Raw genomic sequence first — 275099 nt, 5'->3', positions numbered from 1 at the left:
AATATTAATCTCAGAGAAGCTTATTGAAGTGCCCAAGGTCATATAGCTAATAAGGGTCATGATGATAATTGGAGCCTAAATTATTTAGTTTTGTACTAAATCATGTTCTAGAAACATCAGTGGCTAAAAAAAAACAAACAAAAACCAGAAACAACTTTGTTCTTATATATAATTCCTACCATTTCTACCCAGCTTCTAGCTAAGGAGGGGAAGAGTCTAGATATGTGTTGGTACCAGTTTCTGTTTTTGATATGGGTAATTAACAACTGAAAACAAAGCTGTTAATTGCCACTCTTATCAATGGGTGTTCTTTCACGTAGGTTGTTTAGGTGTGAAAAAATGAGGATGTCACAGAAGCTGTGTTTGTTCCCTACGTGGCCACATCACCCTGGTTGGTCCAGTCCCGGAGAGCTCTGGACAGCTCTGGGCAGGAGAGATGCCAGAGTGGGCGGTGTTCTGCCCGGAGCCTCCCAGTGACCCGTGTGGTGGGGTGCACTCCTTCCCCCGGCATTCACCACGGCCTCCTAAGGCTGAGGAGCCCCCTTCCTTTTGGGATTTTACAGTGTACTAACCCAGGTTTCTGAGGGAGCAGTCCTGGCAGTCAGGCAGAGGCTTGCTGTTGAAGGAGCAGGACCTGGAAGCTGGTTTAGCCTTGGACCCTGTGACCTTGGGCAAATCGTGCCCCCTCTGGGTTTCAGCCTCATCCTCTGTGAAGTAAAAGGGCTGATGGAAATGAGTTGAGATTCCCTCTAGCCCTCCCATTTTGTGAGTCTCTCCTTCCAAAAATGTTCTCTTAGTCCTACAAGGAGACAAAGATGAAGCTGATCTCGTCTCTGCCCTTCGTTCATTCATAATTGCAATGCCACTGCTTTCTTAATAGCAAACTACAATACTTAGTTTGTCCCAGTTTCCTCACTTGGAAAATTGGGGTGGCACCTACCTGGAAGAGTTACGAAGACAGCAAACATAATAGCTACTGTTCAAACGCAGTGCGGTACCTGACACTACTAGGCCCCAGCTGAGTGGTTGCTATGCTATTGTAGTTGTTTCTCTGGCAGCTCTAGAGGGTTGTGAAGAGCCAAGGCCAGCTGTCCCCATGCTGTCCTGTGATCAGCACCTCTGCAGTTGTCTGGTCAGATGCCCTGCAGACAGCGTCTGTGTGTCAGGAGCTGTCCTCCCTGGAAAGGGAGTCTGCGTGTGACCTTGTATGCCTCCCACCCAGCCCTGACTGGCTCTGCACCTTAGCCTGTCTCAAGGAATCAACTTATTCGAGCTGGGAGGCGCCAGAAGCCATCAGTGGGATAGCCCCCGGTGCAGCTTCTGACTGACGTTGCCTTTGACGTGTGCTCACTAAACTAACGGCGAAAGCAAATAAAATGCAGTGTCTTTTCCCACCATCTGAACCCAAGGCCTGTATACAGTAGCTTGGAGCAGAAGTAGCCAGATTGCCATAATAGAGAAAGGGCCTGACCCCTCCGTGTGCCCTGAATCTGTCCTGAATCTGTCCTAACCCATTCTGGGGCATCTCTGTCCCCACTCCTGTTGTCCCTGATGTCCTGAAGTAACCTTTCTACCCCCTTTATTTGTTTATTTTTTTAAGTATATTTTATTGATTATGCTATTATAGTAGTCTCAATTTTTCCCCCTTTGCCCACCTCTGACTGGTACCTCCCTTCCCCCCAGCAATCTCCCCCTCCCTTAGTTCATGTCCATGGGCCATACATAAAAATTCTTTGGCTTTTCCATTTCATATGCTATTCGTAACATCCCCCCGTTTATTTTGTACCTACCAATTATGCTTCTTAGTCCTTGCACCTTTCCCCCCAGTCTCCCCCTGCCCCCTCTCCACTGACAACCTTCCATATGATCTCCATATCTGTGGTTCTGTTCCTGTTCTGGTGGTTTGATTAGGGTTTTTTTTTTTTCTTCTTGTTGATAATTATGAATTTGTTGTCATTTTAATGTTCATAGTTTTGGTATTCTCCTTTTTCTTAATATTTCATATAATAGGGGTTTGGTGATGATGAATTCCTTTAGCTTTACCTTGTCTGGGAAGCACTCCATCTGCCCTTCTATTCTAAATGATAGCTTTGCTGGATAGAGTAATCTTGGTTGTAGGTCCTTGCTTTTCATCACTTTGAATACTTCTTGCCAGTCCCTTCTTGCCTGCCAGTTTCTTTTGAGAAATCAGCTGACAGTCTTATGGGAACTCCTTTGTAGGTGCCTCTCTGCTTTTCTCTTGCTGCTTTTAAGATTCTCTCTTTATCTTGAACCTTTGGCATTTTAATTATGGTGTGTCTTGGTGTGGTCCTCTTTGGGTCTGGCTTGTTTGGGACTCTTCATGCTTCCTGGACTTGTATGTCTATTTCCTTCACCAGATTTGGGAAGTTTTCCTTCATTCTTTTTTCAAATGAGTTTTCAATTTCTTGGTCTTCCTCTTTTCCTTCTGGCACCCCTATGATTCAGATGTTGGTATGTTTAAAGTTGTTTCAGAGGTTCCTAAGCCTCTCCTTGTTTGTTTGTTTTTTTTTCCAATTCTTGTTTATTCATTCTGTACTGGTTGACTGTTTATTTCTTCCATATGTTATAAATCGTTGATTTGAACCCCAGCTTTCTTCCCTTCACCATTAGTTTCATACGGATTTTTCTTCATTTCACTTAGCTTAGCCTTCACTTCTTCCCTTATACCTTTGTCATACTCAGTCATGTCTGTGAGCTTCATTATCACTAGTGTTTTGAACTCTGTGTCTATTAGGTTGGTTAGGTTGGCTATCTCCTCATCGCTTAGTTCTCCCTCTGGGTTGGCTCCCTATTTTGGGCCATATTTCTCTCTCTCCTCAACTTGACAGGCTCCTGTGTTTGCCTCTGTGTTTTAGGTAGAGCTGTCGCACCTGTTATATTGTAAAGGGGAGGAGCCTTACATATTCATCAATGTTGGGCGAACTGTTTCACCACCTTGTGGCGCTGTATGTGGGGGAGGGGTCAGAGAGGGAACAATGCTGCTGGCTGGGCACTCATCCCTTTTCCCGTCAGTTCACCAGCTTCCCATATGTGACTGGTGCCCCTCTAGTTGTTGCCCTGGTGATGGTTCCCAGCGTGGGTGGGCTTGTGGATGTTCTAGGACTGGGGGGGCCTCTAAACAGGCTCTCGTGAAAGACCACCAGTTTCTTCTGCTGCTCCAACTCCCACTGGTTTGCACAGTCAGAAGCAATGAGGTTTTATTTTCCTTGGTGCTGGAACCGTGAGCTGCATGGTCTGGCCTGGGACTGGGATTGCTCCCCAGGTGTCCCTCTCAGCTTTTATAATGTGTGTCTGCTCTTTCCGCCGCTGGCCATAGTCTCTGCCTCGCTGCCGCTGTCACCGCCACACATATCCTCTCTACCCTGGCTCCCCCACCCTGCCCCTCCTACCTGTTTGGATAAGTATTACATCTTTATATCTTTGTTTGTTGGACTTCCATGCAGTTCAGTTTTCTGGTAGTTCTGGTTGTTGTTTGAAGTAGATATAATCCTTCTCATGGTTGTGGAAGGAGGTGAAGCGTGTCTACCTGCGCCTCCATCTTGGACAGAAGTCCTTGAAATAACCTTTTCTTGACTCTGGTACTTCCATTTGCATGAGACAGGCATCCTGGAAAGTAGAAGGAGCTTGGACTTGGAGTTAGTAGATCTGCATTCAAATCCTAGCTCTGCCACATACTAGCTTATGTGACCTTTGGTTCTGGCTTATGTGACCTTTGAACCCTCACTGTCCATGTAAGAAACATCCAAACCTGTAGAGTATTTTCATTAGTTTACTTGAGCGAAACTGATGACAGTTGCTGGGAAGCAGAATCTCAATGGACTGAGAAAATGCTCCAGAGAAGAGCAGTTTTCTGCTTATCTTCCACATTAGAATCAGAGGAGGGTTCCGTACTCCATTGGTGGTAGATTGAGGGGGCAGGAGAAGACAGATGGGGTGGGGGGGCTCTGTTGGATAAAGAGTAAAAGGAAAGAGACAGACTGCTTTTACATTGGTGGGTGCAGGATAGTTAACAATTACAGCACGTAGAGATGGTGTGTGTGCCCGGAGGGGTCTGGAAAAGGAGGTCACTCTGACATTTCTAGGGGATGCTGTCCTAGCTGTGACAAGACAATGAACAGGCTCACTTTAAGGTCAAGATTGACCCTTTGTTATGGAAGTTACAGGCCTAGGAGGTGACCCCCAGCCGTGACTCACCCTTAGTTAGGAATTTTGTGTTCAGACTACCCTGTGTGGTTGCTTACGATCTGAGTTGGTGGGGCCTGCGCTGCTGGCCTTCCCTGAGCTTGTCAGGTTTTGTATGTGGCCCCATTTTTGTCCATGTAACATAATCTCTTTAAGGTTCTATTTCTTCCTGCTGAGAATGGACCTGCAGGATGTCAGGATGGTACTAACAGGTGCTGCGTAAGTGAATGCTTCTTTCCCCAGGGTCTGCGGGGCCGTCAGTCTGGGCCCTTTCCCAACCCCTCCCTTTTCACTGTCTACCTGTCGCCAACCATGATACCGGCTGAGCTCTGACTTTCTTTTCTGCCCAGGATCTCATCTATTCCAGCCCCGTGGACATCGCCCGCAAGGTACTGATAGTCCTGAGGACGTTTCTGAGGAGGAATGAGGATGTTCAAGTGGGTGGTCTCATTCGAGGTCACTTCCTGATGATCCTGCAGCATCTGCTGGTGGAACACGGGGCCTCTCCATCAGAAGGTCAGTCTGCAACTGCTGGGGGCATGTTTTGACCTGAAGATCAGTATGACATGGGCATCTCTGCCCTTATAGTCAGCCAGTGTGGCATCAAGCTAAACTTTACCTCCTTCCTCTCGTCGGAAAGTGGGTGCTCAACGTGTTTGGTTTGTGTGTGTGTGTGTGTGTGTGTGTTGAGTGTTTTCATGTTTAATGACTCTGGGTGGGTGTGTTTAATGTGTGTGTGCATGTCCCCACCCTGCATGGCGTGTGCTCTGAGCTGTCACAGAATGGCAGCCTCCAGTTGGGAAGAAGAAAGCTGGAAATGTGGGGGAGGACAGGAAGGCAGCAGCAACCAGCAGGAGCCTGGGAGGGGGTGGATCTGTGATGTATTGGGAGCTCCCAGTGAGATCCAGAAGGATAGTTTCCAAATCTAGAATGGGGCATCCTGGAGTCAAGGAAGCTTGATGTTTGGTACAGTATGGAGGCACCAAAAGGTTGGGATTGGTTTTTCTTATCCTATTTTTAGGTAGTTGAATTTTTAAATTAAATTTCCAAGCAATTTAGTGCTTGGAAATCAGAGGGGAGCTGTGGCACTTGGTCCAGCCCTGACTGGGGGTGGGGTTTGGAAATAGATTTAAGGGTGTCTGGAGTAGCAGAGCCCTTTCTTTGCAGGGAAGGATAAACCACATTCCAACGGACAACAGCGTTGAGAGCCGGGAGGTTACATGGAAACACAGTAGAAAGACCGTGGGCATTGAATTCAGATTTGGATTCGAGTCCTGGCCCTGCCACTTATTAGCTGTGGGACCTTGAAGAAGTCACTCAGCCTCTCTGGGTCTCAGTTTTCTTTACTGCAAAATAGGAATAGTAGTGCCTGTTTCGCATGGTTTTATGGGATTGCATGAAATATTGAATTCCTGTTACCCAGCCCAGAGCTGGCACTCAGTGTTTCAGTTACCCCTGTGCCCAGTGACGAAGGAAGAAGGCAGGAAGCAGGGGCACATCCCAGCAAGCCATTTGCAGCTGGATGGGTGTCTGTCTGACCTGGAGGCGATCTGAACACCAGGCCCCTGACCAGCCCTTCTTTTTCTTCACAGCCTCGGGGAACCTGCCGTTGCTGCTGAGCCTCCTCTCCTTGGTGCAGCTGAGGAGCGAGTCAGAGCAAGAACTGGACAGCGTGGCCATGAAGCTCCTTCACCAAGGTGCCAACTGCTGGGGACCATGTTTCAGGGCCCGGGGCTGGGCACGCTGGGGGCGCTCCTTTCTTCGCCCTTTCGTCCCTTGGAAGAAGCTCGTGAATCTATCCCCGTGGGCTTCTTGTTAAGGGACCTGGCAGATCTTTCTCTGCTGTTCCTGGGAGTGTTCGGGAGATAAGCTCAGGGGCTGGATTGAGAAGGCCTGGGCTGTTCTTAGGTTAATCACCAGCTATATAACCTTGGCCGACCACCTAGTGTCTGTGAGCCTCAGGTTCCTCACAGGTAAAATACTACTACTTCCTGACGTAGGGTTGAGATAAGGAATAACTGTAGGTATAGAATGCCGCACAGTGCTTGGCACACAGTAGGCCTACAACGAATACTGTCCACGAAGATCGTTTTTCTGGCACAAGTTCAGTTCTTCACCTCACGCCCACAGCTGACTCAGGATCCGATGATCCAGCTCACAGTTCTCTAGGCCTCTTTTCTACCCCCACCCCAAACCCTGTCAGGACTTTTCATTGCTCGTTAATTTAGTTGCCACTTCACAGGCAGTAGCCTCAGGAAGGTTTATGGAGGGAAGGTTGAGATTAATAGGGAGAATGGTGTGCCTTCAGTACCTGTGAGCTGTCAGGTCCTCGGGCCACGAGCGAGGGCGGTTCTTCCCTGCCTGGAGCTCAGACCTCCTCGTGGGAAGACCAGTGTCAGGCTCAGAAAGGACGTTTGGGCCCAGCTTGGTGCGGATCACTGTTGGCCTGTCTGTCAGGTCAGGAGTGACACTCAGCTGGGAATGAGGTCTCTGTGTGGCAGTTAGATGCCCGAGGCCCTCTCACAGGGGGGACTAATGGGCTGAGACACACACATTAAACGTCACACACATTTACACATAGCCACTGAGTGCTGGGACTTGGCAGCTGGGTGGTAGAGGGCTGTCGTTCAGGGGGGAGGGCATATGGGTTTTTTGGGGGGGGTAGGCCTGATTGTCTGGGTGACCACAGGCCAGTTTAAAGTCAAGCGTGATGTGGTTGATGAAAAAAGTGGATGGAAACTTAGGTAGCTTTTATACTGGAGTTGTGGGAGCAAGGGAGCAAGGAGTGGCAATTCCCAGGAGGAGAGGGATGTGTCCTATAGGAGTCTGCTTTACAGGGCAGTAACTGCTCTGGTGAGGCGGGGGGCACCGGGAGGCACCTCATCTTGCCTTGAGAGGTTAAGGAAGGCCTCCTCAGGGAGGCGAACTTTGAGCTGAATCTTGATTGCTGAATAGAAATTAGGGAGTTAGCCAGACGGGGGTGATGTGAGAATACGTCACGTATAAAAAATAAAAAAAAAAAAAAGAAAAAATACGTCACGTTCGGGGAGCTGCACGTGGTTGGGTACAGTGCTTGCCTGGGAAGGTGGTTATTGCCCCACCGCTGGGAGAATTTGCAGACTGGATTTTCTTCCTGCTCAGGGTCACAGGTGGGCCTCGATGGGGTCTGCTGGCATGAGCGCTGCTCTGGGGGGCCTCGGGACCACCCAGACTTGTGCAGTCTGCTCTCACGTGCCGCTGTCGGCTGCTTGCCCCATGTTTGTTCAGATGGAGAGTGTGAAGGTGACTTCAGGGGTGTCACTGTGTTTCTTTCCATTGGCTGTAATACTGGGGACACTTGTTTGTGCTTGGGCCCCAAGACCGAAATCCAGACTCGGGGCCGTTCCCTGTGAGAAGGGCACCTCGGGACTCTCGTCTTCCGCAGTGAGCAGGCTGTGTGGGAGGTGCAGCCCCACCGACGTGGACATTCTGCAGCCCTCCTTCAACTTCCTGTACTGGAGTCTCCATCAGACCACACCGGGCAGTCAGAAAAGAGGTGCGGGGCCCAGGCTGTGACAGTGCGGAGGAGGGGTGCTGGGCGGAGGCTGTGGCCCTTGCTGCCCCCAGTTTTTCCATCTTAAAGGAACAAGGGGGGGTGTGGCTGGACCAGATGGTCGTAAGGGCCTTTCTGGTTCTGATAACTTGTGGTTCTGAAAAGAAACTGGGACCCTTAGAGCCTCTAGCTGGCTCTTCGGTTCATTCACGGTGCTGACTAACCACTGTGTTGGGACCCTGTGTGACTCCTGGGTCCCCGCCTCACCGGACTCTGCAGCAGCTGCAGTGCTCCTGAGCGGCTCCGCCCTGATAGAGCTGCTAGAGAAGGTGCTGGCGCTCACCTGGGCCGAGGTCGGCTCTCCCAGGACCACACTCCTCTGCTCTGCCTGGCTGCTCGCTGCCTCCTTCTCTGCCCAGCAGCACGACGGCCGTCTCCAGGTTAGTCTCTAACTCCTGTGGCTTTCGGGCATAGGGCGGTGTAAAGATCCTGAGTTCTGGTCCCAGCTCTGTTAGGTATGTTACATTGGCAAGATATTTAAACTTGGCCAGGTATTTAACTTCCTGAGTTCCGGTTTTCTTGCCTACAAAAAGGGGGGGAGGGGGGAGCATCTAGAGTTGTTCTCAGGTTGGTTTATTTTAATCCATTTAGCATACGTGGATCACTTGTGTGCCAGGCTGTGTCTAGACCCAGAGGAATAATAAATGAATACAGCATGTGCCCCACCTCTGGGGACCTTGTATCTGTAGGTAAAGATAGTGGGGAAGGGCATCCCAGGCAGAGAACAAGAGGAGCGAAGGCATGCAGCTGCGCACATTAGGGCGGGGTGCAGGCATTTGGACGTGGTGAGGTACTCTAGCTAGAAGGTAGGGAGTGGATGTCAGGACAGGAAGGCAGAAGCCTGCCTGTGACCTTGACATGCTGGCTGGCAAGCTGTCTTTGTGATTGTTTGAGAAGGTGATGCAGGGAACAGGGGAGCAGTGGAGACACCCACAGAGCCCCTCCTTTTGTCTCAGCCCCTGCCCCGCAGGTCCTGTCCTCACCATGCTCCTCTGTGGGCCGCTTTACATTCAGTGCCTCCTCCCCGAGACTGGCTGCTCCTGTGGGCAGAAACCTAGTCTTCAGAGTATCCTCACACTGTGCCCAACCCTGGGCCAGTCTAGCGCCAGGTGTACACTCCTTTGTGTGGAAGGGAAGTCACTTTCAAAGTCTGGCCTCGAGGGCAGCAGCAGGCTGTGGCAGATCTGTGCTGGGGCAGAGCCGCAGGGTGCAGGAACCTTTCCTGCTGCTCCGTGTGGAGCTGTGGGACGCCCCATATCCTTGCAGTCCCTGCCTGGGCAGAAGCCTGCACTGTGTCCTTGGCTCTGCCCTGGCCTCAACTCACGCCGCGCCAGCTGTGGAACCGCCTTGGCTCCAGGTCCTCCCCACTGCCCTAGACTCAGGCCTGCTGTTCATCCTCACTGCTAATGTGGCCTGTTCATAACCTCCTGGCCCCCGGCCTCTCCCCTTCTCCGCGTCCGTCCCCGCAGCCACAGCCTGTCTACAGGTGGCTTCTGCCTGCACTCCTCTGGCTTTCTGTTCTGCGCGTGGCTGCTGAGCCCCTCTTACCTAGCCCTCTGCGGCCTGGCTTTCTGCCATCGCGCCTCCTGCCCGGTCCTTTGCCCAGGTGTTTTCACTTCTCCCCTGAGCTGTGCCCTTTCACGTCTCCGTGCCTGTTTGTTTCTGACTGATTCTTCATAGTCTTTATTTTTAGGACAGTTTTAGATTACAGAGAAATGGGGCACATAGCACAGAGAGTCCCAGTATAACCACCAGTTTCCTTTTTAAACACCTTACATTAGCATGGAACCTCCGTACCTTTATACGAGCTGGTTTTCGTGCCTAGAACCACAGCCTACAAACATTTTTGAGGAACCGCTTTGTGGCAGAGTGTGACTGAGCCAAGCAGAAGAGAAGCAGCTCCTGCCTTCAGGCAGCTTGTACTCTGGATGAGGAGTGCAGAGCAGACTCGCGGCTTTGAACCTGCCACCCCCACTGATCCCTCCGTTAGGTCACTGCTTTGACATTAAGGAGCACAGTCACCAGTGCTGCTCCTCAGCTGTTCTTCACGAGAGCTCTGGAAGGAGTGAAAGCAGGTGGCATTGTCCCCATTTCATAGCTGAAGGAAGTAAGTGTAGTGGCTTGCTCGTGGCCACATAGCTAGCCAGCGACAGTTTTGATTCCGGGCTGCCTGACTCCAGATCTAAGTTAGTTAGGTGGTGGACTGAGGCGGAGACTGGACCACAGATGAGGCCGGTGGAAGAGGTCCTTGTGGTTGGGGCAGATTGGAGAGAAGCAGGGTTCTCCAGGTAAGGGTTCGGTTTCCCTCCTCACATTCCGGAATCCGGGACTGGTGAGGCTCACAAGACTCTGTGTGGTCTCCTCTGTCCTTCTGGGTGCAGCCGGGATGTAGAGGGTGGGTAGGACTGATAATTGGGGTAGGTTATTTTTTGTCCAAGCTGCCAGAATACGGCGATTATTGCTTTACCTCCTGCCCTGCCAGGTTCACCAGACACTGTCCGTGGAACTGGACCAAGTATTGAAGGCCCTCAGCTTTCCAAAGAAAAAGGCTGCGCTCCTCTCAGGTGTGGGCCCAGGGGCCTCTGGCAGGAAAAGGAAAGCTTTCCTCTGGATTCTGAGATGGATCAGCCCTCCCAGACCAGCATATGGTCACCCCATTATTATCAACATTGTTTTCCCCTCTGACAGAGCTGGGTGGAGGTGGGGAAGAAGGCAGGAGCTGGGTGTAAGGGGTGTTTTGCTTTCAGCTGCTCTCTTACGCTTCCTGCGGACAGCCCTGCAACAAAGCTTTTGCTCTGCCCTGGTGACTCTGGTGCCCTCAGGGGCCCGGCCACCTCCAGCCCCTGAGGACACTGTCCTAGCTCCACTTGGAACATCACAAGTGCTGTCCTTGGTCATTGGACTGCAGAACCTATTGGTGCAGGTAAGGCCCTTGCCGAGTGCATCCCTGGTGTTGGAGCCTGCTTCTCCCAGGACAAGGGCAGGAAGCAGTGGCTGCCTCTCAGGGCCTGGAGGGTGGATTGATTGAGGCTTCGAGAGTTACGGTGACAAATGAAACAGACTGGCTCGTGACTGAGAAGTCCGAGGGTCAGTGCTGTCTTCAGGCACAGCTGGATCCCAGAGGCTCAGACAATGTCATCGGGACTGTCTCCCATCTCTTGGCTTTAGTGTGATGGGATGGCAGGGTGGCCGACAGCTGCTCCTGGCTTATACCCTTCCAGCAGAAAGAAGGTGTCTCCCTTTCCCAGTAGGCCCCAGAACTGAGTCTCCTTAGCTGGGCTTGGGTCATGTGCCAGTCGCTGTGGCTGGGACATGGGATGCTCTGATGGCCCTGGCTTGGGTCAGTGACCTCTCCTGGAGGCTGGGGCGTATGGTCAGCCCTCCACAACCTACGTGGATTGAACATGAGAGAGGGAAGGTCTGCAAAAGAAAACCAGTCCCGGAAGGAGGAGGACTGGATCCGGGGCAAGCAAGAACAGTAGATGTCTGCCCAAAGAGGTTTGTGTTTTACAGCTCAGAGGATTCTTGGAGATCATTGTTTATCCAGCCAGCACATACTGTGGAGGGTGGCGGGGCAGGGAGGTAAGTCAGGTGCCTGCCTTTGAGTAGTTAACAGCTGGAGGAGGGCGGTGCCTTGCAGACACAGGGTGGAACACAGTGTGGTCAGTGCTGGGCCGAAGCGCTGCACTGTAGGGGCACAGGACATGACTAATAGGCTGGTACAGGGTGAGTGTGGGGCTGGCTGTCAGAGAAGACTTCCTGGGGGAGGTGCTTGAACTGGGCTAGAAAACCAAGTGACTTGTCCTAGGTCCCCCAAAGGCAGGGCCATCAGAGATGGGATTGATCTGGACAGCAGTACCATTTCAATCTCTTCATATGGATTCATTCTCTGTTCCTGGCCTTGTGGCCTGATTCCTACTTGATTCTTCTCTTTCAAGAAGCTTATTGTCTATTATTTTCAAATATGAGCTGGTCACTGTAGGGTGACTGAGGCCCCAGACATTTATGCTGCTTTAGTCAGACTTGGGCTCTCTTTTCCTGCCCTTTGGCGCTTGTCCAAGGCAGACAGTCACAGATCCACATGGTCTCTGATCGCAGGGCACTCATGGGGCAAGAGGGAGGTGGGGACAGCCAGCAATTGAGTGAGAAGAGTTGCAGAGGCTTCCTGGGGGGCCTTGGTTAGAGTAGGTGCCACTCGGTACCCGGATAGTGACTGCACATGTATGATACGGTTGTTGACTGTGGCAGATTATGTCTAAGGGTTGATCCCTGCTGGGCCTGGGCACTGTATAGGGGACACTGGGAAATGTAAGGAGACAGAGGATGCCCCAGGAGTGGGCCCTGTGCTGCCTCTGTGGTTGCGAGTCTTGTCCTGCCAGCACAGCGATGGACCATGTCCACGTTATTGTGCAAACACCACCAGCATCCATCTCTAGAGCTTTGTAGGTGCAGAGGCCAGGATCACACAGCTCTGCGTCATAGCCCCTGGCTGGCCCCTAACTCTGAAGGAGTTTAGTACGTTACTTCCTCTTATTGACCCTCATTTTCTCCATCTGCAAAAGAAAAGTCAGCATTAAGCAGTTTGGGCCTTCGCTCCCCCAGGAGCATAGTGCAGAGAAGTTTTAGTGGAAGTGAGGGTGGAGACAGGGTCCAGAGTTCCCTGTGCTGGGTCACAATGGGGGGAAGAGGACAGGTCATGGCAGTGAAGGGGTCCAAGAGGGGCTGTGGTCACCGGAGTGATTTGGGTGGCATGGGAGTAAGGAGGAGCCAGGGGCAGACTTCCCTTCCGCTTAGTTTTAAAAGGGCCACGTGACTGTAAATCTCTGAGTGCCTTCCAGAGCAGAAAAGAAGTAGGTGTGTTCTGGGTTTCTCTGGAGATAGAGACCTAGGCCAGTGGGTGGAGTGACAGGAAGTGAGGAAGAGGCCCTTTCTGATGGCCAGGACCCTAACGGTAGAATGGGAGGAATGGGGAGGAGTGTCTTGTGGCAGGGAAGAGTGGGGGGGCTTCCAAGCAGAAACCAGCTATCCCAGCAAGAACTCCTGCTAGAGGGTGGGGAGGGCATTGGTTTTGATGACCTTAAGGTTTCTTTCAACACTGGGATTCTGTTTTAGGGGAAGGGAATGCTCATGAAACAGAGACCCAGGCGTACACTGGAAGGACAGACCTAAGTCTTTGAGGAGTGTATGGGAAGTAGAATTTAAAATAGCAGTGTCAGCAAACATTTTACAGTTAGCACTTCTCAGTTTCCCAAGTCCTCTATATCTGTGACCCCATGGTCCCCACACAAGTCAACCCTATGAGATAGAAAACTATAGATCAAGAGCTTGTGTGACTGCCACAGGGTCGCAGAGCTTATGGCAGTCGCATGACCTCATAGAGGTGACCTGAGATTAGATGTGGAGGAAGAGCAAAGCAAAGGAAGTTCTCAAGAGGCTCATCCCCCGGCAGAGCCACTCAGCGGTCCATTTGGTCAGGAGCACAGCAGCCCTGGGGGTGCAAGGAAAAGAACTGCAGGAATTGTGTGTGGTTAGAAGGAAACACTGAGTAAGCTGTTTGGGGCAGAAGCTGAGACCCTGGTTGGGATGAGGGGGTCAGTGCGGGAGTGCTCCAGTCCCATATCCCACCACCGACTAATTTGAACCATTTGGATGGTAGACACAGAATTCCGACGAAGATCAAAATTTCCATTTTATTTGTAAAGCCAAAGGGAGAAAATGGCTATTATATAAGGACACTGGCCTTCCTGCAACCTCACCCCAGAATGAAATGTACTCACCCAATCACAGACAGAGCTGGACAACCCCAGGACTCCTTCCCCCACCTCCTGGCGAGCCTTCCCTTTGGCCAAGAGTAGACCAAGCCATCCGTCTCTATAGACAATGGGTTCAAGTGAGCCTCTGCTGTAGAGGCTGAGCTGAGTGTATTTCCCCTTGAAGAAGCATCGATTGGTCTGGTCATTCCTCTTTTTCTGGGGAGGAGTTGGTCACGGGCAGAGGGGGGTTGTTGCTCTGGAAGAGGAAATGTGAGGATGCTCTGAAGTGACAGTAGGTGCTTTGTGTCTCTGGAGAAGGGGTGGCGTTGCAGGGCCGTGGACTTGCTGCTTCCTCTGCCTGCTGCCCCAGTGCTCAGACACCTTTACGTATGCACTAAACAGGTGTTGACAAGTGTCAGGTTTGAAGGGGTCCAGGGGCTTAGTGCTGTCAGAGGAGCCAGGTGTCTCCATCTGGCCCTGCACCTGGGGGCTCAGAACGAGGCGCTCTGGACTGGTTGGTTTTGCTTTCTGTAATTTTCTAACCAGAGTCAGATGGTCTCAGTGTTCTTTCAGGCCTCTCGGATTCCGGTGCAGCTGCTACATCCCTGCGGAGTCTCGTGGGAGGGGAAGGGTGGGCCTGAGACATGTTCTTTGTGCTCAGGCTTCGCTTTCTGATTAGGATGGGAGTGGAATATGTTATCAGTCTGGAAAACAGGGAGCTATTAGTTGTACAAGATGAGGTCTGAGTGAAAGGGTCGTTCCTACAAGAGCGGCTGTGGGTGTCGGGTTAAGGGTCTAGGAGAGTGGGTGGTGTGAAGGGTGTGAGATGACCTTTACTGAGCGCCTGCTCTATGCAGTCACTTGACCTGTTACTTATTCAACACGACTCTGTAAGGCAGAAATTATCACCTTAGTCTTACAGACAAGGAAACAGAGTCCTAGACATACTAAGTAACTTGCCCAAGGTCACACACTTTTAGGTCACAATTCAAACCTACGTCTTTTCGCTACAGACCCATGTTCTTTCAGTGTCCTAGGAAGTGCGTCTTGTGGACAGGAGCCATTGTTACCTGCGTGGTAGTCCCTGGTTTCCCTAGTGCCCAGCAGCCCCTGCTCCTCACCCACCATCCAGGGGGCCCTTGCTAGTCATGTGGGGTAACAGGACACATGGTCAGAGAGTGGCACTATGGCCACAGCTCCTCACCGGCTGGGGCAGCTGAGGCATGCTGGCCCATGGCTCAGTGGTCTTGAGTACCTGGCAAGAGGCTGGAAGTGCCCACTGGTTAAGAGTTAATTTTAGATTGGAGAAGGAGAAAGGGCACAAAGCTGTGAATCTAAAAAGAAAAGACCTTTCTAAATGGGACGCAACAAGCATTTATTTGAGATTAAAAGAAAAAGAAGAACAGCTATTCAGGAAGCACTGATTCAGGCAGAAACCCAAAGATTTCCAATGAGGAAGCAAAGGCCAGGGGTATGTATGAGAAAGGAAAGAACAATCATGTGACTAGAAGAAAGGGATTTCTGTCGGTGCAATAGGCTAATTCTAAACAATGTTTTACATTTTCGGTCAGCTAGCCATCACGCTAGTCTTAATATCTACTTCCTTGTTATTTTTGCAAACAGTTCTTTGGGACACAATGTTGTTTTGGGCCCATCTGAAAGGTTATTTTGCCCCGTTCTGACATTCTAAAAGTTAGGGCTCAAGACTTGCAAGGCAGATCCTCTTGGATGGCAGCTCTGACACTACATTTTAAAGTGGCTCCATTTACATTACCTTTTTTTTTAAACAAGGCCTAGGGTTTGGGTCTAGACTTGCCACCTACTAACGAGGTGTCCTCAGGTCACCTATTTTTTCCCTCTGGGCCTCATTTTCTCAGCAGTAAAATGAGGTGAGCATGTTAGCTCAGCCACTTGAAGCTGTGCGCCTTGGAGGTCTTGGGGGTTCTGTGGTGGAGACTCGGCTTGTTAAGGAGGGGCATGACTCCCCCTGTTATGCATCTCACTAAGATAGTCATCATCATTGAGTGTTCACTCGGTGCGATGCACTGGTTAAACACTGTACACACTTCTCATCTTACCCTCTCAGCAACCCAGGTCACCTTTTCGTCCCCACCCAGCAAGGTTAGGTAATGTGGTCAGGATCGCGCAGATGGTAAGTGACTGAGGAAGGCCTGAAATCTGAGTCTGCCCGTACCTGTGACCATCAGGCTGCTGCCTTCCAAAGAACGGCGTGAGGAGAGCACAGGTTTTTTTTGTTAGTTTGTTTTTACATACATTTTTTTTGTTTTATTGAGATATAACTTCATGCAATAAAACTCACTGGTTTTTAAGTATAGAATTAGGCGGGTTCTAATTCTCATGCTATGGGACATTTCCATCACCCCAAAAAGTGTTCCTGTGCCCCTTTGAAGTCAGTCCTTTCTCCCTATTCCTGACACTTGGCAAACACCAATCTGCTTTCTCTCACTATAGTTTTACCATTTCTAGAATTTTATATAAATGAAATCATACAATATGTGGTCTTGTGTGTCTAGCTTCTTTCACTGAGGTTAATGCTTTTGAGATTCATTCATACTGGGTCATATGATGTATAGTATTAGTTTACTATTGCTGGGTAACAAGTTACCACAGACTTAATGGCTTAGCACAACACCCATTTATTATCTCACAGTTCTCTCCGTCAGAGTCTGGGGGGGGCTCAATGTGGTTCTTCACGTGGGGTCTCAATGAGGCTGAAAATGAGGTGTTGGCTAGGCTGGGCACTTATCTGGGATATCTGGGAAAGAACCCACTTCTTCCTCTGGTGCTCTCTCCAGCTCTTTAAGGTTGCCCACATTCTTCCTCACATGGCCCCGCTTCTTCACACCATCGATGCATGGTGAACCCTCCTCTCACTTCTAGGCTCTCTGGTTCTGCCACCAGCCAGAGAACACTGCTTTTAAAGGGCGGGTGTGAATTGATTGGACCCACCCAAACAATCTCCTTTTTGCCATATAATGTAACATAATCACAAGAGTAACATCTGGGTGCAAAGGTCATGGGACCATCCTAAAATTCTGTCTACCACATATACTAAGTGTATGTTTAACTTTGTAAGAAAACATCAAACTATTTTCCAAAGTGGCTGCACCATTTTACCTTCCCAACAGAAGTATATGAGGGTTTCAGTTGCTGGACAGTCTGGCCAACATGTGGTATCATCAGTCTTTTTAATTTTAGCTGTTGGTAAGTATGTAGCGATATCTCATGGTGGTTTTAATTTTCACTTCCCTAATGATTATGATAGTGAAATCTTTTCACATGCTTATTAGAGCATAAAGTTTTGTTTGATGAAAGGTTTAGCCACTTAAAAAAAAAGTTTGAAACCCTCTGGTTTAGATAAACTGTCTGTGAATCTCTTTGATCTCTTAGTGGGACACAGGGTCCATCTCCTTTTCTGAAACAAAACAGTCTCTGTAGGTGCATCATCAGCATAAGCCCAGTGCTCTGTGTGGGGGTGACAGACGAGACAGGCAACCCCAGATCTGGAGTTAGGAAATCCAAATTGTTCTAAAAACCAAAATCTTTTTCTTTCTTGCTTGGCACCAAAACCCACTGGTAGCAAAACTTGACGTAATAAACATCTGTGGTTTTGGTTTTCTTGCAGAAGGATCCTCTGTTGTCCCACGCCTGTGTCGGCTGCCTGGAGGCCTTGCTTGACTACCTGCATGTCAGGAGCCCAGATATGGGTAAGAAACCCTGCCCATCCTCTGATGTCCTCATGAGGGAGATGGGAGGGGCCCGCCCCCACCACCTGTTGCCCTGGACTGCCATCCCCTTGTTCTGCAAATCACACAAATTTTGTTCAGTTCTTGTAACAACACTGCATGGGCACTGTTATGCCCAGAATATAAATGAGGGCACTGAGGTTCAGAGATGTCCAGGCACAACCACAAAGCTCTTTAAGTGACAGAGCTCTTCCTGTTGCCTGCCTCCCTCAATAGTGCGATACATGGTCTCCCTGAGCCAGGCAGTACAGGTTGATAGAAGCCCAGGGAAGAAAGAAACTTCCTGGGTCTGCTGTCCAATACTCTGCCTCTAGCCGAGTAGCCCTTTTGAGCTAAGAGGAGAAAGTCCTCCTTAGTAGTGTTCCAAGACCTTTGGAAAAGCTGCACTGACAACCCATGGTGACTGGTGTTTACGCAGCACTACACGTGGCCGCCCAGCCCTGGAATCGGTTTTTGCTGTTTACCCTGCTGGATGCTGGAGAGAATTCTTTCCTCAGACCCGAGATCTTGAGGCTCATGACTCTGGTAAGTGCAGAAATGATGGTCTTGTGGTCTGAAGAATGTCATGGGCTTGATGGTCCTGCGGAGGCTAGGGACACCGTACTTTAGGTAACCCTAATCCTCAAAAGGTAGAGGGGACTGGGCAGCCCTTCACCCTGCAAGAGGCCTGCTCAGAGCATTCCTCTCAGTGCTCACGCCTCCTCACCCCAGAAGAGCCATTCTCGTTCACTCACGCACAGCACTGACCAGGGCCGGCCTGCCACACGCCAGGTCCTACACTAGGTACCCAGGGTGCTGATGAGCCAGACGCTCCGCCTTTTAGGGTCCCTCAGTCTAGAGCAGGAGACGGACAAGGAAACTAAAGCTGAAGTGTGATGTTCCTAGCGGTAGAGTAGACGAGATGCCAAGTGCCTGGCTCGCAGTAAGTGCCCGCTGAGTAAAGAACAGAACAGCGGGCCTGTGAATGACCCTGAAGTGGATCCGTGAGTAAATGAGCGCTCGGTGCGGGGGGAGAGTAAGTGGCTGAAGGAGAAAGCGCTGGGAGGGCGAGGTGGATAAAAATGCAGTCAGCACTCAGTGCCCCTTAATAAAATGGAAGAGCATTCATTAGTGAAGGCTGGAAGGGCTGACAGGCAGAGGAGGCAGTGTAATGCAGGTTGGAAGTGAGAGCAGGAGGCTGAGCACGTGGTGGTGGGTTTGGGTAGCTGCACGTGAGTGTGAGGTGCAAGGCCGAGGGGCGGGGCTCTGAGGGTCTCACGTCTGCCTCACCCCCCCCCCCCATGACACAGCCCCACCCCTGCTCACCAGCTCTGAGCTCCTTGGAGGCAGGGGCCTGGGGGCTACAGACCTGTGTCCTTAGCCCAGTGCCAGGCACGGCAGGGGACCAGGGCACGTCTGTGAGTGGAGGTGCTGAATCACTGCGTGTCTGGGGCTTCTCGGTCCAGTTTGTGCGGTTCCGGAGCAGCAGCGTGCTCTCTCGTGAAGAGGTGCGGCTTGTTCTGCAAGGCGCGGCTTCGGCTGACCTTTCTGCCCTCTCGAACGCCACACTCCGGGCTCTGCGAGGTTTCCTCCTGCAGGTGTGTAGGAAGGGGGTGTGTAGTCACTGGAGGGCAGGCCCTCCGGAGCATCTCGGTGGAGGGCGGGAGCCCTGGCCACAGCAGCCCGTGGTGGGTCAGGAGTACAGGGGAGGAGGGCAGAGGGCCTGTGTGGGGCAGGCCCTGAGAAGGCCTGCGCCTGCTTGTTTCTTCCCTCAGGCCCAGAGCACGGGCCCCCTGGCTGGTCTTAGTGTGGCCCAGACCCTGCAGGCCTCCTTAGACGGCCTTCCCACCAGGGCCGCCTCCGCCCAGCCGCCCCTGCAGGACATGCTGTATCCTTTCTCGCACCTGGGAGCTTTGGCCTGGGCAAGGACACCCAGGCTATGGGGTGGTGTGGCATCATACTTCAGGACAGAGAGGTGCCCTGTCTACAGCCCTGTCCTCTGAAGCAAGCAGGGATTGGTGAGAATAATTAATAGAGCAATGACAGTGACTTGTTCTGTTTACCAAGATCCTACCAAGGGCCAGTCACGTGACATGCACTGTATCTAATCCTCATATCAGCTAGGAGTGTTAATATAGTTGTAACTTAGCCCAGAGAGGTTAAATCACATGCCCAGGACCACAGCAGTAGCATCAGGATTTGATCATAGATTTACCTGCTTCCAAAGCCATATCACCAAACTAAGGAAGGAGCTAGTTCTTCCCCAGGAGCTTTGGAGAAAATCTCCCAGCCCAGTTGACACAGGTGCTTCCTTTAGCCCAGTATGGGGGTGTGGGGTGACTGGCATGTCCCTGAGAAAGCCTGGGGTTGTGGGCAGTGGTCAGAGACCCTCTGGGGGGTTGTGGTGCCCCAGAAACACTTTGGTCGGGAGGTGTGTGTGTATGGAGGTACTTCCCCCACATCCTCCTGGCTGGCTTCCTGGCTCTCCTCTTTCCTTTTTCCATGGCATAGTCCCCTGTTGTGTACAATGACCTGTGCCCAGGTGTTCAGGCTCCAATTTTAGAATCCAGCCCACTATTCTTAGGAGCACCTCTGTTCGTCTGACCGTGTTTTACCCTTTTGGGGCTCTGGAAGTGTGTTTCTCCCATGATCGGCCCTGCCTCTCTGTTGTTCTCCACTCACGTTTTGCTGCCAGCTGCCTGGGAGGGGTGGCTGTATCCCTGTCCCACATCAGAGACTGACCCTCAGCAACTGAAGGCCCAGAAGTGGAGAGGACTGAGACCTGGAGAAGACCGTAGGGGAAAAACGGTTTGAGGAAATGGGTGACAACTGCAGCCATTCATCTGGAGCCATTTACTCATCAGGAAATAAAATGATACACTCACGTGCCTGTGTGACTCTCCAAAAACATTTCACTTTCAACTTCTCTTGGCCCCTTCCAGCTGTTCCTTCAGCCAGGATGGGCGGTGTCCTCAGGGAAAGAGGGCGGGATTTGTCCTCCTAACACAGGGAGCGCCGATGCCAGCTGGCTGTCTCGGTTGTACGCAGAAAGCACTAGCCAGGCCGTCCGTCCCCAGGGCGGGAAGGGCCCGAGGGAGGCCCTGTGCTCGGGCTGCTGCTGAGCAACACGCAAGTGCTCTCAGAGGCACTTGACCTGCTGCCTCACCGCCTGTGAGCCCGAGAGAGGGGTGATTTCCCGGCGAGGGAGCTGAGCCGATCAAACCCTTCTCTGCCTTCCTAGCTGAGCGGAACTGCACCAGCTCGGCCCTTCCCTGGCGAGAGTAGGTCCCCTGTGTTCCTTTCTTTGACGCCCCCCCTTGGAGCTTGTATGCGCACGTGTTCCTTTCCGCGCTCAGCCCACGGGGCCTGTGGCTCCCTGCCTGCCTGCCTGCCTCCTTGCGAGGGCGCCAGTGCCCGCAACTGGCTACCCCAGCGTTCCTCCTCGGGTACTGCCCTGCCGAGTGGACTGAACACCCTAATGAGCCGACGGGAAAGCACCCCCCCCCCCAAACTGGATTTAGAACTTGGTGGGCTGGAGGACCGAGCGGGGGACGCGCCAACTCTGCACTGCGGGGTACTTAGGAAAAAAGTGTTAGTCACGACCCACGAAACTGATTTTGCCAAAACGCCGTCAGCTGACTAAAGCAGTTTCGGGGAGGGAGCCCAGCGGGTCAGGGCCCCAGTTTGCTGACGCTCCCTCTACGTTGGGCGCCGACTTAACTTCCTCCAATCCGATCCTTATCGAGCACCACGCGCCCCAGCCCCGGCGCGGTGTGGATGCCACAAGGCTTTACGGGGGACCACACACGCGACCCTCGCCAGAGCCCGGCGAGGCGGGGCCGGAAGTGAGGTCATCGTGGCGGGCGTCGCGGCCCGCGCTCATTGGCCAGGAGTGGCGCGGGGGGCGGGACGGCGCTCGGCGGTCCCAGCGCGGCCGCTCGCGAGTACTGTGGGCTTCCACTCCGTTGCGGGTCTCCCGGCGGACCTGCGAGCCGCACGCTGAGGGTCTGCGGCTGCCCCTTCCCGCACCCCCGGCCTGGTAGGTGGGGGTCGGGTTCCCGGACGGGTAGGCTCCCGGTGGGTGGGGGGCGGAGAGCAAGGGCCCTCGAACAGGCTGCAGGCGATGGAAGTTAAGATTCTCCTCTTTTTGGAAAGACTCTTTCTCTCCTCCTGGAGCCCCTAAGGCTGCGGACAGCAACCGGGGTCCGCGAGCCCAGGTAGCTGGCTCGGGCCTGCCCCGCCACTACCACGCCACTCTTGCAGAATAGGTTCAGGGCAGCTCGCGGAGCTGGAAAGAGCTCTAGGGACGCGCGGGCGGGGAGCCGGATCGGGCGGCCGGGAAGTGGAAGTGGCAGTAGATACGGCAGACTCTTCCCCCACGCAGCCTGGGTTTGCGGCTTTTCTTTCCCACGCTTTCCCTGCTCCAGTCATTGCCCGCTGTCTGATAGCCCCCGGGCCCGACTTCTGCTCTAGCCTGTGCCCAGCTCTCTTGAGTCCGGAGTGTGACATTGGAAGTTGGGGGGTCCTGGGTGAACTTGGACTACTTTTCATCCTCTGTGTTTCAGTTATATCACCCGTGTGGGGTCGGGGTGGTTCTCTGGGTGACCTTTGCAGGATCTTCCTGTCAGTAACTGCGCACCTCTCCCTTGGGGCAGGTGTCCTAGGAGAACAGTGACCTGCTCTGGGATGGTCTGCTCATTTAGACTCTTGGTTTAGCCGGAGAATAGCTGAGTGACTGGGCAGTTACCTCACTTCTCTGTGCCTTGGTTTCCACACAGGTAAAACTGGACCCCTGGCATCTTGAGTCCGAGGCCTTCTCTGACCACTGTTTTAATATTGCACCCCACCAACTCCCTGTCAGTCGTGTGCTTGTTTTACAAGGCGACTGGTTATCACTCCTTCTAGGGAAAGAACTACAGTGAGTGCAGGGAGTTTTGTCTTATTCACTGGGGTATTCCCAGCTCTAAAACAGTGACTAGAACATGACAGATACTCAATACTTAATTGGGGAATGTTACCTGAATAGGAATAGGTGTTGCTTGTGGTCCTTGTGGTTCCAAAGTGAGTGAGTAGCATCCCTTTTACCCCAAGATCGCCCTGCTTCCCTTCCTGCCCTGTGTCCCTTTCTAAAGGAAGTCAGGGAAGAAAGGAAACACTGGAAGTTTCACATCCCCTCTGACTGCCTGGGCCTCCTTGACAAGACACCTTCCTGGGAGGCCAGGATGGAGGGTGGGGGATTGCAAAGGAATGATATTGACCAGCCCCTTATCCCTACTTTGCAATGAGGAAGCTGAGGCTCAGAGAGGCTGAACAGTTTGTCCCATGTTCCAGTCAGGAGGAGCCAGGGTCCGAACTCAGACCTCCAGACGCTGACCCCTGTGCTCGAAGTCAGCTTCTCTGAATTGCTGACATTTATCTTGTTCCTGCCTACTATCCCATGGTCTTTATTCTGTGTCTGCTGGTCACAGGTCCTGCACTAGGGAGTGGGGCTCCAGGGCTTCCCAATGTCCCCTGAAGTTGCCTCCACCTCCTCTATTTTATAGGACACCAAACTCCAGGTCTCACTTCATTGCTCTGGGTTACTCGCCTAGCTCCAGGGTCGTGGATATGGACCTCTTTCAGTTCCTGGTCTTCCTGTTTGTCCTCCTACTGTCTGGGACAGGAGTCACAGGCACCCTGAGGACCTCCCTGGACCCAGGCCTGGAGATCTGTATCCTTTGACATTGCAGGAGGGGTTAATGAGGCTGTGCCTGAGGGGGTCTGTAATGAGGTCTCCATACTCACGACCTCTTGGGGCATCCTAGGGATGGGTCAGGCCCAGCTGATGGGAACAGAGAAGAAAAGGTAAGGTGCTCTCATCAAACCTTGATCACATCCACTGTCTTCTGAGCCTCAGTTTCCCTATTATGGTAAATGAAGAAGGCAAGGCACATCTCTCAGAGACACAAGGGCTCTGAGAATTATGCATATGTGTAAAGCACCTTGTGGGTGAGACCCAGGGTGGGGACTCGGGCGCTAGCATACTGGGCCACCTACTCTGGACCAGGCCTTGGGGACACAGAGGTTAGTCAGGACCCTGGCTTCGAGGCCTTCACAAGCCTCACACTGTACTTTGTGATCAGTGCTTTTGTGGAACGTGGGAGAAACACTGCTCTGGCTTTTGAACTGGGTCTTGAAAAAAATTAAAACTTGTAGAGAAGGGCGGGGGGCATCCCAGGAAGAGTGTACAGTGTGAGCAGAGGAGCAGAGGTTCTGGGAACAGTGAATGGTTGTAGGAGATGGCGGGGAGACTGTGGGGAGGGGCGGGCAGGGACAGGTTCCGAAGGGCTGTCCTTGGGCCCTTGGATGTGGAATGCTCTGTGACCTGGACAGATGATACATTGCAGGATGGGAAAGCTTTGCGGTTTGTTACGTCCCTGGGCAGGGCAGGGCCTCGGGCACGGGTGTCTGTGGCCTTTGCTGGTATTAGGCGGTCAGGAATGGGCCCTCGGGTGCGACCACTGGACCACCCGGGCGGGGATGTTGGGGCCAGCCCCTTAACCTAATGCCGCTCAGACAAGAAGCTGTTTGAGGCGAGGCGGCGGGAGCAGCTGCTGGCATTGAAAAACCTGGTACAGCTGGGTGACGTCCACCAGCAGTACAAGATCCTCGATGTCATGCTCAAGGGGCTCTTTAAGGTGCGTGCAGGCACGGCGCAGCTCAGGGCAGGCCTCGTCCTTGATCTGGGCACTGACGGATGAGTGGGAGTTCCGTAAGGGGATGGTGTTCAATGGGGGGAACCGCGTGCACAGAAGATTTAAAGTAGGGTTTAAACTGGGCTGCAGCTGGCCTGCGAAGGCCTCTGCAAAGCCACTCAGCCAGGCGGGGTCCTCTCAGGTGCTGGAGGACTCCCGGGCGGCGCTCACTGCCGCAGACGTGCTGCCAGATGGGCCCTTCCCCCAGGACAAGAAGCTGAAGGACGGTAAGGGCTGCCTAGTCCCCCCCCACCCCTGGCCTTGGCCTTCCTTCGTTGTTTCTTCCCTCCTTTTTTTGTCACTCTTCTTTACTCTCTCCTGTTCCCCTTTGGTGCGTTGGCGCTTAGTATGTGGTTCTCCAAGCATTTCTGGGCTTCAGAGCCAGCGTCTGTGCCCCTGACGCAGATGTGTTCCTTTGTGCTGTCCTGTGCATCACGCGGGGGAACCAGGGAGGAAGCTCTGCCCATTCCCACGCCAGGGACCCTTGCCTTCTCTGCCACCCTGACCCTTTCGGTAGAGAAGGCAAGGGCTGTTCCCATTTACAGGAGAGAAAACAGGCCTATTGAAGTGACTGTACGGTGGGGACAGTTGCCCACACTCCTTACTACTGTTCTAAAAGCCCCCACCCCTTTCAGTCCTTTTTGAGACCGGGTAGGACAGACACCGATAAGGGAGGTAAAAGGACATTCTGTGGCCCTTCATCCCCTCTTCCAGGAATTTCTCTCCAGTGGTAATTTTCCCATTAACCAGTGACATTTTAACAATGAAATTTCTTAGATTATATAGAGAGGATGAAAGTAGCCTTTATATATTGCATGGGGACACTTTTACAGATACCTCTAATCTCCGCTGTAACTGAGAAAGTTATATGTATCTTGGCTCTTGAACCAAGCTAACCGTTGAGTTCAAGAGTGTTCTGAAGCCCAGGGGTCTGGCCCCACTGGTCTCAGACCCCACTTGGCATATCTTTGGAGGAGTCTGCTTATCTCAGTGTGTGGCCTGGCCAGTGCTGGAGGGCTGCCTGGGCCTGATCCATGGAGCACTTGGACAGGAGCCGCCGCCAGGGCTGGGTCTACACTTATTCTCGTGCTAGCCTGGGTCGGGGGACCTGCCCACGTGATGGACGCTGAACTCAGTCTGAACTGACCTGGTGACCAGAGGAAAGAGTTAGTGGGGAAAGTGATGAAACTCTAATGAGGCCTGTGGATGTATCATGTCGCTGTTAGTTTCCTGGTGTAGATAGTCGTACAGTGGTTATGGAAGATGGTAACAATAGAGGACACCAAGTGAAGGAATTTTGTGGTGTATTATGTAAGTTTAAGATCATTTCAAAGTAAGTATGTAAGCATTTAAAAAGAAAATAAAGCTGGAAGAATATTTTTTAAAAACAAACCATGTTCCCTGGCCATCCCACCAGACCTGAAGCCTCACTGACACTGGGTGGCGCTAACACCAGGCTCCGGGCTTGGACACCAAGTTGGGGAGAGTGGGCCCCTTGCCAAGCCTCCCATGACACCCACCTCTCTGGTCCCAACAGTAGTAAGTCCCAGGCCATGAGATACAGGGGAAGGAGCAGGGCCTTGGCAGTGAGGCAGGCCTGGGTTTGCGGCCCAGGTGGCCGCTCCCTTTGTCCCGTGTGAATGGGCGCAGCCGCCACATCTCCCTCTGACGGCGGTTTGAGGATCAGTGTCTGGTGGACAAGGCCGTCAGCCTGTAGTGCACATGTGGACAGCGGTCTGCGGGCAGCAGGCACCGGTCCCTGCTCTGCTTTGCGGGCTTGGTGGGCTAGTCTCCGTTCTCTGGGGGTGCCTGGTGCTGGCCAGGAGGGCAGGAGAAGGGCATCTGCCCTGGGCACTCATCGGGTCTTCTCGCCAGCTTTCTCCCAAGTGATGGAGAACACGGCCTTCTTCGGCGACGTGGTGCTGCGCTTCCCAAGGATCGTGCACCACTACTTCGACCACAACTCCAACTGGAATCTCCTCATCCGCTGGGGCATCAGCTTCTGCAACCAGTCAGGCGTCTTTGACCAGGGGCCCCACTCACCAATCCTCAGCCTGGTAAGGCCTGGCACGGAGGCGGTCCGGAGCCCTGTCTCCCAGTGTCCTGCGAGTCTCACCGCTGCCTGCGGCTGGGCCTGAGTGGCAGCCCTTGGTTGCGTTTTCTGTGATCAGCCTCAGAGGGGTTCTGTGCTGACCTCCGCCCCTGGGGGTCATCCCCTGGCCCACAGCTGCTCAGGTCTCGGGCCCTGGGTTCCAGTGTGGAGTGGGTGGCTCGCGGGTGAGCAAGAGTCGGGAGAAGGCAGAGGATGACCAGCTTTTTCTCATCTGCAGATGGCCCAGGAGCTGGGGATTAGCGAGAAGGACTCTGACTTCCAGAACCCATTTAAAGTAGATCACACAGAGGTGAGCTGTGGGGGCTTGTGGCCATGTCTGCTCTGCCTCTGCTGGGCTGCGGGAAGCCAGGTCCTGCAGGGGTTGGCGTGCCAAGGGTGGATCGTGAGTGCTTTGGGCTTGGAGCCAGACATGCCTGGATCTGGGTCCAGGAGCCATCACTCACTCACTGGGGCCTTTGGGGAAGCCACTGCCCTTGTCTTAGCCTCAGGCTGCCTGTCTATTCATGGGATGCAGACCCCAGCCATGGGGGGCAGTCAGAGGCTGTGAACACACCCTTCCCCATGTACAGTAGATACCCCACATCAGGTAAATATGAGGAAAGCCAGGAGAGGTCAAGTCATGCTCCTCTCTATCCTTGAGTCCCTGAACACCCAGCCGGGTTTCTGTCCTACGTTCTTGTACGTGCTGTCACCCTAGGGGACTGAGGTAGGATGACAGATGGGGAGAGGAGGGGGTCAGAGGCGGTTGGGGGACCAGGAGGGCAGGAAGGAAGGGCTGGAGGACTGGACTCATCAAATCACAAGCTCCCCCCTGGTACAAGGAGGGGGAGGGGTGTCGGGGATACCGACAAGTCAGAGACACCAGAATTTACTACAGCAAGAGCAGTATCCAGAGTAGGGACCTGGTCATGTTGGTTCCCCTTGTTCCTGAGTCCCACTGGGGTGACACAGAGGGTCCCAGGTAGATGCCACATAGGCAGTGGGTTTGCATCATAGCCGAAGAATACCAAGCTTAGGAAGTTTACTACTTTGATAGTGAACAGATGGTGGGGGGTGGAGACATCACCTCATCCTTCAATGTTTTCTGCAAATACAATCTTGAGAAATGGCCCAGGTGCAGAGTGGTCAGGGCTTTGCATTCTTGGTGGACCCAGCAAGAACATGCAGGGATGCACAGGGCCATGGTGCATTGCCTCCTGCACAGTCAATCCCTCGGCCCTACGTGTCTTGTCTTAACTCAGATTTCCACACGAATGTGCTGTTCAGTCTCTAAAGCTGACCAATAGAGGCTAAGACCAAATGTGTTCAGTTTGTCTCATACTGCATTTAATTAAGGCTGCCACCAACAGGACTAAGCAGCAAGACGAAGCCAGTGTGCAGTGTTGATCTCAGCCATGTGCTTCAGGATCCTGGACTCAGCCAGCTGTGATCAGTTTTGGGGGAACCAGGAGGTCTTATTTTAGACATTAGGATGTGGTCTCAGGCCAATCTATATCCATTCTCACCCACACAAGAGTTGAGACTGACCTGCTGATCTTTGGTGTTATTGGCAGTAATAACAAGGGCGATAGATGGACCTACCGCAACCCTCATGCCCAGTGGAGAGATACTTCATGGGCTGCTGTCTCCCGCATGTTACACTGGATTCGGGTCACCATTACATTGTTTGGCCGAATCCCAAGTGTCACTGCAGAGTTGCAGCCTCAGTTGCCCTCTGTGATAGAGCCCCAGGCATCGGGACAAGGAGATGGGTTTGTATCTGGCAGGTTGAAACACGGTTGTGCTGGCACGTGTGTCTGCACAGGGCCACTTCGGGAGCTGCCTTGGATGGCATAGAGCACACTGGAGTAGTTCAGTGCTGATCACGCCCACGTCAGTTTTTCTGTCATGTGCTTGAAAAGGTCACATCCAGCAGCTGGCCAACTTGTCATCTGCAGCTGCCCCTCAGCTTGGGCGGATTGTTTTGCCAAGTGGCGGTGCTGGATCTAAGGCACAGAAGGGATTAATTGTTCCTCACGTTTCCTGGGACCTAAGGCATTCTCATCCTAGATACTGGGATTATTGCCACAAAATTGTGTCACATCCCAGTCATCCCTTCCTCTTACCTAGATCTTGGTCCAGAAGGGTCAGATGTGAATGGGACAAGGGCATTTTTACAAAAGCTTCAGAGGCGTATCATATCTCCATCTTGGTTCCCATGGGCCACTGTAGGGGGACTTGGCAGGGGAATGTGCTCAACCCGTTGGTCGTTATCCTAATGATCTTGGGCCCTACTGTTCCATCTGGGATACCAGGTAGTCAAACCAGTCCACGGTGGCGTGTGTGTTGCCACCTCTAGTATAGTGATGCATGTGCATGGCAGGCTTCATCAGCAGTCGGAGTCTGGTCCGTCTCATCAGGGAAGGGCCTTGCTGTGGGCATCGAAGCGAGTGACCCACACTGTCCACTTGTCAACCTCTATTTGTTTCTACAGTTAATGGCCCCAAAAAGGGATTGCCGTCTTCAACCCACCAGCCTGTAGTCTTCTGGGTGGTAGACCAAATGGCTAGGACACTGGCAGCAGTCAGTGAAAATATAACAGGCCCGGGCGTGAGAAGCATTGTCTGGGCAAAGGTGACAGTTTTTAATTCAGATCATTGTCTGGCTGGCCTTTGCGGCAGCTAGTCTTTCATTGTTGTCACCTGGGCTGATGGCTGCTGTCGCCCACAGACAGCCATGTCGTGCTCTCTCCAACCACCCCCAGGTTGAGGATTTGCTAGGACCCTGTGTTTAGTCATGCTCACAGCTGCGGTTTATTACAGTGAAAACACACAAAGCAAAATCAGCAAAGGGAAAAGGCTCAAGGGTGGAGTCTGAGGGAAACCATACACAAGCTCCCAAGTCCCCTCCCAGCGGAGGCCCAAGGCACACTTAATTCCCCCAGCAACAGATTGTGGCAACACGTGTGACAGTTGTCTATCAGGGAAGCTCATCAGAGACTCAGTGCCCAGGGCTGTAACTGGGACGGGTCACGCAGGCACCCTCTGCCGGGCCACACCAGAGTTCCAGGCCCCCACGAGGGAAGCAGGGGTCCAGCACAGACCACAGCCCACGCAGCACAGTGAGCTGCTCCCGTCAGTCCGGGTGCTGGCAGCCCTCCCAGAATCTGCGTTCCGAGACGCCGGCCACGGGCCGACCTTGCAGGTGGGCCTTCCAGAGGGTAGCAGTCGGGTAGGCTCTGTTAACTCATTTCTGCGCAGCACCATTTGCTGGTAATTCAGCTGAACTGTCAGTGGGCCAGGGCTGAGTATTAGGGTAAATACTCTGGGATAAGTAAGAGTTGCCAAGTGTACTGGAAGGCCATCCAGGCAGAGGGATTAACTTAACGGCTCAGAGACATGGTGCATCCATTCATTCAACATTTAGTGAATTGAGGGTCCTGTTGAGTCACTGGTTTTGTTACCCCTTCATGTAAATCCAGGATGACACTTTCCTCCAATGTTGCTTACTGCAATCACAATCCTGATAAATGGTCCCAGTAAGGAACAGTCAGAGCTGGGTTCTTGGTGTACCCAGCAAGGACATGCAGGGACGCTCAGGACCACAGCAGAGTGCCGTTCCCAGCGCGGGGTACCCACAGGGATGTTTGATGGCTGAGATGCTGGCCCCCCTCACTCTGCAGGTCGTACACGGGTGCCGCACACAGGAGGGTGGGGGCATGGCCCTCAGAACAGCTCCAGGGTAGATTTAGTTCAGCTTCATCATAATGTGCTCTGCTCTGACGGAACCGTAGCAGCGACATACTTTTCTCCTCGCCGTCTAGGGACATTCCCAAGGTTTTACACATTAAAATATTTTTTTTAATTTATTGATTTTAGAAAGGAAAGGTGAGAGAGACATCGCTTTGCTGTTCCACTCACTTGCGCACTCATTGCTCACTTCTTGCATGTGCCCTGACCAGCAATCGAACCTGCAACCTTGGCGTATCAGGACGATGTTCTAACCAAGTGAGCTAGCTAGCCAGGGCTTACACACTTTTGATGTCCAGCCTGGACCAGTGTAGCCCAGGCTTGCTCAGCTCCTGTCATGCTCTTTCTATGCACTGGCAAGTGTTCCAGGGTCCTCTCCCACTGTCAGGCCAGGTGCTGGCCACTGCCCCTGTCCAGAGGGGGTGGCTGTCTCGCTGCCCTTCAGATTCTCATAGTCTGATGAGGAAAGAGGCAGAGAAGTACGGTCCCAGTTCAGCGTGATCACTGTGCCAGTGGAGGAGGGAAGTGATGAGTGTGGGACCCCTGAGTGGGCCCTGACCCAGCCTCTGCTGGTACATGGTGAAGGCTCCGGGATAAGGAAGAGAGGCCAGCTGTACTCGGGGAAGACCTTCCAGGCAGAGGGACTAGCTTAAACGGAGGCTCAGAGACATGGCGCACTCATTCACTCAGCATTTAGTGAGCACCTACTAAAGCCCAGCAAGTAGAGTAACAGACTAACCCTTCTCTTGCTGGGAAGGACCTTCTAGTTGGAGGGGACAGTCAATAACAAATAATGTTCTATGGTAGGTGGCGACAAAGGCAATGGAGATAAAAGTAGGGGGGTGCAGTTAAGGAGTTCCGGGGTAAGGTGGAGGTGCCGTTGCTATTTTGCTCGGCTGGATGCAGACGGTCTCACTGAGAAGACCCGAAGGAAGTGAGAGTCAGCGTGTCGTGGGGGTGGGGGTGGCAACATTCCTGGTTGAAGGAGCAGCAAGTGCAAAGGGCCTGAGCTGGCAGCTTATCTGGAGGGGTGGGGGTGCAAAGAGGTGAAGTCAGACTTGTTGGCCAGGTCACAGGGGCCTTGACATTTACTCTGAGAGCCGTGGAGAGCAGGGTGATGAGCCTTGGCCCACCCCGTTCAGGATCAGCCTGGCTGCTGCGGGGAGGGCCAGGGTGGAACAGACACTGGAGAGGGGGCCCCTGTGCTTTCTGTTTGGGAGTTGGTGGTGGCTTGAACAGGGTGACAGTGGTGGGCCGGTTAATAATGGTGAGGTTCTCCTTCTGCTCGAAGGCAGAGCCAGTAGGACTTGGAAGGAAGCGGATGTACAGTGAGAGGAACATTAGGGTGGCTTGCAGGCTTCTGGTCTGAGCACATAGAAGAATGGGACTGCCAGTTCCTTTCTTTTTTTCTTTTCTTCTTTTCCATTTTTATTGAGGGGCTGCCATCTTCTAACACAAGCACCCGGGCGGGAGCAGGCTGAGGGCTGGATCGGGCTTTGTTTCTGGACCTGGTGAGCACCTGAATGAAGATGTCAGGGAGGCAGTTGGCTGTAAGACTCTAGATTTCAGGGGAGGGGTTGAAGCTCAAGTGACAAACGTGAAGTTAAGCCTACAAAGATAGTATGGAAGTCTGCGGTGAGGGTCAGGGCAGATGGACAAACATCTGAGAACTGAGGCTGAGATATAGTTACAATCAGAGGCCGAGGGAACAAGGAGGGGCTAGCGAGGAGCCCCGGGAAGGAACAGGCAGTGAGAGAGCAGTAAACCCATGAGGCAAGTCACAGGAACAGGAGCGGCGGGCCCGTGATGCCTGGCAGGAGGGTAAGGAACGTGCGGCTTGAGAACCGGCCGCTGGCTTTAGAACGTGGAGGCCATCAGAGATCCTGTGTGGGTGGAGGGTGAGGACGAGAGGCTGGGTTTCGAGAGGATGAGGGGAAAGGAAGCGGACGCACGAAATACAGATAAGCCTTTTGCAGAGTTCGTAGCTGGAGGGCCGTGGGCGTCTGAGGGGGATGCGGTCAGCCGGGAGAGCCTGGCACGTCTGCGTGTTGGCAGGAACGACCCATTAGGGAGGGAGAATGGACGGCGCGGAGGCAGGAGAGCGGCTGGGCCCCCACCGCCAGGCCGCACGAAGAGTCTGCTTGAGTTCAGCGCCAGGAATTTAAAGTCTGCACCGGCTAGGCCGCCCGGGAAAGGGACCCAGGAGCGGATGAGAAGTCTTTCTTTTCTGCCCCAGCTAGGTTTGGGCTGCCCTGCTGAGGCTGAGCATCTGGGGCTGAAGGGCCAGGAACTCTTGACCGGCCTTTCCCCAGCCAGAAGGTGGGGGAGGGGAGGGGTTCCGAGGGCTCTCCCAGCTCCTCATCTCCCCCAAGAGGACCAGGATTAGCTCGTAGGCATAGGAGGTAGAGTGTGGTTAAGGAAGCACTGTTCATGGGGACAGGGACGCTGGAAGGGGACTGGGTTTTGGGGCGATTGAGCCATGCCGAGTTGGGGGCACATTTGGGACGTCCTAGTGGAGGTGCCAGGTGAGCACCTAGATACGGAGTGCACATTTCAGGGGTAACCACATAGACATAACAGAAGCCTACATTTGGAGAGAGCAGCAGGAGAGCAGTGCAGGGCCTGGGGTTGCACTCTAAGAGTACTCCAACTAGCCCTGACTGCTGTGGCTCAGTGGATTGAGTGTCAGCCTGTGAACCAAAGAGTCGCAGGTTCAATTCCCAGTCAGGGCACAGGCCTGGGTTGTACATCAGGTCCCCAGTTGGGGGCACGTGAGAGGCAACCACACATCGATGTTTCTCTCCCTCTCTTTCTCCTTTCCCCTCTCTCTAAAAATAAGTAAATAAAACCTTAAGAGTACCCCAACCAACATCCTCATCCTCCTCCCACTCCTGCTCCCCGGTGTTCCCGTTTCCTCACTGGGCGCCACCGCCCACGGCCCAGAGAGCCCGTGAGCCCCGGCACCGTTGTCTTCCCTCCCCCTCCCCTCCTTTCCGGGGTCTGTCCGTGGGACCTCTGACCCACGCGCTCTCTTCCTCCCGCCGGCCTGCCCTCCCCTCCTCCTCGGTGGTGTGGGGGACTGGGCTTGGGGGGGGGGGGTCTTTCCTCAGCCCTGTCACCCTGGGGGACAGTCTCTTTGTTGTTTCTCTGATGCTAGTGGTGCAGGTTCGCACCTCGGCACCTGTCGCTCTGCCCGGAATGTCCTCCTTCCCTTGCCCTGTTTGTCCCCGTCCCGGGGCCCACCTAACCATCTCCGCGTCTGCAGGCTCCCCGAGGGCAGGGCCTGCGTCTCAGCAGCGGTCCCGTGCCCCGTCGCTCAGAGGAAACCGCGGCCAGTGGCCTAAATCGGACCGCTCTGCTCTTGCCCTCAGTTCATGTCCAGCACCGACCCTTTCCAGAAGGCGCTGCGGGAAGAGGAGAAGCGCCGGAAGAAAGAGGAGAAGCGGAAAGAGGTCCGAAAAGGCCCGCGGATCTCCCGATCCCAGTCTGAGTTATAGGCCCGTCTCAGCCCAGGCTCCAAGGGGCCGGGAGGAAGAGGAGGAGGCGGCGGCGCGGCCAAGGCAAAGCGGCCCTGACGGCATGGTGGTGAGAGCCGGCCCCTGTAAGGGGGGTGCCATGTGAGCGGGGCCCGCCGGAGCCGGCTCTGAGGCCCAGCTGAAGGCACTGGGCTGCGGAGGGCCGGGTCTCCTCCCAGCGGCCTCCCTGGAGCCGGCGTTGAGGGGACCTTCAGAGGACGCTGTGCTGCGGGCCTAACCTGTGGAGGTGCCGGGGGAGGCAGGAGGGTTCCAGGCCTGGACCCTCCCCGTGGGTGAGGCCTGATGGCCGGCTGGCTGCTGCCCTTCGTGGGGAGGTAGCGGAACTAGGCTCCGAGCCACATGTGGTGGTGTCACACCTGCTGCTGGCTCTACTGTCACTGAGCCACCGGCCTAAGTTCCAGCCCCCTGCAGAGGCACAATAAAAGCCAGCAAACACTCTGGGCAAGTCATGGCTGGTTTGGGCCCCAGGCACCGATGAGGCCCTTGACCAGGCAGGTGGCAAGGGGCTGGGTTGGGTAACCAGAGACCCTCAGAGAGGTAACGAGCGCCTGAGAGGATGTTCCCGCCTCATCACAGGAGCCCAGGCCCGGGAGGTGGGGGGGCAGTGAAGCAGGGCCTTGGCCTGGCCTCCTAATCGCTTCTCAGCACTGTCCTTGATGAAGGATCAGTGTTGGAAAGGGACAGGAAGTACCCTAAGAATGTGTTTATCCAAGATGACCTTGGAGCAACATGATCTCTATCCTCCGCTCTCTGGGGACAGTCATAGAGCAGGCACAGGAGAGTGTTAGCTTGTCCTCTCTGGCAGTGCTGGGAGACCCTCCGCCGGTGGGCTGGCGGGTGGGGTGACAGGCTGCAGCCCTGCAGAAGGCTATGCTTTGGAATGGCAGAGCTGCCCCAGGCTGGATGGGTCAGACAACGAGCTCTCCGTTTCAGGGGACCCGCGGTCACAGGGCAGGGAAGCTGCAGAGGCCCTGAGTGAGCAGCTGTCTTTCAGTTGTGCTCTTCCCAGGCGGGGTGGGGGGCTCTGGTGGGAATTCTAGCTCTGTCTCTGCCAAGCCTGGGTCAGCCTCTTAAAAGGGGGGAGATCTGTCCCAGAACCCACCACCACCAGCACTGACAGAGCCCAAGGGAGACCCAAGCCTTGTCTAAGCCCATCAGACTTGCTGAGTGCGCCTGGCCCTCCCCTTCTCTGTGCTCTGGCTTCCTTGACAAAATGAATATGATAATGTCTGTCTTGCCTGCCCAGCCCTAAACGGCTTCTCCAGGGCTGGGCTCTGGCTTCTCAGTGACAGGTGTCCTCTGATGGTTCTTCATTTGTCGCATAGATTTGCTAAGCACCCACCGTAAGCACAGCCAGAGAGAGGGGCCCAGTCTCCACCCCCATCCCATCTGGTACCTTTATCCTCCTGGGCTCTTCCTTCTCCACCTTCAGCCTCACTCCATCTTGGGTGATATCTTCCTCTCCATCTTCAGATGGTTCAAAGTTTTCCCACCTGACACTTCCAGAGAGGCAGACAACCACCTGCTCCCTGCTCCCTTCCCTTTGCTGCACTGTTGATTGTTGTGGTCACTTGTTCCCAGAAGGCTACCTTGAGTCCTACTGTAGGCAGAGCCTGTCCACCACCACCCACCACCCACGCCCCCTGCTGGGAGCTGTAGAGGCCCGAGGATATTTGTTTGTCCAGCTCCTTGCAGCTGGGATTCAGCTCTGTGACTGAAGTGCCACCAACCAGATGCACCAGGGGGCAGGGGGATTCCTAGTGGCCAGATCAGCTGCAGGGGTGCCTGTGGTGGCAACAATGGTGTCTTCAGTGTTGTTTTTAGCGTGGTCTTGGACATTGTTCCTGTCTGTTGAGCTTCCAGGCCCAGTCTGACACACCCGTGGAAAGTGGAAGCTCCCAATGTCCTCTAAGGCAGGGCTTTTCAGCGGTGGCACTGTACACATGTGGTACCAGATAATTCTTTGTTGTGAATGTGAGGAGGGCTGTGTGTATTATAGGATATTTAACAGCATTCTTGGCCTCTACCCAGTAATGTCTGTAGTAATCTCCCAATTCTGACAACCAAATATGTCTTCAGACATCGCTAGATGTCCCCTGAGGGCAAAACTTCCCTGGCCCGCAACCCTTCCTCCTCCTCATCTCGGCCTACATCTTCCTCTGTTGTCCCCGTCACTGCCCACAGAGAGATGCTGTTGACAGTTCTTGAGGATCCTCCCAGGCTTCTGGGCCGCCATGTTGTCCTGGTTCTCTGCCCTTGTCTGAGTCTGCTCTGCCTCTCCCTGATTCTTCTTTCCTCACCTATACCTTAAAGATTTTTTTTGGCTTCGTCTCCCCTGTGCTCTTCCTGACAGCTGTGTCCTCTAAGACCACAAAGCTGACGGCACTCGCCCTGTCAGACCTTAGGTTTCAGCTCATCCAAAGTCAAATGTGTTTCCTGCCCTAAAGCCTCAGTGTCACATCGTGAGGTGCGTACTCTTGCTTAGTCCTGGAGGAAATGATATCAAAACGGAACCCAGAAAGATCAGGGGAGGAGAGAGAAGACAAGCTCTGTGAACAGAGCCCTAAAAGTGGAGGCATCAAATCAATAAATGGAAAAACATGCAAAGTTCTCTTCCATGACCTGTAGAAGTGCCCAGTCCGTGGTGTGTGTCTGCACATAATGGGCATCTAGTCCAGGCCCGCCCTTTTCAGATGAAGAACCCAGGTTCTGATGAGTGACTTGTCCGAGGCTGGTCCACCCTTGGGAGTCAGTCTGTTCTCCCGGCCAAGCCAAGGCAGGGTGCCAGCAGGAAGCGCTGCTCAGTTAGGGGAGACCCAGGGCCAGAGGGAGAACGTCAGTGTTCTGCCGAGGCTGGGTGCAATGCCACCGCCTCCTGCGGTTTCTATGGAACCTTCTTTTGTGCCCCCTTCAGGCTACCTTGTTAAGAACCAGGGCCTCTGGGCAGGTCCGGCTGGGAGCGTGGGGACAGCTGCAGAGTGGGAGGTGCTGTGTGCACCTATCCGACCTGGTGCTCCTGCAGCCTTCTGGGGGTGGGGGTGGGGGTGGGGGGCGGGTACTGAGATGTGGGACGGGAGTACACTGGACCAAAGTGAGTCATAGGGCAGGCCAGCAGATGGTCACCACCCCCACCCCCAGTGTGGGGAGCCCTCTGAGCCACTGAGAGGCGCAGTTGAAGGTCACTCTGCCCGGCTCAGTGCCTGGTCCAGAGCAGGGGAGCAGGGTTTGGTTTTCTGTTTCAGGGTGAGACCAGAGGAGTGAACACAAGCTCTCCAACATGTACACGATGAGAACATTCTTGTCTGTCTTTCTCAAAGAAGATTTTATTTATGTTATACAAGTTTATTATAAAAAGTATATTGGAATACCAAGAAGAAAGTAAAATTCACCCTAAACCCACCATTCCTGTAACCATGACTGACACTCAGCTGTTGGGCCTTCCATCCTTTTCACCTTTCATGTGAGCAAATAAATCTTTTTTCAGTTCTAAAAGCTACCTTGTGTGGGCACTTACTCCGTGCCAGGCCGCATGCCAGGTGCTGGCTGGCGCGGCCGCCGCTGCCTCAGGGCCCTTGTCCGTGCTGTCTGTTGCCCTGGTTACACCGTATGCAGTTCTCCTAATTCCAGGTATCCTCTTAAATGCCAGAGGCCTTTCCTGACATCCCGAGGCAGGTCCCTTGTTACAGTTTCGTCACACCTGCTCCTCGCCGTGATCACCCGAACTATTACCTGTTATTTGTTTTTATGTTTATTTAACATCTATTTTCTTCACTAGACCTGACGCTTTCAGAGGGCAGGAACTATCCGTTTGCCTGCGACAGAGGCGTTCAATAAATATCACAGGATGACAGCGCAGGTGACCGCTTTCACGCTCACAGCTGTGCGGGGCACTAGTCCCGGGTTAGAGGTGACAAAGCCAAGGCTGCTCGGGCTCTCGCTGCGGAAGCGGGTGCCCGTCTGCCCCTGCCCAGCTTGTGGCGCGGAAGTCTTGCCCACGAAGCACCAGCCACCTCCCACACTCTTAGGGAGCCTGCTTTCCCCTTTTTACAATATATTGAGGCCCTGATGGGTGCGGCTCCGTGGATGGAGCGCCGGCCTGCGGAGGGTCCGTGGGTTCAATTCCCGCTCAGGACACACGCCTGGGCTGCGGGCCAGGTCCCCGTGTGGGGGCGCCCGAGAGGCAGCCGGTTGACTTTCCTCTCCCCCTCTTACTCCCTTCCCATCTCTGAAAATAAATTCTTTTAAAAAACCCAGTATATTGCAAAAGTCTGTCAACAACTATACATTTATCTACGTAACCTTTAAAGAGGCCACGGTGTGGATGTGCTTTATTCATCCAGCCCCTTCTCAGGCCTCCCGGGTTCCGGGACCTGAGTACGGACTTGTTTGAACACGGGTACTTTTCTTCCTTGGGCTCGATCCCCAGGAGTTTGCACGTTTGTGACGGGGTGGGAACCTGTGGGGGGGCCTGCGTCAGCATTCCTGCGCTTCTCTGGCGAAAGGCTCCTGCCGCGCCCGCCTCGGGAGGCTAGTGGGGGCCCCGGGAACTGGCATTGTTTTAACGGTCTGCAGGCGGTTCTGAGGTACCCGGGTGGGAACCGGAGAAAGAAGCCCGAGGTCGCGGCAGGTGCGAAGGCGCAGAGGTGGTCACTGTGCTCGGTACCTGGACGACCCAAGGTCCACGTCGAGCCTCGGTTTCCGCCTTTGTAAGGGACGCGACTGAATGGTCTCCGGACAGTTTCGGGAACCAGGTTCGATTCCACCCGCTGTCCCGGGCGGGCAGGGCGGGGCCTGCTGGGCAGATGACGTAATGTGCTCAGGGCTTGCTCTGGGGGCGACCAGCGGGCGGGGTTGGAGCGTGTTAACTGCATCCCGGCGGGTGGATGGAATAGCTTGTGGAGCAGACCCAACGGAAAAGAGAGCGGCTCCTTTAAACTAGGGGAAGGAGGTTGGGCTGAGGACCAGAAAGCTTCTGTTACCATTCGCTACCCGACCGCGAGGGGCGGGGTCTCGCTATGCAAATCTGAGCTGCTGATCGCTGACGCGCAATCACCCCACGCGCGGCTTTGCGCGCTGATTGGCCATGACGAGCCTGGTCCCATTGACAACAAACGGGGATGCGCGCGACCTGGGGGGCGGGGCCTCAGAGGGCGCGGATTGGGCGGGGGAATCCCACCCCGCCCCTCTCGCGCAGCGCAAACATGGCGGAGGGTGACAGCGGCCGGTGAGGCGGTGCCGGGTGGGGGCTGTCGGGTGTCATGGGTGGTGGCGGCGGCGGCACCGCCCCCGTGTCTCCCTGAACGGGCCGGCAGGGAGGATTCTGCGCCGAGCCGGGCGATGGACGAGGGCGGCGAGCTGTGCTGTCTGGAGACCATGGAGACGCTCACCGAGCTGGGCGACGAGCTGACCCTGGGGGATATAGACGGTGAGTGGTGGTGGGTGGGTGAGTGGGCGCGCGGGGGCGCGCGGCGAGGAAGGGGTTACGGCGGCGCGCGCGGGGGCGCGTACACCCCCGACCCCCGAGCCCGGGCTCACACGGGGAGGACCGACACACGCGGTTGCCCTGGAGCTCCCCAGGCTTTGCGGGCGCTGCGGGTTTGAATCCTGGCCCAGCCTCTCCGTTCCGACAGGCGGTAGCATCCGCTCCTCGGCGTCGCGTGTGTAAGCGCAGCGAGGGTCTTGAGGCAGGGAGCGCGGAGCCCGGGGCGTCGCGGCGGCCCGGCGGGGACGACCTGAGGAGAGCGCGCGACCGCCGCCTCGTGCGCCTACACACGCCGCCCCGGGTCCCCCTCTCCCCGCGGCCCCGCGTCGTACCTGCCGCTCGCCGTTCCGCAGCGGGGGCGACTTTGGGACTCCCGGATTCCGCGCCCCCAGCCCTGGCCCTCTGGGGCTGACCCACGGCGGGGTCTCCGGCGCTCGGGGAACTTTGGGCAGTGAGTGGTCGCAGAAGCAAGGTGCTGATGAAGCGAGCGGTGGCGGCGGAGTGTGGACACATCTCCGTGGAGTGGGAGCCACGGTGGTTCCTGCTGTCGCGCAGCAAAGGGAGTTGAGCAGCAGGAATTTTAAGTTGTAACCCCTCGGGGACAGGCTGGGGAGCGGGTGGCCTTTGTTCCAGCGGCCTTAACAGCGGAGTGGAAGAGCTGGTAGGAGCCCAGGGATCCTCTCTGCAATGCTCTCATTTTGTTTCCGCGGGAACCCAAAGTTTGGAGAGAATCAGCGACCTGCCCAAGGTCACCTGGTGTTGGTGTCTCTACATATGGCTTCCACCTGACCCTTGTGGGTGAGAAGTCCAATGAATAGGTTGGTAATTATAATATCTGAATAGGTGGGTTCTTCTGATGTTCTAGTCCCCAGATATTTAATACTTTATATTTCACTTGTGTCACTACAGTCCCATGAGACAGAAACTCTTATTTCTATTTTTATAGGAAACTGTGTCCAGGAGATGTTAACTTGTCTGTCACTGCCCTTAGAATGTCCAGAACTCATGCTCTTAAGCAGTGACTCAGGTGCATTGTGCTCTTGACTTTGCAAAGTGCTTTCCACATCCAGGATCTCAGTACAACCTTGCAGGCAGGTATGACGGCTCCATCCTACCTGCAGAAGGTTGTCTTCTAGGGGAAGAGAGAAGGGGCAGCAGCTAATTGGAGAGAATCAGTTTCCCATTTTCCTCCTTCAGAATCTTCACCCTTTTGGCCCATCCTTGATTTCCATTTTTGGTCATCTGGGCAGTGTGGTAAGACCTTTAACTGAAGCCCCAAGCCTATCCACAGTCTTTTCCACTAGGAGCTGCTAAAACAGAGATGTATTAACAAGTGGGGGAGGGGAGTTTTTGGAACTTAACAAGGACAGCTAATGTTTTGAGCGCTTTCATACCAGGCACCTTGTTAAGTACTCATATACATTAGTGTTCTCAATTCTTAACAGGTAGAGACGAACGACCATTAGACTGTTCTCATAGGTCCTGGAACTGAGGCCCAGGCTGTTCATTAATTTACTCAAGGTCACACAGCCAGTAGGAAGTATGTCTGAAGCTGCCTACCAGGAGGTTCACACAAAGAATTATTTTGCATTGCCATTTCATAATCCATCCCTACTTGTCTTAATTTGTAATGTGTTAAATCACCTAGTGGTTAAGTATTAACTTCATCCCCAGAGATTTCTGAGAACAGTGTGTGTTCTGGAAATTACCACAGACGTTCAGTGGCTTTATAGGTCCCCATACCAGATTTTGGGGAAAGTGGCTCCTTATGTTTAACTGGTCAATAAGTGCCAGCTGTGGTTTCTGGATTGTAGGGAACATGAAAGATAGGATAGACAGTTTTATGGCCTCATGGACCTTGAGATGAATAGCAGTGAGACTATTTGCAGAGTATAAAATAGCTCACAATTGCATAGAGCAGTAAGTGAAAGTTAACGTCGTTGGGACTTGATGAAGGCTGGCTTACCAGGAAGACTACACAACGAGGTGGCTCTTCACCCGGGCCTTAGAGGACAAGAAGAGTTGGGCACACTGAAGGCCAGTGGTCTGCACGTGCAAATATCCCTCCAGATCATCAGCACCACGAGGGCAAGGGCCTTTTGTTTTGTTCACACTGTATTTTTTGCACCGAGAACTAAGCACTTGTGGAATGTCTGAATGAGGGCAGGACCTTGGCCTGGGCAGGGTTCTGAGTTGTACTAGACACAGTCCTTGAGGTTTGGGTTAGATCGGGGGTGGCCAACCCAGATGCTTCTAGGAGCGGGGAGAGGGGATACTTGCAACCTAAGAGCTCATACGTGCCTCTTGGAGTGGCAGGCAAGTGGGCAGAATCCATTTGGCATCATTGGCCCTGCTGCAGTCTGCAAGGGTGCAGGCCCAAGGAGGCCATATCCATTCACTCATTAAGCACAACTCTTGAGTAGCTCCTAAGTACCCTCCACCCTATGATGGACAAAGTGCTGAGAATAGCTTTGAACAAGACATTCAAGGTCTCTTCTCTTTTAGAAAACTTCAGTTCTTGAGGGAGGAAACAAGCTGAACAAATAAAATAAATGACACTGTTGGCATGGCTCTATGAAAATAGAATGGGTCCATGTTCTAGAGAGTGACTGGTAGCCAAATTTAGACTGAGTAGGCAAGGGAGGCCTCACAAGCCTCTTTTTCAAGCGATGCCCAAGTCTGGATTTTTTTTTAAGATTTTGTTTATTTTTTAGAGAGAGGGGAAGAGAAGGAGAAAAAAAGGGAGTAAAACATCCATGTACAAGAGAAGACATTGATGGATTGCCTCTCACATGCCCCCAACTGAGGACCTGGCCCACAACCCAGGAATATGCCCTGACCAGGAATTGAACCAGCAACCTTTTAGTTTGCAGGCTGGCACTCAACCCACTGAGCAACACCAGCCAGGACCCAAGTCTGGATTTTTATGTGAAACATACAGATTTTTAAATTTTGGCCTAACAAAGCATGTGTGTTAATAGGTCTCCAGGGCCTTATTCGACTACAGACTGCTCTGTTGTCACAGGCCACTGGGCCCCTTATGGAAGGATACCTAGAGTGCTATCGTTGTGGTAGGTGTCTGTATATTATGAGACACTGATAAGCCAGGTCTTCTGGGAAGGCAAAGGCAGGATTTTCTTCCATGGGGATCAAGAAAGGCACAGTCATAGAGGTTTTATTTTGCGGGACCCAAAAGGATGGGTGGCAGAAGCAGCATGACAAGCATGTTGAAGCAGGACTATCAAAAAATAAATTATTACAAGCGAGTTTTTGGAATAGATGATGTGCATAAGGAAACACAATAAGTTCTGAAAGCTGAGTTGGAATCAAATCATGGGGAGTTTTCATTCCAGACACGTGTTTTGTCGAGGGTAGGGTGGGTATGACATTAATTATGGATTTTAAGGAAATTCAGCTGGGGCGATGGGCAAGGAAGACTGGAGTCTGGTAGACCAATCAGGAGGGAACTGCAGCCATCCAGGTGTGAGCTGATACTAAGAGGCTGATGGGACTTGAATGGGAAGTGGCCATTGTGCAAGTTGCTGGATGTGGCAGGACATGGCCTCGAAGGCTTGGCCCTGAAGACAGCAGAGCTGGAATTCTAAGGTTCCCATCAAGGCCTTGATCTTGGCATATTGGGAGACTTCAGAAGCCAGTAGGAAGAGCTGGGTTGGGCAGATGACAGTTTGTCTTAAACGAGCTGAAACTGAGGTGCATGGGGGATCATCCACTTGGAGATGGAGGAGCAGGCGCTGTCCATGAGTTGAGGACAGAGGTGGGAGAGGGTAGCAACGGGAAGCCAGATCAGGTGAGGGAAGTGTTGTAGCTGATGGGAGGTGAGCTTTCCGAGTAATGGATCATGGGGACCGTGCTGCGGAGGACAGTAAGAATGACCAGGCCATGCAAGGAGTCATGGGATCGGAAGTCGACCTTGGACAGTAGTCAGATAAGGGAATATAGACAGATAAACCAGAAAGGAGTCAGGGGTGGGTAAGCAATGGACAATAAAGGCAGCTGTTCTCCTCAGAGCAGGTTAGAAAGTTCAGCAAGCTAATCTGCTTACTGTCTTCATGGATTTGCCTGTTCTGGACATTTCATTACAAATGGGATCGTGTAGTATGTGGCACAGTGTTGTTCAGGTCCATCCGTGTTGCTACATAGTGTTCACTTGTATGAATACACCACGTTTTATGTATCCGTTCATCAGTTGATGGACATTAGGTTGTTTCCACGTTTTGGCTGTTACAAATGAAGCTGCTGTGAACATTTGTGTGCACACTTTTGTGTAGACATGTTTTCATTTCTCTTGGGTAGATCCTCTACTTTTTTTGTTGGTGTTTGTGTTTTCCTAGAGCTTACAATGGCATCATTTGTTCACTTGCTCACTTCCTATGTCCCCATAACTAATTCAGCCCTAAATCTTATGACAGAAACTCTCATTATGTTGGTCAGTTCCTTTACCGTCTTGTTGATGTCTTTTCTGGAGACCCGCCTCTTTCTGCCCCATCCAATGGTTGTCCAGGTCCGCTGTCGTGCACTTACCCTAATTATCCTTAGCCATCTCCCTGGGGGCGATGTTGAAACCCCTATTCCCTAGTTCCTGATTTTTCACTCCTTGATGTTTCTGTTTGTTTGTTTAATGCTTCAGCCTTTTTTTTTAAGTTTTTTTTTTTAAGATTGTATTTATTCATTTTTAGAGCAAGGGGAAGGGAGGGAAAAGAGAGAGAGAGAGAAACGTCAATGTGTGGTTGTCTCTCACACTCCCCCAACTGGGGGCCAGGCCCGCAACCCAGGCCTGTGCCCTGACTGGGAATCGAACCGGTGACCCATTGGTCCTCAGACCGGCATTCGATCCACTGAGCCACACCAGCCAGGGCCACTCCCTCATTTTGATGGAACACATTCTTTGATAGCTTTCTGAAAAAGAGTACATTGGAGGTGAATTTTGGAGGACCTTGCCTGTTGAAAAAATAACTTTATTCTACCCTCACTCCAATTTGATAGTTGGGCTGAGTTTAGAATTTTAAGGTTGGACATAATTTTATATCAGAATTTTGAAGGCATTGCCTAATTGCCTTGTAGCTTCCAGTAGTTAATAAATCTGATACCATTTTGATTCCTTTTCCTTTCTTTGTGCGTGACCTGTTTTCTCCTCTGGAAGCTTGTAGGATCTTGTTTTGGTGTTCTAAATTCCATGACGATGTACACTGATGTGACTGAGCTGTCAGTCATTGTCCCTACTTGATGGGCTCTGGAGGGCTCACCATGTCAGATATTTGCATTTATACGGTCCTGCTGGTAGCTCAGCCTGCAAGAAACTTCCAGTCCCTGAGCCTTTTGGTGGCACTGTGTTGGCCTCTGCTAGCTCTCCATTCAGACAGGACCCTCTTTGACAGTCCCCAGACACTACCAGGCACTGAGGTGCTCTAATGAGGAAAGGAGAGCACTTGAAGTTCAAAGTGTTGAGTGGGCCCCTGGCCTGGGTGCCCACATCACTGGGAAGGTTGGAGTGGCTGGCCAGTGAGCGGGGGTGGGGGGTGAGAGTTGGGGAGGGTGTGGCCAGCACACCGCTGGGAGTGGAGGTAACAGAGATAGAAACTGACTTCCCATTTTTCCAGTGAGTCATAGTTTAGAAAAACTACTCAGTGGGGTGGAGCACAGATCTACTTTTTACCCCGTGTTTACCGTTTTCAAGACATCAGCTTTGTTTTGACACTCCCCCCAAAAATCCTTCTGGAATTTATTTATAAAAATTTGTGTATTTATTCTTACATGTTTAAACTTCAGTCTCCTTCAAAGAACTCTCCATTTGATGCAAGACACCTATTGAGACAGTTTTTTCCACTGGTCAAAACAGTGTTTGAACTCATCGATGTTGATGTCTTTTAGTGCTCCTGCTGTTTTTTGTTTCCCCAACTGCTGAATACTTAGCAAGGTGTGGGCAGGTGTGCTTGTAAATCACCCATCATGAAATGGGCAAATGCATGGAAGAGTCTTCCAAAAAAAATTAAAGCCAAACGCAGCCTCTCACAACAACGCGAACTGGTACACTGATAACAGGTGGGTTTCTAGAACACTCACCTAGCTGCGGAAGCCTGTACTACCAGGGGCCCGCTGTCCGGAAGATAATTCTGGGTCCCCCCGCCCCCCAGCCCTGATATATCACTGTTGCTAATGTTTGGGTTGAATGAGGTGCTGTTAACTCATAGCTTCTTTTATTTTCTACCCATTTTTAGCTCCTGATCTTATCTAGGTCCATTTCCTGGGATTGCTCAGACCACCAAACCAGTCTCCTTGCATTTTTCCTCTCTGGGTCAGACTGGCCTCGCCCTTGACAAACATTCTCCACATTCACACCCAGGCCTTTTGCCTAATGTCCTTCAGTGTCGCCTGCTTCTCACTGAACAGGCTTTTCTGTTGTTCTCGTACTCAGTTCACGTCGTGTGTGTGTGTGTGTGTGTGTTTAATGCATTTTTACTTCTTGTTCAACTCGGTCTTTTCTTTCCTCAATTACAAGGATCTTAAACAACTTTATTCAAATAGCCCTTGAATATCAAATTATCTATATCCTTCTGGATTCTGTCTGAACTTTTTGACTGTGCACCAAGTTATTACATTTTCACTTATAGATTACTGTATGTTGAAATAGTTGAGGTGTAATAGCCCTGTAACCCAACATAATCCATCCGAAAGGCAACACTTGTATATGCATGTCCCTGTGGGACACTTGCATCATGTGGAGTTTTTCATCATCTTAATGACTGTTGCTCTGAACATGGATGAGCAAGTCACCTTGGAGTTGGTTCATTGGTATGTGTTCCCCACAGAGGACTTGTCAAGCCAGGAGCTAGGTTACAGCTCTCTCACACTGCCAGCTGTGGCTCTTTCTTTTTTAAAACCTTTCCTGTGCTATAAATTACTGTGTTGATTGGGATTTATGACTTGGAAACTATTTAATATTTTTTGAAAAGGTAATACATTTATGTAGCCAAATAAAAACTATTAGAGGGTACTGGGAAAAGCCTTGTTACCAGCCATACCCACCTTTTCCTTAGGATTCACAAGCCCCACCTCCTCACAAGGAAATAATTTTTTAGGTTCTTTTACCTCCTTCAAAACTCAATGCAAATATAAGCAAATAACAAGTATGGAATTTCATTTTTTGCTCCCCCCTCTTTTTTTTTTTTTTTTCTTAAATAGGAGTATTCTCTCTGCTCTATCTGGGCAGCTCAGTTGGTTAGATCATCGTCCTGATACACCAAGGTTGCGGGTTCAATCCCTGGTCAGGGCACGTATAAGAATCAACCAATGAACGCATAAATAAATGGAGCAACACATCAGTGTTTCTTTTTCTCAAATCAATTTTTACAAAATATAGGTAGCACTCTCTAAGCTTTGTTCTTCTGCACCTTTACCCCTTTTTTACTTAACAATATATCTTGGAGATCTTTCCAGTTCTCTTCACTGCTGCATAGTTTTCTGTTGTATGGCTGTGATGTGTTTCATTCCTCCAGTTCCTTTACGGTGGGCGTTTGAGGGTTTTCCCAGTCTTCCTACTGAAAACAATGCTGTGGCGAATAGCTTTGTAAACTCACCATGGTGCCTGTGCAGGTAGGTCTAAGTTCAGGGTAAATTAACAGCAGGGGGATTGCTGCATGCATCTATTTGTTAATGAATATGGGACCATTTCACCTGGATCCTGCGCACTCGCTGTCCTTCATCCTGAGGTGCATCGGTGTTCTCTAGGTGAACGAGACTTATCTTTTCTTAGTTACTGACTGTCTCTGCTTTTCCATCCTTCCTCGGGTTTTGAAATCACAGTGCAGGCAGCGCCCGCCGCGTGCCGAGCACCGTGTCTGGTTCAGACCCTCAAGGCCTGTTCTGTGCTGGGCTCTGCAGGGTAGGCAGGGTTCCCACCCTCATGCAGTGCGTGTGGCCCTTTACCTACGAGGTCTCCTAAGTTTTGCTTCTAATCTTTTCTCCAGTTCAACGGTCCACTACAGATGAATGAACTGAGACCCAGATCACAACTACTAAGTGATAGAATGGTGACCTCAGCCTAGACTTGTCCAACTCCAAAAGCCGCATACTTTTCCTCTGCCCCACACCACAGCCCTGTGTGGCATGAGCCGGCTTCTAATTTGCCACGCAGCAAGGTGGTGCGGTGGGCTGAGGCTGGAGAGACCTGCGCCTCCGTTCCCACTGGAAGGTGAGGCTTGGGGCAGGAGCTCGCCTTCTCTCTTGATTATCTGAGAATGAATGAGGAACTTCAGTTTGCAAGTTGACTCTTAGGACCAAGGGGCCTTTTTTTAGAATACAGTTTTGGAATATTTATTTTTTTCCTTTGAAAGGGCTTTTGTAGGTGTGGGTGGGACACAAAGGAGCAGTCAGAGTACAGGGTAAAGTGTTCCTTTTCTGGACCACAGGATTCAAGGGTTACACTTTGTTGACACGATGGAATTTTTTCAAGAGTAGCAGGATCCCAGAGCCTGGGACTCAAGGTAAGACTCCCTGGGGAACTTCTGTTCAGAAACTAATCCTAAACCATTGAAGGGCCGGGAAACTGGAAAACAGAGCTCTTTCTACGTGTCATAGGCCTTTGGAATTGCTAATGAATATGTGTCTGAATGTCCCTAATAATCTAGCTTCTATATCTGGCCCCGTAGAACTGGTCTGTTAGGTTTAAGGTCTGGTTTGGAACAGTGGCGAAATTCTGAAATTCTGGCTGCTGGACCAGATGTGGAACTGCCCTGTTAAAGTGGTGTCCGCTCTGTTCAGGCCCTCACCATTCGGCAGCGACAGGAAAATCGTGCTTCCTCCTTTGTGTGGACAGTCGGGTGAGGCCTTGTGCTTGATTGACACAAGTCCTGATACACTTGTCTTCCTCACAGGGCTGTGAGGCACATGCTTGATTTTTGTTCCCATTTTGCAGATGAGACACTGAGACAGATGAAATGATTCACCCTGAGGTTTCCTATGCCGATGAAGTGGCATCAGGAGTTGAACTTGGGCATGCTAACGTAGGATCCCCTACTCATTCCTGCCCTGTGGGAATAAGGTGGGAGATTCTCTGGTGCAGGGAGCCTGACTAGGAGCCCCTGCTCTGGTCAGAAGTTGTTTCTGAATTTAATTTAAAAAATTAGTTCAACCCAGTTCAGCTTCAGTGTGTAGCCAGGGCACTCCCAGCACAGTGCTGGGCTCTGGGGCGTAGAGATGCATGAAACAGCTCTGACGTCCAGGGAGCTGACATCTTAACAGCCTGTCACGACACAAAGCAGGATGCAGCAGCGGCTGTGAAGGAGGTACAAGCTCTGTGTTTGGAGTACAAAGGGAGGGAATAAGGAAGATCTTCACAGGGCCTTTGGCATTTGAGCTGAGTTGCGATGGGTGAGTGTACGCAATTTTAGAAAGGAGAAGGGGTAGGGTTTTCATTTTGGCAGAACTGGACCAGTATTTGGAATAATCCGCCACATTCCGGGACCATGTGGTTCAGCGTGGCCGGAGGGCAGTGTGGGACACAGACTTTCAAACGAAGTGCCTATGGACCCGCCAGGGTACACGCCCAGAGATCTGAATCTGGAAGGTCTGGGACAGTGTCCAGGAGCGGCACCTAACTAGTGGAGAGGTGGGGTCAGAGAAGGCTTTTTGCGGAGGAGGGCCCAGGTAACCCGCGGCCTTCAGGGTAAAGGGGTGTTAGGAGAGAGGAGAGAGAGGAGCCGTGTTCCAAGCTGAGCCAGCAGCCCTTTCGAAAGGACTAGCCGGTCTGGAGCATGTGGGCAATTTGCAGTCTGCACCCTTGGTAACTTATCTTTCTCAGACAGCTTGGATCAGGCCCCTCCCCTGCTTCTGCTGTGTCCTGTGTCAGTCAGGAGCCTTGGTGATAAGCGGCAGAGCTGCCGGGGTGCTCGAACAGACAAGGGGTTCAGGGCAGCGATTTTCAGCCGGTGTGTCACAGAATTTTTAAAACATGCAATATCTGATTATTAGTCAGGGACGCTGATCTCTTTGCCCTTAGATTGTCAAACAAACAAACACAATAGCCCACACAATAGTAGCTGTCTGGTGTGAATGAATCAAAATTATGCCTGTTTTCTGTTTTTTTGTCGGATAGGCAAAAAATATATTTTTTGGTGTGCCACAGAATTTTAGTAATTAGTATATATGTGCCATGAGATGAAAACGGTTCAGAATCTCTGGTTTGCAGGAAGGATGGTGCAGGGACAGAAAAGCTGGAGAGCCGGATTTGGAAAAGGGGCCAGAACCAAGGGAGGCTCAGCGGCGGAGGGCGGCCCCGGGACAACCGGGGTAGGAGCGTGCCGCCGTGGTCGGCCCTGCCGTATCCCTGCTTTCCTGGGTCATTCCTGAAAGGGTCGCGCTGCGCCAGTCAGCCCGCTGGCAGGAAGCCTCTGTGCCTGCCAGGACCACCTTGGGTTGGGGGAATGTCTCCAAAAGGAAGCTCAGGGTGCTTGGCGGGGGGGGGGGGGGGGGGGGGGTGCTGGATGATGGACCGGCAAAACAAACGTGGCAGATGTTACTACATTGGCCGCGCCCCTCCTGGCCTCTGAAGTAAAGGCAGGTGCCGCAGGGCATTACTGAGGCCGTTTTCACTTCCCGGGAGCAGGGCATCTCCTCGCTGTCCTGTGCTCTCCCCGCTTCTGTGACTTCCAGGACGGAGGCTGTGGGTTTGCTCAGCCTTGCCTTTGCCTGCAGGGCTCTTCTCTCTCTCACTCAGAACTCTCTTCCTTCATCTGGGCTCAGCTTCCACCGCCTGGCAGGATGGGCCAGTCCTTTCTCTGAACTCTTGACAACCCTCCCTTTGTGGGGCACTTTGTTGGATTCCCGTCCTTGTTACAACTCCATCCAGTTGGTTGCATTTCTCTGCGATTGGGAGGTGGGAAGGAAACACGTGGGAGCCCTTGCGTGGTGCCAGGCCCCACGCTCCGGCTCCCAGCCATAGTACCCAGGGCTGGGTGGATGCTTGCAGCGTGATTTAATAACCTGCTTTGCAAGTATTATTTTTGTCCTTCGTCTTAGGGAGATTTGGGGGTGTGGCAATGAATGGAAGGGTGAGATGATGAGTTGTTGGATTTTTTATTTTTTTGCCTCAACTGGTTAAGGGGAACACCCTCCACCCCCCACCCCTACCCCACTGCTTGCTGTGGAGACTGCCCCAGGAGGACAGTTCCAGGATTGTGCCTGATTGTTGACACTCAGTTACCTGGTATTGTGAAATGCCAGGCCCTCGTCTTACAGAACAGGATCACGCCGGGTGGGTTCCTGGGAGTCTTACTCTCCGTTCTTACTCAATGCTCAGTCTTGTGTTTCAGGAGAGTGAGGGAGAGAACAATACAGTGCAGGGCGGGAGCAGATGAAGAGCTGGGAAGTACTGGAAGGGCTGGGGTGGCGCTCCTTCCCTTCCCAAGCTTGGGGTGTTCCTGCCCATGCACCAGTGAGTCACTTACTGAGCATCTGCCCGATGCCAGGCTCTGTTTAGTGACATCTCTACAATAATAGAACCAAAGTATCTGTCCAATGTGGTGGCTAAGAGGGTGACTTCATTTTTACTTTATTTTTTAAATTTCATCTTTTATTTTAGAGAGAGGGGAAGGGAGGGGGGAGAGGGAGAGAAACATTAATGTACGACAGAAACATCAATTGGCCGCCCTTTGTGCACGCCCTGACTGGGTACTGAACTCACAACCCAAGCACGAGTCCCGACCCAGAATTGAACTGCCACCTTTTGGTTTGTGGGATGAAGCGTGACCAACTGAGCCACACCGGCGGGGGCTAAGAGGGTGGCTGTAAGTCCCAGGACCACCACCTGCTGACAGGGTGATGCTGGAAAAGTTACTTACCTTTTTTGTGCCTCATGTTCCTTGCCTGGGGGGGAGGTGACAATGGCATCTACCTCAGTGTTGTGGCGCTGAAATGAGGAAATTTATGCAAAATGCGTAACATAATTGTTGACATATAGTAAGAACTCAGTGTTAACAATTACTATGCTATTTTTATTTTTTATTCTTTTTATTTTTAATGACAAGATCTAAAACTGCAGCTTCTGGAAGAACCATTTGTTATCGCTGATCTTGTTCCTCTCTTTGAATTTGATCTTGGTCTCCCGTTGGGCCTTGCATTTCAGAGCAGGGTCTCTGAAGATGTCCTTGTTGATGACAGTTTTGTCCAAGGGGATATTCACAAAGTATCCCGTACGCATGAGATTGTAGTTACAAGCTTTTACAAAAAAAACTGGATTTTTGACCTCTTGGCAGTTTTCTTCTTGCCCAGAGGAGCTATTACTCTGTGGGTATAGTAGTCAAGTCAATTCCAGCCACCAGAGCATGGCTGTAGGGGCAGGCCGAGGTGCCATGTTCTTCATGATGACCACTTTGTGTCTGTAGCAGCGTCCGGCTAGGACCAGCACCACCTTCCCGGCTGTCATAAACTTGAACAGGCATTTCAAAGTTAAATGGAATAAAATGAACAACCTTTCAAACGTGGGTGCCAGCCACCTGATGCCTTAATTTGGTGTTAGGTTAGGAGGCGTGGGTTCCCTCGCTGGCCACTGGCTGGGGCTCTTGCATGGGCAGAGGCGTGACAGCGTTTGGTTGTTGACTGCGGCATTCTAGAGTGCAGTTGCAGGGAGGGACTCTGAGGGGACACCCCCAGTGTGCCTGCTGGGGCAGCATGGGGAGCAGGGTGCTTGTGGGAGGAGGAGGGTCCTACCTCAGTGGGCTGCTTGCCTACACACCTGCTTGGGACCGTGTGCCGTTCACTCCTTTTGACAAGGCCTTTTTTCTTCCTGTGTAATCACCACCACCACCACTTTTCAAGATAATAGGTGCTTTACACATATTAGGGACTTTACACATAAAAGAGTGCTTGAAACAGGTACCTCACAGGGTGATTTGAAGATTACAGTATTCCTTCACTTATTGCGGGTATTACGTTCTAGAGCGCCCCCCGCCCCCGCCCCGCGGTAGGTGAAAATCCGCGAAGCAGGAACCTCACATTTATTTTAGTATTTATATATATTTTAAGGCTTTAGAAACCCTTCCCGCACACTTATAAACCGTTCCCAGTCCCTTATTAACCTTTCCCACTCCCTTATTAACCTTTTCCACACTTTTACAAACACTACTTATGTTCTTAAACATATTCTACACTCTTAAACCTATGTAACTTTAACAACATATGTATACAGTACCGCAAAATCCCACGATATAGCGGAAAATCGCGATAAATAATTAAATATAATATTTTACAAAATTTCACGACACAGTGAGGCTGCGATAAGGGAACTGGGATACAGAGAGGGACTGCTGTATATACAATACCACAGCATGTGTTTAAGTGCCAGCAAAGTGTTAAAAGCAAAAACATCTGGGTGATAGTGCTAATGAAGTTCTTTTCAGGAAAAAGAAATTAAACTTTGTTTCTAAATATACATACAGACGTGTGCGCGCGGGCACACACACACACGAGATAAATAGCAGTAAAAATCAACAACAAAAGCTTTTTAAGCAACATAATTCCAACAGGCTTCTCTTTTTATCCTAACACGTAGCACACAGCCCTGGTTTCTCCACCAGAACGTGTGTGTCTTGAAGGCATTTAATTTTGTGTCTGGCACATAGTAGGCTTAGTTAACGTTTATTGGATGCATGTCTTAAGGGACATGTCTTTATTGATTTGTTCTCTATTTAAATAGAGAGAGGCTGCTCTAGAAAAGAATATCTTGTGATGGTAGAAGGTCTCATTTGGAGAATAATTTCAAAAATTTGGTTAGCAAGGTATGCTTGCAAAACACAGCCAGGCAAAAAATCTCCCCTATTTTCCTGATGAGTCAGTTATACACATCCTTACCCTGAAATGAATCTTCTTTCATTAGCATTGAACTTCATATTGGGAGTAGTGAGGGGGGCTACATTAGTGCCCTCCTCCACACACACACCCCACGTCCTCCTTACTTGTCACTCCAGGTGTAGCTTGTATCCTCCAAGTTGTGACGAGTGTGAATGTAAAAATCCAAGAATGTTTGTTCTGTAGGGGCAAATATTGTGCATAGAGGAGAGACTGAAACAAGCCTCAATACAGACCTGAATCCAAATCTCGGCTCAGCCACTTTGTAGCTTTTACTTTGTGGGGTTGAGCAAGCTATTTAATTTTCTGGAACCTTATTTTTCCTCACTTACAAAGTAAAATAATAATGCTCTTCTCATAAATATTTAGTAAAGTACTAAATAGGTATCAGTGGTAGGTATTCTTATGTTGGTGTCCACATAGAATCAGTGTGAAATGAAATTAATTTCGTTCCCAGCCACTTGCTGTACATTTACATAAAATACAAATATGATTTCCAGTTAGAAAATACATTTATTTGTCAGTGAGTTTTTGCTTCTAAACATCAGTAGTGTGACTATTGGCTTTTATTCAAAGGTTAAATTGGATTCTAATCTAAGATACCTCCTTTTCAAATTTGTTGTTAAAAAAAACCTATCAAAGAATCAAATACACTTTATTATATGCTGGACATATTTCTATATATTAATATATATCCATCAGAGTTTGGATTCTTCTCATAGTTACTAGTAAAGAAACTGAATCTCAGAGAGACTAATTAATTTTCCAAAGGCAACGCCATGATTACATTACTAGATTCACAACCTGGTCTTGCTGATTCCAGAGCCAGTTCTCTTTGAATTTGAACTTGGGAATCCCCATTCTGTTTTGCCTTCCTGTTCTTGGTTTAGCTTTTGGATGTCCTCCTCTTCTCTCTTAATGCGATTCTTTGCCTCATGTCCTAGGAGGTGGCCTGTTTCCTGCTGTTGATTGTGTGTGTGTGTGCTCATGCTGATAATTTTTTAACACCATACAGGGCGGGGCAAAGGAGATTTGTAGTTGCCTGTATGAAAAAACATATAATAATTAGTACTATTGTAATACAAGAATAAACTGTTTCATGTACTCACAACTGTAAACCTACTTTTGCTTCACCCTGTACATAACCAGAAGTTTTCTTTTAATGGATTTTCAGAAGACTCTTCATCGGTTGACAAAATTGTCCAAGTTTTTGTTTCAGCTATTCAGATATTCTCCTCTCAAGTCAGGATTTAGCCCTTCAGAATGATTCTTTTTTTTTAAATCCTCACCCAAGAATATGTTTGTTTGTTTTTTTAATTAATTGATTTTGGAGAGAGAGCAGAATGTCGATCAGTTTCCTCCCAAACCTGCAACCTAGGTGTGTACCCTGACCGGGGATTGAACCTGCAACCTTTTGGTATATGGGACAACGCTCCAGCTAATTCTCAGAATGATTCTTTTTCTTTTTTTAGAGAGAAAGGGGAAGGGAGGGATAGAGAAACATCGATCAGTTGCCTCTCATACATGCCTCAGCTGGGGACTGAACCCACAACCCAGCGGAGCCACACCGGTCAGGGCACTCAGAATGATTCTTCATGAATTCACAGTGTTGTGACCCTCCAGACAGACCAGCAGCCCCTTTCCGCAAACCAGGGTGAACAACTGCTGTGCTGGAGGGACTTTCTTCCCCAGAGCTTCGGTGGACAACTTGCTGTAGCTTTTCCTTTAATAAGGAGAAAGACCAAGTTCGCTACCATGAGCTGCAGAACCCTGTATGATTTGGCCCTGACTCCCTGCCTGGCCTGGTGCCCTGCCCTGTTCGTTGTGTTCTCTTCAGTGGCCCACTGCTCAGCTCCGTGCCTCTGAGCCTTGGCTTCTGAGGTTCCCTGGGCCTGAGTGCGCCTTGATCCTGATGAGGCTTCAGGCCAGCTCTCTGGGGAAGCTGCTTGACCTCCTGGAGTCAGTGATTTTATCACATTGCCAATGTCCTCCTTGTCTGCTGTGACGATCACCACAGACCATACTGTGTCACTTCCCACTAACTAGTCAAGATCAAGGAGCATTTTATCATCTCGGTCAGCACACAGCCCATTTCAGGGCACATACAGGACACAGATGGGTGGGACAACAAAATCAGTCTCTTAACTCTCTCTCTCCTCCCTCCCTCCCTCCTTACCTCTCTCGCTCACATCAGTAAATAAAATTTTTTTAAATTTCTAAGTTGTTTCACATTATACACCTACTTCACCAAAAGTGGAAGCCTTGTAGAAATTGCATAGATGTGTTTATATATCCCAGAATAATTTAGATTTCAAAACTATCTTGTCCCATTGTGAGGTGATGTGTCCCTTGCGGTTTTTTGTTCAGAAAGGATGATGGCCATTTTTATAGATTGCATGAAAGTTGCTTTTGGGAGCATTTCATTGAATCAATGCCAGTTTGTTTTTTTAAGATTTTATTACTTATTATTTTAGAGAGAAGAGAAGGGAGGGATAGAAACATCGATTGGCTACCTCTTGCATAAGCTGTGACCAGGGACCAAAGCCGCAATGCATGTATTTTCCCTGACTGGGAATCAAACTGGCGACCTTTCGCTTTGCAGAACGACACCCAACCAACTGAGCCACACCAGTCAGGGCTGATGCCAAGTTTTTAACTCCAGAGTGCTTAGTGCTTGGAGAGGTACGGGGTAGTGGGAGATTTTGTCCATGTGCTTGTGGGTACAAGATACAAGAAAAGGATTTAAAAATATAACTTACTGTATGTAATGTAGCAAAATTAAAATTTTGAAATGTTAAAAACATACTCATGCTAATTGTGAGCACATATTCAAGATTTATTAACATAAATAAGAAAAAACAGCAGGATGACAAAGTTGGATCGGAGGAAAATGCAAAAAACTGGTATTTACATAGTAGAAAAAAGAATTAAGATTGTGGTTTTAGATGCAAACTAGTTGATGTCCTGGAGGGCAATAGAAACAAAGTGTTCAAGGTTATCCTTTTTGCCAGACAGAAACCATTTTCAGTTTATTGGTTTTCTGCTGGTAAATGTCTAACTTTATAGAATGTGGGCCTAATCAGTAATAAATAGAAAGTCAAACAACTTTATGTTTCCATAAAGCATCAGGTGACTTTTAGGTAGGTAGGTTAGACATGCCTACCTCTAGTATGACTTTAAAGGGACACTTTTGGTTTTTGCCTTATTTTCAAGTTTTAGATAATTTTCTTAACTAATCACAATTGGGTTTGACAGCTGAAAGGTGGGTGGATCTGAGGTAGAAGAAAGTCCTGGGTGAAAGCAATCGTAAGTATTTTTGAGATGGAATTGTGAAATTGAGACAGGAAGAGGGAAGTAAGAAGTGAAAAGGTGAGGCATGTAATCCCATTCAGAGAACCCCGCCCGACTGCCCAAACGCAGGCCCGGAAAAGCAGGTGGGTGCTTTTCCAGGATTCCAGGGTGGACAGTGGGATGGGTGAGTGGGAAGCGAAGTCCCTTGGAATCGGAGGGAGCAATTGGTAGGAAGCTTTGTTGAAGAAACTTGATTTGGACCAAGAAGGAACTCAAAGAAGATGGTTGTCACTGGGGAGGCTACAGTTGAGTTCCAGCGGAGTATGGAAGTGGGGCAGAGATAACTCTGATACCAAGGAAGGAGACCTGCCAGAAACTGAAAGTGAACTCACCGGCAGGGGAAAGAAGAAAGAGCAATTGAAGGTGGTGCTGAAGATCACTCTCCTGGCCGAAACTCTGAGAGCTGGCTCAGGTCCCCTGCTGTGTCGGAGCGGCCAGTGGAGCTGGAACTCTCAGAGGCTGCCCCTGAGAGACAGCCAAGCAGAGCAGACCAGGAGGCTACCTGAGAGCGACTTTGGCTTCCCTGTGCCTTCTTTTTCTCTTAATTTTCAAATGTTTTATTTTATTATGTAATATTTGGTCTATACAAAGGCATATATGACGCACTGTGTGTATGTGTTACGAAACACAAGAATTTGAGAAACCCCATCTCTTGGCCCAATTTTTCCCTTTATGGTTTCTTTGCCAGTAAAAAGAGTTTACTCACCCCTCGCTGAAAATATAGGGCACCTTAGTCACGCGTGTGCCATCCTTTGTTGTTCAGCACCTCCTACAGACTCCCTTTCCCCGGAGTCCCCTTGAAGTACATAATGCTGTCCCCTTGCTCTTCAGCTTTTGACCAAGTGAATGTGCCCCCTGCTGTTGAAGTGGAGTGATTTTAGCTACCAGTTTGCCTGTTAAAACTGTCCCTGTGTTCCTTGTGTTACTGCTTGCATTTCAGGGTGTCCGTGTTGAACAGTGTGGTTGATAAGAGCCCATCTCCTTAGCTCCCTGTTCAACCAGGGGATTGAATGGGGGTGACTGATGCTTTAGGTCCTAGAAAGCAGTGGTGGTCAGAGATAGCAGAATGGTCGGGAAATGAAGCTATTTCACTGTTTACCCTGAGGTCTGGTCTACATTTTATTTTATTTTATTTTATATTAAACTTTTGTAATTATTAGGAAAACAATTCCTAAGAGGGAAGGTGGAATCATCAGGTTGAAAGCAGGACACTCAAGAAGGATACTTGTTGGGAATTAGGTTTTGCGTTTACCTCCCTCTCCCCTACTGTCTCACCCCTTGTGGCCTACACACATCACACACCATACTTATTTCTGTGTTCTTATGTTTGGTGAACTGAGCTAATGTGAAAGATAAAACGAAATAAACTAAATGGAGAAAGTTTAAGTGAATATTCTTAATGACCTTAGGGACAATGGATTTTTTTAAGTGTAACACAAAACCATGTATTTTTACTACACAATATTAAAATTTGCACGTGGTCAATTTATGCTATAATGCAACATATGAATTCCTAAAATGGCCATGCTATGTAAAATCATGCAGTAAAAACCACAGGACTTATGGGGGCAGGCATCAAATACTCAAAAACTCTAGAGGTGACCCCCAAAAAGAGAAAGTAAATGAAAAATAGGAACCTAATAAAGCAGTGCAGTTTTACAGATGTTAAGTGTCTAAGAAGTATATAAATACCACAATAAATAGGGCACTTTGCCTTGAAAAAGAGGTAAGGTTTGCTTGTGGAAGTGGGCGTTGGAAGGTTCCAGCTTATGACTGACTGCGAGGTGGTGGGAACCGGGCTCCATAAAGTCGGACGGGAAGTTCTGACTTCGGTGATATAGAGTAGAAGGTTATGGTGTAGAGCGCCTGCAGCGACCCGACGAGCTGGTGGACACCTGAGGTGAGCGCATGTCTGCATTCTGTGGATTCCGATGTGGCTCGTTTCAGCTGGGTTCGGTTTTCTGCATTTCTGGTGTTTCTCTCATGCATAAGTAAACACAGAATTCATGCTGTGCTCAAATTGGTCCCTTAATACATCCAGTGCATTGGAACAAATTTGCATTTTTCAAAATAGGAGTCAAAGCAAAACTGACAGTCAAAAAGCACTATGAATAACTTGTACTACCTAATACTAAGTGCCAGGCACTTACCCCAGGAGTTAGGTGTAATTGTTAGCCGTATTTTATAGGTGAGAAAACTCCAGCTCAAGAGAAGTAAAACTTGTCCCAGCTCACATGGTAACCATATCATTCTTTTTCTGGAACAAGCTGAAAGTAACAAAGTGTGGCAAATATATAAGAAAGAGCAAATATCCATAATATATGAAGTTGTTCAAATCAATAGAGACTAATAGTTCAATAGAAAAACGGCCAATGGTCAGGAACAGGCAACTTGCAAGGGAAGAAATACAAATGGCCAATAAAATTGGGGGAGGAGGTGTGCAGCCTCATGCGTCTCATTCAAACAAGTCAGAACAGCTAGAGGCCATTTTCCCCACTGTCTGGGGGACAGATGTAGGTGTGGGGACATGCTGGCGGGAGGAGGGATTGTTGCAGCCTTGCCAAGGCACACATCCCTGTCCTTCGACTCAGTCATCTAATGCTAGAAATTTATCCAAGAAAATAATCAGATCAGTGGGGAAAGATTTTTGTTCAAGGTTTTTGTAAGAATTGTTAATAACCCTGAAAAATTGAAACCACCTATCCATCTTTACTAAGTGCTTAAATTGTAGTGCATGAATTCAGTATAATATAATAGTTTGGAATTCTCAAAAACGATGATATTGTATCCAATATCCATAATGGTTGACAATGAATATTTTTCATGCTTTACTAAGCAAAGGGAGCAGGGCACAAAATAACATGATCCTGTTTTCACAAAACCATTCACATACATGTGCATGGATGTGTGTGTGAGCAGGCCCTGTATTGGAAAAAGTCTGGACGCACACACAGTTTGGAGACAGTGTTACCTCGCTTGGGCGCATTATTCCTTACCAGAATTAATCTGACAATATTTTGGGTTGACTGGTTTTTAAAGAGCCCAAAACCCAGGTATAGTTTCTTGGCCCAGTCCACTTTGTTAGCAATTTAATCCTGAGTGTAAGCAGTAGCTGCAAACAGGAATGTGGCTTGGTGGGGGAGGGTAACTGCAGGGGGTGGGGACACCTGGCTCCAAGGAGGCCCACGTCTGGCTCTGGGGGCCTCAGCTCATCATGCAGTAACCGGAACTTCATTTTCAGAGCTCCATAAAGCCTGCGCCTCCTCCCAGGCCTGCCTTTTCTAGGTTTCATGGCTCTCTGCGGAAATGAGAGCCCGTGTCATCGGAGCAGGGAACAGCAAGGAGACATTACGACGCTCCCATGGTGGCGGGGGGCGGGGGTGTAGCTCAGAATAACAGAGCAGAACTGCAGTTGGGGTGGGCCTTCTGCGCCTTGTTTCTCTAGGCCTCGCTCGGTTGGGGAGACCCCTGTTCTTTGTCACTGCAGACCAGATGGGGGTCCCAAGGAGGCCCTGTGCCGCCCCACTGGAGCAGGGGCTTTAAAAAGCTTCCCATTACTTCCTTCTTCAAATGCTGGCTCTTAACGGGCCCTTCGTGCCAATCAGCCCAGTGCCCATCTGCCTGGCTGGAGATAGCGCCACTGGAGCTTGTCAAGTGTGGGTTGAAAAGGATTTATTTTTTTTAATTTAAGTAGTTGTATTCCATCTGCCTACACACTCTTACCTTGCTTTGTGAACTGAGCTCTGTGACCTCTGCGAGTTACTTCACCACGCCAACCCTGTCTTGCCCCACAAAAGGCTTTGGAGAGCACTCAGCGGGATGACATAAGTGGGGCCGAGTGCCCATGGAGTGGGTGCTCTGGAAGCACCACTAAGAGGAGCCTTTATAAAGGTCTGCCCCTCACCAACCACGTTGTGTAAATTATCTTATGAATCCTCACAACAGAGAAGTCAAGTGAGATTTTATGATTTTATTTATTTGTTCTTAGAAGGGAAGGGAGGGAGAAAGAGAGGGAGACAAACATCAATGTTTGAGAGATACATTGATCGGGTGCCCCTCGCATGCCCCCAACTGGGGACTGGCCCGCAACCCAGGCATGTGCCCTGACTGGGAATAGAACTGGCGATCTTTGGGCTTGCAGGCTGGCGCTTGATCCACTGAGCCGCAGCAGCCAGAGCCCAAGTGGGTATTCTTGGGGCAGCCTTTCGTGGTGAGGAAACCAAGAGAAGTAATGTGCCCACATTCACACAGCAGGTTTGGTGGGTGGCTTGAGACCCACCTAGTGCCAAAGCCTGTGCCCACCTACCATGACTCTGGCCTCTTTTCCCTTTTGCCCTTAGTGTTCCATGGATAAAAACAATCAGCCAGGGAGTGGTGTTCTTTTGGCACAAGCAGACTTCTGTGTCAATTCACCAGACTCGGCATTTTATGGGAATTATAGAATGCTCAACAAATTACCAGGGTTCTCTTAATCATTTTCTTAAAGCTTTTTATAATCTTGTGTTGTTGTACTTGGAATGTGTCAGCACTAAATTGTGTTTTGTTTAAATTTTGTGCTGAGTCTGAGGACCTTTCTTAGTTTAATCATATATTAAGGAACTGGAGTTGGTTGGTGTGCGTGTCGGTACCTATGGTGGTCTGTGCGTTTCTCCCTCTCACACACAGCAGGCCAAGTAGAGACAGGGAGTGTCAAGGTGTTGGTAAATACCACCACCATGCAGCCTTCAGATGCTGTTCTGCCAGCAGGTTGAATTGACTAAACACTTGAAAGGACTGAACTGCTGAGCTCCAGTTAACCTGATATGGAGGCCACACTAGAAAAGCCCGGTTTGCCTAACATAAGACTCTTCATAGCCCAGACTGTTAGAGACCTGGGAGGGGCTTGCTGGTGGGGGTTTGGGGAAATTGATGGAAATGGTGTTTGGGGGATTGTTTTTATTTTGGTGAGCAAATCAGAGCATCCGTGGCCTTGACGGTTTAGCGGGTGGAGATACCACAGTTCAGGAACAAGCAGTAGCTCTTTGGGAATGTATTGGAGAGGAAAGGTAGGGGGAGGGATGTGGGTAGCGTAGGGAATTGCATATCTGAAAATACTTGGGACAAAGCTGAGGCTCCAGACTGCTATTGGGGACGAGCCCTATGAGGAGGAGGAAGAAAGGAATCATGAGAGATGAGTCGTGGATTAAGTGGGGTTTTGGTAAACCTTTGGAGGATGAACCAGGGGAAGAGGCCTGAGGCCCTCTGGGCCAGGAATTCAGTGGCCCCAGGTACTTGGAGCATGAACCGGAGTGGGAGGAAATTTCCAGGGGGACACATCCCATCGACCCCACAGACTCCTTGGCCTTCTCGGGGAAGAGGTGCAGCCAGGGGTGGGCCAGAATGGGCCCAGGTTGCTCTGCTCTGACCTTCCTGCGGTGAATGTACTGTGGTGCAGTAGAACACGAAGCCCGGGGCAGACACCTGGCCATGTCCTGATGAGCTCTGTGACCTTGGCCAAGTCATGTCCCTGTTCTGGACTTTGTGGATGATTTTCCATCTATTCTACCTCTAAAGATCCATGACTTGGGGCAACTTCATGAGTGTTCCTGGCGTACCAGTGGTGCCCAGGAATATGCTCATCTTGGAGAGAAGGCCCAGAACCTGCTTGCGGCCAAAAGGGAAGGCTGCCTGGGGAGAGGGAGCGTTAGAGTCTGGCACAGCTCTGCAGCCAGACCCACATGACTCCTGCTCTGCCCTGGGGAGCAGTGCAGTGAGTGGAGGTGGCCTCACAGAGCAAGGTAACCGAGCTCCAAAGCCTTTGGACAGCGACCACCCACTTCTGCCCCAGCATCTCCAGCTGTAAAATGGGACCAGCAATATCCTCCAAAAGTAACATTCACCCAGCACACAGGTGGCTCCTGATAGGCCTGATACCATAAGGAAGGTGGATAGAAAGAACCTGGAGGTGGGGTCAGAAGAGAGAAGAACATCAAATGGGTGAAGTCCTGGCCTGTGGTCCCTTGGTTGGCCATCCTGGCCCAGGTGATAACCCCACATGTGAGGTGAGGGTTTCCTGACCCATTTCCTCTCTGATCTTGGGAACACCTTTGGATTTTCATGCCTCAGTTTCAAAGCAAATTTGAAAGTTAAATATTTTGAATGTCAATAAAATGACTCCTTTCCATTTGTTTACAGAGATGCTGCAATTTGTCAGCAATCAAGTGGGAGAGTTCCCTGACCTGTTCTCTGAGCAGCTGTGTGGCTCCTTCCCTGGCGGCGGCGGCAGTGGCAACAGCAGCAGCAGTAACGGCGGGGGCAGCAGTGGCGGAGCCGGGGACCCATCAGTGCCACGCTCCTTCAGCCAGGTCCCATTACCTTCCTTCTCTCCCTCGGCCATCTCCCCCCCGGCTCCGGCCCTGCAGGTCAAGGTTTCCCCCACCTCGGTTCTCACTCCTGCAAGGGCAACTCCCGTTCTTCAGCCCCGCCCCCAGCCCCAACCTCAAGCTCAGCTGCAGCAGCAGACCGTAATGATCACCCCAACATTCAGCACCGCTCCCCAGACAAGAATCATCCAGCAGCCTTTGATATACCAGAACGCGGCTACCAGCTTTCAAGGTGATTCAAAAGTCAGATATGATAGTGATGGGTTCTTCAAAAGTTTATGTGCCACTTTGCTGAAGCTTCCAAGGCACATTGTAAATAGTTCTGTCCTCTTTGGGGATGACAGAATCTATGGATTGGATCCTTTCTAAATGAGGTTTTCATAACTGGTAGTCAGAACAGTGGTGTGGGAACAGTTCACATTCTGCCTCTTCAAATGCCTTAATATCTGTCGTGCCTGCTTCAAAGAGGCCAGCAAGCTGATGGACACAGGGCTGTCCTGGCAACTAGGGGTGGAGGCTTAAGTGGAATTAATTTTGAAACTTACCGAGGTATCAGTCAGACCTTGGCACCTGTAGGCTGAGAACTGAGCATACAGCTTTTAATGGAGGTCCGGGTCTCCAAGTGGCAGGCTTCCCACTAGGCCCTCAGTGTGTGTCGAGCGAAGGCGTGACTCTCCCTGTTGTGCTGTGCCCAAGTGCCTTTTCCGCAGATACCCTCTGGTCCTATGGGGAACCGCGGGTGGGATTCGTATTGCTGTGACAGTCCTCCATTGGGCTTTCAGGGTTTAGGGGATGGGGAGGCATCAAGGCCAAAAGCTGAGACAGTCACCCCAAAGTGCACTTGCCGTTCGTTTCCTGGGAGGCAGTGAGGCCCCAGGGAGTGGTTATTCTCGATGTCTGTTAACTCCTTTCTGGGTGCAGTCGTTTGCTGTTAGCTTCCCTCACCCCCACCCCAGCACCCAGAACAATAAAATAATTTGCACTCGTTCCCTCAGAAATTGATGCAGCCCTTCTGGGGTGTTCTCGTTACCTAGACCAGCTTGTAAATGGCTGCGTACGTCTTCTCCAGCAGCAGGTGGGGAGTCGGGGTCATTAGGGGGCACTCCATCCTCCGTCATTGCTGCAGCAACAGTGACAGAATGCGTTCCTCGTCTGTGTGACTGTTTTCTCCTCTTCTCCCAAGTCCTTCAGCCTCAAGTCCAAAGCCTAGTGACATCCTCCCAGGTGCAGCCGGTCACCATCCAGCAGCAGGTGCAGACAGTGCAGGCCCAGCGGGTGCTGACGCAGACGGCCAATGGCACGCTGCAGACCCTCGCCCCGGCCACGGTGCAGACAGTTGCTGCGCCCCAGGTGCAGCAGGTCCCGGTAGGTGGTGCACAAGGACTCAGGGAGGCACTGCTGGGGCTCTCAGCTGGTCTTCGGTTGGAGACGTGGTGTACCTACTAAGAAGGACCCCTGGAGTATGAGGGAGCCCTTACAGGGTGGGCAGGGGTTCCCCCGTGAGCTTGGTGCAGATACCTGGCCGAGGTGCCACCTGAGGATGTGCACTGGCGCTCACATAGGCTCAGCAAGTACAGGTGTATTCTTTACACGGACAGTGGGTACAGAGCTGGAAAGAAATGCGATAAAACATTTTAAAGTCACATATCATAGTAGACACATTTTCTTACAAAGTAATTTATCTTTTCAAAAAAAAAAATCTTGGTTTATGATTTTTGCTTCTTAACCCGGTTCCCGACTTCCCTGAGTTTGCTCAAAATCAGACCTCTCTCCCTGCCTCCACCTGCCCCAAGCCACACCGCTCATTCCCTGCTAGGCCGCTGGCTGCTCTCCTCGAAGCCTTTCAGCCTTAGCACTCAGGACCCTCTTTAGCTGTACTGTTTCTCCCTCTCAACCCAGTAACCAGTATTCAGGCTGTGTCCTCAGTTTCATGAAAATTTTATTTTCTCTTTCTTTCCTGGAGAGCCTATGCAATAAGACGCTAATGCAAAATAGAAAAATAATGCCACCTCCGTCTTCCTTTCTTCCCTCTCTATCCAGGTCCTGGTACAACCTCAGATCATCAAGACAGATTCCCTTGTTTTGACCACACTGAAGACAGATGGCAGCCCTGTCATGGCCGCAGTCCAGAACCCGGCCCTCACTGCCCTCACCACCCCCATCCAGACAGCCGCCCTGCAAGTGCCAGTAAGAGCCACCTTCCCCTGCCCTCCCCCTGCCCTCCCCCTGCCCCCTCCTTTCTGGGAGGTGTTAGGTCTCAGAGATGTTAACAAGGCTTTTGTGCTGAGTACATGCAGAAGCTTTATGGAATATGTCAGTCACATTGCAAATATCACCCCCTTGGTTTTTTTCCCCTTGAGAAGCACCACCAATGCATGTTATGTGGCAGAACAGGGTCTGGAGGAGGAGAGAGGAACAGCAGAGGAGCCCTAGTGCTGGGCAACACCTCTGCACAGGACCGTCACCTCTCAGGTCCCGCTGATGGAGGTTTGACTTCTGAAGGACCCTGACCCACTAGGCAGGGAGGGGCTCCAATGTGAGGGTCATGGAAGGGGGCCCATCCTTCAGGTATAGGGCTTCAGCCACTCAATATCTTTAGCAAGAGAGTCTAACAGAGTAAAAGGTGATCAAAGTTTGAAAGCAAGCTTTACTCATAAAAGCCGGGAACTGGGAACAGCCCAACTGTCCATCCAGAAAGAACATTGATGAAGACAGCTGCACGGGTGACTGCAGACCTGGTGTGCTGAGCAGAGGCTGCCTGTCAGGGAGGAGCTCGTGCCAATGGTTCCACTTAGATGAGGTTCGGGGAGGGCAGAAGTAAGCTGTGGCGACAGAGGCCAGTGGATTATAGAGGAGGAAGGAGCAGGTGTTGCTGGCAAGAGGCATGAGGAAACTTCCTAGGGGGTGGAGATGCTCTGTGTCTTGGTCTGCATTGTCTAAGTTACACCCGTTGTATACGTATGTAAAAATGTGTTCAACTGTATACTTAAAATGTGCGTTTTTTATTATGGACAAATTATTTCTTGGTAACTAATGAAATCAAACAGCTTTTTATTTGTGCATCGGTCATTTGGATATTTGAGGCCATTTCTTGAACAAATAAAACTAAAATTAGTACAAATAGAAACAGAGGAGAAAGCATATTTGACAGGAGTAATGGGGGAAGCCTCTATGGTTGGCCTATTGACTTAATAAAATGGCCCTGATGAGAGTGTCACTGCCACCCGTGAGCTTTCCGATGGCCACATTGTATAAGGAAATGCAGTAAGTTGCTTAGTTGTCGTGTGAGGGGGAAATGTGTCAGCCTCTAGGAAGTAAAGTTCTCCCTGAGGCCAGACGGTGTGGTGCGCTCCACGGGGCTCAGCTCAGGCGGGCAGTGGTTGGACAGCAAAGCAGAGGTCATGGCTTGTTTCTGGGCCCCAGATGCAAGGGTAAGACAACTTTATCTACATTAATCCTTTTGAAGCGTGATTTATGGACAGCGATTCTGAAAGAGGCATAGGAACTGAGGTGCCATGGCTGTGCAGGCATCCTGGGGCTTGACTTAACCCAAAAAGGGTCTCAGACCCCCCATAGCAGTGCCACATGGTGCCACGTGGACAAGCCCCAGGTCTGCGTTGTGAGGGGGCTTTCCTCCGACCAGCCAAGGGGTGATGCTGCCTGTGTCTGTGCCTGTGCTAGACCCTGGTGGGCAGCAGTGGGACCATTCTGACCACAATGCCTGTGATGATGGGGCAAGAGAAGGTGCCCATTAAGCAAGTTCCCGGGGGAGTCAAGCAGCTCGAGCCCCCCAAAGAAGGAGAAAGACGGACAACACACAACATCATTGAGAAGCGGTATCGCTCTTCCATCAATGACAAAATCATCGAGTTGAAGGACCTGGTCATGGGGACAGATGCCAAGGTATGTGCAAGCAAAATGGTGTTTCCTGCCCTGCCTTCTTCCCTCTACCTGTCTTTGCCTCGGGAAGTTAGGAGTCTCCAGGCCCAGGCTGAGTGAATGTAAATTAGTGTTTTCTTACTAAATAAAGCATCTTAGTTTTTCAAGATTAAAAAATATTAACCAGTATAAGTGGCCTGTTGTGGGTTGGGTAAGACAGTGGTCTTCCTACCCTTTGACTCTGCTCTGCAGTGATCATGGACCCCAGAGTCACAGGCAGAGAAACGCCTGCCGCTCCCAGGGGGCCAGGTTCACGATTGTGTGTGCCTTGAAGTCAGCTGGTGGCATTGCTGGCCTGTGTTTAATTGTATTCAGGGTGGCTAGCCATATTTTTACCTGTTAGGGAAGAGAGAAACTGGAACTGGTCTGGGATCAACAGCAATAGAGGAAATTAATTTTTTATATATTTCTGATGCTTCAATGAATGTATCTTGCACATTGGCACATAGATTTTCTTTTTTACCTGTTTCGAGAAAAATTTTCACTTTCCTTTGTAGCCTCCAAATCTGAATATGCCTTTACTTAAGATAACCATCCACCAGTGCTCTGGTTCTTCTGTCATTTGTTTAAAGCTTGTTTGGTGCTGGGATTAACATAGGAAGTAGTCAGATAGCTAAATGTATCAAGTGCCACTGTGTGCCAGGCCGGGGCTCAGCTCCTCCCGCGTGTTATCTCACTGAGCCCTCGCTGTGTGCCTGTGGTCTATGTAGTTATCATTATCCCAGCTTTAAGGAGCTGGAGAACGAGGTTCAGGGATGTCGGGCACCTTGTCCTGACCACAGAGCTGATCGGTGGGGAGCCAGCACCTGAAGCCGGCCCGCCGCGCCGGAGCGCCGCTGTCCCCACGCACGCTGGGCCCCCGCGCCTCACCGCGCAGCCTGCGCTGACGCCGCTGTGCTCTCACCCGTCTCCCCCCCAGATGCACAAGTCCGGCGTTCTGAGGAAGGCCATTGACTACATCAAATACTTGCAGCAGGTCAATCACAAACTGCGCCAGGAGAACATGGTGCTGAAGCTGGCGGGTCAGAAGAACAGTGAGTGTGCTCATTGAGAGGGGGGCTGCCAGACCAGTCACAGGAGGGGGCCTGGGTGGGGCCCCGGGGAGGGCCCGCTGAGGCACAAGGGGTGCCTGCAGGGGAGGGGCAGGAGCGGGGGCTACGTGCCTCTCGCCCAGCCCAGCCCCGGCCCGGGTGGGGCACCGGAAAAACAGACTGTTTGTCAGGTAGGGGTTTCTTTGCAGAGCTCCTGAAGGGCATCAACCTAGGCAGCCTGGTGGACAATGATATGGATATGAAAATCGATGACTTTAATCAGAACGTGCTTCTGATGTCCCCTCCGGCCTCTGACTCGGGGTCCCAGGCCGGCTTCTCCCCATACTCCATCGACTCTGAGCCGGGAAGCCCTCTGTTGGATGAGGCAAAGGTATGAACTTTTGAAATGTTATGACCCCTGGATCTCTTCCATCTCTCCGAAGTTAATGGCAGGGAGGCCACAGACAAGTGCCAGGCATGGTGTTCAGAGGGCCTGGGCTGGGTAGGAGCAGGAACTCGGTGAAATTAGCCAGGTCTTGGAGAATAGAGAGAGAGGAAATTGACTCTGAGCACGGGTGGGGGGCAGTAGGGGCCGTTTAACTGGTTCAGTGTAGTCCCGTGGAACTGGTCTTTGCTGAAGAGGCCCATCAGAGAGGAATGAGGGCCAGATCCAGAGCAAAACACAGCAGCTGTCAGGCGGGCGCGAGGCATTGCTAGAGGCGCCTCATTACTTCCCTTGCCCGTAATGGGCTTGGCAAGACCGCTTTGTGGGGTTCATCACTTGCTTTAGGATGAAGCTGCCTCTGGGCCCTCTTCTGGAAGTGATTACAGTGTGCAATCTAACAAATAACGTTCCAACCAAGGGCCTCTAATGGACCAAGAAAGCCTCCCTGGCAATTGCTGTTTAATGGAATTGGTTAAAAGAGGCTCGAGCCTAATGATCTTCCTGGGAACCTGCGGAGACCACTGAGTCTGCAGTGTGTTTTGATGTTGGCACTTTCTGACTCTAAAGTCACAAAGTTCCCTTCCAATGTGTGTTTTTGGTCAAACTGTTCATAATATCATATACTTAGTTTTACTAAGGAAGCTCTGTTTTTCAGATATTTTATAAATGTGATTCTGTTTGATAACAGAAGGCCATATGACATATACATCAAATTAGCTAGGTACCTCAACATTGTAAGAAATTTTCAAATGATTTTAAATTATTGAAAACGAGTGGCAAGATTTGTACGCACTGGGAGTCGAGAGAGATCTGACCCCAGCCTCCGTCCCTCTCTGGGGCTCCTGGGTGGGCAAGGCCTCTACCTCCAGTTCTCCCCCTGTAAAGTGGGGAGGAAAAAAAAGCCAACATTATGGTTTTAAAGCAGGCAAACTCCTGTACTGAGATCCATGCTGAAGTACGGTCTTTAATCAACTCTATAAAGGCATAATTTATGTGTAATAAAATACACCTATTTTACAGAACCGTACAGTACTGTACATTTATATAGCTATTACTATAACCAAGATACAGAACGTTGGCATCGCCCACGAAAGTCCTTTGTACCCTGTGCAGGTAGTTCATACACGCCTCTCCAGTCTCAGACCGCCGCTCCGCTTTCTGTCACTTGATGAGTCTTGCCTGTTGTGGAATCACGCAGAAGCAGCCGTGCGGCATGCTCTGTGTTGTGATAGAGCTCTGTTGGAACACACAGCTCATCTGCCTTTGGTCTTGGGCACATGTTCTTTTCCAGGTGGCAGGAGGGCGAGTGCCACAGGGTTTGAGAGGCAGTTTCCTCCTGGCTTGACTCCGGTCTGGCTCAGTGGTCTTGAATGTAAACCTCACGATCTGATTCTGAGCTGTATAAAGGTAAAGTGCTGTAGAAACCCTTGCAGCCTTCATTCTAACCTTGTGGTCCTGTGTTGAAGGTCAAAGATGAGCCAGACTCTCCTCCCATAGCACTGGGCATGGTGGACCGCTCGCGAATCCTGCTGTGTTTCCTCACCTTCCTGTGCCTGTCCTTTAACCCCCTGACTGCACTGCTGCAGTGGGGAAGGTCCCACGACTCTGACCAGCACCCGTACTCAGGCTCCGGACGCAGTGTACTGTCATTTGAGTCAGGTGGGTAGAGGGGTCCTTGTGCCAGCCGCATGGGTGGGCTGCTGTGGAGGAGGTGGGCCCTGTGTGGAGACTACTCAGCTTGTCCACCAGGTCCCAGGGCGCTTTGGTGGGGACCCTTGCCCGCTTGCTCTTGGTAGGGGCTGGCATAAGCCACATTTTGGAAGTAACAGAGCAAACCTGAGTTTAATCAGAAGAAGCACGATGAACCAGGAACCCACACTGCTCTGATTCACTGGGTGTGGGGGTGGGGACTGCTTGAAAGAGGATGTAGTGTTTTTGCCTGAGCCCTAAAACCAGTGGCCTACCCCCCTTGGCTAACAAAGATTTTTGTGGCACTTGGCTCCATAGTGACAAGGGTGACAGGGTTCCTATTTAGGTTCTAGAATTGTCTCAAGTTTTTCTATAGGGTGGGTTATTCCTATGCTGAGCACTTAGACATTGTTAGGAAATGAAGCAGTCTTGTTATCCGCCCTTTCTTCTGAAAACGAATTAGTAGGCTCTTTCCTGTCACAATGCTAGGGGTCAGGCAGGTGCCCTGCAGTCCCAGGGCTGCTCCAAGGTGGGGGGGGGGCTTCCTCTCGGTTGACTGAGAGCTGCTCTATAGGTTCTGGGGGCTGGTTTGACTGGATGATGCCGACGCTCCTCTTGTGGCTGGTGAACGGTGTGATTGTCCTGAGCGTCTTTGTGAAGCTGATGGTCCATGGGGAGCCGGTGATCCGGCCACATTCACGCTCCTCAGTCACCTTCTGGAGGCACCGGAAACAGGCGGACTTGGACCTTGCCAGGGTGAGTTCCACGGGTCACCTTTTCTTTCCTCCCCCAGGATCAGCCAATAACTTAGCAAGTTGTATTAAATACCCCAGTGAATCAAGTCCTGTGACAGGTGGCTGCAGGAGAAAGGGGGGGCGGGGTGAGAGGAAGGGGGACCCTGTCCCTAAACTGTCACAGGACAGTGGAGCAGAGGCACCTGTGCATAAATAATTCAATGAACATGAGATGACAGAGGAAGATTAAAAGTGCTGCATGAGTTTGGGGACACAAGAGACATTCTGGCTGAGGGAATCTGGGGCTTGAGCAGAGTGGGCAAGGGCAGGAAGGACCTGCCAGACCAAGTGGAAGGCGTGAATACATGGGGAGTTTGGGGACCGGCAAGTAGATGAGTGTGCCCTGGAGTATAGGGAATGTCAGAGTAGGGCCCAAACAGGAGAGGGCTTTTTTCCCAATTCTTTGGAGAACCAGGAAGATCTCTGAGCAGGAAGATGAGCTGAAAGTTTTCTTTTGAAGTCAACAAAAGAGTTTATAGGGGCAGCTCTGCCCTGAAGGACGAGTTAAACATCCCCACCGGGAGGCACAAGAACCGGAACTCCCCGCCTGCAGCAGCCTAGGTCTGCCGCCGTGCAGGGACCATGGCTCTTGGAATATAGATGGGCTGGGGGCCTACCCCTTGAAGTGGGACATTTCCCTGAGAACAGAATCCTGGGACATATATCCTGGAGGCAGGTTTCGGTCTGTGTTTAAAATGTTCCGGAGGGAGACACAGAAATGCATAGGAACAGGCAGGGGGAGGTGGCAAAGACCTGGAATTGAAAGGCATGTCAAGGAAGATTTGAAACGTAAAATAGAAAGAAACTGATGGTGACATTGGCTCAGATAGGGGAAGCGGAAAGATGTGGGCTCTATCTAAGCCACGGTGTTTGGAAGGGCCATGAGAGGGCCCTATAGCGTGAGAAGCCACCAGGCAGCAGGCCAGGGAGCTGAGGTGGGTCAGGACCAGAGTGCATTGGAAGCTATGTACCTGCGGGGGATGGGGGGTCACTGGGGAGAGTTGGATTGGAGAGTTGGAAGAGGCGAGAGCCAAAGGCTGAGCCTTGGGAACAGCCAACCTTCCAGGCTGGAAGGAGGGGCCATGGGTACGAGGAAGGGCCACCTTCTTTGGAATCTGTAAATACGGGTGCCTCTCCTGGCTAGAAAGATGCCACTGGCACCACAGAGGCTGTCACTCTCAGAGCATTGTCGTCCACTTTCCCCTTGTAGTAATCCGCTTTCCTTCAGTGAGGCAGGAAGATAAACATAGGCTTCATACTCACTGCCTGATGTGGGAAAGGAAGGGAGAGATTTCTTCAAGTTTCCCAGGACAGTAGCCTGAGTCTTTGAATCCCCAGTAATTAGAGAAACAGAAAGAACGCTTTGTTACAGGGCCATAGACGCTCTTGGGCTGGCGGGGTAGTTTGTCTCCGGCTGGTAGAGTAGTTTAGCTGTGTGTTTGCTAAAACTGTTCCTCGGGCTTCTTCAGGCATTAGAATCACAAGGGGGTCCCAACCCCGGAGGTTCTGGTTCAGTAGGTCCGGGAGGGTGGGGGTGAGACATCAAGAATTTGCATTTCTAACAAGATTCCAGGGGCTGATGCTACTGGTCTCCAGGGACCATACTTCGAGCACCTAAAAGGTCACATAAGTTATCATCCAAATCCATGTTATTATCTTAGATATAAAAACTACTGCGGGAAACTAAAGAGTATTTGCTCAAAAACAGGACACAGTTCAATCTTAATTTAGTAAAAAGACTGGGAGGAAATATAGTAAGATGCTAGTAGTCCTTCTTTCTGTGGCATAAGATTATATTACAAGTGATTTCCTTTTTTTGTAGCTTTCTGAATTTTCCCAGGTTTTCTTCAGTGAGCATGTATTACTCCGATAATCTGGAGGATGACGGCAGAGGAAAAATTTTTTATTAAAACAAACAGAAAGGCCACAGCAAGGCCAGTGAACATTACACCTTCTTACTGCTTTCTAGGGGGACTTTGCGGCTGCCGCCGCCAACCTGCAAACCTGCCTGTCAGTGCTGGGCCGGGCCCTGCCCACCTCCCGCCTGGACCTGGCCTGCAGCCTCTCCTGGAACGTGATCCGCTACAGCCTGCAGAAGCTGCGCCTGGTGCGCTGGCTGCTCAAGAAGGTCTTCCAGTGCCGGCGGGCCGCCCCGGCCACCACGGCGGGTTTTGAGGATGAGGCCAAGGCCAGTGCCCGCGATGCCGCCCTGGCCTATCACAGGCTGCACCAGCTGCACATCACAGGTAAGAGGCGCCACCGCTGCCTCTTGCCTCGGGGTGCCCGAGCCATCCCCCCACCCCGGCTTGGTTTGCCAGTTTCCCACCGCATCCAGAGCTGTGGGGGTGGCTCATAACACAGATTTCCTCGGTATCATCTCTGCACCTAGGCTGTGTCCTCGCCACAGCAACCTGCCGTGGTTGCTTGGCAGTGCTTTTTCCTTAGTGGCACTTAAATTAATGGTGAAAATGAAAATTGCTGGCATCTTAGATTCAATGAAACATAATCATTTTATTTCATTCAACGAACTCCTGCTCTGATAGAGGCAGACAGGCCAGCAAGTGGATTACAGTTCAGTGTCGTGGAGGGAGCAGGAGGATCGGGCTTCCGTGGGGGTGGCACTTGTTGGGGAAAGTTTCAGGGAAGGCCTTCTGGAAAGTTGCTTTGCGTGGAAGGATGCGTAGCAACAGCAGGCCGGGCTCTGTGCATGGCACTGACTGAGGGGACAGAGGTACCTAACACATGGTTCCCACACTGTCCTCCACCCTCCCTCCCTGAAAGGAGAAAGCTCAGGGTACCTCCTGGGGAGATGGATACCTAACACCTGTGCAGAATGAAGTCTGGGGGTTGAGGTCTCCCTACTCTGATAGAAGGACCAGGGAGGCAGAGTGGCCCTGTGGGAAGAATGCAGGACTGGGTGGGGCTGGAAGGCCTGGCGTGGCCCCTGTCTGAGCCTTCGACATGTGCCTACCCTGAGGCTCAGCTTTCCCCCTTGGTGAAGTGAGGAGACCACCTGCCCCGGCCGCCTCCCCATCCTGTAGTGAGGACCAAAGCAAGCAACAGGGTGAAAGCCTGAGAGCCTTGGCGGGCCCGCGTACCTTCGTAAGGTCGCTTCAGCCCGCTGTCAGGGTCACCTCGGATGAGCTGGGCAGCCCTTGTATGGGAGGGGGTATAAGCCTTCCCCGCCCATCCAGCTACAAACCCAAGATGTGTCTGGCCATCATTGCTCAGTGTTATGTTATTTCCTCCCTCAGAAGGGTGTGTGGTTCTAGACTGGGGGTCTGTTTAAGTGAAAATAAATTCAGATGAGATGATTTATAATTTTCTCATTACCGCTCTCGCAAGGTTTGGAGACACTGGACTATATTAGTAGAATGCTGCTGCGCTTCGACACCATTTTGGAGAGTGTTACAGTGCACGCCTCTGAGTCCTGCAGGGCCTGTCATTGTAGCCGCTCCTGTTTGTGTGGAGCCGTGCGCCAGGGCCGGCATAGTCCCTTGTCACCTGTGTGATGTGGAAAGGAACACGCAGCTACTAAGTTGCAGGGCCCAGCACCCCATCCAGGACTGTGATCACAGTTCATGTACTTTCTCATGTACAGCGATCCCTCACTTACCGTGGTATTATGTTCTAGACGCCCCCGCAGTAGGTGAAAGTTCACGAAGTAGGAACCTTACATGTATTTTAGTATTTATATATATTTTAAGGCTTTAGAAACCCTCTCCACACACTTACAAACTGTTCCCAGTCCCTTATTAACCTTTCCCACTCCCTTATTAACCTTTTCCACACTTATATAAACACTACGTATGTTCTTAAACATATTCTACACTCTTAAAGCTACGTAACTTGAACAACATACGTATACGGTACCGTGAAATCCCGCGATATAGCGAAAAATCCGTGATAAGTAATTAAATATAATATTTTAAAAAATCCCACGATACAGTGAGGCCACGGTAAGTGAACCGCGATATAGAGGGACTGCTGTAGTTCTATTACTCTGACTGTGCTAGAGAAAGCAGGAAAAGCTTGGCTTGGGTAATCTGTCAACATTAGTGTCTGTTTCTGCCACCACAGGGAAGCTCCCTGCGGGATCTGCCTGCTCAGATGTCCACATGGCTCTGTGTGCCGTGAACCTGGCCGAGTGTGCAGAGGAGAAAATCCCGCCAAGCACGCTGGTGGAGATCCATCTAACTGCCGCCGTGGGGCTCAGGACCCGGTGTGGAGGCAAGCTGGGCTTCCTGGCGGTGAGTCCCTTAGTCCCTTTCTGTAGGTGCTGGCTGCCTAGAGGGGTGCACATTCACCCAGTGGGTCCTTCCACAAGGACTTAGAGCAGTTAAAATAGACCAAAATACACCTGTTGTAGCCCTTACCAGTGTAAGCAGCGCATTTTAACTCCCTGAGATAAGATTCATTTGGTGAGACAGGGTGGCCCATGTTCAAAGGTTAATATGGACTATTCTGTTCTTCAAGTGGTGATAAAAATTCTTGGAATCTTCTAGTTGTGTCTCCTGGTTCATTTATTTGCTTAAAGAGTTACTTATTGGGTACCTTGTGTTGCTCACGGCACTGTGGATCCAGACATAGAACGTGGTGCACATCTGCAGGAAGCCCAGCTCAGACCCAGGGTGGGAGCTGTGGCCATCAGGAGCCTCCGGGGCGCCTGGCGCAGAGGCCACCTTGGGAGTTCGCAGGGGTGATTCACAAGCTCTGTCGCCGGCTGGTTCACAGGCTTCTCGCACTGCAGCAGAGACGGGCATGTTTTATCCAGTGCCTGCTTTGGGGTAGGCCGCCGAGCACATCAGCTGCGTTCCTCCCGTCTCAGTAATGGTACTAAGGAGCTGAGAGTGAGCCGGAACTGCCTGTTGTGACTGTGATGTTCCCTGAAGTGTATTGCAACAGTCTAGGTGACAGAGGCCATGTCTCAACCCTGTCTCCATGACCCTCGATAACAGTCATTTAGCACACCTTACTGCGTCCCTGCTGTGGGCCAGGCACTTCTCGGAGTGGAAGTACAGCAGTGGACAGGACATTTGCCCTGTCCTCGGGGAGCATACAGTCTGGCAGGGAGTCCAGACAAGGAGCAGGCCTTCAGGATGGTAGGGTGAGTGTGAGGTGGGGCAGATCTGACTGCCCAGTGAGCACATGGGGAGGCCTGACCCAGTCCTAGGGCAAGTTGGGGGGCTTTTGGGGCGAGGTGAGCCTAGGCTGAGAGCAGGGGGCATTGGCCAGGGTGTTCTTCTGTTCCATTCGATTGTCCTGGTGCTCGGTGCTGATGTCCTCATACTTGTGACTTCTCTGCCCCCAGAGGGTATGCCGAAGACATTAATTTTATTGAAATACAATGTACATTCAGAAAAATGCACATGTTTCCAGCTTGATGAATTTTTACAAAGCGAACTCACCCATGTAACAACCAAATAGATCAAGAAGTAGAATGTTCCCAACACCCACAGAAACCTCCTGTGGGCTTTCTCCGCTCACCCTGTCCCCTACAAAGGTAGCCATTATTCTGAATTCTGTTGCCATAGTTTAATCTGTCTGTTGTCTGTTGTTCTTGTGAACGGTTTATTGAAGTACAGTGTGCTTGGAGAGAAGTAACAAACCATAGGGACACAGGTTAGTAACTTCGCAGAGAACACACCCGTATAGCCAGCACTCAGAGCAAGAAACAGCACAACCAAGATCCCAGAAGCCTCCCGGGGGCCCCTCGCAGTCAGCAAACTGCCCCTCCCCCCAGGTTCTCCAACCAAAGTGGCCAGCACCCTAACCGCCATGGCTGTGTAGCCTCTACCGAAACTACAGGAGAGTCATAGGGTATGTCCTGTGTGTGTCTGGGTGCTTTTGCTTGGTGTCACGTGTACTGTCATTCATGCTGTGTAGTTGCTTAATAGTATTCCGCTGCGGGACTAGACTTGTAGATGGACTTCTGCCTAGCCTCCTGCTTTTGGTTAGTGTGCATGAATAGTGAGGGAGTGCCTGGTTCGTCTCTCGGCGAATACATGACCGCATTTCTAGGGATGGCGTTGCTGGGCCAGAGGTTCAGCTTTAGTAAACGCTGCCTGACTGTTTCCCAGTGTGGTTGTCCTGACTTCCACTCCACGAGCAGTGCAGGAGTTCCCGTTGTCCTGCGTCCTCACTTCACACATGATGGTGTCAATTTTGGTGTTTTAGCCCTTTTGGTATCTTCTTGTCGGTTTTATTTGCATTTCCCAGGTGATTAATGATGTCAAGCACCTTTTCGCTGGCCATTTGGATGGTTTGTTGGCTATTTGGGAAATCCCTAGCCAAGCCTTTTTTTATATGGGGAGTCTTGTCTTTTTATGGATCCGAGGAGGTCTTTGCAAGCTGGCTGTAGCCCTTCGTTGGCTATGTGCATTGCATGTCTTCTCCCACTCTGTGGCCTGCCTGTCCTCTCCCTTAATGGTGTCGATTGATGAGCATAATTTCTTAATGTTCATGAACTCCAAGTTATTAGTCTTTTCCTTTACAGGTAGACATTTTATGTCCTGTTTAATAAATCTTTGTCCCACCTCAAAGTCCTGAATATAGTCTCCTGTGTTATGTGCTTTATTTTATACTTGCACACAGAGGCCCACAATCCACCCGGAACTGATTTTTGTGAGTTGGAGGTAGGGGTGCAAGATCTGCTCTTTTTTCCACATGGATATGTCCCTGCCCCTGATCTGTCCTCCTGTTATCCCTTTGTGTCCTGCTGAGCCTTCCCTACTTGCTCCTCCAGGACCACCCACTGGGTGGGTAATATACAGCCGGTCAGGAAATTGCCCGTGCCCATCTGGGAGGGAAGTGCTGCAGTCACTGGTTTCTGGGAAGGTCATTTCTCCCCTGCCCTTTCAATAGTCTCGTTATGCTACTCCCGTGATCACTGCCAGTCTGTAGAGAATTACAGGATGACTTTTTGTGCAGGCCTGAATTTGCCTGACTTGTTTTCCTGTGGCTCATTGTTGGGGAGGAGGGGTTGTGCCTGTCGTACACAGTTTGTGTGCCTTTATGGGAGGCTATTGGGTTAGATGCGTCCCACTCGTTCACAGCCCGGCGTCGCCACGCCTGTGCTGTCAGGGCTTAGCATTAAACGATGTTCTTAGATCAGATTCGGAAAAGATAAAATAAAATGACCGTCCTTTCCCACTGCACCGAGGCCCCTTTTTCCTAAGCAAGTGTCCATGAACAGCAAGCGGGTCTGCTTCTGGACGCTCTGGCCTGTCGCAGTGCCCTCACGTCACACACCCACAGTGGCCAAGTCTTTGTATGTGTCTTGATATCTGGAAATGTCAGTCCTCTCTGGCTTTAGTGACTAGGGTCTGCTCTTCACCCTCCCATATAAATTTTGAGATCATCTCATCATCCCCAAATTTCCACTGGGGTTTCCATCGTTCTTTTTGCTAAGACGCAGCTGTCCTTCAAAGGGAATTAGAGAGCCCGTTCGTGGGAGACATGTGTGTGGCAGCTGAGGATCAGGAAAATGGTTCCCTTGAAACTGTCCCTGCCCGTGAGCTCCCTCCCCCACCACCAAAAATATTTGGTATGCCTAACTAGCAGTGAACAGTTTGATGTGTCTCTCCTCAGAATTTTCTTTTCTTCTTTTTAAAGACTTATCTATTTATTTTTAGAGAGGAAGAAAAATAGAGAGAGAAACATCAATCTGACATCAGTGTGTGGTTGCCTCTCGCACACCCCCAGCTGGAGGACCTGGCCCACAACCCAGGCCTGTGCCCTGACTGGGAATCAAACTGGCGACCGCTTGATTCACAGGCTGGTGCTCAATCCACTGACCCACAGCAGCCAAGGGCTGTGTTATAATTTATTTATCATGATCATACCAGAAACCCTGTTTTGCCACTTGCTTTTTTGAAACTAACAGTAAGTCTTGGGCCTCTTTCTTCGTCACCTCATTATTCTGCAGAGGTACATGGTACCGTAGGCATATGTTTGTACCATTGTTGATTGAGCCAGTTCTGCTGATGAACGTCACAAGCAGTGTTGCAGGGAGCATCCTTCACCCACTTTGGGTTAAACCTCTAGAAAGTGGTGATGCTGGGTCAAAGGGTATAAACATCAGAACATGAGTGATATTGACATTTGGCCATTTTCAGTAAGGTGGAAAAAGGAGAGGACCTGACCTCTAGGAGAGTAACTGCCTCTTTTGCCTGCTCACTCTTCTTGAGAAGGGAAAGGGTAAGAGACCCAGACAGTACTTTCTAAAAGAGGAAGAAGCTCTGAATTCAGCTCTTTAGCTACCAAATGAGTCAGGCTTTGGGGCATGCAGGGGCCTCTGAAAATGGGTTCGGCCCGAGCTTCCCTGTCTTTCTCTGCCTTTCTCGGTTCCTGGCACCTTTGTGTCGCAATTTTTCATGGTTTGTCTGGACTGAAAGAAATACCTAACAGCTCTGTTTCTTAGGTAGGTACAAATAATAGATATTTATGTCTTAACAATTTAGTAGCTACTGAAAAATAATACACAGAATTGAAAGGAGAAATGTTTTATGATTAACTCTGATTACTTCTAACGGGGTACATGTGCCTGTTGGGCGCCACCCCCTTCATTCTTTGTCCCACATCGATTTTCACACAGCACTTTGATTTTATTACAGTAACCCCCAAAAACTCAGCTTCACAAAGATGTGGGATCATCCAAAGGAAGGTTGTGCAATCTCTCATTGAGACTGAACTCCCTCCGTCAGGTAGTTCACACGGTGTCCAACGGATGTTTACACTGTATTTACCTGAATAGTGCAGCATCCGGCGGCACCCCTGCGGGTTTGCTGCAGAGCTTTAGGGTGCCTTGGCACTGTTTGAGGACCAAAAGGTCAGACCAGTGTGGGAGGGCACAACCTGGAGTTAGGACTGGCCCGAGGGTACGAGGGGGCCCTCTGGGTCTAAACAATTCCAAGTCTCCTGCCTCAGCCACTTGCTTCAGCAATTAGCAGATGAGTTATAGGGGAGGGGGCGCCTGGGCCGCAGCCTGGGTGAATTCTGGTTCCATAAACTTCAGGGAAATCATCATGGGGTGATAGTGCCAAGAAAATTAAAAGAGCAACAGAAGTTATTTTCTCAATTTCCCTTCTAGAAGCCATACTAGGGATGACTATTCGAGGATTTATATTTCTTATTAAGTCAAACCACTAAACTCAAACTGTAACTGCCCTGCCCCCGACTGAGATCTGTTATAACTAAGGTTTTTCTTTTCTTTTTAAAGATTTCAGCTTAAAAATGTATTTTAACTTAACGATTTTCTAAATGGCTTCTCTGGGTACCTCTCTCAGTACTACCCAAACAGGCTTTGTTTCTGCTTCTGTTGGTGGGTCACATTTAGGCCAGTGGTCCTCAGTTTCCCGTGCAGCGGCCATCACGCAGGTGCGCTCGGGAGAGTTTGGGAAGGTTCAAGAATTTCCAGCTGTTAGAAAGCTCTCTGGCCCCAGAGGCCCCGGCCTTGCCACTGACCCACCCCCAGCCTCTGCTGGGAGCCTCGGCCGCTGCTCTGAGCTCCGCCATGGAAAGCTTGGTTCCAGGCTCGGTTCAGCAGGTGCTCTCCTGAGGGTCAGGAGAAGGTCATGGGGTCCTTTTGCATGTGCTCTCCAGGACCCTTTTCCAGGTGTGCTGGTCAGCAACGAGGAGGAAGGGCCACTGGCCCGTGATGGGAGATGTACGCGAATGCCCCGCCTGGCCCGTGCATGCTGTGATAACATCAGTGTGTCTATAGAGCAGCTTGGTCAGGTCGTTTTCTCTCAGATTCGGGTGGCTGTCTCCAAGCTCCCACGGAGAGAAGCAGTCTCTTCCGTCCGTGCTCCGAGTGGCACTTGGGCGGTGCTATTTCTGATCCTGGCATTCATGTCTTCTGAAGCTGTTATATTAGCTGATGGCTACTTCGAACCCAATAAAGGTCAGAACCATCAGACTGAACCAGACAAGGAGACAGCTCCCCTCGCGGCAGAGGCCAGGGTAGAAGTGCAGCAGTCGGGGTCTGTGGCCCTGGCTCAGTGCCCTCCGCTGGGCTTCTGAGTTCCCTGTGCCTTGTGCTCGTCCCCGCGTCCTTCTCCACTCAGCTTCTCATTCAGGTCGGCCTGTGTCCTGTGGTTTCATAGGTTAGAAAGCATGCTTTTAGAATAAGGATACCCTCACTCACAAAACGACAGAATTTCTGAAAGCGTGGATGACAGTATTGTCCCTGTGGTTCTTGTTCCTGGGGCCCTGAAGTCACGTTGGCCTGCCGGCAGAGGTGGGGCCCAGGAGGCTGGTGTGCTGGCTCTGAGCTGCTCAACAGAGAGGCTTTCAAAGTCTTTCTCGTGTTTCCTCGCAGGCCGGGCACTGGCCACTTGCCACTTGCCCTAGTTTCAGTGGTGGCATTTACTTTTGGGTACACAAGGGTCCCAGCCCTCCCACTGACCTCCTTCCTCAGCCTGCTGCTACCCTGGTGTCACCTGTGGTCCTTGTCCTTCCACAGAGCTACTTTCTCAGCCGAGCCCAGAGTCTGTGTGGCCCCGAGCGCAGTGCTGTCCCGGACTCACTGCGCTGGCTCTGCCACCCCCTTGGCCAGAAGTTTTTCATGGAGCGGAGCTGGTCAGTGAAGTCGGCTGCCAGGGAGAGTCTGTACTGTGCCCAGAGGAACCCAGGTGAGAATACCTTTGCAGCCCTTGTGAGCTGGAGAGAGACACGAGAACTGCCAGAACTGCAGGGTGCCTGCTCCCCAGCCGCGTGGAGATACGGGGTGTCTCAGCCTTGTTTCTCCCGAAGATGAGGGAGCTCCTGAGCCTGGTCAGCGGCTGAGCTGGGTTTGCAGCTCACCTTTCTTTGCATTCAAAGCCTTACATCAATCAGACTGTCATCTTGCCCTTGTTCTGGGTGCTTTAGAGACAAGGGATGCGTGGAGTTGCTATTTGCTGGCTCGGGTCCCATTGGGAAACAGACAGATGTATATGGAGCAGTTAGGGAACAATAGGTGACAGGCGGTCATCAAGTGCCCAGAGTGGTGGCAGAGACAGGGCTCCAGGCAGTGGAGGAGCTGCTGGCTTGCTGTCCCTGGTGTTTGACAGTGATTGAAGCCGACTAGCCTGGCCTCGGAGTGGTGGGGGCTAGAGCATTGACGCAGACTGAGTAACCCAGTGGGTTTCCACTCCCTGCATGCTGCTCCTCTCTGCACTGCGGGTCTGGGGAGAGTGGGCCGCGTTCCACAGGTGCAGCTGTGTGTGTCAGACATTTGGGGCAGTTGGGGGGGTCACTATCTTTATTTTTTTTCTTTTTCTTTTTTTCTGAGAGAGGGGAAAGGAGGGAGAGAGACATTGGTGTGTGAGAGACACATTAATCGGCTCCCTCTTGCACGCCCCTAACTGGGGACCTGGCCCACAGCCCAGGCATGTGACCTGACTGGGAATCAAACCAGCATCCTTTTGGTTCACAGGCTGGTGCTCAATCCACTGAGCCACACCAGCCAGGGCTCCACCATCCTTTCTTTAAAAAATAACTTTATTGCTCAATATAAGAGTGGTGTATAGCACCAAAAAGTAAGGATGAAAGCAAAAATCAACCTTAAGTCTCAGCCCCTCCCACTGTCTGCCTTGTTCACACCTAGATGTCCATTGGCCGCCTCATCTCTGGCAGGCTCTGGTTGTCGGCTTTGTCACCAGGACGCATTCATAAGTTCCCTATCTCTTGTCAGATTGAGGCCCACACGTATGTGCGTGTGAGGGGAGGGGAGGGGCTGGTGATGCTCTGCTTTGAGCCTGTTGGTGGAGACCCGCTGGTAATAGCCAGCTCTTTCAAGCGCTGCCGAGCCCCCTGTTTATTAATCAGCGCAGCCCCTCCGGCGCTGGCCACAGGCTTTGGAAAACAGGAGCAGGGTCTTCCTCATCATGTCAGGGCAGCAGCCACCTCCTCTCTTTACCTGCTCGGTTGGTCGTCCTCCTGAGCCACAGGAGAAGAGGTAGCCTCTGAGACTTGAGGGAATCGTCTCCCTTCCCATTTTCTGTGTTCTGACAAGGCTTGCTGCTACCACCGTACAGTCTCCAGCCTCGATCGGAAGTGCTGAGCTCTGTGCACATGCATATGCACACGCTCTGAGGCTGGCCACTCTCCCCGCCCCCACCCCACCTTCCAGCCCTTTAACGAGGTAGTTCTGGGGTTTGGATAGGACAGCCCTATCTTGGGTTCCTCTTACCACCCTCTGTTTTCTATGTAGGGACAAAATGGGCTCATAGGTAAAACCCATTTAACCCTTCCCCTGGCCTTCCTCTTCCTCAGCCGACCCTGTTGCCCAGGTCCACCAGGCCTTCTGCAAGAACCTGCTGGAGCGAGCTGTGGAGGCCTTGGTGAAACCTCAGGCCAAGAAGAAGACTGGAGACCAGGAAGAAGAGAGCTGGTAACATCCCCAGGACGCCCCTACCTTCGGCTGTCTATCCAGGATGCTCCAGGGCACGGATGAGGCCTCAGCTTTTAGAAGGAAACAGGCCCTGGTGTGGGTCTGCAGGAAATGGAATGATTCCTTTATATTTATTCCTGCAGCTTGACCTCTGCCCTTTTGGTCCAGACCCATTATGTCACTTTCCCTGCTTTTTTCCTTTTTATCCATCCTTTCAGCAAGCGGCATCAGTTCTTAGAGCAAATCAAGGATTTGATTTCTTGGGGTGGGGAGAGATGGCCTGTCGAGGGGATAGGAACAGAAAACAGAATATGGGGAGCTCAGTGAAGGTGGCCACCTCTGGCCTGGACCCCGACCTTTACTGAATGTGCCAACAATTCTTATTTTTACATAGTGAATAAGCACAGTTTTCTCTTCACAGGGTAAGCCCACTCTCCTACAGGCCCGCGCCCTGACCGGAGTGCACCCGAGCGGGAAGGGGCGGGTGGTTTTCTGTCCGGCAGGCCAGAAAAGTTCTGGGGGAAGATGACATGTGAATTGGGCCTTGAGGGGAAGAGTTAGATTTGGGGGCCAGGAGTCAAAGAGCGCCCGGCCCTCACAGCAGGCAGAGGAAAGCGTGTCAGTAACACGTGCAGAAGGAAGGCCTGTGAGTGGCATAGGGGCAGAGCTAGCCTGGCACGGTGGAGGACCAGGGGCCAGACATGGTCACAGGTCTCAGAGCCAGACGGCCAGACAGCCAGGCTACAAGTGTAGTTCTTGTGTGCATTTTGATGTACGTGGGACTCTTTTCTTTCTAGTGAGTTCTCCAGTGCCCTGGAATACCTGAAATTGCTTGCTTCTTTTGTGGACTCTGTGGGGATTGTGACTCCCCCGTTCTCCAGCAGCTCGGTGCTCAAGTCAGCCCTTGGTAAGCCTCCTCCAGGGTGCCCCCCCATCCCGGCCTCAGGTGCTAATCCCCTCCTTCATAGCCCCTTTGTCCCAGGGTATCCAGCTAGTTATCAGTCCACACTCGAGAATCTTCTCTGGGTCTGAGCTTTGTATCTACAGAACCCCCAAAGCCCTGACCCACAGTTACCACTATTGGGCAGCATTCCGGGGTCAGGAAACACTGGCTCTCCTGGCAGTGAAACAAGCCAGTGAATGTCTTCCCCGGGTCCTGGCAGGTCAGGAACTTCCCAGACACCCAGGACGGGCAGCAGGTGGCGCAGACGCCAGGGCTGGTAGCAGCTTACCTTCCCCACACGCAGCCCCCACCCGTGGGTCTGACACTGATGAAAAGACCTCTCATCTGGGCATCAGCGCTGCTCCAGCCACCCATGGCCTTGGGTGACACAGCACAGCCTGCTGATTGAATTGGATCCGGACGTTCTTTGCTTCTGTCCCTAAAATGCCATCAGGATGATGGCACATCAGCTGCCACCTATTGTGTTTCTAAGGCTGCTGGGAGGAAGGGGGTGTCAGACTCCCTTCTAGTCACTCTCCCTAGGAAAGGAGGGATCCCAGAAAACTGGCAGCCCCTTGGCAACCAATGACCTCATAGCCTGTTGTTATTTCAGAGTTTAGGACATGCGCTCAGGCCTTTTATTTTACAGGTCCATTCCACTGCATCTCAAGGTCCCTGGTATCATAAATTTGCAGCTGAGAAAACTAAGCCTTAGAGAAAAAACTTAAAAGGTTCTAAGATGAGCCTGTTTCTACAGATACTTTAGAAACGCCATTTGTCATGGCCACTGGGAAATCAGGTTATTTCTAGCCTTTTACTTAGAGATAACACTACATCTTTGTTAAACTTTCTTTTCTCAACTTTAGGCCAATTTCTTTGTCATAGATTGCTCAAAATGGGATTATCAGGTTAATAGGAGTGAACGCCTGTAAGGCTCTTGATACATATTGCCAAAAGGTGCTGGTGATGCTTCCACCAGAAATGTGTGGAAGGGAAAGACGGCACGTGCCACGTGGGGCCTGGGTGTAGCCAGCAGGCTGAGTGCCACAGGTCTGGTTTCTGTGGGTGCTAAAGGGATGTTTGGTACTGTCCCCCCAGGTCCAGACGTCGTCTGTCGTTGGTGGACATCTGCAATCACTATGGCCATCAGCTGGCTCCAGGGAGATGACGCGACTGTGCGTGCTCATTTTACTGAAGTAGAGCGTGTCCCCAAGGCTCTGGAAGTGACCGAGTGCGTAAGCCTCCTTGACCACTCACTTATCTCCAGGGGAAAACCAAATTCTGGGTGACCATCTGGGTGAAGGGTTAGGCAGCCTGGGGACAGAGAGAGAAGGAGGACGGGGGCGCCGTGGAGAACCGGAGCGCAGCGAGCACTCCTGTCTGTGTGCGCCATCTCCGCAGCTCTCAGAGCCGTTTCTGGGGCTCCCCCTCGGCCTCCACGGAGGGAGGGTGGTGTGACTCCAGTCATCTCCAGAAGCTCATGGTGGAGCCAGGCAGTGTGGTGATGGCTCATGGCCAGCGCAGGGCTTCTGCGGGCCCAAGGACCCTTCCCTCGTGTCCTTCCCGCCTCCCTTCACCCCCACTAGCCCTGTCACTCAGAGGCCTTTAGCATGGGCAAAGCCCGAGTCTGACATCCCTCTCTGGGGACGCGTGCCTGTGGGCATCTGGCCTGCTGACAGTGTGGTTGTTTCTGGCGGGGTCTGACCGAGATGGGAGGCTCAGAGGCCCACAAGGAAGGTCCTCGGGGCCAAGGCCGCATGCAGCGCTTCCCGTCAGACAGGCCCAATTTCACTTAGGTTACCCTGACCGGTGAGCACCCTCCGCACCGAGGCCTGCGTTGGCACTTCCCTGTGTGTGTCTCCCAGCGTGCAGCTGAGACCTTAGCAGGCATTCCTTCCCCCTGAGTTCAGACTTTCTGGGGTCCCTTTGCTCTTCAGGGACAATGACGTTGTGGAAACCCTCCCCCAGCCCAGCCTCCCCAGCCTCTCCACAGTTTGCTCTATGAAAGGAAGCTAAGTTTCTCCAGAGAGTTTAAGATCAGCTCTTGGGGGAGTGGCCTCTTAGCAGGTACAAATAATGGGGCCAACACTATTTGTCACCATAGGCAGCAGCAAGTGGTATTGTGGCCACTAGATAGATGAGGAAACTGAGGCACAGATTGTTTGGCCATCTTAGGTGGCTTCTTAGTGGCAGTCCTGATGGCTGAGCCTGGGTCTCGGATTCCTCCTGTGCTCTCCACGGTTCCACTGCTCATTCAGCAAAAGGTCAGCTGAGGGCCTGCCTGGTGCTGGCTCTGTTCCCGGCCCCGCGAGACGGCAGTGACCCATCCCGCACAGGCGCTCTTCTGTGGGGGCTGTTGCCATGGCTTCCCTGCAGCAGCCAGCGGGTCTCTTCATGGGGGGGCGGGGGGGAGTGGCGGCAAAGGCAGGTCATCCTCTGAGGGTCCAGTGCAGGAGGGAGGCTCGTAAACCAAAAGCTGGTGTCAGGGCAGCAGAGATGGGTACAAAGGCCCTGACCCAGTGAGCGGCCAGGGAGACTGGTACGGGCAGGAAGCGGAGCTGGCAGGACAGGAGAAGGCGGCCCAGGGGGCCCAGCAGGTGAATGAGTCTCAGAGAGGAATGAGAAGGGCATCCCAGGTAAAGGCTCCTGTGTCAGCGAGGACAGGAGTGAGAAAGGGACAGAGACAGATGGGAGACAGGCTGCAGCTGGGCTTGGAAGGGCCTTGTTTGGCCATGGTTGACCCTGCCGTTCACCCTCCTTGCTCCCCTCGCCGCCTCCTCTGCAGCCAGGCGGCAGTTACCCGGGGCCTTCCCGCAGGCTGCTCCTCTGCCTGGAACCCTCCTCCCTGGAAACGCACTCAGCTTGCTCCCCCAGCTCCTTCAGGTCTATGCTCAAATGTCACTTTTGCAGAGAGGACATCCTTGACCACTCTTTTTCAATGCCACCCCTTCCTCTGCTTGACCTCCTTCACGGCTCTTGCACTGCCCACCATTGTATATCCAGCATTTAATACGTTTATAATAGTCACCCACCCTCACTCAGGGCTGGCATTTCAGATCTGGAGCTGGAGACCTAGAACCACTATGGCAGCGTTTGTTTTTTGTTTTTGTTTTTTTCTCTCACCCAAACATTTTTTTATTATTAATTTTAGAGAGCAAAGAGAAACATCAGTTGCCTCCCATACACACCCCCACCAGGGATTGAACCCAAACCTCGGTATGTGCCCTGACCAGGAATTGAACCCACAACCTTTTGGTGTACGGGACAACGCTCCAACCAACTGAGCCACCTGGCCAGGGCTATGGCAGCATTTGAGTGAACAGACCCACATGTGTGGGGTGTGGTGGTCATCTGTTCAGGCTCCTCCTCACGTTACCGAGGTGACACATACTGAACGCCTTCCTCCCACCTCCCTCTCACTACCTAGGAGCCCCCTGGTGAAGGCCGTCCTCCACACCTGCAGAGCCATGCATGCCTCACTTCCCGGGAAGGCAGATGGGCAGCAGAGTTGCTTCTGCCACTGTGAGAGGGCCAGCGGTCACCTGTGGAGCAGCCTCAACGTCAGTGGGGCCACTTGCGACCCCACCCTCAACCACGTGAGTTGGGGCGTACCTGGCCCCTCTGGGATGTGCCCAGCTCTGGTGGGTAAGAATACTCTGACTCACCTTGAGCTTACCTGGCCTGTGGGGCTGTCCAAGAGCCAGAGACCAGGCAAGTGGCCCCCTCCCCCAAAAGCCTATTGGTCCAGGTAGGCTCCCTGTTTAATCCTTGGGGCAGACGTGTTCCACCTGCACCTGAGTCCCAGATTCTACTCTGCATTTGCTCCAGGCTGTTGGCACGACCGCCGAGACCCTTGCAGGCCAGCCTCAGAGTGAGCCCCACCCCCTCCCGTGCACACACGCCCTGAGTGGACCCGCGGCTTCCTCCCGGCGGGCAGCTGTGGTGCATTGTAGTTGCATTGCATGTCCTGGCGGTACCCATGCAGTGTTTCCACAGTGCATCACAGAGGCCTGCCCGGCCCTCGAGAGACTTCCCACCCTGGCCTTGTCGAGGGTCCCAGGCGCAGCCATTTAGGAGAGGGGAGGGAAGAGTGCACACAGCTGGAAGTGCGGCATGGTCTGCTCACCCAGAGGATCAGGGCTTTACTCCAGAAAGGGAGGGACGAGGCATGTCCTGGAGGCTCAGACTCTGAGCCTCTCACTGGGGTTTGGTCTGTGGTGGCCAGGCAGGCACTTCTAGTTAGAGACAGCGAGTGTCCCAGGACACTGGGGTGAACCCAGGACAGCATGCCAGCCCCCTACAGGACAGGTAGTGTACAGAATGGACCCAAGACCAGAGACCTGTGGGGGAGCCACGTCTCACTGTACCTTTACTTTGCGGGTCTCACGAGAGAACCAGCTGAATCTGGGGAACGAGAGAGAGGCTACTGGCACCCTTAGACTGTGTTTCTGGGTAACAGTTTCATGTGGGAGAATGGGCGCAGAAGAGGAAGGCCCCATCCAGCCTCGTGGCTCTCAGAATCAGCCACAGGCAACTGCACCACCTGAAGGTGCTCCCCAGTGCTTACGTCTCCTCCCCCATGGCCCACCCCACAGGTGGTCCAGCTGCTGACCTCTGATCTTCTGCTGTCGCTGCGGACGGCACTCTGGCAAAAGCAGGCAGGAGCCAGCCAGGCCTTGAGTGAGACCTACTACGCGTCAGGTGCTGAGCTGGCTGGCTTCCAGCGGGACCTGGGCAGCTTGCGCAGGCTGGCACACAGCTTCTGCCCAGCCTACCGCAAGGTGAGACCCCGCTGCTTGGTGAGGGAGGGCAGATTGGGCGTCCGCAGCGCCCAGGACAGCACCAGCCCCTCCTTGGAGGTCACCCAGCTGACCTGGCAAGCACTGGGTGACGTGCCACATATCCTTTGCTCAGCTCCTGTGGGTTGAGTACCTGCTCTGTGCCTGGCCCTGGAGCGCGGAGGTGAGCAGGCCACACGGGCCCGCAGACAGGGGCCAGCGCCTCACCGGGATGGAAGGGGCTCCTGCCATGGCCAGAGTGGGACGGGACAGACACGAGGAAACTCTTCTGACTTTCATTGTTGGCCTCGGTGACCGAATCCCCTTAGCACTGCATTTACCCCTTTTCTGAGCCACTGGGAGCTTGGGGTCTGCTGCCTGAATCTGCCCGCGGAGCAGTCCCTCACATGGCCAGAGGGTCTGAGATAGGCTTTCGAGGGCAGTTGTAAAGTTGGGCACACTGGACTTAAATCATGTCCTTGCTTTATGTTTGCTGCTGGCTAGAGTAGTGTACTCTACACACATTCGCCTGGGTTATTTTCAAAAATGTCAAGTGAGGGGCCAGAGTGTCCGTGAGGGGAAGGGCTCCGAGTGAGGCTGCTCTCACCCAAAGGTGCTCTGGGACCTTCACAGTTACTCTGTGACCACTGCGTGCAGCGAGCCAGGACAGACACAGCAGACAAAACAGTCATCAGAGAGCCACCCCTGCTGGAAGCAGGAAGTACGCCCCATGGTTTGGCGGCCCTCTGGTCGGCTCAGGGCAGGGCTGGCCACAGAGGCCTCCCTTGAAGCACCATTTCCATCCTGCCCCAGCCCTGCTTGAATCCTTCAATGGCTCCCCCGTTGCCTTCGGGACATGCTCAAGACCCTCCCCGCCCCGGCTGGTATGGCTTAGTGGATAGAGCACCGGCCAGTTCGAGTCCCCGTCAGGGCACACGCCTGAGTGGCAGGCCAGGTCCCCAGCTGGGGCGTGTGAGAGACAACCAATCAATGTCTCTCTCCCTCTTTCTCTCTCCCTTCCCCTCTCTCTGAAAATAAATAAAATCTTTTACAAAAAAAAAAAGAGGCCCTCCCCACACTGAGACACTGAGGTATAAAAGAACCTTGGGATTTTAAGAAATGAGAGACCTAGGCCCGGTTCTTCACCCCACCTCCTGACCCATATTTACAGAAGAGTCGTACGCTTTTGCCTTGGAATGTTTGGCTTCTGATTCCTTTCTGAAGAAACAGAAGGAAACAGGATCCTGGACTTCCCCGGTACCAGCTCAGCTGTCCTCCCGTCCCCCTCCTGTCCTTGCCTCACATCCTGCCCCATTTTCCACCTGGAGGAGCCTGGAAGGAGCTGAGGCTCCACCCAGGTTACTTGTCTTCGTTACTGGGAGCCCTTTGCCGCTTTCTCCCTCATTGTCTCACTGTGGCCCCCGCCGGCTGGCCTGTGCTGTGTCCCTTGTTCCCGCCCCCCCCCCCCTCCAGGTTTCTGGCTTGTATCAGGTCAGAGTGAGGACAACAGAGGTTGCTTTCAAGGGGTGAGCAGGGCAAGGCAGTGTGGAGAGATGGGGTGTCAGGTGGCAGATGAAGTGCTGCGGGGAATGGCACCTGTACACACTGGGGCACAGACTGGGGAAGACCCAGCGCTTGACTGCCACCCCTGTGCCTCCTCAGGTGTTCCTGCATGAAGCCACCGTGCGCCTGATGGCAGGAGCCAGCCCCACGCGCACGCACCAGCTGCTGGAGCACAGCCTGCGCCGGCGCACAGCCCAGAGCCCCAAGCACGGTGAGTGCCCCAGCAGCCCGGCCTGCAGGCCTGCCCGGCACCAACCTCGGCACCATTCTCAGAGGCGGGGCGAGGGGGGGGGGGGGCAGCGCAAGGCTGGGTGTGTTGCCTGGGAGGGTCTGGGAAGGTGCTATGGGGGTCGGGTTGTCGCGGGTCCGGCCTCAGGGTGGGGAGGGGAGGGCTGGCAATGTTGTCCGAGGGCCGGACTGGGAGCATGGGTCACTTCTCAGTGCCACCCCATGATAATAGCCATGTGATGCCAGCCAAGTCCATCGTCTCCTTTGTCAGCTGGGGAGGGCACTGGGACCCACCTCCCTGGGCGGGCATGAGGACCGATTAAACATCGAGCCCTGGGAGGAGGACCCGCATTCTGGCCAGCTCTCAGCCAGCAGTTCCTACACCTGCCTCCTCATTCCCGCAGGAGAGGCGGACACCTGGCCCGGCCAGCGAGAGCGGGCCACGGCCATCCTGCTGGCCTGCCGGCACCTGCCCCTCTCCTTCCTCTCCTCCCCAGGCCAGCGGGCGGTGCTGCTGGCTGAGGCAGCCCGCACCCTGGAGAAGGTGGGTGACCGGCGCTCCTGCAGCGACTGCCAGCAGATGATTGTCAAGCTGGGGGGTGGCACTGCCATCGCCGCCTCCTGACCACTGGGCCCTGCCCACCTCAGCCCACCACCTCCCTCTGCCTCTGTCTCCCCCTTCTCTCTCTCTCTCTCTCTGTCCCGCCTCCCTCCGGGAGCTGGGGATGAGCCTTAGCTTCTGAGATGTCGCCTGTCGAGGCTTTTGGACCACCGCAGACCAGTGGACCCCTGGGCTGTGGGTGGATGCTGATGGTCCAGGGCCCAGTGGGCCTGAGAGAGGAAAGACAGCGGGGCAGGAATTGGGGGGTACCCTGACTTGAAAGCATCCGGGGGATCTCCCAGGCTGCCCAGCCCGTCTCCAGCCCTCCCAAGATTCATTCTCTGTTTGTTTCTTCCCCCTTCCCTGCTTCCTTGTTTTTTACCAGGCTGTCCCTCTGGGGATATGAGTTTCTAGGCACCAGAGCACTTCACCCTTGGCATTGTGCTCAGCGTGTCCTCTCCCCTTTTTTATATGAATGTTTTTATATCAGTGTGCTTGGGTTTGCCGTGATGCAGGACTAAGTTGCTGTGGCATTTTTCTCTCCCTGGGTCTGTGTCTCCTCCCCTGTGTCTGACAAAGCCAGTTCGTTGTTCTCTCTTTATTACACAGGACAGCCAGGGAAGGAGGGGAGCTGGCCCTGGGGAGGTGGTAGGGAGACAGGGGCCAAGCCTGGGGATTGATGAAATAATGTCGGCATTATTTTTTAATTTTTTTTAAAATAAATGGTATCTTATTTAATTGTCCTGTTCCTTCCCACTCCCCCAACCCTTGGGATGTCAGCCCAAGCTCAGGGTAGACCCAGGGACTGGGAGAGATGAAGCCACCCATTGGGACTGGGGGACCATGACCTTCAGTGTGGGTTCTCAGTTCCCTACTGCCCAACTCCTACCTCCATGATCTGTTTTTATCCCTGATTCTTGATCTGAATATAAGCCAGGGTGGTAGGGAACAGCCTCCAGTGACAAGCCCCTTTATGGGTTGGGCAGTAGGAATGGGGTCCCCTGCCTTGATGGAGGTCCCGAGAGGAGCCTTTTCTGGATTCCCTGACCTGGTGCCTCCTCTGAGGCTATTTCTCTGGAGCCTGAGGACTGCTTGGTACCCCAGAGCCTGCTGGGAGGCTGAGAGGGGCTGCCCCCAACCCCTGTGCTCACCCCCTTGGGCTGGCTGGGGCAGAGAGTGGGCGGGGGCCCAGCACCGACTGGGGCACGCATCTGCCAGGCCTCCCCTGATGCTGAGTGCAGGTCAGAACAGGTCAGCTTGGACCTCCCCCACTTTCCCTTGCCTCCCCCACTCCCCACTGTAATTTATGGCCTCTGGCCACTGAGTGAGCCCGCCCTTGTGTTGTGTAGATACTGTGCCTTTTCTCATTATTGTTTAGGGGTGGGAGGGGTGGTTTTTCACTGAAAGTGGGGTATACCTATGGCAGCCTTGATGTGGAATCAGTCATTCACCATGTATTGGATGGAGGTTATTCAATAAACACTGATTGGTACCACCCTGCATGAGGTGTGTGAGGGTCTGTGGTGTGACCGCTGTGGTGACTAGCCATGTGGCTGCATGGCTTGGCTTCCAGGGAGCCAGGGACTGAGGACAGCCCCTCCCTCTGTGCCAAGAGGCCCCAGAGACTTCATTCGATTGGTGCTTCCTCCCCGACCCATGCACGTGGCCCCTTCCTTCTGGCCCCGGCAGCCTGGCACACCCTCGAGGGCTGGGGCAGGGCCTGTGGTAAAGGGTAGTACTGCTGGGGTCAGTGGTCATGCAGCCAGGACAAAGAGCTGGCTCTTTGGCTGACAGCAGCAGTTCTTTGGGATTTGGGGTGCTAAGCCCTCTGTGTTCACCCCTCTGAGATACCTCTTTCCTGTGTTAGTGGACCACCCCTCAGTTTCCCCATCCTCCCTAGAGGCAGTGAGCCTCTGAGGAGACTCACTGGCCTACAACATCCAGGTCCAGCTCCTATAAATCCCAGCTGGACACGTTAGGCAGGATGTCAGCCCAGCCTCTGCTTCCTTGTGTGCAGAGTGGGCATGACAGTCCCTGCCTTTGGCTATAGTCCCCTCAGGTTTCTTGGCTGATTTGAATGCGCCAGTTTACATTCAGTGCCTTGCAAGGATGGTGAGGGGCCAGACAGACCATGAGGAGCAAAGGGGACAGGAGAGGGTCGGGCGGAGTGGAGATGGAGCCTGGATCCTTAAAGTTCATGGTGACGTAGCCTGGCTGAGAAATGGGCCCAGTCCCCTCCCTCGGCTTGCTCAGCCCCTGCCTTCTCTGAAGGGCAGTCACAGCAAGCCACACTGTCCCAAGGGCAAGAGCAGCCAGGAGAGGAGAGGCCCAGCTGTAGCTGGTCCCTGTCATTAAACAGCATTTCCGTTGGTGGTCTCACCCATGGCTGACCCCTGGCCCTGTGGAATGAAGATCCAGGGTCCTTGGGACTTTGAAAGAGCAGAGAGGTGCAGCCCACCTCCCCTGGCACAGCCCAGCCAGGGTCTGCGTCACCGAGGTGTGATCGTAGGTGGCCAATGTGCCCAGGGACCTGATCCTTTTTTGTTAGTCTGGGCCGGCTACATGACTCAGTACCCACCCCACCTCCCCCAGCTCTACACAGCTGCAGGCTAGGCCCTGGGGCACCCCACCCCCACCCTGGTTTCAGGGTATTAGGCTGTCTTCCCAACAAACCATTGGGGCTCTCACTGGGGGCTTTTGGCTCTGCTTTGTCTTGGGGTTCTGGGCTTTGGTTTCAACAGCCTTTAGAGACAGGGAGGTGAGGAGCTGGTGGGTTTGGGGGCCTCAGGGCAGCCCAGCCAGTGGGGAAATCTGAGACTGCCTGTAGCCTGGAAGCAGGGCTGCTCCCTACCAACACACATGCCCATAACCCCTCCTCCTCCGGCTGCCCAGTGTCTGCCATTCCACAGGGTCACAGTGGCACCTGTGAACATGGAAGAGTCCTAAACGAGTCAGCTGGGTGACTTTGGCAAGTTACTTTGGTCTCAGAACCTCAGTTTTCCTCATCTGTAAAGCCACGTTCCCGTGGGGCTTCTGTGAGGACTAAAGGAAAGCAGCAGCCACAGAAGGTGCCCATTGTTACTGAAACCGTATACCATGCCCAGGGTACACAGCGGAAAAAGGCCCAGCTGGGTGGTTTGGTGGAGGTCACAGAAAGTTGATGCACTCAGGCTGCTGGCACTGCCCTGGGAGGTACCCAAGCCTGCCTGGTAGGAAGGGGGAGAGCTGGCCGCGCCAAACGTGTAGTGTGAGCACCGAGTGGGGGCACTGCCAAGGCTCTGGGTCCAGCATCGCCAGTCCCCTCTTCCTCCAGAGCAGCTACTGGGAGGAGGCTCTGCCATCCTGGGCACCAGCTGTCCACTGGGCCCACTTCCCACACCCATTAGGGGGGTGGCTCTGGGCCAAGCTGACCAAGTGGCCTGCAGGTCAGGGGCCGGCCCAGCGCCAGACTGTCAATGAGGATCAGCCTGGCTCAGCCAACTCAAGCTGTAGAGTGGGTGGCCCTCTGGAGGGGGTGCTCACCTCCAGCACTGGGGATGGACCCTCCGCCCTCTCCCTGTGCCCAAGCCGGCTAGGGCCCAGCCGCCCCTCTCCTGTGGGTCCACTGGTGTGGACAGTAAGCCTGGCATTCAGCCCTGACCACCCCCTTCTGCCGCTTCGCTCCGGCTCCTAGGACACACCCGGGAGCTCTCAGGGACGTCCTCTGCTTTTCTGCACATGCTGTGCCGTCTATCCAGTCAATGACCAATGCCTCCGCCATCGGCCCCTCTCAGAGCCAAGCTGGGGCTCCTTTATTCTCAGGGACGGCAGCCACGGAACAGGGTTTATTTACATGAGGAACCTGGGCCCTAGGGCCCCCAGGACAGCCCTTCTTAGCCCTTCAGGCTCCAAGGGCCCGTGTCCAGTGTGGGCGGGCGGGACGGCAGGACTTACGCTGACGGCGCCCCCTCATGGCCCGGGCCCCTGGACCAAGCTGATGGCGGATCCCGGGAGGTGCGATGCCTCGGAAGAACCAACAGCCCCGTCTTCATACGGTGACCTCAGCTTTGCTGTTGGTGCTCAGGTGCCGGGGTGCACGGCCCGCGCAGCCGTAAAGTCCAGGGGGCTGCGTGCCGAAGGCTTCCGGCAGCTTCTCCGCGCCGAACTGGCGCCGGGGCAGACGGGCGGACCGCCGGGGAGCAGGGGACGCCGGAGCCGTCAGGGGGCCTCGGGGGGCGGGCCGAGCCGGGCGGCTGGTGGCCCAGGCCTTGCAGGGGCCCGTCGGGGCGGTGCCGGCGCAGGGCGCGTAGCCGGGCGGGGCCCAGGGACAGGCGTCAAGCAGCGCGGGCAAGTCTGCGGGAGGCCGTGGGGCCCGCGCCGGCACGGTCAGAGGGGCGGGTGCGGCCGCCGGAAAACGCTGGTAGAAGTCCTGCGGGGAGGCCTCTGTGGGGACAGAGCGGGCGTGTCGGGCCGGGGGCGGGGCCTCAGCACCTCCGGGGCGGGGCGGGGCGGGGCTGCACGCGATGCGCGGCTTTCCACGCCCCGGCCCCTGAACCCGACGAGGGGTCCCCGCCAGTCGGCCTGGTCATGGGTTGGGGTACAGCTGAGGCGCAGGCACCCCACAGAGGCTGGCTGGAGCGCTGCCCCGCAAGGCTGGGATCTCTGCCACTCCGGTGGGCCCCGCGCTACTCGCACAGACTCGGTCGCTCACCTGAGGCCTTGAGCGCGGCTGCCTTGAGGGTGGCGTACTTAGCGTAATCCGGCTGCAGCCGGAGGCCACGCGGGGGTCCCAGTGTCGCCGACCCCAGGGGCACGTTGCTGAGGCGTTTTTTATCTAGAGCGGGGAAGGGGAAAGTTGAGATTCGGCCCGTGGACGGGAGGACGCCGCACCTGCACTACCACCTCCTCGCGGCCCTCTCCGCTGCGGTTCAGTTGGGTGGCTGTTTGAGCGAGACCGAAAGTGGAACCTGGCTTATGGCACAACACCCAGTGTCCGGAACAGGGCCTGGCTCAGAATAACATTAATAGCAGCCAGTCCTAAGTGGGTGCTAACCTAGTGGGATGACTCGCCAGCATATTCAGCTTGAGCCAGGTGCTGAGTCCCAGGACCTGCTCCTGGAGGACATGGAGGGAATGTCTGAGGATTAGAGCTCATAGAGGAGAGAGAGAGAGAGAGAGACAGAGAGAGAGTGAGTTTTGGGGAGGGATGTGCAGTCAAGCCCGCCTCTACAACAGGAGGCCAAGAGGGAGGCTCCAGCCTAGAGGAAAAGGCCCACGGGAGGCCATAGACCCTGGCCAGGCAGACCCCTGACCTCACACACTTGCAGGGGCAGGCAGCTCGTTTCCATTTGCGAAGCAGACTGCTCAGAGCCTCTTGCCCCTCAGCACACCCCTTCCCAGGTCCATGTCGGACAAGGGAGACCCTATGCTGTAGATCAACAAATGCCTACCCATCAGCGTACTCACCTCTGCTGTTGTGGGGGGAGCCCCGGGGGAGGTCATCACCCATCTGCACCTGGACACAGCTGCCCAGAGGTGGGCCCAGAGGTGGAGGCAGTGGTTCCTGCGGGCCTGGCTGCTTCAGCAGTTCTGTCAGTGTCCTGTGAGGAAAGAGCGATGGGAAGCAGCCCTCCCAGGCTCCTGCTTCCCCATCAGCCAGGCCCTGCCCTCTCCAAGGCCAGCTGCAGCCACCACTGCCTCACTGTGTGGCCCTGGGCAACTCTTTCAACCTCTCTGGGCCTCCTTTCTTCTCCCCCCTGATTGACCTTAAACATCTAGTTTGCCCTACCAGGCATGACCTGTGGCCCCAACATAGCCACTTCCCATAGCAGGTCAGGAAACTAATGGGGAGCCCTCCCCCTCTTCCTGGAGTCCACTCTCCAAGACCCTCGAGTTGAGCCTCCTCTCTCAACACAAATTCTGTGAGCATATTAGTCTTCTGGACCTTGCTCATGCTGCTTCTGAAGACTGTCCTTTCTTCCATCTCCTTCCATAAAACTACCCATTCTACAAACCCCAACAGCATCCCTCTTCCAGGCAACCTTAAAGAAGTCCTGTGCAGTCCTGGCCGGGTGGCTCAGTTGGTTAGAGCATCATCCCTTACACCAGAAAAGGTTGCGGGTTTGATCCCCAGTCGGGGTGCATATGGGAGGCAACCAATCAATGTTTCTCTCTTACATTAATGTTTTTCTCCCCCACCCCAAATCTATAAAAACACATCCTTGGGTGAAGATTATAAAAATAAATAAAAGGATCTACCTAACTCCCCTCCTGCAGCAGGGTCTTCTGCTGGGTCAGGTGTGGAGGACAGACATATGAGGGAGAGAGACAGGAGATCCTCCTGTGGCAGCCACACATCAAAGGCTGTGTGACCTTGGGCAGTGGCCTCCTTGGGTATGAGGACACCCAGCCCCAATCCAGCTGTGACAGCATCTGACTTAGCCTTCCCAGTAGACAGCCAGACCTAGCCTGCAGACCAGCTGCCTTCCGCACCCACAACCCATGATTTTCTCCTAGCTTAGTCTGACCTCCTTCAGGGTCCAGCCCTCAAATGGCTGATTCACGAAAAATCACTCTGGAGGCAGGACACCTGGGGCAGACACAGTTTGGCTGCAGGGTGGCGGGGTCTGAAAGCCTCCTAGTGCCTGCCTCAGCTGACCTGCATGCACTGCCCACCCTGTGTTCTCATCTCTGGGTAGCACCCCTCAGTCAGCTCTCCCAAACACCTGAGTAGTTTTCATGTCTCTGGGCCTTTGCACGAACTTTCTGTAGGGACAAGCTCCAGCGCCCATCTAAGTCCTCCACGAAGCCTTTCCTGACTATCAACCTCAACATGGCAGAATTAAGGGTGAGACTTGGTCGGAGCACAGGGGTTCACAAAACACCCACAGATTAGTTGAAGTTGGGTTTCAGGTCTCCCCAGAGGAGAAGAGGGAGTCAGGGCACATGGGAGCCTGAAGCTCAAAGAGGAAAGGACTGACCTGGGCCCCATAGCACATTAGGGGTAGGCCCGCTCCTCCTGACACTTCACCAGACCTGCTTCCCAGCCCGTGCAGATGAAGTAGGTTCAAGGTGAACGTGACTGCTAGGCTGCCCCAGTCACCCCCTCTCTACCATCATAGCCCTCAGCTCCTGCTGCCCCACTCTGGTCAAGGACATGCCCTGTCCTCTCCCCCTCACCAAGCATGAGGACCCCAAGTTCCAGAGGCCCAGGCCCTGCCCCTGCAGCATCCAGGGCCCAGGCTCAGAGCCCCCACATCACAAAGGCAGCACAGAAACAGGCCAGGGTTCCAGCCTCAGCTCTGCCCTGCAGCGGCCTGAGAGGGGCAGGCTAACTGGTCTGAGGACAGGGGTACTGCGGAGTGCCTCACCCTCTGTCCCTGAGGTTGAGGAGAGGGGAAGCATCCACAGCTGGCCCACCCAGGTATGGGGGCTTCTCTTATTGTCACTTCTAATTACCAGCCTGTCATATGCAGTATCAGCAATCTACATACCCAAGAGAGACAGGACCTGGGTGAGTGAGGAGGGCCAAAACCCCAGGACATGAGGGTAGCTGGGGCATGTGAGTGTGGGAGTATGGGTCATGGTTCCAAGGTCAGGACACAGAATCCCCGAGTCCCTAACCCAGTGACGGAGGGAACCCTGGTCCTGGATATCCCACTTTACACAAAGCTCAGAACTCAGCAAGCACCTCTCTAGGCTTCCCACTCGTCTGCCCCTTTCCTAGGCAAAGGGAGACCCTGCCCCTCGCCTGTGGGTATTGAGTGGGGTGAGTTGGGAAGGCCTTCTGAAACCCCAAGGAAAGGTCAGGCCCGAGTCACAGCTATGGGAGGGCAGGAAAGGAGGTAGAAGAAGGGAGACGTGAGGGAGAAGCTGGAGGGAGACAGCCAAGAGAACTACAGAACATGCCCGCTCCCCTCCATTCCTTCCAGGCCCAAGACCCCACCTCCCCCGCGCTAGTGGGGCTCAGGCCCCAGACCCCCTCCCCTGGGCGCGGACATTGTGCCCTCTGTCAGCCCACTCAGGAGGAGGCGGGACTGGCGGGGGAGGGCGGCGCAGCACCCAGCTTCACCGGAAGGTCAAGGGGAGACAGGGCGGTATCAGCTGTCTCCCTCCATGAAGTGGGGGGTGGGCGGAGACAGACCTGGACACAGAGACAGGAAGAAACAGGGGGAGGGAGCTGTTAAGAGGGACAGAGCTCCGAGAGGGGCGCGAAGGATGCAGGGTAGTGAGGGGGCGCCCACCGGGCAGTCAGGGCCGTCCAAGCGGGATGTGCGGGGATCCCTGGCCGGGACGCGGCCGGTGCGCGCTCACCTGGTCACCGTGCGCCGCGCGCGCGGGCTGTGCGCCCTCTCCAGGCCCAGGCGCACCCCGATGCCTGTCAGCACCAGCAACGCAGCGACGCCGCACACCGCGTAGACGGCCGTGTGGCTGCGCTCACGGGCTGGGTCCCGGGGCACAGGGGGATCGCGGGGCCGCGCGGGCGGGCGGCCGGTCTGCACCCAGGCCGGCGTGTCGTAGTTGGAGCAGCGGCTCTGATCGAGGCGCCGTGGCCCGTCGTGGCAGCAAAAGCGGTAGCCGCACGTGCCGCAGCAGAAGCTGTAGACGCCCGAGCTGCAGTTGAAGGGCGGGTCCCACTGGCCCATCACGTCGTAGTAGCCGCGGCAGCGGTCGCCGCCAGCCGGGGCCACCGGACTGGATGCCTCGGCCTCCGACGCCTCGGGGGCCCCCGTGCAGCCCGACGGCGGCCGCGCCAGCAGCAGCAACAGCCCAAGCGCGAGCCGGAGCCCGGGCGGACCGTGGCCACTGCGCAGGTCCCGAACCCTGGCCCGCTCCATCGGGCCAGCACCTTCGGCTACAGCGCCCCGCGCATGGCAGCACGCCGCGGCTCTCCCCGCGCCCGCGCGCTGGCTCCCCGCGGATGCCGCCTCGGCCGTCAGCCGCCTCCGAGGACCCCAGGCCCGGGTGGGCTCAACCCGAGCTCCCGGGGGCCGGTGGGCGCGTCCTCCTCCTGGGCTCACCTCGGACCCGATCAGGCCAGTCCGCGCCCTGGGACGTCCCCGGGTCCGGGCGGTGGGTCCTCACCTGCGCGAGGCCCCGTGTCGCTTCCCGACCCGGCGGGCGTGCGGGTCCCAGGCCTAGCGGGGGCGGCTTTCCCGCCGCCCGCTCCGGCTGCCCGCGCTCTGGCTGCGGCTCCGGCTCCGGCTCCGCGCTGGCTTGGGCGGGCGGGGGTGGAAGGGAGGGAGCGCGGGAACGAGGGCGGGAAGGAGCGAGCAGAGCCGGGGGAGGAGCGCGGCCGCCTCCAGGGGCGGGAGGGGACGCGGCGGGGCCGCACAGCCGCTGCGCCCCACGGGACCTGCCCCGGAGGCCTCCCCAAATCATTCCTCGTAACTGGGCGCTCCAAGGGTGCAGCTACGGCCGGCCTCCGGCACTGTGGCTTCGGACACAGGGCCTGCCGCGGCGCGCCTGTGTTTCACAGGTGAGGGCACTGAGGGGACAGAGCAGCCCCAGGAATGTCGTTGCCGGCCTCCACTTCTCCACGTCCTTCGCGTCCCCTCCGTCAGTTCTGATCGAGACAGAGAGGTGTGAAATGAGAAGTCCTTTCCCATCTCTGCATCTCGATTTTCCAGCCTGTCAAGTGGGAAGGAAACCCCCAGCAGAGCCGCTGCACAGGGCCAGATATGCGTCCCGTCCGCGCTGCCTGGGGCGCAAACCTCCTGGACACTGGGTTGGGGCCTTAGCTTGTGTCCCCACATCTACGGCAGTGATGGTCACGGCCTGGCCGGAGCCCTCCAGAGATCGCTCCGCCACCCTGTGTGTAAGCGGGGAGGAGACTGGGCTAGCCCGGGCCCACGAAGAAGGGGTCGGGGCCATTGGAGGACCCTTGGGTCCTTCCAAGAGCCCTGGGCGAGGGGGCGCGTACGGGACGTGGACTGGCCGAGAGCACTCTTGGTCTTGTTTATCCAAGTTGGGTTTAAATGGAAAATGTGACCGAACAGTAACACCTTGCTTCTCTCTGCCTCAGTTACTCATCTTAACATTAAAAACTCTTCCTCGGACCCTGGCTGGTGCGGCTAAGTGGACTGAATGCTGACTTGCGAACCAAACGGTTGCTGGTTGAATTCCCAGTCAAGGTACTTGCCTGGGTTTTAAGCCAGGTCCCCAGTTGGGGACTTGAGAGAGGTAACCACACATTGATGCTTTTCTCCCTCCCTTCCCCTCTCTCTAAAAACAAACAAACAAACAGAAAACTTCTTCCTGGGAGGTAGATCCGTTACACACACCCTCCAGGAGGCAGAGGTCAGTACCGTGTCTCCCACCGTCCAGACGGGAGCACCACCAGGGTTCAGTTCAGCCCGGTGCCGCCACAGAGCCCGGCCTCTGCTGTATCTGCTGAATTAATGAAGCGACTCTAGTCCCTAGTGTCTATAAAATGAAGGATTTGGGCTCATAGGGTCTGCTCCCTTTCGCACCCTATCTTCACTCAGCAACTGGAATCAGCCTATAAAACGGAGGAGGTGGGAAAAGAGGAAGGATTTCCATTTTAAGGAGGTTCAAATCCTGTTGCTGAGAGAGGGGCTGACAGGCTGATCTCAGGTATTAGTGGGCTAAGACAGAAAGGGGGGTTGACCTCTTTAGAACACTTCCCCTTCAGGGTGGTTCCTTGTGCCCTGGCTAAAGACAGCCCCTTCCCCCTCCTCCACCCACAAACATGCTTCTGATCCAGCCCTGGAGACCCTAGCCCATTAAAAGACCATTACAAAATTTTAAAAAATATTTATTTTTAGAGAGAGGGGAAAGGAGAAAGGGAAGGAGAGAAACATCAATGTGTGGTTGCCTCTCCTGCATCCCCAACTGGGGACCCGACCTGCAACCCAGGCATGTGCCCTGACTGGGAATCAAACTGGTGACCCTTTGGTTCACAGGTCGACGCTCAATCCACTGAGCCACACCAGCCAGGGCTTATTACAAAATTTGAGAAAAACAGAATAAATGAGCAAAGGAATGAAATGAAATCGCCTTAATCCCATCACCAGTGACAGCTTTACACACTGTTTTGCAAATGGTTTTAAGTTTCCTTTTTCTTAAATCACCTTCCATCACCATATTATCTGGCTCCCTTTGCTTAGTTTACTTTTTGATGTCAAACTTTCAGTTTGTTATTCTGCTTAGAACTTCGTAGCTATGATTGCTGGTGCATCCTCTTCTGCTTCCTTAAGGAACAGAATCCATGGCACAATATGTTTGTATCAATGCCCCCACCCACTGCCAGGCTGCCGTCTAGGTTACCCAGGGCTCTGAGGGTGGCCGATTCTCCTCCCTTTTCCACCCTTCTGCTGGGCACCAGGTTTAAAAAGCCTTGTCTCTGCCTCCTGGGACTGTGGCCTCTTCCCAGATAGGGTGACTCTACTGGGCCCAGAGTCCAGAGCCCCTTTCTTGCCCCCACTATCCTGGCATCAGTGGGGGCTCTGCTCAGCTTCCACCCCATGTTAACTCCCATCAGGTCCTGTATGTGTATATATATATGTACACATACCTATATAATCTCCATTTGTCCAACAAAGGAACAGATTCCAGTCCTCCCACCCCCAGGAACTGAGGTCCAACCTCCAGCTCCTCCCACACCCATGCTTCCTCCCCATCTCAGTCTGGTTCAGTGGTCAGCCAGCAACCAGAGATGCCACATCTACCAGGTCCATGCCAGGCACTCAATGCCCTTTCCATATGAGCACACAGCCTGGGGGGGGGGGGGCAGGAGGGGGCAAAGGCAAAGATAGACCACAGCTGGCTGGTTGAGCCCTAGGAGCTGGCCATCCATTCAGCTGACACTGCCCCCCAGGTACCCAGCCATGTACTGGGCAAGGGGATCTATACATGCAGCAGTTCAGCTTTGGGGCGGCCCGGCCCAGGCTGCCTTCCCTGGACCCAAGGTTTCCCTCCACAGCACAGCAACAGAGCACTTGCCCCTCGTCTCCTCTGCTCGCCAGCCCCCAAGCCTGTGTCACCAAAAATTGTCCATTGATCCAGGCTTAAAATAACCCCTGGCATCTGCAGTGAGCCCCATGGGGCGGGCAGAGGAGCCATGTCTCTGAGCCTGAAGGGCACCTGCCCCACCCCCCAGCTGCAAGTGCTGGCAGCTTGAGTGTGCGGTGTGTGCGCTTACGAATTTGAGTGAGTGTGCGTGCGTGTCTAGGCTAGTGTGACCATGGTGCCTTCCCTGCCCCAAGGCATGTGTGTACACATGTGTGTGTCAGTGTGGCTGCACTTGTGGAAGCAAGTTCTTTCCTCACTGTTGAACCCTCACTCAGTGCCCAGCTCTGGCTGTGCAAGGCTCAGGGTCCTAAGAGGTTGTGCACATTTGGGAAAGCCTGTGCTGCACCTCAGTGTCCCCGTATGAGATGGCGGGTGACCAGTCTGCCCAGCCCTGGGCCAGGGGATCTGGGATTTCCTAGAGAGAAACCCAAGCCCCAGAGAGGGGAAGTGGCTGCTGTGACTGGCCCACAGCCATGAAGGCTGCACTATGACCCCCAAACCTGCCCTCCCGCTAGTTCAGTGTAAACAGAGAGAAGTGGAGGACCCTGGCCCCGAGTGGTGCTCTGCACCCTGACAGCACACCCAACACCTCACTAACCACCTGACCAAGGCCTGACGCACCCTGAGTCCTCCAGGAGCCCCCACCTTCCCACAGGTGGGCCTCTCTTCCTGGAACTCCTTTCCAGCCTCCCATCCTGCAAGCTCCTACTTATCCTTGATGGAGCCAGACTAACGTGGATTGCAATTTCTGCTCTGAGAGAGCCATTCAACCTTCTAAGCCTCCATTTTCTCATCTGCAAGATGGGCTGCTAGCACCTCTGCCGCAGGGCTGCAGGGAGAAGCCAGCGGGTCCCTGACTGAGAAGCACTTGGATGCAGGCAGCCTCGTGGGGGCCCCCACCACCGCTGGGCTGAGAAGCTGGGGATCGCCCCTAGGGGTGCCAGCCAGTCTCAAAGTGCTCACACCCAGCCCACTTTGCATCCATTTTCTCCATGATGGAGGGAGAAGACTATGGACTCCCTGCTAGCACAGATGAATGCCAGCACTGGAAGAGGGTCTGGAGGGGAGGGCCCTCGGCTCCTTCGTCTCCCTGGGAGGCAGCTGGTGACTCAGGCTCCAGCTGCCTGTGGAGGGAGGGGGTGCCGGGCCTCCTGAGGTCGTGAGAGAGCGGAGGAGCGGGGTACTGGGAGCTGGGGCTCAGCTTCCTGTCCCAATTCCCCAGCCATCCTCTCCCCAGACCTCCCCACCCCCACCCCCCGCCTGGGGGAGTCTCGCTCCAGATATCACAGCTAGTCCCTCTGCCTGGAGCATCCCCATTAGTCTTCATCTTCAGGACCCTCCAAAGGCCCCAGTGAACATGCAAGTCCGGAGCTGGCCACCAAGACTGTAGGGAGGAAAGGAATCCAGAGACAAGGCTCAGTGAATGCCACACAGCTCGTCCACCCGGGACGCGCCCACCCTGCCCCGCCAGCCTGCAGGTTTCTGGGACGCAGCTCAGAGCCCAGAACGTGGCGGGGTCGGGGGGACGTCCTGCCCCACACCTTGCCCCAAAGTACGGCCATGCCCTGCATCTGGGCCCCTCTGGCTCAGGGCGGGAGGGCCATGGGGACCCGGACGCCGAATGAGCGCAGAGGTCTGAGTTTGGAAAAGTGTCGGGTGGGCGGTGTTCCGGCGGCTCACAGGTTTTCTCCCTTTCTCCTCAATGCCCTCCGCCCCTCTACTTGTCTCTGGCCCCGCCCCTTTCCTGGAACTCGGAGGCTTGGGGTCCCTCAGCCCCACCTCTCTCCTTGGCCCCGCCCCCGGCCGTGCTTCTGGCCTTGACCCCATCTGGTCCCTAACCAAGTCCTGGTCCAGCACCTAGCGGTTGACAGTCAAGGTACCGCCAGGGTGGACCGCAGGAGCCGCGCAGGTAGCCCTGGATCCGTCTGGACGCCGGAGCTGGACCCCAGATTCTCTGAGGCTCAAAGGAGTGAAGAGACGCTCAGAGGTCCTTCGGGCGCTGGGACCCTTCCAGTGTTTCCGGGGCAGCTTCCCCACCTTAAGGAGCAGAGCCGGAACGCTGGCTTCTCCTGACTCTCCGTGTGACCTTGGGCAGTTGCTGCTACCCCACCCTGACTTGGGGCAGGACCAGGCAGCGGGGAGGGGCACAGGATGGAAGGAGGTCAGATTTCATCTCTAGGTGAGGAAGCATTTGGCCTGAGCCACCCACAGCAGAGCAACTAGGAACTCATTCCTCCCAGAGGAATGCCAGAGGGGTCTGGTGGCCTCAGAGGGGACAGGAAAGGGTGAGACACCAAAGAGTGGAGCTGGAGGAGCACCCAGGGGTGGGGGCGGCGGACACAGCGCTAGGAAGGCTCTCAGCCTGTCCTGGGACTCAGGTCCCGCTGCCCAGCCCCCCAGCCCCTCCCCTTGCCCTGCTGCTAGACCCTCCTGCCCCCTCTCCCCGGCACCTAGTCCCCTGGGGCAGGAATGCCGTCCCTGCTCCAGTCCAGCAGGAAAACTGCCTCAGGATTCAGGACAGAGCTCCTGTTCTTCAAAGCATTCCCTGGACGCTGGATTAGTCGCCCCCCGACCCCCACCCCCGGCTTGGGACATTCCCTGGCCCTGGAAGGCCCTGCTATTGTATCCTGCACTCTCCTACCAGACTAGGACCCAGCGGCAGGGTCTGGGGCTGACCTCCCAGCACCACCCAGTGGCCTTGGCACAAGCAAGCGTGTCCGGGGTCCAGTGCAATCCGTGGGCAATATATGGATGAGGGACCGGGTGGTACCTGCTGAGCCAGAGCCTCGGACCAGCCCTGGGAAACGGACTTCCCAGAGGGGATTGCTGAAGTTGGGGGCCCTGGGCAGGAAGTCTCTGTATGCCTGGGAAGGAAGGAGGAGGCACTCCTAGGTGGGGACCCTACTTGCCATATGACCTTTTTAATCGCAAACAGGGTGGCCCTCAGGCTCCATTTTGAAGATAGGGAGAGAGGCCAGTGAGGTGCCACCAGCTCCTAAAGGTAAAGGCTTTGTAGGGCCATCCTTGCTGAGGCAGAGGGAGGTCAGGGGTCAGGTCCCTCCTCCCTGGTCTCACCAGCTGGGCTGCCCCACCCCCACCCTGAACTCAGGGCTGCAGGGCAGGAAGTGAAAGGTGCCTGCAGGAAGCCCCAGGAGGAACTGAGACTTCAGCCAGCCCCACCCTTGACCCTCCTTTAGGAAAAACTGGCCAGACACACAGGCTAAGGGGAGGTGCTCCTTCCCTCTGTTCCCGCCCCAAAGAGCAGTTCTTCCAGAGTCTGTCTTGGATCCCTCTTACTGCAGAAAGAGACCAGCTGGGGCGAGACATCTTTGAGTAGTGATGAAAGTAAGTCAAACCAGGAGTGGGTCCCTCAAGGAGGGCACGTGGGTCAATGACCTTCTGCATGGGGCAGGAACAGGAGCCTGGGTCTCGATCAACTCCGCCTCTCTGGCCAGATCCCTTCACCTCTCTGGGCCTCTCTTTTCCTATCAGCAAAATGGGCCATAGAATCCCAATTCATGGGCATGAACCGGTTCAGATTTGCAGAAAAGCAATTCAATCAACAGGGGCCTTTAAAAAGGTCAAGGCCTTTGATAGCAACAACTCTCCTTCTGGGTAACAGACTCAGGCAAAGATTTACTTACAAGAAGGTGCTACTGCCTCCCTTACAATAGAGTAGTTTCCCCTTATCTGGGGGCGGGGGGCCCAAGACCCCCAGGGGATGCCTGCAGCCAATGATAGTACTGAACCCTACATATACTATGTTTTTCCTACACAGACATACCTATGATAGTTTATAAAGTAGGCACAGTACGTGGTTAACAAGTCATTAATAATAAAATAGAACAATATACTGTAATAAAAGTTACGTGAATGTGGTCCCTCTTCAGTCTCTGTATGGGCTCAATGCTTTCTGGCACTGCTGTGGGTCAGAACATGTTTTCTGTTCATGTCTTTTTCATTTTTTAAAGATTTTATTTATGTTTAGAGAGAGGGGATAGGGGGTAGAAAGAAAGAGAGAGAAACATCAACATGTGAGAGAAACATCAACCCACTGCCTCTCATATGCACCAGGACCGGGAACCCAGGCACATGTCCTGACCAGAGATCAAACCCGCAACCTTTCCGTTTGTGGGACTACGCTCAGCCAACTGAGCCACACTGGCCAGGGCTTGTCACATCTCACTCATAAACGTAACCTTGTCCCATCCTCACTAAGCACTTACCATGCACAGTGGCTGTAACTTGCAGTCTGAGGCGGGAGAGCAAAGCTAGCGGGTTTCTTTTTCCTCCTTCACAGTTTCACGGATAGATTTATTCCTACTGTAGATCTTAGCGCCTTCAGCATACAATTTTCTTTCCTTATTAAAATAGAGAACTTTCCCCTTTTCACTTAAGTAAGCATGTTAGGGCTTTTGTTCGGCACATCTGAGTTGCCAGCATCACTACCCCAGTGCTTCAGGGCCATTATTAAGTAAAATAAGGTCGATCTGGACGCCAGTCTTGCTCTGAGTGCTGAGATGGCTGAGAGACTCGGGGGCAGGGAGTGTACCGCGTGGAGACACTCACCCGAGGGGCGATTTCCAGCCCAGGGAGGTCAGAGCAGGCAGCGCAAGAGTTTATCATGCTACTCAGAACAGCGCGCAATTTAAAACTACACAGTTTATCTCTGGACTCTCCTGTGTAATATTTTCAGACCGTGGTTGACCTCGGGTAGCCAAAAGTGAAACTGTGGAGAAGGGGGGACCACTGTAAAAACTGAAAGGAAACAAATATTCCAGTGGCAAAGTTTTTCAACATTTGTAAGGTTTTCATCTTTTTATGAAGTACTTAACGACAAGAGAAAACACCAAACATTACAGTCAAGATATGAACTTCTATGTATAGAATGACTTCAGTTATGTAGAAAACCCACCACTCGGGCCTGGGGTTACTGGATTATGGGTCATGTCTCTATAGACTCCATCCTAGATCGCTGTCAAACTTTCCAAAGTGTCTACAAAGCGTGTGCCTTGATTTTTATTTTTTAAAGATTTTATTTATTTACTTTTAGAGAGAGGGGAAGGGAGGGAGAAACAGAGGGAGAGAAACATCAATGTGTGGTTGCCTCTCTCATGCCCCCAACTGGGGACACTGCCCACAACCCAGGCATGTGCCTTGACTGGCACATCAAACCAATGACCCTTGGGTTCACAGGCCAGTGCTCAATCCACTGAGCCACACCAGCCAGGTCATGCCTTGGTTTTTAAAATAAAATAATTTGTTTGAAAAAGAAAACACATTTATTTAATGCAAACACAAACACCCACAGCCCCCCTCCAGGTGCTATTATAAATATCAAATGAGGTAACCCAGAGAAGGCTCCTTAGAAAACAATGCCTAGGGACTTCCGGCCAAGATGGAGGTGTAGACAGACATGCTGCGTCTCCCTCCACAACTAAGAAGGAACACAACTACCTCAAAACTAGAGACAACCAGAAGTTCCAGAAAATCGAACTCCACGGAAGTCCAGCAAACAAAGATATAAAGAAGAAACACTCATCCAGACAGGCAGGAGGGGTGGAGCTGGGGCAGAGAGGACGTGGTGTGGTGGCAGCAGCAGGGGCAGGCTGGCAGAAAGCTCAGTCACACATTTTAAAAAGTCGGGAGAGACACCTGGGGAGTGTTTCCAGCTCTTCACCAGACCACACAGCTCATGGTCCCAGCACCAGGAAAATCAAGCCTCATTGCTTCTGACTGTGCAAACCAGTGGGGGTTGGGGTGGAGGAAGAAACTGCCAGTCTCTCAGTAGAGTCTGCTGTTTAAAGGGCCCCCACGGTCCTAGAACATCCGCAGACCCACCCACTCTGGGAACGACGGCCGGGGCAACAGTTAGAGGGGCGCCGGTCCCATACAGAAGTGGGAGAAGTGCCTGGAAAAGGGGCAAGTGCTGAGCAAGCGGTATTGTTCCCTCTCAGACCCCTGCCCCACATACAGCACCACAAGGTGGTGAAACGGGTCACCCTGTACTGATGAATCCCTAAGGCTCCGCCCCTTACAACATAACAGGTAAGGCTCCGCCCCTTACAACATAACAGGTAAGGCTCCGCCCCTTACAACATAACAGGAGCGACAGCTCTACCTGGGACACAGAGGCAAACAAACACAGGAGCCTGTCAAGTTGAGGAGATGGAAAAGTATGGCCAAAAGAGGGAACGGATCAAGATTCCAGTGGGAGAACTAAGTAATGAGGAGATAGACAGCCTAACAGGTGCAGAATTCAAAACACTGGTGATAAAGATGCTCACAGACTAGACAGATATCCTTAAGTATGGCAAACACATAAGAGAAGAAATGAAAGCTATGCCAAATGAAACAAAGGAAAATCCACACAAAACCAGTGATGAAGGGAAGGAAACCAGGGTTCAAATCAATGATTTGGAACATAAGGAAGAAAAAAACAATCAACCAGTACAGAATGAGGAAATAAGAATTGAAAAAAATGAGGAGAGGCTTAGGAACCTCTGGGACTACTTTAAATGTGCCAACATCCGAACCATAATAGTGCCAGAAGGAGATGAGAAAGAGCAAGAAATTGAAAACTTATGTGAGAAAATAATGAAGGAAAACTCCCCAAATTTAGACATACAATTTGGAGAAAACTCCCCAAATAGACATACAATTCCAGGAAGCACGGAGAGTCCCAAACAAACTAGACCCGAAGAGGACCACACCAAGACACGTCATAATTAAAATCTGAATGGTTAAAGATAAAGAGAGAATCTTAAAAGCAGCAAGAGAAAAGCAGAGACCTACCAACAAAGGGGTGCCTATAAGACTTTCAGCTGATTTCTCAAAAGAAACTTTGCAGGCAAGAAGGGACTGGCAAGAAGTATTCAATGTGATGAAAAGCAAGGACCTACAACCAAGATTACTCTATCCAGCAAAGCTATCATTTAGAATGGAAGGGCAGATAAAGTGCTTCCCAGACAAGGTAAAGCTTAAGGAGTTCATCATCACCAAACCATTATTATATGAAATGTCAAAGGGACTTAAGAAAAAAAAGATCAAAACTATAAACACTAAAATGACAACAAACTCACAACTATCAACAACTTAATCTTAAAAAATAAAAACAAAATCCAACTAAGCAAACCAGAACAGGAACAGAATCCTAGGTATGGGGGTCATTTGGAGGGTTATCAGCTGGGAGGGAGAAGGGGGAGAAATGGGGAAATGGTGCAGGGACTAAGAAGCATAATCGGTTGGTACAAAATAGACAGGGGGAAGTTAAGAATAATAAAGGGTGAAGCCAAAGAACTTACGTGCACAACCCATGGACATGAACTGGTGGTGGTAGGGATTGCTGGAGGGAAGGGGTTACTGAGCAGAGGGGAGCAGAGAGGGGAAAAAATGTGATACTGTAACAACATAATAAAATATAGTTTAAAAAAAGAAAAGAAAACAATGCCTAGGAAAGAGGGCCAGAACCTGGAGGCCCCTGGGAGGTGGGGTACCTTGCAGGGGCAGGGGGAGAATGACCCCTCCTTGCCCTCCTCTCAATGAACTCCCCTTCTGTTATTTGCAGGATGACAATAATGCCTAGTCTTCTCTGGTGGGGTGGGGGCACGAGGATTCTCCAAGGTTCCTTCCAGCCCTTTTCCTCTAAGGGTCATGGGCCAAAGCGAACTTTGCATCCAGCCGCCATTTTGCAGAAAAGGAAACAGACTGGAGAGGAAGTTCATCAGCTGGGACACAGAGGTGCCAGAGGTTTCCATGTCTGGGCACCGGAGGAGTTTTAACCACTTTTTTCTCCTCCAGGGCCCAGCCCCCAGCTCTGGGGCTCCAGTGGAAAGCAGGGGTTGCGGGATGATGGAGTGGCTGGGAACAGCTCCGACTCCCCCTGCCCCCGCAATGGAGGACAGTGGATGACTGGGGTGACTGGGGCCATTCTGGGACTGCCCCTCACCCTCCTGCCTGCTGCCTGCAACCTGACCTCACCCTGCTGCCTGGCTTCCTGGAGGGAAGGGCACCTGAGGTGGCTTCAGGGAGGGAGTGGCTAGGCAGACACAGACGTGAGCGTCCAGGTCCCGGGGGCTCCAAATGCTGCTGTCTGCTGACTGTCTTCTAGGCAGGGAGGGCGGGTATTTGCCAGGCAAGTTGGAGACCAAGGCAGGGAGAGATGAGCCAAAAGCAGTGGTGTATGGAACAGAATGTAGTCAAGGTCCCACAGTGGGACAAAAGGGTACCCAGAACCCCATCTTCTCACTCCCAGTCCAGCGATCCTTCCAAGGATGCTGAGCTGTAAGAATTGCCAAGGATACTATCCGGGGGGAGTCCTGTCAGGAGGTCTAGCCCTGTGTAGGAGGGCTGGCAGGAGACGCTGACCAGTGTGTAGTGTCCAGAACTGGAAGCCGGTCTCAGCCCCAGGCACCGCTGTCACAGGAGCGGTTGCATTGGATGGTAGGTGACCCCAGGGGCTGGCACAGAATGTTCAAGTGACCCCAGCACTTGGTCCCAGTCCTTGAAGTGAGCAGGCCACAGAGGGAAGGGAGCTCAAGGGACATCAGGTCCAGCTGGTTCAAGGCCACAGGCCTATGAGGAAGCCTCCCGCAGGTCCTGGGCCCTTCCCTGTGTACAGCTGAGTGAGCTTTGGAGGCAGCTGGGGCCCCAGGTGGCCTCTGAGGGCGACGTCTGTCAGTGCGCCCTTGGTGTGAGTTTGCAGTCCCGCCCCAGAGCTGTGGACTTCCTCCCAAGTGCAAGTCCTGGGCTCTGGAAGCTGCCCCTGCAGGGAAATGGCATCATAGGTCCTAGCAGACCAAACCAAGCTCAGGGTTGTCACTGGGGTACAGACACCTGAGAATCAGCACAATCCAGGCCATTTCTTAAAATTATCTTTTTTTATTTTTAGCCATTTCTTTTTTTCTTTCTTTTTAAAAAAATTTATTTGTTTGTTTGTTTATTTATTTTTAGAGAGAGGGGAAAGGAGAAAGAGAAGGAGAGAAACATCACTGTGTGGTTACCTCTCAATCACGCCCCCAGCTGGGGACCTGACATGCAACCTGACATGTACCCTGAATGGGAATTGAACCACCGACACTTGGCTCGCAGGCTGATGCTCAATCTACTGAGCCACACCAGCCAGGGTTTTAAAATCATCTTGTGTTAAATCCCCAAGGAAGCCCACCAATTGGTTTTTGGTCAGCATGGCAGCCATGCGCATCGGTTTGAAAGCAGGGCAGCCCCCCGAGAGCGAGCATTAAAGAAATACAACACCCGGCTACAAATGGCGCATCGTCCCACTTGACCCTTTCCCTAGATTCACTCTGGGTTAACGGTGACTTCCCCCTTCTACGAGAAAACCCTCCTGCTCGAAGGGCCCCACCACTCAAAAGCACAGGAGCTCAGTCACAACCTTCGAGGGCTCCCAAACATGGTCGGGTTTTAAGCCAAACGCAGACACGCCATTCGACACCGTGACAGCTGAACCCTGTGGTCTGTGCATCTGTGGCTCTGCCGGGTCAGCTGGGGTGCGGCCTGGTGTTCAGAGAAGGGGCAAGTGGATGCCAGGATGAAGAGCCCAGTTCAACCTGCCATGACCTGGCTGATGGCCCACAGGGAGGGCAAGGGCCACCTCCTGCCCCCTCCATGGCTACTGCAGCTCAGGGCCGGCCGTCTTCGTGGTCACCAGCTCAGTGGAGCCCAGCTCTGTAGCTGGCACAGGGACGCTGTGGGCAGGTGGGGTGGTGGCTGAGTTTTCTCTGGGTGGAGGCCAGACGGGAGCTGTGGCATCAGGGGATCCAGAAGAGACGACGATGACATTGTCCAGGGGCTCTGGAGGTGGGGAATGCAGGGTCAGGATGGGGTCACAGCCTTCTCCATCCCTGTTCTGGAAGCCTCCCTGGCAGAACGGCCCTCCCACGGAGAGGTAAGTGGAGGAAGCCCCACTGTGGAGGGGAGGGGCGACACATGATCAGCCCTGAGGACAGGAAGTGCTGAGAGGGTAGCGTCGCGGGGCTGCTGACAGAGGAGAGAGGAAGTGTGGCAGCTGGTCTGGCCATCTCCGGGGAGGACGGGGCAGACCCCTCTCTCCCTCTTGTAAGTCTGGGAGGCCACCGCCGTGGCCCACACTTGAACAGGGGTCTCAGCCCGAGACCCTCAGAGCAGCTCCTTCCCCCCGGCTTCTGCATCCCCCATACAGCCGCGCAGTCCCCCGTTTCCCACTGCCCCCAGCGCTCACGGTGGGACCCTCTCCGACCGGCACCTACCGTCCTGCTCTCTGTCCGCGGCTTCCGGGGAGGCGGGCCCGCACGGCCACGGCCGCGGCCGCCTGCAGGTCACCAGGGCCACCAGGACCAGGGCCAGCGCCAGGCCCAGCAGCGCGGGGGCGCCGAAGAGCAGGGCGGGCAGCGGCAGCGCCTGCTCGGCCTGGGCGGCGACTCCCGCGCCCACCGACTCCTGCGGCTGCAGCGGGGTCCTGGGCGCCAGGCTGCTCGGCTCGACTACAGGCGGAGAGGGCACGGAGGGAGGGCAGGGGACGGAGAGCGGGGAGGGACGGCCAGGGAAGAGGACAGGGTCGGAGGGAGTCGAAGCTGGACCGGGGCGGGCAGGGATGGTGGGGCGTGGAGGGGGGGCGCGCAGAGAGGTGAAGAGACGGACGGTGAGAGCCACGTGGTGACGGCTGGTCTCCGCCCGGGCCCCTGCCCACAGCCCATCAACTCTGCCCCCTCACCCTGGTCCTGGGACCCGAGGGGCGGTGCTGAGCCTCGGCTTCGCCCAGGGGTGGCCCCGTAGTGGCCGCCCCCGCCCCCTTCTCCCGAGGCCGCCCGGCGGCGAGCAGCCTTCGGAGTGAGTCGGCTCTTACCCGGTCTGGGCTCCGGCGTCCGGAGGAGCCTGCAGGCCACGCACTTGCGGACCAGCCAGTCAAAGCACTGAGGCGAGACGCACTTGGTGGGGTCCGGCCCGCCCTTGACCCCAGGGCTCCTGGCCGCGCGCCGCATGATGCCGCTTCGCCGCGCACCCAGCCGGGACTGAGTCGCCTCCGCTGCCCCACCGGGAGGAAACTGGGAGGGGCCACCAACCCCTGCCCCCGCCCCGCCCTCCTGCCTGCTGGTGTGGGACGGCTCCTGGGACCACTCTCAGCCAGGGCCCCAGGGCCCTGCACCCCAGACCTTCTCTTTCTACCTGTGCTTCCTCCATTCGGCCACTCAAGCATCACCCCCAGCCGCCTGGGGAGGGGGGGGGGCAGCCCTCGGCTGGGACTGGGACCAGGGCTGCTGGGGGCCTGCTCCTGGGCACAGACCTCTGGGAGGCCTCCTCTGTCCAGCTCCCAGGGACCTCCAACCATCTCCCCACACCTGCCTCCTCCTCTGGGGAGCCCTCCGGACCTTCCCGGGCAGAGCTGGTTCAGTTCATCAAACGCACCCTGAGTGCCCACTTTGGATGTCTCCTGAGGGACTACCGATGCAGGTCCTCACCACCATGGAGCACAGGAAAGCTTTGTGGAGACGAGGAAGCATTTGCTGGATGGAGTGGGGTCTAGCTAGGAAAGCTGGATAGAGGAGGGGCCCAGTGTGAGCAAGGGCCTCCAGGCCGAGCGATGGAGGGCAGAGGGCTGGCCTGGAGCCCTGACTGAGGGTTAAGGAGCTCGGACTCTGGCCAAAGGCGCTGGGGAACTAACTGCGCAGGGCGCAGGGCTTTGCGTGGGGAACGTCACAGATCTGTAGGCTAGCCAGGAACCTCCGGCTGGAGTGGGCAGGGGATGGGCAGCCAAGGGTCCAGAGACAGCTCAGTCTCCAGATCCTAAGCAGAAGGGAGACTCAGGTCAACAGATGGACAAACAGACCAAGGCCCAGTAGGTGGCCCATGACCCCAGCTCCTTTGTCCAGGACCGTGTGTGTCCTGGGCTGCCCCCCTCTGGGCCTCACTGTGGCCCCTTCTGTCTGTCTTGACTCCCCAGTGTTTGGGTCTCCCCACTTGTCTCTTACCCATCTCTCAGACTGAGTCTCAGACACACACACTCACCAGCTCCCGCAACCTCCCCGTCCCTGGGGGCAGGGGCTGGCAGACCCTCAGCACGGAGCTTGGGCCTAGTGCCTCACAGTGGCTCCTATCAGCCCTGCGATGCCTCTAGGGCTGGGGATGCAGAGGAAGAAGCAAACGTCCAGAGGACAGGGTGGGAGCTTGGGGGCAGAAGTGCTTCTTGAACAGATGTACGGAGCAGGGAAACCTCCCGGACAGAGGACCAGTAGGGCAAAGACATGGACTGGGGAACAGGGAAGCTCTCTCTCTGGGGACAGGCATGGCCCCTACCTTAGGGGACACTGAGGAGGGGAGCGGGAGGGAAGGAGCCTGAGGCTGCAGGTGAACTGGGCCGTTCCTCCAGCCATAAGCACCCAGGGCCATGAGGAGCCCAGGAGGTGTCTGAGTGGATAAACAGATCCTCTGAGCTGTGCTTTAGATGGGACCGGAACTCTGGCTGCCATGGGGTTGGAGACCGGACCAGTGAGCAGAGCAGGGAGGAAGCCGGCACCATGGCCCGGGGCTGCTGTTCAGGAGAAATGAGTGATGCTGTGGAGTAAGGGAAGCAAGGCTGCTCCCAGATTTCTGTCTCGGGGGGCCCCAAGGACTCACGCAGAACCCAAAGTCAGCCAGCCTTGAGAAGCCCTGACCCACTGCCTCCGCAGCCCTGGCCCACGGGCCAGCAACTCCGTGGCAGGAAGGTGTAGGCGGTGGGGCCGCTGCAAAGGAGAAGTGGGCGGTGGGTGTGGGTGTCGGTGTGTGGTGAGGGGGTGCAGGGGCCGGGAGCCAGGGGAGCAGCCCAGGCAGGGAAGGCCCTGCTACAGGCAGAGGGGTTGGGGTGAAGGGAGAAGATGTGGCCGCCATCCCCGCCCCCATCCCCGCTGGTGTCATTACCTGTCACCCTCAGGACTGCAGAGCTCACTTAAACCTTGTTTCAGACATCCATTCAGGCAGAGCAGGTGGAAGCCTGTGGGAACCCAGGAGCGGGACCCTCATCCTGGGAGAGGGCGGGCCAGGTCTGGGGTCATTTATATGAATCGCCCCTTACTCCTCAGGCAGAGAGCAGAGGAGGTGACCATCAGGGGCTCCAGCTAGAGCGGGACTTGTAGATAGGCACTCCTGCACGTGGGTGGCCCTGAGGGAGAAGCAGGGGTACTCATTGGACACAAATGTCTACTGGGTGCCACCTTTTGCCTGCACAGGGCGGGTGCCAAGGGCAAAGCCAGCAACAGTGAAAGGCCCTTTGGGTCCGCATCGGTGGGGTGAGCAGGTGCCTGACCCTGGGCAAACCTTTTTACTTGCATCTTCTAAATGGGGAAGGCAGGGAGGCCTCAAAGCTCTGCTTGGACGACGTAGCAGTCAAGGAGAGAAATTTCACCATCAGACCAATGTGCTAAATGTTAGGTCATTCCTCAGGGTATTCTCTTCTTTTTTCATAGCAATTAAGTTTATGAATTCCTTTTTTATTTTTTAATTTTTCTATTACAGTTGTCCCATTTTCCCCCATTTAAGTTCTTTATTCAAGTCTTCCACATCACTTTCTGATTATGACATGTGACTAAGAGAGAAGAGTTCAAGTTTTGAAAATTGATGTGGTTCTCACAGATTTTCCTTGTTCTTTTTAAAAAAATATATTTTTATTTATTTATTGTTAGAGAGAGGGAGAGAGGGAGAGAAACATCAATGAGTGGTTGCCTCTCGCACACTCCCAACCGGGGACCCAGACCACAACCCAGGCCTGTGCCCCAACCTGGAATCAAACCAGCGACCCCTTGGTTCGAAGACCAGCACTCAATCCACTGAGCCACACCAGCCAGGGCTTTTAATAGCTTTTACTTTCGATAACTTGACATCATCACCTCAATGTATTACTGAGTAGAAACTAAGGGACTATGTTGCTGAAAAATCCTTCTGATTAAATCTGGCTCTTTGTTTTCTCAAATTTTCATTCACTGATGATGTTTTTTTTAAAAGGATGATTAATTGGGGGTCTGTCAGGGAGAAGGGAGTCTCCCTTGATCTTTATCCCCAAAATCTCCCCTAAACCCCCTCCCAGGGGCTCTGACAACTAGCACTGTGATGAAGTCTGTTTTCTCAGATGCTGTGAGGGATGAAGGATGACCCAGCACATGTGAGGGGCCCGGGACGGGGTCTGTCTTCAGCCAGCTGTGAAGCGTGGCCTGTGCCTTCATGCTCAGGGACAGGGTGGGGAACTGAGGACACTCAGGGCCTATTGGACCAGCCTGGTGTTATGTGGGGGCAGTCCCTCGGGGCAAGACGAAGTGCTCTAAGACCCAGAATGCACTCTATACTTAGCCCAAAATTAGCTTTATATGTAATTCTGTGAGTAATACCTGAACGAATTCTCCTGAAAAAAAAAACAAACCCTCAAACAATAGAGTCTCTGAGTAAGAACAGGCATTTCCCTGCCATCCTGGGCTGGGGGGTGGGAGGGTGTTGCTTCTCTTCACTTGGGAGTCTCTTTGTAGTCTTGTGTCGTGCCTTTAAATTCTCCAATGCACATATAGGTTTTCGCCCTGGCTGGTGTGGCTCGGTGGACTGAGCTCCGGCCTGTCTGCAAACAGAAAGGTTGTGGGTTCGACTCCCAGTCAGGGCAATTGCCTGTGCTGTGGGCCAGGTCCCCGGTTGGGGGTATGTGCAAACCAATTGCTATATCTCTTACACATTGATGTTTCTCTCCCTCTCTTTCTCCCTCCCTTCCCCTTGCTCTATAAATAAAAAATAAACAAACAAACAAACAAATAAATAAATAAAGGAGAAACAGGTTTTGTGCTCTGTGACGAAAGCTGCACAGTGGGAGCCGCTCCCATCCCCACCAGTCCCTGTTCGCTCCGTCTCATTTGCCCGCATCCCCAGAATAGATTCCCTGTGCCTTCTCGAATATTTAGCTCTGATAAACCGGATACTGCTAGGAAGTCCCCCTCACCGGGGACAGTGGGAGAAATGCACTGTTGGTCCTCAGGACACTGGAAGAGAACCAGGGGGATCAGTACAAAGAGAGTCCCCACCCCGCCCCTCTCCCCCTGAACTCAAGCCACACAAGGGCAGGTCATGCTCTTCCGTGAAGTGGTTACAAAATCCACACCCAGGTTTCCACAGGCCTGAGCTACCCCCATTCCCGGTACCTACACGCACGCCAACACACACACACCCAGGCTCGATTGTGCACACACACAATCCAGCACTCCGAGGGGGCCCTGGGGATGGGGAATGTGGGTCCTTCATGCCTCCATGTCAGGTTAGAAAGGAGCCCCCAGTCCCTTGGGCTCCCTGCCACGGGGAGTGGAGTCCCCACCTCCTGGGGGCCAGGCCCGAAGGTGGGAAGGTGGAAGGAAGCTGTGAGGCTGAGGGAGAAGGTAGGAGGGAGAGGAGAAGGGACCCTCCCCAGGGGCCACCCCTTCCTCAGGACTCATTCTGGGGAGACAGCAGGGAACCACGGAGACAAAACCTAACAAAAGCCACACGGTGAAACCGTTAGGAGGTGAGAGGTGCCAGGGAGAAAATTCAGGAGGAAAGGGTGCCAGCGAGTCAGGGAAGGCCTGGTGAGACCTTGGAACAGAAGGCTGGAGGTGAGAGGAATCCCTGAGGCCACCTGGGGGCAGTGCACAAGGCCCAGGGAGTGACACAGCAACTGGGGGCATGGAGGAGCACAGGACGGACCCTCCCCCACGCCTAACCCTGCACCCCGCCCACCCCCACAGCCCTTGCCTCAACCCTGTGGTGCAGGTGGCACCACATTCTACTTTACAAAGAGGAAAGCAAGCAGCTCGGAAGGATCAGGGATGAGCCAGGCAGAGCCTTGGCCCCCAGCTCACCCAGCACCTCACAAGACACACTCATCGGTGGGGTTCCCTCCCTACCAGCAGACGATGGCCCTCCAGGAGCCTGGGGCCGAGCACAGTGGAGGAGAACCACATGCTGGGGACCCTCTGGACGTGGCCTTGTAAGCTCATTATCAGTCAGACAAGGCATCTCCCAAGGGTATCCCCAGGGCCCCCCAAAACCCTGTGGCATTCCTCCTGACCTAAGAGGTTGGCCCCAAGGCAGGCTGCCCTGCTGTCCAGGGCAGGGACTCTGGGGACTGCCCCCCCCCCCCCACTGTCCCTCCCAGAGCTGATTCTCAGTGGCCTCCCAGTCCATAGGGTCACACTCAGGTGGGACTCAGATTTGGGGTGTGCAGGGCCTGGCAGCCCACCAATCTCCCTCGGCCCCTCGTCCTCCACCCCTCAGGTCTGCAAGTGTCTGGGTGAAGTCCTTTGACAATTCTCTGCCTGCTGCCTACAGCCCCAGGGGAGACTGAGGGCAGGAGGGGGTTCCTCCCTGTCCGAGTCCTGCTGGGCAGGCCTGGCCCAGCACGAGCTGTGCGGGGGGAGGGGCACGCTGAGGACCGGCTTTACTTCCGAAGTCCCCAGCTCACCTTGTCCACCACGGCCCTGGGCGCAGCCAGGAGCCCTCCTGGGGCTACTGTCTGTGGACAGCAGACACGGGACAGGTACAGTGAGTGCCAGCTCCTTTGGTTTTTCTGAGCCTCACAAGAACCTCAAGAGGCTCTGGGGCTGGGGACAGGAAGTGCGCTGCACCAGGTGACGCTGAAGGCTGGCCACAGACCCCAAGTCAGTGGGACTGAAAGGCCAAGTCCTTTCCCACCACACGGCTTCCCCTCTGTGGCCAGGCCGCCCTGTCTTAGCCACAGCCACCACCCCCCGCAGCTGCCCCGCCTCTGCTCCCTGAGGGCTGGAGGAGACAGGTGTCACATTGCAGTGCCCCCTCCTCCCCAGGGAGGCCCCGCCTCCTTTGCAGGGATGGGAAATACCACCACCGGGCCAGAATACCAGGGCCTGGGCTGCCTCCCACGCCTCCCACCGAAATGTGAGTTCCCTGGGGCAGGCCCAGGGGCTGCCCACAGCCAGGTGGCCTGAGGGGACAGAAGCACCTATGACCCTGAACAAGCCCTGCCCCTCTGAGAGTCTCGGATGCCTCATCCATGCAGCAGGGGCCCAAGTGCCCCACTCCTCCTCTGTGCTCAGGGGGCGTGGACTCAGTGAAGCCCCCACGTCCAGCGAATGGCATCTCTTGCAGGGGCTTCTGGCCACCCCCTCAGACTGGCAGCCCATCAGTACTGTCTCCAGTGTGACGACCTTGGGATCATGGCCAGCCCAATAGGGCTTAACAGTTGTTTCAAACTTTATTTTAAAATAACAGCTTCTTGCCCTGGCTGGTGTGGCTCAGTGGATTGAGCGCCAGCCTGCGAACCAAACAATCGCAGGTTCAATTCCCCGTCAGGGCACATGCCTGGGTTGCGGGCCAGGTCCCCAGTTGGGGGCTCACGAGAGGCAACCACATATTGATGTTTCTCTCCCTTCCCCTCTCTCTAAAAATAAATAAATAAAATGTTAAAAAATAAAATAATAGCTAATTTTCAGTCCTCCCAACCAGCTGGAGAGAAAGACATTAATTAGCCTGACTCCATTCTACAGATGAGGGAACTGAGGCCCACGAGGAAAAGTGACCTGCGTAAGGCCTTGAGAGCCTCTCTCCCTCCGCAGCGCCGAGCACCAGTCCCGGCACCGCTGTGCAGCCCCCGGCTTCCCTGGGTTGGACTGTCCTCTGGGCAGCGCACGTGGCTGGGGCAGCGGGCGGGAGGCGAGGCTGCCCACCACTATGGGGGCTCAGCTGCTCCGTGAGGCAGAGGCAGTCTCTCCGTCCCAGGGCCCCTGCCTAGCTCACTAAGGCTGGCAGCAGGGACAGCATCGCGTTCCCCCAGCACCTGGACGGCTTCCAGATCCTCAGCTGGAGAGTGTGGTGCCACTTGTTAAATGGCACCAGGTAGCAAAGAAAACGTGGCACAGGGACTGGAGAGAGAAGTATGCCCCATGCTGGCTGAGGGTGGTGGTGGTTAGGGGGTATGGGGACGACCCCCTTTTGTCTCCAGCAGAAAGTGACATGCCCAGAAGGAACAGTGGCTGAGCCCACAGTCTTCCTCTCCAGGCGTGGGCCAGCCCTCCTACCCTGCTCACCACCTCCCCTTCACGAAGGACTCCCCGCCCCCAAGCCCGTGCTCCACTGCGTGGGCCCCTGGTTCAGAGCCTGCCCGGCAGGTGCCCAAGCCTCCGCTCAACGATGAGCCGCCAAGGAAAACCCCCGGAGGGAAAGCCGAGGCCTGCGACCAGGGGCTGGCTCTGCCGCTGATCCGCTCCAGCTGTGGACGCGTCCCTGCTTGTGAGTCTCAGTCTCATTAACTGTGAAATGGGGAAGCAGCAGGCGCGCAGGTCTGCTGGGAGGCAACGGGAGCGGCCGTGTGAGAAGAGCTCCGTGGAGCCTGACGCGCCCTGCCAAGTGTCTGGTGACCTTTGGGGCCTCAACGGAAATCTGCGCAGCTGAGGAGCTCGGCGGGCCGAGAGGCTGCCTCGGGGACAGGGAGGCGTGCGAGTCGGAGCACGCGGGTGGGGCCGTGACGCCTGTAACGAGCTGCGCGCCAGCCCACCCTCCAGTGCCGATCAGGCCCACCGGCCATGATGGTGACGTCAGCGCAGAGGCCCTCGGTGCCGGCCCTGCCCAAGGCATCAAGCCAGGACCCTCCTGACGCCTGAGCAGGGAGGCAGGCCCCAGCACGTGCAAGGTGAGCGTGAGGGGGTGCCGTCAGGCTCCCAGGGAGCCAGGCCCTGGCTCTCTTCCACCCGGCCTCCCACTCGCACTCCACCCCCACGCCCCAGGTCCCCATGGGCCCAGTGGCCCGCAGGGGAGGGCAGGGGCCTGACCTGGCCGACAGGATTCCCGGGTTCGAGCCCCGGCACTTCCCCAGGTCCCAATGAGACCCCAGGGAGGCGGAGTGCAAGTGAGGCGGCGCCTCTGGCCGCAGTGGGGCACCGGCCCTGCCGCCAGCTCCCCGGCTCACTTCTCGCCGACAGGACCCGATGCGTAATCCTGGGTTTGCACCAGGTTTTGAACTTAGCTCTGTGATTTCCAATAACAGTCACTGTTCCTTGAGTGCTGGCTTGGCAGTAACACAGTTTATTAAGAAACACCAGCAGCAGCGAGCACAGGGAGTGAAGGCACCAGCCCGGGCCCCGCACCGTGTCCTTCCATGCACGGCTCACGGCGCAAAAAGGGACGACGAGCTCCAGTCACAGCCGGGGAAACTGAGGCTCCAGGCGGCAGCAACAGCCTCCCTAAGAACAGCAAGGCCCGGATGTGGAGTCAGACTGGGCTCCCGGGGGCTCACAGGGGGCCCTACTCTGAACTGTTCCAGGTCAGCTCATTTGCAACACGAGGCGGTGGCTGAGACCAACGCACTTTAAACTGGTTTTGGCCACAGACTCCTTGTTCAGATGAAGTCCTGAGTGAGACAGACCCTGTCTGATGGGGAAAGACAAGGCTCTGCTGGGGTGTGTGCGGCTGTGGGAGGGGGCTGGTCCCACCCGTGGGCCCCCCACAGCACTCCCTGCTGGAACACAGAGTTAGGGTCCCACGGGCAAGTGACCCCGCTGACCGGGGCCTGTCAAGCCCTAGACGGGCCTTCAGCAACAGCGAATGTTTACTGAGCCGGGGCCTTGCCGTGGGGGCGGCCCGGCGGCCATCACAACCCCTCCATGAAGGGGCTCTCCGAGCTGCGCATCAAGGACAGCAGGTTCAGGGCTGAGACGCCAGGCACGTGGCCAGCGCAGACCTGCAGCATGCGGACCAGGCGCTGCGCCACGGTGACTCGGAAGCCTTCCACCTGCAGGGAGAGAGCAGAGGACAGTGGTCAGAGCGCCGCCCAGACTGCCCGGGGTGGGGGCGTCTGAGGTGTGGGGACAGGTCGGCACACCGCTGCCCACCACGGCCACGCCCTCATCCACAGCACACCTCTCCAAGTTGCTGCCAACCACCTCAGCCTCCCAGTCCTTCCAACACCCACCAGGGACCCGCCTGTCGCTGTTCCAGAGGAAACAAAGGCTCAAGAACAGGGCCAGAAAGGTAGGCAAACTGTCTAGAGTCACACACTTAGTGATCACAGAGCGGGGATCTCAACCAGGGGCCAGTCCCAGGGGCCAGAGGCTCTGCAGCTCCTTTACCTGGGTCTGAGAAAGACACTCAAGGGATGGGGTGGAGGGGTGGACAGAGAGCGCCCTCCCCGGGACAGGGAGATGCCATCAGCAAAGAGGCTTCTCTAGGCCTCCAGGCCCCAAGGAGCTGTGGGCTGCGACGGTTCCAGGGCCCAGCACTGAGCACATGAGAGACGCTCCATAAACGTTTGTGGGAGAGCAAGAGTGATGTTCAGATAGATGTCATCCCCTGGCCGACGGGTGGCCTCAGGAGCGTCTCCCCTCCTCCATTCCCTCTCCACTGTCTACCCAGTGGCCCAAAGTAAAGGCCAAGGCACCCCCAAGTCCTCCTGCTCATGCCCCCCCATTTGTCACTTGTCAGCACCTCGGTCCTAAATCCAGAAATCAAGTCACAGTCCTCACCACACTGACTTCATGCTCACTGAGCTGCCCCTGTAGGGTCTGACGCAGCCCCTCACCCACCCCCCTCCTTGAATCGCTTTTTATCCCTTGCTCCTAGGACCCCACCCATGGTCACCCAGCTTCCCCTCCCACCGCACAGGCTGCTCCCTCCTCTTTGTCCAAAATCTAAATGCAGGGGCCCTGGGGCCTGGCCTTTGCATTTCTTTGTCCCGCACCTACTCCCTGGGTGACCTCATCCAGTTCTGTGGCTCTAAAGCCATCTCAATCCCAGATGACATCTCCAGACCTTTCCTTGGACTGCCAGACACTTGTATCAGCCCACTCAATTGCTGTGCAGACATCTATCTAAGAGACACCGTCATCTTAGCTTGTCCAAAGCAGGGTCCCTGACAGTCCCCCAAACCTGCTCCTCCTGTGGTCGTCCCCATCTTAGCCAAAGGCCGAAAGCCCCAGAGTCGTCCTCGACCCTTCTTGCTCTCACACCTCACACCGAGGCCATCTGCACAGTCTATTGGCGTCACCCTGGAAACACCCAGTATTGTCGGCCGTGCCAGCTCCCGCTTCCCCGGACACCACTGCGTCCAGGCCCGTCTCCCTTCTGCCCTTGCCTCCCCTCAGCCTACTCTCCCAACGGCTGCAGGGATCCATTTAAAGCCCAAGTCAGGCCATATCCCTCCCTGCCCCACAGCCTGTGGTGGCTCCCGTTTCACTCAGAGTAAAAGTCACCGCCTTCACTATGCCCTTACGAGGCCCTAGTGACCTGGCCACACAGTCACCCTGATTCACCTGCCACTCTTCTGCCCCTCATTTGCCTCGCTCTAGCTGCCTACGCCCCGTGGGACCCTGAACACACTGGGTGAGTCCCGGACCCAGGGCCTTTGCACCTGCCGCTTCTCCTGCCAGGAGTGCTTTCCCAGCAGGGGCCTGCACTGCCTGCCTTCTTACTGCCCTCGTCCTTACTCACAGGCCCCTTTTCTAGTGAACTCCCTCCCCCATCACCCTACCTAAGTCTTACCACCTTACCAAGACCTGCCACGTCACCGCCCATCTCCTAACACATGGCGCATCCTACGTCTGCTTCCTCCACTAGAATAGAACTGGGATTTTTTTTCTTCTTCGCTATTTTGTGCTACGATGTATCTCCAGCGCCTAGAAGAGTGCTTGGCACACTGAAGACAGTAAGAACTATTTGTTGAATAAATCCTCCTACTCCGAAATACACCTCCAAGCTGCTGACCTCACGCAGGCTCCACAGCCTGCCTCCGGCCTCCTCCAACCCTCACACTGCACTCCAGAGACGCGGCCCCCAAACCCAAGTCGGACCACACCCCACCCGCCTCTGTCACCCACAGGAAGGAACGACTCCGTCCCGTCAGGCTCCCAAAGCTCTGTGAGTCCTTCTCTGTCGCACATGTAACGTGTCGGTCGGTCTCACTAGGTTCTGCGAGTGCAGAGCCAACGTCTGACTCATCTGTGTTCTCAGCCACCACCACAGGGTCCTATCAGCAGAGCGAGAAAATAATTCCCCTGGGCGAATCCCACGCCTCACCGAGTGGGTTTCCTCATGTGTAAAATGGGGCAAGAATTGTTGCCACGCAAAGGCCTCAAAATATGGCGAGGCCCAAACTGGATGATGCGGAGGAGTGTGCCCTGAAAAGGACAGCGTGGGAACGAGGAGGGACGACTCTCCGATCCCCAATCCCCGCATGCTTCCTCTGCGGGAGGCCGGATCCGAGTCCTGGGCAGACCTGCTGTGCTGGCTGGAAGTGGGCAGCCAGCCTCCAGCACTCAGGCTCCAGAGCCCCCCAGGTCCTGGTGTGGCCTGCCACCTACTGGCTCCACTCAGAACTGCACCCCCCCTTCCCCCCGCCACAAGCCCGGCTGGCACCACGTGCACCTGCCATTTCTATTGGCAACAGTCACAGATTCTGCTAATACTACTGACATCTCTTGCCTGCGCTCACAGTGCTAAATTTCACTGACATGTTAGTAAAATAAAAGAAGCAATTGTTGTCTTGCCCAAGTTCACAGATACCCTGAATTCTACTCTCAGATCAGAAGGGTCCACGGATGCCAGAATAAGAACCCCTAATCCAAACGGTGGTGAAGGAGCCTGTGCTGACTCATTCCTCTCTGCATCCCATCCCTTGGCCTTTTGGGAATGGTTACAAGCAGAACAGACCATAAACACAATAAACAGACCCCAAAACCGCCTGGTGCGGCCCAGGCCCTGGAGCCCTCAGCAGGCCTTCCCCAAAAGTCGTCAGGATTCCTACTTCAGAAGGAGAGGCTGAAGAGCAAAAAAAAAAAAAAAAAAAAAGGAAAGAGCAGAAATCTGCTTGGTACCTCCACAATTACAGCTCACCTCAAGGGAAACACCACCAAACACCAAAGGTGTCCATCCCAAATTTACCCATTCAGCACCTTCCCAGCTACCCACTGTACCCGCTGCCCAGGCTGGGAGTGGACAAAGGGGGACGCTAGCACCCCAACTGCCGGGGGCACGTGAGGATAAGAGGCCTGGCTTCACAGCACGTACCCCCTAGTGGGAGAGGGAGGTATTCACATGGACCCACAAACACATACGCGCGACTTAGTTATGAGAAAACCCAAGAGAAAAAGCAAGGGAACAACTGATAGCCCCTGGCATGAAAGAGGCACTCCACATCTGTGTCCCCAAGGCTAAGGGTGGCCTTCCCAAGTCATAGCCAGGGAGCGGATGAGCCAGGATTCAAACCAGGACCCTGTGTCTCCACATCAGAAACCCCCCCCTTCCCCTCGGTACCCGAGGACCCTCCGAGAAGCAGTCCCGCGAGCGCCCGCGTGCCGGTCCTCACCTCCAGGTCACAGAAGAGCAGGGGGCTCCGGTAGGCCTGGGCCAGCTTCAGCACGGCGTTCCGGTGGATGCTGCAGTGACTGTCGCGCCCCGCTGCAAAGAAGCCACGAGTGCTAGGGCTGTGACCTAGGGTGCCCTGAGCAAGGCAGGTCACCTCCCTCTCTGGCCCACCTTCTCCTCAAGGCCATAAAGGTCATTAGACTGCACAATGAGGCCAAAAGGGCTTGGAGAGCAAAGGCTAGGGAAATGCGTCTCCTCGCCAACAAAATGCAGACAGCGACAGCCTGGCCGCGCTGAGCACAGACTCGGTGAACGGACACAGAAAATGGCCTGGCATTCATTTGTTCACTGATGCTTTTGACAGTGATCTGCGCCAGGCCCTTCCCGAAAGGAGCTCACAGTTCAGTTCGCGGGACAGACCAGTCAAGACACCCCATCCGTGCAGGGTGGGTACCTGTGGGCCCAGACTGCAGGGCTGGTCGGGGAGGCTGCCCCCAGGACGTGGAAAAGGGGGGTTAGTAGACAGAAGGGGAAGAGTGTGAGAGCGAAGCCATGTGGCTCAGGAATGTGACTATCTAAGTGACTCTCAGCTCCAGCACTTCTTCGCTGTAGGGCTCTGGGCAAGTTACTTAACCTCCTGACCAGTTTCCTCGGCTATAGAAGAGAGAATAATACCCACTTCCCAGGGCGGCAGGTTGTGAAGGTGAGTGACACAGAATCAGGGCCCTTAGAAGAGTGTCACTGCCAGTGAAGGTCGGCGATCATTATTTCCAGTGTTAATAAGATGAAGTCGCAGGGGCAGCGGGACTTGCTCAGAGAACTACAACCGAACCAAAGAACGGGAGAGTACCAGCGGGTGAGCCCGGGCAGGAAGGCCGTGCCCTTCCAGGACTTTGGGTTTTACTCCAGAACCACCAGGCAGCTCTGGGCCATGACCTCAGCAGCACCCGCTCAGTGGAAGCCCTGCTCAGATGTGCTTTTAGAAAGACCACAGGTCAGATTCCTTCCATCAGCCAGGCCGCCTTAGCAAGGAGCCTCCCACAAGGCCAGCTGCCCTCGGTGGAGAGTGGGCAGTGGCAGGCCAGAGGCAAACTTACCGCCCGTGGCGAGGAAGCCCACCTTCCCCAGGAAGAAGGTGGCGTCCACGTGGTGCAGAGACTCCTCCACGCGCTGGAGGCTATGGGGGGGGGGGGCAGGCCAGGGGGAGGGAACAAACCAGAGGACAAACCTTACAACAAAGAACACAGAAGCCCCCCCTCCACATCCCAGAGAGGCCAGAGAACGAGAGGCGGGAGACAGGAAACTGCGCCAGTGACACCCTCTGTACTTTCATTTTCTTAAACTGCTTGTAATTACAAAGTGACTCAAGCCGGGAAGACAATGGAACAGCGAACATGGACGCACAAGTACAAAGCACAAGTCTCCCTCTCCGGCTCCACCCTTCAGCCCCGGCTCCCACAGGAACTGCTGCCAACAGTTTAGGGTGTAATCCTTCTAGAACGTTTTCACGTGCGGACACAGGGATAGGTACAAGCACCTCACTGGGTTAGTGGGCCCGACGCATCTGTCTCATTCTTTGGAAGGACCAGTGTGCTACAGCTTTTCCGGGGACGGACGTTCCCGTGGTCCCCACGTCCCCCAGTGCAGAGATGCCGCATGGACATTGGTTCACACACAGCCTTACCCAGCTAAGCAAGTGTGTGGGGGACACCAGCTAAGCAAGTGTGTGTGGGACAACAGCACAGCTTGGTCACGTGCGCGGCTTTTAAAAATATATGCAGGTACTGCCAAGTTGCTTTCCAATCAGGTTACAGTATTTAAACAAGGGCACCTTGTTTAAACACCCCTGCCCTCACCTGGCTAACTCCTTCCTTCTCACCTTTCAGGTGACTACCCTGACTAAGTCCTGAGAGTCAAAGTTCATTTGGGCTTCACCAGCATTCAAAAGTCTAGGCTCCTCCCTCAGTGGCCTAGGAGCACACTGAGGACCCGGGTCTGTTTCATCCACCTCTGGGCCTCCTGGCAGGGATGCAGCGCAGACCTCAGAGAGCACCGGCTAAATGACAGATGACTGCTAGGATTTATCAGTGTCTTTTAAATGTCTTGAACTGGCCACTGGCTCCCCCTGCTCACCCTCTAGGTTGACCCCAGGGAGCGTCTCCCTGCCTCCTCTCCTCCCAAGTGAGGTCACTGTCCCAGGACATGCCTCAGTGAGGTCCACCTGCGCCCCCAAGCCCAGCCTCTGGCACTCACCTGTATTTGCTGTGAAGGTTGACCACGAACACAATCAGGTCAATCCGGGGGCGAGTCACATCGGAGGGCAGAGGGAGGGAATGTGTCAAGTGGCTGAAAACAAGAAATTGCAGGACATTCCTGTGACAATTCACATGCTGTCCTCCATAGAAGGAGAGGTGCCTGACCTACGCCCCTGGTGCCCTCGTGGGGAGACGCCTCGGGTGAGCACAGGGGCAGGGCAGAGCCGGTCCTTTCCAGATTGCTTCCCTCTGGCTCCTCCACCAGAAAGGAGCTCTGTTTAGTAACTGCCTTGGCAAGAGGGAGTTCGGGCTAGAAGGTGGCATGGGGCTAGCAAGGTACATTGCTGGGAGGGAGACCAGGCTCAGAAGACGGGGTGTTGAGCTGTGATGTTTAGGAGTTAAGACTGAACTCCTTTGGAGTGTGACGGAAGTGGGCTCAAGCCCTGGCTGGGGCGGCTCAGTGGATTGAGCACTGGCCTGTGAACCAAAAGGTCACCAGTTCGATTCCCAGTCAGGGCACTTCCCTCGGTTGCGGGTCAGGTCCCCGGTTGGGGAGGCGCGAGAGGCAACCACACATTGATGTTTCTCTCCCTCTCTTTCTCCCTCCCTTCCCCTCTCTCTGAAAATAAATAAATAAAATCCGTAGGAAAAAAATAAAAGAGAAGTGGGCTCAAATCCCAGCTCTGCTAATTAGCAGCTGTGTGACCTTGGCCAAACCACCCTCATTGTTCTCATCTGGACCCAGTCTCTGGTTGTCAAATACCCCGCTGAAAGTTTTTCTTGACCCCCTACTTCTGCCCATTTCCACATATTCCTACTACCCATCCCCCCCATCCTACAATTCAGGAAACACCAAAACGTACAGACAACACAAAAGTTAAATTACTACTATTAATTAGCATCAGAGTATTTTTCTCATCATCTCTTCATGTACATGCTGTGCTATACGCACATTCAGACCCTAGAATAGATATAATCTAAAATAGGATGAAAGTATTAATTCAATTTTATTTGCATTTCATGACAGCAAAAACAAAAGTAGAACTGAAAAAATAGATGCACCTGGATAAATTATTTTTCAATCAGAGATTGTTTCCTGAAAGGACCCAATTAAGAAAAAATTAAAAAATTGTTATCATTTTAAAACACATGTTTCAATTTTATCTGTATTGGATTGATTCTGTTATGAAAAATGAGAAAACTAACATTCTTATATCTTTCCCTACCATTTGGACAAGATGTATTATTATTATTATATATATATTTACATTTTGCTCTAACTGTAACCCTGGACCTAGCCTGATGAAGCTGCCACTCGGGAACATTGCTGGTCACTATGGGAGGGGCAAAAAGCACCGAGGAGGTCTCACTGTCAATTAAATAGCTCACCAATAAAGAGACAATCATTTTTCTGCTTAGAAATCATTGGCCAGAACTAGTCACATGGCTCCACAAAACCACAAAAGGTCAAAAAGTGCAATCCAGTCCCCATTATATGTTCCAAATGCAGAAGCTGGAAATACCTGGCAGCAGAATGAACAAATGACCATATGGGGGATTTACCTTTCCTGCCTAAAAGTCTGAAGAATCATTTTCCCTTGAAGTTCAATAACTGAATTTGACATAAAGTGTTCTGTGTCTATTTTTCCTGGAATAAGATGTATATTCCCTTTATAATGGAAAAATGAAACTCTTCACTCATTTCAGGGAAGTTTTCTTCCATTACATCTTTGAACACTTTTGCTGTAATTTCCTAAGTCTTTCTTCTTTGTAAATAATTAAGTGCTCAACTACATCTGCTCTGATCCTTGCTGTTTCTACACTTGATCTTAGTCAAAAAGCTGAGAAGCAATATCCTTGCTGTTTCTATTTGTTAGGTCCTGTATGGTATTATTTTTGGTCCTTTTTGGCCCTTAGCTCTACAACCTCCCATTTTCTCTTATTCTGTTGTTTTAATGTTTGGTCTTCAGATACCTCTTAAAAATTCAGGTTCTTGTTGTGGCTCACTTGGTTGTGCATCATCCATCAAAACCAATTTCATTCCTGGTCAGGGCACACGCCTGGGTTTCGGGTTTGGTTCCCAGTCAGGGCGTGTATGAGAAGCAAGCAATTAATGTTTCTCTTTCTCCTTCCCTTACCCTCTCTCTAAAAATAAATAAGAATTTTAAAAAATTCAGGTTCTTATTAAATTTCCCAATGGCACAAAACACTCAAGAGGGAGAGTTCTTCTTTTTCCAGAGTGGGCTCTTCATCAGATTTCTGCATGTCATGTGACTTGCCCTTTTTCAGCAAGGGTTTCCAAGATACTTCCTTCCACTTTGCTCAACATAGGCAATTTTGTCCACATTTTCTGTTTACCCTGGTGCTAACTGAATGAATTGTTTTTAAAAAATCCTTTCCTATTTCTAAGTTATGTGTTTGACATTGCTGGTTGTTTTTGACGGTCTGTGGCCTAAGAGCCTGGCAAGATGGGTAAAGCGCAGATAGATTTATGAATCTTTCATCAGAGATTTGTTCAAGTGCTGTAACAAGATTTATTCTACCTAGTAAGAGGCATTTCCAGGTCCCATGGAGGAAATGCCCTTTAGATTCGGATCGTTCTCCCTCTACAGGGACCCTGGAAGTCGCCTGACTCCCTGAGCAGCTGTTTCTACTTGCCATCACGTTAGAAGGGAAGCAAAATATACTTCCTCAGTCATTTTTTCTCCAAATTTGGGGGGTACATCTACGCTGTCCCAGGCACTGCCGAAGGTGCTGGGGATTCACCAGTGAACAAAAACCAAAGGCCCTGCCCTCAAAGGGCTGACCTTGGGGTCCATGGGCATGGATGGCAGCCTGGAAACAAGCAGGTGAACAAGGAAATTTCTTATGGTGATGTCTTACAGAAAGAGAACAAGAATGTGGCAGAGAATGACGGAGCGCTACACTTAAATGGAGTGCTACCAGACGCCGGCGGGGTCAGGGAGGGCAGATCACGCGTTAAGGGTGGTTAAGGGGCTGGCCAACCCGCTCCCCCTTCGCCCGCCTCTCGCCCGTCTGTCGGGCGGCTCCTGCGCTTTCTCCCTCGAGCCTGGTCCAGAGTTAAGACCACAGCGGAGCGATCGGACACCCGCAACCTCAGCTACTTACACCTTCAGGTTGGAGGCGCAGTCCTCCTTGAGCATCGAATTGGCCAGCTGCTGCAGAAGATCATCCTCTGTGCCCACTAGCTGCCCAGAGAGAGAAGGCGGCTGATTGGTACCTGGGCACCGCAGTCCCTCTGGAGGGCATGGGGATCTGGGCACGGACCGAAGGTGGCCGCGACTCCCAGGATTCTGGCTCCAGCGCGCAGGGCGCCATTTACCGAAGGAGGACTCAGAGCCTGAGGTCTGCACCGCGCCGGTCACTGCCTACCTTCCGGAGCCTCCCTCTGACTGACAGACCATCCATCCTGCTACCCTCGGCGACGCAGGAAAGCTAAGTGCCGGCCCGGAGCGGAACTCAGCCACCTAGCTACCCGCCCGGTGTCTGGTCTCACCAAGCCAGAAACCAATCAGAACCCTGGAAAGAGCCGGCCGCGCACTTATTGGTGAGGGCGTCCTTCAGCTTCAGAGGGCGGCTACTCCGATTGGTTCAGAATGTGGCTACCCCGCCCACCACACCCCTGCCGGAACAGCGCGCGCCAGCACTCCAGAGATCGCGGAGACCCGCGCAGCTGAAGCACAGCCAAGAAGGAAAGGCCGGCGCGGGAAGCGGGGCTGCCCTCGCCTTACCAATATGGTGGCCGTATTCAGACCAGGCAGCTGGTCCTGAGGCCGCAGCACCGACATCCCAGCCGCAAGCCAAACCGCCGCTCAGATGGCGCGCGCTTCGCTTTCAAACCACGCTACAAGCCCAGCCTAAGTGTTCTCTGAGGAACACGTGACCCTCTCTGGGCGGGGTTTCGCGTTGCGGGGTGCAGCCCTCTTAAAGGAAACGCTACCTCCTTTTCTGAGGGGGTGCTCCCAGCGCTCGCCCCACACGCTGAAGGTGCTGCCCATGGGACAGGTCTTCTGTTTCAGGCCTCGGAGAAAGAAGGCACTTAATGATTCGTTCGTTCACTTTCAGTCATTCATGCTCGTTCACCCTACTCTTGCTTCCTTCCAAACCTGCCCCTCCCCCATCTTGCCTATCTCAGTTGACTAACCTTGCAGCTGCTCAGAATAAAAACCTTGGGGTCATTCTTGGCTCTTCTCAACTCACAACCAGTCCTTGAACAAGCCTATGGGTTCTAATCTCACCAGGACCAGCCACTGCCATCCCCCGCGGGGGCCATTATAACAGCCTTCTCACCGCCTCCGGGGTGCACCCTGGTCCCGGGGCCCGCAAGCTATTCTCCACACAGCAATCAGAGTCATCCTTCTAACACAGAAATCAGAACAGGCCACATCTCTGATCAAAACCCACCTGCAGTTCCCATCTCAAAGCGCATCGCAAGTGCTTCACTTGGCCTTGGAGGCTGGGTGTTCTGGCTCCCTGACCTCATCTTCTGCTCCTCTCTCTTCCCCATCCCCTCTAGCCTCAGGGGCCATTAGGCTAACCCTCAAGTATTCTAAGTATCCTCCTACTTCAGGACCTTTGCCCCCACGCTTCCCTCTGGCTGAAATGCTCTACCAATAGTCACATGGCTTGTTCCCTCACTTATCCACGTTTCTGCTCCAATGTCGCCTTCTCAGAGGGGCCTTTCTTAATGACCTAGGTAAAATAGCAAGCCCCCCGGTACTCACTAGTTTCTCAAAAGCGCTAATCTTCACTTAACACATTGTCAAGAACTGTGCAGCCTCTGAGATTTTACCATACTTACAAATGAATGACCTGTTTATTACTGTTTTTGTAATAGTCTGTTACTATTTCATGGATGCTGGCAGAAGCCACGAAGCTCCTTTACTTTATTAGACTTTGTTACTTACGGTGAAAGCAGTAGCCAGGGTTTCATGTTTGTTTGTGTTAGTTCCCCATGTCCTGTTCTTTTTCCAGGGGGAGCTGTTGCCTTATTCCTCAAGGTTGCTGGCTGCAGTCACAGCCCTGAGAAATGGCCTTGGTAAAGAGCTCTCAGGGTCCTGCTTTCTTGATATACTCAGGGATGCTCAGGGCCCATGGCACATGGCTTCTCCCAACAGTTATATAATCACTTGCTCCTTATCTTTCCAGCTAGAGTGCAAGATACATGAGGGCAGAGACTGTGCCAGTTTGTACATCTAGCACCTCAAAAAGTGTTTGGGACATGGTAGTTGCTCAATAAATATTTGTTGAATGAGTAGATTGCTTTATATTCATTCATTCATTCATTCATTCTCAGCAGTGATTTAGTCATTATTTTTAGGCTCCATCCTGAGAACATTGATGAATCAGCCATTGTTGATCAACTCAATGTATTGGGGAAGTTGGACCGAGATCACCCAGTGTGCTCATTGCTGCTCCCTGTTTAACCTAAATCCTCCTCACTGCAGACAAAATGAATAACTTGCTTAGAAAGAGCTGAAAGTAAATGGCTTCATGGAACCCCTGCCCCAGCACAGGTGGAGCTTTGACTACCCAATGGCAAGGGGTGCGGAGGGGACTCCCTGGAAGTCAAGTGGTGGTGAGGACGATGAAAATAAAGTAAGGCGGGAGAGGGGATAAATAGAGGAGGGTAGGAAGAAGCTACGTTAGGTCAGGGGAGGCCTCTGGAGGAAGGTGGTGTTTGAGCAGATGCCTGAATTCAGTGAGAGAGGAGCCAGTTTAACTACATTGAAGTGGAGGCTTCAGGCAGAAGGAGCACTCCCGACACTTCTGAGGGACCGCAGGGAGGCCAGTGGCTGAGGCAGATGGAGAGGAGAAAGAGGGAGGAGATGAGGCCAGAGGTGATTGAGGGCCAGGTGACTGAGGCCTATAGAGAGTCACGGAAAAACTCTGGACCCCGGTCAGCATTTTCTAGGAGGGACTGAGCTGAGCTGTTCAGCCAACATGTGCCGAGTGCCTGCTGTGGGCCAGGCTCAGTTCTGGGCCAGACCTGTCACCTGGCTCGTCATCCCTGCTCCAGGGAGCTCTCTGTGGTGGGTGGGCAGATGACAACAACCAAATGCAGCACAGAGGGGACAGCTGCTTGGAGCAGCAGGAGCCTAGACGAAATGCATGAAGACTCCCTTGGGAGCTCCTGAAACACTGCGAGGGGAGGTGATTGTTGGCGGAGGTGTCAGGTGACTTGGCGCTTGTCCCACGGGAAGTGCAATAGAAAACAGTGGTGTGTAGGGTCCACAGTGTAATGAGAGGTAGAGATCGGCAGGAAGGCCAGACCCAGGCCTCAAGGTTTTGTGTCAAGAACATCCTGAGCTGTCAGGGACATCAGAGACCCTCTGGGCTTTCTGTGGAGCCCTGGGGAGATGTCTCTGGGGCACTGTGAGGGTCAGGAGGAAGCTGCGTGGGTGGGCTCAGAAACCGCATCCCACTGTTTAACAAAGCAGCTCTAGCTTTTGTGAGAATAAAGAATTGTAAGGTTAAAACAATAGCCAAAGGCCACTGATCACATTTTTTACAGATTTATTAGCGTATGGTTGACATATAACAAACTATACATATTTAAAGCATACAATTTGATCAGTTACGGCACATGTGTAGACCTAGAAAGCCACCACCTCAATCAGGATAATGGACAAACCCGTTACTGCTCACCCTCCTCCCCGCGCCCGGCCCCGAGTTTCTGCATGCCCCGTAGTCATCCCTCCCCCATCTCCTCTCTGTCCTCCCACTCCTAACTGTGGAAAAGCACTTTGGCAGCTTTGCTCACAATAGCCCAGTGCTGGAAACAACCCAAACGTCCGTCCTTCAGTGGGGGAGAGATAAACACGCTGTGGTGCACTGGTACACGCAACACCGATGAATAGCGCGAGCCTTGTGCCGAGCCACACGCCAGACACAAAAAGACCACATACGGTGTGACCCCATTGATACGAAATACAAATACAGGCAAAACTAATCTATAGTGATAGAAATCAGAGCAGCAAGTGCCTTTGGGAAGGGGGTATTGACTGGCAAAGGCAGGAGGAAACTGTCTGGGGTGACAGCAGTGTACTAGACATCGATCTGAGTGGTGGTTGCACAGGTGTGCACACAGGTAAAAAGCCATCCCTTAAGATTTGCATTTCCCTGTATGGACCATACATCTCAGTGGGGTGCCCTCTGTGAAGTCCCACTCACTCCTTGCCCTGCGTATGCCAGAGAGGACCCAACACCCTTGCAGGGGCCCAGAGCTGGCAGGGTGTCTATGGGTGGGGGACCCAGGATCCTGGAATTATCTTACAGCCTTTCCCACCTGCCTGTCTCAGGTTTCTGTGAATGAACCCTTGGGGACAGCTTCTTCTCCATCCCATGGGCCTCTGGGGCTGCCCTCTGCTCCTAAGACAAAAGCCACTGCTGTTTATGGAATACTCACTGGGCACCTGGCTTTGCAGGCTCTGTCTCTAACACAGGAAGAAGGACCCCGGCCTGGGTGGTGGACCCCACCCCCACTCCCTCCCTAGCTTTGTCATGGTGACGCTGAGTGATCTAGAAGAAAGAGGAGGCAGGGAGCTTTGCCTCTCTGAGCTGTGGCCGCCTCATCCCACAGTGGGCTCGTGACATCAACCAAGTTGAAGGACAAATGTGGGGGGCCATGCCTGGCTTATGGGGGTGCTCAGTGCCTGGGACCCACAACTATCTTAGGCCCTTTCCCAGAGAGGGGAGCAGTGAGGCTGGTGAGGCAGAACTGGGAGGGGCAGCCCCTGCGTGGGAGACAGAGCAGGGCTCAGACACTGTCACTTTCTTGCCGTGTGGTTCTGAGTGACGAATGAATGAGTTAACATAAAGGAAGCACCAAAGCAGTGTCTGGTCTGGGACCAAAGCAACACGGGACCAACGTGTCCAGACTCTCGGCCTCAGTCTTTGTTCTTCTCTCTATAACATAGGACCCTCATGGCTCTACTGATAACTGCTTGTTCCCCACCCACTTGCTGGGAACCCCAGTTTCTCCCTGTTCTCAACTGGCAAGCCTCCAAACCCTCCCAAGCCTCCTCTCCAGGCCTTCCAGCTATGGGGCCCAGTGGCCTGCAGGGGAGATGGCTCCCACTCCTCTCCATACTCCCCCAAACCCCAAACCCGCCCTGTTTGTCATCACTATACCACATGCACAGTGCCAGGGATCCAGAAGAAAGGGATGGTTGCCAGGGCAACAGAGGATAAAGCCCTTGCTCTGCCAGGCTGCTGATTGGCTGAGGCAGGTCCCGCCTCCTGTCATCCTGAGGGTGGGGGGCAGAGGGGATGGTCACTGATGGGCAAGGAGAGGTATCAGGGTCCCGAACCAGTCCAGGACTGTTTCCTTCTGGCCCAGCCAGAAGCTTTGGCCCAGAGAAGCTCTTTTTCCCGTGGTGGAGGGCGGGAGCCACTGGCCTCGCCCTTTCTCTGCCTCCAGCACCCAGGACGGCCGCAGATGGCAGTGTCTCTGGGGATAGCAGCTGTGACTAAGTCCACGGGCCAATGCTGAACCGCTGAGCTGCTCAGCTGAGGTGGTGAGCTCAGTGCACAGCCCCGGAACAGTCATCTATCTGCAGGGCATGAGGTGGGTCTGCGGGCACACGGTGAGTGGGGGACTGGGTGATGCCACTGTCTTGGAAGGCAGGGAGAGGGACTCTGCAACCCTCACGCTGTCCTGGACAGGACCTTGGCTGGAATGGGACTGGAAAATCCCTTATAGATTGTTTGATAACCGCACTGCCTCTGCCCCCACCCCGACCCTGTCACTGTGCATGGGGAGCCCTGAGGTCCAGAGAGGGTGAGGAGTGGTCCAAGGTCACAAAGAAGGCCGGTGAGTCTTTTGCATCAACTAGCCAGTCCACCAGGAACCCAGGCAAAGGGGTAGGGGTCCTCAGTCTGCCCCTGGATGCCTGGGATTTTGTTCCTAGGTCTGGAGGGGTTGGCGGACCCTGAACTCTGCTGCACAGAGCCCCACGTTGCAGCTGAAATGACTTCTGCTCCGCCCGAGCACCCCATTCTCATGTTTAAGCTGAAAGGAGACTGGGGTCCTGGCTGGGGCCAGGAAGGGGGCATGAATCACCTTGGCTTCTGTCAGGCTGGTTTGGAGCAGCCTTTCTGCTTGGGGACCGACCCCCTTCCCCACTTCCCCCCAGCCCAGGCAGCACGAGGCAGTTCTGAATTCTGTCCTTGGTGCTCCAGGAAGGCAGACGGGAAGGAGGGCGTTGTGCTAACCTGACTTCATGCCTTAGAGCAGTCCCCATTTGATTCCTCCAGGAACAGGGCACCTTGAGACATGTCTGTGCTTCAGAACAGCCAGTGGGGACCCTGGGGTGCAGGAACAGGGCTCCAGATGGGTGCAGACCTGGCAAGCAGCACCTCTCCTCCACTGGGACACAGCCCACCTCTCAGACCCACTGGAAGTAGGAGCATAGGAAGACGTGGAGTCTGGAGACAGAGGTCCCAGAAGCTGGGGTTCATTCCATCTGACCCCTTTCTTTCCTCCCCAGAAGCCAAGGTGGGCTGCTCATGTGTCTTTCCCCACCCAGGACTCAAACCTCATGACATCACTAGGGTTTGGGTCCAGTTCTGTCACTTCCCAGTTGGGTAACCCAGGCCAAGTGAGTGGACCTATCTGGGCCTCAGTCATACATGCCCAGCCACACTTACCCTGTAGGCCTGATGCAAAATTTATGAGTGCTGTCCAATGGTTCTCTCCCTTCCCAGCAGGCAGAGGGGACTCCTCACCCCAAACCTTAAGAAGTTGGTCCTACTTTGATCCCCATTTTACAAAAAAGAAAACCGAGTCTCAGAAAATAAGAACAAACTACTATATGGCACTTACTGTGTGCCCGGCACTGGTTCTGAGCCATTCACATAAATGAATTCATTTAACAGTCACTATATAATAGTCCCGAATACTATTCAATACTAGTTTTGTTCCCATTTTACAGATGTGGAAACCAAGGCCCATGTTTTTTGGGCCGGCGCCTGTGTCCATATTCCTAAAATCATGACATTGGGCAAAGGCCTGAATTTGGGAGCCTATGTGGCCCTGGTTGCTTTCAACCAGGGCCCCTGGGGATGGGTGTTTGCCATGCTTTCACCAGCCACACCTGGCCAGGATGTGGGGGTGGCTGGGGACCCACTCATGTGTGAGTAGACTGGCAGCAGCAGCCTCTGTAATAGCTGCGCAGTTGAGGCAGCTCAGAAGGGGCATCGCCCAAGCTGTCCTTTACCGAGTGAGGCTCTGTGAGTGTCCCCTTCCACGGGGGAGGATGCTGAGGCCCAGGGAGGTCGGCACCTCGCCTGAGGCCGTGTGCTGGATGAGAGGGACTGAGCCAGAGCTGTCAGCCTCCTCCTCTAGGGGTGAGTAGGAGCTGGGTAGGGGCAGCTCTGTGCTTGTTCAGGGGCTCTGGTCAGGCTCAGGCACTGCCCCCAGTCTCCTGAGCCTCAGGCTTCCCATCTAGAAAGTGATCCTCAGATGCCCTGGCTCTGGGAACCTCTGTGCACCTCCGTGGCTGGGCGGGCAGGACATGGGCCACCTCTGCTGACCCTCACCCCCTGTGTCTTGGCAGCTGAGGCCACCGCGATGCCACACTTCCTGGACTGGTTCGTGCCTGTCTACCTGGTCATCTCCGTCCTCATCCTGGTGGGCTTCGGCGCCTGCATCTACTACTTTGAGCCCGGCCTGCAGGAGGCACACAAGTGGCGTGTGCGACGCCCCGTGGTGGACCGTGACCTCCGCAAGACACTGATGGTCCGTGACAACCTGGCCTTCGGAGGCCCAGAGGTCTGAGCTGCAGGCTCTGGGCTGGGGGTTGGGCACTCGGCACCCTCCCTAGCCCTGCCCAGCCCAGAGACCTTGGGGCAAAGGGAGGATGACCTCTGGGCCTCCAGGCCATTCCTCCCAGCAGATGCCCCTGGGTGCTTGCGGCGGACCCTGGCTGTGGAAAGAGGGGGCACCTGGGTGCCCCTTGAGGTATTGCTGCTGCTGGCCCAAGGCTTGCTTCCCACATCAGGCACCGCCACCACTGGCCCCCAGTGCCTTCGTGCTGCCTAGCACTCCTGCCCCTCCCTCCACCTGGAGTCCTGAGCCTCCAGGTCTCCCATTTCCCACTGAGCCCCCAGTTACACTCAGATCCCCACTCCACCCAATGACATTGACCCCGTAGATTCCCATGGCCGGCTTCCAAGCTGGTTCAAGGAAAGGGCCCATCTGGAGGAGGGAGCTCAGACTTGGCCTTGGTGTGTGTGGAGCGGTGTGAGAGGGACAAGACCACAGGGGAAGGAGGGGTGTGTGTGTGTGTGTGTGTGTGTGTGTAAGACAGAGAGAGAAGCTGGGGAAAGTGTGAGAAAGTGGACGGGAGGAGATGTGTGACAGGGGAAGTGGGGGCCCCAGGCAGGAGGTGTGGGGGTGTGGTGAGCTCTGTGGACAGTCTGGGGGTTGCCAGCAGCAGCTCCCGCCCTCTCCCTCTGCCCTTGCTCCTGAGCCAGGTCCCCCAGCCCCCCTACGCCCCCACCCCAAACCCCCTCCTGTGTAAGCACTGTTGCCTCATTGTGGACACAGATCAGCAACTTGCCTCACTCTCTTCTTCTGGGGCTTCCATCTTATTGCAATAAAAAGACTTCTTGAGTGTTTCTGTGGGCTGTCTCCTTTCCTGAAGGGAGACTCCTGTCCGTCATCTCGCTGGGTCCGCACAGAAAACGTGACTGCATCTCAGAGAGGGCAGGGCAGAGCTTCTCAACAGCAGCCCCGCAGGCGTTCTTGGCCAGGTCATTCTCTGTCATGGGGGGCTGTCCTGGGTGTTGTAGGATGTCGGGCACCTTTGGGTCTCTACCCAGCAGCACCTGACCTCCAAAACTGCTAACAGGAATCCCTGGGGTAGGGAACCAGGTAGAATAGAAATTCAGGCACAGAAATGCAGAACAGCAAGGCCTTAAATCAAATAGAATGTTCTGTCTTTCTCGTGGTACGCTCCATGGGAAGCTTGTCCAGAGCTGATCTAGTTCCACGCGGTTGTCAGGGACCCAAGTTGCTCTCCTCTGGCTGCTTCACTGTGCCTGGGATGTCAGCCCAATCTGGGAGGATGCTCTCTGTCCCCAGCAGCAGGCGGCAGGGAGCATGGGAGGGGCTGCCCCCTCCCTGGTGGCTGAACTACTTACTTCCCCTTACATCCACGCCTTCCTACTCAGTCACATGGCTATTCCTAGCTGCAAGGGAGGCTGGGAAGTGTAGTCTTTAGCTGGATGGCTGCATGTCCATTTAAAAAGTCCACTTGCTTGAAAGCGGGGAAGAGGTGAGACAGCTACCATTCCATTCTCACAGGGATTTGCCTGAGGCCACAGGGCAGTGGGCTGAGAGGTGAGCCAGCGCGCCGGACCCCAGACCAGGGCTCATTCTTGCACCTGCCCCCTCTAAGGAGTCAGGGAGGGCAGAGCTGTCTTCTCTCACCTTGAGGGGTGCTGCTCTTCCTCCCTGGGGCAACCCCAGGAGCTGTCTTGCAGAGCAGGGTTACGGTGAGGCCAGAGGCCCCTCAGGGTCAATGTCCTGGGCGCTTCTCCTGCCTCTCCCTGGCCCCGCCCTGCTGCTCCCGGCCTCACAGCTGACCACGCCCACCAGGCAGCCTCCGCTCCCTGCTGCCCAGGACTCGTGAAGCCCCAAGAAACCAAACTGAAAACAGCTGAGAAAGGGGTTCGGTTCTGGACTCAGGCTGGACCCTGGGCCTCTAGGGCGTCACTGGGACACGTCCTCTCTCTGTCTGTCTTGCTCAGTCTTGCTTCATTCTCAAGTGGACTGTCTCCATGCAGGGGTAAGGTGCCCTGGCCCATGCAGCCTCGGCACCTTGACTTCAGGGAACAGCATGTGTCTTGTTCCAGCCAAAGCTCAGGGTGTGGATCTCCTGGCCCCCAGGGCCCATGAGCTCAGGGGGTGGAGTACTCTGATTGCGGGAAGGCTCTGGTCCGCTCTGAGGAAGCCGGGAGGGGTCAGCTCTACTGATCACATGGTGGGGGTGTGTGGGTAGTAGCTGCTACCTAAAGGAGGGGAAGGGATGGGTGAAAAACGAGAGGCATTGAGGACACTGTTACAAAGATAAGGAAACAAGTTCAGAGAAGTGACCCACCCAGTGTGACCCAGGGTTGCTGCCACCTGGGTTTGGGACTGGGAGTCTGAGGCAGAGCAATGGGAGACAGGAACCCCCAGCAAGGGTGAGCTCGTGAGCTGGGGCTCTAAGTACAGGCGCCAGGGCAGGTGGGCTGTGGCAGAGGCAGCTGGACAGGCGAGTGGGTACTCTCAGGACCCAGTGGAGGGTGGGGTCCTTCCAGCGCCTTTCAGATCAGCCCGCACAAGAATGGGGGGACCAGCACCACTCACTGGGTAGCTGGCCCCGCACTGCCTCAGCTTCTGCAGTGCCAGCCCCAGTGTGTTCTGGGCTCCCTTCCCTGAGGGAATGAACTGCTTACAGGATGAAGCTCTGGACTTCCTTCGGCGCTACTTTAAGGGCAGAGGTCTGAGGCCAGGACCAGCGGCCCCGTGCCTCCCTGCTTCTCAGAAAACTCCTTCAAAGCCTCGCTCAAAGGCAGGCCTGGGAGGACCCAGGCAGGAGACACGCGCAGGAGTTGGGACCGATGATTGCAAGAGACACACGCCCCAGCTCAGGTGGTTTGGGTAAGAAAGGGGTTGGGGCCTGCAGGGCTCAGGGTGAGAGGCAGGCTTTCAGACCCCCTACGAGTCTTGCTCTCACAGTTTTTTTTTTTTTTTTTTTTTTTTTTTTTTTAAGATTTATTTATTTTCAAAGAGAGGGGAAGGGAGGGAGAAAGACAGGGAGACCTGGCCCAAAACCCAGGCCTATGCCCTGACTGGGAATCAAACTGGAGACCTCTCGGTTTGCGGGACGACACTCAGTCCACTGAGCCGCACCAATCAGGGCGTCTTGCTTAGTGTTTTATTCTTACTTCTGCGCACCCTCTTCCCTGGCTACACCCCCCAGCCCCATCACGGAAAATGTAGCCGCCAGCTGCTGAGTTTTATATCATCTTACTGTTCTGGTCACTGGAAAAGTTATCTGTCCCTCTCTGACCTCAAGCAAAAATACCCCTGGGGGAGGGATTCATTGGCTCATCTTAGGTCGGGCATCCATTTTAAATCGATCATCCAAGGCTGGGGCAGGGCCCTATGCATGGTCCAGCTTGAGTCAGGGCCCCCTTGGATCAACATGACCTGGGGTCATGTTTCTCAGAACAAGGCAGCTTTCTTGGGATGTTGTGGTGGGGATGGGTGGGGGGAGTGGGGACAGGGTTCAGAAGAAATGGTGTGAACTACTCCTCCGCCCCCAGCTGGAACACACCAAACGGACTGTAGGAGGGGGACTGGGCTTGACTGGGGAGAGCCTCCCGCTAGATCTGGCCTGCAGCCAAGTTTGGTTTGTCCGACACAGTATTTTGAAAAAACAGATTAGTTGGCAACATTTATGTCAGGAGATTCCACATGAAAATCTCTTTTGCGAGTCCTCTTTAAAAAATAAAAATTCTGTCCACACTAGGTGTGAAGTGTGAATGTGTCCAAGGTTAAGAGCTTTGTAGCCTCAGCAGGGAGGATGTTGACTGTGACCTCCCGTGACCTCCCGGAGGCCGTAGGCAGTCTTCACAGGAGAGATGTCTCTGTCCAAGGGCTGCAAGGAGGAGTCTGAGCGTCAGAGAGGGTAAGGGATTTGCCCGAGCCTTCTGCTCTTAAACCTGGGTCCTTTCCCAGTTTTCTCGGTGGACTTATTATAGAAATGCTTATTTACATATGTTCTTTTCTTTTTTTTAAGTATATTTTATTGATTATGTTGTTACAGTAGTTCCAATTTTTTCCCGTTTGCTCCCCTCTGCCCAGTACCCTCCTTCCCTCCAGCAGTCCCACCCCCTTAGTTCATGTCCATGGGTTGTGCATATACATTCATTGGCTTCACCCTTTCCTATATTATTCTTAACTCCCCCCTGTCTGTTTTGTACCAACTGATTATGTCTCTTAGTCCCTGCACCATTTCCCCATTTCTCCCTTTTCCCCACTCCCAGCTGATAACCCTCCAAATGATCCCCATATCTATGATTCTGTTCCTGTTCTGGTTTGCTTAGTTGGATTTTGTTTTTATTTTTTAGATTCAGTTGTTGATAGTTGTGAGTTTGTTGTCATTTTAGTGTTCATAGTTTTGATCTTTTTCTTAAGTAAGTCCCTTTGACATTTCATATAATAATGGCTTGGTGATGATGAACTCCTTTAGCTTTACCTTGTCTGGGAAGCACTTCATCTGCCCTTCCATTCTAAATGATAGCTTTGCTGGATAGAGTAATCTTGTTTGTAGGTTGCTTTTTATCACATTGAATACTTCTTGCCAGTCCCTTCTTGCCTGCAAAGTGTCCTCTGAGAAATCAGCTGATAGTCCTATAGGCACCTCCCTGTAGGCAACTCTCTAATCTCTCTTGCTGCCCCCAGGACTCTGTCTTTATCTTTCACCTTTGGCATCTCAATCATGATGCGTCCTGGTGTGGTGCACTCTGGGTCCAGCTCACCCAGGGCCCTCCGTGCTTCCCGGACCTGTATGTCCATCTCCTGTGCAAAATTTGGGGAGTTTCCCTCATTTTTTCCAATTCTTGCTTCCTCATTATGCACTGGTTGACTGTTTTTTTCTTCCTTATGTTCCAAATCATTGATTTAAACCCTGGTCTCCTTCCCTTCACCATTGGTTTTGTGTGGGTTTTCCTTTGTTTTACTTAGCATAGCCTTCACTTCTCTTATGCGTTTGCCGTACTCAAGCATATCTGTCAAGCCTGTGAGCATCTTTATCACTAGTGTTTTGAATTCTGCATCTGTTAGGTTGGCTATCTCCTCGTCGCTTAGTTCTCCCACTGGAACCTTGATCTGTTCCCCCTTTTGGGCCATACTTCTCTGTCTCCTCGTTCTGACAGGCTCCTTTGTTTGTTTGATTCTGTGTCCCAGGTAGAGCTGTCACTCCTGTTATGTTGTAAGGGGCGGAGCCTTAGGGATTCGTCAGTACAGGGCAGCCCGTTTCACCATGTTGTGGTGCTGTATGCAGGGGAGGGGTCCAAGAGGGAACAATGCTGCCTGCCCCTTTTCTAGGCACCTCTCCCACTTCCGCACCGGACTGGCACCCCTCTAGCTGTTGCCCTGGCCGTTGTTCCCAGAGTGGGTGGGTCTGCAAACGTTCTAGGACCATGGGGGCCTTTTAAACAAGCGGACTCTGCTGAGGTTGGTAGACCCCCACTGGTCTGCACAGTCAGAAGCAATGAGGCTTGATTTTCCCCGGTGCTGGACTGTGAGCTTCGAGGTTTGGTGAGGAACTGGGAAAGCTCTCCAGGTGTCCCTCCTGACTTTTTAAAATGTGTGACTGAGCTTTCTGCCGGCCTGCTGCTGCCACCGCTGCTGCCACCACCACCACCACTGCCACCACACCGCATCCTCCCCACACCGGCTCCACCCCTCCTACCTGTCTGGGTGAGTATTTCTTCTTTATATCTTTGTTTGCTGGACTTTCATGCAGTTTGATTTTCTGTAACTTCTGGTTGTTTCTAGTTTTGAGGTAGTTGTATTCCTTCCTAGTTGTGGAGGGAGACACAGCATGTCTGTCTACGCCTCCATCTTGGCTGGAAGTTCCTGGGCTTATTCTTTTTTAATTGCATTGCTGACGTGAGATGATCTGGTTGATTTGTTTGTCAGGCAGCCTGGGAGCACTTTGCTGCTGTTGTTCTTTTCTTACAGGACCTAAGACAGTTTTGGTTGAAGGGGGCACACACATGGGAGTAAGAAGGAAATATTCTGACTCTGACTCCTACTATAGTACTGTTACTTACCTTTGAGCTTCCTGGCTGCCAGAGAGAAAAGGGAAACACGAAGAACTCATTTTATTCCTGTTATGTGATCAAAGGATCGATTCTTCATGAAAGTCAAATTTTATTATTCTAAATACTAAAAAGAAATGTCTCAAATAGGATATTAAAGGCAGTACAAAGGACTATCCTCAGCATTTTTTTTTTAAACAAGGGGGAGGATTGACCCAGATAGCGGAGCCCACAGAAACAGGCCAGTGTACATGGAGACAAACTTCTTCCATCTGCCAGGCATGCCAGAGGTTTGCACTGGGAACAACTTGAAGTTAGGGTTTGACAACAGTAATTCCTATAAAACTGTTCCTTTAAATTGCATGTCTTGAGGCATGTTTCCTTTGCTCTCAGACACATGACTAAATTCTCCAAGCAGTTTTGTGTGCCAGGCACTGCGAATCACAGATGATTCAAGTCCAGATAACTGTCCCCTGCCAGAGCCTGACATTATGCAAACCTCATGTCAAGTTCTCTGTAGAGACCTGGTTGTTTTCCTGTCAGTCCTGCCCCCTGCCTCATAGGGTGTGGCAAGTGTCAAGGGAGACAATCAGAAAGAAAGCCCCGGGTAAATGCTATGCCATCAGCCCTGGCTGGTGTGGCTCAGTGGATTGAGCTCCAGCCTGCGAACCACAGGGCTGCCGGCTTGATTCCCGATCAGGGCACAGGCCTGGGTTGCAGGCCAGGTCTCTGGTCGTTAGGGCCATGCAAGAGGCAACCAGTCACTGTATCTCTCACACATCGCTGTTTCCCTCCCTCTTTTTCTCTCTCCCTTCCTGTCTCTCAAAAATAAATAAATTGTTAAAAAATGTATCATACAGCGCCCTACAGAGGGGTGTCACGTACCTGTTCTACTCCAGTGCTAGGCCTGGCACCAAGAATACAAAAGACAAAGAAGACACAGCCCCTGAATCAAAAGAGCTGACAAATGGGAGGGGCTGGTGGGTGTGAAAACAAATTACAAAACTAAATGTAGCAAGAGAAATATGTGTGAGAAACTGAAGACAGAGGAAAGGGTTTTTCAAGAAAGACTTCCTGGAGGATGTAACTACTAAGCTGGCTTTTGAAGGTTGAATAGGAATTTTCCCTGAAAGGGAAAAAGGAGCTGGCAAGAGACTAGTGAGAACTCTGTCCTTTCTAAGACTGGTGAGTGATATGCCAGTAAGTAGTGGGAGGGGAGACTGAACAACCAGAAAGTGGTGTTTCAAGTAAAAGTTAAGCCAGGGAGCGAACCTTCCAGTTGCCACTTCCTCCAGGAAGCCTTCCCTGACCCCACCAGCAGCTTTCTCCATTCTAGCTTTAATCTTGTGTTGTGATTTTGTTCACGTGCCTGTGAAGAGCAGGGGTGGTGTCTTCCTGTCTCAACCCAAAGCCTTCCTGGCACTGGGCAGGGCCTTCACGAAACCATGCTTGTTGGATAAATGGGGCCAGTCTCTTTGCCAGTCTTGCCAGAGGCTACCTGTCTGCTTAGAAACTAAGATTCCAGAGAGGCTCAAAGGCTTCCTGGGGGTCAGGCTGTTGTGCAGGTTTTTAAAAGGCCTCAGGAGGTTTTGCGAAGTCCTGGGAGCTGTCAAGGATGTATGCTTGTGTCTGGGCGGGGCCCAGAGCAGAAGGCCGGGAGGCGGGGATGTGCGGGGTTCCTGCGTAGGAATGGCTACAATGTTCGGACTCTGGCCCCGGGTGGGGGGTGGCACAAGCTTGTCATTGTTCCACCCCCTCATTCTCCGCTCTGGCAGAGCTGGAAGAGCTGGGGAAGGCTGAGAGAGACCAGCTTTGGGAGGAGGGCAGAGGCTGCAGTCTCCCCAAAAAACTGTCACAATGCCAGTCAATGCCGTTACAGAAGTTTTGCCCCCTGGGTGGGTAATAATGTGGGAGGGGCTCAGAATTTGGATCCAGGAGACCTGGGTGTCCAGCTAGTGGTTCGCTGTGTGAATCTTGGCAAGTCCATTCCCCTCTCTGTGTCCACAGCTGTGAACAGCTGGAAATAATGCCGAAGTCACAGGAAACCACGAGGATAAATAAAACAGGAACTCAGGAGTGCAAGGCACAGTTTAAATGGCTAACACGGACTGAGCTCCTCGCACCCCTCACTGCATTCTTACACCACGTGAGCGGGTCAGCAGGGCCGTTCGCCAACGATTTGTGGCTCTCAGCTCCGGCACGTGGCGGGGTTACATCTCCTCCTGTTGAGTGGGGTCATGCAACTAGTTCTCGCGAGTGAGGTGTGATCAGACCTGAGTCCAGGCCTCCTAACAGCGAGGGCACGATTCAGCCCTCTCCTCTTCCCTCTGCACAATGACCAGTGGCTGCTGGGTCCCAGAATGAAGATGACACAGAGCAGCAGAGCCTCAGGTGACCCAAACCACAGTGCACGTGAGGCATGAATGAGAAGTAAACCTCCGTGGTTCTAAGCCCCTGGGATTTTGTAGTTGTTTTTCACCGCAGCAGAATTTAACCCATCCTGGCGGATATAATCCCCATTTTACAGATGGATCAGCTGGAGCTCAGAGAGATTGCGACTTGTGCAAAATCACACGGCCATAACAAACCCAGGTTTGAGGCCCCAGAACCTGTGCCATTTGTCTGGGAGGCCAGCACAATAATGCTTTTGCTTAGGCGATCTGTCCTCTGAGGCCACTTCCAGGCCTGTCAATCTTTCCTTTGGTGGGAAAGATTGTGTACTCAAGGTCATTGCCACTTTGGGCCACTAGGGGGCAGCTGAGCCCAGGTTTGTAATTACTGCGCCGGGCAGGCAGTGTCCTCCAGGACCCTCACCACCAGAGCAGAGAGCCTGCAGCGGGGCAGGGGATACAGAAACGAATGATACTCATTCCTTGTTCTCAGCGCCTTAACAGCCTGGCAGGGAGTGAGGTGAAAACATTCTAGATCACCAAGCTAGAAGAGACTACATGAGGACATCTGGTCCCCCCTTTGAAAAGGCAAGTGATATCTGATAGAAGTTGCAGAATGAGTTGTTGGCCAAAGTGGGGCGACAACCCAGGACCCTGACTTCAGCTCAGGGTTTCTGCACCTCAGAGATAATGCAGTCTCATGGGGGGTGGCCAGTAAAGGCTCCCCCACCCTATCTGGCCAGACAGAACACGCCGCCCCCACCTCCTGCCCCTCTGTTCTTCCTCAAGTTGGGCTGGTCTTCAGGCCTCAAAACAAGAAGGAAAAAGGGTTAGAACTTCAGATGACTCCCTTCCCCCACCCACTGGCTATCCAGCAGATTGCCCTGGTAACAAGAGCACAGCCAAGTTTGAAAACCTATAGCTCTAACAGGAGAGTATGAATACAAGGGGAAGGTCCAAGGTCCACATAGTCACCATTCATTCATTCATCTACCGATTCATTGACGCTACAGAAATGTACTGAAGCTGATTCTTGCCAGGTCCTGCAACCCAGCAAAGAATGAAGTCCAGGCCCGTCAGAGCTTTGCTGGCTGCCATGACAGCCACTAATTAAAATAAAATAAAATAAAATAAACAATTCAGTTCCTTGGTCACTGGAGCCGATTTTAAGTGCCACCCATGGCTAGTGGCTATTGCAATGGACAGCACAGAAATAGGACATGTCCATTGTCACAGAAAGTCCTATTGGCCAGCGTGACTCCAGAAGCTCCCCGGCTAAGAAGAGCAATGCACAGGAAGACAGACCAGATCACACAGTGTTGTGTGGGCTGTGATGTCCTCACCAGCAAAAAGCAGGCCACAAGGCGAAGATTAAAGGAGGTGCCAGGAGAGGGTTTAGCCTAGTTCCTGCCTCAGGGTGAGTTACTTACCGTCACTGCTGGATGATAGACACCGTAAGGATCTGTCCACACACCTGTCTTCCTGAGCAGAACGAGAGCTCCTTCCCAGCCCGGGGAACTTAGTAAAGTGTTCAGTAAATGGTGGCTATTATCACACCATCTCTTATTACTATTGCTATGATAGAGGCTGAAGAGGGTGCCCAGCCCAGCCCCCAATGCCAGAGCCAGGCTGGGTGGCCTTGTGGGTCTCCATAGGCCCAAGGCTGTGTTATCTTTGAGTCCTCAGTGCCTTAGAACAGGGGCTTAGAGAATAGTTGCTGAAGCAGACAGTCCCTCCTTCAGCCTCCGGGTACTCTAGCGTGCTCGAGGCTGGGTGGGCAAGATGGCCTGAGGTCACAGGACTAAAGAGGATGTGGGGGCAATGCTGAGGAAGAGCACTGTGATCACCTGAGTATGGCCTTCTTGCTGGAGATATCTCTCCAGGGGTCAGAGTCCGTGGGAGAGCAGATTTGGGGAGAGCAGGCAGCAGGCACGGAGCCCCAGGTGGCCTGGGCTGCAGGGCCGCCCAGCCTAGCAGTTAGGAGCCTCCCATGGCCCTTCGGGATTCCAGAGGTTCAGAGCAGCCATTCACTGCCGCCCACTCCAAGGAAGCCAGCCCCTCCCTGCCCCAGAGCCTGGCCCAGCTGGGGATGCAGCTGGTGGGACAGCTTGGGACAGGGCTGGGCCCTCAGCCTGGGGACTGTGGCCTGGAGTCTGAGTGGAAGGAAGCTGAGGAGGGGGCCACAGGGACGAGGCCCCTGAGCTGGTTGCCATGGCTACAGTCTGGGCACAGAGGAGGTGAGGGGCTGGCAGCAGCCTCAGCTTCCCAGACCAAAGGCCACTGGACCGTTCTTGTTTTCGGATACAGGTAGGCGGGTGTTTTTGTGTGTAGGGGGAGGAATAGGACCAAGGGATTTTGGAGGGGATGAGCAGCTGGTGGGTCTGGTGATGTTAGAACAGGTCTCAGAAATCCTGTCCTCTGGCCCGTTCTGTGTGGGTGTGCACACTGTGCATACATTGTTGTGGTTATGTGCAGGGTAAATGTGCGTGTGCACAGGTATGTGCAGTTGTGAATAAGTCAGGCGGGCAGGGCTGCAGGGATACATCAAGCAGGGACGTGACGGAGGCTGGCAGTCTTGTGTACAAACATGTGGCTGGAGAGGGATGAGGGGCTGGGGCAGCACTGTGGGGCGTGGTGAAGAGCCCATGCTCCAGACCTTAGGGACCTGGCTGTAGGAACAGGCCCCTCTCCCATGAGCCCCTCTTGCCAGCCCTGGCCTGGCATCCCAGCATCACGTTCCAGCCTGCTGTGTTGAAAGTGACAGGACAGCTTTGTTCCAGAGGGTGAGTTATATGGAGCTGAGTGTGTACCAGCTGGCCATCTGGGGGCCCCGGGAGCCCCCTCGGGGAATGGGCCATCCACACAGACCACCAGCCACAGCCCCTGACCACCTCTTCTCTCCCCTCCTTCCCACCTGCAGGCAGTCCTGTGGCTTCTATCCATGTTATGCCTCCTTCTCGGCCCCAGCCCAGCCCAGTGTTTCAATAGTGTCCTTGCTCCCACTTGTTCCCCTCTCATGGCTCTGTCACACTGCCCCAGAGTGACCCTTCCTACCTGCAGATCTGACTGGGTCACCTTCCAGGGCCTGAGCATCATTGTGGCCTGGCCTGGGCTCCAGGGCACTGGCAGCCTCTCCTCCCCCACCCACCAGATGCAGTCCGGGGATCCCCATGGTGGACTTCCTGAAAGATGCCACACCTCCTCGCCTTCGGGGCCTGTGTGCGAATTACCCTTCCCCAGGCTCACCCTCCCTGCCATGACACCAGTGCTCACGTCCAGCATAGCCTGCCTGCTTCCCTGCCTGGCAGGTTCCCCAGCGGCAGGGACGGGAGCTCGTTCACTGGGCAAGTGTCCTCCTGCGAGCACTCGAGGCTTCTTCACTTAGGTCCCACCTTCTCCAGAGTCCTCCTCAGCTCAGGCTCCGATTCCGGCTCCGGCAGCCCAGGGCTCCTTCTGGGCTGGGGCAGGAGCCCCGCATGCGGACCCTGTCCCCGAGCCAAACTGCTCATCCCTCAGCCTCCTACCTGACACCTGACTCCCATGTTGGTTGCTGTGGGTGGGACCCCAGCGCCCTCTGGCCCCTTCTAGAAGAGGCAGAGGTGGAACCACTGCTCTTCTCTGAAGTCCCTGAACACAAGGATGTGACTCCCACAGAGTTGTCCTCAGAGAGAGGGGACACACTGGGCCCAGGCAAAGAGAGAGGTACCCCTCCACCTGAGTTCCATCCTAAAAAGAGCAGGCTGTTAACTGGAGGCCACCCTAGTGGGACATTCTTCCACAGCCACCCATGTGGCACCTGGGTGTGTGTGTGTGAGAGAGGGCCCATGTGTGTGAAGTGTGTGCAGGTGTGTCATGGGTGGAGCTGTAGGAGGACTGGAGGAAGAGACATGTGTGCTCCCTGAGGACCTGACCATTCCCCAGCAAGGCCCCTTCACACCTGGCAGTGTGAGCTGCTGGATAAGAGGGGGAGGGCAGGCACCTCCAAGCGGCCTGCCTCACCGCTGCTTGGGCCCCCTCTCTGTTGATCGCCTCAGGGGAAGACGGAAGCTGTGGATGAACCACGATTTTGAGATGCAGTCGCACGGAGCCTCAGGGCCTGGAACTTCTTTCCCTCGAAGCCGCCCCTCAAGACTCCCTGGAGGCGTGTCCCCTCTCATCCCTGTTCTCAGGAAGCCCATCCGACTGGATGCCTTCCCTCAAAGCCACATCCCACAGGCTCCTGGCCGCCCGGGCCCCGGAGCCAGGGCCCAGAGTGTGCCCCCACAAGAGACTGGCAACAGCCTTGTGCCCAGGAAGCTCAGCTCCATCTCCGTAACACTCCGTCAGAACAGTCAGGCACGGAAAGAGGTGCCCACCACAGGCGGGGAGGCTGCCACCCTTGGGAGAGGGAGGCTGCCTACTCCGGACTCACCGTCTATGACCCTAGCGCCAGGGGGCAGGGTCCACTCCGAGGGCCCAGGGAACCCAGGTCTGGCCAAACCCAGCAGGATGCCCGTAGTGGAGAAGCCCCTGTTGAGTTCCTACCTGGCCCTGCCTTTCCAGTCCCGCTCAGCCCAGAATCCACCAGGCCCTGCAGGGCCAGGCTCAGTGGGTCAGAGGTGCCCTGTCCCACTGACTGCCCACGTGCCTACCAGAGCTTCCCCAGGAAGAGGCAAGTCCAGGTCCAGGGGTATCCCGAGATCCCGTCTGCATCTCCAGAGGGCCGCATCTACCATAGAGCCTGCGATGGCCAAGGATTTGGCAACTCTAGACACAACGAGGCCAGGCACAGTCAGATATTTAGCCACAATGGCCATCAAGAGACCTAGCTTGGCTGTCAACTTAGCCACACCGAACTCATCCAGATTAGACACAGGCACAGAGTTCCTCGCTCTGGATGCCAGGCTGGGCACAGCCACAGAACTGGCCACAGAAGGCACAGACAAGCAGAGCCTGGTCACAGACCTGGTAACCCCAGACTTAGCCAAGCCAGGCAAAGTCATAGCCACAGCAGGCACAGCCAAGCCATATAAAACTGCAGGGACCACAGCCGTGGATTTGGCAGCCCCAGACCCAGTCAAGTTGGGCACAGCCAGGCCGGACAAAGTCCTGGCTTTGAAGAGAGCAAATCTAGCCAGTTTGGACATAACTACGGATTCTCTTCCTTTGGACACAAGCAGACTGGGCATAACCATGGGTTCGGTTGTGCCAGTCACCCTAAACTCAGCCATTGGAGAGGCCACACTGGACAATGAAATTAACCTCACCACATCAGACACGGCCCCCTACTCACTGATGTCAAGCAGAAGCACAGACCCAGTCCCGGACCATTCTATGGCAGATGCTGCCACACACCTGACCAGGGAAACCACAGGTAAATGCAAAGAACTTGGCTGGGCTACTGGGAGTCAGGAGGGGGTGGAGGGGGTGGTGAAGGGCCTTGAGATGGGTTATACTTGGAAAGGTTGGAAATGGAGGGGGGTTTCTAAGGTCAGAGTCAAATGTGCTAGGGGGAGAGGGGACAGGGTGAGGGCAGAACACAGGGGATGCGCCGTGAGCTGGGTCCCAACCTGCCAGGCAGTCAGGCTGAGGGAAGTCACCAGGAGGGAGGTTTACAGGGGTAGCTTGTGGAGGAGCCACTGTGCTGAGTCCTTCCTTTAGCATCTGCCAGGGTTGTTTCCGTGTTCCCGGAAGTGGTGGAATAATCAGGGGACCTGTAGGAGAGCCCCGCTTTGGAGCAAGCTGCCTACGTGAAAACACAGACCAGCACTTCAGTAAGTGGTGCTGTGTGCACCAGTCCTCACGGCTGCGCTCCTTCAGACGCGAGCAGTGACCTCACCTGAGACCACCTCAGTCACTCACGTTAAGCTTTCAGGAAGACAGCTGTTGCTTAAAAGGTGCCTCACCTGCAATTCTTTCTTGGTCCCCCACCCCCATCCCTTTAGTCCTGAAAAGTGAGCTGGAAACTTGTATATATGGAAGTCCTACACAGAACTATAAACAGGTCAGCACAAGCGCTAGACGTTCATTCGGTCTCAGAGAGACTGGGACATACTCAAAGCCATGCAGCTGGCTGGCGGCAGTAAGTTAGTGGGAACCCAGGTCTTAAAATTCCACCTTGGGACATCTCATTCCCAACATTTCCAAGGCTCAGAGAGTCTGGGTCTGGCAGATGCTTGGAAGGCACCCAGTCCAACACCCTCACCGTGGCTTCAGGTGCCCCACCCCTTCCCATCACACTGCATACTCTGTCTGGGGGTGCTCGCCCAGCTCCGGTCTCCACGCCTCCCTCTGTGACCTCCACACTCCCTCATCTTCAGCCCAGCCCTCTCTCCTGAAATGAAGGTGGGGACAGCCAGCGGCCTGCTGGACCCCTCTACCCACGCCCAGAAGCAGCCCTTTTCTTCCTGAACTGACCCCTGCCCTCCCTGGTCTCGCTCTCAGCCGCAGAAGCCTGGGGCCCCCCCTCTGTTCTCTCTCTGCTCCATCCCACTCAGTCTATCTCCAGCTCTGTTGATTTACCTCCTCAACTGTCTGTCCCTCCTCTCCTCCCCCCTGCCTTGTGATGCCACAGCTCCCCTCCCCCGAGGCCTGTCTCCCCCACACAGCTGCCACAGGGACTCACATATTTGATGGCAGCACTGTCAGCTTAACAGCTGTCGGTGACTCACGTTCTCTCTCCTTCAAGTCCAGCTCCCTAACCTGGCTTCCCAGGCTCCTCCAGCCTCTGAGCTCCGTAACCCTGTCTGGAAGTTCCCCGCTTCGCCGCACGGGGGCGCTCTAGTGGCTCATCCGCAACACCGTGCCGCTCTCCCCTCGGGCTCCTCACCCCTGCGGGCCGGGGGCCATGGAGCACCCTTCTGTTCTTCCCTCCCACCTCCTTCTGCCTTCCCACCCAGGCCCTGGCTGCCTCCAAGAACTCCTCCATAATCCCTCTCCTCAGGTGCCCACCTCCCTGCCCCCAGAGCGCCCTGTGCAAACCCCACCCCCTGCATTAGGACAGGCCAGTTTTCTGTCTCCCGACTAGACCCATCCCTTTGAGGACAGGGACGGCCATCCTCATCCCTGCTCCCCCAGGGCTTGGGAACGGGCTGGCCATGAATGCCGGTGGAATGCATGACAGATTTTTCTGATGGGTGAATTAAGACTCGGGCAAGTTCCTGAGCCGCTCAAGGTCATAGGGCCCATCATCCTGGGGCCAGGCCTGGCACCTGGGCCCCTGACTCCCGGCTCCAAGGCACCGCGCCTGGGCAGAACCGCGCGGGGCCAGCGCAATATCCTAACCACCGCGTGACTCGCGCGTGCGCGCGCGCACCGCCGCCTGCTGCTGCCACCGGTCCCCTGCGCCCCTCGCCCCGCCCCAGCCTAGAGAGTAAGGGGCTGGAGCAGGATCCAGGGGAAGGGACTGGGGCTGGGATGCGGACACCTTCCGGAGCCCGGCATCCCGAGCTTGCGGGTACAGCGCCCTTGCGTGCCTCCCAGGCGGCCTGCAGCCGGGTGCCCGTTCCCGCGTGCGGACGCGCAGGGGAGCGGGTGCAGGCGCGGGTGCCGTGGGAGGGGGAGGGGCTCTCGGCGGGGCCGGCTGGCGCGCGGGTCACGTGGTGTGGGTGGCAGCGGCGGCAGCGGTGCGCGCGGGCAGGGGCAGCGCGGCGCCGAGCGAGCGGCGAGGTCCCGGGCGGGTGCGGCGACGCTGGGCGCAGTGGCGGCGCAGCCGGGCCACGGGCCGGGCGGGTGGGCGGAGAGCGCGGAGGGGCGAGGCCCGGCTGCAGGGGCCGCTCGGCCCGGGAGGAGCCCGCGCCCTGCTCAGCCTTGCAGCCCCGCGCCCTGAGCATCTCCCGGGAGGAACGGAGACAAAGGAGGATTCATGTCCAAAGGTAGGCGGCTGGCCGGGCCAACAGCGCCCATCAGGAGGAGGCTGCGGCCCCGTAAAGCCCGGCTGGAGGTGCTACCAGGGAGAGGGTTTCTGCGCCGAGGAACCCACGCGCGGTGACATTTGCACAGACACACGCACACACGGTGGCACACACCCCAAGGTATTCATGCCCCGAGAAATTAACCCACAGGAACGCGGGGAGATACAGGGACCCACGGACACGAAAGGAGGGACCCAGATGCGCACGCACCAAAAGCCCCACACTGGAGCACACCACGACACGCACACACATGCACACCACGCGCAGGTATCAGGGCCACCTGCCACCAGATACGACACCCAGGAGCTGACATATAGACAGACCCCTTCCCCCAGGAGCAGACAGGCACCAGCTGGTGGTCTCCTAGGGAACTCATTGGCCTCCAGAGAACTGGGATGGGGGAAGGGGGTGTCCCAGGGCCCTGTTCTCCTGTGAATAGGAAAGGACTAAGATACCTTTTGTGATTCTTTTCCTGAGAGCAGGGGCTGGAACTGGGGTGGACTGAAATTGCCTCTGCGGGTGGGGGTGGGGCCCGGGGAAGATCCTTGGCTCAGGAAGTAAGAGCCTCCCTATCCCCCACCCCACTAAGCCAAGGAGGCAGGTGCTATTCCAGAAAGGTCTCCTCCCACGGCTGCCACCTTCCCAGCTGAGGGGTGGGGTCCCTGGGCCAGACAAAGCCAAAGCCATTCATTTGCCGGTAGAAGAAAGCATCAGAGTCCTTGCTTGGTGTGGTGACGGAGGTGCTGTTTCTGTGGGGGACTCAGCCAGAACTGAATCAGCTGGACAATGCCTCTGCCTGAGCACTGATGGGGCAGGTGGCTCCTGGCAGGGGTGCTGCCGACAGAGCTTCCTCCTCTCCAGGGCCCTGGGAGAGCGGGGAGCCTAGGAGGGGATCCAAGGATCATTTAGGCCAGATGGCAACTCAAGCTATGTCCTGCTGTGACCCTGTCCTGAGCTCTTCCTCTCCCTTGTGTAGCCAGCCCCTTTCAATTCCTGCTGTGGTGGTGGTGCGGGGGGAGCAGGTCTTTTTAAACAGAGTATACCCCCTTGACTGTGGCCTACACACAGGCACCATTTGCTGGCTGGGGTCAGTTGCTCTGTTAGAGGAGCTTCTGAGGGAGAAGTGACATCTGCCTGGCAGTGAGGCATTCATTCATTCATTCATTCATTCATTCCTTGCTGAGTACCTGTATTGTGCTCGGTACATTGAGCACACAGAGATCAATAAGACATGGCCCTCGCCCAGAAGAAAGGCAGAAACTAGCACAGGTTCAGTGCCAGGTAATTTACGTCCATGCTTTTGTATAGCCCTTCACAGCAACCTAGCAAGGTGGGTACTATCCATCCCCATTTTCCTGAGGAGAACAGTGAGGCTCAGAGGGTCCTCCCAGCCAGGAGTCAAGCCTGGGCCAACTCCCCATCTCGGGTTAGCAGGTGGCATAGGGGTGGGGTGGGGGGACTGTAAGGGGAAGGATGCAGTTACAGAATTCCAGAGCAGTGTCTGTCCTGCACCCTGGAGGTCTTTGTGTACTTGTCAGGTGCCCTCACCAGAGAGTGGGCCCTTGGGGACAATGACCTTGTCCGGGGTCCAAAAGTGTCCTTGCCATTTACTCTAAGGTTTGGCTGGAGTAGGCTCCCATCTGACAGCAGGTGAAATGGCCTGGCAGGGATGGGTGGAATGAATGAATGAATGAATGAATGAATGAGATGAACTCCAGGGTACTCAGGGGCTGAGGCGGCACAGAAGAAGGGCATCTCCACCTAGGTGGGAAAGCAGAGGCTTTCTTGGGGGGTAGTCCTTGAGCTAATGGTGAGAGAGGAGCAGGAGTTACCCAGGGGCTAGAGTGGGCAAGGGTCTTCCAGCCAAGGCTGTGACAGTGACCTGTTCCACGTTTGCAGTACTTGTGGCTGATGGTTGTTAGCATGTAACTGGGTGCAGTTGGGATGTGTTTGGGGGTGACTTGTCAGTGAGCACAGTGGGTGTTAATAGGTGCTTGCTGGTAGAATGAAGGTGATGTCTGCTCATGTACCGGACCTGCAGCAGGCCTGGCTGTCATGAGGACACCCACTGTATAAGAAAGAATACTTAGAAAAGCTCCCATAAATAAGTATGAGACTCACTTTCCAGGTGTGTAAAATGGGGTTACCCCCTCCCTCCTACAAAGATGGATCTATCTCACAACAAAGTTTGTGGAGACCAAATGGGCTTAGCCGTAGAGGCACAAGGGAAATGGGAAGGGCCAGCGTGTGAGCAGCTGGGCAGGGAAAACGGGGCATTGGCCCCCCGCGCAGGTATGCTGAGCGGACCCGGGAGCCACGTGCTGGGAGCAGGGGAGCAGGCCCGGCTGTGCCAGTCAGCTGCTGCGGGGCTGAGCCGATCTCTCCGATCTCTCGCTGCCAGCCGCCTGGCTAGCAACAGCTTCCTGGGAAGCAGGAGGGAGCCCAGCCAGGTCCCAGGGAGGCCCGAAGCTTTGTCAGATTTGGCTGTGCCTGGGAGTGACAAGGAAAGGACATTTTCCCAGTGGGAGAGAGAGTCTTGCCAGGACTGTGGACAGACCAGGTGCTTGGGTAGGAGAACAGGCTCCGGGCTGGATTGGGGGGTGTGTGTGGCTCTCCGATCCCCTCACCCTCTTGCCCATGGGCTGTTCCATCAGCCCTCCTGTAAGCATGAGACTGTAGGGCAGACTGGAAGGGGTGCCCAGGGGGTGCGAATCCAATAACTGTGTGGTGCAATTAGCATCTGGCACCTCCCTCTGACAGGGGCTTTCACACACACCACTTCTCCCCCCCACCCCGCCCCCCAGTCAGTGAACTTGAAAAGTGGCTGGAATGGCGAGGCACTGCGTGGGCACTTCTATGCATCATGTCTCATGGAGGGCTCACCACAGCCTCTGTGGTGATCCCAAACAGTTCTCGGTGAGGAAGGGGGCTCCTGGGTGGAGATGCTTTGTCCAGGTCCCCAGAGCTGGCAGGCTCCTTCCTCTTCACCCCACACACCCCATTTCATGGATGGGACAATGAGGCTGCTCTCCTGAAACTCAGGCCTCTGTCTCTCGTGTGTGATGTCCATGACCTGCCAGACCCAGGAGACGTATGCCTTTCCCTATAGAGCAGGGCTGTTCCTCAGCCGCCTCCTCTCTGCCACCTGCCATCTCAGCAACACACTGCTTCATCTCAGGCAAGTGACTGCCTGACCTGGTCTCATCCTCTCCCCGCTGGTCCAGAGTGGGGCGGCTTCCTCCAATAATTCAGAGCTATGGCCAGGAGGGTGCCTGGGGCTCTTCAGGGCACAGGCACCCCTACTTTGCAGTGGTGCTCATGGGACAGAGGGGACACTGAAGCTGGGAGACAGGAGTGATGCTCACTCTGCAGAGAGGAGGTAGCTCTGTTTGCTTTTATTTTATTTATTCTTTTTAAAAGGCCCAGTTTTATTAAAAAATTTTTTTTTAATTTATTTTTAGAGAGAGGGGAAGGGAGGGAGAAAGAGAGGGAGGGAAACATCAATGTGTGGTTGCCTCTCTCATGCCCCCAACTGGGAACCTGGTCCACAGCCCAGGCATGTGCGCTGACTGGGAATTGAACCAGCGACCCTTTGGTTCAGAGGCCGGTGCTCAGTCCACTGAGCCACACCAGCCAGGTCTATTTGCTTTTAAAAGACAAAGCAACTGAGGTGAGTGACAGACAGTCAATAGATGTCACAGCCAGCATCCTAAATGGTCTTTGTCCTTTATTTGGGGGACAGGGCTCAGGTGGGAATAATCTCCAACATCTCTTAGACCAGCGGTTTTCCGCGAGGCTGGGCCATGTCATCCCCAGGGGACATTTGGCACTGCCTAAAGAAATGTTTGGCTATCACTACTGGGCGGCTATTAGTGGTATTGACTAGAGGTCAGGGATGTCACTGAACATTCTACCATGCACAGGACAGCCCCCCACAATAATTATTCTGCCCAAAGTGCCAGTAGTGCCAAGCTGGGAGGCCCTTGGGGTAGACCCACAGGTGTGGTGCTTTGGAGCAGTGAGTGCATTGGAAGTGACCCCAGCAACTGCAGAGTTGGTTTTGGTCCAGATTCTGCAGCTGACTTGCTCTGTCTTCTTAGGCCAGTCCTTTCCTCCAGGCCTCAGTCTCTTCATCTGTGAAGTGAGGGACCCGTACTGGACGACATCTCAGGTCCCTTCCAGTCTGAATTCCGTATGATTCTGTATCTAGAGAATGACGCTGTGGCTTCCGTGCAGCCTCTGCAGCCCACCTCTCCCACCTTGACTTTTCAGGGCTCCCAGACACCAGGACGGACGCAGCCATGTCAGAGCTGGTGCCTGAGCCCAGGCCTAAGCCGGCAGTGCCCATGAAGCCCGTCAGCATCAACTCCAACCTGCTGGGCTACATTGGCATTGACACTATCATCGAACAGATGCGTAAGAAGACCATGAAGACAGGGTTCGACTTCAACATCATGGTTGTCGGTACGGAAGGCGAGGGTGGGGAGAGGGGCTTAGCTCCTGGAGGCCCTGGTGGTGTGCAGCATGGAGGATTCCATTTCTCTCCCAAGGATGACCTCAGCCCTGGCCTCTCTAGGATGAGCTTTTTCTGGGAGGGAAGAGTTCACAAAGCCCTGACTCCCTTCGCCCCTCAACGCTTGCTGATCCAGGGGTGGGAGCTGTGGGTGCATGGCCAGCCCGGCCCCGGCCCCATCTGGGTGTGCTCAGGCAGCCTTTAGCCATGCTCAGTCTGCTTTCAGGTGTGTGGCTTAGGGGGGCTCATCAGTGTCCTCCCCCACCTTCGAGAGCTGGGGGGAGGGTCGCATGGAGGGTGGTCTTATATCTGACCTTTTCCAGCATTTACAAGCTCTGAAAGAATTTTTAGGACACTGATCAGTCACTAAATATTGTCACCAGGTCACAGAATGATCTCAGTGAGCTATTCACTCAGTTGCTGAAACAGGGACCTGGGCATCCTCCTCCTTCTTCCTTTATGTCCTGATCCAATCAATCAAGTTCTGTCAGTTTTACTTGTAAATATCTCTCAGATCTGCCTACTTCTTCCCTTCTCGCCTGCTCCCCCCACCCCCAGGCCAAGCCAGGTCTCTCACCTGGGCTGCCACAGCCACCTGACTCGGTGCTGCTCACAGAAAAGGAGCTGGGCCAGACAGAGTGCAAATCATCTGGAAAATCTTTCTATAAAAACCATCGGCTGAACTAAACAGTATACTTAGTGACATAATTGACTTGCTTTCTGGTGCAAACTGCTTATCTCAAGAACCAGGAACCGATGGTTTGAGGACCCTGCCATGGCCCACACTTTGAGTGGCATTGACCTTGTTTCTGTCTCCTTGTCTCTTCAATCCATTGTCCACCAGTGTCCAAGTATTTTTTCCAACCTACAAAACTCACCAAGCCACCCATCAATAAGTGTAAGGGTTTAAACTGCTAGTCTGGCCTGGTCCTCCCTCTCCGTGCATTCCTTACCATTTCCCACGTAGCATGTGGTTCTCCCGAATGCTCTTGCCATACTCTTTCCTCCCTCTGAGCCTTTGCATGTGCTGTTCCCTCTGTCTACAAACGCCTTCCATCTTCTCATGGGTCATCTGAAGTCACTCTTCAGCTTTAGTTATTGCTTCTTCCTGGAAGTCCTCCTTGGTCCCAGAGAGACTGGATTAGATTCTGGAACTTCAGGATGCTATTATAACATCCTGTGGCATTTCATTATGGCAACATAGTGTCATTGTCAGTAAACGTTTTGGTTTCTCTTACCACTCCACCTCCAGTTCTAGCACAGCGCTTGACACTCAAGAATGCTTAACAAATGACCTTAGAAAACATCCAGACCAAGAATGGCGAGGATAGGCACGTGGGCCACCTCTCTATTTGCTGCTGAGTCCTGGCACACGTGCAGCCTGAGCCCAGATGTAGCCTCTTTAACATATTGGTCTAGGTGACTACTACCAACTGACCAGCTGGGATGAGAAATGCACCTTATTTACCATCCCCGGTCTCATTCTCTTCCCTCCCACCACGTTATCAGGAAAGAGAACACGGCCGCTCCCCGGCGGTCAGGGAGACAGCACAGTTGGGTGTAGAACCCCAGGCTCTTGCCCCCGCACCTTTTCCTAATCCACCACAGGAATGCGCCAGACCCACACTTCAGACTTTGCTGTCTGTACGGGTCATCAGAAGTCCCGTTAAAAATGCAGATTCTGGATGGTAGGGTTGGGGGCGGGGCTGGGATCCTGCGTTTCCGACCAGCGTCTGGGAGATGCTGGTGCTGTTCAGCAGAACTTGCTGTGACTTGTGTACGTTAAAGCCCTGCTCAGACCAGGGGTTTCAAACGCCTTTTCATTGTGGAGCATCTTTTCATGTACTCCTGGGAACGAAGCCTGTAGGCCTATGTGTGTCAAACTGGCCAAAAGGGCACCATCGTGAAGAAAGCGTGGCGAGGGGCTGGCCCTGCCCGCTCAAGCGTCTGCCTCCTCTCGCAGGGTCCTCTCGGGCATTTATCTTCACGGCACGCTCACCGCTACGCTAGGATAAAGAGTGGATGGGGGCCAAGGGGTTCCTTGGGTTCAGGTCCTGGTCTTGCACATCTTTTGTGATAGGTGGGGATTACTCTCTCCAGGACCACTTCCCTGGGGATCACAGCTAGCTCTGCTGTGGGATTCGCAGGGCTGACAGAAGGCACGTTTTGCTAACAGCTGAAAGTGCATACACACAGTTCGTATCAGAATGCAAAGTAATTCTGTCATTGAAGACGTAAGCAAAAAACAAAACAAAAAACCGCTACACTAGACAAACGCAGAGGTTGTCCCCTTTCCCGATGGTCTTGGGGCTCCAGGAAGGAGAGTATGTGGCATCTAACATTCTCTCCAACACACAGGAAACCGTCCCCTCCTGCCTGTGATTCCTGCTCAGCCCCTTCCTTCCCAGTGAGCAGTCAGACAAGGGCGTGCGTGGGCCAGCTCTAGAATCTGTAAGCTCCTGGGAGAGATCATGGGTTCAGGATGCGGACATGGGGTCTCCCTGCCTTCTCACCCTCCCATCTTGCTCAGGTCAGAGTGGGCTGGGCAAGTCGACGCTGGTCAACACGCTCTTCAAATCCCAAGTGAGCCGCAAGGCCTCCAGCTGGAACCGGGAGGAGAAGATCCCCAAGACAGTGGAGATCAAGGCTATTGGGCATGGTGAGGACCAGGCGGGGGCCCTGTGGGCGTTGTTCAGAGGGGCCTCTGCTGGAAAGGGGGAAGAATGGGGCTTATTGGGGAATGACATGAGTGAAAGACAGACTCAATACAGAACAGAATTAAGCCCTAAACTCTATGGAGCCAGCTCCTTAGACTGCAAGTCCAGAAGGGGGAGGAAGAGGGATTAGGGAAAAGAAAAAAATACAAAAAAATAAAAAATGGAGCTTAAGCCTGGGTGGAATTTTTTTAAAAGAAATTTTATTTTATTTTTTTTAAAGAGGGATCACTTTTTTAAAAAAAGATTTTATTTATTTATTTTTAGAGACAGGGGAAGGGAAGGAGAAAAAGAGGGAGAGAAACATTAATGTGTGGCTGCCTCTTGTGTGCCCCCAACTGGGGACCTGGCCTGCAACCCAGGCCTGTGCACTGACTGGGAATCAAACCAGCGCCCCTTTGGTTTACAGGCCGGCACTCAATCTACTGAGCCACAGTAGCCAGGGTACCTGGGTGGAATTTAGGCAGGCAGAAAGAAGTAGGGAGGTCATTCCAGGTGCAGGGACGAGACAAACAAAGGTGTTGAAGTGGGGAAGACCCTGAACTTGACTTTCCCAATAATTGGTCCTGAGAAGGAAGGAGCCTGGGTCTCCCTGGCTGGTAGGGAGCAGGGCACTTGGCACCAGCTGGAAGAATCATCTCCCTGGTGCCTGTTTTATTCATCCCCCAGTGATAGAGGAAGGTGGTGTCAAAATGAAGCTGACCGTCATTGACACCCCTGGCTTTGGAGACCAGATCAACAATGAAAACTGGTATGTGTCTGTCCGAGATTTCTGCCCTGAAACTGCAAGGAAGGTACTGAATGCTGGGTAGATTCATTTCCATCCAGAACCATCTGCACCGTCCATGCTGAGTGCGCAGCATCTTCCTGAAGGATGGGAGCAGGGTTTGGAGGGAGGTGAGGAAAGAGGTCCAGATGGGGGTGGAGGAGACAGTGCAGAGGAGATGTTGGCAGAGGGTGTGCCTGGCAGTGGTGGCAGGGCAGGGCAGACAGAGCAAGAGGACCTGGGGTGCCAATCCGTGCTGAGCTGGACGCTGCGGCAGACAGTGTGGCCGAGACAAAGAGAGGACTAGTGAGAAACAGGAGGGAGGGGAGTTGCCCTGAGGATCGAGAGCCTCTGTGAATCCACAGAGCAGAGCTGCAGTCAGCGAGCAGCCAGGAAGAGGGTGAATGTGCTGCCCGGAGTGTAGATGGAAGGTTCCAGGCAGAAATTTGCTTTCAGACCAGGATGGAGACCACAGTGCTTCTGTGAGGGACCTGGCGTCTGCCAGTGACAGACAGGCAGGGCCACTGAACAAGACAACCTAGAACAGTCTTAGAAAAGTGACTGGATGCCCTCCTCTTTGGTTATATGCATGCTCCTTGATAGAGAAAAGTAATAATGACAATGACAATAGTCATGATGATGCATCGTTGCCATGACTGAGCACGTTCTCTGTGCCGTTGCTCTGTTAAGTACTGAACTTCTTTCTGATCCTGCGTTACCCTGCCCATCACTTGCTGTTACTCCCATTTTACTCACGGGAACACTGAGCCTCAGAAAGGGGAAGAGCCTTTTCCAGAGCCTCCCAGCTAATGAGTAAGGGAGCAGGGAAGGTGTGTGTTGCTCTCTGGAGGGTGGGGGGTTCTGCAGGCCCCCTTGGCCCAGTTAGAGGGCCAGGTGCCCACAGGAGTTCCAGTCTTGCTAACAAGGAAAGCCATTCATGGGGGGCCGAGGAGAATGCTCAGCAGGTACCCTATGTCCCCCAGGGGAAGCAGGAAATGAAATGGGTGTAAGGGGACCATGCCTAAGATGAGCTCCCAGGTTCTGTCCCTCTGGGACATCCATCTGCTTTCTCCCCCCGCCCGGCAGCTGGGAGCCCATTGAGAAGTACATCAATGAACAGTACGAGAAGTTCCTGAAGGAGGAGGTGAACATCGCCAGGAAGAAGCGCATCCCTGACACTCGTGTCCACTGCTGCCTCTACTTCATCTCCCCCACGGGACACTCGTATGTACCAGTCCCACCCCCAATGTGGGGCCTGCCTCTGGTTTGCGTCATCTGTGCCTATTCTGTAGTCCATAACCAATACCGGGACCCAGCTGGAGAGGGCCAGAAGGGCCTCAGTATGGTCACGGCCCTGTGATTCCCCAGACCTTCCCCAAGAAAGTCTGGCATCCTTGCCAGGAGAGTGAAACTGACCAACCTCAGTCCCCATGCTGCCCACCGGTGCTCTGGCACCACAGCACGATTGTGCCTGTAGAGAGAAGTTGGTACGTGTGAGCAGAGGGCTTCTTAGCTATTCAGTAGATACCTGCTTTGAACAAGGCTGGGGTGGGCTCAGCAAGAAGGGTCAGATGGCTGGGGGCAGGGCTACTGGATGGGGGCTGGTGTGTAAGGTGGGGTGTGGGACCCAGCTGTGGGTATTTGGAGGTGGCCAGCCCAGCACAAGGTGTCAAGAAGTGAAGGTTGGCGAGAAGCAGGGCATGCTGGGAACTCCGGCTGTGTGTGGCACGTGGGCTGCCCGAAGGGGCGCGCTGGCAGAGGGTGGAGAGAGCACGTGGGCGAGCGGGCAACCTTCCTGTCGGGGAGGCTTCATAACGTATTACTAAGCCCAGCTGCCGGGCCAGAGTGCAGTTCTGGAGAGGCTGGCACAAGCAAGGCAGGCCCCAGATTTTGGAGGAACCAGGTACTCAGTGGGTGTTCGATGGTGGGCCCAGGAACTCAATGAAATAGTTAGTTTTATCCCTCCTTACAACTTGGACTCAGTGTCTGCAAGGCAGTGAACAGATGACTCAGTAAGCTCCCTGACTATAAACTGGAGCCTGATCGGGGCCGTAGCACCTGAGTGAAGCTGGGCCCTCAGACGGGGGAGGGGGAGACCCCCCATTTGGACCCCTGAGGACTAAGCGGGAGCTGGGAGGAGGCCCGTCAGAACAAGACACCCACAAGTAACCATGACACAAGGACATATGGGTGGGGTGACAGTCCATAGCTGTCGGCTGGTCAGCCAAGGTGTGGTGAGGGAGTGGTCCGAAGGAGGGGCAGGATTTGAAGAGAAGGGAGATGGAGGACCGTGTGTGTGCCGAACGTCCGGGCCTGTTCTGCAGATGGTGGAATGTGGGTATAGGTCAGGAGAGAGAGCAGCCTCTTGGCCTCAGCCTGGTTCCCAGCCCAGTCCTCCTGTCCCAAGGGCGGCCCTGGAGTGGTAGCAGTGGCTCAGTGGGGGAGGGCAAGGTGGCTCTGACACTCCGCCTTCTCTGGGCCCCAGCTTGCGACCTCTCGATCTGGAGTTCATGAAACACCTCAGCAAAGTTGTGAACATCATCCCCGTCATTGCTAAGGCTGACACCATGACCCTAGAGGAGAAGTCTGAATTCAAGCAAAGGGTGAGAAGGCCCCCTCCTCCTTTTCCTGCCCCCACCCCACCTTCCCCTCCTCTGGCCCAAGCCTCTCCTATCCTCCAGCATTACATACCCCCCTCCCCACTTCCCGCCCAGCTCCTACTTAGCCATTAAAGAGACTGGACTGGCAGTGTCTGGGGACCGCTGGCAAAGAGAAGTTAGTGCACCCTCAGGCTTCCCACCCACCAAACTTACCTCTAAAGACCACTGAATACACAAATCACCAAGACCGTGAGAAACCACTTCTCACCACTAGGATGCTTGAAGGGCTAGATTGATTCATCAAGGCCCCCTAGCCCTTGGTGTCCTCTAAACATTCCTGTACTCTAAGCATCCAGGTGGGGGTGGCGATGGGGGGATGCGAGAGAAGTATGAAGACAGGTGCTGCCTTCAAGCAGACCACTGAAGAGGTCCTGGGTAGCTTCTCTGAGACTCAAGCCGAGCTTTGAAAGAGGGCAGAGAGGCTTGAGGTGGGCGGACTCACCTCTCTTCCCTGCAAACAGGAACATGACGCGTAGCCGGCGTGAGCACCGCCCATGTGAAATCTGTCCTCGGCGGTGCTGCTTGTCAAAATCTGAACCTTACGGACCCCAGGATGAGCAAGCTGCAACCCCAGACTATTCCTCATCTCAGGCTGGGCTCTAGTTATTGTACAATTGGGGTTCACACTTTTTCAGGACCTCAGAATTCAGAGATGTCTGTGGATTCTCAAGGCTGCGTCCCACCCTCTGTCCTCAGCGCGCATACACACGCACACGCTGTTCCACCCTCCTGACACTCGGCTGCCTGGCTTCTGTTCCTCGCCTCTAGGTCCGCAAGGAGCTTGAAGTAAATGGCATCGAGTTCTACCCCCAGAAGGAATTTGATGAGGATTTGGAGGACAAGACGGAGAATGACAAAATCCGGGTGGGTGCCTGGGGCCCCGCGCGTCCCGAATGCCCCCCGGTAGCTGTGGGGTGTGTATCCCGTGCTGCTTCCAGCTTCCCGCCGGCTTCTCCCCTTCCGCACTTCCTGCCTCGCTCTGCCCGACCCGGACCAGAAGGGCCGTGGGGGACGGTGAGGACTAGCGGCCCCAGCCAGGACCATGAGCCCTGCACCCGTAGCCGATGCTCCCGTCCGTCCGAGACCACGCGAGAGCCTCTGCTTCCTCCCACAGTACTCGGCAAAGCCAGGGTGTGTGGCGTTGGAAGGGCTCAGGCCAGAAAATCGTCAGGACACCCTCCTTCTCAGAGCGTGCCCACGCCTGTCCCCTCTCCCTCTTCGGCCCCATAGGCGCAGGGCGTTATCTTTGCCTTCCTCTCTCTCCTGAGCTCTCAGGGCCCTTCTGCCTTCGTAACTTGTGTCCCGAGCCTATGCCACCCGGCCGGCTCACTGCTACTACCTCTGTGATTTTCTAAATAAAATTCCTCTAAAAAAAAAGAAAAGAAAAAAACAACATTAAGCTGGGGGTCCAAGGTATCTGTGCTCTAGTCAGAGCTCTGCCTCAGTCTCCCTCTGTAAAATGAGGAGGTCAGACTAGTTGAGTGGCTTAGAGGTTTTGTTTTCCTTTTCCCTAGAAGAACCCTTTAAAGGAATTAAATGGCAGACAGAACCCCAATATATAAAATGGAAAAACAGAGCTGCTTTGGCTAAGTGACATGGGCACAGAGCTCTGCCTTCTCAGCAGGCCCTGGGGGATCACCCGGGAGTCCTAAGGCTTCCTGGAACCTGGCTTGTAGGAATCACATCAGCCTATGTGATTCCTAAGGTTCCTCTCGGTTCTAAAGCTGTGCATTCCTGGGTTCCTGAGCTCTAGTCTGGGCTTTTCTACTAACCCACTGTCACCTGGGACAGATCACTCACGCGCTCTGGTCTTGAGTCTCCTCTTCCGGCAAGTGGGGGTCATCTACTAGAATCCCCGGATCTGATGCGGCAGAGACAGGTAGTTGGTCAGTTAATTGAAGAAATCTTTTTTAAAATGTTGTATATAAATCCTAAACATTTTAAAATAATTATTTTACTAAATTATTATGTTAAAATGAAACATACACATCACATACATAAAACATCCCTTTCATATAGAAATGAGGCCTCTTCTTTGAGATTAAGTTCACTCTCCATGCAAAAGCTTTATCAAGTTTTTCTGGAACATTCTACTTAATTTTCAGAGAGACAGCTCTCTATACTCATGTGTCCTCAGCTTATGTAGCAATTAATTTATCCAACTATAACAACAAGCACACACCAGACAAATTCATTTGGGAACAAACAGCTGGCTCCTGGGGACACACAAGCCACATGGTAGAGCAGAGGGGCCTTCGCACGTCAGAAAGGGGCCTCCGGGCCCTGAGAGGCTGGCAGATGTGGGCCTCTGCCCGTAGGTGTCGTGGGAGACAGTGTAAAGCATGTCACTTGGGACGTCAGTTGGGCGGGTATGACTTCAGAGGTCTGTCCGTGGTAACTAGCTCACAGTTAGTTGCTCCACATCAAACCAAATGTGTAAAGCGCATGCAGAGCCCAAAGCATTCTCCTGCGGAAGGAACGCTGACTTACCGAGGCCGACTGGTGAGGCAGGGGTGCAGCCAGGGCTGGAGCCAGCACTTGGGACTCCCAGTCCAGTGCTCTTTCGAAAAGGCAAGAGCCTTCTTCCCCCTTGCTCTCAGCAGGACCACTGAATGAACCTCAGAAATGTGCAGTTCCAGGTTGGGGGCCCTTGGCGGCCCTGATTGTGGAGGATGACGTGCGCGTGTGTCTGGTCTGTCAGCAGGAAAGCATGCCCTTTGCTGTGGTGGGAAGTGACAAGGAGTACCAAGTGAACGGCAAGCGGGTCCTCGGCCGAAAAACTCCCTGGGGGATCATAGAAGGTAACTCAATGCATCTTTTTGAAGCACTGGCTGCTGGCTAATTATGCTTATTTATTAAGCATGTCTAGGTCAAGGCACTGTCCCAGGATTTAAAAGAGGTGCCAGACAGACCCTGCTGTAAGGGACTTATGCTGTGATTCAGAAATGAGACTCACAAGGCAGGAAGCAATAAAAGGCCAATTTAGCACCTGTCTGGGAGGCAGTGGCTCACATGTCAAGGGTCTTCAGAACATGGAGAGATTAATAAGGACTGGAAATGCCAGAGAAAGGTTTTCACATGAAAGGGGATGCGATCCAACCAACTGCTGAAAGCTTGTTCAGATGTTGCCATTTTTGTTTTATTATGAATGGATGTGACCTTGAGAAGGTCATAACAATTCTGAAAGTTTTCAAAGAATCGCTTCAGTGATCTCATTCAATGTGATAATCCTCTGCGGGGAGCGTCGGCTGCCCAGGCTCTTGAATCTCAGACAGTTAAATGCCTTGACCAAATCGCAGGACTTGTTAGTGGTGAAGCTTGAATATTTTGATTCCAAAACCAAGTTCATCCCATTGTATCATGCTGTCTCCCATTTTCCTATGCCTTTTGAAGAAAAGATTTTATTTATTTATCTTTAGAGACATGGAAAAGAAGGAAGAAAGGGAGCGAAATCTTGATCTGTGAAAGATACATTGATCAGTTGCCTCTCTCATGCCCCCAACTGGGGACCTGGCCCACAACACAGGCCCTGACCAGGAATCGAACCAGTAAATCTTCAGTTCAGGCCTGTGCTCAATCCACTGAGCTACACCAGCCACAGCTTTCCTATGATTTTTTGTTGGGATTTTTATTTTTATTTTTATTTTTATTTATTTTTAGAGAGAGGGGAAAGGAGGGAGAAAGAGAGGGAGAGAAACATCAATGAGTGAGAGACACGTTGATTGGCCGCCTCTCGCATGCCCCGACCAGGATCTGGCCTGCAACCCAGGCATGTGCCCTGACTGGGAATTGAACCAGTGACTGTTTGGTTTACGTACCAGTGCTCTGTCCACTGAGCGACACCAGCCAGGGCTCTTGGGATTTTTTTAAAATTATTTATTTGTTTGTTTGTTTGTTTGTTTTATTTTTAGAGAAGGGGAAAGGAGAAAGAGAGGGAGAGAAACATCACTGTGTGGTTGCCTCTCACTTGCGCCCCCAACTGGGGACCTGACGTGCAACCTAGTTATGTGCCCTGACTGGGAATCAAACCAGCGACACTTTGTTCGCAGGCCGACGCTCAATCCACTGAGCCACAGCAGCCAGTGGGGTGTTGGTATTTTTTAAATAGCATTTTCTCATCATCTGCATTGAGTTGAAATTATTTATGAGAATGCCTGTTCTACCCATTAGATTGTGAGACTACGGGGTTCATGTCTGAATCCTCTTCTGCTCCCACAATCCTTAGTGAGTGATTTGCAAATACAGTCATACCTCAGTACTCATCAAACCCTGTACTCATTGCGTTTTGAGAAAAAAAAGTTTCAGCACTCAACTAGTGCTCAGGACTCATCACACTTGCTAAACTTGAGTCATGAGTCCCCCACAAAGAGAAAATGATTCGTTAGGTGTCACTTGTTCAGTATACGTTGGTTTTGGCACTTGTCACAAGTTCCGGAACAAATTAATGATGAGTACCGATGTACCACTGTAGTAGGCACTCAGTCTATGTTAAATTAGATTTATCATGTAGTGCGTGACCTTTTTAAGATGGCTCGATTGTTATTTTCTATGTATTACTGTCTTCCAATCTGATTATAAAGCTCCTTAAGGACAGGAATTGTGTCCTTAGACTTTGGACAACCTTCTTAGACTGCCTGTGTATTTGTTTCCTTTTCTGTAAAATGGGGAACATAATAGTCCCCATCAGCTCTTCTTCTACAGAGTCTAGAACAGTATTGTGCTTAATAAGTGTTTGTTCAAGGAATAAAATCCAGTGCACTGAAGTGCCAAGGGAAGCAAACTGTGAGACGGGTTACCGTCCCGTCCCGTGGCTCCCTCTGAAACACCTCTGTGACCGGGGCAGAGACGCCCCCGCTGGGTGTTGCTGCCTCAGTGAAATGACTGCACATTTTGTTTTGTTTTGTTCTGTTCACAGTGGAAAACCTCAACCACTGTGAGTTTGCCCTCCTTCGAGACTTTGTCATCAGGTAAGATGTATCCCTGCCCTCAGATGGCAGGTTTCATGATTTGGGGTCAGGAGACTGTCTTCTCAGATCTACTTCCTCCATCTCCCGGCCCCTCTGACAGGCTTTCTGCCCCAGTTCCAGCTCCATCCCAAAGCACAAGGGCTGAAGCAGCACTGGCTCTTTGGAGGCGGTCCCACTGGGTCCTGGCTATGAAAGTGAAGTGTTAACCTTGGACGTGGGTCACCCCTTCCCCCAGTCTAATCGTCTCCCTCTCTCTTGTCACCTGTGTCCCTCAGGACCCACCTCCAGGACCTCAAGGAAGTGACACACAACATCCACTATGAGACCTACAGGGCCAAGAGGCTCAATGACAATGGAGGCCTCCCTCCGGTGAGCGTGGACACACAGGAAAGCCACGACAGTAACCCATGACAACCCACCCCTTCTCTGTATCATCACACATAGTCACCTCTCCACACGCACACATCCCAAATACCACCACCAACCACCTTCTTCCTTTCTACTCTGTCCCACAGGCCTGTCTGGTGTTTGTGGAGCATCTTGTCTACAGTGTGTGTGTGTGTGCGTGTGTGTGTGTGTGTGTGTGTGAGAAAGAGAGAGTGTGTGTGCGCATGTGTGCCTGTGTGAGCGTTCAGGGGTGAGGTATTTTCACTGCCCTCCCTGGGAAGTCCCCTGTAAGTTTGGTTTCTCCATGGCTGTCCATTATCTGTCTCCTTTCCTTGTGTCCCAGAACAAAGCCGTGTGCCTCACTCAAGAGGTCTGGGGAGGTTTCATTTAAAAATGAGAGTGCAGGTGAGCCACAGGTAACTCTTTCTTATCTCTGAACCTGCCCACACACCGGGACTGCAGGAGTTCTCTGAGGACAGGCTGCAGAGCTGGGCCCGGGAGGAGGCGAGGAGTTTGGCCTTAGCCTTCCCTGGAAGCCGGGGTGGTCTGGGCTAAGGCCAGGACTTCCTGGGGAAAGGAAAGTCAAGGACAGCAGAGAAGTGGGCCAAGCTGGGCACCTGCAGGAAGAATGAGTACCTAGAAGTGGAGACGAGAGTGCCACCCTTCGGTTTGTGTTGCATTCACTGTCCAGGAGCTACTGCCTGTCCCCGTTGCAGACTGCTGTTTTCCACACGTGACCCTCGCCTCGGCTCCTGCTTTCTCTGTCTTTCTCCCTTTCCGTCATTTCTTCATCCTGCCCCTCCCCCACTTCTTTCACTCCCTTGTAGATTAATCCACTTTAGCTCCATTTCTATACTTAGAATTTACGCCCAGTCTACTTCTGAAAATGACTTGAGGCCACCTTAAAATAAAATCACAGCTAAAAGCATGGACAGTGCAGACTGAGATTACGAGAAATCAGACTGAGAGAGAGGAAGGGGAAAGCGTTTGGGCAGCCGCGCGCTGAGACAGGCTCTGAGCTTGTGGGCAGCCCAGGTCCAGAGCAGGAGACAAGCGAGGTCGCGCTTCCCGGCGTCTGGTTAAAGCGCGCAGGCTGCTCAGCTGGACACCCTTTCTAGACATTAAGTCCTAGAAAAACGGAGTCTAAAGAAGTATCAAGAACAATATACAATATTCGTCCTTCTTGGTAGTTTGCCTTTCTCTCCACTAGGTTCTTCCTCCTAAAAGCTGGCTTCTCTGTGGCTGTCTTCTTCTCATATATACGTGACTCCCTCTTTCCTCCTTTTCGGTTCTCTCTCACTTTTGCGCTTGGGTTAATTGCATTTCCGTCTTTCTCCGCTGCTTTTCCCATCCCCCACCCCCCCACCTGTAGGCATGCCCAGCGATAGCCACAGTTGTACATTTAGGCTTTTCTCTCCTTTTCCTCCAGCCCTGTATTTATTAACACATATATATCCCATTTGTTTTACAAACAAGTTAGTCTTTCTCCTTTAGTAAGTTGAGGTGGCTAAAATTGGGGCTGGGAAAACAATGTAGCCGGAGGCAAGAGAAAACACCAAGGGACACAGTTTACAGTGACCACATAAAACCTCCTGTTCCATGTCCTGGTCTAACCCTAGGTGTTTTACAGGTTCTCTGCAAATCGCAGGATTTATAGTCCCTTTTCACTCAGGTGCTAGGAAAACACAAAGACTTAAGACCAAGATTGAGTGCACCAGGTGAAAGAGGTGGGTGATAGATTGCCAATGACCCAAAAACCTATGGTCTCAATCTTTCCTGGAGGCTCTTACCAATCCAACCCACAACCTCCCTCACCCACAAAATTATTCCAGGGTAGGCACCTGTCAGGATAGAACAGCAATACAGTTAGAGCCCAGATGTTGCTACATTTCGACAAAAGAGGGATCCCTGGCTTATACAGTAAGCAGTCATGTATGGAGATGTGGGACTGGATCCCCAGGCCTAGCAGGGAAGATTGGGGGTGGGGGGCATGGTGGGCATTGGAGAGGCTGAATAGCAGAATGATGCTTGGTGCCCCTAAATTATGATCTCAGCCTCTCTGGAGAAGCTGTTTTATATGTCTGGTGTCCACACCCTCAACTGTTCTCAAACCTCCCCCCCCTGCAGGGAGAAGGCCTCCTGGGCTCTGTCCTTCCACCCGTGCCAGCCACCCCCTGCCCCACTGCTGAATGAAGGCCATTTCAAGCGCTGCTTCTCCCTCCATTCCTCTCAGCTGTTATTGCTGCAGGGCCATGACCTTTTAAGGGCCTATGTCCACAGCCCCTCTTGGCCCTCAGCAGGTGGGAGGGGCCAGCTGCTTTAGGACAGCCGCCTTCTCCATTTCCCCAAACACTCCTCTCCTCCCAGTGGAATGGAGTTCTCGCCAGCACAGCCCTCCTCCATCGTCTGTGTCCGCCAGTCCCAGCCCAGCTGTAGGGCGAAAGAACTCATCAAGAGCTTCTTCTGCCCTTGCAAACCCATACCAGCTACTTGTACCCATCTCCAAGGGAAATGGCTTTGCTCCCTGTCCATCTGCACGAGCTACTTTTGGCTTTCTTAAAAGGTCAAGAAAGCCACTTTTCTGCTTGTCAGATTCATTGACATCAACTGTGTGAGCCCTGATGTGGGACAAGGGTGTCTCCTTCATTGCTTAGAGCTTATTTATAAGGATGGGTCACTACAGATGTGGGGAAGCAAGGGCTATGATCTCTCCTTCAAAAATCACCACTTTGGGCTGGCCCAGAGTGTGGTTAAACACCCTCCCCACCCATAAGGCAGCCACTCAGGAAGAGTGGTTTTCCCGAAGAGACACTTCTGGAGTTGACTTCTTTATCCTCAATCTTAAAAGAAAAAAGAACTAAACACAGACACAAAACTCCAGAACCCCATGAGATGTAAACTCTAGGAAGAAAAAAAACACCCATCTGTCTACTTAGCAATAAGAGGGATCTCTTCCCACCCACCCTGACTATTCCTACCCCTCCACCTCCACCCCGTTAATGTGAGTAATGAATTAGCCTGGCCACAGTTGGTCGCTGTAGGCTAGTGGAAAATACCCAATGGAGGGCAAAGGCCCTCATCAGATGCATGAATGTTTGCGAATGTCGGCTGCCACTGCCCCCCACACTGTGTCTTTATGGAATCCCTTTGCCCACCCCTCCCCATCTCCACCTGGACACAACTTGCTCAAAGGCTGGTGACTTGTGGGCCATTCATCTACAATCAAGTCCTGATGGAGCAAGAGGCCCAAGCCTAGGGGATGCAAGAACGACCCATTTCCTAAATGTTACCAGTCCCAGCCAACCTTTTGGTGACATTATGGTTTAATTTCCCAACTGAAAACAAGCCAATGACACTCAAACTGGTTGTGTAAATGTTGCTAGACTTTATGTGTTATACAACTAAACATTGCTGTTTGAACAATAACTGCCTGGCCTGTGTCTCATTTGTGTCCCTCACTTCTGGGCCAAATAGACATTACATCATCTCACCCATGTGTGGAGGGTGAGACAGGGACCATCTTAGTAAGAAGTAGCCACAGAAATTAAAGAGAAGAACACATTTTGAGGTCAGCTCATCTTTAGTTAACATGAGGTTGGACACCGGTCATTATTTCCTGGGATTATGTATCCAAAATGAGTGAAGTTCTTACACTTGGTCGTGAGGGATGCTGTGCTTTTTGTAGCCTGTTTCCTGCAGTGAAGACGTTTATTTTCATTCAGCTAATTTTTCTAGCATTTTCTCTCGTTTATCCCAAGGACACAAAACCCAAGTTGACCAAAGGAGTGAATGCATCTTACCTAGAGGCCTGCCTACTTTACAATGGATACTTCAAGAGTTAAGAATTTAAATTTAAAGCACTAGCTTGTTTCTTCTACTTTTTGAACTTAAACCAATTCTACCTCTCTTTGAGGTTCATACTCTCTTCTTTAGCCAGCAAGTAACACATCTCTCACCTGTATATTATTTCTCTAACTTTGAATGTGATGACCATACATGCAATTATGTTTGGGGCCTCAATATTCTACAGGGTGAGTGCGAGGTGTGGATGAATGGTGAGGGGTCAAGGCTGGAGGAAGAGAAGTCAAGAGGCCCTTGGGGCCATTCAAATAAAATGATGAGGGCCAGAACTAGAATGCAATGCCACATCCAGATGGAGAAAAGTGTAAAGCTTTGAGTGATAGAGCAGCTTTTTGAACTTAAGATATCACTAGAAGAAACCTAAGAGTTCTTCTAGCCAATGTTTCATACACAGATGGAAACTGGCATGCAGAGAGAGAGCATAATCATCTTGCCTGAAGTTGCACACTTAAGCACTCACACATGATGGGGACTAGATTTCAATGCTCATTCCACTGATTCACACAATTCCTATTGTACTTCATTTGTTCTAATCGTCTTATACTTAAAATATTCTGTATTCTAAAATCAGGATACTCCCCCCCCTTCCTTATACCTGATGACATGTCAGTTCACTTGGCAACTCTTTTTCTTAGTGGTGCATTTAAAAATGGTGCATCTGAGAGCATTTTAAATTTGATGAGATACAGTAATCCAAGAGATGTTGATGCCCCTTTTCCTTGAAACTCTCTGGTGCTATTTGTGGAGTTTAAAGGAAATAAGAATATGTACAACATTTTAGTCCTCAGGGCAACTCACCATCATCTCTGGAGGTGGCGGGGCAGGTATGATGGATGACACAGGCTCTCTCCACCTTGGAGCAGGCACGGACTCCCCATCGACTTCCTGACCCAGCTCATGCATCCTGTTTTGTACGCCACCTCATAAGAAACCGGCTCTGCTTCCAGGCTTTCTCTGGAGGGCCAAAGCTTTCACCTTAGAAGTAAGGAGTTATTCTGGATCCTTTTTCCAAAGGGCATAGGAGGAGCTTCCTGACCCGAGCCAGGGAGTACAACTCAGGAAGCTTCCTGCTTTTAACTTTGATTCCTGATAGGACCAGTTCAAGTTCATGCTGATGATGCAGTGGCCAAGTGGACACGTGGACACCACTCACCTACCACTCACCCCTCCGCGCCCTGGGGAGTCAATTCCCTGAACCCGCCCCTTTCCTGTCCTGCGGTGTCTCAGCTCTGACTCCACCGGGTCCTCTGACCACTGCAGCTCACATGGCCAGCCACCTCATCTACTCACTACGCCCCGCCCCCCTACCCGTCTTTGTGCCATAATCTCCGCCCTCCCCTTTACAACCCCGCCCCATGGCGCGGCACAGGCCCCGCCCCTTCCCATCTAAGGGGCGGCAGGAGAGGCCCGGAGCGAGATGGCGGTGAACCGGAACCACACGGAAAACCGCAGAGGGGTTGTCGTCCCTTACGGGGAAAGGTGCCTGCGGGGAAAACCCAGGGTGCAGTCAGAGGAGGGAGCAAACAGACTGGGTAGAGCGGGAGACTTGCGAAATCTCAGCGAATCAGGGGCTTTCCCGCCTTTTCTGGGGCGGCACGTTTAGCTCCGCCTCTGACGTTAGTGAGCGTGCGCCGCCGGAGCGTGTGGCTGTGCACGTGCGCAGGGTGAGAGCGCTCTCCTGGTGTGTGTGAGGACCTGGCGGGCGCGCGCCGCCTCCCGGTGTGTGAGGACCGGGTGGGAGAGAGGGGCGCGCTGCCCCAGAAGACAGGTGAGAACGCTCTGGCGGCAGTGGGCCGTCTCCCCGCCGCCACGGGTGGCGTGAAGCTGCCGTTGGGCGGGAGCTCGCGACCTTTGGAGGGTGACAGATGTGGCCGCGCCGTGCCCCTCCCTCACCCCGGGGGAACAAGGTCTTGGACTTGAGGCTGAAAGAGGCATGTGAGCGGATCATTCTAGAAAGATCTCAAACTGTCGGGGACCGCTCCTTGCCCTCCGAATTTCGCAAAGGCCCCTCTTTTCTCGGCCCCAGCCCGGGAGATGCCCGCCCTTTCTGGGGAAGATCTGGACCAAGGGAAGAGCCGCCTACGCAGAATGGCGCCCCCTCAGCCTCGCAGGGCGCCGTGGGGATTGCACCGGTCGCTTTGAGCGGTGCCCGCGCCTGCGACTTCGCTGCTCGCCCCGCGCTGGTCGCCGTTTGGCTCAGGCCGGCAGGAGTCGGTGTTCACCTCCCCGCCTCACGCCGCCACTCCCCTCCTTGATTCCGCGGCCCCCGGTCTCTCTCTCTCAGGGGCCTGCTGGTCTCCCCGCCGAGCTCCTCTTACCACGCTCCTCTCCGCTCCGCTCCGCTCGCCCTCGTTTCCCTTGGCGGCCGCCGGCAGCGCGGCCCTGAAAGCCGATGCCGTGCTCAGGTGGGGCCGAGCGCGCCTAGGTCGCCTGGAGTGCGTTTGTCGCGAAGATCCATTGAGACGGTTCCTGATGCTGATGTCGGACCCTTTTTGTCTGCTTTCTTCTCCCGACTTTTTTCTTGACGTACTTCCCCGGGCCGCCGAAGCTGTGCGTCCTCCCTTGCTCCCGAAGGACGCCCGCGGCTTCCCTCTTTTTTGTAGTCGGAGAGGACTGCGCGCGCGCCGGCCCGGAGCGCTGCGTCCTGTGTGCCCGCGACCCTGCCACGGGGCGCTTCTGCCCTGGCGTCGGGGTGTCTCTGCTTTTCTGTTCGTGTGTCGGAGGCAGGGAACGAAGCATGTTTTAAAAATGTGTGTATATAACCAATTTTATGCTCCTTTGAATTATTTTTGGGCGATCCATTCTCTGCCCTTGAATACTTCGTCATAGCCAAGCACTGTTCTGGGAGTTTGATACTTGAAGCCGCTCTGTTCGCAGTGAGGATCGGAAGTATTGGCCCCATTTCACGGGTGGGAAACTGAAACGAAGAAAAGTGGTTTGCTCGACATTACGTGGCCAGTGCCACGTGCTGGAGCTTTGATTTAGGTTTCAGGTTAGGTGTTGGGCGTTAAGGTCTCTGTTCCCGCCGTCCCTCGGAAGGGAAAGGGACTGCTGCTCTGCCTTCTCCTCATCAAAGGAGGCCCTGTCAGGGCTGTGGCTCCCTGGACAGAAACCACTTCAAAGACGTCTCTTGAGAGGGAGAAGGTTGGTTATAGTTTGACTTCTGCCTGTTCTCAGTGCGCACTTGAGAACTTCATCTCAGCTTGGCCTTGTTTCGTGGAGATGATTTTCCCATCGTGGCTGAGGAATCGCAAATGTAATGACTAGACTCTACTGGTAAAAATGGAAGACATTGAGCGTTTAAAAAAACAAAACACCCATACAGTATTCTAAAACTTCTGCAGTTAATATTATGGGTATTTATTGTAGAAAAATTAGAAAAAATTTAAATTACCTCAATTTCAACATCCAGTGCTGTTTACATTTTGTTATGTATCCTTTCTCACTGTCTCCTATGTAAAAATACACATTCTAATTTATCACTATATTGAGAATACATTCCAGTATCAATATCTGCTTTATTATATTAAATGGCTAATATTCTAGAATGCATAAATCTTTGCGTAAACCCCTATCTAGGATATTCTGGTTTTAATTTGTCATTGCTATAAATATTGCTGCCATGAACATTTTTGAAAACTTATCATTGCACACCTGTCAAAATGTTTCTTTGGGATGTACTCCTGAAAGTGGAATTGTGGTATCAGAGAATATAGACTTAAAAAGAAAGATTTAAAATATATTTTTATAATATAAGAATTCTTGTCAAAAATATTTAAAATATGGATGTATATAGAAAATTGGTTTTTTTGCAAAATCATCCTAGAATTATGTCAATTTACATTGCTCTCAGTACTCTGAGTGACCATTTCACTACACCCTTGCCAACACCTCGTGTTAATCTTTGATATCTCTGCCCATCTGACATGTGAATAATAGAATCTTTTTAAAATTTTTATTGCTAGTGGACTTATTTTTTTCCTATGGTTATTGGCTATTTATATATCTTTGGCATACTTTCTTTGGTCATAAATTTTCTCCATTTTTACTAAGTTCATTTGTTGGTGTAGTAAAAAAATAATAGAAAATTTGTCTTCTTTACCATTAAAAAATAAAACCTGCATATATTTAAGGTGTACAACATGATTTGATATACTTTGTGAAACAATTACTAGTCAAGCTATTAAAATATTTCATATAGTTAACATTTTTATGTGATGAGCACACCTGAGATCTTATTCTCTTAGCATATTTTCAGTGTTCAGTACAGTATTACTAAGTATAGTCATCATGACTGTATATTAGATCTCTAGATTTATTCATCCTGCATAACTACAAATTTGTACTTTTGACCTACATCTCCCCATTCCCCCATACCCCGATACCCCCTGGTAATTACTGTTCTACTCTTTGCTTCTATGGATTGAACTTTTTCTTTTTTTTTAAGGTATATTTTATTGATTATGTTGTTACAGTTGTCCCAATTTCTTTTCCCTTTGCTCCCCTCTGCCAAGTGCCCCCCTTCCCTCCAGCAATCCCACCCCCCTTAGTTCATGTCCGTGGGTCATGCATATAAGTTCTTTGGCTTCACCCTTTCCTATATTATTCTTAACTACCCCCCCATCTATTTTGTACCAACCAATTATGCCTCTTAATCCCTGCACCATTTCCCCATTTCTCCCCTTCCCCCCTCCCAGCTGAGAACCCTCCACATGATCCCCATACCTATGATTCTGTACCTATTCTGGTTTGCTTAGTTGGATTTTGTTTTTAGTTTTTAGATTCCGTTGTTGATAGTTGTGAGTTTGTCGTCATTTTAATTAAGTTCATAGTTTTGATCTTTTTCTTAAATGAGCCCCTTTAACATTTCATATAATAATGGCTTGGTGATGATGAACTCCTTTAGCTTTACCTTGTCTGGGAAGCACTCCATCTGCCCTTCCGTTCTAAATGATAGCTTTGCTGAATAGAGTAATCTTGGTTGTAGGTCCTTGCTTTTCATCACACTGAATACTGCTTGCCAGTCCTTTCTTGCCTGCAAAGTTTCTTTTGAGAAATCAGCTGATAGTCTTATAGGCACCCCTTTGTAGGTAATTCTCTGCTTTTACTGCTTTTAAGATTCTCTCTTTATCTTGAACCTTTGGCATTTTAATTATGATGTGTCTTGGTGTGGTCCTTTCTGGGTCTAGCTTGTTTGGGACTCCGTGTGCTTCCTGGACTTGTATGTCTATTTCATTTCCCAAATTTGGGAAGCTTCTCTTCATTATTTTTTCACATAAGCTTTTAGTTTCTTCTCTTCCTGTTCTCCTTCTGGCACCCCTATGATTTGGATGTTGGCACATCTAAAGTTGTCCCAGACGTTCCTGATTCTCTCCTCATTTTTTTCAATTCTTGTTTCCTCATTCTGTACCGGTTGACTTTTTTTCTTCCTTATGCTCCAAATCATTGATTTGAACCTCACTTTCCTTCCCTTCACCATTGGTTTTGTGTGGCTTTTCCTTCATTTCACTTAGCATAGCCTTTTCTTCTCTTATGCGTTTGCCCTACTTAAGGATATCTGTCAAGCCTGTGAGCATCTTTATCACCAGTGTTTTGAACTCTACATCTGTTAGGTTGCCTGTCTCCTCGTTTCTTAGGTTGGCTATCACCTCCTTGCTTAGTTCTCCCACTGGAACCTTGATTTGTTCCCTCTTTTGGGCCATACTTCTCTGTCTCCTCATCTTGACAGGCTCCTATGTTTGTTGGCCTCTGTGTCTTAGGTAGAACTGTTGCACCTGTTACGTTGTAAGGGGCAGAGCCTTAGGTATTTGTAAGTACAGGGTGACCCTTTTCACCACATTGTGGTGCTGTATGTGGAGGAGGGGTCTGAGAGGGAACAATGCCACTTGCTCAGCACCTGCCCCTTTTCCAGGCACTTCTCCCATTTCTGTATGGGACTGACGCTTCTCTCGCTGTTGCCCTGGCCGTTGTTCCCAGAGTGGGTGGGTCTGGGGATGTTCCAGGACTGTGGGGGCCCTTTAAACAAGCAAACTCTACTGAGATACCAGCAGTTTCTTCCTCCGCCCCAGCCCCCACTGGTTTGCACAGTCAAAAGCAATGAGGCTTTATTTTCCCAGGCGCTGGAACCATGAGCTGTGCGGTCTGGTCTGGTGCTGGGAGTGCTCCCCAGGTGTCCCTCCTGACTTTTTGAAACATGTGACTGTGCTTTCTGCCGCCGCCGCTGCTGCTGCTGCTGCCGCCACCACACTGTGTCCTCTCCACCCCGGCTCCGCCTCTCCTACCTGTCTGGATGAGTATTTCTTTTATCTTTGTTTGTTGGACTTCCATGAAGCTTGATTTTCTGGAACTTTTGGTTATCTCTAGTTTTGAGGTAGTTGTATTCCTTCTTAGTTGTGGAGGGAGACGCAGTGTGTCTCTCTAGGCCTCCATCTTGGCCGGAAGTCTGAACTTTTGCTTTTTAGGTTTCACATATAAGTGAGATCCTACAGTATATATCTTTTCTTTCTGGGTTCATCCATGTTGTAGCATGTGACAGGATTTCCTTCTTTCTCATGACTGAATAATATTTCACCATATATACATATATATATATGTATATATATATATATATATATCTTTATCCATTCATTTGTTAACAGACACTCAGACTATTTCTGTATCTTGGCTATTGTGAGTAATGCTGCAATAAACATAGGAATACAGGTATCACTTTGATACCCCGTTTTCATTTCCTTTGGATATATACCCAGTAGTGGGATTGCTGAATCATATTGTAGTTCTGTTTTTATTACGTTGTTTGATATTTGTATGTTGAACCATCCTTGCATTCCAGGAATAAATCCCACTTGGTTGTGGTATATAATCCTTTTAGTATGCTGTTATTTTCAGATTACTAGTATTTTGTTGAGAATTTTTGCATCAGGATTTTTCAGAGATATTGATCTGTAGTTTTTTCTTCGTTAAACATTTTCAAAGTTGCAATAAGTTTTTGATTAGAGTCTGGACTGACTGTTGGAGTTCCCTATTCCCCTCTTTTTGTCTGACATCCTATTTTTTCATAGTCTTTTTAAAAATCCTTTTTTTTTTCTTTTTTAGCCACTCACCACCAATCTAGTTCCAGTTCTTATTACCTCACATGAGTACTATTTTAGGAACTCTTTTTTTTTTTTTTTTTTCCTATCACCATTTATCCCCTCTATATCCTCTTCTATTTTAGGAACTCTTAAACTGACCCCTGGCTATAACTCCACCTCCTTAATCATGCAACTATCCTGCTGCAACAGCTGCAGCTCACAGTTCCTCCATGTCTATTAAGTGATGTCTCTAAGCTCTAGTCCCAGCATGGCTTTCCAGCTTTATCTCACTATTTTTCCCAACCTTACTTCCACACAGTTTTGATGAATCCACATAGGTAGGCTGCATAGGTATGCTTTCTACTGCATACCTCGGCTAATGCTGCTCCTGTGCCTCCATTAATACTATTTGATTTCTATCAGGATTGTCCCCTACCTTCACCTCTGCTACTGAAATACTGTTCACCCCTTAAGAATCAGCTCATATTTCAACCTTTCTATAGTCTTTCCTAATTACTTCAACCAAAACTAATCTCTCCTTCCACTTAGTTGCCGTGAATTTTTGGTGCCATTTATGTGATGTATGTCATATATTGCTTGTGTTATTACCTGTATTCATGTTTTAATTAGTTCCTTTTTTCAATAAATACTTAGTAGCACCCACCATTTGCTAGGACTAAAGTGGCAAAGAAGGCATACATTACCCTTAATGATCATTAGGAAAGACATTGAACAAATCAACACATATAATAGTTACTAAGAAAGAAAAATCCCAATAGGATTCTATGAATGAGAGTAGGGTGAATCCAGGTTTTTCAGGTTAAGAGTGAGGGGAGAACATGGAAGGCTGAGGGAGCAACGTGTCAGAGGATTCTGGAGCATTCTGCATGCCTTACCTTCTTTAACATTTACATTAACACAATGCTTTTTTAAAAACTGATCTGAGAGAGAGTGAGAGAGAAACATCTATTTCTTGTTTTACTAATGTATGCATTTATTGGTTACTTGTATGTGCCCTGACTGGAGATCGAACCAGCAATCTTGTTGTATCAGGATGTAGTGTCCAGCACTACTGAAAGGGATTCAAAAATGAAAGCACAGGCCCTCTAGATAGTGATAAGGAAAAAATGCTTTATTAGGGGAAGAGTATAAATCAGTAGTAAGATGCAGGGAAAGGCAGAGTTTCAGGGGCAATGCATCACCAACTGAGCTAACAGCATCCGAAGTCACAGAGCAATGTGCCGGGTGGGAAGCCCTGGGGCGGCGGTCCTCCAGAGCCTTGGTGGGAACACTAGGGGTCCTGGGCAGTGTGTCCGCTCCATGCGTGAGGCTTCAGAGGACTGATCACCGCTCCCTATCTTATATAGATTTTACTAACCATAATTATATGAAGATAATTGCTCTCTGCGTGACAAGAAACACCCAGTGGGTCCTTGGTCCCTGGGAACTGGCCAGATTCCCAGAGTACATGGAGCCATCCCCCACTCCTTTCTAGCATTCAAGGTTGGTCCAGTCTTGTTTTGGGGGATGGTTATATAATAGCTCTTGATGCTTTTCCATTCTGGGGTCGTGTCTGAAACCATGTCCCCGGTTCACTTTTTATGCCTCAGGAGTACACAGGACCACCCTCTAACCAACCAAGCTACCTTAGCATAGTGCTTGATAGTTACTGCACAAGAAGTATAAGAATTAATGAATAAACAGTAAGAATACAAGTAGTTTTGATAAAAAGAATCCAGAGATAAACAGGGAGAAAAATAATTGTGAATTGTCAGAGAATAAAAGCATTTTAATCCCTTTTATGTTAATAAAGGTGGTAGTAGCAGCAACAGCTAATATTTATTGAGTGCTTGCTCTAGACTGGGAACTGTGCTCAGACCTTTATGTTTGTCAATTTATGTAACTTTTAAATTGTATGCTGTCTGCCATTTCTTTCCTGCAGCATCTTGAAGCAGTGTCATGATGTGGCCCTCTCCTTCCCAAGGTGCCCAGAGGGATCCAGTCTCTTTAGTGGGACAAAGAGGGGAACACTGTTTCTCACTTCATACCGGGTAATTTCTTTTTCTTCTTCTACTTTGATCTGATTAACTACATTTGTTTGCCTTAAAATGGAGAGAGGTTAACGATTGAGTTTCAAAATATTTAAAAACATTTGCACTTGGAGAGTTTCCATGTTGAAGAATGACGGAAGAAAATGAGTGATGCTTTTCAATTAGGCCAGGATGCCAAAGCAACCTTAGAATTGCCTATATATGTCTCAGTCCATGGACAATTTGCATTCCTTTCCCAGAGTTTCTTTCCTCTCTTAGGTGATCTTCGTGACTTCACACTCAGTCAATGATCCCATGTTTTCTTTTATGATGCCATTTGATCTGATGAGTAACTGCACCATTGAACAACCAGTCTTTGCCCCCAACTACATTAAAGGGACCATTCGGGCAGCCCCAGATGGTAAGTGTTTACACCCAGAAGGGTATTCTTTTTTTTCTCAAAACCTTCCAGAAGGTTTAAGATTCAGACTTGGCTCATGTTGGAATTCGAACAAAAGAAAGCTGTCCTGCTTCTTCGGGTAATGCTTCTCTCAGTGTTTGCAGTAGCCCGTCAGTTACCAGCTGTGCCAGCCTGCCTCTTAGTGAGTCTGTGCCGTTTCTTCCCCCAGGGGGCTGGGAAGGACAGGCTACTTTTAAATTAGCCTTCAGAAAAGGAGGTGCCATCCTGTTTTCCCAGTTGCTGATGAAAGCTGCCTCTGCTGGTGAGCAATGATAAAGCTATTAAGCACTTCAGGTTTTTGAGGTTTGTGGAATTGAAGTAGGACTGTTCTGCAGTTAAGACTTTCTGGTCTCTGTGCTTAGACCTTGGGTAGTTGCACATGTACTCAGCAGGCATTTCCCGAGCCTATCTACTCTGTGCGCAGTGCAGGATGTACTATATGTGCTAGGAACACGAAGACTCATCAGTCCCGCCCTGTCTGGAAGGAGTTCCAAACTAGTGGGAGCTTACAGTCAGACAGCTGAATGACTGATTGTACCTAATGATCTTCTGTCCATCTGAAAGCTAGTCTCGGATATCATTGACTAGTCTCCTTTTCACGTCAGGGAGCCCCAGTTCCTGAGCTTCTCTTCTCCTGACGTGCCTTTTCTTTTTTAGCTTTTATTTATTTTTAGTGAAAGTGGAAGGGAGAAAGAGAGGGAGAGAAACATTGATGTGTAAGAGAAACATCAATGGGTTGCCTCTTACGCGCCCCCAACAGGGGACCCAGCCTGCAACCTAGGTGTGTGCCCTGACTGGGAATCCAGCTGGCGACCTCTGGTTCACAGGCCGACGCTCAGTCCACTGAGCCACACCAGCCAGGGCCCGACATGTCTTTTTGTCATTTCTTTTCTCTGGCTTTGCTTTTTTGTCTCTTAGGCTTAGTCCCCATCTTTGATGAGAGGAGGGAAGCGGTACTGTCAAGCCTCAGAACACTGCTCTAATGGATGTACCAGAGAACTCTTTCAAATGTTGAATACAAATAATTTTTATGATATATTTTACTCAGTCTAGCCTCATTCCATGCTGTTCACTCTGTCACCTTTCATACCTCAATCCAACTGGACTTCCTTGTGCCGTGTTCTCTCTTCTCTGAGTCTTCATATTTGCTCTGTCTGGAATGCCCTTTTCCTTTCTCCCTTGTCTTCCATCCCCAACTTCAATTTAGTTAAGACAAACACAATCTAATAGAGATAGACTTATGCAAATATGTTGTCCTGTCTTATGGGGTGTGCTGTAATAGAGACAGGGACAAAGTGCTGGGACACCCAGAAGGATGGAGTGAAGCTTCTAGCTTAGAAGACTGACTAGATCATGATGCTATAAACCATGGTCAAGAATATAAGAGACAGTCTAAATTGGAGAGGACATGAGTTTAATTTTAGGCCAAATAATGCTAGCTAACATTTATTGAATGTTTACCGTATACTGGAGATTTCCAGGCCCTTTAAAAGAATTAAAGAGTCCCTATTTTGCCAAATTTATCTTCTCAGCCGCCCAAGGAGTTCCACTTAGAAGTGCAGATTACTGGTTCAGCACTCCAGGACTGTTTGTCATTACTGGGCAGGGGAGCATGATGTGCAACCAAGGGATGCCTTGTCCAGGTAAGGTGTAGCAGGGAGGTTCTTCCTGGGAGGTGGAAAAGTATGCCAGGGGCTCGGAGATCTTCATTGCTAGCTTGCTTCCAGCTCTGTGCAGAGAAGCATCAGAGGTTTGGGGGTTGGAAAATGGTTGAGTCCATGACTTCATTCCAGACTGAAACCCAATGGCAAGTCAGCAAGTTGCAGGCTTGCTTTTAATTATAATATACAAATATGGAACATACTTGGGCAACTCCCATTAGTGGGAACTGTCACCTCCTGCTCACAGCCTGAGCAGAAAACGTATGCTATTTTTCATGTCCCCCTTTTCATTTCACACAAGCATAGCCATCAGATTTGAACCATGCCCTTCAACCTCACTAAGGACTCCAGCCCTGGGCTTTATGCCCTGTGCCCTTTAACTGTTGTGCCTGTCCACAGCTGCTGAGTCTTGTTCCTGGGAGGTGATAGGTCATTGATTCTCAAATGTTGTCCATCACCTACTGGTAGGCCACAAAAGGTCCCCTAATAGGCTGACAGCAAACCCCAAAATGTGGGCCCTTTCTTCGATTCTTCTTGGAGTGTGACATGCATGTTCATTGGCTTTTAGTTTTGTGTACAACTGAAGGATCTTATTTGTAACCTTAATAGTTACCTTAGTTTTTAAGGGTTATTAAAATCTAATACTCAAAAACCTAAAGTAAGTGTTGAAATTCACATAACATAAAAACAACTATTTAGAAATGTACAATTCCGTGGCATGTGGTATATTCACAATGTGGTACAACCATAGCTCTCTCTAATTTCAATTTTTTTTTATCACCCTATAACATACCCCATAATTCCCCACTAGGTAATAATTCCCCACTTAGAAACAACTCCCCATCGTCCCCTCACAACATCTTTTGGTACACTCTAATCTGCTGTCTCTATGGATTTGCTTATTCCAGATAGATCACATAAAAGGAATCATACAACCTGTGACCTTACGTGTTTGGCTTATTTCGCTTAGCATGTTTCTGAGGTTCATCCAAGTTGTAGCATGTATCAGGACTTCATTCTTTATTTTTTTAAATAATTTTATTTATTTGTTTATTTATTTTATTTTTAGAGAGAGGGGAAAGGAGAAAGAGAGGGAGAGAAACATCACTGTGTGGTTGCCTCTCACTCGCGCCCCTAACTGGGGACCTGACATGCAACCTAGTCATGTGTCTTGACTGGGAATTGAACCAGTGACACTTGGCTTGCAGGCTGATGCTCAATCCACTGAGCCACAGCAGCCAGGGCTAGGACTTCATTCTTTTTGTGGCTGAATAATATTTCACTCTACGTATATATCACAATCTGTTCATCCAGTCATCCACTAATGGACATTTCACTTATTTCCATCTTTTGGTTATTATGAATACAAACTGCTATAAACATTTGTATATAGGTTTCTGTGTGGACATATATTTTCATTTCTCTTGGGTATCTACGTAGGATTGGAATAACTGGGCCACATCGTAATTCAGTGTTTAACTCTTTGAGGAACCACCCAACTGTTTTCCGCAACAACGGCACCAATTTATATTCCCACCAGCATTTTACAAGTCCCTTGCCAAGACTTGTTATTTTCCTTTTTGTTCTCTTGTTGTTTATATTAAAGCCATCCTAGTGAGTGTGAGGTGGTATCTCATTGTGTTTTTATTTTTTATTCTCACCAGAGGATATGTGCATTGATTTGAGAGAGAGAGAGAGAGAGAGAGAGAGAGAGAGAGACAGAATTTTATTGGTTGACGCCTATATGTGCCCCAACAGGGAATTAAACCCACAACCTAGGTATGTGCTGACCAGGAATGGAACCTGCAATGTTTACATGTACAGGACAATGCTCCAACCAATCAAGCCACCCAGACAGGGCTCATTGTGATTTTAATTTGCATTTCTTTAATGGGAAATGATGTTGAACATTTTTTCCTATGCTTGTTGGCCATAGGAAAAAACGAAGGTTTTTTTTTTTTTTTTTTGTATATCTTCTTCGGAGATACATCTATCCAAGTTCTTTGTCCATTTTTTACTTGGATAATTTGTCTTTTTATTGTTGAGTTGTAAGAGTTCTTTATGTATTCTGGATATTAATCCCTTCTCAAAAATGGGATTTGCAAATACGTTTTCCCATTCAGTAGATTGTCTTTTCACATTCTTGATAATGTCCTTTGATGAACAAACATTATAAATTATAAAAAATTTATTTATTGATTTGAGAGAGAGAAACATTGATTTGTTGTTCCACTGATTTATGCGTTCATTGGTTAACTTTTGTGTGTGTCCTCATTGGGGATGGAACCCACAACCTTGGCATATTGAGATGACACTAACCAACTGAGCTACACAGTCAGGGCTTACGTACTTTCCTTCCTAGTCTCTAGTAATTTTTTAAAATGTAAAGTCTATTTTTTTCTTGATAGTATAGCTACTCTTGCTCTCTTTTGGTTACTATTTGCACATAATATCTTTTTCCATTCTTTAAAAAAAATATTTTTTTATCCTCACCTGAGGATATTTTTTCATTGCTTCTAGAAAGAGAGGAAGGGGTGGGGAGAGGGAGACAGAGACAGAGAGAGAAACATCCATCAGTCATTTCCATATGAGCCCTGACTGGTGATTGAACCCGCAACCTAGGCATGTGCCCTGACCAAGAATTGATCCCACAGTTTTTTGGGGGACAGGACGATGCTCCAACCACCTGAGCCACACTGGTTTTTGTTTTTTTAAGTATAATTTTTAATTTTGTCTTTTTCACTCTTTTGCTTTCAATCTGTTTGTGTCTTTGTATCTAAAATAAGTCTCATATGCACTGACTGGTGTGGCGCAGTGGATTGAGTGTCAGTGGAGGCAACTGATCAATATTTCTCTCCTCTTTCTTCCTCCTTTCTCCTCTCTCTAAAAATAAATAATATCTTTAAAAAAAGTAAAATAAGTCTTTTGTCTACAGTATATATAACTGAATCCTGAGTTTGTATTCTGCCAGTCTCTTGTTGGAAGAGGTCGTCATTTCCTTTTTTAATATTTTATAGCTATTTTCTTTGTGGTTACCATGGGGGTTACATTTAACAGCCTAAAGTTGTAATACTAACTTAAAATTTTACCAGCTTAACTTCAGTAACATACAAATACTCTGCACCTTTATAGTTCCTTCATCACACATTTCAGTTGATGTCACAAAATTGCATCTTTATACATTGCGTGCTCCCAAACGTAATCTAAGAATTCTTTTTAAGGCATTAATCTCTTAAATTATGTAAAAAACAAAAAATGGAATTAGAAACCATTGTTACAACAACATTAGCTTTTATAATTGCCCAATAATTTACCTTTATCAAGATCTTAATTTCTTCATCTAGCTTCAAATTACTGTTTAGGGTCCTTTCACTTCACCCTGCCAGACTTCCTTAAGCATTTCTTTCAGGGGAAGTCTAGTGGTAATGAACACACTCAGCTTTTATCTGGAAATGTATTAATGTCTCACTCACTTTTGAAGAAATTTGGCCAGATATAAGATTCTTGTATGACAACTTCTTTTCTGAGGAGAAATCTGCTGGTTATTTTATTGAGGATCCCTTGCATATAATGATTTGCATCTCTCTTGCTGATTTCAAGATTCTCTCATTGTCTTTGACTTTTGCCAAGATTACAATGTCTTGGTGTGGATCTCTTTAAATTAATCTCTTGGAGTTTGTTGTGATTCTTAGATGTTTATATTCATGTCTTTCATCCAACTGGGTAAGTTTTCAGTCATTATTTTTTCAAATATTCTTTCCACCCCTTTCTCTCTTCTCCTTCTGGGACTTCATGCAGTGTGTATCTTGGTTTGCTTGATGGCGTCCTACTGGTTCCCGAGGCTCTGTTCACTTTTCTTCAGTCTATTTTCTTTCTGTTCCTCAGTCTCAACAATTTCCACAATCCTGTCTTTAAGTTCACTGGTTCTTTCTTCTGCCCATTCAAATCTAAATTTCTTATGAATTTTTATGTCAGTTTTTGTACTTTTCAGCCCCAGAATTTCTTTGTTTTTTTATCAGGTTTTCTGTCTTTATCAATATTTCTATTTTGTTCACACATCATTTTCTTGACTTTCTCCACAGTTTCCTTTAGCTTTTTGAGCATCTTTAAGAAAGTTCTTTAATTTTTTTTCCAGACAGCTTAAATATAAATATGGATTACAGCAAAATAACTTGGTAGTTGTCCATTCACCTAATCCGGTTAAATCACTTTGGGAACATAGCCAAGGAAATAAATAAAGCCCATGTTTATTGTGATAGTAATTGGAAATTTGGAAATAACATGCTCTCCTACAACAGGGGAACTTAGTAGTACTTATCCATACAATAAAATATTGTCCAGCTTTTAATTTATGAAATACATTAATAATATAAATAACTTTTGTATAATGTCAAATAAAAAGAGCCAGATTTAAAAGTTGTACAGTTGTTATAATCATGATTGCATGAACATATTAAAGAGTCTATAAAGAAATACATTAAAATATTAAGTTTTATATTTGATGATTGCATTATAGATGACATTTTAAAATTCATCTTTTTCTCTATTTTCCAAATACATATTCCTTATTAAGCATGCATTACTTTTCTCATAATCAAAACAAACTTCATTAAGTAAAGCATGTATTTCTCTGTACACATATACAGGTAATGCAGAGATGTAACTATAGGGTTGTTTTCATGTTAATTTGAATCCCTTCACAACAGGAAATGATAAAGCCTTTAGCTGGTGGTGGCTGAAGGATCTGGCTTTACTGTTCCTTAGCCTGATTCTCTTTCTGTGTTAGTTTGCTTCAGCATAATTGTTATCTTTTTACTCCTTCTCACTTACTGCTTGTCCACTCTAAAAAATAAGTACTGATTTTTTTCTTTTCTTCTCAGCATACCCCGTTGTCTATGGGCCCCAACCCATGAGATATGGAGCCCCGCCAGTGGGATATGGGGGCCCACCAGCGGGATATGGAGCCCCGTCAGCAGGATACGGAGGCCCACCAATGGGATACAGAGCCCCGCCAGCGGGATACGGAGCCCCGCCAGCGGGATACGGGGGCCCACCAGCGGGATACGGAGCCCCGCCAGTGGGATACGGGGGCCCACCAGCGGGATACGGAGCCCCGCCAGCGGGATACGGGGGCCCACCAGCGGGATACGGAGCCCCGCCAGCAGGATACGGAGGCCCACCAGAGGGATCTGAAGCCCCGCCTGTGGGATATGGAGCCCCGCCACCAGCATACGAAGCTCTGCCTGTGGGATATGGAGCCCCACCTGCAGAATATGGAACCCCACCTGCAGAATATGGGACCTCACCAACTAGAAATGAATCCCCCCCTGCTGGAGATAGAGCTGGGTCCCACAATTCTGTGGCAGCCCAGCCTGCTGGATATGAGACCTCTTTTCCTTCCACCTCATCTTCTCAGGCCCATTTACCACCTTATAAGAAGTAAACCCTTAAGACTCAACAAGCAAAGGGGCACCCTAAAGCTGAAGTCAGGATAAGAAGGAGGACTCAGGTATGTGTTTGAAGGTCTTTCTCAAGTAGTTGCCCTACCCTTTGGAAGGGCAGTCTTAGTGGTAAAGTGAAGCTTTACTTCCAGGTCTAGATTTTAGGAGCAGAGTCAACTCTTACTTAGATGGGCTAAAGAAGAAGTAGACTTGTAGGGCTAATTCCCCAATAATTTGGCTGACATTGGGCTGCATTTTTAAAAACATACCTTGAATGTGACTGTGGAAAAAGATTTCTGCCTTTCTCTCCTCCCGCATCCAAGGAACATTTATTATGCTCAGTTTTATAGGTGCTGATATGTGTTAGAAATATCAAGTTGAACACTTATTTTTCACGGCATTCTTTATATTAATAAAGGGATATAACAACCTAAATTTCTAACAGGGAGAGGGAATTTCATATATTATGGTATATTTATACAGTGGAATATGATATCTAGAGGTAGGAAAGCCTTCTTAAGAGCAAAACCAATGAAACAATAAAGGAAAACATAAATAAAATATAAATTTGACTATATTGAAATTTACAAATTCTGTATGTTAAAAGAAAGGTAACAGGCCAGGAGAAAATAATTTCTAACATAGATATTAAACAAATAATATGAACTCCTACAAATCAATCCAAAGAAAAATGGACAAGATATGAATTCCCTTTTAACTGAGGCAATCTAGTGTCTGGCCAAGAAACATTGAAAAAGATGTTTGTTCAGCTTAACTAGTGTTAGGGACGTGCAACTTGAAATGAGAAATACTTTTTATTTCCAAAGATTTACAAATATTAAAAAGACTGAAAAAGTCAAGTTTTGGGAAGGATGTGGGGAAATGGTTATTGTTAAATGCTACTGGAGGGAGTTTAAGTTAGAATGTCTTTTTAGAAAGAAGTCCAGCAGTACCTTTTAAAAGTTAAAATGTACCTACTCTTGATTTAGTGGTTTTGCTCCTCGGTATCTATTCCTGAGAAATACTTGCATGTGTGCACAAAGATGTATGTGGGAAGATTTTATTACATTTATTGTTTCCAACAGCACAGAATTAGAAATAACCTATAGGTTTATTAATAGTAAATATTTAAATAACCTATAGTACATCCATGCCACATATACAAATACTTCTAAGTCTTATTGTTAAATGAGGAAAGCAAGTTTAAGGGCGTATGTACTTCAGAGATTTTCAGTCCCATCAGACTGAATGCCCCCTTTTATAACTCATATTTTGTAATGTCTCCTTTACTTCTTTGGAATGAAATTTGCAGGCAATTGCATCTGATTCTACTCCATTTCAACCAAAATCAATATAATACCATGAATGTGATATAAAGAAGAAAAAATAGGACAGTAATTTGTAGTAAAATTTTAAGTGTTTTAATATATAAATTCTCAGATTCCACCATACTAGCAGACATAATGAAGTAATCGAGTAGTAGCGGGGTTGCCTCTGGGTTGGGAGCTGCATAGCTAGGGAAGAGGATGGAGTGGGAGACTTAGGTTTTTTCCACTATAAGTTGTTTTAAGCACATGTGTACCATAGGTTTCCATCTTGAGAAATGAATAATTTTAAATCTAAATTAATAGCATGCTAGGCTCTACCTTGCTTATAAATTGTGCAGTGGCTCCTTGCAGCCTTCAGGACAAAGTCCATATACATGGATCATATTATGCTCCTTAGTATCCAAGGCCCTGCATGATCTGGCCTCTCCAGTGACCTCTCCAGCTGTGGGACCCAGCCAATCAGAACTAAATGCAGACATTGAACTGCATGACCTCTGCCTTCCTCCCCACTGCATTCAACACATCTTTCAAAACAGCTCAGAAGTCCTGAGAAGCATGTTCCAAGCTCCCCTTCTAGGGTAACTGCCCTTCTGCCAAGCTTGTAGTGCAGCCTCAGCATGTTTCTGGCAAAATACTTGGCCAATCTTATTGGGATTGTCTGTATGCTCATTTGCCCCATAACCTGTGAGCTCCTTGAGAGCAGAGCATGTGTCCCATTGCAGGGGCCTAGCAGAAGGCAAGGGACACAGTGGTGTCTAGTATACGTTTGTCAAGTGAATGAAGACATAAATTACGATTCTTGGCTTATTATACACATATACAACACACATATATACCACTGAGTTCGGGCTACCAGCTGAAGACTAGAATTTGCAGAACTGGTTTTATTTGGCAAACTGTTAGGATTAGAAATTAACATTTCAGATTTTAGTGAAAGCTGCCCCCTCTCTGGTTATATTTCCCCTCTTCCTCCCTCACAGCTGTGGTTCGTATGGTTTGTACAGGCCAAGCCACCTCTGGCAAGGTGGTCCCATAGCACTCATCTGGTGTTTAAAAGCCTTTGCGTGAGCCCACGATCAATACTACAGTTGGGTGCCAGGTGATGTGCTAAGGCACTTGGTAAGCATAGTGGGCACTATTAATAGCTTTATTCTACAGCTAAGCATACTGAAGTTTGGAGACCTTAGGAAGCCAACAAATTCGCAACTATTAAGTGTGGAGGTAGGTCTTGAACACAGGTTGGCCCCAGAGCCTGGGACCCTAACATCTGACTGAGGAACCTGCTCCCTAGCATTTTCTTTTTATCTCACAGGAACCAAACAGTAGGAGGAGTTTCCTGTACATGTAGTGGCCTGATCCTCTCCACACATCTGTGAGGTCCTGGTGAGTGCTGAGTCCCTTTTTCCACTGGAGCCTTGATCCCTGGTGGTCAGAGGACCTTGAAAATCAATGGTGTCAGAGGGGTATAGTAGGCCGTAGGAGGGCTCAGATTTCTCATGAGATCAGAGGATCAGTTCCAGGTCTTCTGCTATGTAACTGAAGTGTGGGGGTGTTGCCAGCTGTTCTTGAGCCAGCTTAGCCGGCACAGGAAAGAGAAAGTCCTGAGATCTTTGAGTTTTTCATGGCCTCATGGCCTCATCCCTTCATCACAGCCCTGGATCCGAAGGCTCCACTGCATTAATTGCCTTAGTGATGCCCCCTGGGCAAAGGGTTATTGTAAAGGATGGAGGGTGAAGACTTTGAGAGGGCTAGTAATTATGTGAATTGGCGGGCCCATTTATTAACTATTTGTGCTGAGCACCCTGCCAGGCACTTCACATGAAAAATTTAGCAAGGAGAATGCTTGCACCCCAGTCTAATGGGTTCTTGAAGAAATGGGCTGAGAAGGAAGCACATTGCCTAAGGCACACAGCTGGCTAATAAATGACAGGGCAGGATCTGAACTTAGGTTTTCCTTTTCATTCACGCACTCATTTACTGAGTGCCTTTTATGTGCTGTTTCTGTGCGCTTGGGAGATCATTGACCAAAACAGACAAAAATTTCTGCTCTTGTGGAGCTTACATTCTAGTAATAGCAAGATGCAGTCAATACACATTATATTATATGATATAACTAGGCATGTCATATTCAAACTGCAGCAAAAGCAAAGACAGGTGTTGATAAAAGCTATAAAAAAGGGAGACTAGGAGTGCTTGGCAGAGGGAGCAGTTCGCAATAGAGCCCTGTTGAGAAGGTAATATTTGAGTAAACATTTGAAGGATAAAGGAGGTGAGGGAGCTAGCCACGCAGACCCGGGAGGGAGAGTCCCAGGCAGAGGGAGCAGCTCGTGTAAAGGCAGCTTAATTCCAAGGTGCCTTCCCTTACCCCCAGTGCCTCAAAACCCAGATGGATCTGAGAAGACTCCTGTTCTCAAGGAAGGAAAAACTTGAAAACAGATTGCAAGACAGCCAGAGTGGGGAAGGTCTGAACCAGTCCACATAAAACAGTTTGGGGATGGAGACTTAATTTCTGGGTGCTTGTTAGAGAACAGGCCTCTTTCCTGCCTACATCCTGAGGACAAAAGAAGTTACAGTAACCGAAGAGGCTGGGGGTCACCCTGGTTTTACACCCTCGATTAAAGTCTGCTTGCTGTTGCACACCTCTGCGGTGGCCTTGGACTGTTTCTGAGGGCATCTGTGATACGCATGGCCTGGTGCTGGTCCCTCGGGACAGCGCAGTAGGGCAGCTCGGATGTGCCCAGGTTCTCAGCTTCCTGGCTGGGCTTTGCCCTTGTTCTGCTTCAGCTATTCATTATATGATTCCAAGAGAGATGGATCTTCTCAGTGCTGCAGTGCCCCTTGATGGAGCATTTGCCTAAGTTGGGAAAGCCTGTTCTCCAACGTCCATGGAGAGGGGGGCCCGGATAAATCCACGTGAAAGCTGTGAGCCGGCCACGTGTTTGTTGTGCTACCCAGTGTTGTGCTTTGGGCTTCCTAAGGATCAGTTCAGGCCAGGTACTCACTGAGTGAGGCTGCTCTGTGCCAGCCCTGTGTTCTAAGGAGCTTGACCTTAAGCGGTACACAGATTGCTCCAGAGATGGATGATTTCTTACGTTTTGCAAGTGTCTACCCTGTCCTGGACCCCGCCCATTCCCAAAATATAGGATGGGAACAGGCAGGTACTTCACCCTCTGTGTGGTCCTTCTGGGGAGGTTGTCCGGCCCTCTTCCTGTTGGCTTGCTCTGATGGCCTTCCTTTTCCTGGTCCTCAGCCCTCTGTTTGGGCCTTGGAATACTTCATTTTGGGAACTATTTTGGGAATATTTGTGCTCAAGCTTGGGTGTTTCCCTTGGACCCAATTCTGGCTTTTACTTGATGACCAGTAAGAGAGAGGGACACTCCTAGTTTCTGACAGAAGTGCAATGATGGAGGTCTGCACGAGGCTTAGAGAGGGGTTCTGACTATTTAAGGAGGTCCTTGTTGGCTTCCTGGAGAAGGGGGTGTCTGTATGGTCTTGATGCCCCATCAGGAAGGTCTTTGGTCTGAACATGTGACCCAGCCTGAGTAGGGATACCTGCTGTCCCCTTGTGCAAATATTCCTAGCCTGCAACTCTTCTGGCTCCCTTCACAGATTGGTTCCTAAAGAGATTAAGGTTTTCTGCTCTGGTGTGTCTGAAGAGGGTTGGAAGTCAACACTCCCATCTTCACAAGAAAAAAAATTGCGTAAATTAAAAATCAGTTGCTGTTCTTAGATCCATTAGAAATTATAGGTCAAACTGCTGTCTGCAAAATTGGAGAGACAGATGGATACAAAGACTCACAACTCATCATAAGCAAAAGCTCAGGAAAGAAAACTGTCAGTGGAACCTGTATGAATGAGGGTAGGAAAACTGACACTATAATTGATGAATTGGGGGAGACCTTGTGTAAACAAGGTTGAGCGTTAAAATTTCATGGGGGCCCAGTCTTAGGGAGGAGCCCAACATTTGTGTGCGTTTTATATCCAGGAGCGCTACCAGGCCCCCAGAGTAAAGGGGGAATGGATTAGTAGCTATTTTGAAAATACATCCAAAGCATTCTGTTCTCCTTAACATGGCCTGCCCTTAAGGGAAACTATTAAATAGGAGACTAACTGACCTGGGAAAGGGAGATACCTAACTTCAGCCTGCTGCAGCCTTTCATGTTGGTAAAGGGAAATACCCAAGTCCAGAGCTCTTTAGCCTTTCTGCCTCAGCTAAGGAGTGTGTGGTAGTGGGCAGGGGGACCCAACGCCTGGGCAACACTAGTCAAAGTCAAGGCCCCGGGGCAGAGGCTCACTAAGAGACTGATGCCTAATCACAGGACTGTACAAGGCTTCCCCTCCCCAGCCCCTTACTGCCGCATCAGTCAGGCTCCTGCATAATAACGGGATTACAGTGGACGGAAATGCACATTTTAGACCTTATTTGTAAAGTCTCTAGGGAAACACAGAGAGAGCAGAGGAGACAAATCAAGGACACCAGAAGAAATTTTAGCCTCTAACACCTACAGCTATAGCAAACAGTAAACACAGCCTAACTCCAAGCCAGATAAACAAACATAAAGCCTTACACTAACGGCATATTTACCTCAGTTTCTTTTACATAGTACGTTATGTCTGGATTCAGCATAAAGCTACAAGGCACACTAGAAGACAACACAGCTTGGACAGAGCAAATGTCAGGACCAGATTCGGACATGGCGAAGGTGTTAGAATTGACCAGGCTGGGAATTTAAAACAACTGGTTAAAATGCTAAAGGGCTCTAATGGAAAAAGTGAACAACGTGCAAGAATAGATGGGTAATGTAAGCAGAGAGAAACTCTTAAGAAATGATCAAAAGGAAATGCTAGAAATAAAGAACACTAACAGAAATGAAGAACGCATTTGATGCAGGTATCAGTAGACTGGACATGGTCAAGAAAAGAATCAGGGAGCTTGAGCATAAGTCAATAGTAACCTCCAAAACTGAAATGCAAAGGAAAAAAATGTGGAACAGAATATCCAAGAACTTAGGACAGTTACAAAATGTGTAGTTTACATACATAGAGCATATATGTACATAATGCAACTACCAGAGAAGAAAAAAAGGTAGAAGGGAATAGAGTAAATATTTTAAGTGTTAATGACAGATACCAAACCACAGATTTAGGCATCTCAGGATAAATACTAAAACATCTACAACTGGGCATATCATGTTGAAACTGCAGAAGCATCAAAGACAAAGAAAATCTTGAAGCCAGAGGGGGAAAACCTTACCTACAGAAGAGTAAGTGAAGAGAAGAGCGAGGCTGGCTCTGTTCCTGGAGACATCAGATGTTCAGGTAATGATGGCAGAAAAGTTTGGATAACATTGGGAGAAAAGGAGGACTACAGTGTTATTTTGCATTTTTCTAGGAGTCTGGACAAAGAAGGAAGTCGAGCAAGAATCATTAATGGGAAGTTGACATCTACCTGATAATCACCTACAGTGGCAGGCAGGGAAGTCATTCCTAATGACACAGAGTTCCATCCTTCTTCATTCCCTCCTTTTGGGCATCCCAGGGGCTGGAAGATGTGCACTTCGAGATTGGATTCCCCTTTTCTTGTGTATATTGTCGCATTCCTGGGGAGTGCCGCTGCCCTGTTTGTGACCCAGACCGGACTTACTCTCTGGGAGCCCATATACCAGTTCGTAGCCATGTTGGACTCGACTGACCCGGGCTTGTCCACGCCACTAGCCCTAAACCCTAAAATGCTGGGTATCTTCTGGTTCACTCCATAAATTGTAGTCAAAATCGCAATATAAATTTTATCTTTTTAACCATTTTTAAGTGTGTACTTCTGTACATGTTTTTCCCTGCTACAGGAAAGTAGGATGTTCCTATGAAACCTTTTTTAAGCCAAAATGGCATAAAGCAAAGAGTATCCCCTGTTTTCTGAAAGTTTGCATTATGCCGCTTTGCTTTTATGAAACAGCTATATTAGTACAGGAATGGCTTTTTCATGAAAGCAAAAATCCTGTTAGGATTTCTTTTGGTTAGTGAAAAGTATTGTACTCATGTGGGTCTTTCGTAAAAACGACGTGGATTAATGCCAACTTATGGAAACTGGGAGAGGCCCTACTCACAGCGGTGCAGTGAACTTCTCAAACTGTTACATTTTGCAAGACTGAAACTCTGTACCCATTGAACAACTCTTCATTTCCCCCTCTCACACGTCCCTGGGAACCCCCATGGTACTTTCTATCTCTATGAAATTGACTACTCATATAAGAGAAATCATACAATATTTGGTTTCTTTTTGTGACTGGCTTATTACTTAGCGTAATAGTCTCAAGATTCATCCATGTTATAGCATGTGGCAGCACTTCCTTCTTCTCCAAAGCTAATATTCCATTGTATGAATATACCTAGTTTTCTTTACCACTCATCCATCAGTGGACTTTTGGGCTGTTCACACATCTTGGCTATTGTGAATAATGCTGCAGTGGACCATAGGTGTGAGGGTTTTTTTTAAAACAGCCTTATTGATACATAATTCACATATCTCACAGTCTACCCATTTTAGTGTGTACAGTTCAGAGTTATGTGCAGCCATCACTCCAGTCAATTTAGGAACATTTTCATCACCTCAGGAAGAAACCTTGTGCCTTTTAGATGCCAACCCCTAGACCCCCATCTTCCCCACCCTGTCTTAAGCAACCACTATCTGTGTCTATGGATTTCCCTGTCCCGGACTTTTATATGAATGGGTTTATATAATACGTGGCTTTGTGAGTGGCTTCTTTCCCTTAGCATAATGTTTTCAAGGCTCATTCATGTGGCATATCAGTATTTTATTTACTCTTGTGGCTCAGTAATATTCCATCGTATAGTTAACCATATTTTGATTATTCATCAATTGGTAGACGTTTGTATTGTTTCTACCTTTTGGCTATTGTAAATAGTGGTGCTATAAATACTTGTTTGCAAGGTTTTGTGTGGACATACATTTTAATTTCTTTTGGTTATATACCTAGACATGGAATTGCTGTGTCATATGATAACTCTGTGTTTAATCATTTGAGGAATTAAATGCCAGACCATCTTCCACAGTAGCTGTACCAGTTTTACGTTCCTATCAGCAGTATGAGGTTTCTAATCCACATCCTTGCCAACACTTATTACCTACTTTTATTCTAGCCACCCTTCTGGGTGTGAAGTGGTATCTCATTTTATTTGCATTTCCCTAATGGTTAGTGATGTGGAGCATTGGCCATTTGTGTATCTTCCTTGGAAAAATGTTCAGATTCTTTGCCCATTATAAGATTTTTTAATAGATTTTATTTATTTTAGAGAGAGGGGAAGGGAGGGAAAGAGAGGGTGAGAAACATCAATTGATTGCTTTCTACAAGCACCCCGACAGGAGGCAGAGCATGGAGCCTGCAACCCGGGCACGTGCTCTGACCAGGAATCGAGTTGGCGACCTTTCACTTTGTGAGAAGACAGCCAACAGAGCTACACTGGTCTGGGCTCTTTGCCCATTTTTAATTGAGCTATTTCTTTTTATTATTGAGTTTTAAGAATTCTTTATATATTTTAAATAGAATCAGAAATATGAATTGCAGGTATTTTCTCCCACTGTGTGGGTTATCTTTACACTTTTTAAAATAGGCAAATTCTAGCTATAAATTTCCCTCTAATCACTACTTCCGCTCCTAGGTTTTGGTATCTTGTGTTTTAGTATTTTTGGTATGCTGTATATTTATTTGTATTGATCTCAACATATTTTTCTCTTGTATGTGATGTGTGAAGAGTCGCTTCTGTCTTGCTGCTTTTAAAAATTCTCCCTTTGTCTTCTGAATATGGTGTGTCTAGGTAAGGATCTCATTGAGTTTATCCTACTAGGAGCTCATTGACCTTCTTGGATATGTAGATTAATATTTGTCATCAACTATGGGAAGATTTGAGCCATTATTTTTTTCAAATATTCTTTCTGCCCTTTCTTCTTTATATGTATGTTGGTATGTTGCATGGTGTCCCATGAGCTTCTGAGTCTGTGTTTATTTTTCTTTCTTCTTTGTCCTATTTCTCAGATAGGTTAATTCCAGTGAACCCATCTTCAAGTTTGCTGACTTCCATCAGGGAAGACAGGTGCCCTGTGTCAGCTAAAGGAAGAGGGCTTAGGAAACAGGAACCAAAGGAAGGCATTCCAGAACATGCTACTCTTTGACTTTAAAATCCTCTCTCTAGGATGAGAAACAGGAAATATGTTCTAAGACACAAAGAGACCCTAGACTTCTCTTGGACACAGCTTGGGGATTTGAATCTCCTCTGCAGCTAGGTTAGGAGGGGAGAAACTAGGGGAGGCACCAGGGGCCACCGCAGGGCAGGAGACAAGCTGCAGGGACCCTGTGGGAGGAAAGGCAGGGCTGAATCCCACCCATCAGCACCCAGCCCCTGAGAATCACTGAATGAAGCCCTGTCAGGAAAGGTGGGATGAGCTGAAAGGTGCCTAAGACAACAATGCAAAGCTCCTTAGCAGATCAGGGCCTTGCATGTGCAGCAGAGGGGCGGCTGGGAGTGGCGGTCACGGCCAGCAGAGCCTGGAATGTCTGAACGGGGTGGGGAAGGGATGCGGGATGCGCAAGACAAAAAGGGCCTGGGACCATTGCTACTCTGCCTTGCTGTGTTGTCACCACCACCACCGTGTTGGGCAGAACAGGGATGGCTCCCTGGTGAGAGGCAAGTCTGGACTGTCTAGAAGTATAATCTGCAGGCCACTTTGGAAATGAGAGGCCAGAAGATGCCATACATCTTCCACATGAGGCGAGATTTTAAACCAGCTCCTTGTCTCCTGTACCCAGAGTCCCTAACTGAAGCTGCCCACGGCCCCAGGTCCACGTTACACCTGTTTGCCCGAAGAACAGTTTTATTGGTGACCCGAGGGAGCCAAGGTCACTCCCATGCAGTGTCAGCCTCCAAGGCCTCCTCCAGGCAGAAAAGCTAACCACATGATTCATGGAAGTTCCTGACGAGAGGTCAGATCTCCACTCCTAATTATAAGAAAAATTCCAACTCTTGATTTCAGAGTCAATAAAAGGTCAAAGGCTAGAGTCCTGATGGGTACCAGTGCCCCTGCCTGTGGGGACTCAGGAGGCTGGCTAAGTTGTTCAGCAACATCTGTGGGGAATACAGATGAGGCAAGAGGCCAGGAAGGCCAGTGGAAAGTGCCCAAGACAAGTGTTCAGGAGGGGTCACACTTGGGCAGCGCGTGAACCTGGCACTAAGGTTGCACTTTGGGTCTGATGGGGTCACGCGCCGAGCAGGCCTGGGTAGCAGAGGACCCTGCCTGCTGGCTCTCAGCATGCCAAGGCTCCATGGTCTGGGGTCAGTGGTGCTGCTGCAGCCTGTCACATGTCTCAGCTCCTCATAGCTGGGGTATCTCCAGCTTCGTAACAGGATACAGGTACCACATCACCACCCCTGAAGGATTGATGATCACTGTGAAGTTGGTCTCAGCCTGGAGGCCACTGATGACACCGCCAGTGTAGACGTCCTGGGCCTGCAACGGGGAGGGACATAACCAATGCCACCCTAAGAATGGCCATGCAGAGACCCCTCAGAGGACATGGCTGCCTGGACTTTGGCCTGTCTGTGGTGGGCCTCCAGTGTGCACTACAGAAGTGGGAGCCCTGAATCTCCTGTTACTTCTCCACTGGCACAACCAACAGATGCCCAAACACAGTGCTGAGAGCCCCAGTCCGTAGAGAACCCAAGGAACATGCCAGCTGGGACTGACCAGGGGAGGACCACAGCCTCGGTGGGTAATGGGCCTCGTTTATACACGAAGTTCTGCTTGTGTTGCTGGAAGATACCGGTGCAGAGGACAGCACTAGCCATGGCCCTCAGTGCCTGCAGCTGCCCATGGGCACCTGCCACAGAACCCAAGGCCCACGGCGTAGGGGAGGCCGTGTGTGAGTGAGGACCACCCCCAGCAATGCCCTCCCAAGGAAACCAAAGGCACTCACTACCTGCAGAGCACTCACCTCGTACGAGCTGGAGCTGCTGAAGTTGAGCTGGGCGAGGGAGGAGTGGAAGCGATAAGGCATGTCCGTCCTGCGGCTGAAGAAGACTAAGGCATAGGCGTCACTGGCCAGGGGCCGCAGGAACACTTCAATGAGGGATTTGTTCTGTGCACAGACAATGGCTACTGGCTGGGGTCCCAGCTCAGGCAGGCCCTGAGGTCCCTTTCCTGGCCCTCACCCCCCAGCCCCCAGTTCCATTTCATGCAAAAGCTTGGGGAGGGTACCACAGCCTTCCAGCACCCCAACTTCTCTTACTCTCCTTCCTTCCCTGACTCAGCTGATGTTCTTCCCAACACTTACTCTGTGCCAGGCCTCACGCCAGGACACACAGACAATGCTGCAAGAGGTCCTGCCTCCGAGAGCTTGGGGCACAATCAGGAGGACAGACATGGACAGCTGCTACACTGGGGTGGAGGGCACTGGCCAGTGGGACTGACGCCCTCTGCCCTGAACAGCCGGGAACATGAACCCCCGTCCTCCAGAGGTCCCTGGCCTGGCAGGGATTCGTCACCTCTGGGCCTCACCAGTTCTACAGGTGCATTCTATAGGTGTGGCGATTTCTTTTTACTAGAGAGGAAAGGATCCGTGTGAAGCGCAGACTTCGGGGTGGCACTGTTGGAGGCAAGGACTACTGTACCATTTACCGATTGTGGGGCCTCGAGCTAAAGTTACTGAGACTCTTCAAGTCTCAGTTTCCTCATCTGTAAACAGGGAAAGAGTCTCTCTACCTTCTGAGAAAATCCATCTAGAATGCCCAGCACACAGTAGGTGATCAGTAAATAGCAGACGCCAGTACCAGTACCAGTCATATTCCCTGGCTCGAACGACTCCTAAACGCTGCAGGGGAGCCCCAGTTCGCTGCCAGGCAGCACAGTTCTCTGCCGGACATCTCATACTTCCAAACCGAGAGGCCTCACTGTTCCCTGTGCGCTGGTGTGGTGACGTCTCCCTGCCCTGTCTCCCATGGGCTGTGCTGCTCTGGCCCTGCTCTCACCCAGGCAAGTGGGGACAGTTGGAGTAGCACCCAGTAGAGTCTCCACCTGAACACAGCCTTGTTTTCAGGGGAGCCTGGTCCCTCAGCCTGCTTTTCCTTCTCCTCACACCCCAGTACCTTGAGAATCCTGCGTCCCTGGATGCCCAAGGGATCCTGGTTGATTTTGATCATGAGTGGATTCTGCAGAATGTCCATGTTCTGGGCAGAGATGGTACGCAGGTCTGTGGACATGAAGAGGGGGGCCGCCAGCACTGTCCACAGGGCCATCTGGGCCCGGGCTTGCTCGAAGCTGAGGCCGAAGTTCCCAATGAGCAGCTAGGGGCAGAGGAGAGGAGCAGTCAGCCCTTCCCTCCTTAGGGAGGAAGTTGCAGGGAGCCACCCCACGCTTGTAGCTGAGGCAAGAGAGGATGGAGATGGCAAGGACGGCCACATGTGGGAACGTGGTTTGGCCAACACCATTCCCCAGCAGTGAGGCCTCGGGGTGAGGAGTCCCTTTCCATCTGAGCCTCGGCTTTTTATTTCACAAAAAAATGGGGGTGCCAGTAGTGTCACAGGTTGTACAGATGCCCCAATGTGATCCTGTTGCCAGAGGCATTTGTAAACTGAAACACTCAAGTCAAGAAACTCACCAGGGAGGCAGTGGTAGGAAACGAGAACCTGCTTCTGCCAGGAACCACCCACCTGCCCTAACCGCAGCTGCCGGGACCAACAGCGACTCCTGACCCACGGTAACCAGTCCAGATGGGACGGAAATGATTACTGCTCACAACATTGTTACCTACTCAGTGAGAGCAATTTAAGTAAGCACTGTATATGGGCCAAGCTGTGCCAAGCATTTTAAACTCAAAACAACCCTGTAGAAGGCAGTGGCTGCTATCATTCTCATTTGACAAAACTGAGGCACAGAAACAACCTAAGTCACTTTCCCACGGTATGCGGCAGAGTCGGAGCTACAGTTCTAAGGCAGGTTGATTTCTGTCTCTCCAGGTGCCTCACCATCTGGCCGAGTATTTCTGTTGTTACAGTCATCACTGGTAGTAAACACTTGACTAAATGAAAAGCGCAATAAAACTGAGACTGCTTGCAAAAATACTTAAGTCTCCAGGGCTGTGAGTGAGGAGGGTACGAGGGGCCAGTTCAGCCTGTGGAAGCTCTGCAGGAGCCTAATGGCACACAGGGCATTGAAAGAAGAGTGAGGCAGGCTGGGCAAGGGCAGGCCAGGGAGAGTGGCAAGGAAGTGTGGGATATTCATGTGTCTCACCCCGCGGAGGAATAACGTCTCACACAAGAGTCACTACAGACCCAGTTCTCAAGCATCAGGACTGCCTGGGGAGGCTGTCAACAATGGGCATTCCCAGGCCCTCCCCCGACATTCTGACCCAAATGGTGAGGGTGGGGCCCTGGGAACAGAATTGTACAGAAGTTCCAGGGCGAGTCTAATGCAGCTGGTTCAAGGACACAGTTCAGAGACCACTGATCTAGAACCTGGCGGTGAGGGACCAGTTAGAGGGCACAGCGCAGTGGGGAGCAGGTCCATCACGGATGGCAGGCTTTGGGACATCCCCCTCCGTGTTGGTACCATGTCTGGGTCGTTCCAGTGCCCAGGGCCTGCCACTGGCTGCAGTATGTCCTGATGGTCCACAAACCAGTCCAGGATGGAAAGCACGCTACTCCAGGAGTCCTGGATGTCGTCATAGTTGCGCCAGAGGTTGCACGTGTCTGCCAGCAGACTGTAGTTCACCTGGATGTCAGAGGAGGCAGAGTCCAGCACCAGAGTCACACCCTGCTGCCCGGAGGCCTGCACAGGGGCTGAGGAGGCTCAGCAGGAGACACGGGGTGGGGAAGGAGAGAGAGCAGGCCCTAGCTTGCTCAGGATAAGACAGGCCTTGGAGAGAGTGGTCCTGCTCTGGGGCTGCCCAGGCCTCCTCTCCATGCGTGCTGGTGCCAGAAGCCTACCCTGCCCTCCCATGCCAGCTGGGGTCTCACCCAGGATACCAACACAGGCTGGTGTACCAACATTCCTGCTGCATACCCACCCTGTGTTCTCGCAGTGAGAGTCCCACCCTCTACAAGTCTGATCCCACCCTTTCTAGAGTCCTAGGTGCTGAGGGGCCCCCCTGGTGAGGTGCCCACAAGGCCCTTCAGAGGCTCGGCCCCACCTGCCCATCCTCATCAACCTTCTGGATCTCCTAGCCCACTCAGTACAACCCAGATTCTGACCACTTGATGACTGGCATGAGTCCCATGCCTTCGGCCCATCTATGAGGTGCCTCTTCTTCTCTAAGACCCTAGGCTGGCTGAGGCCCCCTCTGGGTACTTAGGACCCTTTCTCTAGATCTACAAATCAGCAAAGTGGGCAACGACGGTGAGAGCAGCCCTGGCTCTGCACGGGGGGTGAGGAGGCCAGGTGGGCGCACAGAATGGCTTACCTTCGGGGGGAGGCCCCCTTCGTAGGCTGGCCAGCTGCAGGAGAAGGCGATGGGGCGGCCTGTGGCATTCAGGGCCGCAGCCATCATGGGGTACCCTGGAGAAGTACAACCCTCATATTTCAGGACCGAGGAGATGCAGGAGGCAGACTGGGGCCTCAGCCCCAAACTTCTCCCACCAAATGTGAAGAAACAGGCTCAGCAGAGGCACCTCCCCCTGTACTCAAAGCCACAAACACTTCCTAGGTGAGGCATGGTGCCAACCCATCTTTTGGGAGTCAAGAACCCCCAGCCCCTGGTGAGGGGAATTAGGAAACACTACTTCCCAGGAGCCATACAGATTAATAAGCTCAGCCAAGTGGACACCAGTGGGCCTTCCATGGCCATCCCTTCCCGTCTACCTGATGGCCTCCAGCCAGCCATAGGACTCACCTTTGGCCCGTTCTTCTGGGGTAGAGAAGCAGCCATCCAGCTTCAGCATGTCCACCTTCCACTCGGCAAAGGTTTGAGCATCCTGGACCACCTTGTCTAGCGTGGTGCCTGGGTAACCCATGCAGGTGAATTTGCCCAGGTCCTCATAGATGCCCAGCTGCAGGCCCTGGGAGTGAGCCTGTGGGGAGAGCCAAGGACACCGGGGGTTCAGGCAGAACCCTCGGGGAGCCACCTCACAGGCACATCTGACCAGTCCCCATTAAAACCTAAAATAGTGCCCCAAAGCCTGAAGGAAAGGGTCTCCGCTTGCTGGCTGGCCTCTGCCAACTATGGCCCCCTCCCTTCAACACACACACCTCTCACGGGCTGTTTCTTGCCCCTGGGCCTTTGTTTCTGCCATCCCCTTTACCTTAAATGCCGTCTCTCTGGTATCAGCTTAGGAATTACCTCCTCTTCTGGAGAATCTTCCTGAAATCCCAGGCTGGATCAGATGCCCTTTGGCTCTAACCCACCAGCATGGGCCCAAACTAGCTATTTATATTTCCCCACCAAGCAGGGGTTGTGAAAATGGAGCCCTAAGCAGGGTGGGGTGGAAAGAGTGATCTGGCCAACAGGCCAAGGGGCAGGGCTGGGGTGGAGCTCACGTAGTCAGCCAGGAAGGCAATGCCATTGGGGAAGCGCTTGGGGTCAGGCACCAGGTAGCCCTTGGCATCACGCCCACCAATCCAGCAGTCGTCAATGTTCAGGTACGTATAGCCCAGGTCCCGCCATCCATCCTGTGCCAGCCGATCAGCCATCTCCATGAAGAGCTGCTCACTGGTGAGGCGGGCAGGGGAATGAGCAGCTTAGTGGCCTAACATGTTCCTCACCCTTGGCCCCTTCCTCAGATGCTCTAAGTATGAATCCAGGACTCTTGCCTGGCTGTCAGCTGAAGACTAAGCCAGGTAACAATTATAAATGACAACAGGGATTATGTTATGAGCCCTAAACAGTGTGAAGTTGGAATGGTCTGGCCACCAGGCCCAGGGCAGGACTGAGCCAAGGGAAGCACTGTGAGGTCTGGCCTGGCCTTACAATGATCTCCTTTCGATGACCTCAGGGACTGGGTCGGCAACAAGGTACCTGCCCCACAGGCCTGAGAGGCCCCAAACAGGCCAGAGGTACCAAGTCACCTATGGCTGCAGTCTCTCTGAGCCTGTCCTCTTTTCTCGCTGACCCTCGCCTCCCTGCCCCCACTCTGCAGAGCCCTGGGCAAAGCCTGTCAGGTGGCATGGACCTTACTCACCTAATGCAGTTCTTTGGGTCCTCATCACAGTCAGTGTTGCAGCGGAAGCGTTCCCAGGCCAGCCAGCCCATGGGTGGCCTCCGCAGGAGCCCATTCTCCAGCACTAGCACCTGGTCCACCAGGGCCAGCAAGAGCACTGTAGGAGGGTTGGGGGATGACTAAGTGACTCCCCAGCCCTTACCCCACCCCCTCCACATGCTACTCAGCCCTGCAGAGGCTCCCAGCCTGCACACGAGAGGAACAACTCCTGGGCTTGAGGCGGAATCGGCTCTTCCTGCAACTGCTGGCTCCTGCACACAGTGAGAGGGCTGACGGTGCCTGGAGTAGGGCAGTGTGTTTGAGGCCTGGGTCCTCACTTCCTGTTGTTGCAAAAACTAATAGCTGAGGCCACGTCCTTTCTATACCCAGACCAGCTCCGCCACACAGACCTTGACAGTACATGGTAGCCAGACGCCAGGTCTCCTGAATCTCATCCAGGATGTTTGCTCTCCACAGACGCCCAAGAGGCCTCAGAAGGGCTGAAGAGGTCAGCCAGGTGGGACCTGCACCCAGCCAGCTCACCTAGATGAGCCCTTTACCTCCTTATCTGTAAGATGGAGTTAACTACTGACTTTACAGGGCTGTTCTCAGCACATGCTGATATCACATAAGATAGGGCCTCTGCACCACCGGGGAGAGGGGGTGAGAGAGGAGGAGGACTGATTCCTGGGTGGGGAGCATTTCCTTCTCTCTTCCCTGCCCAGCTCCAAGAATAAGAGGAACAAGCCTCCCCACATCTCCACATCAGGGGAGGAGGCCCAGACACCAGAGGACTGGACTTCCTCCAGGTAGCCCCCACCCCCAACTGGTCACCTACCCTCCCATGGCCACGCCCTCCCATGTAGGTTACCTGTCTTCCACAACATTGCTCTGGGCTCAGCGTCTCAGGACCTGACCAGATCTGCTTTTACCAGCTTTATATGTTGGGTTTTGGAAGCTAAGAAACGTTAGAAAAGCACTGGAGTCACTACTGCCTGTCTAGCCCTGCCACCTTCAACCCTGGGCGTGGATCCCCAAGCTGCCCCCACTACCCCGACTCCCTCCCCAGCCATCACTTCCCTTTTTCCTTCAAGAATACTAAGTAAGGTTTCTTGGACATCAGACCTTACCCCCTTTGCAGTGCTGGGCGCCCGAGAGTCAAGGGCGGCCCTCCTCCGGCCCAGCAAGAGGAGAGGCTCCAGGCCAAGACCAGGCTCCGGACTCGTACCGGGTCTGGGTTGCGGACTCTGGCCGCTAAAGGCAGCAGATCGAGCGCGGGCCCGCCCCCCTCCAGAGTGCCCCTCCCGCAGCACTCACCTGCCGACTACCTCCGACCCGCCGCCGCTTCTGCCTCCAGAGCTGCGAACGCCGCCAGTCACCTCATTCTACCCACCGCGTTCCAGAGGGGCGGGGCCTGACGGCGGTTAACGTTTCCCGCTGGAGCCTATCAGAATCCTCCTAGTGACGCCGTGCCCCGCCCTCTGTGGGCACTGCGCTCTCTGGATCTCCCAAAGCCCCGCCCCCTTCGGGCTCCCTCTGCGCGGCGGGCGAGAGACCTGCTCTGCTACCCGCTCTAGCTCCCCGGAGGCTAGACCTTTCTCCTCTGCGGGTTCCTGTGGGCGAGGATAGTGCCTGGCCCTTTGCAGAAGTGCAGTAAACAGCTGGGCCTTGAATACCCGCTAAGGACTTTGTTAAGAGGAAATGAGAGCTTGCCCTGAAGCGGGCTCCGTAGTAAGCCTCTCAGACCCGGAAGATGAATAGGCTCGGGAGGAGAAGGGGTGGGGGAAAGCAAACCAGGGCAGCTCTTGCAAAACCTGGGGGCTTTCCTTTCCAACCTGCCGCCCGCTATGCTGGCCCAGGCACTGCATATTTCTTCCCAATTTCATTCATCAAACATTTATTGACCGAAAGCCAAACGCTTCATTCTGGGCACTTTTCGCTCGGACGGGCATGGGCATCTCAAACAGAACGGGCCCGAAAACCGAACTCCTGCCACCTTCCACATCTCAGGTAATGGCAACTGTCTTTCTAGGTGCTCAAGTCAAAGCCTTGGAGTCCTCCTTGCCTCCTGTTTCCCTCACTGCCCACATTCAGTCTCGCCACAAACCCTGCGCCCTCCACCTTCAGAACGCACCGTGAATCTGTACACCTCACTCCTTTCCCAAGCCCATCACTAGCCTAGGGTAGTGCAGCAGCTTACATTTCAGCCACATTTTTTCTCTCCACAGCAGCCTGAATAATCCTTTAAAACATAGTTCACTCAAGACCCACCCACACATTCTGACCTCATGCCCTACTGTCCCCCCCCCCCCGCCACCCCCCACCCCCCCACCGCTGCCTAGCCACAGTGGTCTCCTTGCAGTTCCTCAAACACAAGACGCCTCAAAGCCATTGCACTAGCTGCTCCCTCTGCCTGGAATGCTTTTCCTCCAGATATTGGCATGACTGGCTCCGCCATTTCCTTCAAGTATTTATCAGGTGTCACCTTCTCAGTGAAGCCCACCCTGATGATCCTACTTAATATTCATCCTCCCTACTCCCACAATTCCCAGTCGCCCTTACCCTGCTCTGTATTTTCCACACCGCGTACTACCTTCTTCTAAAACAATTGTTATGGCTTATATTATTAATTGAATAAAATTTAGTGAGACAGACAGATAATACACAGTAAATAAAAACATGAATATAGGCACGTTTCCTATAGTGGTTAGTGCTATAATGAAAATACAGCCCAGGAATGTCACAGACTTGAGGGTAGGTGAAAGGGTTTAGATCAAGGCCTCCCTAAAATGTGCTACTTTGACATGTGGATTACTTTGCACTGACAGCAATGGAGACCCTGTGGGCTCAGAAGAAACTTGTGTGCCCCCTAAAATTACCTTGCCCATAAGAGTTATTACTGGAGATGTTTTATGGCCTATCTGTATGGCAGGGCATGCATCAAATTACTGAGCATCTGCTTTTCTTATTAATCTGTGAACTCTTATTGATCTCCCCTCTGACATTTATTAGCTGAGGATGTCATATGTACCTTATTTTACCTTTGTGTCTCTGAACCTCTATGTATGTGAGCTCTCTGACTCTCCCATGTATGTAGGGTTCCTGCACCTATGAATACAATTAAATTTGGTTATTTTCTCTTGTCAGTCTTTCTCATGTTGACTTAATTATTTGAACAGCAGAAAGAACCTAGAAGGAGAGAGGAACATTTCTTCCTCCCCCACATAGGCTTCTTTACATGTATGGTCAGGAGGGGACAGTTGAGCTGAGATGTAATTGATGTGAAGGAGCCTTGAAGAGTTAGAGCTGAGGGGTAGGGATGAGAAGGAAGAGCATTCTGGGCTGCAGGGACTGCGAGGGGAAGAGCTCTGAGGTGGGACCCAACAGGTTCTCAGATGGTTTGCGCTCACGGACTTCCAGGACCATAGGGAAACCGCACCCCCCCCCCACCTCCTGCATTTGGGGATGGGCAGCAAACCTTATACTTGGAGACTGATTCTGTTTTTCCCAACAATTTATTTGGCACAGGTTCATCGTGGGAATTATAATAATTTCACAAGCCAATAGCATATTGGATTATGTATTCCTTTATTTGTTTTATTAAGAGATGACAGTTTAGTCACACTATTGTTCGAGTCAAGGGAAGGTGAAGGAATAATGTCCAAATTTAATATGAGGTGTGCTTTTTTATATGAGGACACACTCTGGAGAGTCAGCAGTGACCAAATAAAAAGCTGATTTCCAGCTGCGAGGGCAAAAGTAAAAGTCCCTTTTTGCTAGAGCATCGTTGCTAGGGAACTAATAGGCCAATATTAGTGCAGCAGGCTGGGCTGCTCTGAGGATTATCACTTCTGAGACCCCTGCAAAGTTTAACACCACAACCCACCAAAGCGTCTCCTTGGCTACTGGTAGGAACAAACGGCTCAAGGGTCTCCGGAGAGTTTCTAAGCTATGGAAGAATCGCCTTGCCCAAACCAATACTCAAATAGGCCTCACACTCTCAGTATGTATAGTAAATGATAGCAAGTGTCCTTTGTCATAGTCAGCTCAGCTGCTGACTCCTTATCAACGACAACAGCTGTAGAAAGATGACATTCTGGCGCAACTGAATTCATACTTATATCAAAGCAACTTTTTTTTTTTTTTTGGTCATAAACAAGTGGATTAAAACAACTTCACTTAAATCATAAGCAAGTGGATTTCAAATCGTATTAAGCTAATACACAACACAGGCCTACCCTTTTGGGGGGGGTCACCCAGGCAGAGCCTGGGAGTGGCAGAAATGGATAACCCCAGAAGCAGAGATCTGGCGACTCCAGGGGCCCCGATACGTGGCCAGGAAGCTCGGCCGGGCCTTGCAGGCCGAGTAGGAGCCCGCCCAGAGGAGGCGTCGGCTCTGCGGAGAAGTGGGCGGGGCAGGGAGAGGGGGACCGCAGTAGAAAGAGAAGGACTCGGAGCCTGGGGGGGAGGGGGGGTTGGGGTGGAAGTTGTAGGGTGGATAAGTTTGAGGACAGCGGACGGCCTGTGGTGGGGCCCTGGGTTCGAGGCCGCCCGCCACTGACCAGCTCTGTGACTCAGGCAGGTCCTGGCCTCTCCGGTCTCAGTTTCCTTCCCGCGAAGATCGAGGGGCATCTTCGGGGATCCAGGCTTGGTGAGTTCTGGATTGGGAGGGTGGGGGCTGCAACTCGGGTTGCCCAGGAGGGGTCTCCCGACTCCCGCAGCCGAGCTCGCTGCCCCGCGGAAGCGCAGGGTCCGGAGATGGGGTCGCCCGGGGGAGCTGCCGCAGCCCAGCTCCGCGCGCCACCCTCATGGACTTCGGCGCCCTCGGCGGCGCGGAGAAGAGAGAGCAGGCCGGACGGGCTCCGGGAGGAGGCGGCCCCCGGGAAGGCGTGGCCCGCGGGGACGTGGCGGGCCAGTTCCTTTCCGCGGACCGGGTAACGGAGAGAGCCGCGGCGCCCTGGCTCCAAGGCGTGCGCCGGCGAGGTCGCAGTGAAATGACCCCTGTTCAGGACACACCGCGGTGGCGCCTGCCGCTCCTCCAACAAAAGAATCGGAAAAACGCGGTGCACCGGCCTCCCGCCGAGTGTGCGGTACCGACCTCGCAACCCTGGGAAGGTTTTCGGGGGAAACACGCATCCCCAGGCACGCGAGAGGGGTTGGGGGACAGACCTGTGGCCTCCCGACCCCCTGCCTGCGCCCGGGTGCTGGGCCCAGGACCGAGTGAGGCCACTCCAGCGGCAAACTTCTGGGATCTCCAACTCCTCCACGGACCCCCTTTCTAGAACTGCCCCTCCCCTATCCCAGGACGCTGCCAATTTCTCTCACAGCCCTTGTCATGACCAGTCCTTACTTTATTTAGTATTCAATTAGTTTTTAATTCATTTATTATTATTTCTGTCCGTTTGTTTACAACGTGTCTCCCTCACTGAATGTAGACTTCAGGAGGGAGAGCCTTTGTTCTGTCCTCTGTTGAATCCGTTACTTCAACAAATACTTCCTGACGGCCTGCCTGGGCCCTGCAGGGGTTGGATATTGAGACTACAGAGGGAGCCTAGCCAAGTCTCTGTCTAGACATTCTGGGGAGATCTTTGTGGAATGAAGACAATCAAAACAAGGGGGCTGTGGTTGGGTTATCTTGGATCAGACCACCTTGGTGCTCAGGAGCAGCTTAGATAATGTGATCAGGGCAGACCTCTCAGATGAGGTGATTTAAATTAAAGCCTACAAATAAACTGCGTGACAATTGCTAGAAGGGAAAAGCCGGAAGCTATAAATAAGGGCATTTAACTCTGACCTAGCTTCAGAGGGCAAGGAGTGGAAGTCTGAATAGTGAAAGTCAAGACAATAGGACCCAGTCCCTTAAATTGCTCCTAGGAGCCTGGCCTGGGTATGTAGTTTGGTGGGGGATTATCAGAGGCCTGGGAAGGCTTCCTGGAGGAGGTGGTGGTTTCACTGGGCCCCAAAATTAAGAGTTCTTATCATTTAGGATAGCTTGACTGGGTGTGAGAATTATTTTGTAGGTGTACTGGAAATCACGTGGTCAAGTGGTTGAGCCCTGTGGCCAGACAAGAGAGGCCCCTGCCCACATCTAGCAAGCTCTGCTGGTAAGTGGGTCATTCCAAAACTTGCCCCCAGAAGGTGCAGGGAATTGAATCAAGAGACTAAGTTCTGCTTCTACTGACCACATGACTTTGTGCAGGTCACTTTCACTGCTCTGGGTTTCAGTTTTCCATGAGTCAGGAGGGTCATGCCCTGGAGGTCTGACCTCAGGGTTGGCACTAGGGGGCCCCCACATTAGGGACGGTTTAAGCATAATGGTTTCACAGGGCTTGGGGTTCATTTCAGTTCAGCTGGGCCTGTTTCTTTGGATTTTAAAAAGCTGTGTCAAAACCCTGCCATAACTCCTGCCGGGATAGAATCACATTATCCTTTTCTCTGAGTCCTCCAATGTCCAGTGTTTTTCGTGACCCTCGCAACAGCCCTTTGAGAGAAAGGCAGGGGAGACTAAGTCATTTCACACATGAAGCCACTGAGCGCCTCAAGGCACACAGCAAGTGAGTAGAGGCCACAGGGCTGGGGCCCACATCTCCTCCAGAGCCAGCACTGTTCCCCACAGGGACACAGGGCCTGCCTCCCTCTCTGATCTGTGGCCACCTCTCTTGCCTCACAGTTCTTATGGGAGCCATGAAGCTGAACAAGAGAAGTGTGGCCCACTATGCACTGAGCAACTCTCCAGCAGACCACATGGGCTTCCTGCGCACTTGGGGGGGCCCAGGGACTCCATCCACCCCCAGTGGTACTGGCCGAAGGTGCTGGTTTGTCCTCAAGGGCAATCTGCTGTTCTCCTTCGAGAGTCGAGAGGGCCGGGCTCCTCTGGGGCTGGTGGTGCTGGAGGGCTGCACGGTGGAACTGGCAGAGGCTCCCGTGCCTGAGGAGTTTGCCTTCACCATCCGCTTCGATGCCCCTGGTGTGCGTCCGCACCTGCTTGCAGCTGATGGACCCGCAGCCCAGGAGGCCTGGGTGAAGGCGCTGTCCCGGGCAAGCTTTGGCTACATGCGTTTGGTGGTGCGTGAGCTGGAGAACCAGTTGCGTGATGCCCGCCAGAGCCTGGCCTTGCATCGCCACTCATCCTGGAAGGCCGATGCCAGCCGCTGTAAGCCCCAGGCTCTTGACCACTTGTCTAGGGGCCTGGAGAAAGGCCACTCCCTCTCCAGGGATTGCAGCCCTATGGGCTTGGTAGAAGTAGCAGGCAGCATGACAGCAGGGCGGGGCTTGGCTGAATGTCAGTTACAGGGCCCTGCCAGCCTCCTTCTGGGCAGGGGCCAGAGCCCAGTGTCCCCTGAGACCTCTTGCTTTTCTACCCTACACAAGTGGTATGGCCAAGAGATCCTGGAGCTGAGGCGGAGCTGGCTGCAGAGGGCCCGGGGAAGCCAGGCAAAGTGTGAGGAACAGGCTAGGCCCTGAACCTGGGTCCTTTGGGCTCTGCCCTTGTCCTGCTGGCAGGACACGAGGGCCAACTCTTTTTCAGGAGTTTGATGTTTACTCATTTCCAAAGTTGTTTTTTTAAAAATATTTTTTAATTTTCGAGACAGAGAGAGGAAGGGGGGAAAGAGGGAGAGAGAGAAAGAGAGCGAGGGAGAGAGGAACATCGATTGTTATTTATGTATTCCTTGGTTGCTTATTGTATGTGCCCCGACCAGAGAGCAAACCTGCCACTATGGCATATCCGTATGACACTCTAACCAACCGGCCAGGGCCAAAGTTGCTTTTTTTAAGGAAAGCTCCCTAGGTTCCAGATCCACCTTTGTGCCTGGAGAGGACTAAGGAATCATTACTTGTAACCTCTTTATTTCCTGAGGCCCAGAGAGCAAAGGTGGCTTGCTCAGCAGTCACAGAATGAGGCCCAGGTCTCCTGACACTGTGCTGGATGGCCCATCCTAGTGAATATTAATGAAATGGAGAAGATAGGAAATATAATGTACCTACAGGCCACCTTGCCTTTCAGCTGCCAGACTCAGCCAGTTTCCAACATGGGGAGCCTCATGTACATTTAAAAAGCAGAAGTTGACGGGAGTGTTGCTTTCAGATTGACAGTATTAGAGAAAGTGGACTTATTATACCATGAGGGTCTCTGGGGCTCGGCTCTTCCTCAGTGGTGGGGAGACTGGACATGTGACCCCCCCACTCTGCAGCCTGGGAAGGGCTCTTTGGTGGCAGAGGGCCATCAGCCAATACAGAGGGATTTATTCTGCTCAGAAAGTGTTGGGACCCTGTCCTCTCACCCCCTCTCCCTCACTATACTGCCAGCAGATGGTGCTGGACATTGACCCAGGAAGGACTGGTAGCTTTGATGTCCGCAGAAACCCTTACTGCATACTGTCTGCAGCAGCCAGCTCCTGGAGCTGCCAAGTGGGCAGCGAAAGAAGAGGCGGGCAGGCAGTGTGGCTCTCCAGGGGAGTCCATTTTGTGTTGGTTGTCAGCCCTGGGCATTCTGGGAGCTTGGGCACAGGATTCCTGGTACTTTGTGATAAATTCTTTTCTCCTGCCTGGGCTCCCAAAGAGGTCTTCCCGTCCCTGGAACCACATGGGAACGTGTTTACAGCCCTGCTTGTGGCCCGGTGTGTCCCTGCCAAGACTCTTTCACTGCTACTCTCACCAGCAGGCCAGGTGTTCTGTTTTGATTGTACTGGAAGGCAGTGGCTGGCTCCATAGAGCCAGACTAGCCTGATGCCCCGTGGACATGGCGGCAATGGCTGGAGAAAGGATGCAGGGCCTGGGCAGAGAATACCCCCACCCCCAACACACGCAGTCTGCTCCTCTCTCCCTTCCTGCGGCCTCAGGCAGCCTGACAGGCTCAGAGCCTCTTAAGGCCGGGGGGCTGCAGGGCGGGCCCAGGGTCCAGGACCGGTTCCTGCTCCGAGTGTTTCCGAGGAAGAGGGGACGCCTTCCCAGCCTTATACCGGAGCTCCGCAGCCCACTTCCCCTCGTCTTATATAGGCCCTCCTTTTATCTTTCTTATTGTTACAGTACTTTTTGTACGATTAAAACACTAAGTTTTTATTACTCATTTCGGTTACGCAAGTTTATTTCAACCATCGCCTGGGGGCTGCACGGCCCCGCTCTGGCTGACCTGGGTGGGGAACAACGATAAACCCGAAAGTGTCCCGCAGACGGTCAGAGCTCGCCGTCCCGCCTACTGGGCCTGGAATGCGGGGGAACTGGTGCTCCGCCGTCGTCCTGTGACGTCACGACGTCGGGCGGACTGGGCCAACTGCCTCCCGCCCACCGCAACATGAACTAGGCGCACTGCTCGAGTGTGAGGCTGGGCTTCTCGGCTGTTCCCGAAAGCCTCGCGAGGCTTGGGGCGGCGTTCTTTCTGAGGCCGTTGCGGGCGTCAGGCGCTGGGGCCCGGGGACCAGGGATGGCGTCCGGAGCGGTTCGCTGGCTGGTATTGGCACCCGTCCGGTCCGTGGCTCTGCGGAGCGGACCGGCCTTGAAGAAAGATGGCGGTATCTCCGCCGGACTGGGCGGCGCAGGTCGGACCCTGGTACCGTCGAGGTCAGTCATCGTTACTCGCAGCGGCGCCATTTTGCCCAAACCGGTGAAAGTGAGTGTCTGCCTGGAGGCGGGGCGAAGGTGCCGAGGCCAATCATGGTGGGGAATATGTGCGGGTCGACTTTGATTTGATAGGAACAGTGGCCAATCATACGACCAATTTATGCCGGAAGCCGGATCAAGGACAAAATTTTGCGCTGTGCGCTAATTTTGACAGGTGGGAAGTGGTGGGGTCAGATCCCGATGTTGAGCTCAGTGTTTAGAGACTGAAGGTGGGGGACGAAAACTGCGGAAGATGGCATTTTGCACTAGCTTTTGGGAGCGCGGCGTCTTAAGTCCATCTCCGGAGCCAGCAGACTCGGCTTTATGTGTCCGATAGACAGTTGATGGGATCAAATGACGAATTAGGGTCTTATCATTTTCTTACGAGTTTTGACCTAGTATTTATATCATGTGATGTGCAGTCCTAAGAGGTGTGGAGGTTATTATTACAGTAACTTTTACCAATGAAGAAAGGTGCGGGGGGCGGCGGTGGTGAGAATGCTGAAGCCAGTGTCCGAAGCTAGTGGCCCAGGAACCCAGGTTTCCTGCTATTTCAGCCCTAACTGGTCCTGCTTTTTCCACCACTAATGCCTTCATTTGCCGTCAGTACGCTCGGGCCTTTCTAAGTAAAATGTAAACAGCTCCGTTTGCTCTTTACAAAACAAAAATTCTTAAAAGCTAGGCTGGCCTATGCTAGTTCACACAGACAAGTGAATTCAGGGCCTTTTCATAGCAAGAAGGAAAAAGGTGCGGCGTCCATGTTTGGGCAGAGATGCGTAATAAAAAGGCATAGCTGAAAAAAAACTTTTTTTTAAACTCCATAGGAAAATACAGAAGGAAAGGTTGAGGTTTCACGCAACATCCCAGAGCATTTAAAAAGTTAATCTTTTAGTGTGAAGTTATGCTCACTTTTCAAAACACACCTGTTTCTAAAGTTTTTTTAAATATATGTTTTTAAAGATTTTATTTATTTTTAGAGAGGGCAAGGGAGAACGAGAGGGAGAGAAACATCAGTGTGTCTAAAATGTAATGTGAAATCAAATTTCTCAGCCACCAGGAAACCTGTTACTTCAAGAACTCTATGGAGTATCCCTTCACCGTACATCTTTTTGTAATCCATTTTCATGTATTTAGTGTCTTCAAGTAGAGCTGGACTTTATTTCTACAGTCCAGCTCTCTTAGTACTTTTTCACCTGTTTATAGGTATCAGCAAGTGATTACCAGGTTGTGCCCCAATTTTTATATGTCTAGAGTGCCTTTATCTTTTCTTTCCATCATCCACTTTGATGCCATAAAATCGCTTCTAATTATTTTTTGCTCTGAACTCCCCAACGGCTTTAAAATCAAGTTGCTTATGATGGGTTTGGGGTCCCTGAGAGGAAATGACCCTGCGAGGGCCAGGCCTGCTGCAGTCCTGCCCCAGTGGGCCCTGGAGCTCACCGCCACCGCTCTGACCCTCTGCAGATGTCCTTCGGCCTCCTCCGTGTGTTCTCCATTGTGATTCCTTTTCTCTATGTTGGGACGCTCATTAGCAAGAACTTTGCTGCTCTACTTGAGGAGCATGACATTTTTGTCCCAGAGGACGATGATGACGACGACTAACAGGTAAGACCTACTATTCCCCTCTGTGAACCAGGAGCAGGAACTGGGTGGAAAGTCTGAAGTGATGCAGTTTGGGCTGGTAGCAAGCAGCATCTGGGCACTCAAAGCAGAAGCTCAGAACTTTAATGAATTGACTCACTGGGTGGCTAATATTTTTATTTTGCCTTTTCTGTATGTTGGATGAGGGAAACTGTCTTACTGACTTACAAATTCCCTGGGGTGTCTTCCAACTAGGTTGGACCCCAGCCAGCCTTTCATCTGTCCTTTATGTACCCTCATTCTGTCCACCCCCAGATTCTCTCAACAATTAAAAAAAATTGTTTTTTAATCCTCACCTGATATTTATTGATTTTAGAGAAAGAGAGAGAGAGAAGCATCAGTGTGAGAAAACATTGGTCCGTTGCCTTCTGTATGTGCCCCGACCAAGGATGGAACCCGTAGCCTTTTTGGTGCACAGGATGATGCTCCAACCAACTGAGCCTCCCAGCCAGGGCTTCATTATAGTGCTCCACATTGAAATTTAGAAACTAGATTGCCACCATGAACAGCTATGGTTACCAAGCTCTGCACCAGCACAGTCTGAACACGGGCACCAGAGCCTGGTCACCACTGCTCACAAATGCTTCCCCCAGTGCCTGTCCCATTCAGCTTGGCTTGACTTCCGGTGCTCCGGTAGGTGCTGTGCAGTTGCATTACCATCATAGATAAGGCCGTTCCTGATTCCTTAGTCTGGCACGCAAGGCGTGGCATGACCTGGTCACACCTGTTATTCTAGCCTCATCTTCCATATTCCAGCCACACACCTAACCCTAGTATTCACCATTTCTTGAATTACTCATGGTCTTACTCACTCCCAAGCACTGGTTCATTGCTCCTCCCACTTGGAGGGCTATGTCTCACTGCTCTGTTTCCACCAATTCTTCAATGTCTTTGAGAGTTTTCCCATGTTCCTGTTTCAAAGTGACTGCTCCTTCGTCTGACGGACCGGTACCATTCTGGTGACATTCAGTATTATGTGTTTATACACATTCTCACACCCCAAACTCTACTAGACTATGAGCTTCTTGCTGGCAGGGAATGTGATTTTTGTACCTTCGGGCCCCCAGTGCCTGGTCTGTGGGGAACGTTTAGGAAACGAGGGACTAAGCCAATGTTTCCCAAACTGCCCCCCTCCTGTTGGGCAGAACCGCTGTGTGGGATTCTTTTTCAGCATGTGGATAAAGAACTGCTCTGCTGCCCCAGTTCACCGCTGCTTTCCTTTCCCACAGGTCGTGGAGGAGGTGCAGAAAAGAGAAAGCCCCAGCTGAACTAAGAAACAGTGATGCTTAGAGCTTCTCCTCCTGGCTGGTCAGCAGAAGGGCCCAGGGAAAGCCCTCAGCCTCCCAACTCCAGTGCAGCCTCCTGCATGGCCTGTGACCACCGCCAAGAGCTGCAGGCTGTGGGGGGGGGGGGGTCCCTGGGGTGTGCCATCCACTGAGCATAGTCAGCTGATGAATAAACACCATAAACACCAGCTGCGTGTGACCGAGTGATGGCTAGGCTTTCTCAGCACGAGCAGCCTCTAGCTGTGGCAGAGCCTGGTCTCTGCTGTTCATTCTCTAACTGACCTTTGGTTTACAATCCAGGATCTCCAGGCCCCTATACATCCACAACTGTGGGAGCCTGGGGCCTATCTGCATTATTTACAGAAACCCAACAGAAACTTTCCCCTCCATAAAGCTGCACAGGCTGAGCACGCCCTCGAGCTTTTGTTGTTGTTAACACTAGCTAATTGTCACATGGCAGTCAGTCATAGACGCTTTGGTTGTTAGTTTAAAACTACTTAAAAATATTAAAATGATTCTTTCAAAACTTGGGTTTCTTAGTTGAAAGGATAATAAAGGCGTTGGTGATGAAAAATTTTGGAATCCTAAGGGTGACTGTATATACTGAACCCTTTTTCCAGGATTTACTGTCCAGGGAAGCAAACAGATCAGTTCTTGAACCTGGATCAACATTTATTCTGTCACTTTAAAGCTACACCCATTTGCAAAAAAGTTGGAATACTGTGTTCTCTGTGTGTGCGTTGAACATCTGTGTTCTGAGCAGGGAGCCTAATCGGGTAGGAAGTTATTTTCATTTTAAGGGCTCATGCTTGTTGCAAATGGGGGTGGCTAAGCCTCTGAACAGCCATTTTCTTCAAAACCCAGGGAAAAATAGCCCAGCTTGTCTGTTCTACTTCTGTCCCTCTCTAACAGCAAGAGTTGGCTAATTTTGGATAATCTGTGCCAGGACCCTAAACTATCCAACCCCGGAGGCTGCAGAAATACAGCTAAATAACGAAGTCATCCAGCCTCATACCCACTACGACAGTTTCTGAACAGATGGCCTCATCCTTCCTGTTTATAGACATGCGATGCTCTGAGAAAGAGAATCCAATTTAATTTACAGGAAACCCCACAGTTTGGGAAAAGGGAACAGACAGGTGGTGTGCATGCCAACCCGCTTGTTCAGCAAAAAGTGAGAGACGGTAGAAACACAGCTTCCCATTGGTTCATCAGCAGACCCCTATCATGAGGTGACCATCGTATACTGAGTTTATTTGTACTCTGAAGTATTTAAAGAACATGCACCCTTCCACTGAATGACTTCATGGGTCGTGGCCAGCATAGAACTTGGACAGGAAATCCTTTGGCCTTGGTGCTTCTGTTTCATGGAAGAAGCGCATGACGTGCGTCCGCTGCTTCCACACGTTAATTGTTTCCTCCAGTTCCATTTTTCCCTGCACGAGTGAGGGGAGAGGGCTTCAGTCAAAGTGGTCCAGTGACGGACGGGTACAGCACTGGCGCCAGGGTTCTACTTTCTGCTCGGGCCCTGATGTGGGGGCCTCAAGTGAGTGATCGACCCAGTTTAGACCAGTTTCTGCATCTGTAAACGGAGGTGTTGAACTAAATGATCTCAGAGGCCTTTCAAATATTAGGCCCATGACGCCTAACCTGACTGGCTTAACTTACATTTCTGCTTAACATGCTAAAGTTCACCCCCTTTGATGCTCATGTGACTGATGAGAGACAGATTCAGGGCCAGGATCTGACCCCATTTACTCAGGACTGCGAACTGGCCTGTCTCTTCAGCTGTAAGCTGGCAACCAGGTGAAGCAGTAACTTCTAGGGAAGAGGTTAAGAAGAATTCAAACTTTCATCTATATATGAAATATATGTATACGTATATATACCAGCTATATATATATGTGTGTCTGTGTGTTTATATATATTTTTTAGTTATAAAATACAAGCCCCAATGGTTTTCCCTTGAATAATCTTAACACATTGCATACGGGTGGTGAGAATTCTCGTCATTTCTAAAAGGCATTTAAATACCCCGGTATGCAACGTGTTAAAATCTATTTAACCAGGTGATAATCTCCAAATTCACCCGTTCCTTTGAAACACTAGGCAATAGTTGCTAACCCAGAAGTTGCTTTTTAAACTTGGAAACAAAATGTCCATCTGAGAAGACTGAAAAGCTCTAGACAAGTTGGCTCTTCTTTTAAATCGGCCAGGGAAGGTCAGTTACCTTAATGACCAGAAGATCAACCACTCTGGGGTCTGTGACATGGGCATTCTTCATGAACATTTCTCGGACTTTATCCCGTCCCTGTTTCACAGAGATGTCTAGCTGGAATGAGCTCACTAGAGAGAAAACATGATTCAGGGGAGAAATCATATGGTTAAAATATGTTTTTTTAAAAAACTGAGTCAGTGGACATTCATCGAACACATACAGGTTGCCTAATCACTACATTCACCAAATATCAGCTTGACCCTCAGCTCGGTGCTCGCTGTGAAGAAGGTGAGACGTGGCACTGCCCTTAAGGAGCTTACGTTTTGTTTGGGGAGATAAGGCCAGTACAGCATAGTTCAAGCGTACGAACAGCCTGGGTTCACATTCCAGCTGTCACTTCTCGCTGTATGGCCCTGTGTACGGTCACTTCTGGGTGCCTGAGTGCATGTGTGAGTGAAATGAGGGCAGTAAGAGCACACAGAGCTCCAGGGCAGTTGTGAGGCTTCTGAGACCATGCGCGGTGCTTAGAACAGGGCCTGGCGTGGAATAAGCCCTCCACAGTGTTAGCGTTATTATTGAGTGGGACATTTGACGGAAGAGAATGGGCTGAAATCGGTAAAATGATGTGTACGTCTGTGCACCACACACACACACAGCCGAGGGCGACTGCCGAGGGTTTGTGCAGGGAGGGAAGGCTTCAGTCCAGCCAGCAACTGCCCTGCTAGGCTCCTGGGGGAAGAGGGGGGAGGTTTATGACGTAGGTCCTGTTCTCTCGGCCTTAAGTTTTACTTGGAGGGACTGAGATGCATGAATGCAGACATGAAATCACAATACTCAGCAACCCCTAATTAAATAAGTGCCTAAAATAGTGGCACAAACTCCACGACCTGGGGCTTCAGAAGAGGCACATGGGTGCCCTTTGGAAATAGGGTTTTAGTCCCGGGGCAGGCAGCCTTCAGTGGATTTGCTGATGGCCATAGGGCATGAAAGGGCCTGAGCAGTAGGTGGAATACGGAGAGAAGGGGGGCCCGCCAGGCCGAGGGGACAGCAGAAACGAGGCTCTCTGGCAAGGCTGAGCATTGTGATGGAGGAAGGAGAGCAGTGTGCTCGTCTGGTGAGGCACCTTGTGCTGTGGTCATTCCTGTGACATGTCCATTTCAGTCTACAGAACTGTCACAACCAGCTCTGAAACCCACAACTGAGAGCTCGTTAGTAACTGAGTGAATAATAAAGCTTGAATCTTCAAGTATACTCATAACTTAGGGACAGTGACAGCAAAATAAAGCTGCTGCTGTGGGAAACACTGCCATGCTGCAGAGACAGCAACGTTTCCGATCCAACCAGGGAACGAACACACGATGGCAGAAGTCTAACGGGAGAAACCGCATCCGCGCTTCATCGGTAAGTGCTAACAGAGCTGACGCTACAGTGTCATATTAAGACTTTTATAAAACGGCAAACGAAGGGAGAATAAGAAAGACACAAAAACAAATGCAAACTAAGACCCTGGAACTCAGAATCTTCCCACTTGAGGTGGGGGTGGGGGTGAGACCTAGAGCACAGTGGGACCTTGCCTGAAATCATGCTACTGGTCCCTGGCACACTTAGGCCTGGGATCCCCGGTGTTTACTGTTTGTTTGTTTTTTTAAATTTACAATTGGTGTTGTTTTAAGGAAAGAAATATGAGGACTCTCCCCATTATCAGTACAACCCCTCCCTGATTTTTTATATTAGATTCCTGTCCACCTTGGAAGGAAAACACAAGGCGCCCCTAGGCATATGAAGGGGGCTGGTGGCTATCACTCCCATTCCTCGTGACCTCCAAACCACACACCAGGGAACCTGGTGTATGAATCTCCTCCTCAGGAAAATGTCACACGTACAAATGCAAAGTTTTGCTTATAATGTGAGTTCACAGATCCCTGAATGCCCATCCTCCCAGGTAAGAATGCTTGTCTCAAAAGAGACAAATTCTACAGCTTTGTCCTCAGCTTGTTCCTCCCATCCTAACCCATGAACACAGCCCTCCACTAGTGAGAAAGACTATAGCCTTCTGAATTGTTCTTTGCTCTAAATCAGTGGTGACTTTGCCATCCACCCCACCACCACCACCAATATTCCAATATTTGGCAATGTCTGGAGGGATTTTAGGGTTGTCATAATTAGGGGGAGAATGCAATTGGAATCTAGAGGGTAGAGGCCAGGGATGTTGCCAATACCCTACAATGCACAGGACAGCACCTGAAAACAAAAAATTACCCAGCACAAGTGCTGTCACTGAGAAACCTCAGAGCAAATCAATTCCAACTGTCCCCTACCTCCTGCTCCTCCCTGTCACTAGGAAGGATTCTGGGCACTGGCAGGAGTATTCTGCTAGGGAAACATTATGTTTTGAAACATTTGAATTTAAATACACACTCCAAACACACTTGCTACTGCGACTCCCCACACCTATTATCCACCTGTCCCCTGAAGGCAGTTCCCATCCATCAAAGAACTTCTGCAGGGAGGCCACTGCTAGGGTAAGCCCTGCAAATAAAAATGGTGGTAACAATAACCATAAAAACAACAGTGGCAGCCCACATTTAATGAGTGCCTAAGTACCAGGCCCTACCCTAAGCACTCTACATATACTAACCTATTTAATATGGTAACTCTCTGAAGCAGGTACTATTATTAGCCTGATTTTATAGACGAGGACACTGAGGCCCAGCAAGACGAAATAACTTGCCCAACGTCACACAGCTACTGAGGTGCAAGGCCTGGAGGCAAGCCCAGTAACCACCACATTCTCCTTAAACACAGGCAGGGGAGCGGCAGCTCTGAAGGGTGCTGTGGTGCACCAGCGCGCTTCAAGACACGCGGCGCTCAGAGCAGCCGCAACGCGCGCATTAGAACACGCGAAATCAACAAAATAAAACACCCAGCTCCCTTGACAGCTTGGATGGGATCTCTCCCAACCTTTCCTTCATCAGGTACGCTGGGTGGGAAGCACTGAGGGCGACGCCATGATAAGAAAACAGTCTCTGCACCCCGCAGCTTCTACTTTAATCCATGGGGTGAACAGATTGGTTTTCTGACATCTAAGCGATTGCAGGGGCTCTGAAGTAGTAAAGGGCAGGCCAGCAGGGGGCGGAGAGGAGTTCCTAAGGATTACTAGGGGTAGGTGGAAAGAACAGAAGGAGCAAAACTTGGGAGACTGAAGGGCGCACGGGAGAACATCTCCCTGGAGGGGCTGGGAAAAGCATCACTGACTTATAGGTGACCTTGGGACAGTCACTTCCCTTCTCTCGTTCAGTTTATTTTCTTGTGAGAGATGTGGGTACCAGAGGATGGCCAAGCCCTACAGCCACTTGGGTCATACAGGTAATCTTGGCGCGTCCGTAAGTATACTCTGTAACGCCAGAGTTGGCTTTAGGTTCCAGGCCCACCACGGGCTGGCTTTGGGCCTTCGGTGTGTCACTTCGCCTCTCGGTGCCTCAGTCCCCTCCCCTATAAAATGAGTTTGTCTTTGACAGTGCTTGCTCCCCCTCCCAGGGTTTCCCTAAGAATTACGGCGGGACACGGGAGCCGAGGGCGATGGAAGCGCGGTACGGGTGCTGGACACGGCTGATCTGAGCCCGGCGCCGCTGCCAGGTCGGGTTCACTAAGGCTCGGATGACCCTCCTCCCCTGAAACACGCGGGGTCGCCTCTGCCCAAGTTGGTGACCCCAGCTCGGCCCGACAGAAATCGGAGGCCGGGGCAGCTGCGACCTTGAGCCGCCGCCTCCGGAGCCCCGTGTACGCTGATGCCTCTCACCGGTGGTCGGCACCTCTCGATACCAGGCGCGGTACAGCTCGCGCACCCGCCGCTTGGCCTCGTTCATGTCCCGACTGAAAATGGGCTTCACCGAGGTGGGGGCCGCAGCAGCAGCCCGGCGAAGGCCGCTCGCCGCCATCTTGCTCCAGAAACCACTTCTCAGCCCACCCCCTTTCAATCTGCTAGTGCTGCCTGAGGACGAAAGTCTTTCCTCATTGGCTAACTTTGAAAGCCACGCCCCCCAAACTCCAGGGGCGGACGGGAGGATGGCTCTGGGGCTCTCTGATTGGCCAGGAGGTCTCAATCTGAGGGTGGGAGAAAATCGGCGGGTGGGTGCTCACGCTCATCAACAGAAACGCAAGCTCGTTGTCTGGACGTCGTAACCATCGCCTCACGTCGCCGCCAGGGGGCGCTCGGGCCCCAGGCTGGCCGCGGGACTGCGAGCGGCGCCCGGCGGTCGAAATCCCTGCTCTCCCAGCGTCCCGCGGCGCTTCTGTGGTATCGCCCGCAGGCGCGCAGACCTCGCAGAGCTTCCTCGGTCGGCTCCCGTGGCGCGGGCCGCCGGCTCCCAGGTGACGGCTGTGGCAGGTAATGGCGCCAGGACGGCCGTGGCGCCGGCATGGCCCCTCTACGGCCTTTCTGCAGTTTTTTCCGCCCATAAATCAACTCTTTCAAAGCGCGGTATAGATGTGAAAGCGCTTTCCTGGACTTTGCTTCTCGGCGCTTTTCCACAGCCCGGGGAGGGAGGTTGGACCATCGGCCCCATTTTGGACAAGGACGTTTTCGTTCCAAACTGTAGATCTCTGTGAAAAACAGCGCGGGACCTTGGAGCCGGGTATCTCTCTCTTTCCTGGCAGTTTTCTGCGGAGGTGCCCTCTGAACACGAAGGGGAGCCTAGAAGTGTGAAGGGAAAAATAACAGCCGACCCGACAGGGGGCGCACTAGGCAGTGACCGCGCCTTCTTTCATCGCATACCTCAGGTGGGTCCTGTAGCGGCCCCGTTTTACGGGTGAGGAAACTGAGGTGGCGCCGCGTCTGGGGCACCCGCCACGATGGGTCCTCTGCCCCTCCCCCGACTCCTGCCGGGGCCTCGCGGCCTTTTCCCCGCGTGCTGTCGACAGGCGCCTCGTGAGCGTCGCGGAAGGAGCAGCGGCCCGGGCTGAGCTGAGCTCGCCCGGCCGGCACGGGCGACGGCCCTGCATCTAGCCCGGCCTTTCCCACTTGAAAGGGCTAAAAAATTGCATTTTATTCTTTTATTTTAAAATATGTTTGTACATTTAAATGAGTTATGCGGAAGAGAGCATCATAGTAAAATGGAAACTTCTGAACCCCAAGACCTAACTTAAGAAATGGTGATAACAATTGAAGTTTCTGGACAGCGTACTATGAACCCGGTGGTCACTTATGTAACCTCCGGGCGCATTAACTTGTTTAAGCCTCACGACAAGCTGTGAGATAAACATTGTTATACGCGTTTTACAGACGAGAAAACGGGGACGCGGACTAAGTTTCTTGTCAACACGGGGCTGAGACCTCCCAGGTAGTGGCTCTGAGTCTGTGCCCTACCCTCCCGGCACCTACACGGTATCTACCCGTGGGATTCTAACCTGGCCCATGCTCCTGCCTCCCCTAGGGGTAACCACTGTCATGCATTTAGTGTTTGATATCCCTTTTCATTGAAACAAAAAAGGGGCCTCTAAAACCACCCACAACCTGGGAGAAGATATTTGTAAATTTTATATTTCATAAGGGACTTTTAGCTAGAATATATAAAAGGTACTTACAACTCAATAATAAAAAGACAAACAGTTCAACTAAAAATGAACAAAGGTGACACCAAATAACTGATGAGGCTGTGAAGGAGCAGGAATTCTCTCCTTCATTGCTGGTGAGAATGCAAAATCACACAGCCACTTGGGAAGACAGTGCAGCAGTTTCTTAACAAGACAAAACATTCTTTTAAAAAAAAATGTATCTTTAGAGAGAGAGGAAGGGAGGGAGAAAGGGAGAGAGACATCAGTGTGTGGCTGCCTCTTGCACGTCCCCAACTGGGGACCTGGCCCCCAGCCCAGGCACGTGCCCTGAATGGGAACTGAATTAGTAACTGAGCCACACTAGCCAGGGTTGTTTTCCTCTTAACTTTCAAGAGTTCTTTATACAGGGTGGGCTAAAGTAGGTTTACAGTTGTTTGTATGGAAAATAATACAATAATGAATTAATAATAATACAAGAATAAACTTTCGCGTACTCACCACTGTAAACCTACTTTTACCCACCCCTTATATTCTAGATAGTAGTCCTTTATCAGATATGTGGTTTACAAATACTTCCCCCACTCTATAGCTCGTTCTTTAATCTTTTCAATAGGGTCTTCTATAAAACAAAAATATTTAATTTTGATGAAAGCCAATTTATCAATGTTTTTTTTCTTTTATAGATTGTACTATTGCTGTCAAATTTAAGAACCCTTTGGCTAGCCCTAAGTCAGAAGATTTTCTATGACTTTTTAAAAAACTTTTATGTTTTACATTTAAGTATGTAACACCTTTTTAGTTAATTTTTGTATAAGGTGTTAGATTTAGGTCAAGGTTCCCTTTTATTCCCCCCTCCCCCGTATGGATATGTGTATTCCAGGACCATTTGTTGAAAGTCAGCCTTCTTCCACTGAGTAGCATTTGCACCTCTTAAAAAAGTCAGTGGAGCATATCAGTTGGTGACCAATTCTCTTAGCGTTTTTTTTTTTTTTTTTTTTTAATCTGAGAATTTCCTGATTTTCCCCCAGCGTTCCTGAAGGATATTTTCATTGGATATGGGAGTCTGGGTTGAGAGTTTAACATTTAAAAAAAGGGCATGTTACTTCCTTCTGGCCTCTAGTGCTTGTAATGAGTCATCAGCTGTCATTCAAATTGGTTTTGAATGACAAAATCAAGGTATTGTTTTTCTCTGGCTACTCTCAAAAGTTCTTTACTTTAGTTTTCAGAAGTTTGTGATGTAGCTTGGTGTGGACTTGTTGGAATTTAGCTTGCTTGGGATTTGCTCAGCCTCTTGGGTCTGTCATGCCTTTTACAAAATTGGAAGGTTTGCTTTCCATATGTGTTCAGCCCTGGCCTCTTTCTCCTCTCCTTCCAAGACTCTGATGACATGATGCTTGGTCTTTTTATAGTCCCACAGGTCCCTGAGGCTCGTTTTTACCCCAGTCTGTTTTTTCTGTAGTTTAGATTGAGTAATTTCCACAGTTTTATGATCCAGTTCACTAGTTATTTTCTCTCTTTTCTGCTTTTGAACCCATTCACTGGGCTCTTTATTTTGATGATTCTTCTAAAATTTTCATCTGGTTCTTCCTTATATCTGATGTTTCTCTGCTGAGACTATTTTTGTTTTCTTTCAAGCACGTTCGTAATCGCTTGTTGAAGCAGGTTTATAATGTCTGCTTCAAATCTTTATCAGATAATTCTACCATCTCTGTCATCTTGCCATTAGCTTGTAGTGATTGTCTTTTTTTTAAAGTATATTTTATTGATTATGTTGTTACAGTTGTCCCAACTTCTTCCCCCTTTGCTCCCCTCTGCCCAGTACCCCCCTTCTCTCCAGAAATCCCACCCCCCCTTAGTTCATGTCCATGGGTCGTGCGTATACATTCCTTGGTTTCACCCTTTCCTATATTATTCTTAACTTTCCCCTGTCTGTTTTGTACCAACCGATTATGCTTCTTAGTCCCTGCATCATTTCCCCATTTCTCCCCCTTCCCCTTCCCAGCTGATAATGCTCCCAATGATTCTCTCAATGATACCTGTGATTCTGTTCCTATTCTGGTTGTTTGCTTAGTTTGTTTTTGTTTTTATTTTTTTGATTCAGTTGTTGATAGTTGTGAGTTTGTTGTCATTTTAATGTTCATAGTTTTGATCTTCTTTTTCTTAAATAAGCCCCTTTAACATTTCATATAATAATGACTTGGGGATGATGAACTCCTTTAGCTTTACCTTGTCTAGGAAGCACTTTATCTGCCCTTTCATTCTAAATGATAGCTTTGCTGGATAGAGGAATTTCTGTTGTAGGTCCTTGATTTTCATCACATTGAATACTTCTTGTAAGTCCCTTCTTGCCTGCAAAGTTTCTTTTGAGAAATCAGCTGATAGTCTTGTAGGCACGCCTTTGTAGGGAACTCTCTCTGCTTTTTTCTTGATGCTTTTAAGATCCTCTATTTATCTTTCATCTTTGGCATCTTAATTATGATGTGCCTTGGTGTGGTCCTCTTTGGGACTTGTATGTCTATTTCCTTTCGCCAAATTTGGGAAGCTTTCCTTCATTATTTTTTCACATAAGCTTTTGATTTCTTGCTCTTCCTCTTCTCTTTTTGGAACCCCTATTATTCGGATGTTGGCATGTTTAAAGTTGTTCCAGAGGTTTCTAAGCCTCTCTTCGTTTTTTTCAATTCTTGTTTCCTCATTTTTTACTGGTTAACTGTTTTTTTCTTCCTTATATTTGAAACCATTTATTTGAACCCCGGTTTCCTTCCCTTCACCATTGGTTTTGTGTGGATTTTCCTTCGTTTCATTTAGCATAGCCTTCACTTCTTCCCTTATGTGTGTGCTGTACTTCAGCATATCTGTCAAGTCTGTGACCATCTTTATCAGCAGTGTTTTGAATTCTGCATCTGTTAGGTTGTCTGTCTCCTCCGTTAGGTTGGCTGTCTCCTCATCTGTGAGGTTGGCTATCTCCTTGTCGCTTGGTTCTCCCATTAGAACCTTGATCCATTCCCTCTTTTGGACCATACTTTTCTGTCTCCTCATTCTGACAGGCTCCTGTGTTTGTCTCTGTGTCTTAGGTAGAGCTATCACACCTGTTACATTGTAAGGGGCGGAGCCTTAGGTATTTGTCAGTGGCACTGTATGTGGGGGTGTGGTCTGAGAGGGAACAATGCCACTTGCTCAGCACTCGCCCCTTTTCCAGACACTTCTCCCATTTCATATGGGACTGGTGCCTCTCTAGCTGTTCTTCCCAAAATGGGTGGATCTGTGGATGTTCTATGACCATGGGGGCCCTAAAACAAACAAACTCTGCTGAGATACCAGCAGTTTCTTCCTCCACCCCAACCCCCACTGGTTTGCACAGTCAGAAGCAATAGGCTCTATCTTCCCCATCGCTTTGCGGTCTGGTCAGGTGTCCCTCTCAACTTTTTAAAATGTTTGCCTGGGCTTTCCACTGGAAAGCAGCTGCTGTCACTGCTGCCACCACCACACTGTGTCCTTTCCACCCAGACTCTGCCCCTCCTGGCTGGATGAGTATTTCTTCTTCTTCTTGTTCCTTTTTGAAAATATGCTTTATTGATTATGCTGTTACAATTGTCCCAATTTCTTTTCCCTTTGTTCCCCTCCACCCAGTGACCCCCCTCCCTCCGTTGTCCCACCGCCTTAGTCCATGCCCATTGGTTGTGCATATAGTTCTTCTCAACATCTCCAGTTTACTCCACTCCTTTCTACTATGCTTCTTAATTCCTGCCCCATCTCCCTCTCTTTCCCTCCTTCCCCCTCCCCGCTGACCTCCCCCCAAAATGTTCCCTATACCTATAATTCTTTTCCCACTCTCGTTGCCTACTTAGTTTGCCTTTGTTGTTGGTTGTTGTGATACAGTTTTCATTTTAATGTTCATCGTTTTGATCCTCTTTCCCCTAAACAAGTCCCTTTAACATCTCATATAACAGTGGTTTGGATCTGATGAAGTCCTTCAGTTTTACTTTGTCCTGGAAGCACTTTCTCTGCCCTTCTATTCTGAATGACAATTTCACTGGATAAACTAATTGTAGTTGTAAGTTTTTGCTTTTCATTATTTTGAATATTTCTTGCCAGTCCCTTCTTGCCTGCAGAGTTTCTTTTGAGAAAAGGGCTGATAGCCTTATTGGGACCCCTTTGTACATAATTCTCTTCTTCTCTCTTGCTGCTTTTAAGATTCTCTCTTTGTCCTTAGTTTTTTGACATTTTGATTATAATGTGTCTTGGTGTGGTTCTCCCTGGGTCCAATTTTTTTGGAACTCTCTGTGCTTCCTGGACCTGTAAGTTTATTTCCTTCCCCAAGTTAGGGAAATTCTGCTTCATTATTTTTTCACATAATTTTTCAATTTCTAGTTCTTCTTCACCTTCTGGCAACCCTATGATTTGGATGTTGGCCCGCTTATAGCTGTCCCATAGGTTTCTGAGCCTCTCCTCATTTTCCTCATTTTTCGTTTCCTCTTTCTGCACTGATGACTGTTCCTTCCCTATGTTCCGATTTGTTGATTTGCTCCCTGGTTTTCTTTCCCTCACCACTAGTTTTGTATGTGTTTTTGTTCATTTCAACAGGACTAGCCTTCATTCCTTCCCCGTCTTGTTTAAGACCTGCTATTAGATCTGTAAGCATTTTTATAACCAGAGCTCTGAACTGAGCCTCAGAAAGATTTCCTATCTGCTGCTTCCTTAGATTAGATATTTGCTGTCTGGTCAGCTGTGTGACTGGGATCTTTATCATGATCTGTGCCATCCTGACAGTTTTGTGTTTACCTTTGCTGTCTGGTGGGTGGGGAGCTGTCACACCTCCTACGCTATAGGGGGTGGAGCCCCGTGTACTCGTCACAACTTGATGACCCTTCTCACCATGCTGTGTTTTTTTCTGTGGGGGTGGGGGTCCAAGATGGATTCCTGCCGTTCACTCTCCACTGAGAGAGACCGGGAGCCTCCTCCCCAGTCCAAGGCAAAGGGGGTCTACCTTCCCTGGCGTTGGAATTGCAAACTGATGGGTCTGGTCTACAGGTGGGGGTGCTCCCTGGGTGCTTCTCACCTCCCTTTAATTACAGATGTCTTCTTACTTTCATCTCGCCTCCAGCGCAGCTTGACCGCTCTGCCCCGGCTTCGCCCCACCTACCTGTACAGACGAGCACAAGTTCTTTATAACTTCCTACGTTGGACTTCCATTTATTTTCTGGAACTTCTGGTTGTTTCTGGTTTTGCGGTAGTTATAGTCCTTAGTTGTAGAGTGAGACGTAGCGTGTCAGTCTAGGCCTCCATCTTGGCTGGAAGTCGTGATTGTCTTTTTTTAAAATTCAGTTTAAGATGTTCTTTTTTTTTAGTATGTTGAATGATTTTTCTGTTGAAATCTGGACATTTTGGGGATAGTGTTAAGAGACTCTGTGTCTTATTTAACCTTTCTCCTTTAGCTGGCTTCCTTTGACACCAGCAGGGGATGTGGATGAGGTTCCTTGTTACTGTAAGTGAGGGTAGAAGTCCAGGCTCCCCACTCAGCCTCAGTTGCGACTAAGAGGTGGGGGCCCTGCATAGTAACCAGCAGGAGTTGGAGTGCCAGCTCCTGACGTGTTCCCCTGATACCTCTCTGTTTGGCAAGGGTAGCACCGTTTTATTACTGCTTCTGCCCCCCAAGGCCTTAGCGCTGACACCACAAGAGGAAGCTTGCCTTTCTCTTAATACCTGTGGTCAAAGGTGAAAGTCCTGACTCTTTATTAGTTCTCTCATATTACCCAGTAGGGAGGGAGTGGCATACCAAGTATGGCCCGTCTGAGCCCTGTGTGATCACACAGATTGCAAGCTTAGGAAGCTGGCCCTGCAATAATCTTATTACTTCAGGTTGCTGTCTGGAGCGGGAGCTCCTGCAAAGCATGGGCCTAAGTCATAGTCATCATGAGCACAGAGTAGTGGGCCTGGATCTGCGACTCTGGCCCTGCCACTCACCCAGGTGACCATGGCATGCATTTCTCAACCATTTCCTGTGTGATGCTCTCCAGCATCCATTGAGCCAAATACAGAGGATGGAGACATAGTCCCTGCCCTCTACGCCTTGGCAATGCACAAGCTCCTGGAATCAGGGTAAAATTCTGGGTTCAGGGTTCAGGGCAATAATGCCTCCATTACTTATGGTTCATTTCCCACCAACTTAATGAGTTGAGGGCTTGGAGTTAAATTTTTTGTTTTAAGTAACAATGAAGAAATGTGCCATTTCACTATTTCTTGCACATTTGAGTTTGTAAACTGCGGATTATTTTAGTTGTTCCTCTATTCATAGATCTAGCTAGTTTCCAACTAGCAGGTTTCTTTATTGTTATTTACTTATTTATTTGGGGGGGGCGATTAGGCAATGGGTTTATTGAGGGTAAAATGGGGGAAGGGGGGAAGGGGAGAGGCAGTTCCTGGACCAACTCAAGGGTCTGTATGAGCAAGTGGAATGGGGAACAGGAAACCGGAACTCCTCGTGGGCCGGTAGGAGTCCCTCTTTATTGTTACGTAAAACAAAAATGTGCAAATGTTTTCTCCTAGTCTGGGGCTTGTCTTTCTATTTATTCTAATAACAGTGTCTCAGAAAGACCAGAAGACTTTAATTTCTTTTTAAAGATTTTATTTATTTATTTATTTTTGGAAAGAGGGGAAGGGAGGAAGTAAGAGAGGGAGAGGAACATCAGCCCCAACTAGGGACCTGGCCGGCAACCCAGGCATATGCCTGACTGGGAATTGAATCTTTGACCTTTGGTTCACAGGCTGGTGCTCAATCCACTGAGCCACACCAGCCAGGGCAGAAGATTTTAATTTTGATGAAATCCAATTTATTAATTTTTTTTTCTGTTATAAATGTACTGAGACTTGTTTTATGGTCTTTTGTGGTAATGATTTATATGTCTGTGAAACTCAGGCATTCCTTAGCTTTACATCCTTAGTTTTGTGATTGTATTTTGGTTACATTTATAGTAATTTGGGGAGGGTAGGAGTTATTATCTCAAATGGGAAATGTCTGTTTGATGTCTTCAAGCGCCTCAAGGGGAGGCGCTGTGTCCTGTTTACCTCTCTGTCCCCTTGGCATTATTCATGGCCCAAGATGGAAGCTCAGTGGACACCAATTGTGTGAACAGATGGCACTTAGAAATTGTCCGGCTGTGGTCTTGTTTTTGATTCAGAAATTATGCTCATTGTCTTAGGAGACAAGACCGAGTCTCACACACCTTTGTGTCCTTGTGTCCCTCCAGGACTTTGTACAGAGCTTGGCACTTTGTAGGGGCTCAGGCAGCGTTCATGGCATTGAATGGAACCAAAGAGATACCCACAGATGTGCTGCCTCTGACTGGCAGGGAGTTGAAGCCACCCCGAGGCAGTTGGCAAAGTGCATGGGCCAAGGTGTTCCTGTCATAAAGCCCCCTAAGGCATGATGTCACACACCCGGAGACCACTGTCCTTGCGAAAGGGAGGGGCTGTATTCTGGACTCCCAGACTTGGCTGACCCTGGAGCCTGAGGCAAGGTGAGTAGGCTGCCTGGGTGCTGACCTGGCCAAGGGGTGCTCTGCAGATCGCTAGTGTCATCAAGGGTGGCGTGTTTGTTACGTGGGCTCAAATGGCAGTAAGCCACTAAGCAGGTGAAAACTAGACAGGTGTATTCCAGCTCCAGACTGGCCAAGAGGCAGGGGCCGGGATGGGAGCATCCCTAAGGGGCCAGGGAAGGTAGCCAACTCGATGTTGGGGTGACTGAGAGGCTCGGGGAGGTGGCTGCCTCCTGGGCTGCCGTTAGGCTCCCCAGGGAGAGCTCTCACACCCGGTGGCTGAGCCCAGGTGTTAACCTTCCTGAGTTCCCCACCTTTGGGTGTCATGGGTGAAGTGGGAGAGCTGACCTGATGGTGTTGGCTGAGCCTCTGGCCTGCGGTGCCGGGCCTGAGATGCAGGCATTAGGCTGCGGGAGGCCCTCCCCACCCCCCCAGGCCTGACAGCTCTTAGCAGCTTCACCTAGCCCCTCCCAGCAGGAGCTGGGACCATGCCGGGACATTTTCCCCACCCCTTGGTAGCCAGTGTTGGGTCTCCATAGGTGACTGGGGTAAGCTGTCACTTTCTGAGCCTCAGTGTACCCATCTCTCAAATGGGGTCAAATGCTAGTTCAGAATGGATAGGGCAGGGCAGCGCTGGCCCTGGAGAGGCTCTGAGGCTCCATCACCGCCAGGGCTGGTTAAAGGACTGGATGGGACACCAAGGCTGGAGCCACCATATTGGTTTATTGCACATCAGGGCTCCCAGCTGAGGAGTGGGCTGGGGGCTTGGTACGCCCCTCTAGCGGGGCACAGCACAGAGCTGGTAGGGGGCTGGGGTCACCAGAAAGGAAAAGACACCGTGGTCGCTGGGGCGGGGCTGCCCCTCGGGCACGGAGAAGCTGAAGCGCTGCAGGAGGCAGGAGAAGAAGAGGAAGAGCTCCATGCGGGCCAGGGGCTCCCCGAGGCATGAGCGCCGGCCTGTGGGTGGGCATGGGGGCTCAGTGAGCCTGGGGCCTGGGCTCTCCCCCTTCAGGCCCCCTCGGGACGGGGCAGCAAGCTGGGCTGAGAAGGTACCTGCTGAAAAGGGAATGAAAGTCGCCGGCTTGACAAAGTGGCCCTGGGCGTCCAGGAAGTTCTCGGGGTGGAAACGGAAGGGCTTCTTCCAGGCAGTCTCATCCTTCAGCACTGATGACAGGTTGGTGATAAGCATCGTCCCCTGGCGGGAGAGGCCCGACATGAGTGGAGTCTGGGCTGAGGGATGCTGGGACCCCTGCCACCAAACATGCATGGGTACACACAGGCTGCCTGGAACACACCTGTCCCCATGGGGACAAGTGACATGCCTCCCATGGGCACCCTCGCTGCCACCTGTCCCTGCATGCATGGCCCTTCCACACACTTGAGTTTGTCTTCCCCACCCAACTCATCAATGCACCTGCCCAGGGCCACAGTCAGTGCCTGTGGGAATGAGTGGGCGGCTTGGGTTCTAGTCAGTGGCCATGTTGGGGCTACCAGAGGGGAGGTGGTGTGAGCTAGGGTGAGGAGGTGGCCTACCTTGGGGATGAGGTAACCCTGCACTTCAGTGTCACGGGACGTCCTGTGGGGCAAGCCCAGTGGGATTATGTCCCCAAAGCGTTGCACCTCGTGGACCACGGCCATGGTGAAGGGCAGTCGGGCCTGGTCCCCCATCTCTGGTGGTCGCGTTTGCCCTATTACCTCATCGATCTCCTGCTGGACACGTCCTGGACAGAAAAGGTCCCCACAGTGGTCAGACCCAGGGGCTGGGCTTCAACCTCCTCTGGAGGCTGTGTATGGGGAGGAGGAGGTCACTCTGACTGCAGAGCTGGGACCCAGCCTCTGCTTAGACCTCCTGTAGCTAAACCAAACTCAGGGGTCCCAGGCTGCCCCTTGCCCACCCTCCGACCCCTGGACTGGGCTCACGCTGCACATCCGGATGCAAGATCATGAGCAGGAGGGCCCAGATGAGCGTGGTTGAGGTGGTCAGCATCCCAGCGATGTACAGGTCAGACACCACCATGCGCAGGTTCTCATCAGTGAAGCTGCTGTTGGGGCTCCCCTTGGCCTGGGCCGTGCAGAGAGGGCGGGCTCAGGGGCAGAAGGTGGAAGACCCCAGATGGTCTCCCAGAATGCACAGAGCAAGCAGCCTGGGTGCAACCACTGGGCAGACACACAGGCCCTACCTTGCCTGGCTCACCTCATGGTGCAGCCCACAGCCCCCTGGCTCTGTCCCTGGAAGCTGCCCCGCACCTTCTCCACTTCATCCAGAAAGGTGTCAGTCAGATCTCGGGCTGGCTGGGCTGGGTCCCGGGTCATCCTGTTCTCGTTGATCAGCTCATCCATTATGGCCACGAAGGCCCTCTGCTTCTTGAAGACCTTGGCAGCCAGCCCGGGGATGTGCAAGAGCACGGGGATTGCGTTCAGCACCTGTGCGGGCCACACGTGGAGCCTGGATGGTCGTTGCTGTGCTCAGGCGTTCCCCCTGACAAGTAAGGTCCCGGCTGCCTCCGAGTTCTTGCCACCGATGACCTGTTCCTCCCTCCAGGCGGGCCTCCACTCTCCTCCATCCTGACCTCAGCTGCCAGAAGGATCAACCTAGAATCTACTTGTTCTTGGCTCTGTGGCTTCTAAGGGAGGAGTCCAGGTTCCTCAGCTCTCGCCTGGGGCGGTCTGACGCTGGCCTGGCTCTCCCACCTCCAGCCTTTCTCCTCACGGGGCCTCTTCTGGATAATGCCCTTTCTCTGACGCCCCTCTATGTAAATTCCCATCCCGGGAGGCCCATCGTGGGGCGGAGGCCCGCCTTCCACTGAGGCTGCCCAGGACTCCTTGTCCCATATCTACCCCCACTCCCCTCACCTCGCACAGGAATCTTGAGTCGTCCTTCACTACTTCCTGCATTAGTTTCAACAGCTTGAGGAAGCGCTGGTTATCGTACTCAAAGCGGCGTCCAAAGACGAGGGAGGAGATCACGTTGCTCACCGCTTTATTCACGAGGGCGTTGGGGCTAAAGGGGCGTCCTAGGAGCGGGTGGCGCAGATCAGGGGTCGCCTTCGTCTCCTCTTCCCCGGCCCCTCCATCCCTGTGTCCTGTCGCTCAGCCCCAGCACTCACCGGCCTGGTCACTGAAGGCGGCACAGAGGTAGGTGGCCTCCTCGGTCACCCACTGCTCCAGCGACTTCTTGCCCAGGCCGAAGTTACGCAAGGTGGACAGGCAGAAGCGCCGCTGCTCGCGCCACGCGTGCCCGTAGCGCGCGAGGACCACCCCTGGGGTGGTGGTGGGCGTGATTGGGTGAGGCTGGCTCACAGTGCTCGCTGCCTCTCCCTTTCAGGGAACAGGTTTCCCCTCGTCCCCTACCCACAAGCCCTGACCTTTCGGTGTAGGCTTGCAACGCCCCCTCCTTCAGGCCCCGCCCTCCACCCCAATAAGCCCCGCCCGCTCTTCACCCCCTTCCAACTAGCGACTAGTCTCACCCTGTCCCTATCATTAATCGCCAGCTCTCCCCTCCTGGTGGTAGGTCTTGGCCGCACTCTGCTCGATCCACCCGGACTAACTTCTACCCGAATTTGGGAAAGGTTCTGCCTGGCCCGTGCCTGGCTCCTCTTCGGTCCCGCCCACCAAGCGCCTCGTTCAGCCTTGCTGGGGCCCTGGCCCGCCCCCTCTCCGTACGGCCCGGCCCACATCCTCTGGAGTCCTCTGCACGGCTCCACCCTCCGCCTGCCCCACGTCCAGTACCGTCCTGCGCTTGGGCCGGCGGAGTCTTGAGTCAGTGCCTGCCCTGTACCCGCCGGGCCACGGTCTGCCCCTCCGCTTGCCTTCAGCGCTCGGCCCGAACCCCAGGTGCTGGTAGATGGGCATCGGTGGGCGGTCGGCGGTGTCCTCGCTGCGGATCACCAGCGTCTCGTGAACGGCCGCCGGGCCGCTGACCACGACCACGGGCGTCCGGGCCAGCCGCAGGCTGAACACGTCCCCGAAGCGGCGCCGCAGCTGAAGGCGGAGGGTTGAGGGTGCTGGTTGAACTCCCTGCACAACTGACCATCTTCCCCAACCCGGGTCTCGTGGCCCTAGACTTGGCGGCCACCTGGGCCGTCAGCAGTGAGCAGGAGCAAGGACTTCGGTCTCATCATCCTCTATGTTCAAGATCCTCAGGCTGGATCAGACCACCCAGCTATGACTTTGCAAAGGTCACCAGAATTGTCAGCAGGCCTAGTTAACATCCCCTTTTACCAGAGAAGAAACTGAGGTTCATAGAGGTGAACAGTGAGGCCCAAGGACCCACAGCAGTTAAAGATTTGAACCTATTCTCTCCCTCTTTCAACCTCGATTTCCTGATTTAAATGGGGCTCATGACCAGACTCCTCTTCAAGACCTTTCAAGACTCCCATTTTAAAGACCTTTCTCCCTGATCTAAACAGAAGGGACTCAGTCTCACATCATTTAAACACAGTCCAGCTGGAAACGAAACGCATTGCCAACTGCCGTCCCTCTTCAAGACGTTGCCCTCTCTGGCCTTGGGAAAAGCCGACTGTCCCTCAGGCCCTGGGCGCATGCCTTCCTCAGGAAGCCCTCAGACCTGCCTCCTCTTCTCTGCTCAGCTCTTCGTGGCTTCACTCACTGCTCGCTGTCTGTCCTGCTGCCCAAGCCCCCAACCTTCCTCACCTGGTTAACACTGTGAAGCATGTCCTGGAAGTCCACCTGCAGCAGGTTGCCCAGCCCGGGCAGCGGCATGGGGCCGGGCGGGTAGCGCGCAGACCAGCGTACACGCTGAGGCATCAGGTCCACCAGGAGCAGGAAGATGACCACGACCACAGCCAGGGTCCACAGGGCCTCCCCCGTCAGCAGCCCCATGGTTGCTTCGGTGCTCACAGGGCTCCTGGAGCCCCTCACCACCCCAGACAGCCGGGATCAGGCCGGGCTGGACACCTTCACCACACCCTGTGGGCTCCACCAGCTGGGGCTTTCTTTATAAAGGGAGCTGAGACTGACCTTTGCTCTCTGCCCTCAGGCAAGCCAGCTGTCGAGTGACTGTGCTGCCAGAGTTCAGGGAGGGGGCAGGGAAGGTCAGGTGCACAGTGGCCAGAGAAGTCCTTGTCCCTCCTGTCCTGTAAGGTGTTTTCCTAGAGTAGAGGGGCAGAGATGAGAAGTCCACCCTCCATCTGACTCCCCAGTTCTGTACAGGCTCCAAGAAGAACCAGGGGGGTTCAGGCTTGATCCTGCCACCTGTCACAACAGCTTTACACCTAATGTTTTTACAGACTTGTCCCCAGAACATGTCCCTACCTTCCATACATCACCTGCCTCCTCCTGAGTGGTCTTCACCTCCCAGGTTTGTTACTGACCCTCCCCTGATGCTATAGGGAGGTCACAGAGACCACGTGTGGGGAGGGATGGAGTTCTCAGCATCCCCTCACTTCACACTAGTACACTCATCACACACAGAATGACACACAAAACACATTCACAGACACTACCCACATGTTTACAGACTGACATGCAATCACACGCACATCTCCCAGTTCTCAGTGGGCCTGTGGCTGCCTGCACACGACCCCCACCTGGAGGCTGCTCTCTACCCTCCCGGCACCTACACGGTACCTACCCGTGGGATTCTAACCTGGCCCATGCTCCTGCCTCCCCTAGGGGTAACCACTGTCATGCATTTAGTGTTTGATATCCCCTTTCATTAAAACAAAAAAGGGGCCTCTAAAACCACCCACAACCTGGGAGAAGATATTTGTAAATTTTATATTTCATAAGTGACCTTTAGCTAGAATATATAAAAGGTACTTATAACTCAATAATAAAAAGACAAACAGTTCAACTAAAAATGAACAAAGGTGACACCAAATAACTGATGAGGATGTGAAGGAGCAGGAATTCTCTCCTTCATTGCTGGTGAGAATGCAAAATCACACAGCCACTTGGGAAGACAGTGCAGCAGTTTCTTAACAAGACAAAACATTCTTTAAAAAAAAAAAATGTATCTTTAGAGAGAGGGGAAGGGAGGGAGAAAGGGAGAGAGACATCAGTGTGTGGCTGCCTCTTGCACGTCCCCAACTGGGGACCTGGCCCCCAGCCCAGGCACGTGCCCTGAATGGGAACTGAATTAGTAACTGAGCCACACTAGCCAGGGTTGTTTTCCTCTTAACTTTCGAGAGTTCTTTATACAGGGTGGGCTAAAGTAGGTTTACAGTTGTTTGTATGGAAAATAATACAATAATGAATTAATAATAATACAAGAATAAACTTTCGCGTACTCACCACTGTAAACCTACTTTTACCCACCCCTTATATTCTAGATAGTAGTCCTTTATCAGATATGTGGTTTACAAATACTTCCCCCACTCTATAGCTCGTTCTTCCATCTTTTCAATAGGGTCTTTTATAAAGCAAATGTATTCAATGTTGATGAAAGCCAATTTATCAATGCTTTTTTTTTTCTTATAGATTGTAATATTGCTGTCAAATTTAAGAACCCTTTGGCTAGCCCTAAGTCAGAAGATTTTCTGTGACTTTTTAAAAAACTTTTATGTTTTACATTTAAGTATGTAACACCTTTTTAGTTAATTTTTGTATAAGGTGTTAGATTTAGGTCAAGGTTCCCTTTTATTCCCCCCTCCCCCGTATGGATATGTGTATTCCAGGACCATTTGTTGAAAGTCAGCCTTCTTCCACTGAGTAGCATTTGCACCTCTTAAAAAAGTCAGTGGAGCATATCAGTTGGTGACCAATTCTCTTAGCGTTTTTTTTTTTGTTTTTTGTTTTAAATCTGAGAATTTCCTGATTTTCCCCCAGCATTCCTGAAGGATATTTTCATTGGATGTGGGAGTCTGGGTTGAGAGTTTAACATTTAAAAAAAGCGCATGTTACTTCCTTCTGGCCTCTAGTGCTTGTAATGAGTCATCAGCTGTCATTCAAATTGGTTTTGAATGACAAAATCAAGGTATTGTTTTTCTCTGGCTACTCTCAAAAGTTCTTTACTTTAGTTTTCAGAAGTTTGTGATGTAGCTTGGTGTGGACTTGTTGGAATTTAGCTTGCTTGGGATTTGCTCAGCCTCTTGGGTCTGTCATGCCTTTTACAAAATTGGAAGGTTTGCTTTCCATATGTGTTCAGCCCTGGCCTCTTTCTCCTCTCCTTCCAAGACTCTGATGACATGATGCTTGGTCTTTTTACAGTCCCACAGGTCTCTGAGGCTCGTTTTTACCCCAGTCTGTTTTTTCTGTAGTTTAGATTGAGTAATTTCCACAGTTTTATGATCCAGTTCACTAGTTATTTTCTCTTTTCTGCTTTTGAACCCATTCACTGGGCTCTTTATTTTGATGATTCTTCTAAAATTTTCATCTGGTTCTTCCTTATATCTGATGTTTCTCTGCTGAGACTATTTTTGTTTTCTTTCAAACACGTTCATAATCACTTTTTGAAGCAGGTTTATAATGTCTGCTTCAAATCTTTATCAGATAATTCTACCATCTCTGTCATCTTGCTGTTAGCTTCTAGTGATTGTCTTTTTTTTAAAGTATATTTTATTGATTATGTTGTTACAGTTGTCCCAACTTCTTCCCCCTTTGCTCCCCTCTGCCCAGTACCCCCCTTCTCTCCAGCAATCCCATCCCCCTTAGTTCATGTCCATGGGTCGTGCGTATACATTCCTTGGTTTCACCCTTTCCTATATTATTCTTAATTTTCCCCTGTCTGTTTTGTACCAACCGATTATGCCTCTTAGTCCCTGCATAATTTCCCCATTTCTTCCCCTTCCCGCTCCCAGCTGATAATGCTCCCAATGATTCTTTCAATGATACCTGTGAATCTGTTACTATTCTGGTTGTTTGCTTAGTTTGTTTTTGTTTTTATTTTTTAAATTCAGTTGTTGATAGTTGTGAGTTTGTTGTCATTTTAATGTTCATAGTTTTGATCTTCTTTTTCTTAAATAAGTTCCTTTAACATTTCATATAATAATGGCTTGGTGATGATGAACTCCTTTAGCTTTACCTTGTCTAGGAAGCACTTTATCTGCCCTTCCATTCTAAATGATAGCTTTGCTGGATAGAGGAATTTCTGTTGTAGGTCCTTGATTTTCATCACATTGAATACTTCTTGTAAGTCCCTTCTTGCCTGCAAAGTTTCTTTTGAGAAATCAGCTGGTAGTCTTGTAGGCACGCCTTTGTAGGGAACTCTCTCTGCTTTTCTCTTGATGCTTTTAAGATCCTCTATTTATCTTTCATCTTTGGCATCTTAATTATGATGTGCCTTGGTGTGGTCCTCTTTGGGTCTAGCTTGTTTGGGACTCTGTACTTCCTGGACTTGTATGTCTATTTCCTTCGCCAAGTTTGGGAAGCTTTTCTTCATTATTTTTTCACATAAGCTCTTGATTTCTTGCTCTTTCTCTTCTCTTTTTGGAACCCCTATTATTCGGATGTTGGTATGTTTAAAGTTGTTCCAGAGGTTTCTAAGCCTCTCTTCATTTTTTTCAATTCTTGTTTCCTCATTTTTTACTGGTTAACTGTTTTTTTCTTCCTTATATTTGAAATCATTTATTTGAACCCCGGTTTCCTTCCCTTCACCATTGGTTTTGTGTGAATTTTCCTTCGTTTCATTTAGCATAACCTTCACTTCTTCCCTTATGTGTGTGCTGTACTTAGCATATCTGTCAAGTCTGTGAGCATCTTTATCAGCAGTGTTTTGAATTCTGCATCTGTTAGGTTGTCTGTCTCCTCTGTTAAGTTGGCTATCTCCTTGTCGCTTAGTTCTCCCACTGGAACCTTGATTTGTTCCCACTTTTGAACCATACTTCTCTGTCTCCTCATTCTGACAGGCTCCTGTGTTTGCCTCTGTGTCTTAGGTAGAGCTATCACACCTGTTACGTTGTAAGGGGCAGCGCCTTAGGTGTTCATCAGTGCTAGCGACCCATTTCACCACGTTGTGGCGCTGTGTGTGGGGGTGATGTCTGAGAGGGGCCAATGTCCCTTTCTCAGCACTTGCCCCTTTTCCGGAACCTCTCCCACTTCCATATGGGACTGGCGCCTCTCTGGTCGCTGCCTGGCTGTTGTTCCCAAAGTGGGTGGATCTGTGGATGTTCTATGACCATGAGGGCCCTTTAAACAAGCGGACACTGCTGAGGGACTGGCAGGTTCTTTCTCCACCCCAACCCCCACTGGTTTGCACAGTCAGAAGCCATGAGGCTCTATCTTCCCTGGTGCTGGAACCATGAGCTGTGCAGTCTGGTCTGGTGCTGGGAGTGCTCCCCAGGTGTCCCTCTCAACTTTTTTAAATGTTTGACTGGGCTTTCCACTGGTGTTAAGCTGCTGTCACTGCTGCCACCACCACACTGTGTTCTTTCCACCCGGACTCCGCCCCTTTTACCTGTCTGGATGAGTATTTATTTATTTATTTATTTAGGTTCATGTAATTGTCGGGTTTTTTTTGATTTTCAGAATTGTTTCTTGAACAATAATTTTTTAATAACCTTAGCAGGGAAAAATCACCCATTACCTCCAGGATATAAGATTTTTGACCTGGCAGTTGTTTGAGACAACATGAACATGAATTGATGAGACTCCTCTTTTAAGCTTCAGTTTTTGAACATGAACTCAAAGAAGAAATCTCTAGCTGAAGGTCTTAATTGCTTTCCTCCTTGGCTTCTCCCTTACCTGATCTACCAGTATAGTTAACATTTAGTGTAGAAACTGGAGAAAGCACTGCAAGCTCCCTAGGCGCTAACGAGCTGCTCCTAGGATTCCATTTTAAAGTTGAGAACACCCGGCTCAGAGAGGATCACAGCATTTTGGGCATTAGGAAGGGCCTTCGACACCATCTAATCCAACCCTTTTGCCCCTCCCTGCTGTCCCACCACTTGACAATTGGGAAAGGTTGAAGTTATGGCCCAGGTACACACCTTACAGGCGATGGAGCCAGAACTCAAGCTTTTTTTGTTCTTTTTTGAAAATAGGCTTTATTGATTATGCTGTTACAGTTGTCCCAATTTATTTTCCCTTTGTTCCCCCCACCTAGTGACTCCCCTTCCTGCAGCTGTCCCCCCGCCTAAGTCCATGCCCATTGGTTGGGCATACAGTTCTTCTCAACATCTTCCTGTCTACTCCACTCCGTCCTACTATGCTTCTTAATTCCTGCACCATCTCCCTCTCTTTTCTTCCTTCCCCTTCCCCACTGACTTCCGCCAAAAATGTTCCCTATACCTATAATTCTTTTCCCACTCTCGTTGCCTACTTAGTTTGCCTTTGTTTCAGTTCCTTAGCTTCTGTAGTTGGTTGTTGTGATACAGTTTTCATTTTAATGTTCATCGTTTTGATCCTCTATCTCCTAAACAAGTCCCTTTAACATCTCATATAACAGTGGTTTGGATCTGATGAAGTCCTTCAGTTTTACTTTGTCCTGGAAGCACTTTCTCTGCCCTTCTATTCTGAATGACAGCTTCGCTGGATAGAGTAATCGTGGTTGTAGGTTTTTGCTTTTCATTACTTTGAATATTTCTTGCCAGTCCCTTCTTGCCTGCAGAGTTTCTTTTGAGAAAAGGGCTGATAGTCTTATTGGGACCCCTTTGTACATAATTCTCTTCTTCTCTCTTTCTGCTTTTAAGATTCTCTCTTTGTCCTTAGTTTTTTGACATTTTGATTATGTGTCTTGGTGTGGTTCTCCCTGGGTCCAATTTTTTTGGAACTCTCTGTGCTTCCTGGACCTGTAAGTTTATTTCCTTCCCCAAGTTAGGGAAATTCTGCTTCATTATTTTTTCACATAATTTTTCAATTTCTAGTTCTTCACCTTCTGGCAACCCTATGATTTGGATGTTGGCCCGCTTATAGCTGTCCCATAGGTTTCTGAGCCTCTCCTCATTTTCCTCATTTTTCGTTTCCTCTTTCTGCACTGATGACTGTTCCTTCCCTATGTTCCGATTTGTTGATTTGCTCCCTGGTTTTCTTTCCCTCACCACTAGTTTTGTATGTGTTTTTGTTCATTTCAACAGGACTAGCCTTCATTCCTTCCCCGTCTTGTTTAAGACCTGCTATTAGATCTGTAAGCATTTTTATAACCAGAGCTCTGAACTGAGCCTCAGAAAGATTTCCTATCTGCTGCTTCCTTAGATTAGATATTTGCTGTCTGGTCAGCTGTGTGACTGGGATCTTTATCATGATCTGTGCCATCCTGACAGTTTTGTGTTTACCTTTGCTTTCTGGTGGGGGGTGGGGCTGTCACACCTCCTACGCTATAGGGGGCAGAGCCCCATGTACTCGTCACTATCGGGCGACCCTTCTCACCATGCTGTGTTTTTTTCTGTGGGGGTGGGGGTCCAAGATGGATCCCTGCTGTTCACTCTCCACCGAGAGACCGGGAGCCTCCTCCCCAGTCCAAGGCAAAGGGGATCTGCCTTCCCCCGCGTTGGAATTGAAAGCTGATTGGTCTGGTCTACAGCCGGGTGTGCTCCCCAGGCGCTTCTCGCCTCCCCTTAAGTAAGTGTGTCTGTGCTTACCGCCATCCCGCCAACGCCATTGCTGCTGCCAGCACAGCTTGACCTCTCCACCCCAGCTTCGCCCCTCCTACTTGTCCAGACGAGCACAAGTTCTTTACAACTTACCTTTGACTGTTATTTATTTTCTGAAACTTCCTGTTGTTTCTGGTTTTGCTGTAGTTGTATTCCTTCTTAGTTGTGGAGGGAGATGTCGTGTGTCTGTCTAGGCCTCCATCTTGGCCAGAAGTCATGACTGTCTTTTTTTAAAATTCAGTTTAAAATGTTCCTTCTTTGACACCAGCAGGGGAAGTGGATGAGGTTCCTTGTTACTGTAAGTGAGGGTAGAAGTCAAGGCTCCCCACTCAGTTTCAGTTGCCACTAAGGGGTGGGGCCCTGCATAGTAACCAGCAGGAGTTGGAGTGCCAGCTCCCGATGACTTCCCCTGGTACCTCTCTGTTTGGCAAGGGTAGCACCGTTTTATTACTGCTTCTCCCCCCAAGGCCTTTGCAATGAAACCACAGGAGGAAGCTTGCCTTTATCTTAATACCTGTGGTCAAAGGTGAAATTTCTGACTCTCTATTAGTTCTCCTCTGATATTACCCAGTAAGGAGGGGGTGGCATACCAAGTATGGCCCTTCTGAGCCCTGTGTGACCACACAGATTGCAAGCTTAGGAGGCTGGCCCTGCAAGTAACCTTATCACTTTAGGTTGCTGCCTGGAGAGGGAGCTCCTGCAAAGCATGGGCCTAAGTCATAGTTATCATGAGCACAGAGTAGTGGGCCTGGATCTGCGACTCTGGCCCTGCCACTCACCCAGCTGACCATGGCATGCATTTCTCAACCATTTCCTGTGTGATGCTCTCCAGCATCCATTGAACCAAATACAGAGGACAGAGAGGATGGAGACATAGTCCCTGCCCTCTACACCTTGGCAATGCACAAGCTCCTGGAATCAGGGCAAAATTCTGGGTTCAGGGTTCAGGGCAATAATGCCTCCATTACTTATGGTTCATTTCCCACCAATTTAATGAGTTGAGGGCTTGGAGTTAAATTTTTTGTTTTAAGTAACAATGAAGAAATGTGCCATTTCACTATTTCTTGCACATTTGAGTTTGTGAACTGCAGATTATTTTAGTTGTTCCTCTATTCATAGATCTAGCTAGTTTCCAACTAGCAGGTTTATTTATTGTTATTTAGTTAGTTATTTATTTTGGGGTGAGGATTAGGCAATGGGTTTATTGAGGGTAAAATGGGGGAAGGGGGGAAGGGGAGAGGCAGCTCCCGGACCAACTGAAGGGTCTGTAGGAGCAAGTGGAATGGGGAACAGGGAACGGGGACTCACGGTCCTCCTCATGGGCTCATAGGAGTTCCTCTTTATTGTTATGTAAAGCAAAAATGTGCAAATGTTTTCTCCTAGTCTGGGGCTTGTCTTTCTATTTATTCTATTAACAGTGTCTTCAGAAAGACCAGAAGATTTTAATTTCTTTTTAAAGATTTTATTTATTTATTTTAAAAAGAGTGGAAGGGAGGAAGAAAGAGAGGGAGAGGAACATCAATGTGTGGTTTCCTCTTGCACAGCCCCAACTGGGGACCTGGCCGGCAACCCAGGCATATACCCTGCCTGGGAATTGAACCTGTGACCTTTGGTTCACAGGCTGGTGCTCAATCCACTGAGCCACACCAGCCAGGGCAGAAGATTTTAATTTTGATGAAATCCAATGTATTAATTTTTTTTTCTGTTATGAATCATTACTTGGGTGTTACATTTGAGATATCTTTGCCTCGTCCGTGGTCACAAATATTTTTCAACTGTGTTTTCTTTTAGAGGTTCTACAGTTGTAGGTTTTTCACTTAGTTCCATGATCAGTTTTGAGTCAGGTTTAGCATATGGTATGAGATATGAACCTAAGTTCATATTTTCCTTATAAATATCCACTTGTTATTTGACCATTTATTGACAAGACTACATGGTCACAAATATTTTTCAACTGTGTTTTCTTTTAGAGGTTCTACAGTTGTAGGTTTTTCACTTAGTTCCATGATCAGTTTTGAGTCAGGTTTAGCATATGGTATGAGATATGAACCTAAGTTCATATTTTCCTTATAAATATCCACTTGTTATTTGACCATTTATTGACAAGACTACATAGTTCTCCCACTGAATTGCATTTGTAAGATTCTATAAAATCAATGAAAATATATGGGTCTATATCTGGACTCTAGTCTGTTTCATTTGTCTTGACATCAACAATCTCATACTGTCTTGATTACTGTGCAGCTTCCCCCCCGCCCCCCAAATTTTTTGGCTATTCTAGTTCTTGGTATTTCCATATGAACTTTACAAACAGCATATTGATTTCAACAGCAACAAAAATTTACTGGGATTTTTACTGTGATTACACAACCTTTAGATTAATTTGGGCGTGGTATTGATGTCTTAACAGTGTTGGAACTTCTAATCCATGACCATGGATTTTTTTGGTTTTCTTTAATTTCTGTGGCACCATTTTGTAGTTTTTTAAAAATTGTTTTCCTATTACAGTTGTCCCACTTATACCCCCGTTTCCCCCAACCTCCCAGCCCACCCCTTCTCCCAGTCAGCTCCCACCTTGTTGTGCATGTCTATGGGTTATTTACACAAGGTTATGTCATTTTGTAGTTTTTACTGTACAGATCTTGCACACATTTTTGTCAGGTTTCCCTCAGAGTTGTTCATATTTTTGATGTCATGACAAATGGTATTTGAAAAATTTAAATTCCCAATGGTTCATTGCTGTTATATACATATAGAATAAATTTTTATTTTCAGAGCAGTTAGGTTCAAAACAAATATAATAGATTTTTGTATATTGATCTTATATCATTTCACCTCTCTAAACTCTATTAGCTTTTGAATGATCCCATAGGATTTTATACACACTCATGTTGTCTGCAAATAAAGACAGTTTTGCTTCTTCCTTTCTAATTTTGTTGCCTTTTACTTCTCTTTCTTGACTTAATTCACTGTCCAAAACTTCCAGTACAATGTTATGTAGAAGTGATGAAGGCAGACATCCTTGCCTTATTCCCGAACATAGGGGGAAATCATACAGTGATTTACTATTGAGTATATTTACTATTAGCTCATCGTTTTTTAAAAAATTGATTTGAAAGAGAAAAAACATTGATTTTTTTATTCCACTTATTTATTCATTCATTGGTTGATTCTTGTATGTTCCCTGACTGGGGATCAAACCTGCCACCTTGTTGTGTCAGAATAATGCTCTAACCAACTGAACTACTGGGTCAGGGCTAGCTCTACATTTTCATAAACGTTCTTCTTCAGGTTGGGGATGTTTCCAACTACTCCTAGTTTGCTGAGACTTTTTCCAGGGACAGATGTTGATTTTGTCTTTTTTTTTTCTTTTTCTTGCATGTATTGAGATAATCATATGGTTTTGCTTTTTAATCTGTTAAAATGGTGAATTATATGGATTGGTTTTTGAATAATGAGCCAACCTTGCATTCCTGAGGATAACCTCCTTTGGTAGTGATGTATTATCCTTTTTATATGTTTTTGGTTTCAATTTGATAAGATTTTATTAATAATATTTTCATCTATGTTTATGAGGCATATTGAGCTATAGTTTTCTTTTCATCTTTGTCTGGTTTTGCTGCCCCCACAGAATGAGTCTGGAAGGATTTCCTCCTGTTTTTCTGGGAGAGTTTGTGTAGAATTTATATTACTTCTTTCTTAAAAGTTTGGTAGAATTGACTAGTGAAGCCAAATGTGCCTGAAGTTTTCTGTATGGGAAAGTTAAATAAATTCGATGTCTTTAATAGATACGGGATTATCCAGGTTATATATTTCTTCTTGTATGCATGAGTTTTAGTATTTTGTGTCTTTTAAAGATTTTGTCCATTTCATCTACATTGTCAAACTTATTGGCATAGTGTTGTTTGAAACACTCCCTCATTATCATTTTAATATCTATAGCATCAGCATCAATGTCCCCATCATTCTTGATATTGACCAATTGTGTCTTATTTTTTTTTCCTAATCATTTCTATCTAAAGGATTATAAACTTTGCTAATGTCACAAAACCAGCTTTTGCTTTTATTGATTTTTTCTTTTTCTTTTCTTTTTCTAGGTTTAAAAACTAGCATTAATTATTCATTATTTTACCAATTCCTATCTATTCTAGAACATTTAATTAATTAATTGTTAAATTAAATTTATTGGAGTGACATTGGTTAATTAAGATCATATTTCCAGTCTGATTTGTTTTTCCTTTCTTGTGCTTCTTTAAAAAAAAAGATTTATTTTTAGAGAGAGGGAAAGGGAGGAAGAAAAAGAGGGAGAGAAATATCAATGTGTGGTTGCCTTTCACATGCTCCCAACCAGGGACCTGGCCCGCAGACCAGGCATGTGCTTGGGAATCGAACTGGTGGCCTTTTTGTTTCGCAGGCTGGTGCTCGGCCCACTGAGCCACACCAGCCAGGATGTGTATCCCACAGATTTGGATATGTTTTCATTTTCATTCGGTTCAAAATACTTTTTAGCTTTCCTTTTGACTTTTTATTTTACTCATACATTATTTACAGGTGTGTTCTTTAGTTTCCGAGTATTTGGGAATTTTCCAGGGAACTGTTACTGATTTCTGATTGAATTCCACTGTGGTCAAAGGACATATTTACAATAACTTTAATCTTCTCTTTTTGAAGAGAGAGAGAGAAACACCGACCTATTGCTCCACCCATCTATGCATTCATTGGTTGATTCCTGCATGTGCCCTGACCTGGGATCGAACCTGCAACTTTGCCACATTGGTATGACTCTAACCAACCAAGCTGCCCTGCCAGGCAGCCTTAATCTTTTAAAATGTACTGAGACTTGTTTTATGGTCTTTTGTGGTGATGTTTTATGTGTCTGTGAAACTCAGGCATTCCTTAGCTTTACATTCTTAGTTTTGTGATTGCATTTTGGTTACATTTATAGTAATTTGGGGAGGGTAGAAGTTATTATCTCGAATGGGAAATGTCTGTTTGATGTCTTCAAGCACCTCAAGGGCAGGCTCTGTGTCCTGTTTACCTCTCTGTCCCCTTGGCATTATTCATGGCCCAAGATGGAAGCTCAGCAGACACTAATTGTGTGAACGGATGGCACTTAGACATTGTCTGGCTGTGGTCTTGTTTTTGATTCAGAAAATATGCTCATTGTCTTAGGAGACAAGACTGAGTCTCACACACCTTTGTGTCCTTGTGTCCCTCCAGGACTTTGTACAGAGCTTGGCACTTTGTAGGGGCTCAGGCAGCATTCATGGCATTGAATGGAACCAAAGAGATACCCACAGATGTGCTGCCTCTGACTGGCAGGGGGTTGAAGCCACCCTGAGGCAGTTGGCAAAGCGCATGGGCCAAGGTTTTCCTGTCATAAAGCCCCCTAAGGCATGATGTCACACGCCCAGAGACCACTGTCCTTGTGAAAGGGAGGGGCTGTATTCTGGACTCCCAGACTTGGCTGACCCTGGAGCCTGAGGCAAGGTGAGTAGGCTGCCTGGGTGCTGACCTGGCCAAGGGGTGCTCTGCAGATCGCTAGTGTCATCAAGGGTGGCGTGTTTGTTATGTGGGCTCAAACGGCAGTAAGCCACTAAGCAGGAGAAAACTGTCTTTGACTCCTGGCCTTCCTTTCCGGCTTCCCAGCTTCTGGCCCCACTTGGCCTCTCCCTTCTCCCCTCCTCTCCTCTCCCTCAGTAACTACTTCCTCTGTGTCCCCCCTCCAAACCTCTTCTCAGAGAAATCCCATAACTTCCCTCGCGCTGGCTACAAGGAGTCCCAGAGCGGACTGTGGAACCCATCGCTAGCGGTACGCCCCGGGGGACAGTGGAGGGCGCGGAGGTGCTGTGTCGCCCGCAGAGAAACGAAGTGAGCTCAGGCCTGGAACGGGCCCACTGGGTTTGGTGACTAGGAGCGTATTGGTGACTTTGGTGAGAGTTTTCAGGGACTTACAGGCACAGAAACAGATTGTGGTGGGCTGTGGGGTGTGGGGGCGGCGGAGAGGACTGAAGATACCCACTGTAGACAGCTCTCTCCAGGGGACGGGGTGAAGGGCAGGGGACAGTCAGGATGGTCGCTGAGAAGGGGAATGGGTACAGAGAGAAGGCTTTTTTTTTTTTTTTTTAATGGAAGGGATTAGCGACGTGTTCAAATGCTGACGGGAAGGAGTCATTAGAGAAGGAAAGGCGAATATATGAGAGAGGAGACCCCCCTGGCCCCCCGCAAACGCCCAGGTGGTGAGAAGTCCAGACCAGATGGGATGCGGGAAGGGCAGCCTCCTGGCGTGGGGAGCAGATGGCCTGTGAGAAGCAGAGACCGCGTGGGGGGCGGGGGTTGGGGCAGAAAGTGAAGCGAACCCCGATCTGACGGTGCCTGTTTTCTCCGCTGAAGGCGGGGGAGGCAGGTGGGGCTGGAGGTTTGGAGAGATTCTGCACCTTCCCTGTGGGGGATCGGGGCTCACCTTGGAAGCGGAGGCTCCCTGGGCCACATCGGGGGTCCAGCGCACATCGCAGACCTTGACTTTACAGTGGTGTCGATTTGCAGGGAATTGCGACCCTGAGGGTGGGATTCCTCATGTGGAGGAGGCTACGGAATCTCCCCAGTGCTCCCCACGTCACACCCAAAATGTTGGTAGTTTTAAATCATGATTATTTCCTGTTATCATTCACTGCCTACACCTGGGGGCAGTTTATACCAAATGTTCAGTAGGGCTATGCCTTTTCCCTTCCTTCTATCCGACCCCCTTTTCCCTGGGACCTGCCTTTCCAGCTCTGAGGGCCGCAGTCATCTTTGGTTGGGGGCTCTGAGGTCTTGGGAGGAATTTCGGAGCCTTTCCAAGCTGCTGGTGCTCGCCCCCTCCATCCTGAGTTTGGCCTCCATCCGTGACCAGTGGAGTTGCCTCCCCCAGCCGCCTCTGGCCTGCGTGATTCCTGGCATCCCGGGCCTCATGATATATTGACCGTTGCCCATCTCTTCTTCTTGGACTGAACATGGTGTTTGGTGTAGGCCGCCAGGGAGAGAGGTAAAGTTTAGGCGGGCCCTGCTACCATGTCCCAAGTGACCAGGAAGGGGAACCCAGCTGGGCCCAAGAGGAGGGGAAAACAGGGTTCTCTATAATTTTCCCCCTGACCGGGAGGGTGTCTCTGGGACTCAGGGTTCGGGTGGAGGGCCTGGTCCTAGCTGATGGGATATGGCTGTGGGTGCGTGCGTGTGGGTGGGTGGGGGGGCAGGGAGTCACCATCTTGGCAATGGCAAAATGCTCTGCTTGTCCCAAGGGAGGCGTCACAGAGGAGGAAAATGGGTCATGGCGTAGGATTTCTAAGCCGGGCTGCGGGACCCCTCAGTCCAGCGCGTAGGGAGCGCTGCGGTCGCAGTGAGCGCCTGCAAGTGCCCAGCCTCGGTCAGGTCCCCGCCTTCTGTCTGGAGCGGTGCGGCGGACCTGCGGACCGGGGTATAAAAGCAGGGGAGGGAAGGGGGAGCAAGGTACTGCGGCCCCTTGGGTGCCCCGGGCTCCGGGTCTGGCGTTCGAGGCAGGCGGAGGCGCGGTGTCCCGCCCGCCAGTCCGCAGCAGCACAGGCTGGGCCCTGTCACAGCTCACGGGTTCCTTCATCCTCAGCGGTGACCGGGCATGCCATGCCGGGGAGAGCGGGTCCCGGGCTGGGGAGGGATGCCGGTGCCCCGCGGTGAGGGCCTGAGAGACCCCAGCCCGCGCCCGGCGTTGCTCTTCTTCCAGGCTCTCCAAGTTCCTGTCTGTACTGCACACCTTCATCCTCGCAGGTAAGGGCTGGGCGCGGCGCGGCCTCGGGGCGGCCGCAGGGCCCGGGGCACCGGCTCTGCGCTCCGAGCCATCCGCTGTCCGGCTGCCCGCCGTTTCCCAGAGGCGCGTGCCCCAGGGCTGGCCACACTGCTCCCGGCCGGGCCGGCCTCCTTTCTGCCTGCGCTCCCTGTGCCCCTCCGCAGCGAGGCGGCCTTGAACGCGGCCCAACCCCAACGCTCGTATGTGCCCCGCCCCCGCCGCCCCCTAACCAACCAGAAACCCGCACAGCCTGGTGCTGTCCTGTAGCAGGGACTTTAAAATCTCTGCTTGCGTACTAAAAACCCATCACACGTCTTAAATTAATACCTAATATCTTTCGAAGTTTAAACAGTTTCAAAGGATATGACTTCTGGCATATTGTAAATACCGACACTTCAAAATAATTATGTCCCTCTTTTCAATAGTTTAACTTGTTTTTGTTCACCTACCTGCAGGAACAGTATGCTACTGTTTCCAGGGGTCTGTGGAGAAGACGGCTCCTGACCATGACATTGCTGGGGAATCATCACAGGTAGGGCCTTAGTCAGGCTCCCTGGGGTCATGCCGCTTGACCTCAGATGGTCAACCATGTGTGTGTGAGAGAGAGGAAGGGAGGGAGGGAGGGAGGAAGGGAGGAGGAGGGTATGTAGAATGTCGGGGTTCTCGAGAAATTTCCTGTTCCTGGCAAAGAGTTAAAACACAGCGCCCCCGTCCCCCACCCCCATCATGGCCTGCCTGTACGGCCACCTCGAGGCTCCGAGGCAAACCCGAAGGAATAGGTGACGAGATGCGTGTGAGAATCCCCGGAATGTGGTTCTGCACTCACATGTGAACAGGATTGGCGGTGAGCAGGACACCTGCCTGGGGTTATGTGCCCTCTGATGCTCCAGGTCCAAGAACCTATGGCAGAAGCTCTTCTCCAGCCCTCGGCCAGGAGAACAGCCACGGAGGCCGGATCCCCTACTCTCCTCTGTGGGAGTCCCAGGGGAGCACTGCCGCCAGATCCTGAGGGGTGGTCCTTACAATGTCACGTGTCCGAAAAGGTCTTAATTCATCCTCAACTGAGAGTTTGGCTGGGTATAGAATTCTAGACTAGAAATGATTTTCTCACAGATTCCGAAGATCCTCAGTGTCTTCTGGCTTCAAATGTTGATATTTAAGTCTGATGAAATTGAATTCCTAAAACAGATATTTTTCTTTGTATCTCTGGAAGTTTGTAGGTTCTTCTCGTTGTCCTTGGTATTCTGAAATTCACTGATGGCAATCTCGGGGTGCGTTTTCTTCATCCATTGTCATAGGCACTTGGTGATTCCCTCTCTTCTGCAAACTCATGTCCCTCATCTTTGGGAAATTGTCTTGATAAAAAAAAAAAAAAAAGGAATGTATTTATTTAGAATCTCTCCCTGTCACCCTGTCTATTGCCTCTGTTCTCACTTGCAGAAAGATCTGTGATTTAGTTCTTGGTCCTCCTGATATCTTCTCTGTTCTTTCCAGGGAATACTTTTTTAAAACTTTGTTCTACACTTTGCTTGGAATTTTCATTCTCATAACGTATCATAGTTTTTGAACACTTCTATTCTAAAGCCCTTCCCGTTTCATCCATGAATGCGACGTTCTATCTTTCTGAAGACATCGGTTACCATCTGTTTGAGGTTTTTCGGAATTCCTGTAGTCTTTTGGTGTCTGCGTGCCCACACAAACGGTGACCAGTGCGCAGCCGGGCCCTAGGAGTCACCTCAGCTTTCCCCCGCTTCTCTCTCTCCATGTCATGCAGCCCATAGGAGAGACCTTAAGGCCAGTGTGGGGGCCGATGGATAAGTGCTACCCTGTGACCACTCAGGTGGGTAAGGTCTGGGGACTCTTCTTCCCCTGGAGCTGGGTGGCTGTCCTGGGCGCCCTGTACAGACACTGTGAGAGTCCGAGCCGGGCAGGACAGGACCCCCAGCCACTCGAGGCTGTTTCCCTCTGTAGAGACGCAGAGCCAAGAGTGTGATGAAGCGAGCCCCTGAGGTGCGTGAGCCTCCCCTGGAGGGGCCCAGGCTGGGCTACCTCCCGTCCAAGCGCCATGAGACCCAGGGACGCTCCAGCTCACGGCTGGGAGTGAGTCCCACGGGTAGTGGTGGGATTCCTCCAGGAAACTTGCAACCCCAGCCCAGCTTGAGCTGAGAAGGGACGGACTTCCCCAGAAAGACAAAGAACAGTCCACGCCCCACGTGTGGAGAATGGGGAGGGATGAGGCGTTCCAAGGGCCTCTTGGCCCACATATGTCCCCCTGTTCCTCCTGGCAGGCCACGGGCCCCCAGGCAGCGAGAGGACTGAGTGATGCTGCCCCCAGGGAGGAGCCTGACATCCAGTCTCAGGACCAGGAGGAGGCGAGGTCCCCAGCAGAGGAAGCAGCCGGCCCCATTCCTTCTGGGAAGGAAGTGGCTAAGGAGGAGGAGGTGGTAGAGAACCCCGGCTCTGAGGTAAGGAAGCCTGGTGCCTCCGCTGGAACAGCGCAGGGCATTCGGGATGGGGGGACGTGAAACGGAAGGTGGAGGCTGCCCCCCTGCCCCGGTATGAGGGCCAGACTGCCATCCCAGAGGTAGCGTGGAGACTGGGTCTGAGTCCGGCCTCCGCCCACTTCTCGGGCCCTGAGGCTCACTTTCCCCATCACACACTGTGGAGCCTGTCTCATTGTGCCCCGGGCCCCTTGTTCTTCCGCAGGGAAATGAAAAGGCCCTAGAGGAGACTGCTGTGCTTCCTCCTGGTGAGAGCGCAGACCCCGCCCTGTCACAGTCGCCCCGCCTCCCTCCCTCACCTCGGTGACCCTGCGCTGGTCACCCAGGGCAGAGCCCCTCTCAGACCCTCCTGCCTGGGGAGGGGAAAAGCCCAGACAGCCAGAAGCCCCGACTTTTCTGTAGGAGCCTCCTGCCTGCTCCCTGGTGGGCAGGACTCAGGGCCCTCCCCTTGTTTGGGAGGAATAGCTGGTGTCCATGCTAACCTGACTGCTCCCCCCGCCCCCCATCGGCAGGCACCCTAGCCCTGGGGAAAGTTCTTCCCAGCAAGGGACCCACTGCTCTGTCTGCCTGCCTGTTCTGCAGAGGCTTCTGAGGTGGCAAGCGACGAGGACAGGCCTGGGGGTGCTCTGCAGCCCCTGTGGGAGCTCTGGCTCAGCTGGTTCCCAGCGGCTGACAGTCCCAAGACTCAGAACCATGAATGACAAACTACCCAATAAATGCACAAGGTGATGCCTGTGTGGCCCCACTGCCTCCTCCCAGGGCCTCACGTCCTCGCAGACCCAGTGTGGCCCCGTCGGCACTCCCTGGCCCACAGGACAGGCCTGGCATGATTGATAGTGGCTGCTCTGGAGATGCCGAGGGGGCCCTGGCTGGCCTTGGACTCCATGTCAATGGACAGACCGAGTTCCCAGAATGCTGAGGGCTGGGAGCGCCCTGCCTGAGCGCATTTAGAAGACACTGGTGGAGCCTGTCAGAGATGCTGCTGATGCTGTTGGGTGGGGGGTGTCTGGTGTCCCTAAGCTGTTTACTAAATGCATCAAGGGGTCTTCCCAAGACCTGAGTAAGCGGACAGTCATCAGAAACCCTGGGATGCTCCCCGTGTGCTCAGTTGGAACCAGTCAGGTCCAGGGGTGGGCACACGTGGAGGGTGGCAGGTAATAAGGTGACAGCCCTAGGGTCTGAGCAGGGAGACAGGACCCAGGAGCCATCTCATGGAGTCTTCTCATTGGCTGAAGGGGAAACAGAAACCCAGGGTCACACAGTGTCGAGACAGAAGAAGGACTAGAGGCAGGCTGTCCTCCACCAGGGTCCCCATGTGGCCTCCAAGGTTTGAACCCTGTCCTAAGACATGCGTGCAGCCCACAGGGGCTCATTCCCTGCCCCTGGCCAAGTGTGCTAAGAGCTGGCTGACCTGGTCACTCAGAGGGCCATGTCCTGGGTGGAATGTAGACAAGTGTCACCCAGCTCCAACCTGGCCAAGAGGCAGGGGCCGGGACGTGAGCATCCCTGAGGGGCCAGGGAAGGTAGGCAATTCAATGTTGGGGTGACTGAGAGGCTCGGGGAGGTGGCTACTTCCTGGGCTGCCGTTAGGCTCCCCAGGGAGAGCTCTCACACCCGGTGGCTGAGTCCAGGTGTTAACCTTCCTGAGTTCCCCACCTTTGGGTGTCATGGGTGAAGTGGGAGAGCTGACCTGATGGTGTTGGCTGAGCCTCTGGCCTGCGGTGCCGGGCCTGAGATGCAGGCATTAGGCTGCGGGAGGCCCTCCCCACCCCCACAGGCCTGACAGCTCTTAGCAGCTTCACCTAGCCCCTCCCAGCAGGAGCTGGGACCATGCCGGGACATTGTCCCCACCCCTGGTAGCCAGTGTTGGGTCTCCATAGGTGACTGGGGTAAGCTGTCACTTTCTGAGCCTCAGTGTACCCATCTCTCAAATGGGGTCAAATGCTAGTGCAGAATGGATAGGGCAGGGCAGCGCTGGCCCTGGAGAGGCTCTGAGGCTCCATCACCGCCAGGGCTGGTTAAAGGACTGGGTGGGACACCAAGGCTGGAGCCACCATATTGGTTTATTGCACATCAGGGCTTCCAGCTGAGGAGTGGGCTGGGGGCTTGGTACGCCCCTCTAGCGGGGCACAGCACAGAGCTGGTAGGGGGCTGGGGTCACCAGAAAGGAAAAGACACCGTGGTCGCTGGGGCGGGGCTGCCCCTCGGGCACGGAGAAGCTGAAGCGCTGCAGGAGGCAGGAGAAGAAGAGGAAGAGCTCCATGCGGGCCAGGGGCTCCCCGAGGCATGAGCGCCGGCCTGTGGGTGGGCATGGGGGCTCAGTGAGCCTGGGGCCTGGGCTCTCCCCCTTCAGGCCCCCTCGGGACGGGGCAGCAAGCTGGGCTGAGAAGGTACCTGCTGAAAAGGGAATGAAAGCCGCTGGCTTGACAAAGCGGCCCTGGGCGTCCAGGAAGTTCTCGGGGTGGAAACGGAAGGGCTTCTTCCAGGCAGTCTCATCCTTCAGCACTGATGACAGGTTGGTGATAAGCGTCGTCCCCTGGCGGGAGAGGCCCGACATGAGTGGAGTCTGGGCTGAGGGATGCTGGGACCCCTGCCACCAAACATGCATGGGTACACACAGGCTGCCTGGAACACACTTGTCCCCATGGGGACAAGCGACATGCCTCCCATGGGCACCCTCGCTGCCACCTGTCCCTGCATGCATGGCCCTTCCACACACTTGAGTTTGTCTTCCCCACCCAACTCATCAAAGCACCTGCCCAGGGCCACAGTCAGTGCCTGTGGGAATGAGTGGGCGGCTTGGGTTCCAGCCAGTGGCTATGTTGGGGCTACCAGAGGGGAGGTGGTGTGAGCTAGGGTGAGGAAGTGGCCTACCTTGGGGATGAGGTAACCCTGCACTTCAGTGTCACTGGACACCCTGTGGGGCACGCCCAGTGGGATGATGTCCCCAAAGCGTTGCACCTCATGGACCACGGCCATGGTGAAGGGCAGTCGGGCCTGGTCCCCCATCTCTGGTGGTCGCGCTTGCCCTATTACCTCATCGATCTCCTGCTGGACACGTCCTGGACAGACAAGGTCCCCACAGTGGTCAGACCCAGGGGCTGGGCTTCAACCTCCTCTGGAGGCTGTGTATGGGGAGGAGGAGGTCACTCTGACTGCAGAGCTGGGGTCCCAGGCGGCCCTTCGCCCCCCACCCCCACCTGCCACTGGGCTTGGCTCACGCTGTACATCCGGATGCAAGATCATGAGCAGGAGGGCCCAGATGAGCGTCGCCGAGGTGGTCAGCATCCCAGCGCCGTACAGGTCAGACACCACCATGCGCAGGTTCTCATCAGTGAAGCTGCTGTTGGGGCTCCCCTTGGCCTGGGCCATGCAGAGAGGGCGGGCTCAGGGGCAGAAGGTGGAAGACCCCAGATGGTCTCCCAGAATGCACAGAGCAAGCAGCCTGGGTGCAACCACTGGGCAGACACACAGGCCCTACCTTGCCTGGCTCACCTCATGGTGCAGCCCACAGCCCCCCGGCTCTGTCCCTGGAAGCTGCCCCGCACCTTCTCCACTTCATCCAGAAAGGTGTCAGTCAGGTCTCGGGGTGGCTGGGCTGGGTCCCGGGTCATCCTGTTCTCGTTGATCAGCTCATCCATTATGGCCATGAAGGCCCTCTGCCCCTCGAAGAGCTTGTCAGCCAGCCCGGGGATGTGCAAGAGCACGGGGATTGCGTTCAGCACCTGTGCGGGCCACACGTTGGGCCTGGGTGTTTGTCCCAGTGCTCAGGCGTTCCCCCTGACAAGTCAGGTCCCGGCTGCCTCCGAGGTCTTGCCACGGATGACCTGTTCCTCCCTCCAGGCGGGCCTCCACTCTCCTCCATCCTGACCTCGGCTGCCAGAAGGATCAACCTAGAATCTACTTGTTCTTGGCTCTGTGGCTTCTAAGGGAGGAGTCCAGGTTCCTCAGCTCTCGCCTGGGGCGGTCTGACGCTGGCCTGGCTCTCCCACCTCCAGCCTTTCTCCTTGCGGGGCTTCTTCTGGAAAATGCCCTTTCTCTGACGCCCCTCTATGTAAATTCCCATCCCGGGAGGCCCGTAGTGGGGCGGAGGTCCGCCTGCCACTGAGGCCGCCCAGGTCCCCTTGTTGCTGCTCCCTGTCCCACCTCGCGCAGCAATCCTGACTCCTCCTTCACTCCTTCCTCCATTAGTTTCAACAGCTTGAGGAAGCGCTGGTCTTCGTACTCGAAGCGGCGTCCAAAGACGAGGGAGGAGATCACGTTGCTCACCGCTTTATTCACGAGGGCGTTGGGGCTAAAGGGGCGTCCTAGGAGCGGGCGGCGCAGATCAGGGGTCGCCTCGGTCTCCTCTTCCCCGCCCCCTCCATCGCTGTCTCCTGCCGCTCAGCCCCAGCACTCACCGGCCTGGTCAGCGAAGGCGGCACATAGGTGGGTGGCCTCCTCGGTCACCCACTGCTCCAGCGACTTCTTGCCCAGGCCGAAGTTGCGCAAGGTGGACAGGCAGAAGCGCCGCTGCTCGCGCCACGCGTGCCCGTAGCGCGCGAGGATCACCCCTGGGGCGGGTGTGGGCGCGGTCGGGTGAGGCCGGCTAACAGTGCTCTGCCCCTTTCGGTGCAGGATTGCAAGGCTCCCTCCTGCAGGCCCCTCCCTCCACCCCACCAAGCCCCGCCCACTTTGACGCTCCCTTCCAATTTGGGACAGGTCCCACTCTGTCCCCATCATTGATCGCCAGCTCTCCCCTCCTGGTGGCTGGTCTTGGCCAAACTCTGCTCGACCCACCCGGATTCACCTCTACCCCAATTCGGAGAAGGTCCTTCCCGGCCACTGCCTGGCTCTTCCTCGGTCCCGCCCCCCCAGCCCTTCGTTCCCACTGGCTAGGGCCCTGGCCCGCCCCTTCTCCGTACGGCCCCGCCCACATCCTCTGGAGAGCTCCGCACAGGCTCCAGGGCTGTCCTGCGCTTGGGCCGGCTGGGTCTTGAGTCAGTGCCTGCCCTGTCCCCGCCGGGCCGCGGTCTGCCCCTCCGCTTGCCTTCAGCGTGCGGCCGGAACTTAAGGTGCTGGTAGATGGGCATCGGTGGGCGGTCGGCGGTGTCTTCGCTGCGGATCACCAGCGTCTCGTGAACGGCCGCCGGGCCGCTGACCACGACCACGGGCGTCCGGGCCAGCCGCAGGCTGAACACATCCCCGAAGCGGAGGCGCAGCTGAAGGCAGAGGGTCGAAGGTGCTGGTTGAGCTACCTGCACAACCGACCATCTTCCCCAACCCGGGTCTCGTGGCCCTAGACTAGGCGGCCACCTGGGCCGTCAGCAGTGAGCAGGAGCAAGGACTTCGGTCTCATCATCCTCTATGTTCAAGATCCTCAGGCTGGATCAGACCACCCAGGTATGACTTTGCAAAGGTCACCAGAATTGTCAGCGGCCTAGTTAACATCCCCTTTTACCAGAGAAGAAACTGAGGTTCATAGAGGTGAACAGTGAGGCCCAAGGACCCACAGCAGCTAAAGATTTGAACCTATTCTCTCCCTCTTTCAACCTCGATTTCCTGATTTAAATGGGGCTCATGACCAGACTCCTCTTCAAGACCTTTCAAGACTCCCATTTTAAAGACCTTTCTCCCTGATCTAAACAGAAGGGACTCAGGTTCACATCATTTAAACACAGTCCAGCTGGAATCCAAATGCGTTGCCAACTGCCGTCTCTTTAAGCCGTTGCCCTCTCTGACCTTGGGAAAAGCTGACTGTCCCTCAGGCCCTGGGCGCATGCCTTCCTCAGGAAGCCCTCAGACCTGCCTCTTCTTCTCTGCTCAGCTCTTTGTGGCTTCACTCACTGCTCGCTGTCTGTTGTGAGCTGGGTCCCCAGGGCTCCTGCTGCCCACGCCCCCAACCTTCCTCACCTGGTTAACACTGTGAAGCATGTCCTGGAAGTCCACCTGCAGCAGGTTGCCCAGCCCGGGCAGCGGCATGGGGCCGGGCGGGTAGCGCGCAGACCAGCGTACACGCTGAGGCATCAGGTCCACCAGGAGCAGGAAGATGACCACGACCACAGCCAGGGTCCACAGGGCCTCCCCCGTCAGCAGCCCCATGGTTGCTTCGGTGCTCACAGGGCTCCTGGAGCCCCTCACCACCCCAGACAGCCGGGATCAGGCCGGGCTGGACACCTTCACCACACCCTGTGGGCTCCACCAGCTGGGGCTTTCTTTATAAAGGGAGCCGAGCCAGGCCTTTGCTCTCTGCCCTCACTCAAGCCAGCTGTCGAGTGACTGTGCTGCCAGAGTTCAGGGAGGGGGCAGGGAAGGTCAGGTGCACAGTGGCCAGAGAAGTCCTTGTCCCTCCTGTCCTGTAAAGTGCTTTCCTAGAGTAGAGGGGCAGAGATGAGAAGTCCACCCTCCATCTGACTCCCCAGTTCTGTACAGGCTCCAAGAAGAACCAGGGGGTTTCAGGCTTGATCCTGCCACCTGTCACAACAGCTTTACACCTAATGTTTTTACAGACTTGTCCCCAGAACATGTCCCTACCTTCCATACATCACCTGCCTCCTCCTGAGTGGTCTTCACCTCCCAGGTTTGTTACTGGCCCTCCCCTGATGCTATAGGGAGGTCACAGAGACCACGTGTGGAGAGGGATGGAGTTCTCCACATCCCCTCACTTCACACTAGTACACTCATCACACACAGAATGACACACAAAACACATCACAGACACTACCCACACGTTTACAGACTGACATGCAATCACATGCACATCTCCCAGTTCTCAGTGGGCCTGTGGCTGCCTGCACACGACTCCCACCTGGAGGCTGCTCTCTACCCTCCCGGCACCTACACGGTATCTACCCGTGGGATTCTAACCTGGCCCATGCTCCTGCCTCCCCTAGGGGTAACCACTGTCATGCATTTAGTGTTTGATATCCCTTTTCATTAAAACAAAAAAGGGGACTCTAAAGCCACCCACAACCTGGGAGAAGATATTTGTAAATTTTATATTTCATAAGGGATTTTTAGCTAGAATATATAAAAGGTACTTACAACTCAATAATAAAAAGACAAACAGTTCAACTAAAAATGAACAAAGGTGACACCAAATAACTGATGAGGCTGTGAAGGAGCAGGAATTCTCTCCTTCATTGCTGGTGAGAATGCAAAATCACACAGCCACTTGGGAAGACAGAGCAGCAGTTTCTTAACAAGACAAAACATTCTTTTTTAAAAAAAAATGTATTTATCTTTGGAGAGAGGGGAAGGGAGGGAGAAAGGGAGAGAAACATCAGTGTGTGGCTGCCTCTCGCACGTCCCTAGCTTGGGACCTGGCCCCCAGCCCAGGCACGTGCCCTGACTGGGAACTGAATCAGTCACCCTTTGATTTCCAGGCCAGCGCTCAAGTCACTGAGCCACACTAGCCAGGGCTGTTTTCCTCTTAACTTTCGAGAGTTCTTTATACAGGGTGGGCAAAAGTAGGTTTACAGTTGTTTGTATGGAAAATAATACAATAATGAATTAATAATTTAGTCAACACCGGCAACTCCTGCGGCGCACCTGAAGCCAAGCTGTATTGACTCCGTCTTTCCCTTGGACCTTTCAGCTGCGAAGAGAGGGGGGGTATGCTGCATGGGCAACAGCAGACCCTCCATATCACCCTGCCCAGGCTCTGTAGCTTCAGCTTCACTGGAGAGGACACTCCAGCGTCATCGCAAGATGTCGATTTAACACGGGAGGAGACAGATACCGTATCACTCCCGAGTCGGACTGCACAGCCATTCTCGGTGGTGCAGATAGACTCTTAAGAAGCTATACCATCGTCTCTCGAGACGGACGGCTGCCGACGACAGTCCTTTATCAGATATGTGGTTTACAAATACTTCCCCCACTCTATAGCTCGTTCTTTAATCTTTTCAATAGGGTCTTCTATAAAACAAAAATATTTAATTTTGATGAAAGCCAATTTATCAATGTTTTTTTCTTTTATAGGTTGTACTATTGCTGTCAAATTTAAGAACCCTTTGGCTAGCCCTAAGTCCAGAAGATTTTCTATGACTTTTTAAAAAACTTTTATGTTTTACATTTCAGTTTGTAACACCTTTTTAGTTAATTTTTGTATAAGGTGTTAGATTTAGGTCAAGGTTCCTCTTTCTTTCCCCCCCCCCATCTATGGTATGTGTATTCCAAGACCATTTGTTGAAAAGTCAGACTTCTTCCACTGAGTAGCATTTGCACCTCTTTAAAAAGTCAGTGGAGTGTATCAGTTGGTGACCAATTCTCTTAGCATTTTTTTTTTTAATCTGAGAATTTCCTGATTTTGCCCCAGCATTCCTGAAGAATATTTTCCTTGGATATGGAGTCTGGGTTGAGAGTTTAATATTTTAAAAAAGCGCATGTTACTTCCTTCGGGCCTCTAGTGCTTGTAATGAGTCATCAGCTGTCATTCAAATTGGTTTTGAATGACAAAATCAAGGTATTGTTTTTCTCTGGCTACTCTCAAAAGTTCTTTACTTTAGTTTTCAGAAGTTTGTGATGTAGCTTGGTGTGGACTTGTTGGAATTTAGCTTGCTTGGAATTTGCTCAGCCTCTTGGGTCTGTCATGCCTTTTACAAAATTGGAAGGTTTGCTTTCCATATGTGTTCAGCCCTGGCCTCTTTCTCCTCTCCTTCCAAGACTCTGATGACATGATGCTTGGTCTTTTTATAGTCCCATAGGTCCCTGAGGCTCGTTTTTACCCCAGTCTGTTTTTTCTGTAGTTCAGGTTGAGTAATTTCCACAGTTTTATGATCCAGTTCACTAGTTATTTTCTCTCTTTTCTGCTTTTGAACCCATTCACTGGGCTCTTTATTTTGATGATTCTTCTAAAATTTTCATCTGGTTCTTCCTTATATCTGATGTTTCTCTGCTGAGACTATTTTTGTTTTCTTTCAAGCACGTTCGTAATCGCTTGTTGAAGCAGGTTTATAATGTCTGCTTCAAATCTTTATCAGATAATTCTACCATCTCTGTCATCTTGCCATTAGCTTCTAGTGATTGTCTTTTTTTAAAAGTATATTTTATTGATTATGTTGTTACAGTTGTCCCAACTTCTTTCCCCTTTGCTCCCCTCTGCCCAGTACCCCCCTTCTCTCCAGAAATCCCATCCCCCTTAGTTCATGTCCATAGGTTGTGGACATACATTCCTTGGTTTCACTCTTTCCTATATTATTCTTAACTTTCCCCTGTCTGTTTTGTACCAACCGATTATGCTTCTTAGTCCCTGAACCATTTCCCCATTTTCTCCCCTTCCAACTCCCAGCTGATAATCCTCCCAATGATTCTCCCAATGATACCTATGGTTCTGTTCCTATTCTGGTTGTTTGCTTAGTTTGTTTTTATTTTTTAGATTCAGTTGTTGATAGTTGTGAGTTTGTTGTCATTTTAATGTTCATAGTTTTGATCTTCTTTTTCTTAAATAAGTTCCTTTAACATTTCATATAATAATGGCTTGGTGATGATGAACTCCTTTAGCTTTACCTTGTCTAGGAAGCACTTTATCTGCCCTTTCATTCTAAATGATAGCTTTGCTGGATAGAGGAATTTCTGTTGTAGGTCTTTGATTTTCATCACATTGAATACTTCTTGTAAGTCCCTTCTTGCCTGCAAAGTTTCTTTTGAGAAATCAGCTGATAGTCTTGTAGGCACGCCTTTGTAGGGAACTCTCTCTGCTTTTCTCTTGATGCTTTTAAGATCCTCTATTTATCTTTCATCTTTGGCATCTTAATTATGATGTGCCTTGGTGTGGTCCTCTTTGGGTCTAGCTTGTTTGGGACTCTCTGTACTTCCTGGACTTGTATGTCTATTTCCTTCGCCAAATTTGGGAAGCTTTCCTTCATTATATTTTCACATAAGCTTTTGATTTCTTGCTCTTCCTCTTCTCTTTTTGGGACCCCTATTATTCGGATGTTGGCATGTTTAAAGTTGTTCCAGAGGTTTCTAAGCCTCCCTTCATTTTTTTCAATTCTTCTTTTTCTCGTTTTTTACTGGTTGACTGTTTTTTTCTTCCTTATATTTGAAATCATTTATTTGAACCCCGGTTTCCTTCCCTTCACCATTGGTTTTTTGTGGACTTTCCTTCATTTTTTTTAGCATAGCCTTCACTTCTTCCCTTATGTGTTTGCTGTACTTAAGCATATCTGTCAAGTCTGTGAGCATCTTTATCACCAGTGTTTTCAACTCTTCATCTTTTAGGTTGTCTATCTCGTCTGTTAGATTGGCTATCTCCTTGTCGCTTAATTCTCCCATTGGAACCTTGATCCGTTCCCTCTTTTGGTCCATACTTCTCTGTCTCCTTATTTTGAAAGGCTCCTGTGTTTGTCTCTGTGTCTTAGGTAGAGCTATCACACCTGTTACGTTGTAAGGGGCAGAACCTTAGGTATTCATCAGTGCTAGCGACCCGTTTCACCACGTTGGGAGAGGGGTCTGAGAGGGAACAATGCCCCTTTCTCAGCACTTGCCCCTTTTCTGGCACCTCTCCCACTTCCATATGGGACTGGCGCCTCTCTAGTTGTTGCCTGGCTGTTGTTCCCAGAGTGTGTGGATCTGTGCATGTTTTATGACCATGGGGGCCCTTTAAACAAGTGGACTCTGCTGAGGGACCGGCAGGTTCTTCCTCCACCTCAACCCCCACTGGTTTGCACAGTCAGAAGCAATGAGGCTCTATTTTCCCCGGTGCTGGAACCGTGAACTGTGCGATCTGGTTTGGTGCTGGGAGTTCTCCCCAGGTGTCCCTCTCAACTTTTTAATATGTTTGCCTGGGCTTTCCACTGGTGTTTAGCTGCTGTCACTGCTACCACCACCACAATGTGTCCTTTCCACCAAGACTCCGCCCCTTTTACCTGTCTCGATGAGTATTTCTTTTTTTTTTTAGGTTCATGTAATTGTCAGTTTATTTTGATTTTCAGAATTATTTCTTGAACAATAATTTTTTAATAAACTTAGCGGGGGAAAATCACTCATTACCTCCAGGATATAAGATTTTTGGCCTGGCAGTTGTTTGAGACAACATGAACATGAATTGATGAGACTCCTCTTTTAAGCTTCAGTTTTTGAACATGAACTCAAAGAAGAAATCTCTAGCTGAAGGTCTTAATTGCTTTCCTCCTTGGTTTCTCCCTTACCTGATCTACCAGTATAGTTAGCATTTAGTGTAGAAACTGGAGAAAGCACTGCCAGCTCTCTAGGCGCTAACGAGCTGCTCCTAGGATTCCATTTTAAAGTTGAGAACACCCGGCTCAGAGAGGATCACAGCATTTTGGGTATTAGGAGGGGCCTTTGACACCATCTAATCCAACCCTTTTGCCCCTCCCTGCTGTCCCACCACTTGACAATTGGGAAAGGTTGAAGTTATGGCCCAGGTACACACCTTACAGGCGATGGAGCCAGAACTTCAGATTTTTTTTGTTCTTTTTTGAAAATAGGCTTTATTGATTATGCTGTTACAGTTGTCCCAATTTATTTTCCCTTTGTTCCCCCCACCTAGTGACTCCCCTTCCTGCAGCTGTCCCCCCGCCTAAGTCCATGCCCATTGGTTGGGCATACAGTTCTTCTCAACATCTTCCTGTCTACTCCACTCCGTCCTACTATGCTTCTTAATTCCTGCACCATCTCCCTCTCTTTTCTTCCTTCCCCTTCCCCACTGACTTCCGCCAAAAATGTTCCCTATACCTATAATTCTTTTCCCACTCTCGTTGCCTTCTTAGTTTGCCTTTGTTTCAGTTCCTTAGCTTCTGTAGTTGGTTGTTGTGATACAGTTTTCATTTTAATGTTCATCGTTTTGATCCTCTATCTCCTAAACAAGTCCCTTTAACATCTCATATAACAGTGGTTTGGATCTGATGAACTCCTTCAGTTTTATTTTGTCCTGGAAGCACTTTCTCTGCCCTTCTATTCTGAATGACAGCTTCGCTGGATAGAGTAATTGTGGTTGTAGGTTTCTGCTTTTCATTACTTTGAATATTTCTTGCCAGTCCCTTCTTGCCTGCAGAGTTTCTTTTGAGAAAAGAGCTGATAGTCTTATTGGGACCCCTTTGTATGTAATTCTCTTCTTCTCTCTTGCTGCTTTTAAGATTCTCTCTTTGTCCTTAGTTTTTTGACATTTTGATTATAATGTGTCTTAGTGTGGTTCTCCCTGGGTCCAGTTTTTTTGAAACTCTTTGTGCTTCCTGGACCTGTAAGTCTATTTCCTTCCCCAAGTTAGGGAAATTCTGCTTCATTATTTTTCACATAATTTTTCAATTTCTAGTTCTTCTTCTTCACCTTCTGGCAACCGTGTGATTTGCATGTTGGCCCGCTTATAGCTGTTCCATAGGTTTTTGAGGCTTTCCTAATTTTCCTCACTTTTCATTTCCTCTTTCTACACTGGTTGACTGTTCCTTCCCTATGTTCCGATTTGTTGATTTGATCCCTGGTTTTCTTTCCCTCACCATTGGTTTCATATGTGTTTTCGTTCATTTCAGCAGGACTAGCCTTCATTCCTTCCCCGTCTTGTTTAATATCTACTGTCAGGTCTGCAAGCATTCTTATAACCAAAGCTCTGAACTGAGCCTCAGAAAGATTTCCTATCTGCTGCTTCCTTAGATTAGATATTTGCTGTCTGGTCAGCTGTGTCCCCAGGATCTCTATCATGATCTGTGCCATCCTGACAGTTTTGTGTTTACCTTTGCTTCCTGGGCGGGGCTGTCACACCTCCTACGCTATAGGCAGCAGAGCCCCATGTACTCGTCACTACCGGGCGACCCTTCTCACCACGCTGTAACATTTTCTGTGGGGGTGGGGGTCCAAAATGGATTCCTGCCGTTCACTCTCTACCGAGAGACCAGGAGCCTCCTTCCCAGTCCAAGGCAAAGGGAGTCTGCCTTCCCCTGCGTTGGAATTGAAAGCTGACGGGTCTGGTCTACAGCCAGGTGTGCTCCCCAGGCGCTTCTTGCCTCTCCTTAAGTAAGTGTGTCTGTGCTTACTGCCATCCCGCCACCGCCGTTGCTGCTGCTGCTCCTGTTGCCACCGCCAGCACAGTTTGACCTCTACGCCCGAGCTTCGCCCCTCCTACCTGTCCAGATGAGCACCACTTATTTATAACTTCATACGCTGGACTTTCATTTATTTTCTGGAACTTTTGGTTGTTTCTGGTTTTGCAGTAGTTGTATTCCTTCTTAGTTGTGAAGGGAGACGTAGTGTGTCTGTCTAGGCCTCCATCTTGGCCGGAAGTCATGATTGTCTTTTTTTTAAATTCATATTAAGAGGTTCCTTTTCTTTAGTATTTTGAGTGATTTTTCTATTACAATCTGGACATTTTGGGGATTGTGTTATGAGACTCTGTGTCTTATTTAACCTTTCTCTTCTAGCTGGCTTCCGTTGACACCAGCAGGGGAAGTGGATGAGATTCCTTGTTACTGTAAGTGAGGCTTCCCACTCAACCTAGTAACCAGCAGGAATTGGAGCGCCAGCTCCCCGTGTCTTCCCCTTGTACCTCTCTGGCAAGGGTAGCACCGTTTCATTACTGCTTCTCCCCCCAAGGCCTTTGCAATGAAACCACAGGAGGAAGCTTGCCTTTATCTTAATACCTGTGGTCAAAGGTGAAAGTCCTGACTCTCTATTAGTTCTCCTCTGATATTACCCAGTAGAGAGGGAGTGACATACCAAGTATGGCCCTTCTGAGCCCTGTGTGACCACACAGATTGCAAGCTTAGGAAGCTGGCCCTGCAATAACCTTATTACTTCAGGTTGCTGTCTGGAGAGGGAGCTCCTGCAAAGCATGGGCCTAAGTCATAGTTATCATGAGCACAGAGTAGTGGGCCTGGATCTGTGACTCTGGCCCTGCCACTCACTCAGGTGACCATGGCATGAATTTCTCTACCATTTCCTGTGTGATGCTCTCCAGCATCCATTGAGCCAAATACAGAGGACAGAGAGGATGGAGACATAGTCCCTGCCCTCTACGCCTTGGCAATGCACAAGCTCCTGGAATCAGGGTAAAATTCTGGGTTCAGGGTTCAGGGCAATAATGCCTCCATTACTTATGGTTCATTTCCCACCAACTTAATGAATTGAGGGCTTGGAGTTAAATTTTTTGTTTTAAGTAACAATGAAGAAATGTGCCATTTCACTATTTCTTGCACATTTGAGTTTGTGAACTGCAGATTATTTTAGTTGTTCCTCTATTCGTAGATCTAGCTAGTTTCCAACTAGCAGATTTCTTTATTGTTATTTACTTATTTATTTTGGGGGGATTAGGCAATGGGTTTATTGATGGTAAAGGGGGCAAAAGGGGGAAGGGGAGAGGCAGCTCCCGGACCAACTGAAGGGTCTATAGGAGCAAGTGGAATGGGCAACAGGGAATGGGGACTCCTGCTCCTCCTCGTGGGCCGGTAGGAGTTCCTCTTTATTGTTATGTAAAGCAAAAATGTGCAAATGTTTTCTCCTAGTCTGGGACTTGTCTTTCTATTTATTCTATTAACAGTGTCTCAGAAAGACCAGAAGACTTTAATTTCTTTTTAAAGATTTTATTTATTTATTTATTTTTAGAAAGAGGGAAAGGGGGGAAGAAAGAGAGGGAGAGAAACATCAATGTGTGGTTTCCTCTTGCACAGCCCCAACTGGGGACCTGGATGGCAACCCAGACATGTACCCTGACTGGGAATTGAATCTGTGACCCGTTGGTTCACAGGCTGGTGCTCAATCCACTGAGCCACACCAGCTAGGGCAGAAGATTTTAATTTTGATGAAATCCAGTTTATTAATTTTTTTTCTGTTATGAATCATGTTTGGGTGATATATTTGAGATATCTTTCCCTCGTCCGTGGTCACAAAGGTTTTTCTCCTGTGTTTTCTTCTAGAGGCTTTACAGTTGTAGGTTTTTCACTTAGTTCCATGATCAGTTTTGAGTCAGGTTTAGCATATGGTATGAGATATGAACCTAAGTTCATATTTTCCTTATAAATATCCACTTGTTATTTGACCATTTATTGAAAAGACTACATAGTTCTTCCACTGAATTGCATTTGTAAGATTATATAAAATCAATGAAAATATATAGGTCTGTATCTGGACTCTATCCTGTTCCATTTGTCTTGACATCGACAATCTCATACTGTTGATTACTGTGCAGCTTCCCCCCTCCCCCCAAATTTTTTGGCTATTCTAGTTCTTGGTATTTCCATATGAACTTTACAAACAGCATATTGATTTCAACAACAACAAAAATTTGCTGGAATTTTTACTGTGATTATACAACCTTTAGATCAATTTGAGGGTGGGATTGATGTCTTAACAGTGTTGGATCTTCTAATCCATGACCATGGATTATTTAGGTTTTCTTTAATTTCTGTGGCACCGTTTTGTAGTTTGTTCATTTTTTTTGTAACTAGTTTTAAAATATTTAGCTTTAAAGAATTTTTTTTAATTTTATTTTTTGGTTTTTCAACTACATTGTCCAATTTTCCCCCCATTGCTCCCCCCAGTCAGCCCACCCCTTCTCCCACAATCATATCCCTCCCCGTTGTCCACGTCCATGGGTCATTTATACACGTTCCCTGACTAAACCCTTCCCTTATCCCCCTTCTCTCCCTCCCCCCTCCCCCTATTGGCTGCTATTCTGTTCCTTGTTCTATTTAGTTCATTTGTTTATGTTATTCTTTAGTTTCCTGTATTAGGTGATATTGGTTATTTTTTATTTTATTGATTTTCGATTATAGTTGTCCCACTTTTTCCCGTGTTGCCCCCAACCACCCAGCCCACCCCTTCTCCCACAGTCAATTCCCACCTTGTTGTGCATGTCTATGGGTTATTTACACAAGGTTATGTCATTTTGTAGTTTTTACTGTACAGATCTTGCACACATTTTTGTCAGGTTTCCCCCAGAGTTGTTCACATTTTTGATGTCATGACAAATGGTATTTGAAAAATTTAAATTCCCAATGGTTCACTGTTGTTATATACAAATAGATTAAATTTTTATTTTCAGAGCAGTTTTAGGTTCAAAGCAAATATAATAGATTTTTGTATATTGATCTTATATCATTTCACCTTGCTAAACTCTATTAGCTTTTGAATGATCCCATAGGATTTTATACACACTCACGTTGTCTGCAAATAAAGACAGTTCTGCTTCTTCCTTTCCAATTTTGTTGCCTTTTACTTCTCTTTCTTGACTTAGTTCACTGTCCAAAACTTCCAGTACAATGTTATGTAGAAGTGATGAAGGCAGACATCCTTGCCTTATTCCCGAACATAGGGGGAAATCATTCAGTGATTTACTATTGAGTAAATAGTAAACTGCGGTTCAAAGACATCTGCAAAAAGGACATGACACAATGCTCCATCAATCTCAACACATGGGAAGTTCAAGCAGACGACCGCCTAGCCTGGAGGCTCGCGGTCAGGCAAGGCACGTCACGCGCAGAGGCTGCGCGCAACGAGGAGGCGGTCCAGAAAAGATCGAGGCGGAAGCAGTGTCAACAGCAGCAACAACAGCCATCTGCCTTCACCTGTACCAAGTGCGGCAGGGATTGTCACTCCCGAATCGGACTGCACAGCCATTCTCGGCGGTGCAGATAGACTCTTCAGAAGCTACGCCATCGTCTCCCGAGACGGACGGCTGCCGATGACGATATTTACTATTAGCTCATCGTTTTTTAAAAAATTGATTTGAAAGAGAAAAAACGTTGATTTTTTTATTCCACTTATTTATTCATTCATTGGTTGATTCTTGTATGTGCCCTGACTGAGGATCAAACCTACCACCTTGATGTGTCAGAATAATGCTGTAACCAACTGAGCTACTGGGTCAGGGCTAGCTCTACATTTTTCATAAACGTTCTTCTTCAGGTTGGGGATGTTTCCAACTACTCCTAGTTTGCTGAGACTTTTTC

General features: G+C 51.6%; 17 protein-coding genes and 1 pseudogene across 26 annotated transcripts in view; 10 read left to right on the top strand and 8 right to left on the bottom strand.

Moving 5' to 3' along the window:
- The window catches only part of MEI1 (meiotic double-stranded break formation protein 1), a 62637-nt gene extending 42459 nt beyond the window's left edge, over nt 1-20178 (top strand). The window contains exons 21-31 of the mRNA XM_090272341.1: nt 4554-4719; nt 5796-5900; nt 7628-7738; nt 8015-8175; nt 10278-10359; nt 10543-10718; nt 17195-17276; nt 17734-17840; nt 18761-18892; nt 19070-19182; nt 19990-20178. Coding sequence (XP_090128467.1) covers nt 4554-4719; nt 5796-5900; nt 7628-7738; nt 8015-8175; nt 10278-10359; nt 10543-10718; nt 17195-17276; nt 17734-17840; nt 18761-18892; nt 19070-19182; nt 19990-20035 — 1281 coding nt within the window. The 3' untranslated portion in view covers nt 20036-20178. The remainder of the gene's footprint in view (nt 1-4553; nt 4720-5795; nt 5901-7627; nt 7739-8014; nt 8176-10277; nt 10360-10542; nt 10719-17194; nt 17277-17733; nt 17841-18760; nt 18893-19069; nt 19183-19989) is intronic.
- Nucleotides 20179-21930: 1752 nt separating this feature from the next.
- Nucleotides 21931-33425, top strand: CCDC134 (coiled-coil domain containing 134). The gene is made up of 7 exons (XM_090272340.1): nt 21931-22072; nt 22838-23004; nt 23850-23971; nt 24171-24255; nt 25904-26085; nt 26359-26430; nt 33241-33425. The coding sequence occupies exons 2-7, from the start codon at nt 22902-22904 to the stop codon at nt 33364-33366; spliced, it is 690 nt and encodes a 229-aa protein (XP_090128466.1). The 5' UTR covers nt 21931-22072; nt 22838-22901; the 3' UTR covers nt 33367-33425.
- Nucleotides 33426-38580: 5155 nt separating this feature from the next.
- SREBF2 (sterol regulatory element binding transcription factor 2) lies at nt 38581-92347 on the top strand. Its single transcript, XM_090272339.1, has 19 exons — nt 38581-38830; nt 62273-62692; nt 63644-63825; nt 64501-64647; nt 66142-66363; nt 67319-67433; nt 67640-67821; nt 69342-69534; nt 70139-70320; nt 72328-72604; nt 74439-74608; nt 80824-80992; nt 82617-82734; nt 83532-83641; nt 84776-84908; nt 87105-87273; nt 88273-88458; nt 90118-90229; nt 90651-92347. Exons 1-19 carry the CDS (start codon nt 38743-38745, stop codon nt 90869-90871), a joined length of 3396 nt encoding a protein of 1131 aa, XP_090128465.1. The 5' UTR covers nt 38581-38742; the 3' UTR covers nt 90872-92347.
- On the bottom strand, nt 50931-51332 carry LOC150010945 (large ribosomal subunit protein eL27 pseudogene; annotated as a pseudogene).
- A 2222-nt stretch (nt 92348-94569) lies between the features above and the next one.
- SHISA8 (shisa family member 8) lies at nt 94570-100039 on the bottom strand. Its single transcript, XM_090275321.1, has 4 exons — nt 99140-100039; nt 96293-96426; nt 95538-95660; nt 94570-95269 (listed from the first exon to the last, which is right to left on the bottom strand). Exons 1-4 carry the CDS (start codon nt 99661-99663, stop codon nt 94875-94877), a joined length of 1176 nt encoding a protein of 391 aa, XP_090131447.1. The 5' UTR covers nt 99664-100039; the 3' UTR covers nt 94570-94874.
- Nucleotides 100040-111725: 11686 nt separating this feature from the next.
- TNFRSF13C (TNF receptor superfamily member 13C) lies at nt 111726-113899 on the bottom strand. 2 transcript variants are annotated; one of them, XM_090272337.1, is made up of 3 exons: nt 113703-113899; nt 113107-113430; nt 111726-112672 (listed from the first exon to the last, which is right to left on the bottom strand). In XM_090272337.1, exons 1-3 carry the CDS (start codon nt 113836-113838, stop codon nt 112491-112493), a joined length of 642 nt encoding a protein of 213 aa, XP_090128463.1. In that variant the 5' UTR covers nt 113839-113899; the 3' UTR covers nt 111726-112490. The 2 variants fall into 2 exon arrangements, with proteins under 2 accessions (XP_090128463.1, XP_090128464.1); XM_090272338.1 differs by having other exon boundaries at nt 113107-113340; nt 113703-113898.
- A 7972-nt stretch (nt 113900-121871) lies between these two features.
- On the bottom strand, nt 121872-132312 carry CENPM (centromere protein M). Its single transcript, XM_090272335.1, has 6 exons — nt 132171-132312; nt 131548-131627; nt 128417-128509; nt 127261-127340; nt 126165-126256; nt 121872-122597 (listed from the first exon to the last, which is right to left on the bottom strand). The coding sequence occupies exons 1-6, from the start codon at nt 132225-132227 to the stop codon at nt 122457-122459; spliced, it is 543 nt and encodes a 180-aa protein (XP_090128461.1). The 5' UTR covers nt 132228-132312; the 3' UTR covers nt 121872-122456.
- Nucleotides 132313-136700: 4388 nt separating this feature from the next.
- On the top strand, nt 136701-140028 carry SMIM45 (small integral membrane protein 45). 2 transcript variants are annotated; one of them, XM_090275320.1, is made up of 2 exons: nt 136701-137008; nt 138999-140028. In XM_090275320.1, the coding sequence occupies exon 2, from the start codon at nt 139013-139015 to the stop codon at nt 139217-139219; it is 207 nt and encodes a 68-aa protein (XP_090131446.1). In that variant the 5' UTR covers nt 136701-137008; nt 138999-139012; the 3' UTR covers nt 139220-140028. The 2 variants fall into 2 exon arrangements, with proteins under 2 accessions (XP_090131446.1, XP_090131445.1); XM_090275319.1 differs by lacking the exon at nt 136701-137008 and adding an exon at nt 138587-138789.
- An 11678-nt stretch (nt 140029-151706) lies between these two features.
- LOC150010939 (uncharacterized) lies at nt 151707-154043 on the top strand. The gene is made up of 2 exons (XM_090275081.1): nt 151707-152713; nt 153953-154043. Exons 1-2 carry the CDS (start codon nt 151707-151709, stop codon nt 154041-154043), a joined length of 1098 nt encoding a protein of 365 aa, XP_090131207.1.
- A 1323-nt stretch (nt 154044-155366) lies between these two features.
- SEPTIN3 (septin 3) lies at nt 155367-174978 on the top strand. Of its 4 annotated transcripts, XM_090272334.1 has the most exons (12): nt 155367-155506; nt 159818-160009; nt 162589-162717; nt 163442-163523; nt 164625-164762; nt 166024-166141; nt 166967-167062; nt 168900-168999; nt 171114-171165; nt 171441-171534; nt 173225-173279; nt 173680-174978. In XM_090272334.1, the coding sequence occupies exons 1-12, from the start codon at nt 155497-155499 to the stop codon at nt 173739-173741; spliced, it is 1128 nt and encodes a 375-aa protein (XP_090128460.1). In that variant the 5' UTR covers nt 155367-155496; the 3' UTR covers nt 173742-174978. The 4 variants fall into 4 exon arrangements, with proteins under 4 accessions (XP_090128460.1, XP_090128458.1, XP_090128457.1 ...); XM_090272332.1 differs by lacking the exon at nt 173225-173279 and having other exon boundaries at nt 168903-168999; XM_090272331.1 differs by lacking the exon at nt 173225-173279.
- A 1852-nt stretch (nt 174979-176830) lies between these two features.
- WBP2NL (WBP2 N-terminal like) lies at nt 176831-192080 on the top strand. The gene is made up of 6 exons (XM_090275079.1): nt 176831-176892; nt 184429-184537; nt 184796-184937; nt 185146-185238; nt 186509-186619; nt 191518-192080. Exons 1-6 carry the CDS (start codon nt 176831-176833, stop codon nt 192078-192080), a joined length of 1080 nt encoding a protein of 359 aa, XP_090131205.1.
- A 10195-nt stretch (nt 192081-202275) lies between these two features.
- On the bottom strand, nt 202276-210024 carry NAGA (alpha-N-acetylgalactosaminidase). 2 transcript variants are annotated; one of them, XM_090272320.1, is made up of 10 exons: nt 209922-210024; nt 209476-209562; nt 208587-208722; nt 207946-208117; nt 207302-207479; nt 206873-206967; nt 206023-206184; nt 204561-204758; nt 203411-203554; nt 202276-202926 (listed from the first exon to the last, which is right to left on the bottom strand). In XM_090272320.1, exons 2-10 carry the CDS (start codon nt 209489-209491, stop codon nt 202792-202794), a joined length of 1236 nt encoding a protein of 411 aa, XP_090128446.1. In that variant the 5' UTR covers nt 209492-209562; nt 209922-210024; the 3' UTR covers nt 202276-202791. The 2 variants fall into 2 exon arrangements, with proteins under 2 accessions (XP_090128446.1, XP_090128447.1); XM_090272321.1 differs by lacking the exon at nt 209476-209562 and having other exon boundaries at nt 209922-210023.
- Nucleotides 210025-213089: 3065 nt separating this feature from the next.
- On the top strand, nt 213090-217249 carry PHETA2 (PH domain containing endocytic trafficking adaptor 2). 2 transcript variants are annotated; one of them, XM_090272322.1, is made up of 3 exons: nt 213090-213255; nt 214625-215158; nt 215275-217249. In XM_090272322.1, the coding sequence occupies exons 2-3, from the start codon at nt 215125-215127 to the stop codon at nt 216066-216068; spliced, it is 828 nt and encodes a 275-aa protein (XP_090128448.1). In that variant the 5' UTR covers nt 213090-213255; nt 214625-215124; the 3' UTR covers nt 216069-217249. The 2 variants fall into 2 exon arrangements, with proteins under 2 accessions (XP_090128448.1, XP_090128449.1); XM_090272323.1 differs by lacking the exon at nt 213090-213255 and having other exon boundaries at nt 214384-215158.
- Nucleotides 217250-217868: 619 nt separating this feature from the next.
- SMDT1 (single-pass membrane protein with aspartate rich tail 1) lies at nt 217869-221316 on the top strand. Its single transcript, XM_090272329.1, has 3 exons — nt 217869-218211; nt 219666-219806; nt 221072-221316. Exons 1-2 carry the CDS (start codon nt 218026-218028, stop codon nt 219801-219803), a joined length of 324 nt encoding a protein of 107 aa, XP_090128455.1. The 5' UTR covers nt 217869-218025; the 3' UTR covers nt 219804-219806; nt 221072-221316.
- Nucleotides 221317-222356: 1040 nt separating this feature from the next.
- Nucleotides 222357-227329, bottom strand: NDUFA6 (NADH:ubiquinone oxidoreductase subunit A6). Its single transcript, XM_090272328.1, has 3 exons — nt 227146-227329; nt 223359-223474; nt 222357-222564 (listed from the first exon to the last, which is right to left on the bottom strand). The coding sequence occupies exons 1-3, from the start codon at nt 227282-227284 to the stop codon at nt 222433-222435; spliced, it is 387 nt and encodes a 128-aa protein (XP_090128454.1). The 5' UTR covers nt 227285-227329; the 3' UTR covers nt 222357-222432.
- Nucleotides 227330-237135: 9806 nt separating this feature from the next.
- On the bottom strand, nt 237136-241573 carry LOC150010932 (cytochrome P450 2D14-like). Its single transcript, XM_090272330.1, has 9 exons — nt 241085-241573; nt 240241-240412; nt 239539-239691; nt 239285-239445; nt 238679-238855; nt 238352-238493; nt 237965-238152; nt 237485-237626; nt 237136-237388 (listed from the first exon to the last, which is right to left on the bottom strand). Exons 1-9 carry the CDS (start codon nt 241271-241273, stop codon nt 237210-237212), a joined length of 1503 nt encoding a protein of 500 aa, XP_090128456.1. The 5' UTR covers nt 241274-241573; the 3' UTR covers nt 237136-237209.
- On the top strand, nt 240465-259339 carry LOC150010931 (uncharacterized). 3 transcript variants are annotated; one of them, XM_090272324.1, is made up of 11 exons: nt 240465-241751; nt 252592-252696; nt 253141-253410; nt 254692-254944; nt 255656-255699; nt 256174-256250; nt 257493-257558; nt 257690-257728; nt 258007-258183; nt 258425-258467; nt 258802-258948. In XM_090272324.1, the coding sequence occupies exons 4-11, from the start codon at nt 254913-254915 to the stop codon at nt 258918-258920; spliced, it is 597 nt and encodes a 198-aa protein (XP_090128450.1). In that variant the 5' UTR covers nt 240465-241751; nt 252592-252696; nt 253141-253410; nt 254692-254912; the 3' UTR covers nt 258921-258948. The 3 variants fall into 3 exon arrangements, with proteins under 3 accessions (XP_090128450.1, XP_090128451.1, XP_090128452.1); XM_090272325.1 differs by lacking the exon at nt 258425-258467 and having other exon boundaries at nt 258802-259339; XM_090272326.1 differs by lacking the exon at nt 257690-257728.
- Nucleotides 259340-260264: 925 nt separating this feature from the next.
- LOC150010930 (cytochrome P450 2D14-like) lies at nt 260265-264427 on the bottom strand. The gene is made up of 9 exons (XM_090272319.1): nt 264112-264427; nt 263249-263420; nt 262620-262772; nt 262366-262526; nt 261768-261944; nt 261441-261582; nt 261094-261281; nt 260614-260755; nt 260265-260517 (listed from the first exon to the last, which is right to left on the bottom strand). The coding sequence occupies exons 1-9, from the start codon at nt 264298-264300 to the stop codon at nt 260339-260341; spliced, it is 1503 nt and encodes a 500-aa protein (XP_090128445.1). The 5' UTR covers nt 264301-264427; the 3' UTR covers nt 260265-260338.
- Nucleotides 264428-275099: the final 10672 nt, after the last annotated feature.

The sequence above is a fragment of the Furipterus horrens genome, unplaced genomic scaffold, assembly GCF_987537825.1.
Source record: "Furipterus horrens unplaced genomic scaffold, mFurHor1.1.pri manual_scaffold_4, whole genome shotgun sequence".
Taxonomy (NCBI): Eukaryota; Metazoa; Chordata; class Mammalia; order Chiroptera; family Furipteridae; genus Furipterus; species Furipterus horrens.
This window is presented reverse-complemented; position numbering and strand designations above follow the sequence as displayed.

Bases quoted from the DNA above. Each gene is read 5' to 3' on its own strand.
- CCDC134 (XM_090272340.1), top strand. From the start codon at position 22,902: ATGGACCTCTTTCAGTTCCTGGTCTTCCTGTTTGTCCTCCTACTGTCT. The intron at 23,005-23,849 runs GTATCCTTTGAC...AATGCCGCTCAG, and splicing joins GGACCCAGGCCTGGAGATCT to ACAAGAAGCTGTTTGAGGCG. The intron at 23,972-24,170 runs GTGCGTGCAGGC...GGGTCCTCTCAG, and splicing joins TGCTCAAGGGGCTCTTTAAG to GTGCTGGAGGACTCCCGGGC.
- SREBF2 (XM_090272339.1), top strand. From the start codon at position 38,743: ATGGACGAGGGCGGCGAGCTGTGCTGTCTGGAGACCATGGAGACGCTC. The intron at 38,831-62,272 runs GTGAGTGGTGGT...ATTTGTTTACAG, and splicing joins GACCCTGGGGGATATAGACG to AGATGCTGCAATTTGTCAGC. The intron at 67,822-69,341 runs GTATGAACTTTT...CCTGTGTTGAAG, and splicing joins CTCTGTTGGATGAGGCAAAG to GTCAAAGATGAGCCAGACTC.
- SHISA8 (XM_090275321.1), bottom strand. From the start codon at position 99,663: ATGGAGCGGGCCAGGGTTCGGGACCTGCGCAGTGGCCACGGTCCGCCC. The intron at 96,427-99,139 runs GTGAGCGCGCAC...CTTTCCTCACAG, and splicing joins GCGCGGCGCACGGTGACCAG to GACACTGACAGAACTGCTGA. The intron at 95,270-95,537 runs GTGAGCGACCGA...CTGTCCCCACAG, and splicing joins AGCCGCGCTCAAGGCCTCAG to AGGCCTCCCCGCAGGACTTC.
- TNFRSF13C (XM_090272337.1), bottom strand. From the start codon at position 113,838: ATGCGGCGCGCGGCCAGGAGCCCTGGGGTCAAGGGCGGGCCGGACCCC. The intron at 113,431-113,702 runs GTAAGAGCCGAC...GCCCCGGTCCAG, and splicing joins GACGCCGGAGCCCAGACCGG to CTTCGACTCCCTCCGACCCT. The intron at 112,673-113,106 runs GTAGGTGCCGGT...CCCCACCTCCAG, and splicing joins CGCGGACAGAGAGCAGGACG to AGCCCCTGGACAATGTCATC.
- CENPM (XM_090272335.1), bottom strand. From the start codon at position 132,227: ATGTCGGTGCTGCGGCCTCAGGACCAGCTGCCTGGTCTGAATACGGCC. The intron at 127,341-128,416 runs GTGAGTGCCAGA...CCCCCCCCATAG, and splicing joins AACCTTCACAGCAAATACAG to CCTCCAGCGCGTGGAGGAGT. The intron at 126,257-127,260 runs GTAAGTTTGCCT...GCTTCTTTGCAG, and splicing joins GGGCTTCCTCGCCACGGGCG to CGGGGCGCGACAGTCACTGC.
- SMIM45 (XM_090275319.1), top strand. From the start codon at position 138,699: ATGCTGAGGCCCAGGGAGGTCGGCACCTCGCCTGAGGCCGTGTGCTGG. The intron at 138,790-138,998 runs GTGAGTAGGAGC...GTGTCTTGGCAG, and splicing joins GTCAGCCTCCTCCTCTAGGG to CTGAGGCCACCGCGATGCCA.
- LOC150010939 (XM_090275081.1), top strand. From the start codon at position 151,707: ATGAACCACGATTTTGAGATGCAGTCGCACGGAGCCTCAGGGCCTGGA. The intron at 152,714-153,952 runs GTTGGGCACAGC...CCTCATCTTCAG, and splicing joins GCAGCCCCAGACCCAGTCAA to CCCAGCCCTCTCTCCTGAAA.
- SEPTIN3 (XM_090272334.1), top strand. The intron at 160,010-162,588 runs GTACGGAAGGCG...CATCTTGCTCAG, and splicing joins CTTCAACATCATGGTTGTCG to GTCAGAGTGGGCTGGGCAAG. The intron at 171,535-173,224 runs GTGAGCGTGGAC...CTTTTCACTCAG, and splicing joins ACAATGGAGGCCTCCCTCCG to GTGCTAGGAAAACACAAAGA.
- WBP2NL (XM_090275079.1), top strand. From the start codon at position 176,831: ATGGCGGTGAACCGGAACCACACGGAAAACCGCAGAGGGGTTGTCGTC. The intron at 176,893-184,428 runs GTGCCTGCGGGG...TCTTTCCTGCAG, and splicing joins GTCGTCCCTTACGGGGAAAG to CATCTTGAAGCAGTGTCATG. The intron at 185,239-186,508 runs GTGAGCAATGAT...TTATCTTCTCAG, and splicing joins GATGAAAGCTGCCTCTGCTG to CCGCCCAAGGAGTTCCACTT.
- NAGA (XM_090272320.1), bottom strand. The intron at 208,118-208,586 runs GTGAGTAAGGTC...CCGCCTCACCAG, and splicing joins GACCCAAAGAACTGCATTAG to TGAGCAGCTCTTCATGGAGA. The intron at 204,759-206,022 runs GTACCAACACGG...CTCTGCCCCTAG, and splicing joins ACTGGAACGACCCAGACATG to CTGCTCATTGGGAACTTCGG.
- PHETA2 (XM_090272322.1), top strand. From the start codon at position 215,125: ATGAAGCCACTGAGCGCCTCAAGGCACACAGCAA. The intron at 215,159-215,274 runs GTGAGTAGAGGC...CTTGCCTCACAG, and splicing joins CGCCTCAAGGCACACAGCAA to TTCTTATGGGAGCCATGAAG.
- SMDT1 (XM_090272329.1), top strand. From the start codon at position 218,026: ATGGCGTCCGGAGCGGTTCGCTGGCTGGTATTGGCACCCGTCCGGTCC. The intron at 218,212-219,665 runs GTGAGTGTCTGC...GACCCTCTGCAG, and splicing joins TTTTGCCCAAACCGGTGAAA to ATGTCCTTCGGCCTCCTCCG.
- NDUFA6 (XM_090272328.1), bottom strand. From the start codon at position 227,284: ATGGCGGCGAGCGGCCTTCGCCGGGCTGCTGCTGCGGCCCCCACCTCG. The intron at 223,475-227,145 runs GTGAGAGGCATC...TTTTCTCTCTAG, and splicing joins TCGAGAGGTGCCGACCACCG to TGAGCTCATTCCAGCTAGAC. The intron at 222,565-223,358 runs GTAACTGACCTT...TCACTCGTGCAG, and splicing joins TTGATCTTCTGGTCATTAAG to GGAAAAATGGAACTGGAGGA.
- LOC150010932 (XM_090272330.1), bottom strand. From the start codon at position 241,273: ATGGGGCTGCTGACGGGGGAGGCCCTGTGGACCCTGGCTGTGGTCGTG. The intron at 239,446-239,538 runs GTGAGTGCTGGG...ACCCGCTCCTAG, and splicing joins CGCCTTCAGTGACCAGGCCG to GACGCCCCTTTAGCCCCAAC. The intron at 237,389-237,484 runs GTACCTTCTCAG...GCCCACCCACAG, and splicing joins TTTCATTCCCTTTTCAGCAG to GCCGGCGCTCATGCCTCGGG.
- LOC150010931 (XM_090272324.1), top strand. From the start codon at position 254,913: ATGGTGTTTGGTGTAGGCCGCCAGGGAGAGAG. The intron at 254,945-255,655 runs GTAAAGTTTAGG...CTCTTCTTCCAG, and splicing joins GTAGGCCGCCAGGGAGAGAG to GCTCTCCAAGTTCCTGTCTG. The intron at 257,559-257,689 runs GTGGGTAAGGTC...TTCCCTCTGTAG, and splicing joins GCTACCCTGTGACCACTCAG to AGACGCAGAGCCAAGAGTGT.
- LOC150010930 (XM_090272319.1), bottom strand. From the start codon at position 264,300: ATGGGGCTGCTGACGGGGGAGGCCCTGTGGACCCTGGCTGTGGTCGTG. The intron at 261,945-262,365 runs GTGGGACAGGGA...TGGCCCGCACAG, and splicing joins AGTCAGGATTGCTGCGCGAG to GTGCTGAACGCAATCCCCGT. The intron at 261,583-261,767 runs GTGCGGGGCAGC...TGCATGGCCCAG, and splicing joins TTCTGGATGAAGTGGAGAAG to GCCAAGGGGAGCCCCAACAG.